This window comes from Aulostomus chinensis, chromosome 20 (genome assembly GCF_037954235.1).
Source record: "Aulostomus chinensis isolate RoL2024-O1b breed Wild chromosome 20, RoL_Achi_v1.0, whole genome shotgun sequence".
NCBI classification, from domain to species: Eukaryota; Metazoa; Chordata; class Actinopteri; order Syngnathiformes; family Aulostomidae; genus Aulostomus; species Aulostomus chinensis.
In genome coordinates, this window is record NC_141339.1 from 22,799,089 (window position 1) to 23,011,546 (window position 212,458).

General features: G+C 45.6%; 4 protein-coding genes across 8 annotated transcripts; 3 read left to right on the plus strand and 1 right to left on the minus strand.

Annotated features, from left to right (window-relative positions):
• Positions 1-12,229: 12,229 nt before the first annotated feature.
• Positions 12,230-130,522, plus strand: fam184ab (family with sequence similarity 184 member Ab). 2 transcript variants are annotated; one of them, XM_086188839.1, is made up of 22 exons: positions 12,230-12,985; positions 56,540-56,659; positions 57,588-57,746; positions 60,570-60,809; positions 60,902-60,985; positions 62,051-62,302; positions 65,654-65,789; positions 66,755-66,936; positions 70,413-70,598; positions 78,207-78,329; positions 79,816-79,977; positions 80,437-80,558; positions 83,051-83,201; positions 87,418-87,630; positions 99,332-99,485; positions 102,359-102,486; positions 110,238-110,422; positions 114,382-114,528; positions 122,250-122,367; positions 122,948-123,052; positions 125,362-125,609; positions 129,632-130,522. In XM_086188839.1, the coding sequence occupies exons 1-22, from the start codon at positions 12,788-12,790 to the stop codon at positions 129,711-129,713; spliced, it is 3,495 nt and encodes a 1,164-aa protein (XP_086044965.1). In that variant the 5' UTR covers positions 12,230-12,787; the 3' UTR covers positions 129,714-130,522. The 2 variants fall into 2 exon arrangements, with proteins under 2 accessions (XP_086044965.1, XP_086044966.1); XM_086188840.1 differs by lacking the exon at positions 125,362-125,609.
• A 1,672-nt stretch (positions 130,523-132,194) lies between these two features.
• On the plus strand, positions 132,195-134,242 carry ptrhd1 (peptidyl-tRNA hydrolase domain containing 1). The gene is made up of 2 exons (XM_086189487.1): positions 132,195-132,444; positions 133,075-134,242. Exons 1-2 carry the CDS (start codon positions 132,235-132,237, stop codon positions 133,243-133,245), a joined length of 381 nt encoding a protein of 126 aa, XP_086045613.1. The 5' UTR covers positions 132,195-132,234; the 3' UTR covers positions 133,246-134,242.
• Positions 134,243-137,144: 2,902 nt separating this feature from the next.
• On the plus strand, positions 137,145-182,194 carry ncoa1 (nuclear receptor coactivator 1). Of its 4 annotated transcripts, XM_086188857.1 has the most exons (22): positions 137,146-137,812; positions 150,378-150,596; positions 160,122-160,227; positions 163,606-163,772; positions 164,319-164,425; positions 164,549-164,726; positions 165,555-165,734; positions 166,794-166,886; positions 167,064-167,204; positions 168,740-168,887; positions 169,703-170,675; positions 171,875-172,102; positions 172,589-172,937; positions 173,678-173,860; positions 174,453-174,567; positions 174,717-174,885; positions 175,016-175,330; positions 175,643-175,744; positions 176,009-176,429; positions 177,004-177,172; positions 177,382-177,571; positions 177,851-182,194. In XM_086188857.1, the coding sequence occupies exons 3-22, from the start codon at positions 160,139-160,141 to the stop codon at positions 178,028-178,030; spliced, it is 4,497 nt and encodes a 1,498-aa protein (XP_086044983.1). In that variant the 5' UTR covers positions 137,146-137,812; positions 150,378-150,596; positions 160,122-160,138; the 3' UTR covers positions 178,031-182,194. The 4 variants fall into 4 exon arrangements, with proteins under 4 accessions (XP_086044984.1, XP_086044983.1, XP_086044981.1 ...); XM_086188858.1 differs by lacking the exon at positions 150,378-150,596 and having other exon boundaries at positions 137,145-137,812; XM_086188855.1 differs by lacking the exons at positions 137,146-137,812; positions 150,378-150,596 and adding an exon at positions 155,624-155,782.
• A 5,361-nt stretch (positions 182,195-187,555) lies between these two features.
• unc93a (unc-93 homolog A) lies at positions 187,556-194,382 on the minus strand. Its single transcript, XM_086189567.1, has 8 exons — positions 193,694-194,382; positions 192,646-192,827; positions 191,686-191,915; positions 190,301-190,426; positions 189,663-189,874; positions 189,128-189,263; positions 188,902-189,033; positions 187,556-188,495 (listed from the first exon to the last, which is right to left on the minus strand). The coding sequence occupies exons 1-8, from the start codon at positions 193,781-193,783 to the stop codon at positions 188,206-188,208; spliced, it is 1,398 nt and encodes a 465-aa protein (XP_086045693.1). The 5' UTR covers positions 193,784-194,382; the 3' UTR covers positions 187,556-188,205.
• Between the last annotated feature and the right edge of the window lie 18,076 nt (positions 194,383-212,458).

Sequence of the window (212,458 nt, forward strand, 5' to 3'; positions counted from 1 at the left end):
TGGTTGTTTTTCAGCCGTTTTGCGTGCTGCGTCTTTTCACGGTGTGAAAACGATCAGTGAGTTCTTTACTATTGAATGTTTTAATTCAGAACACCTAAGCTGATTTTTTTGAAATTGAATTTTATTTGATTTAATTTTGTTTCCCTTGACAACTCGTGTCTTTTCCACGCTCAGTACAATGTGATGCGCTCTCCTAAATCCTGCACGTTGTCTCTCTCAGAAAGTTTTCCTGTCCGGACTGTTGCTGTTAGTAGAATCCTGCTCATGATGGAGGAGCAGGTCCTCCCTGTGACCACTAGAGGGCAGCAGAGACACATAAGAGCAGCGCTCTCCCAGGTTTTCTCCCTGCACTTGAAATTCTCTTGTTCATCACCTTTAAGAATGGGTTTCTTACTTTCTGCGTTATTTTTTTTCTTTTTCTTTTATGGTCTCAGATCTTCCACCAGCCTCCGCAGTGTAAAAGGCAAATGTTTGATGAGACAACAGGTGAGCGTGAAGATGCTGGTAACAACTTTGGCAAACAGTCACAGTGCCGCGTTCCACACCACCACACCTCAGAGGTCAGGTGGCACCAGCAGTTCTCGTGAAGCAGCTTTGCTGCTTAACAAGTTCAGATTTCCGCGTACAGAACATATGAAGAACTTTTAGAATGTGTTGGGTTTTAAAGTAATTTTACCAAAATGTTGTGAAAATGCAGCTGAAACGTTTAACAGAAAATCCCCTTCATAACACATGGCCGCACCTTTCTAACGCAGGTGGCCACACCCTTTTTGAGGCCAAACCTTCCTCAAGTCGTGGGCTCAACATACATGCTGCTCCCATGAGTTGAAAACACATTAACTTCTGCAGGTGCGCGTCACGTCTGCAGGTGTGTTTCTCACGTCTGCAGGTGTGTCTCCCGTCTGCAAGTGTGTTTCTCATTTCTGCAGGTGTGTATCTCTGCAGGTGTGTATCTCTGCAGGTGTGTCTCATTTCTGCAGGTGTGTGTCACAACTGCAGGTGTATCTGGTGTGTCCCTCACGTCTGCAGGTGTGTATCTCTGCAGGTGTGAGTCTCATTTCTGCAGGTGTGTGTCACAACTGCAGGTGTATCTGGTGTGTCCCTCACGTCTGCAGGTGTGTGTGACATGCAGGTGTGTCTCACATCTGCAGGTGTGTTTCTCATTTCTGCAGGTGTGTCACGTCTGCAGGTGTGAGTCTCATTTCTGCAGGTGTGCGTCACAACTGCAGGTGTATCTGGTGTGTCCCTCACGTCTGGAGGTGTGTCATGTCTGCAGGTGTGTCACTTCTGCAGGTGTGAGTCTCATTTCTGCAGGTGTGCGTCACAACTGCAGGTGTATCTGGTGTGTCCCTCACGTCTGCAGGGGTGTCATGTCTGCAGGTGTGTCACTTCTGCAGGTGTGAGTCTCATTTCTGCAGGTGTGCGTCACAACTGCAGGTGTATCTGGTGTGTCCCTCACGTCTGCAGGTGTTCTTCAGAAGGGCGTCCGCCTTCTCTCCACTCCTCTTCTCCTTCCTTCCCTCGTCTCTCCTGCTTTCCTGACTCTCTCCTCTCGTTCTTTCATGTACCTGCAGAACAGCGGCCGACTGCGATTACACCCAGTTTAGAGGAGCGGGGCTTTGAAGAGTAAACAACTTTCATCCGGGAGCAGGGAGCAGATTACAGAACAAAGACGGCGTGTTCCTGAACACTCCCTCATGTTTGCGTGTACATGTGTACCGAGGAGGACGATGAGCATAAATCTGCGGCGCCACAATAACCCTGACGGTGGAACTGTTTTTCTCTCGAGCGCTCATCTTTTATTGAGCGAGTGTGACAAGATAGACTTCAGGGTTTTTCCTCACATTTAAGCTTTTTACTTGCCTGCTATAAAAAGCTCTCAGACCGTCTTGTAAACTAGTCGATGGCTTCTTCTGTGAGCGGGATAGCAGACGTGCTCCCAGCAACTGCAGGGGGAAGTTCCAGCGCTGATCGTGTCCTCCTACGTCGTCATGACTGCTGCCTGGTCGTGGACCGTCTTTGCTAAGTGACCTTCACAGCTCATTGATGGAGACAAATAGATTGGAGGGGGAGACAGACAGAATAAGGACACTTAGCGAGTGTCATAATTAATCATTTAGCTTGTTACCAGTGTGAACAGGTGAGTGTAGAAGCCCGGGCCTCATCACCCCCAGACGGATGACGCTGTCGTTCACATGCAAGGACACAGATGGACTCAGATCAACAGGGAACAGGACGAAACGTGTCTGAAACACGGGTTTCTTCACTGCTGCGAGTTGGACTGCAACCCAGGACATTGTTTTCACGATTAATCAAGGAAAAATTATTCTATCAAATGTCAAGACAACGTGATGAATGCTTGTCACGTTTTCCCAAATTGCCTCTGTTGCTCATCCAACACATCAAAACCTTCATTTTCTCTCATAAATGGTTTTAAAAAGAAGCAAATCCTGACGAAACCTGAAACTCTTTGATATTTGAGCTTGAGAAAAGACAAACAAATAATTAATTAGCTGTATTGGTGGCACTTCATTTTCTTTTGATGAGTTAATGACTTACTAGCTAGCGGTGAAACTCTTGCCCCCCCCCCCCCCCCCGTTCAACTTTTCCTGGAGCTTCAGTCGCTCTTCACAACGGCACTTAGCAGCGCCGGTCTGGAGTCGACCTGCAGGGCTGGTACTTGAGAACGAGCCTCACGGTGGTTCAGGGGTCAGACTGTTTATGTTTTAAGTGCTTTTCAGTTAGTTGCTGAGTGGAGAACCAGAAAGGTCCCACTGTTGTTCTCCCTCACAGCGGCAGATCTTCAGAGCCGGCGTGTTCTGGGGAGTCCCGCTCCACTTCTAGAACCTTCATCTCTTGAGCACATTCGCCCCCAACACCAATCACTCACTTTAAAAGTTGGCTGCAGACTCATTAAAGTCCAGAATGTCTGACACCACATCCCAGTGCGTCCCCTTCCTCCACTTCTATCCCCGTATCCCATCCTCCCTTCATGTCAGGAGTGGCCTGATGTTACCCAGCATGCACTTTGTTCCCTCCTCTATTATCCTGTCAGCGTATCTGAAAATCCTCCTGGCGAATGTATCTGAATGCATATTTCAACAACAGCAAGAAGCTTTCATTCAAGGTTAGAGCAGCCTGCTTCTCACTCGTCTCTGTCCAATATCGTCAGTCGTCTTCACGGCCTTTTGTCCCATTTCATCCAAATCATCATCTTTTTCAAGTTGAAAGGCTTCTGCTTCACTCCGGCTCGAAGAAATATGATATAGATGGAGCCGCTTTCAGCTGCTGCTTGGTTTTACTGGCTGACTTGGTAGTGTTTTCTCCTCTCTACTCAAGATACTTCATAGTTTTACCTTTTTTTTTGTAGTACATGAGGTAAACGTCTATGATTTCCTTTTCCCAGCAGTGCGAGGGAGCTGTAGCCTCCATCCACGTATGAAGCCTCCATCCACATATGTAGCCTCCATCCACGTATGAAGCCTCCATCCACGTATGTAGCCTCCATCCACGTATGAAGCCTCCATCCACGTAAGTAGCCTCCATCCACGTATGAAGCCTCCATCCACGTATGTAGCCTCCATCCACGTATGAAGCCTCCATCCACGTATGAAGCCTCCACCCACAGATCCACCGATCAGCCAGAACATTAACACCACTCACAGTGACCCTGCAGTGCTGCCACAAATCCCCCGTTAATGACTGTGTTTGAGGAGGACTTGATCTGTTCGTGGCCATTTTGAAGGCCAAACCTTTTTTTTTTTCTTCATCAGTTAATCCCTAGGAATTTGAGCCAGTTCATGTCCAGCACCACCTGGACTTCAATGGGGACTGGAGAGTCCAAGAAACTGGAGCTGAAGTACAGTATAATCCAGCATTAAAAACTGGATGGATGTGAAAACTGTTAATGGACAATAGAAACTGAGACCAAACGTTTGCTGTGAACACGGCAACAGGCATCATTTGGGTGAATTACAACACATTAGACAGAGGGTGGGGGAAGGTGTGTCCACCTGTGACACATCTTCACGTGCCAATTGCATTTTTGGCTTTTCACAGTGAGAAGATGTCAACTGATGCACCTCATGTCATGCACTTTGATTTCCCTTATCGCTGTGGATTTACTGCCAGACAGCGTGAAACCTGTCAGTGGCTCTGATGATTTGACTGATCTGTTTCGAGCGCCACAGGGAACCCGGAAGTGATCGTCTCTGGGGTTCCCTCTGCCAGAAACCAGTGGGATTGTTCCACTGAATTACTGTGGATCATTGCTGAGTATAATCTCAGTGGCCAACAAAAGTTAAGAGATTTTAGAGGTTTTGTTCGTCTTCACGACCTAACACATTTTTTGTCATGGTCTTGGAAGCGTGAACTCAACCGTTAGCAGTACGAAGCTAGCGTTATGCTGTTGATGCCTGACTCAACGTCACAACAAGCTTTGTGTTTCTTCTCACTTGGCCGTGATGACGCTGAAGATAAAGAGGGAATTTTATTTTGTCCCAAGGCTATGAAGCTCACAGTGTTACAGCAGTAAAGTGGACATTCCAGATTGAAGCATGAATAAATTGACTATCCTAGATAAGTAAGCAGTATCAAAGGGGGAGAAGATGAGTCAAATAAAGATAGACATGTATGAATCTGTGTATTTTCCACAGTGGTTTAAATATAAATTGTTTATAGATGTTAAAATATCCTCAACTCATGTTCACCACAGACTTTATTCCAAGCATTAAACCAAAAACCCAACTTTGAGACGAGGGAACCAGCAGATTAACAAGTTATTTCCAGGTTATTCAGGATTTATTTCTGCCTTTGTCAGAGGATAAATAAGCAGAAACTTGTGGCAGTGGGGTGTTGGGACACTCATTGGTCCAGACCGAACGTCATTTCACTCTCCTTCGGCTCGTTTTAAGTTTGTGTGTTCGGTCAAACTCTGATTTTACAACGGGAAGATTTTCATGTCAGCTTGTGACTTCACACTGTAATGGAAACAGAAAAGCTGCTTTTGCTGCTCCTGAAAACATTTCTGTCACCTTGTGAATTCCCAGAGTTATTGTGGAGGAAAAACCACCTAATGCAAAGGAACGTTAAGGTTTGCGGCTCTTCAGTCGTGCGTCAAATCACTGCAGACGACACGTCAAAGCTGTGAATAATGGATGAGGGGGAGAGTCGCTGTGCTAAGAGTCAGAATCCAGAACAAGAGACAGACTCCATGTAGATTTACTCGACATAAGCTGGCGGGGGAGCAGAGGGATGACAGCAGTGACATGGTGCCTTTGAATCCATCCACACACACACAAACACACACACACACTGAATCCCCAAACAGACCATCCATACATATATGCATGCTGTTGGCGTTCCGTTATCGAGGGAACTGTCAGTGAGGTTCCTCCTGGGATGCCACTGGAGAGAACAGAAGGTGAAACAGGTTTAGAAATCCAACTCCCCCCCCCCCCAGTTGTATTTTTTAACAATTCTCTGAAACATGAGACAGGTTTTTTCTTTTTTTTTAATCATTTGTCTTTGAATTGGAAACTGTTGGAAGGATTCCATAGCACGTCCAGCTAACGTGTGGCACAGGGCCGAGTTCTAAAACCCAGAAATCTCATAGGCAACAGGTGCCATAAATCAACTCTGAGGTTGATGAGGCGTCCAGGATTTATTTTTATCATCAACAAGTTTACTGGTGAACTTCAGATGACGTCAGAAGCGTAAATTCAATGGTTAGCAGTACAAAGCTAACGGTCAACGTGATGAGGTCTGGTTTAGCTCCTCCTTTGGAGCCACACACAAACACCTAATAGTGTGATATTTGCTGGCGACTATCACGTCGTGGTAGATTGTTTTATACTTCAAGCTCGTATCAACGACAAATTTATTTCAGGAATTTCACTTGAACATCAGATTTGGAACAAACATCAACTTTGCTGTTTTGTTACAGTCAAATTTGAGAAATTTATTAAAATAATCGCACCATAATAACATCTGTATTAATGTAGATACTCATCTGATGAACCACATTTTAAAATCAGTGTTTCTGTTCTGAAAGCAGTCGCTCAGCAGCACAGGGCATCAACTGGTCTTCATACTTGCATTTTCCGCTCCAACGCTGATCAGGACAAAGAAACCGGCTGAGCTGGAAAAAGTTTGATCAGCAGTTGTTTCCCTGCCGGCCTGAATGAAACTCGGGACCCAGTTTCTGATGTGGTCACTGGTCCAAGCGATCAGAACGAGGTGGGTCAACGAAACCCGTAGTTAAAAACCAGAGTGGTCCAGTTAGAGAGAAACTCCTCAATACACCGACGCCGTCGACTCAGTCGCTACTCTGACTGACGAATCCATAGTTCAGGAACGTTTTAACATCAGTTTCAACCTGAATTTGCATTCTACTCTTTGAGAGGTTGTTTATGTCCCCCCTCCTGTTTAAAGTAGTTTAAAACAAGAGCTGCGTTTAAAAATACACCGTATTTGAAAAATGTGCATCTTAGAATGAAGTGCTGACTATTTTAAAAAGAAATTAAAAGTGTAGCTGTTTCCCTTTTTCTGGTTACCTCCATTTCACATCGTAACTATCACAAAGGTACTTTTTTTTTTTAAATGAATTAAGGGAACACTCCTACATTTCATGATATTTGATTCTAAACGCTTCAACTGCAGTATTTCCCCTTTTTGTCACCTTTCCTCTTGGTGGATGTTGTTGTCGAGCTGTCGACAGGGTTTATTACTCTGTCAGACACGTGGATGCGTCGCGGCGTGCAGCCAGACGGAGTGAAGTCGCGCCGGCAGACATCCTGATCCTGCCGATAAGCTCTGAGCTGATCTAACGCGGCGTTTCCTCTCTAAAACGTCCTCGCACAATCACCTTTTGTTATGCAATTATGTTTCAATTTGGTGCTTCACCCTCCAGTGTTAAGGATGCATGCTGGATTTTCCAGTGTGCCACCAGATATTAGATTGTTGTGGTTATTATGTTGTCAACTTTATTACTTTTCTGGGTGAGCCACCGGGCTCTCGTAATTGGATTGTGGGAGTGTGTATTCCCTCGGCAGGACGGAGCTCAAACCTTCCTATAAAATATTCCAATTATTAAGCTTGAAGAAGTGAAGCGGAATGAGTGCCTCAATTTTATATCGTCTAAAAATAGGAACGCAGATGGATGACAAACAAGCCGTGTGTGTGTGTGTTTGTAGCTACTGAATCAATCCACAGCACACAATAGAGAGTAGTGAGCAGTCAATCATGCAGCTGTGCCAGATGAAATCCATATTTCTGCCGCCTGCTCCATTCTTCTCTTCACTACCAGCACAACCTCCATGTTTTAGGCCTCATGGTTCCTCCTTGTGAGCTAAAAATAGACTCGGCCGTTCACGTTCTGTTTCCGTCAGTTAGTTTGTTAGTCTGTTAGTTGTGAATTTGTCAAATCAAACTGAAACTCAACAGCACTCAGAGAGAACACTGTGACGGAGGTCTCATTACCGAGTGTATTATGATATTTATGGTCATGTTTCTACAACACTAACCTTTGCCTGAGGGAAACCTCGTTATGAAGGTATTGATCAGGGAGTGCACAGGTGAACCATCTAGACGACCGCCTCCCCTCCGCCGCTCCTCTGACTCTGACTGGTGACTTCGGCATTTTGTGTGTCGCATCAGCTTTGATACGACAGAGAAGCGGTTGCTGTTATTCTTGTCACTGAGACCCAGAAACCGAGCCAAGGACGCCGCTCCCTTGCTGTCTGTTTCAGCTTTATTGATTTACTGATACGTGGAGGCAGGTAAATGTCCTCTGGTGCTCAATGACACATACACACACACACACACACCAAGTCAGGAGAATTTTGTCTTCTCGGGTCCCGGTCTCAATAAATAAGGCGTCTTATCTCTTTAACAGCCTCAGTGTCTGCAGGCAACAACCAACATTCATGGAGTTTAATAGTCTGACTCATTAACGCTGGACAGTCGTGTTGTTTATGGCGGCGCGTCATGTAACCGCGTGCTGCTGGTGGGCCGAGTCGGGCCGGTTCCATTGATCTTAACCTGCATATTCTGATTCCTATGAATGTGTCATGACCAGGAAGGTGAACTCCGGCTGCTCAGATCCTTCCAGAGTGTCTGAGTTGGAGTTCTGGACTGTTCCATTGAGGTTTTACTGGAGGGAGCCCCCCCCCCGTTTCTGCACAATGGTTCCGTATTAAGGGTTCATTCGTGAAGATGATCTTGATGAGCTAAACCTGGAAGATCATCAACTTTTGTTCACCACAGAGCTGATTTACTGATTCAGTCACCCACAATACAAACACACCTCACCCCTGACATGCTAACTTCCTGTTGAACTACAAAGACACCTCATCTTTGACATGCTAACTTCCTGTTGAACTATGAAAATACCTCATCCCTAAGTTGCTAACTTCCTGTTGAACTACAAAGACACATCATCTTTGACATGCTAACTTCCCGTTGAACTACAAAGACACCTTATTTTTGACATGCTAACTTCCTGTTGAACTACAAAGACACCTCATCTTTGGCATGCTAACTTAATGTTGTTCTGCAAAAACTCCTCTTCTTCATGTTGGACAACAAAAATACCTCATCCCTGACATGCTAACTTCCAGTTGGGCTACAAAATTACGGCAATCCCACCGACCCAGAGTGAAGACGGAGAAACATTCAGCAGTGGTGTTTGTTTCCTGGGTTACCTTGTAATAACGGTCACATCAGCCTCTGATCGGCGTAGATGCCGGAGGGATTTGTGAGGGCTTATCCAACACACACACACACACACACACACACACACACACACACACACACACGTCAACCAGTGACTGTTAGAACCTGGTCAGCTGTCATGAGTCGTTTCTCCGGCCTGGTAACTCACTGTTCTACCTGGTACTGAATTCATCTCACGAAGCCTCCACAGGGTTCCCACGGGTGCTGGAATGTTCTCAAAACAGTTTTCAATCCGTCTGAAGGCTAAAACCCGTTTTTGCTCAACGCCAGTTCTTCGACAGAAAGCTGCGTTTCCCAGCTGAGAATCAGAACCAACACGGGGAACGTAGCTTTTGGACCGTCAACCATACTTTGATACATGGAATTACTTTCCTAATTAAAACAGACGAACTTGCGCGTCATTCTCAGGTGTTTAGCTCATTCGCTTGCCAGAAGCTATCACACGCACCAAAGCCAGAGCAACATGGCCGCTGGCGAGACGCCCGTCAGGACACTCAGCGGTCGGTCTTTTGTCAATTCTAGTTTCTGTTCAGGTGCTTTGACGTCATGTGGGACCTCGTGTGCACTGATACTTCACTCCCCTGACATTTGTGGATGTGTTTTCTCTGATGCAGGCCTCAGATGAGGACATTAATAACAATGTGTTTGCAAAAAGTAAAAGGCTTTGTGGAGGAGATCACATGACCGCTGGATGAGAGGATGTTGGATGTGTTTTCCCAGGTCTCCTGCATGTGTTTGTATTCATTTATGAATATGAATTATCATGAATATGGTATGTTTTCAATATTCTGGACAGGTTTGACTCACAACAGCGGAGAAGAGACGGAGAGTAGTAGGATGAACATCAGCGAGCATTTATGAGGCTTGTACGCAGTAGAGTACGAGTACATGTACCTTGTTGGGATTCATGATGTAACGTGAATATTTATTTGACAGTAACATGATGATGTTATGAATGTTTGTATACATCAGCATAGATAACATGAGTGGATTTACCATGATGACCACCAAGATAATTTACTGGTGTACAAATACACACACACACACACACACACACACACAGATGCAGTGAACGCCTCGCAGCGCCGGCACTATTCTGTGGCTGCATTAATAGACGGCTAAGTGGAGGCGCTTGCGTCATCCCCGTGATTACGGCCGTGTGTTGCACCGCCTGCAGCCACCTTTCCAGTCCGTGTAAATTTTTTATTTCACTTCACTCCTGCTAAGCTCGGATACATGAAGTGACGTCACAGCCAGAGTCTAAACCGGTGCGTTCAAGCGCCACGTAGCAGCTGTGTACTTCCCAAGACCTCGCCACTGGACACCGCAGGTCTCACGTGGGATGATCAAATCTGAGGAGAAAATAGGAAATATTCAGACAATATTGTTGTAGCCAGACTGACTTCCTGTGCTTTTTTTAAAAAAAATGGATAAAAGAGAAATAACTGTTACAGGTGGAAAACTGTTGATTCATGGCTGTGGAATCCGTTTGCTCTCCTACCTTCAATGTTCATGCCAGCACGTTCACGCGTGTGGTTGCCGCTGACGCTTCATGCTTCCTCTGATAATCCAGCCAATCAATAATAATCCACGTTTCCTACTTTTGTACTTTTACTTTTCAGCAGAGGCGCCTACACTTTTTCTCTTGCTGCGCCAAGACTCCAACTAAATGAGGGGGCGTGGCCCTGAAGTACACACACACGGTGTTTTGTTGTTAAAATGTCTTTTGTCTCTGGTGCCTCTATTTTTCTTTTTTCTTTTTTTTTTAACCTCATGCAGAACCGACATCCTGCACAATGAGGGATTTATGTAGAAACTTTCAGATTTAAAAAAAAAACATTTTTGCTGCTCAAAAAAGAAATGTGCATAGGCATTTATTTAAACGTAGTCTGTATCGAGAAATTACCGTACGTTTCTATTTGTGTATTTATTCCATTTGGAAGTCCAAATTTGGTCCCCAGGCCCCACTTTGGGCACCTTTGTGTGACAGCGTATGACGTGTGCTCTCACCTCGGTGACGTTCTGCTGTGCTCTCACCGCTGTTGTCACCAGGTCCGCCCCCGTCGGGGGGGTTGATAAATAAAGGTTTTCTGTTCATCTTAGAGGGTGAAACAGGAAGTGGCATGGCGAGGGTTAACATGCGGGCCAGATGGGTAATCTGTCTTCTTAATCTGGAGTAAACCGTGCATTGTTGTGTAAAATGAAGAGAATTCCATCAGGTTATGAGCTCACAGATCATTTTATCCCGAATGCATTAACTGATGGCGTGCTAGCAGGCTGAGTCCTGTGTTAGCGGCGACATGCTACTTTGCTTTCAGCCCACACACACACACACGCACACGCACACGCACACATAACATTCAAGTATTTCAGTTTTTATGTAAAATTTATGACTTAAAAGTAAAAAAAGATCAGGTTCTTCAAGTGCAGCCATGTTGTTCTTGTGTTGTGTACCAGGGGCTCGCCAGCGTCTCAGCTCCAGACTCAGAGGAGTGACGACGCCAGAGACCCTCAGCGCCTGGCAGGGACGGCCCTCCTCCAGACGCAGCCACCTTTAAACTGATCCTAAAGCCTTCTGGTGCTGACTCAGCTCAGGGGAAGCACCCAAGGCCTTTGTTTCATAATTCTTGCTTTTTAAAATTTTTAATTTCTGGAAGTGCTCTTGCGTCTCACAACCTTCCAGGGTCGCTAACAAGTGTCTGAGGGGACCCACAGACGCCGTCACGCCGAGGTCAGGAGAACCGTGAGGTCCGGCTGTGACGACGCTGATTGGCAACAAGCTGCTTGTTTGTTTGTTGTTGTTGGTTTGTTTGTTTAAAAAAATCAAACAACGTTCAGTTCACAAACATCTGCAGCTGAGTTTGTTCCTGATCTGACGGAACTCTGAGGTCACACATCAGACGTGGTGAGAACTGACGTTCATTCACGAAACTGAGCAAAACCTGCTCGTCTCTCCAGGCTTTGTTGGCAATTTTTTTTAGCAAGAATCCAGATTCCAGTGTGGAAATCAAATCAGCTTTTATGGCCGAGGGAACCCCAGCTGAACCCCAGCTGATTACGGCGTGACAGTGTTTCAAGTCTCTTTTAGCCTTGTTTGTTTTTGTGACACAAACATTGATTCAGAATTCACCAGTGTTTTAATCACTGATGCCATTTATATTTTAGAACAAAACACAAAATCTTTATTTCAGGTATTTACCCCCCCAAAAAAGAAATAATAAAAAAAAAACATTCAAAAAGCTCTTTGATTTTGAGATGAGGTAACAGGAGTTCCACCTTGCTAACTTACTTCCGGGTTTTAGGACTCCTCCTTGCGCACTTGACTTAAATTAGGCTGGACTAGCCTTCGCCTTACCCTCTAATTTAGTTTATTAGGGATTTACTGACGAACCAGATATGATACCACGGCTACTGAACCGTTCAGGCGCGCCTTCTGAGGATTGTCCGACCGTCCGTGAACGCGGCGCTGCTCCCATCCTACGTGAATGCAGCATCGAGTGTTGAGGTGATCCATGGCAACACAGGAGCAGCAACCAACCGCGGAGCCTCGCGCACACACTCCCTCACTCTCTCTCTCTCACACACACACATACCTTCAGTCCCTCTCAATGTAGCCGGAACACACCGGGGAGAAATCACTCTTGAACGGCTCCCGTTGATTCCGGTATCAAGGTGACCGAGCGGGAGCCAGCCAGCCAGCTTGCCCGGACCACAGCTCCGCATCAGCGGCAGGTGACAGCAGCGGGACCCGCACCTCGGACCACTCAACACGGACACATTCATGAGCGAGCAGTATGGTCGTAGCTAACGTTCCCGGTGCTTGAAACTCACAATTCCACCTTCTTCTTTTTTGTTTGTTTGTTAGGAAAAGGATGACAGGAAAATGAGACATTTTGTTTTTGTTTTTTTTACAGTTTGCGGGCAAAAAAATGCGTCATATTTTTGATTAGTTTTTTTTTTTTTTTTTTTTAATTCCACGGCGGTTCTCTCCAGCGTTTACTGGTCCAGTTCATCATCTCTATCTGTGTTAAGCATCTGAAGCATCATCGTGAAGATGGCGACTGGGTCGGGTTGGCAGCAGTATTACTGCCCTGCTGGTCAGGGGAAATATAGTTCATCCTCCTCCTCCTCCACCTCCTCCACCTCCTCCAGCACCAACACCACCAACATGTCCTTCCAGTCTGGCATCGCCATGGAATATACCCAAGACCTGCACCTGAAGATGAGTAAGAAAATAGCACAGCTGACTAAGGTAAGGCCTGCTTTCATTATCCCGAGAAGTGAACCAACCTTTAAAAACCATCCCGTTCTTGAATCACAGCCGGGTACCAAACTCCGTTAGGAATTTTACTAATTTAGCAGTTGCGCTCACATTGCTGAAGATTCCTAAGAGATTGAACACTGATATGATTTATTCCAGAACCTAATGGGCACAGTTGTATTTTCGGCTTTATTTAAAGCTTCAATATTTTCATTAAAGAGATAAAAGTCAATCAACTCTCCAGTCCTGTGGTAGCGAAGGGAGACGTGAGCTGACTCCCCTCCCAAATGATTTGAACTAAAATGCCTTATTCTCAGTGTTGTACTTCCACAGTGCAAAAACCTGACACTTTTACCTCGGAATGCATCAAGAAATAGGCGACCAGCCCGGGTCGCATTGTCTTAAACAGTCAAATTGGCGAAGGGAGTTTGGTGCTGAGCTCGCTGGGAGGACTCCTGGGAGGCAGCCGCTGCTCGGGTCTCCTGTGACGCGGCTGTGTCCATCAGTAGCGGGTCATTAGCCTCAACATTGATCAGATAAGCCATCAATCAACTGTAGCAACGCTGCCTGTGCAGGCGTTTGCGTTCCTTTTCTCATTAATATCCTTTTTGAGGCCTTTGGGACGTTTCATGCAGGGAAATCAGGCTCTGCTTGTGAACTTTGACCCCCATGATAACAAAAACCCTCAACAAGGACTGGCTGAGAACTATTTGAGTATCTATTGATACCCAATGTCTCCTCATTCAATTTTTTCTTTGCTTACTATGCTTTAATATTCCACGCCTAGTAATTCCCCTGCTGTTGTGCCAGAGTTTGTGTGCTGAATTAAAAATTTTCTACCTTTTTGATGCACATTTCAATTAAATATTCACTTCTGCAGCATATAAATAGGTGACATGTTAACATTAAACTTAGGAGCTCATTGTTCAGAATTAAATAAATTGAATATTTAATGCTCTACAGTCACGCTGGCTCTACTGTGGGTATTTCAAGGGCGTCTGGAAGGTTGTCTGCCCCGAGGGTCACTGCTTTCATCTCCCACTTGCCCAAATGACAGGCCTCTAACAGCCCGCCCCAATGCTCACCGAGCGGTTTGAGGCTTCAGCGTGTCATTATCATTCAGCTGAGGTTCTCAGTGGCGCCTCACACGCGTCTCCAGGTGGAGGCTGGGAGGCGTCTGGTCCTCCCGGGTTCGGTCACTGACACTGACCACTAGATTTGTGCTCTCTGTGTGTCTTTGTGCTGAGGATGTGGAGGCAAATCATAATTCAGCCGCCGCGGGCCGGAGCTGCGTGCCAGGCTCCAGTGCAGTACAGGAGAGTCAGTGAAATGAAATGTATTTGTTTTTCACCTTGTCAGCTAATTCTCCATTTCATAGCACCCAGTGTATCTGTTTTACTGTAAATGCCGGGGTGCAGCCACTGCCTTCAGACAGGAACGGAGGGGAGCGTTTGCTCACATTTGAGTTTGGTTTACTTCCTCCTGTCGGATGCAGACGAGGGTCTGGGAGCAACAGCGGCTGCTTTCCTCAAGGAGTCACTTTTTGGCTTTGATTTCAAGTCAAGTGCATGTAGAAGTATTTTTATTTCTAGATACTTTAGTTGAAACTGCACAGAACTACAGACTATTGACACGCTCTCACGTCCAGGTCGCCGGCTCAATCAGTGACCACTAGGGCTGGAATCAACCAAAGAAATTCTTGGTCGACTGAAGCCCTCAAATTTCAACTAAAAATCGACTAATTTTATCTATGAAAACTACAGTGTGTCAACTATCAGCACAAAAGCTGTTGAGGAATATTCAGACAGTTGTTTCTGTCACGTTATAATAACTGACCGACGCTATCATTTGTCCTGACAGAGCGAGACTGAACACAGGAGCTCAGCATCGCGGCTGAGACACAAATAGACTTTTAACTTAAAACTTTACCCTTAAACACAAAAGGGCAAGTCAACGGTAAGAATTTTTACAATTAAAACAAAACAATTATTAGACTAAAACATTGAAATGTTAATTCTGATATGTTCATATACTCAAAACTGACGGGGCAACCTCAGGTGGACACGCTAGCTCACCGTTTCTAGGTGATACGCCGTCTTTGTAGTGGAGCTGTGACATGAAAACTGCTGTTGGCAAACTTTGCATTCGACTTTTTTTCCTGACAAGGACTGACTTGAAATGAAACCGTCAAAATAGAATGGACATTCATCAAACCACCAGACGTTGGCCTTCTGGTACTCTTCAGTCTGTCTGTCTCTAGTGGGTCGGGCTAGTCCAAAATAGCAAAAACAAGGGGGGTGTTCAAAAATACAGTAGATTGTTATTTGTGAAACAGGGGTGCTTTCGGTTCTTTCCTCCTGATGAAATTAATGTGGCAAAAAATCGACCAATCAGAATTTTGGTCGAGCCAGAACGTATCGACTAATAAATCGACCAGTCGACTGGGAGATTCCAGCCCTAGTGACCACGCTGAAGTGTCCTTGAGCAAAGCTCCACAGCCCTCATAGCTCCTGATGGTCACGCGGGAGGGATGAGAGGACTTTGAGTCGCGCTGAGGTAGAGTGGAGTCGTGACAGGAATCTTTTCTTTCTCTGTCTATCATCACTGCCTTGATCCTGGATCAGCTGCCTACCAGATCACTTCCTGTGCAGTCATCTCTCCTTCAAAATAAAAGCAGCAGTGATTTTTTGTTGTTGTAATTATAGTGTTGTGAGAGTTGGCTTTGAGAGTTCTATTTTTCTGAAAATTCTGACCAAAAATGAAGAAACCCTGTCCTGTTGTCATCAGCTAGGCTAACATCACGCTAGCTGTTGTTAGGAACATTAGCTGACCTGCAAGTACCTGAGTGGAGCCCCACTCATGTTTCTGTTACTGCGCCCTCACCTCTGTTCCTGCATTGCTTTTTCATAGCGCCCCCTAGTGTCTGTTGTGGTATCAATGAGCTCTGGCCTTATTATTTTTCGGGGTCTTGAATCGAATAATTAATGCTTGCACATTCCTAGTTAAAGGGATAGTTCACCCAGTAATGAAGATGCAGTCGTGATGGGATGTTCATTTAAATGAAAATCTAATGTACGAGAGCTTTAATCTCTGACATCAGGTTGAACCTGATGGATGAAACAAAGATGAAGAGAAAATCTGGAAAAAAAACGAAGCAAGGACACCTCAACTTTGCTGGCTGTTGCAGTGAGTGACTCTGAACTTGTTATTTTTACCAGCTGACAGCTGAGGTGAACAGTATTTCCTATTAACAACTGAAACAATGGTTTGCATGTCACATGACCGGCGTGCATTCCCACAGGCGTCACATCTGAGCCTCGTCCTACTAGGCTGCGCCGCAAATCGAGGAGCAGGCTGATAGCATTCAGGCCATCTGCTGTGGCTGACCGCTGATCTCTGAGGAGGCAGTGCTGCCACGTCCAGGAAGGAATAGCAACCTTGAACCCCCCCCCCCCCTACACACACACACACACACACACCCTCACCCCACCCCACCCCGAGCAGCTTTCTGACACATCCCCTGCTGAATGACTTCCAGTTGCTACCAGCTTGCTGACAGAGGGATTTCTCATCCCGTAGTTTGGCTGTCCTACTTCCATCCTGAGTGGCCTCTTGTGTTCCTTGTAGCATTTTGGGATAAATTTTGCATGTATCTTTTTTTCTTTCTTCTTAGTTTGAGCAGTTTCCTTCTAAGTATCTCATATTTTGAGTCAAATCCCTATTTGATTGACCTTTTTTCCCACATTTTTCTCCCTAATATATCAGCAGCCCCCCCCCACCACAAGCACCACCAAGCTGTCCTGGTTGTTGCTCTGCCCCCTCCGAACCATAGACTCACTTCCTCCGTCACATGTTGAGCTGTGGGCCTTGTGTTTTCACCTGGCGTCGACGAGATTAACAAGGTGGGTGTAGCTCAGGGGAGGGTCTTGCTATTCCCCCAAAAGAGAGATGCCCCCACCGACCAGAGGGGGTGGTAGTGCTGCAACCAGGACATGAACCCCCCACCGGCTTTCCTCCTGCAGACACACCCTCAAAACAAGCACCCAAGCAAGGGAGACAACACGAGGAACGGCACCAGCGAGCACCCTGTTGTTAGGCAGCATCTCAGTGTGGTACAGCAACGGCTCCTCCACCCCAGAAGAGATTTAGAAAGAGAGGAAGTGAGTTAGCGCGTCTGCCCCCCTCGTCAGGGGGATTTTTTAATCGCTTTCGGTTAAACGCCTGAAATAATGTCCATGGTTCACAGTGGCATCAGCTGTTTAAAGTTTTTCCAACAAAATAAAACACACATTCTGAAGCGTTTATGTCTCTGAAAACCAAAAGCAGTGAAGCGAGACAAATCACACCGACAGCAGAAGAAGTGAGGAGCCAGTTGTGACTCTGAAGTTGTGTGTCTGTGTCGGTTTATTCATTGTGTAATGTCTCTCATCAAAGGTGCCATAAACTTTAGTTTCTTCAAGAATCCAACGTCCTGTGTGAGTTTCGTCACTCGCTGTTGGTCGGGGGAACTGCAGGCCTCAGTAGACTGATGCACTACCTGGGCACACTCACTTCTTCAACGCTAATCCCAGATTATCAAACTCATCAGCCGGCCCATCATGCAGCGGGTGAGAGTATCAGTTTTGATGCAGACGTTGCCTCTCTCCACTACTGCAGGGGTCTCCTGCGCCGCCAGTGAGCCCCTCATTGATTGCGGCTCTCCTGTGATTGGTGATGCAGGACCGATTCTTCGCCGCCACTGTTATTTCAGACTTCTCACAGTAATTTTTTAATCCCTCAAAGCTCCTTCACAGCCTTTTGTGTAGTTCAGACTCAGGATTTCAGTGTCATGATGTTTTAAAGCAGGTTTTTCATCGCTCTCTGATGGTTTTGCCTTTATTGTCAGAAAGAAGGGCGATGTAGGATTTTGCTGCAGTGGCAAGTTTTTTATATAAATTGTAGTTCAGGGCAACGGCATGCAAGAGGAAGGCCCAGGATTCTTCTAGAAACTGAGTCTGATTTTGTCGTCCGCGAGTCAGAATTCAGGACTCTTCTTGTCAGGAGGATGCTTCATAAAAAATGTCTTATGTCGCGCGCGCGTGTGCGTGCGTGTGTGTGTGTGTGTGTGTGCGTGTGTGTGCGTGTGTGTGCGTGTGTGTGCGTGTGTGTGTGTGTGTGTGTGTGTTTCATCAGCAATGCCTGACTGACTTTAATGCTGAAGTTAGTCACGAATAGACCTCTGAGCTCTGTGTATTTCTGGACACAGCGATTGAGAGGGACTGAGATAGTGGAATACTGTAGTGTGTGTGTGTGTGTGTGTGTGTGTGCTCGCGCATGCATGCGGGGAATCCTGATTTGATGGTATTCTCTGAGTTTGGCTGGTTGGTTCCACACCAGTTGGACTCTGGTGTCTAGATGGTCTGAATTGCATTGAATCACAAATGTAGTCAATGTGTGTGTCGTACATTTGATATTTTATTTCAGATCATTCAGTAATGAACTAAAATTGTAAGTCTGTGATGAAACATTGTTTGTGATGTCATGATTATTCTGTTAGCATGGTAACTAGCTAGCCCGCTCTGCCCTGCATCATACTCCAGCATTTAAATACAGATTTATATAAAGATGACAGCATGAGAGCTAAAGAAAAGCTAACTGGTTTCGATCGCCCCCTGGTGTATGGCTGCAGTACTGGTCATAAAGGCATGTTAGTGGAAGGCAGGTCGACCAAAGTCCCGAAACCAAAGTACACGTCAGATGAAATTCTCCTCAAAGATGGTTTCTGTCCTTTCATGTGGTTCTTGTCTTGGCGATCTATCCATGTGATTTTGGTTTTTAGTAATCTGATGCTGTAAAAAGTGGGCGTGGCCTCATCATTGATAGCTGGTCGGAGTCCATTCCTGGTAGGGGCAGACGCATGTAGACTTCTGATTGGTGGTTTCAAGTTAGAACACCGAGGATGTAGTTCTCATGAAGGATTCTGATGCTCATCCTGCTGTTTGTATATTTTGCTTTTACAGAAAAGATGTCATCCACAAAAAAACACAACAATTTTTTTTATAATTAATTGAGCATAAGTAAGACAAATTGCCCAAAACAGGAGATGAAAAGGCTTAATTCATGTAAGCTCAAATGAAGCAAACCCAGGTGCGCAGCGGCTGTTTCCACCACTCCGCTTCCTGGTTATTCCCAAAGTTGCCGTCATCTCCGGAGAAGCAGCCACATGTCCACCGACCAGCTGACGACGTCTGGTCCAGCTGAAGGTTATTCCTCAAGATTTCCTTCCCCGCTTTCCCTGATAAACAGCTGTTGGCAGCTGAAAGGATGGACCCGCTTCTGGGGTTTTCTTCTTCTACGCTGCCTGGTGGAGCCATCATTACTCTGCCTGTCACTGCCGTGGAGGAGCACTATGTTCCCTGCTTTACGCACCTCAAGGCTCTTGATGGAAACCACTTAATTCGCATTTCCTTTTTTTTGGAATTCGTAAATTTTGCTTAAAATGCACTTGACATTGAATGGAGCCACCATATTCAGACGAGTTTGGCTTCATGCAGGAACAGGGCGCGATGTCTGTATACGCCGCGTTCTCTAACCTCTGTACGGCTACAGACAAGCGTTCTGTCTGAACTCAACCACGCAGTCCAGCGAGTTCAGCCCTTGGTCAGCTGGTGGGATACATGGCGCCGCTGCGGCGCAGACTATGAGACCAACCGAACCCTCAGTTAGGTGAGTGTTTGTGTAACGCTGCCCCGCTGTTGGCGTCCTGGAACTGCTGATATTCCTTTGCTGGAGTGTGAAGTATAAATGAATTTGTCAGTCGGCTTATACTTGCATATGAAGGTTATCAGTGAGCGTCGGGCCTTTTGTCTCCAGAGTCATTCGTTATTCACGTTCTTCTTCATCCATCCATCATCCCAGAACTGTCAAGTGTTTCTCCTCTCTGCTGCTTTCAAGCTGCTATCCAGTGCGACCAAAGCTTTTATCTAATTTTATGAGTGTGATACCCTAATTTAACATTCCACAGTGTTTGTTCGGATCGTAACCACTGAAGGAAGTCGAAGGAATTGAAAGATGTTGACAGAATACAGTCAACACATTTTCACAGACTGAAAACGGGAGGAAAAGAGGTTAGAGCGTGTCTACAGAAATGGTGACAATTCAGCGGCGGTGCTGACTGAAAACACACACACACACACACACACACACACAGTCATCACTTGGCAGGAACGTTAATGGCATGATGCTTATGTGGGCACGTGCTGCTGCCATAATCCAGGGTGGGAGAGCAGTGATCTGGGATCCTGGACGCAGCCAGAGAGCAGATGGTCGGAGCAACACGACTCCAGAGTCGTGGAGGCATAGAGGAGGGCTGAGAGGGATTTTAAAGGCTGATACTGCTCATTTGAAAACAAAAGGGTATAATGCTGGTATTTTGTGCCAATAGGTTTTAATTTTGGACTAAAACAAACCTATAAAACAAATCTAAACAATAGAAAGCACTGAGAATGCATTCCTCTGCCAAGGAGGCTGTGTAGCTACAGAACAAGAACAGAATAGTACAGAATGCAGTTAAAAGAGGTGTGTCTAGTACTAATATCTGCTACATTTATATACTTAGGTATTTTGCTCTGAAATATTCATTTCAAATTGAAAAATAGCAATAAAAAGTGTGTATTACCCTTAGTTACAGTTATATATTTATAAATTTGGAGTCCCAGCACTAGGAAATGTGAAATTTCAACAATTTAAAGGCAAGGCCTGAAAATCCATCCATCCATTTTCTACTGCTTATCCTGTTCAGGGTGGTGTGGGTGGAGCCTATCCCAGCAGCCTTCCCCCTGGACGGGTCACCAGTCCATGGCAGGGCCAACACATAGAGACAGACAACCATTGGCTCTCCCAGCCACGCCTACGGTCAATTTAGAGTCTGGATTAACCTGGTCCCTCTTGATGTCTTTGGACTGTGGAGGAAGCTGGAGTACCACAGAGAACCCAGCAGGAACAGGGAGAACATGGAGACTCACCCAGAAAGACCCCGTGCTCCAGCCGGGGCTCCACCCACAACCTTCTTACTGGGAGGGGACAGTGCTGACCACTGCACCACCGTGCCGCCCTGAGGCCTGAAAATAATATTTAAAAATAATAAAGCTAATACAAAGTTTTTTCTGACCAAAAATTATGAAATAAAAGCCACATTTCTCACTCAAAATATCAATATCAACTTAAAACTTTATTCCAATGATGAAAGGAATGTCGGCCATCTTGTCTGTCGGAATCATGGTGTAGCAACATGACGTCGTTGTGTGCAAAGTCAGACGAGCACTGATGAAAGTGATGAGTCAGGAGCTGTGAGACGTGGATTCTCCAGTGATTCTGGTTCTCTAGTGATGTTGTGTGTCTTTCCTCCAAATTCAATGAAAATCCATCCATCCCTTTTTAAGATACCCTGCTCACACATAAACAAACCAAATGAAGAATATCCCAGAAGTATTTTTGTGCACGTCAATTATCGGATTGCAAAATAACTGTGGCGTACAATTACCACAATTTCAAAGATTGCAGTTAAATTGAGGTTGAGCCATTAGACTCTTGATCATATTCTCTTAATAGAAAGAAAAAGAAATCTATCCCAAGGTTTTTTGGGAGCCGTTACTGTAAATTAGCTCCTGGGTAGAAGCCACTGCCACGTTGTTCTTGGTGTAAAGGAAAGACTCTGTTTCCTCGGGGGGGTGGTGAGTGTGTTCTTAGATCCACATGTTCCACGGAGGGTAGCAGCTCTCCGTGTGTGAGCGGTGTAACTGATACCAGGCGAGACAAATGACATAACAAGCAAGTGACATCTAATTATAAGCAAGTATTTATCAGAGGAAACAGGCGGTGCAGGGAGGAGTGATGTCACTGCTTTGGTGCCGAGAGTATTTTCCAGAGGTGACAAAGCGGAGAGATTGCCACTCACAGTGGGGTTAAGATACCAGCCATTCATTTCAGCGGTGTAATCTCTAAATATAATTCTGGGAGGATGAAAACCCAGAGGAGGTGTGTGTGTGTGTGTGTGCGCATGTGTGTGTGTGTGTGTGTGTGTGTGTGTGTGTGTGTGTGTGTGTGTTCAAAGCAGCCTGCTGCTGCTGCAAGGAGTATAGCTTATTAACCTCTGCAGGATGCTTCTTCACTGATTGTCACAATTCTCTGTCAGATTTCATTAAGATATGCCCTCACACACACACACACACACATACACACACGTATACTGAAACACACATACAAGGAGACGGGGAGAAAGATAGCAAGAGAGGGGCATATTGGCCTCGAGCACTATCCAACTCCAAGTTATGCTCTACACACACACACACACACACCTCGCTTCTCTGTGTGTAATTGCGAGAGTGTGTGTGTGTGTGTGTGTGGGGGGGGGTATATGGGGGGGGGGGGGGAATTTGATGAGTCATTCTTAATATTTGACCTTGAACGTTTCTCTGCCTTCGGACAGCCAGTAGACACATCGCCAACACTCGTCCCGGCCTGTTTTTTGAATGTTGCCTCCACTAAGTTTGAAGAAGCTGTCATTTTTAATACCAACAATCCAGAATATTAGTGTTGATAGCCAAAGAGAAGTCATGTTGTCCTCTGGTCAGTGGACGGAGCAGGTTTTTATTGGACCAGACAGAGAGAGAAAGAAGAAGCTGCTCTTGTCACAGCTGTTCCTTCTCTTTTATCCTTGTTCTCCAACCATGACTGAAGGATCTATTTTAGCTGAGGGATTTATTTTAGCTTTTAACATTCATCAACTAACCCATTTAGAACAAGTCCAGATGAAATGGAAGGCAGAGTGCTGTTTGCTCCAGTTGGTTGGTGTGATGAGGAATAACACTGCAGTTCCGGGGTGGTTTTCTTGCCGGGTTTGGCTCCCGGAGACAGAGACCGCTCACGTCAGCTGCACAGCTAACCATGCTAAGCAAATTCCAACAAACAGAGCTATATGACATCAGCAAACTCTGTACACCAGTAAACCACCTCGGTACTGGACCCCCTGAGTCAGGCTTGCCTCTGTTGATGTCAGAGAGTGTTTATGGTTCCTGTCCGGTCACTGGGAGGCTGCTAGGTGGTACAGCTAGCAACTGTTAGCAGTTGGACTGCACCATTTCAAAACTATATCCCATTGTGGTATGTTTTTTTTTGGCAAATGCCGTACGATTGGCGACATCAGAGGGATTTTTTTTACATTGTTATTTTCTGTTTGATTGAAAAACCAATGGTGATATGATGTGTAGGCTGGACAGCTGGTACTTTAACTCAGTCAGACAAGTACTATTACATCTTTCTGTGGTCTGAAAATTGCAAAAGGCCACATGGCAACTTTGTTTAGATCTCCGTTAATTGTGCAGCCTCGGTTAGTGGTCACTTAAGCAACCGTGAGGCCAAAGACCTCAGGAAACCTCACATCTCCCAGAGAGTTGAGGCTGAGCTGAGGGAAGATATGGGCTCCATCAAATATTATCCAGTGACACCTGAGAGTTGTGTTTTTGTACAGTGATCAGTGAGACCCCGCCCCCAGAAACACAAACATAAAACCTCTGTGTACCACTAACAATTGAAGATGATTGACAGGTGTATGTCAGGATCTTATTGGTTCGTAAATGCTTTGTAACTTTGTATTAGCTTTATTATTTTAAAATATTATTTTCAGGCCTCAGGGCGGCACGGTGGTGCAGTGGTCAGCACCGTCCCTTCCCAGCAAGAAGGTTGTGGGTGGAGCCCCGGCTGCAGCACGGGGTCTTTCTGTGTGAGTCTCCATGTTCTCCCTGTTCCTGCTGGGTTCTCTGTGGTACTCCAGCTTCCTCCACAGTCCAAAGACATCAAGAGGGACCAGGTTAATCCAGACTCTAAATTGACCGTAGGCGTGGCTGGGAGAGCCAATGGTTGTCTGTCTCTATGTGTTGGCCCTGCCATGGACTGGTGACCTGTCCGGGGGGAAGGCTGCTGGGATAGGCTCCACCCCCCCCCCCGCCACCCTTAACCAGGATAAGAGGTAGAAGATGGATGGAGGGAAGAATGCTTGGAATTAGATAGAGACATCCATAGAAATAGTTTGGGGTTTTTTTGTTTTGTTTTTTACATCACAGTTTATTGTTCAGTGAGTGAACCGTGTTGCCAAAGCGCCGAACTGAAAAGGTTAAAAGGGCATTTTTTTATTTCGCATGAACTCAAAGAACAAGTCAGTGAGGAATATTCGCCTCGGTACTGTAAAGCAGTGCGCACGGGGCGGCGAGGGCTCTCAGGTGATGTAACTGTCCTTCTGGTAGCCATATTGAAAGGCAGCAGCTTGAGGGCAACAGCAGCTGCTAATTACGTTTGCACATGTACAACAGAGTCACGTCAGTCAAACAGCAGAGCTGAAATGATGTTGTCACATTGCGTAACAGACTGTATTCTCTCTGAAAAGCTATTTATCCTGTCCTATTTATAATCTAATCAGCTGAAAAATGAAGTTTCCCTCCAGTCAAACACGAGTTTGTCTCCGTGTTCCCACCACTGAGTGTTCAGTATCAGAGACTAAAGGCAGGAACGTGACAGATGGAGGTGCATCTCAACGGCCCTGTGCCGTCACACACCTTTTGTCTTTTTTCTGTTTTGTTTATTTTGATCCTGGATCAGTTTGCTTAACAAAATCCTTATCAGTGCAACGATCTTACCTTCACAGTAACGGGTTTGGGGGGGGGGGGGTATGATCAGCCTTTTTTTCTCCAGTGATAAGCATCAAGATATCTGCTAAGGTGAAACGGTTATTTTCACCACAAATTCCAAAGCACAAACATGTGCGGAATGAGATGTTGGTACTGTTTGCTTTAGATTTTTGTGAATGACTTGGATGCACAGTAGTAGAAGTTGTGCATTCACCTGATCTGGAATTTTTAAGTCGCAGGCAGACTGGAGAACTTGTGAGGAGTCGTTGAGCACCCCGGCGTGCTGGAGGAGGTCTTGACCTGTAGAATCAGAGTTTCACATTTCAGAACCTTGATACAAGTGGGCGCTGCGTTCTCCATCCAGCAGCACTTCCTCCTCCAGTGGGTCTAGAAGCACCTGCCCTTCGCTTGAGCCGCCATCATCGCCCGCAGACAGAGAACGGCTTCCTGGATGAGATTTTTTATTTTGCATAACATCACCACACATTTATTAATGAAATCTCCCCAGGTATCTTCTATCAATTGCAATCAGCCTCAAAAAAATGATTTTGACTGGAAGCCACTACAAAGTATAGACTCACCAACCTGACTTCAGCCCACTCATTTAGCTGGAAGGGAGCTTTTTGGCAGACAATATCAGCAGCGAGTCAACATTTTAGAGGCTAAAGTCTACTTAGACGTTTCTTGGCAGCAGTGCGAGTGGACTGGGCCACCGGGGACTTGTCTTTACTCACCAGGCTGTGTTTTTCACTCCGATTAGCCATACAGACAAAGAGCACCTATCACTAGCAGTTAACCCGCTTTGCTACTGTTATCAAGATTCAGGTGGGTTTTTAAGACTCAGAGGAAAAATACGGCCACAGACAAAAGCCTTCGCCGTTAAGCATCTGCTGAGTGAGAGGAAGTATTTTATTATACTCAGCAGGGATTACTGAACTCTCTCTCCACTGGCAGCAGATGTAGTTTATCTCCCAACTCTGTTAAGTTCTGGAAATAATCAGTTCATTGTCTATGTGATTATTCCTTCTTTCATAAACAGGAGTCGTTCATTATGGCAGTAGTTTCCTCTCACTGTGACCTGTCGTGCTCAAGAGAAGGAACGGAGAAGGGAGGGGAGAGAGTCTCCGGTTTGTTTCATAGCTTTATGAGTAAAACGAATGGAGGATTCAATGATGTCACACCTGCAGAATTACAGTCTGAATCTGTGAGTTGTAAAAATAAGCACACTATTATTTAAGTGTTGTCAAGACTGTCCATTTTAACAGTTCGGCACATTTACTGTACAACACTTGTCAGAGAACTATTGGGATGGTGTAAAAAGGTGGATAAATGATCGTTCCACAAACACGATTGAGGTGGAAGTTTGCAGTCGTGGTGGTGTTGAGTTGGCATCGTGTCACGCAGATCCAATTTCAACCCAAACTCACAAATAAGCTCAGGGTTGCTAGATTTTCATTGCATATGCAGGACTGGCTCCTAGTTAGCCAAGGTCCCAAATATTCATCGAAAACAAGTCGATGAAGACAGAGATGAGACGCCATCTGAAAGGGACCCCAGGACAGACAACCTAGCGTGATGCTGCGCTAGTTCATGAGCAGCTGCTGTTGAGTTACGCTGCAACACATTTTTTTTCCTGCCCTTCACCATCCATGCCCCCCCCCCCAGCATGTGATTCATTTGGGTTTGAGACACAGGATCCAACCAATTAGAGTGAATGTATTTTGGATCTGTGTAAGGGCTCTTCTCTGCTCCCCAGACAGGTCGGAAATGACAGTTTGGATGTAGCGGCCGTCACCCACGTGGAAGAATATATTTTATTGCTTTCATGTATGTTGTCTGCTGCTGCGAGAGTCCAGCTTCCTCACGGGGTGGGATCAACTTTCATGTTATCTTGTCGCACCAGAACAGGCACTGATTGGCTTCATCTGTGTTCCCTCATCAGTGTAGACAAAGTTGGATGAAAACACGTGTGGTACCACTAACACACAGACCCTTAATCTTGATGTAGTCCTGATATATGCGCCGCAGCTGGTTCCTGATGAATTCTCCTGCTCCGTCTTTCTTCATTATCCCGGAGAAGCATTTTGGCTTCTCTCTTAACTTGGCAGGCTTGTTTACTCCTCTCTCTTTCACGTCCCCTCTCCACGTCTCTCTTTATCAGTCCGTCCTTCCCTTGAGCTAAAGGACACACAAACAACAGCCAGACCCGCCATGACTTCACCCGGCCCTCGGTCTGTCTTGCCATTAAGATAAGATAAAGCTGATCCCTACGGGGATCTTTGGGCCATTATAAAAACTAATAGTAAGAGGACTCAGCGAAAGAAAGTGTCCTAAAATTTAACTGTAATCTCTTGATACTTTCTTAAAGTTCTGGTTAATGCCTGTGAAATTAAGAAAATGTGATAGCATGTCACATGTAAGGACATGAGGAAATAATTAAAACCACAGAAAGAAGGAGCAAAATCTAAGTGAATAAAGGAAGGAAAGGGCCGTACCCTCTACAGTTAATCTCCTGTTGCCATGGAGACAAGCTCTTTTTTTTTTTTAAATCAGTAAAGTTATGTGTCTGTTCGCATCAGCAGTTAGTAGGAAATACAATATTTAAGAACTGTGGAATATCCTTGAGCCTTCATTCAAGTATGATAGGAGAAACACTTGGATCTGGTACCTCAGTCCCTGTGCTTTTGCAGTAATTTATAGGTATTCTCCCCCAGGCCACCCTCCGACCTGCCTGCACCCCGGGTGTCAGATGGCATGACGACCCCATGACTCAGCATTCCTCTGTTTAAACCAATCAGTTATCTGAGAGGAGTTTTATGTGCAATCAGTAGGCCTCATTGTCCATCGATGCGACCTCGCTTCTCGTTGCCCCGCTCATATTCTCTGGTGTTTTCTGCTTCATGGTCTTGTGTGCGATATACGCGTCAGTCGTGATTTTCAACAAGCCAGCAGAGCGTCGTCTGCAGTGGCTCGCAACGCTACGTTCGCCCAATACTTCTTAAAGAGAGTCAAACAGAGCTGGTCGACGTTCCTGGGCTTATCGATCGATTCCCTCCGTCTAATCAGCCTCATCAAAATGTCGGGCTGCAACAGAGGAGTGCCTCCCTTCCAGGACGCCCCTGCGACTCCTACGTCGTACCTGAGTTCTCTTGATCGATGCCCCATCCTTGCAGCACAACATTGCTGTTTCAAGTACATGCCAGCGGAACAGTGCTGTGATTGACGCCGCTCAGGTTACGGAAGTAAAACCCCTTGTTTTGAGGAAGATTGCTGATTTCTTACAAAATCTCCATCATCAAAACACTCGGGCTTGGCACTTTGGACGTTGTTGACATCTCAATTTTCAAGGTGTCTGACACCACAGGGATTTTTCAGAAGTGCTCCCTCTCCGCTAACGCAGACATGGTGATGTTGGTGTATGAATTCTCACGGCATGTATGGATTGGACTCGCTGTGGCGGAGGTGTGTGAGCTGGATAACTTCACGCAAAGGGATATTAACTCACTAAACGTATGAATGCTTGTGTTAACGTATTACACTTTGACACATTACCTATTATCAATAGGTGTGAATGAAGGAGTCCAAGTTAATCATGTTTATACCGCACCTTCGAACCCAGCAGTCCTTCGTAAAAGTTTTGGACGATAGAATAGAAAGTTTTGTGTTTTAGAACTGGAAGTCAATAGTGGTCTGCTGAGAAATGAGCGATAAGCCCTCTCACACAGCACTCAAGCTCGACTGTAATGAACATTCAATAATGTTAAATCCAAAAAGCAGCTATCTGCATCACGCAGCTGTATCTGAATACAGCCTTTTAATTTGTCTTCCCATGCTGTAATTAGGTTATTATGCAGTGTGCTTGTCGCGGTTTCTGACGGCTAAAATTGTGTTTAATGACAATCAGTCTTAGCAGTCAGAGAATGGATGTTCATTTGAAAAAGTATTACACGCATCTCGATTTTTTTTCCAAATTGCAATGAGTGGGCAGAGTGGAGAACAGCAGGGTTCCAATGTTGTGATAGTTTTACCACTGGAATTTCTTAATAACATGCAAACTAAATGGTAAAAGGAAAAGAAACTGAAATCAGATATAGTGTGGGTCTGTCATGGCTGCCATCAAGACAAGAACTGAATAAGATGAACATTTTGATATAATTTGCTTCCTACTTTGTTCTTGCACCACAGGAGCAATGATTTCTTTAGGAATGCAGGTAATGTAACACACCTGGACACTAAAGAACGTGCCGCGCCACCACCTCAGGGTATGGATAGTCCTGGTCAAACACAGTGTTACTCAACTTCAGGAGAAAGTTGTTCAGCCCAAATTTTGCTCGAGTTAAAATTCTTTCTTTGAAAATACTTCATTGTTCAAAGGTAAAGTTTCTTTTTGATATGAAGGCACTCTTTTCATGTTGCATTACCAGAAGAGTGGAACTCTCTGAGCAACAGCACAACACAAAGTCTACAGAATCAGACGTACAACTAAGAGCACAAAGTGCAACCAAATCCACAGACAGGACCATCATTATCACCGTTATGAATATTTAATAGTGCCCTCTTCTTTTTTCTCATGCGACACATTCATCCAGTTATCCTTTTAAATCAAATGCAATTTTTTACTTTGAGGAACAAAGCTTGTTAATTTCATTTTAAAAAGTCAGCTGATGATTTCAAAGCCTCGTGTTCCCCCCTAACAATGATGACCTTGACAGAGATGGAGTGCAGTCAAACTCAAGTTTCCTCAGCCTTCAGTCTGAAAAATAGACTTCACAAGTACCTGGTGCTCGTGTCATGTACTTCGTGTCCATCATTGAATTCATGCCATACAGAACCACAATTCACCTCAAACTCACTTGTTATATTATTATATTCACCACAAACAGACTTTTATATTATTATATTCACCACAAACAGACTTTTATATTATTATATTCACCACCAACAGACTTTTATATTATTATATTCACCACAAACAGACTTTTATATTATTATATTCACCACCAACAGACTTTTATATTATTATATTCACCACAAACAGACTTTTATATTATTATATTCACCACCAACAGACTTTTATATTATTATATTCACCACAAACAGACTTTTATATTATTATATTCACCACCAACAGACTTTTATATTATTATATTCACCACCAACAGACTTTTATATTATTATATTCACCACAAACAGACTTTTATATTATTATATTCACCACAAACAGACTTTTATATTATTATATTCACCACAAACAGACTTTTATATTATTATATTCACCACAAACAGACTTTTATATTATTATATTCACCACAAACAGACTTTTATATTATTATATTCACCACAAACAGACTTTTATATTATTATATTCACCACAAACAGACTTTTATATTATTATATTCACCACCAACAGACTTTTATATTATTATATTCACCACAAACAGACTTTTATATTATTATATTCACCACAAACAGACTTATTAGGTTGTTAACTGGCGGTTGTGGTGAGCGCACCAGTTTTCTCTCCAGCCTGATGTTAAATAGGCTCGCCTCGTTCCTGTGACGTCGCAATGACAACAAATGATGAGGTCACACGTGCGCACACACACACACACACACACACACACACACACACACACACACGCGTGCTTCTATGCATAAAACGCAAAACAGAGGCTGCAGGCTACAGCCAGACACTGATGGCATTGCTAATGGAATTCAGTGTGTGTGTGTGTGTGTGTGTGTGTGTGTGTGTGTGTGAGAGAGAGAGAGAGAGAGAGAGAGAGAGTGAGAGAGAGAGAGAGAGAGAGAGCACAACATAGAGGGAATGCCGGGGAGGGCGAGCAGGAACACGCGGTCCCCAGAGGGACGCGGTGCTCTGCTATTCTTTACACTTTCTTTTCAAAGCCATCCACCACATCTGGTGCCACGCAGCCTCCTAACATGTCATCCGACCTCCGCGAGGCCAACATTTCCATGAGACGACACTGATTTACTGCCCTCGCCACACGTGTAGGCTGGAGCTGGAGCTCGAGCCTGTAGCTGGTATCTGTAGCGGGAGAAAGTGAACAGAACTCAGATGATTTTCTGCTTCAGCGACCTGGTGACCTGGCGCTGGTGGAGGACAAGAGCAAGGCTGTAAATCTGAGAGGGCATTATGGACAAGCTCATCTGCTGAGCCAGTACATTCCAGCTTCTTCTTCAGCTGCATGCTTTATGGTAGCGGGGTCCCCGAGACTCTGTGCACCAGGTTGAACCTGATTTATATCACAATTTCATTAAAATGCTTAAACTGGAGCATCTACAGTGAGAACATCTACCTTAACTCTTGCAAGAGCAAAAATATTATGCATCCGAACAGAAACTATGAGTCTCCTGCCTGTTAGTGGAAATGCAGCTGTTCACTTTTTTCAGTAAATTCAAATTGTCGCCATTGTTTTTGTTGATGTTTGCATCATGAGGCTGTTAATATAAACCACGCATCTTGTCTGAGTGCACCAATGAATGGAATCTAGACCTCAGCGGGTCACTGGCCTGCCTCGCGTCACGAACCAGGGCGGTGGATCGGCCCGTCATTCCCACCTGTGAGCATCAGTGTCAGCATCCTCCTCTGCTCTGGCTCCGATATCCCATTTCTACGTGTGTGTGTGTGTGTGTGTGTGTGTGTGTGTGTGTGTGTGTGTGTGTGTGTGTGTGTGTGTGTGTGTGTGTTCCTCGTTCACACCTGAAGGAAAAGAACCATGCACATAGACAACATCTTTTTTATCTCATATTGTACTTATTTTTACATGCGAAGGAAATAAGTCAGGAAAATCTTCGTCTTCTGCAGTTGAGTGTTTCACTGATATTATAGAGGTGGCGCATCACCGTTGTGTGGCAGTCACACCTTCAACCACTGGAGTCTTTTCAGTCCGTCCTGGTGTCCCAGTGGACATTTGTGCCAGATTTCTTGGAGCTCCTCCAAGGATGTTCCTGACAAATATCCCATTTATGAGACTAATAGATGGACAACCCTAAAACATAATGACCAGATCCTAACACAGGCGTAGTTCTAGTGTTTAGTCATAAACTTTCTGGACTGTGTTAAGGGCGTTTCACCACACTGATGCAGACCAAGTGCTCGTGCAAATAAAATCACCTGACTTGGTCACTGAAGGTTTAAAACCTTCAGTGACCAAGTCAGTATTCCAGGAGTGACGCCAGCAACTCGTGATCTTGCACCTGTAATGAGGCTGGTGGTTGCAGATGTTTTATGTATTTTACTCTTGTTCTTGCAAAAAGGATTGAAAAATGATCCAAACACGGTCAGACCGTCATTGGAGACGAAAACATTCAGATCCAAAGGATACAAATAGATAATAAATGATGGACGGAAAGAGAGAGAGTGATCAAGACAGGGTGTGTGTGTGTGTGTGTGTGTGTGTGTGTGTGTGTGTGTGTGTGTTTGTGTCCCAAAGATAGTCAACCTCTATTTCACAGCCGGCTGACTGGGAAGCAGGTGATGGTGTATGCCTCATCATTCAGCAGCTGTGGACAGACACGCACACACACACACAAACAGGCACACACAGACACCTAAAGCCAGGCATCTGAGGCTGAGGTCAGACTAGATCAAGCTGTCGTTGCCTCAACGTGTGTGTGTGTGTGTGTTTTGTGTGTGTGTGTGTGTGTGTGTGTGTGTGTGTTTACAGACGTGGATATATTTGAGGAGGCTGTGTTATGTTTAGCCTCTGGGCAGGGTTGGTGTCATTCAGGGCTTGGCCCTACTGTAAAGGAGGCAGCTGGAGGAAGATGGTAGATTGGACAAGCTGGCCTCCACCTGCACACACACACACACACACACACACACACACACACACACACACACACACACACACACACACACACACGTTCTTGTAGACTTGTATGTATTCAGAATTTTGCTTAGAAGGTCTGTGGACAGTGTTGAGCGTTTGAAAAAAATGAAAGTGCTTTGAGCACCGTTTAGCAGCACTGATGTTGACCGTATTTGCAGGGCAGCAGAAGACTCACGTCAGGTCAAGTACTCCAGAATCACAAATTTACCTCAAGGGAGTTTGCTCAGCAGTTTGTTTCATATTACTGCTCCACAAAGCAGTTTTTGTAAATTGCTTGCAGAAAGATTGCCCCAAATCATTAGTGTCACCAAACAGAATATGAAGATAATCAAGATTGTGAATCAACTCCCAAAACTGGAGCACAAACTGTTTTAATCACGCTTGACAACAGGTAAATACTTCAGAGGTCTGTTTTTATTTTTTTAATTCTTTAGATAGAAATTGGTGAGAAGCATTCAAACACACTGGATGACAACCTGAACATCACAGCAACAAACGGCCGCGCTCCAGAAAAATACAAACTGTGAGACATTCGCCGTCAACAGAAGAGCAAGCAGAATGAGATCACATTATCACATCAGGCTGAGTGTGGATTAGAGAGCGAGAGATTGTAGCTGGGAGCCTGTGGTGACTCATCTGACCTGATTCTGAGCAGCAGCAGCAACAGAAGCAGAAAAACGCCGTGAAACACTCATCTATCACCTGTCACCATATGTAGGATGCAACCATTTCACATATGCTCTGCATTGTTAGCACTGATTAACCACGGCGATCCGTACTTTGTTCTTGATGTTCACAGCAGGGGCGTTTTTGGCGAGCGGTTTGCCACTTTAGCAGGGATTTTATGTGTCCTACTCCAATAAGCACAAAAAAATGTACATTTTGGGTGGCCTATTGAATGGGGAGGCTGTTAGCCTTCCTTGCTAGAGTGCATTTTTCTAATTTATGGGATTTTATCAATCAGGATTTCGCTCGCCTGTCCATGTGAAATCTGTAGTCATTATGCAGCATATTAGCTGAGACAATTTGTCATTAGAACCACCATGATGCCGTGATTCTTTGGGTGATTTTCAAGAGCAACATAATCTAACCTGTCACAGTAACTCCAGGTAGCAGTCATGGCCGGTGATATGACAGGTGCTGGCTAGGGTTAGAAAAGGCTCTGTTTTATTACAGTCGAAAAAGAATTCCGCTGTGCAACCATTGCGCATTGACCAGCGAGGGATGCGTGCTATTCTCAGTGATATTGTCATCTTGCATCAGTACTACGGCTGATATTTGTATCTCTGCTCACCGTTAAATGGGATGAAACCCAGTTAATGGTAAGTTAAGTTCATGATTCACAGGCTTTTCCAAACATTTCAGAAATCAGGACAATTCATTCAGAGTCACTGTGTTTTCCAGGATGTACAAAATGTGAATATCGTATGAAGTTGTTTTCACACAGATATGTTGATGAACATTAGCTGCCAGCCAACAATCAGTCGCATATCAGCAAAAAAATCCAATATCCTCTCACTAATACAAGCAAAGAGTGTTTGTCCACACCTCTGCCAGAAACGACTGATTAGAAGCGACTAGAAAAAAACGATAACAAGTGAACGCCTTCCTCGACTCTTCCTCAGACACGGATATGAGTGATGACATCGCTTTGGCTGGGACAAAGAGGAAGTTAACAGCCGAGACGGTGAGAGTGGAGAGGCGAGCAGAACGCGCAGCAACAGGTTCAGTGGCGCCTGTTGGACAACAGCGAGTAAGGATGGAGTCCAGTAGTTTATTGATCCTGGGGGGCAGTCTTCAACTCAGACAGATTCAAAGTAAGAAAATGGGTCACTTCATGTGTTGAGAGTCCTTAAATGCTGCATTTCAAACGTTTGGAAGTCTTTTTTTTTTTCCATCGTCACAAAACAACGCTAAGTTGTTCAGTGGAACACACCGTTGTGCTTCATTGAAGATCTTTGTCATTCCCCGTGGCAGGGAAGCAACCGCAGTGATCCGATTATTCTCCAGAGAAAGACTGTTTGCTTTGTTTGCAGAAAAAGAAGCCTCACACACATAAGTGAATCAGTTAATCGGTCGATAGGCCTCTGAACAGTCGGCCCTCAGCCCTAATCGGCTGGTAGTGCCCTATACTGCAGGGAAATATGGATTTAACACTCAAACACTGGGCGCTGTCCAACCGCATGACAGGCCTCATTTAGCAAGTTCATAAAGATTGTTTACTGGTCCGACCTACGCAATTAAACGACAAACACAATGATGCCGCAAGGTCATTTCTAGTCATTAATAAGTTTGTTACCTGCCAGTGCACCAGGCTGGACTGTCACCACACGACTGGACAGACTCAGTCCTGTCACAGTCAAGCAGCAGCAGGTTCCTGCAGCTGTGGACGCCCATGAGGGAGAGTTCCCACCGCGTCCGTCTCTGTTAGCAGCGGCTTACGTGATGCAGTGCCTTTAAATGACTCCTGCGTCGACGCAGCGGTTAAAGAGTCACTCGTAGTCTGACTTCCAGCCACACGTTGTGTCGCATCAGGAGAAATTTGAAAAAGAAATCATTGCAAAAAGGTTTTTCCACTGGCTTGTAGTGGTTTCAAGCTTTTTCATTAGCGTCTGTTTCAGCCGCCGCCGTCTCCACAGACACACAGACATTCCCAAACTCGTTCTGCGTCCCCGGACAGTCACAGCATGTCCAGTCCTAGCTGCTACGTTTACTACTACAATTTATCCAACTCAAGGTCATTTCTCAAGATCTGTCTCTTTTTCTTTTCTTTTTTTTGTGACAGCCCTAATGTGTTTTCTGTAGTTGCCATGGTTACATTGTGAGCTGTAGTGGCAGGTAAAAGAAAGAACCCATCATGACACTCAGAGGCGACAGAGCTTCTGAAGCCTTGAGCATTATGTCTGGAGTGTCTGGAGAGAGACGCTCTGGTACACCAGCTGAGAATCAGGTTTTTGAGAGTTCTGAGAAAACAACCACATTTCTGTGGTATTTCCAGAGAATATGTTGTGTGTTTTACCGCTCATGTAAGACAGACTTCTTTGTGCCGTACAATTATCTTAATCAGCGAGAGGCTTAATTGGCATAATCACTGCCATTTGCTCAATCATCATGTGACCACGATGAGTTGTGATCCCCAGCTAGTTTGACGACACCTGGATGCCAAAGTGTCCTTCGCTTCCTTCACTCAATCACTGCTTTTAGCGTGTGCGTCATCCGCCGAGGCAAAATTACAGGGTTGGAATTAGAAATATGTTCAGCCACTTATCTCCCCCCGTATTTTTTATCAGTCGTTCGTACATTTGCACTCTCTCCGTCACCTTTTTTGACCTCCTTCATTTTTACGGAGGCAGCTGTAGTTTCGTTACCATGGGAACCTTGCCAATCAGACCTGGGTGTTTGTAAGTGTATGTGTGTGAAAGAGAGTTTTAGTGTTTAAACCCCCTCCTCCCTGTCTCCTCACCTGTCTGTGCAGTGTATAATTACAGTCTACCCACTCTGTTCTAAATATATTTCAACCCTCAACAGGCACCTGTGGAAACTTCCCCTGCAGTCGTTCCAAGACAACTTCGCTGTCTTCCCGCTCGCTGCTGAGGTCACTCAAACTTTCTCCAGTCTTCATGACCAGTAGCTTGAGGGAACTGACACTAGCTGACTCCTAATACTCTGAAAACCTAAAAACACCTCAGAAACAACTCTACACCTGCCTAAGCACACAGCCAGATGAGTCACGGATGGCAAAGGGCGCTCTCTCAGCAGTTATGTGCTTGGTTTTGATTGATTGACACGCTGATAGGATGTCAAGACTACTTTTCGAGGCTGCGCCTGAAGGTTGATGATTCGAGTGATCTGTCAGAAACCCCTGAGTAGATTCTTCAATTTGAGAAACTCTCTTACTTTCTCTCTGACAGATTCGCCATCATTTCAGGCACCTCGTGGCTTTCAACATCCTCTAAAACAGGAGAGGGATGCTGTTGTTTTACCTCTAAATGGAGGACTTTGAACCCGGTTACACTGAGATAAAAACTTCAATTTGTCAGCTGAACCTGTTGGGGCCGGTGGCCGAGCGTTGACCAGCCACGCTGCTCGCGAGAGGCGAGGCGTGCTAAACCTGCTGTCCCCGCTCCCAGGACCTCTGATATCTCGTGTTTGAACACCACATTCTAACTGGTAGCAAACTGCAACTGGTTCTGCCCACATGTCTGTCCTCAGGGACGGCTACAGCCAGCTGCCACAGCTGGCGTGGCGAGTGGCATGGCGTGCTGTGGTTGGCGCCCACAGTCTCCAGTCTGAAAACACGATCAAACCTGAACTCCATTCAGAAAAAAAGACTTTTAAAAATGAGTCTCTAGTCTTGTATTCAGATGTGATGCAGTGATTCCTGCTTAGTACACATCAGCATCATGATGTCGTTCACTCTGCATTATCTTCTGCTGTTTATTGGGATTAAGTCAAAGTCAAATCCAAGATACAGTTATCACGTGTTAGTTTTCACTTCAGGTAATCGCTTTGACGCCGCTTTCATGGGTTTAACCGCCTCCTGAAACGGATACGAAGGCGTTTCATTTTCTGATCAGACTTCCATGGCTGCAGGGCAGTAGTGGGCCGGTTTCTGTCCTGGTTGATGATGCAAAGAAACAGCCAACACAAGTGGGAGTCCACGTCGACTCCTCAAGGTCAGGCTGTTGATGAGGTTGGTGACTGCCTGGTTAGACTTTTAAATCTGCTCTATGAATGTATTTTTCTTTTTTCTTGACGTTCAGAGCGACCAGCAGCACACCTCCGGTGCTCTGCAGCTCCCAGCCAGTCCAGCGCTGTGTATCGGTGACAAAGGAGAATATTTAAAACATCTTTGCAAAACATTTATTTTTAATCTGATAATTCCTATTCAAATAAGCACAGTCTTCTGAGGCTGCCTGTGTTAACATTTCATTATAGATGCACCAGCTGGAGGCGATGCAGTGCATACCAGCAAGCCATCACAATCACTGCGCTGTGGATTTTAATGCCGTGCATCTCCAACAAACGCGTGAGCATGCTTACGGTTTGGCCGCTGTGGCTCCAAATCAAAGTTTTACGAACATTGCGTCTTGCCCCGGCGAATGAACTGCACCCACACACATCTTCCTCCCCCCCTGCTGCGGCTCGTCCCACAGGAACAGACTGGGAGGGCGTGCGGAGGACCAGTGTGAGGATGATCTGTAGCTACACGCTCCCACTCGGGCTCTCAGGAGGATCTGCTCTCTGGGGCAGTTGGTCAGCGATGTCCGTCTGTTTTCATCTACCATCAAACACACACACACACACGCATGCACACACACACACACACACACACACACACACACACACACCGCTTCCCTTCCTAATCGTGGTGACAAATTCTGCCTCACCCTCATAAACGCACACACACGCACACAAACACACATTCTTACACACAATGCACATTTATGGATGGAGGGCTTAAGAGCTTAATTATTGTGTTAAAACCCACACATTCACTTTGAAAGCAGAAGATTACGGTCTCAACAAAGCGAAGGCAGCGTCTTAGTACATCATATTTTATGAATCTGTAAACTCACCAAGACACCTGGCTCCTTTAGATTCGAGCATTTGTGCGTTTTACTCTCAGTGGTAATATGTCTTGTCACAGTGAACCGCAGCACATAAACAGCAGAAGCCTTTTCTGTGTGAGCTAATTTCACTTTTAGTCCAAATGTTGTCCCCCTGATGCCGTGACTGTCCCTTGTTGAGCAAATTTGACAGGGAAAGGGAAAAAGCCGCTGCCCTCAGACGCTCCTCTCTCAGTGGAGGAAAGATAATGCCGTCTCATCAGTATTATCTGAGCTTAGCTGTGTCACCTGTCATCTGTTTCCAGGGGCCACAGCAGTTTTATCTGGCAGCCTGTAGAACACGGAGGAGGTGGGACACGCTGAGATTACTGGAGGTGCGAGATGGATCGTGGTCTGAGTTACGGCCGCATCACAGTTGTGTTTGGAAAGTGTTTTCATAGTGTTGACGTGGCGTGATTTCAAAGTTTGGTGTGAGGCAGGAAATGAGTAGTGGCCTGTGTGTTTTGTTGAGGAACTCAGACCTTTGCTGAGGCAAACTTTGGGCGCTTTCATGCTCAGGTCACACGTGGGAGTGTGTGTCTGCTACATAGACTAACAGGGGTGAAACCTGATGATGTTTGGATTTTGCATGAAGGATCAGACTATCACTTCCTGTAGCCAGCAGGTGGTGCTGTGACTCATCTGCCCCTAAATGGAGCTCATGAGTAAGGGTCCCCATGGTGTCACTGTTTTGTACAAATAATCAATTAAAATCATTTTTGGGTTGTTCTGAAATTAGCAAAGAACACCAAAGTCAGTCAGCACACACACACACACATACACACACACACACACACACACACACACACACACACACACACACACACACACACACACACACACACACACACACACACACCCCTCTCTCCCAGTAGATCCATAAACAAGGGCTGCTGCTCTGTGCAGTTTATTAATCTGGGATTATGGATGCAGCAGCGGCTGGTGCGGTTGGAGGAATCTCTCGCTGGTCTTCTTGACAACGACAGGAAACTTGCCTCTGGCTGTATTTCTCTTCTTTTGCTCAGGCAGGCTAATAGACGTCCCTGAGGGTTAAGAAGAGCTCGGCGTGCACGGCTGGGTTAGACAAATGTTGGGGCTGTTGTTGCGTGGGGCTCCTGCACAAACCCAAGATCTGTATCACCTTTTACAGTTCAGATTAAGTTGGAGGCATCAGTTGTTTTTTTACAGCAAATGAAAGGCACCTAGAGACCTGGATCTGGTGCAGGGGGTATCAGGCCGGTGCTGAAGGGGTTAAAGATTTAGTGTTAAAGTGATACCAATAGATGAGCACATTGGCATTCTGTAGAATATAAGAAGATACGCAGAGAAACCAACGGAAACGGAAATGAACCTGAACAAGGGAGCAGCTTCGCATAGTGAATGTGGTGGGAGGCTTACAGGAAGGATGCAGAGAGAAAGGAGATTTTTCTGGATGGATCATTTAAAACAGTCCAGTGATTCAGCAGATCTAATGGACTCTGGAACGACTCCACAGAGTCGAGGCAAACAAACCAGCAGTTATGCTGAGTAGGAATATGAATCTTAGATAGATTTTCCTCCGTTTCACCTGTAAATGTTCCACGCGCAGAGCAACTCTTGATGCATCTCGATGTTACATTGCCTCAATTTTCTATATAACTGCACACGGCTAGGTTTTCATTTAATACACAGATAAATCAGAACTCCTCTTTTATTTAGAATGTGCCTTCAACAGCGTACGATTGAAAAAACAGCAGCAGCATTGTGAACGGCTTCCCTGCACAGACACGTGTGAGCGCCACCCGACAGCTTTACTCACAGACGCCTCCATTTCAGTGTTGATGAGGAGTTTTTTTTTAAATTTGTTCTGAAGTTGATTTGTTCAGCTGCAACGATTAATAAATCAGCCAGTCAAAAGAACGTGAATCAGAAAGCATTTGGATAATCAGTTTCTGTCTTCTCTCAAGCGAAGCTGTCAAGCATGCGCTGGTTCCAGAACCTTCCGGATCAGGATGTGCTGCTTTGTGCGGTCATTTCCAACAGCTAACGGAGGGTCTTCAGGTTTGTGGTTGTTTGGTGGGCAGGATAAGCTCTTTGAGCAGGTTTGATGTGGGTTCTGGGCCATCTTTTCCTTTTATAGACAAACTGATATATCAGTTCATCATGAATTGTGTGTGTCACTTGTTTACTGATGGCTCGTCTTTGCCAGTGTTATACATTACTGAAGAATTGGTTAGCAAAGGAAATATTTTTGTCGTCGTGTGTTAGTCGGTGAACTGTGCGGGTGCTTCACCTCATTTCTCATTCTGCCACGTTTCAGACTAGAGGAAGTCAGTTTTTGACACGTGAACCTCCTCGCCGTCATCCGCGTCTTCGAGCGGAGAAGTGTCCTCCACTGCTGCGTTCATACATCTGAACTAGACCCACAGCAGCAAAAGAGCAAAAAAGAACAGATTGATGGAAACTGCTTCTAATTCTTCCGATCCTCTCTGCAGCAGCACACAGTCAGCTGCAGCGTGCTGGGAGGACTGTGGGGGAAACATAAAAGTCCGACTAACAGACCAAAGAGATTACAGGCTAATGGTGCATGTGTGTGTGCGTGCGCGGGTAGGTCTGTGTGATGGGAATCAGATCTAGAAAAGATAGAGAAAGCGAGCTGGAGAGGGAGAGATGTGTCAGCAGAACTCTCCACAGGCCCTCGCTCTTGCCTTCCTCTGTCTCCTCCATCCCATCGCTACCCTGTCAGTAGCAGCGTGGACCTCCCGAGAGCATTACATTTTTTCTCTTCAAAAAAACAAGAATGCCACCTTCTCCCGGCTGCGCTGGGATATCTGCTGAGGCGGGAGGAATTGTGGGAAGGAATTATGGATGAGAATCAGGTGGGAGAGAGCCGGGAGAGAAGAGCAGAATTACTTTTGAGTTATTCTCAGTTGGTGTTATCTGAAACACAAGCACAGTAATGAGCGTGTGTGTGTGTGTGTGTGTGTGTGTGTGTGTGTGTGTGTGTGTGTGTGTGAGAACAGGCTGGTGTTATGTTTTCACATGAGGGTTTAACACCTTTTCAAACCAGCTCACCTGTCCGTCGTCCCCAGCGCCAGACAAGGAGCCAGGCTGGCTGCTAGTTAGCTAGCTAGTGAGTGCCATATATCCTGACATGTGTACTCAGCACAGCTTATAATAGCTTAAGCTAGTGTCTAGCAATGCGCACCACAGCGTTGCACATTTCACCAGATATTTGTGTCGCTGATGTGCCCTGGTGAATGAACGTCAACCTTGAAAGGAGAGATCCATCGCGGTGTGTAGATGAACAGAATAATCAGCCCACGCCGGCCGTAGCGCCAGGTAGTCAGCAGGAGAGTTTCCTCTGGAAGACAAATTGAAGGTCAGCAGACTTCGTGTAGGCCGGGTGTTGCTAATTCACCTCTGCCTCTGTCTGTAGCTCCTTGCATGATTTGTCATCATCATGTTGCCGTGTTCACTGGAAACATGTCAATCCCTGCATTCAGGCCGAGCCAGCTCACATATATCCTTTCATCCACAGCGGCCTAGTTAGGCTAAATTGGCATTTGTTTGGCTTGGCGACATCATTATTGGACGCAGACCACATTTACTTTGCTGGCATGGAGCGCAGCCTTTAATGAATCAGGACCTCAAACCAAACATTTCAAGTCAGGAACGACTGCAGCGCTCTTTGCTGTCATGATCCACAGCGACCTGTCGGCCGTGCTGATGTATCCGCTGCAGCAGATGTATGCGCTGGCAGTTCTGCTGGCCGGAACATGTCTGCACCACACCTGGAGGAGATAACGACCACCGGGATGTACACTGCAGCACCAGATTGGATGCTTTCCTTTAACTGTAATTGTGAACAAACAGTTGTGTTACATCCTATTTATCCCCCGCGAAGAGCTGATGTTTTTGGCGTTATGTAACATAAAACAATTTTGTAATATTTAATTTACTAGATTCCAAAACATGGAGGGAATCTGGCGCAGGAAATCCCCAAATCCTGGGATTAATCCCTGTGGTTGATCTTCCGGCTGAATATTCAGCGCTACACGGCATCTTGGCAAGGAAGCACAGATGCAGCGAGACCAATAAGACTCTCCATCTGCTTTTTGCAGCTCGGATTCTGACGGCAAATCCAGTTGAGGTGCTCAGCCAGCTTTAGCCTAATCAACATAACATGAAGGTGTAGTATCCACATAGGACCCACATAGTTGTTAACATGCCTCAAACACACACACACACACACACACACACACACACACGCACGCGCGCATTTCTGGTGAGCAAGACAGAGGAGCTCAGGCTGAAAAACCCTGTCTTCACCTTCTTTGTTTGCCTCGTAGCTCTCCACACCTGTGTTGACATTTTCCGAGACCAAGGTAGTAATAAAAAAACACCTGAACACACACACACACACACACACACACACACACACACACACACACACACACACACCCCTCGGTGTGCCGCAGCCGTGTGTCACAGACAGGATTAATCCTGCTGCTTCCTCTCGTCCATCCTCACACTGCAGCTTTCCTCTCATCTCTCTCCTCAGTGATTAAACCTCACAGAATGGATGAGGGGCTTTCAGACCTCCGTGGAAGAACTGACACAGGGAACATTAAAAACACACACACTCATATTTAAACTCACAGTTTAATGATTGGACGACAAATTGCCACAACTTTATGTGCTGCAGTTTACTTTTTGTTGCATGTTCAGGTTTAAAATGTGTGTATTTTTTCCTGCAGCAACAGCCTGTGCAGGGAGATTACTAAACACCAGCGCGAGCAAGCATCCATGAATCTGTGTCACCACCACACAGCAATTCACTGCATTTCCTAGCAGAATTTGAACTCCGCCTGTAGCAGCCGATCACAACCTCGGCGCACTCAGAAAACGCCGCGTCCCAGCAGTCGGTCACGCTATCTTGTGAAGGATTTAAACCTTAAACATTACCTCCTGTCTGTCCACCACAGGGGTGTGTGTCTGTAATTCAAATACACACAGCATTCTCTCTCTCTCTCTCTCTCTCTCTCTCACACACAGAAACATAATCTGATCTGCACGTTTTCCTCCAAGCCCACTGGTGATGTGTGTGTGTGTGTGTGTGTGTGGGGGGGGGGGTTTAATGGATCAAGGTACGCTCTCTTTCTTTATTCCTCTGTTCTCAACCATCTTAAGGCTTCGCTGTCACAGACAAAAGCAGAACAGGAAGTGACAACATGAACTGAAATGGCTCAAGACAAACTGACATGAACTGGTCACTGGTTCCTGGTCATTCCAGTACATCCATCACCTCTGTTAAAGGATTTCAGCTGCGTGTATTCATGCGTGTGCAGTCCTACACGCGATCAGCAACATGATCAGAGCACCTGCGCGAGGCCCTGCTGAGACAACCTCCAGCGAAATGCTAGACCTTCGTTTTTATCTCAGTGGAAACTGCTGTATTTGAAGGTGGTGTCGGTGTGACACTGTGCTACAGGTTTGGTTAGTTTTGTGAAAGTTCATTATTTGAGCTTAAATCTATTTTTTTATAATAGAAAAGAAAAAAACACACCTAATATCTCAATATCTCACAGAAAATTGATTTTTTTGTTGTTGTTGTTGCCAGAAACGTGGTTGCTAATGTCCTGATGTCTCACTTCAATCACCGGATTCTTGCCAGCAGGACAACAGCGGCAAATGTTTCCACTTCTGCCTGATAGCACGTGTTGTTTTCACCAGAATAAAAGCTGACGATGTCCCGACATCTCGCAGAAAACACACGGTTCTGTTGCTCGGACACGAGCCTCAGGTGTTCCCACGTCTCAAAAAAACACCTGGTTTGGTCACTAGAACACCGGCTGCAAATGTCCCACCCCTGGCTCACAACTGTGTGGGCCACAGAGGAACTGTACTGCATGAGTGTTTGAAGGTATTAGTATGATAAGTCAGAGAGCGAGGATGTGAGCTACAGTACCTGTTGTGTACTGCAGAAGTACTGAGTGGTAATTGTCATCCCGTGAGTGACAAACTTTTTCATCCAAAAGCCATTTATCAGAACGAGAGCAGGCTTTCACTTTTCAAGTTGTAATTGAACTCTGAGTCAATCCAATCTGGTTGGTCAGAACCAGGATGAAATGGAAGTGACTCAGCAGATCAGATAGACGGATGACAGGGCGGCAAACAAGAGCAGAAATAATAAGTTGCCTGAGCGGACGGCGTGCTTCTGGCTGCGGGCCGTCAGCTCGCCGCTTCATCTGTTTGATGCTGTTTCTGCTCGAGGAACAGCTGCAGATGCAGAGCAGTTTAATCAAAGTTATGCTAATGCTGAAGACTGCGAAGAAGCAGGAAAAAACCTCTCACAGTTCAGTGGTTGAAACAGAAAGTTTTAAGTGGTGAACATCTGCAAAACAGATGAAAACAAGTTTCTGCAAGTGAAAATGTTGCATTCATGCGTCAGTGTTTGTACCCAACAAGCTTCACGCGTCCTCTTGGTGCTGCCAGGCCTGCCGTCAGGATCTAAGTCAGGCCTTTTCATTTCACATTTTAAAGTGATACTCGACACAAAAATGTGTCGTCAAGTGCTCACCAGTTGGTCTCTTGAATTAGCAAAGAAATGTACACCTTTTCTGTCCATAGTCTGAACTGAATATCAGGCGGTGGAGGATTTTCTCAGGGCGATCACTCCTAGTATGATTTAATACCCACGCCTTGACGTCACCCACTTTGCAAAGTCAGTAATAAAACATGTAATCGAAATATTTATTGAGATGCAGCTACGCAGAGCAAGACGAGCCCTTCAGCCCCGTACCAAAACCTCAGCTGTGAGCTGTGCCAGAGGTCTGACATCGCCGTGACCTGAGGAGGAGATCAAAGTAGACTGAGGAGAGGCGGTAATCAAGTCAGGGCCTACAACAAACACACACACACACACACACACACACACACACACACACACACACACACACACACACACTCAGGTCCACAGCAGAGACAAAGATGCTGACTTTGTTCTTCATGTTTTAAGCTGAACTTTGTTTTGCATCAGTCCCACAACTCCCGAGGCCTCCTAAACCAAGATCTTTTAACTGACAGTTAAAAGTCCGACCCCTGGAGTCCTCAGAGGAAATGAAGTCAATCATTGACAAACGAAATGTCCCAGAGGAGGGTTTTTCTGCTCATCTTGTCTTTGTCTCATCACTTCACGTCCATATATTTCTGATATTGTTCAGACCTATAATTAAGCTATCAAGCTTTCTTTTGGCGAACTGTTGAGCTGATTAAGTCAGACAAAGAGAGAAAAACCAGAATGTTAAGAACTTAACTTTAGATGTGGTTGAGGAGGAAATATGTCAGGGCCTGAATTTAAGAAGTTGGAGAACCTGGTCAAGATCTGTCGATGTTAAATTTAGCCCTGCTATGTTCCTGTCCTCCGGAGTGGATTCTGCTTGAACTGTTAGCTGGAAGCTCTCAGTTTCATATATGGCAGCTTTCTTCTTCTCCTGCCAGAAATATCATCATAGGAAAACCCACAATCGCTGCCATACCGTCGCAATATGTGCAGCTTTTATAAATATTGCATTCAGAAGCTACAGCTCATATATATCTATCTATATATATATATATATATATATATATATATATATAGACATATATAATGTGTGTGTGTGCGTGTGCGTACTGCTTAAAGACATGATCTCCTTTAATGCCACTCCTGCAGCTGTCACAGATAATTTATACATTTTTGCCTTTATGTGTATGTGCATGTGTGTGTGTGCGCTTCTGTGTATGTGTGTGTGTGTGTGCGCGCGCTTCTGTGTGTGTGTTTGTCTCTCGAGGAGGCACTCAGAATGAGCCGTATATCTCCAGATGGTGCTTATTATTCTATTACAGACATCTCCTCTGCTCAGGTTACGTAACACCAAACATGTTAGAGGCCACAAACTCCACAGTACAATCACTCGTGTGTTGCCAACACTAGTCGGACTATTTGCAGCATTTTTTGCACCCTTGCCAACAGCCGGTGGAGCAGAAACGCTTCCCTGGGAACCTAAAATCAGTTTGGGTGTGTTTATTCATAAGTTATTCATGGAGTGTTTGACGTGTTCTATAGGCTGCTCTGAAATGCGCTGCCAGTGTCATCTGAGGTTTTCTGCACGTAAACTTTTGTAAACTAAAGTGTGGACATCACTTGGACACCAGTACACATTCCATTAGGAAACTGGTGTGTGCTGTTTGGTGTTGATGGCAACGCTTGTGTTTGCTGTTGGAAACACACGTCTCCTGCTGCAGTGTGAGCGGAGCTGCAGCCAGCAATCAGGAGTAAAACGATGCTGCTCAACCACAGACGCAACGTCCTCTGTTCATGGGAGTCTGGGATTGATTGGTGATGAGTTGTAGCAAATAAGCTAGACTGAACTTGAGCAATGACACCACCTATTAGGTTAACAGATGGGACAACTCATGGAACAATCAGTGGATTGATTGAAAGAAAATGAATCACTAATCAATCCATCGTCTATTTTCAAGCAACAGTGTCGAAGGTTCTGATTCCAGACTCCTAAACAGGAAGATTTGCTCTGATTTCCTCCCTCCCTTGTTGACGAATTTGCCAAAAGCTGAAAGTACAGTTCTCCTCACATTTGAAGTGATGGTACTGCTGGTATTTTAAATTCATCAAAGGTACCCAACAGTACCTTTTTCGGTACTGCACTTTCTCTGTGATAACAAAAATCCAATTGCATTCGTTAAAACAAGTCAGGACTGAAGTATTTTCAAGTGTGCTGTCAACGTTAGCGATTCAGATGCAGTACAGTCGTCAGCGTGGAGTGTGTTGACTTCAGCCGGGGGTTTCCCAGGTCAGTTTCTCCGTTCACATCACAAATATTGAAGGGCATCAGATACATAAAAAGCTAATTGAAGACAACAGCAGTGCAATGTGGAGTATCACAAATCTCTTACTCTGAAAGTGTGAGTCAATTTCCAGGTTGAGAGTGAAATGTCTCAGTATTGTGTTTTCATTTTTTATTCAGACTAGGAGACGATACGTTCGAATGGAGCCATGGAGGCCGAAGTGGGGAGATCGAACATCATTGTGTTCAAAACCGCGTTGACAGGAATCTTGATTTATTCAGCAATGTTCAGAGTTAAAGTATGTAATGGATTTGTATTGAAAGCTTTCCCAGAATAGACCAGTAAACAAGTACATTCTGCAGAAAGCCCCTTCTCGGTTCTGACTGAAGACATTCCCAGAGCGAGTCACAACTTTGTTTCAGCAGGATTCTACCTTTAACGTCTGATGTCGATACACTTGGTTTGGTATCAAACCAGAGGAGCCGGTGCACCGATCAGGCATTGAATTGAAGCCAAACTTTGCATTTACCCCTGTTCAGCCTCCGTCTCGGCAACAGCACCGCACCCTTCACCGCCGCTGAACATCCCATAATTAGCTGGCGGATTAAGGTGCACCTTACAGTTTAGCAGATCACAGCCACGCATTATAATTAAAGTAATTATAAGCCTGCTATCTCTCTATCTGCTTTTAAAAATTAATTTCCAGTAAACGCATCATATTGAGGCTGTGGAAATGAGATGGCACATTGCCCCCGTGTGCTATGCCTTTATTTAGAAGTATGAAACTTTATGATGGTGGGGGTTGGGCTGTGGGGGGGGGGGGGGGGGGCAGCGCATTGCAGTGGTGACGTTTACTTGAAAATATTGCGGAGACTGTTTTTTTTGCCAAGAAAGTGTCACTTAAAGGAGAATAGCTAAAGGTCAGTCCGACTTAAGTGGGCCTGGGCTGAAGTTTGTTAGCTTCATGGCTAATTAGCAGGTGGAAAGCCAAACATGGGAACTGGGCCGGGGTCTTTAGGTGTTGTAGCATTTGCTGTCCAACAGCTAGCTTGAGTACAGGTCTATGTAACGTGGCGGCGCCACTTATTGAAGGCTCGGGGCGAAGTTTCCAACTTCACACTGCCTTGCCACAATGCCCCTCTGTAGCTGGTTGTCATAGCAACCATTCATTCGACGGCTGTAACGTCATCTTCAACTATGGAAGATATTTAAAGGGTGGTGTTTCAAGCGAACTCTGAGCTAGCTTGCTTGCTATTAGCAACCTACACCCTGAAACTTGGGGAGAATTTGTGTTGTTCAGCACGGCAGCCTGCCCGGTTCTTTTGGTGGTGGATTGGACAGATACACCACACATAACTTTAGAACCTTTGCTGGCCCACAGAGGAGTGAGCCGTGAACTGTAAAACCAATCATGGATGTCATGGATGTGTATGGTCGCTGCGTCCGTGGGCTCCAGCCCCGCCCATAACAACGACGGTTTTTCTACTCTAGCAGGATGAGAACGTCCCTCTAGGTGCTGCCTCTCTAGGCCCTTATTGCTGTGAGCTCTGGATCCTTTTTCAGTAGAACCTCGGAACCTCCTCCCTGGTCTTGTTAGTTGCCTTCAATCCAATAAGATAAAATGGAGTGCAATCAGAAAAACTCTAGTAGCTTGCCGACTGACGCGGTGATGATTCTGACGACGATCCTCACTGACCAATCACTGGTCCGCAAAGTTTTAACATCACTTTTTATTATCAACTTAGAAAATCTGCTGCCAAGTTTTCAAAGGTCTGCATTTTAAGGCTTTGACAAGTGAGTTGAGTTGTGTTGATGTGAGGCGCAGACTTAATTTGAGCTCTGCTTTTTGAAATGAAACCTCAGCATGGACAAAGCCCCCGACACGCAGCGAGTAGCAGGCCAGCTCAGCTCGGTTTGGGCAGTTCTGCAACTCATCCTCATCTGCCTGTAGACGGCTGAAAACATACTGAATATGTAGGACGGACCTCGCTGCTCAAAATGAGAAATTAACTTTCCAATTAGTCAATGATTAAATGATAATGAGCGTAGGATCATAATGGAATGTTTAATTTGCTTCACTGCAGCTCCGGAGGCTTTGCACTTCGATCTCGTCTCATTGTTCAGCTAAGTGATATTCAAAGTAGTGATTACACGTCAAAAGCCATCCAAATTTCCAGCCGGATCGTTAACGGAGCTGCTCAGTAACGACCAGCTCAAAACCTTATCAGAAGCATTGCTGCCATCCATCCCCAGACATCTCTTCAGAATATCTCCACAAGGCCCAGGGAGCATCTTCTCGTCAGCGCTCAACTTACATGCAGAGTGACGTCGGTTCACCAGGCCGATGTTGTTGACCCGCGCCGGCCGACGCAGCTCACGAGGCCAAGAAACAGGCTCATGACATCACTTCCACGTTTTTTTCTGCTGGAATAATCACATTGAAGTGTTCGATACAGGTTCCCTCGGACCAAGAAGGAGTTTACCCATGTTTTTATTTCATATGTCTTCTATATTTGTACAAAGTCAAGCTTTGATCGCCTGCTGGGATGTATTTAGTCAGCGAGGTTTTTTTCATTCAAATAAATAAGTGCACCAAGCTGCAGGGTCAGTAGTTTTATATTATTTATCATTACTAAATTGTTCAATTTTATCAGATGCAAAAAGGAAGAAAAAGCCAGAAATAGACAAAAAATAAATAAGTTCATTTGAGCTGAATATATATCGTGTTAGTGCTTTCTCAGCGGGAGATTACAGCTCGTGTTTCTGAATGAATTCTCCCAGAGGAAAGAATGGCTTTTCTCCAGTGGAACTGTTAAGGTTTGGATGGAAAGAATGACGCGAGCACGAGGAGAAAACAAGGTCCCCATCAACACAACAATAGTTTAGCATTCAGCAGTAATGATGAAGTTAATTGCTTTCTAAAGCCGCCTCCCACTAAACAAGACCACCGTCTGCAGCATCACCGTCTCTAAAAGGGTTCAGCCTGAGAAATGACACATCAATAGTTGTCGCAGCAATTAAATGCTACAGCTCCCCATTGCCCCGCTTCCACGACGCTAACGATTTCTACCCCGAGTGTGCAGGGATCAATACGCTGCCACGGAAACACAGACCCTCATACGTGGAGGGATTCAGTGCTGAAAGGCCGGCGGACGCATGACAGTGTTCAGAGATCATTCATATCCCTGCCACGACTGAAATGTACAGATGGATCCGATGGAAATGTATGAAGGTTTGACCTGGACAAAGCAGTGGGAAGATGGTCTTTTTCACACTACAGTTCAGTACATTATATTTCAACCCCCCTAAAAGCTGCGGCTGGAGAATGACTCGTGCTGAGATGAGTCAAACGGCCGTTATTTAACATCATCATTATCATCAAAGTCTCATCAGACTCGCGCTGAGCGATAAGCGTTGTGTGTTTCTGTTCCTCAGGAGTCATTAGATCTCCTCAGCCTTCGGTCTGAAGAGAACCAGCCTTCTAGTTTCCTGTCTTTTGTAAAGCCAAAGTCCCTCGCAGGAAATCTCCCACCTGCTGACACGCCTGCATTTTTCTCTGCTCTGTCACTTCATATAGTTTTGTGATTCCTCGGTTGCACATTACTGGAATTCATTTTGGTGGCTCTCATCCTGCCAGTTGGAAGACTTTGGAGTTACAGTGCAGAATAAACCCGGCGTGGTAGCCCGGTGAAAATTAAAGGAACATGTGCCGTTCCTTTCTGAGTATTCATGTGTTTCGTGCAAACCCGGGGAGGTTTTGACTGGCGTTTCATTGGCCAATAGCTGTGATCAAGCAGGTGAACCTGACATTTCCATTAGCCCAGCGAGCAAATTCTGGTTAGCTCGCTGCTAACAGTATGGACAGCTGAAGTGTTTGTGCGTGTCCTCAGACTGTCCAAACGGGATTGGATGGCGGTCGGGTTAGGGTTAGGCTCCCTTCACCCAGGTCACGTGACGCTGTCAGCAGTTTATCCACCATTTTCTAGCCACTTCTTTAGGATTTAGGATTCTTTAGGATTTGGGGGGCTGGAGTCCTTTTCATGTGACAGAAGTGGGAGGGGCATAAAAATCATAATTCTCCTGAGATATCCAATGATGTGTCAGAAATGTTGTTAATTAGTTGACGAGGGCGAAGTTTGTTTTGAACGTCTCTTCAGACGAAAGCGACTGCCAAATGAGAGTAGAACTGGAGAGAAAACGCAGGAATTTAGACGCGCTGGTGACCACTGAGCTCATCTGGTAGAGTTCATCTTTACATGAGTTGAACATTCAGATTATTAAAAAAAAACAACAACCTTGGAATGAATGACATGATGTCCATGCAAATTTGAGTAGTTTGAAGTTTAATCACATGAATGGAAGTTGAATCTCTAATCTGAACGACAACGGCCCCTGACAAACACGTACATGTCCATTTTTTTCACTGAATACATGGATCTTTGCTGGATTACTAAGATAATAAAAGTACAAATAGTCCAACAAATTAAGTAGTTTTAATGCAGTTGGCTGACTGAGTCCTTTATCTGTGTGGGCGTCAATTCAAATCTGAGCATCAGGCGCCACGTAAACACTCCCACTGGATTTATTCATCACCACACCCACTGATCAACATTCACCTTCACCTCCTTGCACTGCAGCACTCTCGTCATCCTTGATGGCTTGGTGAGGCCCACACCGCACGCACACACACACACACACACAGGCACACACACGCACAGATATACACAACACGTGTAAATCTGTTTGTGTTTGGATTGAAGATGCAGCAACAAATCTGCAAGATAAATAATCCCAGACTAGAATCACCTTCCCCACGAGGAAATGCTGGAAGCTTTCTTAAAATAGCGCTCAGGCAATCTGAGATTTGACAGTGAACTCCAGACTCAACAGAATCTTTGATCGTCACTCTTGTTTCAAATGTAAAACCTCCTTCCGTCCCACCCTGACAGACCAGCACCGCTGCTCTAGAAATAAGGTTTGGTTTTGTTCAGTTGAGATTAGTTTTGTGAGTCGTCACGGGAGCAGGAATAAGGGAATATCGTTAGACTTCCCAGCTCTTAACAACCCTCATCATTTTCAGAACCAAAGAACGGAGTAAAGAGAGTCGTTTGTTGTTTGGGGCTGATCTGCTGATCCATTTGCTTGCTAATGGGCTCAGAGATATTAACATTCATGTGGTCGGTGTGCGAGGTGGAAAATCAAGTTGACAGACTGATGTGAAGAGTCCAGAAACAGCTTCCGTATCCAAGCAACAGAGGAGGGTAGAGTAGAGTAGAGAGTAGAACCAGAGGAACACAGGAAAACATCCCCAGGATCACCGTATGAGAGGAAAATACTCAGGAAAGTCTTGACTCAGGTTACTGGGTTTCATCAAGCTGGATCCAATTAACCAGGTCAGAACCTGGTATCTGTGCATGGTGGACGGTGTGTGTGTGTGTGTGTGTGTGGTCATGTTTGTTATTAAAGTGTGAATGGAATCATCAGAGCACGACATCACTATACTGACAGCAGTTCTTTTTGCCAGCGTCTTCTTCACTGCGTTGCCTTTCTAGCCGGTAAATGGAGAGAAGTTGCAGCAACGAAAAACTGTGATACGTTGTTGTTGTTGTTGTTGTTTTTTGTTTTTTTAGTGAACAATATGGTTTTGTTGTGACGGCGGTTGTGCCTGAATTCTTGCCCAAAAGTTGGAGGCGGGCTAAAAGCCCTGTTTGCTAGCGTGTGTTGACAGCACGTCACACCAGTACCACACATCGGACTGAACTACCCAGAGTCTCGTCAATGATGGTGCCTGTTGTTGGACATTTGTAGGGAATACGAATGAGCCTTTAGTAAGATTTCATATGAATATTTAATGAAAATACAGTGGAAAAATACTCTTCAGGCAGTTGCTGCAAAAACGGCAGCAAATCAAAAAAAACCAACGAGGCTTCACACTAAAATACGAGCTGTTAAACGAGCAGCCGGAGAGAATTAAGAATAAGAACTAGAATTAAAGGCTCACCTAATAAAGGTGGGAGTGATGAGTTGTGTGTTTTTCCGGCTTTTTGAGTCGCCCCCTGCTGGCCACAGCCCCCTCGCTCCACAGACCCGGGTTCTCCGGTCTGGTTTTGACAGTGTTTGACAGCAGAGTTGTGTCCTAGCCGGGGCTCAGCTGCACCGCGCCTGCTGAAAGTCTGGGCGGCTTCTTCAGCTGTGACTTTCTCACAGCAGACAGACGAAACTTGTGGCATTTGGCTGTCACCTTATCTCTCGGCCTCATCACTGTCATTTATGCAAACTCCTCCAAGGACGTGAGCGGATCGACCCGAGCAGATGAGAATGAATTACTGCTCCCAGGCAGACTCTCTCCCTCCCTGCCTCCCTCCCTCTCTCCTCCATTATCTTCTCTTCCACATTCACACATTAGAAATATGCTCTCTTGCCAACAAGTGCCTACAACACACAACTGGATCCAGTGAAAGGGGGATATTTTTATACTTTCTCAAAGACATGAAGACTTTATTTCTTGTGCTGCTGCACCGCCATCCTGCTCGCTCACAAATATTAGCATATCATCTCCAAGATTAGAGGATTCATGCTCCATCACGGCTGACATCAGTACTCATTGATCCACCGTGTCAGAAAGCTTCATGCCAATATTTTACATTTAGATTTGAGAAGATGTGTTGTAAACATCTCTGGTGCAGCTGTGCAGTCTGCAGTGTTACACTCAGTGACTTCCAGTCGCAAGAAGGACAGAGAGATTTCCTTCAGCGGTGAGGGTGACCGGGTGCTGTGGAGAGCCTGGGTGTGAGTGGGAGGAGCTCTACTTTAGTCTGAGTAACAAACTCATCTCCACTCCAGAGTTTGATTCTGGTAATTAATGTTCTTCTTTCCACACCAGCTTTGTTAGGGACTGACTGAGTGAGCCGGCGCGCTGAGGAGCAGCGAGAGAGCGAGAGAAACCTTTGCTTTGTCGAGGAGACGTTCATGCTCTCAGAGTCAGTTTCCATGGTAACTGACATAGAGTTTAAGTTACCTCTCTTTCTGCAAGCAAAGATGATTTCCTTCGTCTCAGTGTTAATAAACTCACCTGAGCGTGTCTTTGATGACAACGAGGCTGATGATGATGTAAGATGACACGCAGGGTCACGTTAGCAGCGGCGCAAAAACACCCAGAAGCTCTCTTTTTTGTCTTTTTTAAAAAGTAACTATTTCTAACAAAACCCATCTTCATCCAAAACCAACAAGTTAGCACAGTTGAATGTTCTCTGAATGGGTTTTTGCTTCAGTGCCTGAAATCAGAACTGTGGGTAACAGATGCCTGATGACATCTGTCAGTAAATAGCAGGCGGGAGGATCTGGAAGCTCTCCGTGTCCAACGGAGGCTGCAGACGTTGTAGACATGAAACATCAAGGTCAAAAGAAGAAAGTCAGAGTAATTAGCGTTCCCATTAATATCAGATTGAGTCGTGGGTGGTTAGATAGACAGCTGATGAGGAAAATGTAACTCAGGATTCGTGTGTAAAGGAGTAGGAGGAGCTGATCAGTCGGTCGCCTGGCATATCTGACGGCTGCAGCGCTGCGTTTGACAGAGTTCGCTGTGATTATGGCCATCAATAACACAATGTTCCTTCTCATTTCATGACAATTTCCAAGTAGAGAGTTGCAATCAGCAAAGAGTTGCATGCTTTGCATTTGCCCTCATTCCCAGGGAAAGAGAGCCCGCAGAGTGCAAATCCTCCCTCATATGCAGCTGCCTTTTATTGATTTTTTGTGAGGGAAAATGAGTGGCAGCGCTGTCATGAACAGCAGCCCAAAATATTGTAAATCTTTAACCCAGAATGTTGGTGAGCATCTGCAGGCGCCATTACACCAGCGGCAGCTTCTGGCACGTTGTTGGTTGTCAGGATTCAACATTGATTTTTTTCCTAATGATGACAGTAATAGCAATATTTGTAGCCATTGTCTCTCAGGCCATAATTGGCATTTTACAGTGTGTGAGACAGACAGACACACACACACACACACACACACACACACACACACACACACACACACACATTGTCTCTGTCTCCTCGTCTGCTTCTCTGGCTATTTGTCTGGGAAATGAGGCTGATGAGTTTGGACAGGGACGCATCAGGGTCAGGAGGATCTTGACAGCCTCTGCTGGTGTTTGTGCTCACTTCGTCACGTTTGTGCGTACACTCGTGTTTGTTATTTTGGCAAGAGTGTGTGTGTGTGTGTCTTAAAAGAGAGCTTTTGTCATCCTTTTTCTTTCCTCCTTTTCCCCCTGCACACCTCTTCTAATTCTGTTGACAGAGTTTCTGGTTGGACGTAAACAAAGGCTCTTTAGCTCCTTCACACACATCAGTGTGCTGAATTATTGACCGGCTTTTTCAAAGAGGCAACAAACACACAGCTTTGTTTCTCACAGCAGAGAGCGAGGGATGGGGGACGAGTGGTCCGGGGTTTTTGATGTGGAAATGTGAAACCCATTTCTGCTCCCTCTGCCTGTGAGTGGGGGATCGCTGTGCTGTCAGATTATGGCCATCTGACTGGCTGCATGTATTTTTGGGTGGGATTTAAAGGTCAATCTCATGCACAACAGTTTGTTTGTGTTATTTTTATCCCCCAGAAAAAAGAAAACAGCTTTGTAGCTGTGAGGTTTCCTCCACAGGAGGCTGGCTGCGGGCCACGGCTCGCTCACTCGTCACGTCCGCTCATTTGCATCACGACAGCAAACATTAGCACGTTTCTTTGCTGGCTACGTCTTTGTCACGGTTGATCTGTAAGCTGGTCGAGGCAAAGTTGTCATACGTGACTTCAGGGAAACAAATTCACGTGCAAGTTAGGAATTCCATCAACACGACAGCAGACGATGGTGTTGGATCCCTGCTGCCAGCTGCTCTTGTCTGAGTTCATGTCCGACTTCCCCAAACTGTATTATGTTGTGTTTCAAGACTGGACTTCCTACGGATCTAGGATTTCACTGCTGCTGTTGTTTTTCCTGTCTCTTCCCTTCTTTCTCCTCTCCTCTCTGTTCATGTCATTTCAAGCCATGTATGATATTTTAATCGTATGGATGTCAGACCTCAGGGAGGATGGGGATGCTAATAAGCCTGCAGGTTTTAGGACTCCGTGCTGAGGCAAAGGGTTCAGCCCATTTACCAAAAACCTGCATGCATGCAGGCATGTGCACGCGTCTTGGTACAAATGTGCTTTTAAACTGCAACAAAACTTGATCATCAGCAGTAGCAGAAACAAGTTTTTGTCTTTGCCAACCGTCATCCTAATGCTCCAAAACTTTCCAGGTTTCATCCTAATGCTTCAAAACTTTCCAGGTTTTCCACATAAATGGAACTTAATTATTTTGACATTCAGGGGTAAAATGGTTGATGACACTGTAGACGATGTAGGAGGAACTTTTCCAGACTTCCTTTCATCTGGGTTTCATTATCTTGCCTCACGTCTCCTCGCCTTCGCACCCCGCTGTCCTCCTCTGTTGTGTCATGTGTGTCAAATGTCCACTTCCATTTTTGGACAAAACATCAGACGCAACTATGTGACTCCCTTCCCTGAATGCCTCCTGATGGTTTCCGTCCTTCTCTGTTGCAGGTTATCTATGCACTGAACACAAAAAATGACGAGCACGAGGCGGCCATCGCTACGCTGAAGGAGGCGCATGAGGAGGAGGTGCAGCAGATCCTGTCTGAGACCAGAGAGAAGATATTACAGGTTTAGAAAGCTTTTTTATTCAATTGTTCCTACTTAACATTAATGTTTTATCACCACTCTTAAACTTTTAAAGTTGAGGTTTCCTGGGACAGAAATGTCAGAAAAGTTCATCTTCATCATGTGGATATGGAGAACAGTGGTTAGGTTTCTCCATATTTGGACAGGAAGCATTTTATTTATGGAGATGTTTGAGTTATTCTAAGCAGGGAGAGTTACATTATTCCCTATTATTACATTATTTAGGCAGAGGTTTGCTCTCTCTCAGTGCTCCCCGGTTACTGTTGGCATGAATGACAGACTGAATCAGTATAATTGGGCCTTTTGGACTTTTGAATCAGGGAAATAATTTAAATGAACTCTTTGTGGTCAGCGGCTGTATTCATTCAGTCGGGGAAGTCAACAGGCTGCACGTCTTCCTGCCATCTTTAGCTGCTTAACACTCAATTATGTGATTCCACTGCCGCATAGAAGCTGATCCACTGGAGAACCAGGGAGCGAATAGCACATTGAAAATGAACTTATCAATATTTCATCAGCTAATCATGAATTATTCAGGTCTATATGTCATCACCCCTCATGGGATGTACTTGCTTTTCTGGCTGCAACGTGAGAACCCTCAAACAGCTGAACGTACACGGACCGACATTTACATGCTTGAGGTTTGTAAGGAATGTTTGCTGGTGGGATTTGACGGCTGTTGAACCCATTCAGACATGAGGAACGCTGTTTGTCCGACTCTGAAGCAGAAATTAAAACAACAACAAAATCAGACATTCCGCTTCTATTCGGAATGACTTGTATTTGTCTGACTCTTCTTGAAATATTTCATTAAAAAAAAAGGCCCTTGCAATAGCAGTTCGACCACGCTTCCTATAATCAAAACAACAAACTTGGAGGATGCTCTTTTAAGCCTGCCTGCTTGTTTCAGTACAAGAGCAAGATCAGCGATGAGATGGACCTGAAGAGGCGGATCCAGTCTTTGGAGGAATCCATGGATCTCCACGAGAGGATGAAGAGGCAGGCGCTGGCCGAGTTCGAGAGCTACCGTCAGAGGGTGGAGGACATGCAGCTCTGCACCGAGGCTCAGGTAGATGATGATGAAGTGTATCAGGGGTAAGAGGCAGCTGCGCCCCGCAGGAGGCTGCGGTCTCAGCTGCAGGTCATCAGCGCTAATATCTGTTTTCCTGTCCTGCTGGGAGGCTGGAGGAGCTCTGGCAGCACGTCAGTCAGCAGCTGGGTGCTTGACTGCTTGTGCATTCGCGGCTCCACCAGTCCTGTGCTCTTTTCTGTGTTTATTATTAGAAGCATATTTAACAGTTTGTACTTGCTTTGCAACACATTCACACACACATTTACACTCTGTTGACATAGGCAGCCATGCAAAACATGAAGCTGCTCACACATGCGCACTCTTAAAGGTGTCTCACTCCGAGGACTCCGGACATCAGTCCAGGAACCGTCCGTTTACTCTCCGATCCATGAAGTTTGGTTGCAGGAATAAACCCAGGTCACAGCTACTGTTTGGCCCAGATGTGGCCTCGAATGCCTAGCCAGAGACCACCTTTTATGGCCCACATCTGCTAACTCTTGGCCAGGTCTGGTCCACGCAGTACTTGCCAATGCCGTAACTGAGCCATAAGCGGCAAAAGTGTCCCAGATTTGGCCCAAATGCGGCTCATATCTGGGACGTGTGCTCCTCTGGGGCTCATGCCTGCGACGAGTGACACACAAACAGCCGATTATGTGTAACAGATAAACAAAGTGATTGAATTCTACCTTTTTTCTCATCATCATTATTGAAAATAAGCCAATAAAAGTTATCAGTATTGACTGAATGAACAATTGATTGTGATTGATTGTTCAGCTACAGGCCGTTTCTGTAGGGATTCGATAAATCGTAGATCCCTGTATCCATTCGCTGAAGGATCAATGCAGCGGTGCAGAGAGGGTAATAATCAATTATTTACAACTTCGTCATTCTCAACTGCCAGTGTATTTGTGTGTATTTTATAGGAAATCATGCAAAAAACACAATAATGAGACATCATAAAATGCCTTTCACAGGTATTTTATAGGGCAGCAACCAAATATTCTGAGTTCAGAGGCTCAAGTTTGGTGGTTCAGTTGGACAAAAGGCAAATTATTCTGTGGCCAAGCGCAAGCCAGGAAATGAGTTTGAACCGCTGGACGTGGAGAGTCCCAGCCCTCTCGTGGTTCAATGGGTGATTATTCACACCATCGAGCATCAGAGAGAGGCTCTAGAAATTAACACCCTCGCGGCTCCGATGGTTGAGTGTCTGTCGAGTAAAAGTAGGGTTGGTGGTTCGATCCCTGCTTCCTTCTAGACTGCGTCAATGGTCCCTGGTCCATTTACAACACTGTAAAGTTCCCCCAAATGTGCTACATAAAAGGGCTGTAGTTGTCTTTTAAGAACAGAGATGAAGACATTCTACGATTGATGGACCATGTCCAGTTTACTAAACAGTTTTATCTCCTTTGCTGTTTTACCAATAATGCAGCAGCAGAAAGTTACTGTGCTGCCTTTCTTTCAAATCCATAGCTCAGTTTTCACATAATAAGATACATCCTGCCTCACCTTTAATACAGAGCTGAATGAATGCTCTGTGTTGCACGAAATTTGCTGTGCAAGTGAACCATTTCAGATTCCGCTCAGGTACAAATTGCACCTTAGTGTTAGTGCAAGCTACTAATTGTGTAATTACCAGCTATCTCACTACGTGAATGCTGATTTTCAAATGTGCATCTAAATGAAATAAAAGATGTAAAGCCGCACATCCAAATCTAAACCTGGGAAATGAAATGGTAGTTAGCACAAACCTTTGGATGCTTTTGGATTCACAGGGCAGTCTCTGTTCACACCCTGGGTCTCTGTTCACACCCTGGGTCTCTGTTCACACCATGGGTCTCTTTCACACCCTGGGTCTCTGTTCACACCATGGGTCTCTGTTCACACCCTGGGTCTCTGTTCACACCATGGGTCTCTGTTCACACCATGGGTCTCTGTTCACACCCTGGGTCTCTGTTCACACCATGGGTCTCTGTTCACACCCTGGGTCTCTGTTCACACCATGGGTCTCTGTTCACACCATGGGTCTCTGTTCACACCCTGGGTCTCTGTTCACACCCTGGGTCTCTGTTCACACCATGGGTCTCTGTTCACACCCTGGGTCTCTGTTCACACCCTGGGTCTCTGTTCACACCATGGGTCTCTGTTCACACCCTGGGTCTCTGTTCACACCCTGGGTCTCTGTTCACACCATGGGTCTCTGTTCACACCATGGGTCTCTGTTCACACCCTGGGTCTCTGTTCACACCATGGGTCTCTGTTCACACCCTGGGTCTCTGTTCACACCATGGGTCTCTGTTCACACCCTGGGTCTCTGTTCACACCCTGGGTCTCTGTTCACACCATGGGTCTCTGTTCACACCCTGGGTCTCTGTTCACACCCTGGGTCTCTGTTCACACGCTGGGTCTCTGTTCACACCCTGGGTCTCTGTTCACACCCTGGGTCTCTTTTCACACTCTGGGTCTCTGTTCACACCCTGGGTCTCTGTTCACACGCTGGGTCTCTGTTCACACCCTGGGTCTCTTTTCACACCCTGGGTCTCTGTTCACACCCTGGGTCTCTTTTCACACCCTGGGTCTCTGTTCACACCCTGGGTCTCTTTTCACACCCTGGGTCTCTGTTCACACGCTGGGTCTCTGTTCACACGCTGGGTTCCTGCTGGTTTCTAGGAGGCAGGTCAACAGCCAGAAGGTCAAAAACCCACTGAGCCAGGTCATCGCCTCCTGGCCCAGAGATGTTTAGCGAGTGTGCCCACCGCTGTGTAAGAAAACCTAAATCAATTCTCCTGTTACTGAGCACTCCTTTCCTGTTTGTTTTGGCAGCACACGCAGCGTGTGGTTTCCATGTCCAGGGAGGTGGAGGAGATGCGGCGCTCCTTTGAAGAGAAGCTGCGTACCTTCAGCCAGGCCCAGGCCCAGTTTGAGCAGGAGAAGAAGGTCGCTCTGGAGGAGCTGAAGGGCCAGCACAGGCAAGAGATCCAGGAGCTCCTCCGCAGCCACCAGAGTCAAAACGCCAACTACAGCAAAGACCAGGAGAAACTGGGGCAGCTCCATAAAGCCGAGGTCACACTCTCAACAACCGCATACACATTTGTCTGTTTTTAGACAGATTTAACATAATTTTTCTTCATTTATTTCGTGTTGGTGTGCTGCAGGTGGATTCCCTGTCTGAGCGGGTGGAGGAGCTCAAACAGGACAAGAAGAGGCTGGTGGAGGAGTACGAGGCCAAACTCAGCAAGGTAGTCGAGTTCAAGGTGTTGCGTTAGAGAGGGTTGACAGAAACGGCAAAATTCGAAACGCTCGCGCAGTCCTTTTTCAGGACGTATACAGTTGAGAAATGCAGAACGGCGTCAGTACCAGATGAGCCGCTTCAGGGATACGCACGTCTTCGTGTGAATATGTTTTCCAATACAGTAAAAATGTTGCTGAAACAAAGAACATCCATTAGTCAACATCACATTATGCCTCTGTTTTTTGTTTTTAATCCCTCACAAAATCTCTTGTCGGAGAAAAAAAAAATCGCTATAAATGTACATAGTAATTGTTATTTGATACTTTTCATGGTGGAAGCCAGCAGTCAATAGTACATTAAATATGTAGAATTTCTCGGCTAAGTGCTGGCTTAGAGAGAAACGGTGACGTTAGTGTGATTTAAAGAGCGCCATAGTGATGTGAGTGAGGGAAGTAGAAAGTTACAAATGAACTACGGCGGTGAAAAGCTTTTAATTTTAATAAAGCCATCTTCTTTCACTGTGACTGCTGTGTGACTCTCACTCATCTGGATTTCTCATTTCAAGTCAGTGGAAGTATTGAAAACCATCAGGTAAAGCCAGATTCATGCTGCATTCCTCCAGGCGGCTGCTATGTTTTGTTTCCACTTACCTCCCAGTGTGGTGTGACCCAGCAGAAGTCCCTCCGTCTCCGATGGAGTCCTCCATCATCTCTGCTGTTTGCAAAGCTCCTCCCTCCATCAGTTTTCAGTCCAGTATTTGTTTCGAGCTGAAATCTGACTTCTGCAGCAGAATTCAGACGGATGGTTGGCAGTGCGCTAGTGAAGACGAGCTAACAGGCTACAAGGGAGCTAAAGCACTCAGCTTCTGTCTCTGCAGACATGCTGAAGGCTTGCATTTGGATATGTCACATGTTTAGGTGTTGAAAAATGGGGGGGGGGGATTAGTGGTTTGGTATGACATCCATCGGGATCATACAAAATGGCTGACACCGGCCTTCTGTATGTGGAAACGAGGCATTAAGGAAAAGTTCCACAGTGATTAACAGCTTCTCACCCACCTGTCTGTCCTCAGGCTCAGGCCTTTTATGAACGTGAGCTGGAAGCCATGAAGAGAACCCAGCAGCTGACCGCCGACAACCTGTTGGCGTGGAAACGCACAGAGGCCGAGCTGAGGCGGGAGTTTCAGACCCAGGAAGCTGCGCTCCAGAAAACTCTTGGAAAACTGAGGGCCGAGTTGGCCAGGGTAACAGACGAGGCTCGGGAAAACAGGGAGAAGTCCCACAAGCTGCAGGCGTCACTCAACGCCTCCGAGAGCTCCGTCAAGGTGAGTGTGAACCTGCTTGGGTGCAGCCACCCTGTATGAAATGACCAGAAGACCAAGAGGGCATGAGGGCCATTCTTTTTTTGTAGAAGCTTTCTTAGAAAAATTAAGAAATACTTGAATTGTCAAGATTTCGTCAGACTTGTTACTTTTCCCTTCCAATCCTGAGTTTATAATCAGAATCTTGAGAGAAAAGTCGGGAATTCAAACGAACTGACCAGACTGGTTTGCTGCGAACAAAATAATCTTTTGGGGTTCTGGATGTTTTTCAAAACACCACAAACAAAGTAAGGAGTTGTAAGATGTTAATTTCACTCAGTCCAGAACCACGTGGGCTTTGACTTCACGTACTGTCACGAATTACATTTAAAACATTTGATGAATGTCAGAACAAAACAAACCCCTGCGTTAATCCGAAATATTGATGACACGCTAACATGCTAACATGATTGTTATGGGTACAAAAGAAGCAACACAATTCGTCTCTTGTTTTGTTTTTTGTTTTTTTTGTAAGTTTGTGAGACTCGTGATTATCTCAAGCGTTAAAACTAAAACTGACATGTGCTCCAGGGGAATCGGGTAAGTAGGTCTGTTTTGTTTTCAAGATCGACTCTGAAGTTTGCCTGAAATTATCCCTGATTGAAGCCCCCCACCACCACCGACACACACACACACACACACACACACACACACACACACACACACACACACACACACACACACTCACCCTTCTCAGTGGTACTGAGAATATGATCAAGGTCAGCAGCGGCTGGTGAGCCTGCAGTTAAAATATTTTATTATTATCATGGCAGCAATTAAGCGTAACCCAGATAAAGACACAGCAGAGCAACGCGCTGACAGATCGTCAGGAGTCTCTGTTGATACACAATCCAGCGGGTATCAGAGGGAGGAGCCGGCTCGATGCACGGCTGCTCGACTCGTCTCTGCAAATATGGCTGATAGATTGTGCAGCTGCAAAGGTAATAGCACAATAATCTCCTAATTACAACCCCAGTCTGTGAGCGCGTCTCTTAATCCTGCTGGCCTTGCTAGTGTTCATCGTCGACAGATCAACAATTTTAATTTAACAAGCTCACAGCAAATATTTTAATCTTTGTTTTGATCTTCGTGTCGCCTCGGTGCGCATGTCACATCCTGCGAGTCATCTGGCTGTCACCGGTTTTCCATGAAATAGCATTTTTGTTGAATCGAAGTGACATTTTTAGACTCTCTTCACTGAATTTGCTTTCGAAAATTAAAATGTTGCATCACGTCAGAGTGTTACTTGATCTCAGGAGGCATAATTACCATAACCAGCGCTCGTGATGGGTACAAACGGAGCATCAGAAACGGATTGAACAGCAGTCTGCAACATGCGTGTGAGGACGCGCCTCGCCTCGGTGTTGGCTGTCATCCTCCCTCAGCTGCTGATTGAGTCAGAAAACCTCCAGAGTTTCAGCCAAAAAGACCTCTCGGAGACAGATGTGATTAATGGTTGACTGTTCTCCTGCCTCCATAGAAGTGCGCACGCCAAGCATTAAAAAAAAAGATCCTCCAGTTGTTCTCTGGACCGTGTTAGATTATTGTTGTCATTTTCTTTGGACTGGTACTTCGGCTCAGGTAAAGTTTCTGAACCGTCTGCTGGAGGCTTTTAGCGAGATAACAAAATAAATCATAGAACGGACGCCGTTTATGTTTAAATTAAATGCAGCATTCAGCGGGGGCCAATTACAAAGATTGACAGGAGAACTCTGTGTGTGTGCGTGCACACCTTTTTTTGTGGTATTTAAATCTGATGAGCGGTGAGGAGAAGGTAGTGAGTAACTGCCTTTAACATTTGGATTCTTCTTTTTCTCAGTTCAGATAAGTCTCTTCTACTCCGGCCTCAGACACACACACCCTAGTGTTCACTGTACTTGTGTGTTGCACCGCAGCCAGCAGGTCATAGACCCACAAGCACACCAGAGGAAACCGCGGCTCAGTGCACTTCCATCCTGATCAGTCTATTCGTTGTTCAAACGTCCGTGTTTTGCTGTTGTAGTTTCCTACGTTTGAGGTTTGCCTGGCGCTCTTGCTATCACACCACCTTGCTTCACTCGCTTCTTCTCCAGTGGTGGACGGCAGAGTTAGCTGCTTGTATACCCCTAATATTCATATGTTGCCAAATGTCTGAAAGTTTGCTATCGATAGTTAGATGGTTTCTCTTACTTTTATTTATTCTCGGACTGACGACAGGTTTCCAGCCCTCGAGGAGGTCCTCACACAGATAGAAACACAGAAGCCCTGTGTTCTTGTGATCGGTGTCATGACAGCTCCGCACTTGAACCGTCTAAAGATGAAGTTGTGATACTCATGATCTTAAAAAAAGAACTCTCTCACACACACACACACACACACACACACACAAATTATAGATCTCTTATCTAAAGAGGCGGTCACAAAGGGTAACTATCTGCCTTGGGCTCATCAGGGAAATTAACACACACAGTCTCACACACACACACACACACACTGACACCAAGTCTACTTTGTGAGAGCCTCCTCGCTTGTTCTTGTCATATTGAGGTTTCACTGTTTTAGCGGCTGTAATTAAGTTCGTGGCAGGACGTTTGATTGGACTGAAAGATTGAAATTTCCTCTCGTGAGTTGTTACAGAGCGTTCGAGGAGAACAGTCAGAGCGGTGTGTGTGTGTCTGTGTGTGTGTCTGTGTGTGTGTCTGTGTGTGTGTGTGTATTCTTGAGTTCTTCTCATTAACGTGTCAGCATTTCAATTCTCCATCCTCAGTATCTGTATTATTCTACAAACATGCCTCCAACTGCACAAACTCTCTGCCAGCGATGCTCCTCCAGGTTTGTTCCTTTCGTCTCTCAAACTCGCCTCTCTGAACCGCACGTACAGCGGCGACGTGGAGGTGATGAGGAGACCTGTCAGAGCGAACGCTTCCTCGCAGCCGCTGCTTTCAGGTTCACCCCAGTCGTGTCCTGCCCTGCGTCTCAAGCTCTCCTCTGCACCTCTGACTCTCACTTGTGTCTGCGACTTTAGCTTCCTTTCAATTTCCAAAAAACTGAAAATGTGGAACAAAGTGTTTTGGTTGGAGAAAGTGTTGTATTTATTATATATGAAATATTGGAAGCAGAAATGTATTCAAGCAAATGTAGAAAAATGCAATAAAAAGAGGCATGTCCTCTACTTCCTGTCCAGTACTTACATCTGGTACTGATTTGGAGTCAGTGGAGAACCGAGTCAGATTCCTTGTAGATTTGGACCAACAAAACTATTGCTCTTGTCAATTAAGTCTTTGGAATGAATGCCATTTCCTTGTGTTGACCTGCTGTATGGCCCTCCCTCCCCAGGAGTTAACCAAGCAGCTGGACGAGGTGACCCAGAACTCTGAGATCGTGGAGATCCGTCAGAAGGAGGCTGAATGTGAGCTGGAGGCAGCCAGAGATCGAGTTCAACAGCAAGCCACTGAAATTCTCCTCAAAGCCAGTAAGAGGACACATCAAACGCATCCGCTAACAGCGTCTTGTCTGGAGCATCATGGCCTGGAACATTTTAATGATCTACCTCGCTGCAGTGTGTGCAAGCTAATGCTGGTCCCCGTGGAAACGCTTCTAGAATAACAGCTCTACCCCCGACATGCCCTTAAAATGAAAACTGTACTTTCACATTATTCCAAAAATGACAATGTTCCAAATTGCCAAAACAACATTCCAAATTTCCAAAAGGGTAATGTGGCTAAACGCTACACGGGACATTCTGGGGAAGTCCTCAACTAAGAATTTAAATACTTGAATCTGATTGGCCAAGTCCTGCCTATCGCTCACAGATCATCTAACTCTGGGTTTTTTCTTCTGATACGTTGGCTTCATTTTTTCTACACGAGACAAAAGAGCTGAAACTGAACGGATACATAAGAAAGTGTGGGATGAATTTTAGTTTTGTCCTGACTGCAGTGGCCAACGTTGGGACGCCGTCAAGTATGTTTACATCACGCCAATGACAGCAACCCTCAGTTTGGGCAGCAAATGTCACAGCAGCCTCTCTCAGATTATCATGTCAGACGATCAGGAGCCTGTCAGTCACTCCAGCTCACTGGCTGAAGCTAAAGCTAAAGCTAAGCTAAGCCCTCGTCATGGTGCACGTAATCTTTCAACCAAGTCATTTTGCTTCTCACACCAGTGCAGCGTTGCATGGACGAGGCAGAACTGTTCCTGACTTGAAGGTTATGGGTGTCGCGAAACAATGGTGAGGTTATCAGCTCAGCTGGACTCCACAGCTGCAAGAACCACAGTAACAGTTGAATACTGAGTGTCTGTAAACATGAGGAGCTCCTTGAAACCCGTGTACCATGTAACGTGTACATGTGTCAGTTGCGTGCGTGAGTTTGATATGAGGATGATGTCACATCGTGTTTAGTATTCTCTTCATGCCTGTCTTCTGTCCTGCCATAGGTCAAATTAGCAGCCTGCAGGCCACCCAGATGACCCAAGAAGCCGCCATCAGGGACCTGGACAACGAGCGGAGCCGGCTGAAGGACAAGGTGCTGAGGATGGAAGAAGAGAGGGAGGCCCTCCAGAGCCAGAGCCAAGCCCTGGACGAGAGACAGAGACAACAGATCCAGTCCCTGGAGAAGGTGAGTGCCGTGTCACACATTCAGATATTCAGGTTCATAACCGTCTTATAAACTTTCAGTAGACTCTGCTCTAGACTTCTCTTTTTTTAATATTCTGTATTCATATTTTGTAACGTAAATCCTTGAATAAAAATACATCGATTCAAGCATGCAGAGCAAGATTTTCTGAGTTATTAGACGTTAAACACGTCATCATTTCAGGCGCAGCCAAGCCTGGCTGTGATGTCTAAGAGGGGGCGGCTGTTTATTTCAAGCCGAGTCTCTATATTGGCAGTCCTTCCCATGTGACCTGAATGCAGCATCACTCCCTTTTAGATGATCCATCTCCTCCCAACATTCCCAAGGCAAGCATCGGCCGACTCGCTGGTGGCCGGCTCATCTTCCCATTCTCCTCTTCCTATTTCCCGAAACTTGCAGTGTTTACCTTCGCTTGCAGAGTAGTTCCACAGATTATTGCAGATTACGAGGAAAATAAATCTTATGCATCCAGCAAGTTTAAATGCCATGTGAGCAAAAGGCAGCAAAGATCGAACCCAAGTCAGCTGTTAAAAGGATCAAACCATTGGATAACTGCATTTCCAGCGATTCAAGAGCTGCTTCTCTTTCTAAAAACCAAGAAACTTAAAGGTCAGATGATTTAAGAGAGTGTGTAGTCAGCACACCAACCACAGACGACGGTAAATGTCAAGTATCGCTGCTTCATGTGTGTTTTCCCGTCCTTTTATCGCTGACATTTGTGCAGTGTAATCCTCTGGGAGCCGTGAAGGCTCTCCCACTGGGAGAGGCCGCTGTGAGTCTGAATGGCTTCCTGAGGGTAGTACAAGATCCTGCACCACTTAAACGTCTCTTCACCTTCCTGTTATGACGGCAGCAATCCTCCCTCGTGGGCTTTTTATTGATCTTTAAATGGATTAGCAAAGTTATCCAGTTATGGGAAAAGTAGTGGCAAGTGTTTCCTTTTTTTAAAATGGCGGTACGGCCGACTGCAGTTTTCAAATGACAGGAAGGCAGCAGGTTTTTTTTAGAGACTAATTGTGTGAATTAAAGTTTGTCAGATAGCCTGATGATCACATGACCTCCTAAATGCAGGCAATAACGCCACAGGGTTCACTTCTGGTGAATGTGTGTTTTACAACTGTACACGAAAGGTTTGATGAACGGCTGAAAATAAGAAACACAATTTAAGAGATTTAATTACGGGGAGCTGGGAACCTTGATATTCATCACCTCCTCTGCAATTAGCCTCAGCTTTTCTCCATTAACAGTTTGTGCTGTTTGGTCTTTGCATTATTTTTTTTTTCTTGCTCAAAAGGCTAAATTAGCCTCCCGTGATGTTTTCACGCCCGTTTATATGTCCCACCGTGGAGCTCCTTCCCTCTGGGGTTGTTTGACCATCTGATATCACAGCAGTCTTCCTCAGCGTGATGTTTGATGGACGTTTTGGTCGATTTCCAAGAATTCCTTTGATGTGAAACACTGATGGCAATAAATGTGGTGAAATGCCCTGCTCGAAAATGAACCTGTTCATGTTCTTGCCAATTTCAGATAAAGATGACGCTCTCTCGTTTCAAAATGACTGGAGAGGCAAAGTAAAACAGGAGTTACAGTCAGCTCTGGCTTTTGAGGTGTGTTGACTGAACAGTGCTCTTATCTGACTGGCGGCTCAGACACTTTGTTGTTCAGTCAGTCTCAAATATTTCAACATACTTCATTGTTAATGTGAAGTATAAAGACATTTTTTAAAGGCCCTTTCCTGCTTTGTCACTTTGAGTTTAGCTCACTTTCTAAAGCGTCGTCTCAGACCAGAGATTAAATCTACTTTATCACTCATTTTTGCTTCTTCAGTACCTTGCAAACACCTCAGCGAAAGCAAAAACACCTCAAAGCGAAGACTCGCTTCTTTATGCACCGTAAAAAATTGAAGTGTCACATTGATTTGAGCCATCGGATTGCATTGGTGGCGAGATAATCTTGTCATACACACAGACCTCTGAGGCTCTTTTACTGGGCCTAATGTCAGCTCAAGTAATGGGTTTAAGTGTTCCCATGAGGCTTTTTTGGCAAAGTTGAGCTAATTAAAATTTTGTCATTGCAATGAAGACGCAGCTGCTCCCCTGATTAAACCAGTAGAACATTTTTAATGTCTCCAGTTTCCCTGGGAAATCAGTTGTTGTGACCTTTGCTGTCACGCACACTGAACCAGAGTTCCAGTGACAAACAGTTACGCTCGTACCTCTAGCTGGTCTGATGTGTCATACATGGAGCAAACATGTCCTTTATGCCGCAGAGGAAACAGCCTTGTCCTTTTGTATTTCCGGTGTTGTAGCTCCAGTTGAGATGGAGGGTCTGCCACCCTCCCAAACTGGGAGCTTCAGTATTGAGCGCTACTCTTCTCAGGGTACGGCCCAAGTTACAGAGGCACTACCGAGCAACTTTTCACGCTCAGTAGTCAGTGGCAAACTTTGGTGCCTGAGCTTGAGGAGTAGGAGTTTAGGCTGGATGTTAAGGCCTTTTTCCAGTGGCCAATAACCAGGTGACGTCCTCCTGAACAGGTTGAACAGGTTCCATAGGCGTTCACATAACTGGAGGTCAAACGGCCTTCAGAGCAAACCAGTATCTATTGTATTGATTGGAACACAAAACTGGGTGACCCTGGAAATTCGCCGCCACAGAGGTATAAAATAGGTGGCTTTAAAGTAGCTGGATGTGAAAAAGTAACCACTGGAGCATCGTCGTTGCCCTCCATGCTGCTTTCTACTTTACCAAAGAGTCAAGATGTGGCAAGGGGCTATCAGAGAAAGAGCGAGACCATGTGACACCGACCTTCAAACGCTCCACGCCCAGTGGCACAACCCAGAGCTTTGGCCAGACAAAAGGGGCCTACAGTGTTTTTTTATTCAGGGAGTTGGTGTGGGTGATGTTCTGTAGCATTTGTTAAGCAAAATGCAAATTTGGCCCTGTAACACACGGAACCTAAGGAAACTCCTGCTCACGCGTTCAACGTGTAGAAGACAGCAGCGACATCACGCCTGGCGACTGACGGTTTTGGACCTTTTTAAAACTGAAATACCAGGTACCAACAGCAGGTGCCAACATCGGTTCGGATTTGAACAGTCAACAAAGCATCAAACCAAATCTGAACGCTAACTTGCATCAAGAGACCGAGGGGCATCCTGGGAGAGACGGGACTGTTCCTCCAGGGGATCGATAGCTCATTATCAGACATCCCAGTTCCCTTCTGCTGCGTACTGTAAAGAGAAAAACACACATTTGTGTGTGAGACGGTGCTACAGAAAGAGTCTCGGAAATAAAAACTTCCCAGAGAGTCAGAACCCAGGATTGATCCCTCGGCGGTTCATTCGTAAACACAAGCAATATGGCGGACTCACACAGCATATGGTCAGCCCGAGCTTCGTGCGTCTCTCAGCTTTGAGCGTATTTTGATGGCACGTAACCCTGCGTTTCTGTATTTCCAGACCCTCCGCGAGGAGAAGACGTCTCACGAGAAGGACATGAGCAATGTGCGAACCCGGTACGAGGAGGAGAGCAGCCAGATGAAGGAGAGCCAAGCTCGAGCTCTGGATGAAGTGGCCAAGAAACACAGAGTGACCCTGGAGAACGCTCTCAACAACGCCGAGAAGGACAAGAACCGCCTGCTGGCTGTGAGTACACACACACACACACACACAAACACGCATGTTACGCAGCGGGTTAGCAGTGTGTGCACGTTTGTAGTTTATTATGTCATGAATAGGCCTGCACTTGTCCCAGGACGCATCACCCAAGAGTCAACCCCAGTGGTATTCAGACGAACATCTCTGCTTTCAGTTTCAAACCAATAATTCACCGTTTTTCATGTCAGTGCTCTGACTGACTCACGTCGAGGGATGGTGCTTAAACTAACGGTGAAAATTCCATCACTTCTGTGATGGAGGCAGACGCTGCAGTTGATGATGAGCTCCACCTTCTCCTGACATTCCTGGCACACTTCGCAGTCAGAAGATAAAATCAAAAAGAATCCGTGGGCGGATGTTAGACAGGAGGGTGTCAGAAAGACGCCACATCAGATGGTCAATTTGCAGCCTCCTTTTCAGATTGCCGCATCTTGGGTAATCAGTGTTTATTGCACTGGAAGAAAATGAACAGCTGTATATTCAAATTGATCCTGCATCGTCAAGCTCAGGGCTCATCTCAAGCCATAAAGATGGCGCCCTTGGGATGTTTTGTTTCCTCTGTTTCAATGGGAGAATTGCTCTCTTTGCAGAAACCAGAGGTGGAAGCGAATTTATTGCAATTTCAGGTACATCATTTTATGCAACCTGATAGTGTTACTCCATTAAAATACAGATGGGAAAACTTTATTCAATTATTTGTTCATGTACCAAACACTTAGAAAGGGCCGTCTATGCAGATGCAACTTTCTCGCACAACTATATTCCACTTTTTTTGCCGCTTTGTCCGCTTTAGTCCAACGCTGTGAAAACGACAGTGACAAGTCACCCTCTATGTTAGCAGGTGGGTTGCACATTGATGCATCAAGCTGATAAGTAGCAGAAAGTTCTGGCAAAACTAGTATGTCTTTAGGATCTGAACATGAGAACCAAGTCACTCTGCTTTCTAGCTCTTCTTTCGTCTGGAGTCGTTCGTTTGATATATTATTGATACAATCCAGTATCGCTCGTATAAAGGAAAGAGGAGATCAACTTTCTTGTATTATACTTGGAATTCTCCTGCAGCTGCAGGTCTGTGAGCAGTCCTGGATTATGAGCTCGGAAAAAAACTTGTTTTGGTGTTTGTCTTTTCCACGTTGTGACGATGGAGTCAAAGTAATGAGCTTTAACTCCTCAGCAGCTTGTCGTCCTCCTGGAAAAAAGTGTAGCTTCTTAAATAATTATAATGGCATTTTCTGTTGAATAAATCAACAATCCCTGAAAATCTGGGAGTCGTAACATCCGACGGAAACGGAACACGGAATCCCGTGCTCCCGATGAGTCACACAGGTGTTAAGAGGCTTTGACAAGCTCATGTGCTAATTTTGGGTGATACAAAAAACTGCTACTCCTTGCGTGTGCACGAACACACACATACACACACACACACACACACACACACACCACAGATTGTTTTGAAAGGAAAAACAGAAGGGAGGAATGTTTTCTCTCTCTTCTGTGGTTCTGTCACATGCTGCATTCTGTTCAGTGCCAAAATGTGGGAGCTCAGTCACCAGAGGAAAATGCTGACATGTATGTTTCTGCAAGTGATGTGTGTGTGTGTGTGTGTGTGTGTGTGTGTGTGTGTGTGTGTGTGTGTGTGTGTGTGTGTGTGTGCATATACAAATGTATATACATTTTTGTACCAAAATAAAAATGATGTAGATCAGCATTTCTGACAAGTGCAAAGGGCAGGAATGTTGTCTATATATAGCAAGAGGGTGCCTGGAGGATTGGAGCTGTGGACGTTTGCTCCACACAGACTGGGATACTTGGGGGGGGGGGGTCAGTACTCAGAAACTCAGGCCAACTCAGCAAAGGTAGAAAACAAGTGGTCAAGTGTGGATACACACCAGGAATAACACAAAGAGGTGACTATGTTTACATGGACGGCCGTAATCTGAACATTGGTCCAACCTTAGTCAGACTATTTGGAGCTCCTGTCAGTGAATATTCCATTCACGTACCTGTTCACACCCTCGGAAATAGAGCTGCCAGACAAGAACACAGATGTATTTACAGGTGCACTTTTGAAGAGCATTCCCTCACAGGCACAATGTTGCTCTTCAGAGTGTCCCGCTTGAGCTGAGGGGTACATGATTGTCCTCCGCTCCTGTTCCCGCGCTCAGACCTGCAGCAGCGCCCCTCTGTGTAGCCTTTCAGCTGCACGCTAGTCCTGTTTCAAGTGAGCAGCCTCCATTCCACCTGAAAACCGCCTGCATTACATCTGTACTTTTTACACGAGTGTTTCCTAAAACCTGGAACCATGTAAGTATCCTGCAACTGTGGTGTATTTTGAATGTGTTGTATTTTTGTGGGGGTTTTTTTTCTTGTTTTTTGCTAATCATCCTGAAACCTGAGTGTAGAGCTGAGTTCATAACACTCGCTGGAAGCTGCACCAGCAGTGGAAAGTAGTTGGACTGCCGTGTGTCACAAACATGATGCAAAGACTCTGGCTGGGCTTCGTAGTAGAAATAAGGTATAAACATATAAAATAGGCTAAACAATGCAACTAAGATCAGGCTATTAATGGAATATTGCCGACCATGTAAACATAACCTGTGTTATTCAGTTATTCACAAATCTTGAAACGTATTCATGTTGTCAGAAACGTAGCCTGGGATCAAGACTGTACCGTGTGACTAAAAGCTGTTTAAGTCAGATTGAACAGAAGAATCGAGATGAAAGGGAGGAGGTCCAGGTCTGTAAATGTGTGCTGGAGCCGGTAGATTTAAATTCATAGTCTTTGACTGAATGACTGAACATAAACCTTCAAGTGGAGAGTATAAAGTGAACAAAGTCATTGAAATTTGGAAAGCATGACAGGATGGAGAATTAGATGGGTGTGTGTGTGTGTGTGTGTGTGTGTGTGTGTGTGTGTTTCAAGAACTTCCAACATAAATATTTAACTGCCACCTACTTAGTACAGAGTGCAACATCCAGTTTACACCCACATGGCACTTTCACACTGCTTGTCTACTACATATTCGATGGAATATACTTCACCCAGTTATCGTTTTTAGCTCTCAGGAAGCACATGGATGTCTTTCACCTCCGTCTCAGCTGAAGTGGGTTGCAGGCAAACAGTTTCTCAACATTTGATGTTTGAAGCCCTGAGGAGGAACCAGACGCGTGCAGGACCCTGACCATCTGCAGGCACACTTGAACTTTTAGTGTTGGATTGAATGACATCTAAAGGCTCTGCTCATCTATGGATGTGTTCATGACACAAAGAGGGAAGCACATGAAGACAGGAAGTAAAAACCATATTAAGGGAAGTCGTTTCAAAATAAAACAGGAACTATCTAACTCTGGGAAATACAAGGGCCAAAACGCAGGAGTCCAAACTGAGAAGCTCGTGATTATTTTCAACAATATGAGAAATATAACGGGCGGCACGGTGGTGCAGTGGTCAGCGCTGTCGCCTCACAGCTAAAAGGTTCCGGGTTCAAGTCCCGGCTGGAGCACGGGGTCTTTCTGGGTGAGTCTCCATGTTCTCCCTGTTCCTGCTGGGTTCTCTCTGGTACTCCAGCTTCCTCCACAGTCCAAAGACATCAAGAGGGGACCAGGTTAATCCAGACTCTAAATTGACCGTAGGTGTGGCTGGGAGAGCCAATGGTTGTCTGTCTCTATGTGTTGGCCCTGTGATGGACTGGTGACCTGTCCAGGGGGAAGGCTGCTGGGATAGGCTCCACCCCCACCACCCTGAACAGGATAAGCAGTAAAATGGATGGAGTGGTATAACTTGGCAAATAAAAGAAAAGAAGAAGTATTGAACAACAACCAAATTAGCTCTAATTCGGTGTTTGAGCTACAAAAATACACTCAAAAAACAAAGTCAAGCTAAAGAGCGGCTGAGGTCAAAGTCAGTCCGTCCCCTCAGCTCACACGTAGAATATGACTGTTCTGTGCTCCACACTCAAGGTTTCTCCCACCAAAATGCAGGTTTGTGTCTGACAAATTGTTGAGAGCAGTTGCTCATAAAACATTTACGGTTCATTGATTTGATCAATTAACACGCCGGCGCATTGAAACATTTCTCTGCACGTTACAATCAGGAAATGTCAGAGGACCTGCACGAAAATGTCAGCAGCAAAACGTCAGGCGTACTTATGCATATGCATGAGTTACCTGCTCTGGAGAACTGTTACTACATACTGGCACTCAATAGCGCCTCCTACCTTTACTTCACTGCAGTATTTTGCAGGTATGTAACTGTGATCTGTCCACAGCTCAGAGGAAATCATTGCTCTTTGCTTGTAATTGTATCATAGAGGTTCATCACACCACCGTTGTGTCTGATGGGATCCCGGAGGACTGGGACCGGTCTAACGAGCTCCAGGTCGAGCTCTTCCAAACCGCAGCCCACCGCTAATTTGACTGCAGCTGATGGATACAGTTCCACCAGCCTGAAATAGCCCTGTGACGAAGCCTAATCCCCACAGAGCCCTTTGTTCCAATCACACATGTGAACGCCAGCATTCTCGCATCAAAGTTGCATAATGAGGATGTGTTTTAAATGATATTCCACCGTGGAGCCGATCAGAGCTGACAGCGACGTGGAGAGAGGGCTCTTATGCATTCATGCGTTGCATATGCAAACATCCTCCCCCGTGATTTAAACACCCTCTTATTCCCTCCCTCGCTGTTTTGATCTGTACCATAATTTGTCATTGTTCTCTCCTGCTTATGATCACATTGTTGATGCAGAAAGGTCCAGAATGAAGGAGAGACGGGCAGGAGGAGGAGGAGCAGTCTGCTGCCTCAGTTTAACTCGTGTATTTTCACCCTCCGTTCTTTGTCACTCCATCCAAGTTTCCAGTTAATCATCTTTTCTTTCATCGCTTTAAAATATAATGAGAGTTGTCTGTGAGAAGGATGGCTCGGGAATTTAAATGAACAGGTCTGCGCTCCCTCGGTCACGCCCTCCAAATCGACCCGCAAGGTATGACAGGAATCCTGATGTGTTAGATTAGATTTCTGTCTGATTCTGCAGCTAATGGCCAGAAAACTGTTTAAATCCTTGATAGGGCCAGACTGATAGGAATTGCTGCAATAAAATATACTTTTGATTTACTTTTTTTACTTGGTAGTTGATCATCTGACGTTGGATATTCCGTCAACGTCAGGCAAGATGGTAAAAACAAAGTCTTCCATCTTCTAAAACCTGCATTTATTCAAACAAAGCTGAGCAAACGTTGTCCAGTCCTCAATTTTCAACAACTTTTGATGCCCGAAATGAAACTAAAGTGAAATTTATCCAGCCTACTCATCACCGGCACGGGCGGCCTGAGCTGATGCAGCCGTGTCTGGCACATGAAACTAAAGAAGAATTTTGTATTAAATCTCTCGTGTAGCTTCGGTCGTACGCTCACACTCCTTTTCTCCAACGGTACGCGACCGTAGAAACTACAGCACTGAACTAAGCTGTTCCGTATCAATATATAAATAATATATCATAGATTTACTGTCATATCCACAACGGTTCAAGACAACACATGCAGCTCTGTGTCTTTGTTTGCCACTTCGACTTCACTTTTAGTCCTCCATTTCTCCTAGAAACGTGTATCTTCACTTGCTTCTGGCAAGCGCCGGTCCAGAGGATAAATAATCCAGGTGAAGGAGACGAGGCTGCGGCGGCAGGTGGATGCGAGAGATCTGGCTGCGGTTTGGGGGTTGAGGCTTGGTGTGGAGCAGCTACTGACCAGACTCCCTTCTTTCAAGTCTTGCATCAGGATGTTCAACCTGAGGGGGCCTGAAAGCAGAAATTCTGGCTAACAGAGAAACCTGGCTCACTTTTGGACCCCCCCCCCCCCCCCCCCCCCATGTGAAATACAAGATGTCACGAAGGATTCGTTTTTCTCACTGTTGCACTCAGATTTATTCCTGAGAAGCCCCAGAGTCATTTTGATAGAACTTTGTCACAGAAGTGGCTGCAGTGAATGTGTTTTTGCAGCCTTACAAACTTCATCCGCCTCTGTAATGAATAATGGTGGCAAATTTCATTTGACATTACAGCAATTTTCCTCGGCTCTAATTGTCCTTGGAAGGCTGCAATCATTGCACACTGTAACAGAAATCGTTCCCCATTCAACAGCCGGCATAATGAGCTTCATCATAGTAACAATGCTGGAGCTCCTTCTCTCCTCGCTGTCAAGGACAATGCTGCTGGAGTATTTTTAGGAATCGGTACCAATGAATGCTGCTGATGTGATGTCAGACATAAGGGGGGGGGGGGGGCGAGCGAGGGGGAGGGAGGGAGGCAGGCAGAGCTGCAGCCCAGCTAGAGTCCTCCCAGCTGATGTCCATTTTCATTTCGTTGCTCCATTAGCCTTGACTGATGTGATTTCAGGATGGTCGGCTGCTCTCCCCTGAAAACGCCGCAGCAGGTTTACAAACTGACCACATACAGAGAGTCTAGATGGCTCATTCGTCACCCAAGTTGCTCGACTCGAGCTGGCGGATGAGAAGTTTCTCTCTGCTCACGTGTGCTATTTGTCACGTGGAGGTTGCACGCAGCACCGAGGGGACGTTTCAGGTGTGAACTCTGACCTGAGATTGAACAGCTGAAGATTTGAATGTTCTCTTTTGTTCGCTTCCGTCATGAAACTAAAAATAGAATAATATAAAAGTTTGAAGAAAAAATCGGAACAGTAATAATATAACCTGTCCCTGAAGAGCTGAAAACATCCGGACAATATTAGTTTAAGCTATCGCTTTTTGAATTTAACTCCCTAAATCCTGAGAGTTTACTGGACGGCCACAGTTCACGGAAACTCTGCTGCGGACAGAAACAGGAAATTAACAAACAAACGAAAAATAGCTTGAAACTTGTTTTCCTTTTGTCATGATTTTTGGACTTGTAATCTTTGTTTTGGCCATGTGGGGTCCTCAGTTAACGTTTTGGTCACATGTCCTTGTTTTCATTTCACTCATGAGAGCCACCTGAGCATCGTTAACCTCCTTATTTCAGCCGCCTGATGCTGTGTTCTTGCTCAGTCTTGATTTGTCCCTTGACCATGCACGTGTTCGTGAGAGCCTCAGGTCCTTGGGTTTTTTTGTTAAGTCATTTTTGTAGCCATCTTGGAAGGCCTTGTTTTTGTAACCTTTATTATTGCAAATAGAAAGACTCTCTCTTCACCCTCCTCTGTCTCTGCAACTGAGTTTTCGAGCCTCCTTTAGCCCAGAGGAAGGACTCCTGACTTCCACGCAGGAAACGCGGGTTCAAACCCCCTGCAAACTTAATTCCTTTATTGTGAAATGATTTTCCTTTGCCCAGCAATCCATTAAATATACGGTCATATGCAACATGCATCACATCGGAACTTCATTCATTTGGCCCAAACATGTTCAGTGTCTGTAAAGTCAGCCGGGTCATCCTGGTACCATGTGACGGTCAAGTCTGCAGATGGTCACATGACGTCGTAGCAGAACACATAAATAAAACGCACGTTGTTGCCGTCCTGCTTGTACATCGCTTGCACGACCATCTCGGACGGCTCTGTCGCGCTCCGTCTCCTCGCGCTCTCATCGGTTTGTGTCTGTGCTTGGTTCCCACAGGAGCTGGAGCAGCAGTTTGAGAAGGAGCGGCTGTCGCTGGAGGAGCAGAAGATGCTCCTCAGACAGCAGCTGGACGAGCTGAGGGAGGAGCTGACCTCCAAACTCACCGCAGCCACTGAGGAGGTACGACACGCAAAGCCTGAAACGGGTCTCTGGCCTCCTATGTGTCCCTGAAATCATCAGACGGTTACCAAGAATCTCCTGTTCAAAACTTCTTCATCATGTGACCGACATGGTGTCACATTAACGCTCAGAAATACGTTTTACACATCCAGTTATGCACAAGAAAAACTGGTTTGGCTAGAATGAGTTGAGATGAATTAATCACAACATTCATCAGGAAGGTTCGGTCGCCAGCGTTTGTTTGTGTGCCTCTTTCGGCAGGATTATTCAGAAAGGACCAGGCTGATGAGATCATGAATCTTGGATTCTCATCAGAACAGGATGAGCCCCTTAAAGTTAAATTTCCAACCTGAACCTGCCGTACCTCAACAGCCAGCTGAAAACAGCCTATGATGTAGAACATATTGATTATTCCTCCAAGTGATTCAATGAGATTAAAGAGAAGATGAAACTTGACGCTCCTTCTGAAGCTCCTCTCATGAGAGTATTTTGTAGCTCGGAGGACAACAGTGTCTCCTGGTGCGTCACTCATAATTGTGCTTGTGTGTTTTCTCCTCAGGTGCTTGTTTATAGTTTTACTGCAATAACTTTACAGCACTGAAACATCTGAAGTACTCTTAAAGTCCCCCTCTTGTCCAGAAAATGTTGTTCTCCTTGTTCACACAGTTAAATATTTTATGGTGAAAGTGTAAGTGTTCTCTGTTCTCACTGAAAATTGGATTTTAAGAGCCAGTGCTAGAAGCACGAGGATGATGATGATGACATCACAAATCTTTTGGAAGATGATCCTGGTCCAAAGTACAAGGATGTGCAACTTTGACGCTTCCAGGCCTCAAACAGAGAGAAGGGAGGCATCCAGCCGCGAAACAAAGACAAATGTTTGTGTGGTTTCGTAATCTGGGAGTTTAAATGAGGGAGGAAAGTATTTTAATGAGTTAATTTCATTGGATTTCTGCGCAGACGTGGTCAGACACAGGTTCTGAATATGGCAGCTCGTGTGTGTAGGAGGTGGATCTTTAGAACCCTCCACATGGAACCGGGCGTCCCTCCGACTGCTGCAGCTGCTGGCTCTGAGCTGAGGTTTGCGGCGATCTGCTGCTTTTTTATTTTACAGCTGGTGGTTTCCAATTTATTGGTGCTTTACCACCATGACTGAAGCCATCAGGATGCACGCAGCAGTTTCTGCTATTGATGTTCAAGAGAAATGCTTGCTCCAAAGAAGTGAAGCGTTGTAGAGAAACTATTAAAAACTGTGCGTCAGTTTAAAATCTTGATGTGGACTCATTTTCAGTATCGACATCTCAGGCAGCAGAAAGAGTGATTCAGCGCAGACGTTTGTGGCCACGCTGGCAGAAACACATGAGATTGGCTGGTTGAATGAGTCTCTGAGGGAGACTCCTCTTCCCTCCGTGCGGACTTGGATACAATTTAAAGGCAGCCGCCGCACCGTGACGGCCTGCGGCGTCTGACTCTCCTTGTGTCTTAGGTGTTTCGGCTGCAGGCGCAGGTGCAGCAGGGCGAGCAGGACATCGGTGTTGCTGAGGGGCAGATCTCCACGCTGAAGGAGGCGCAAGACAAACTGCTGGAGGAGCTGGACGCCACCAGGGCCCGGCTGAGGGAGACCAGCAACCTGCTCACCGCCCTGCAGGTCAGCACCACACACACACACACACACATACACACACACACACACACACACACACACACACACGTGGTTATTCTGTACTTCTGAACAGTAACTAACTGAACCCAAAACCCTACAAACAATCCACCAAGGAAGTGAGGGAGTGCAAACATCTTGTCCACACTACCAGCTCAAATCTGATCTAATCTGGTTTTTGACAAATCCAGATTATGTCCTGATTGGTTGAGTCTGAACAAACAACCACATGAAGTCTGACTTTTGCTCATCTGACCTGAACCACATTTGGAAGTGGTTTGAACTCTAATTTAAATCAGATTTCTACAGTCTGGATTGCAGTGTCTTGATGATGTTTTTAAACTTTTTCATGCCACCAAATGTTTTAAAAATGCCGAGAACTTTCTTGTCCAAGTGGGGAAAAAAACCCCAAAACCCTCTCTTGAAATCGTTCTGCCTGTCTCACAGGGAGAGTTGGAAATCCAAAAGCGTCAGCACGAAGCCAAACTTATCACAACCAAAGAGGAGGAGAAGCTGAAGATGGATAAGATGGCTCTGGAGCTGGAGCTCCGGTGGACCGAAACCCTCAGGTGCGTAACCAGGTTCCAGCCAGATATGGAGAGGAAGTAGTGTCCAGCATCCTGGTGTGGAGCCGCCTGTCTGCCTCCATCTGTCTCTCCTCTCAGTTTCCTCTTCATTAGTGTTCCGTCACTTGCCTTCGTCTCGCTGCCCACAGCTCTTTATCCTCTGGAGAACATCTAGCCAGTGGTGGTGGGGCCGCTACACTGTCACTGAGCCGCCTGGATGAGGAGGCTGCTGGTGCTGCTCCCCGTGATAGCGTAATCATGGTGGAGCTCTCAGGATTAGCAAATGAACGGAGGAGGTTCCTTCAACTATATCAGCTGGCACGGTGTCATGGTCACACTGACCCACGTCACCACCTCTGACTGAATTATTCTAAACAACGAGGGAGAAATCTGAAGGTTGTTTGTCATTTTGACAGATTAGAAGAGGGTGGTGGAGCGTTCCAGTCACGGCCTGGTGGGGGGGGCAATAGAAAATCAGGTTTTCAGAGAAATGTTGCCTCTGGCTGCTGTGGTGCTGGAGCTGATCCAGTTTCCAGTGTGGCTGCAGAGCGTGGCTGCAGCTTTCACCGCACAACTGAAACGGCTTTCAGGAGTCCGAGGTGAAGACGCACGAGGCCTCTGGAGCGTCTGCTTCCTGCGGTGCTGACATGCAGCCTCTCTTTTCAGTCCGTTTGTTCTGCATGCAAGAAAAACTACAACATCACATTCATATCCCGAAAAGAAATTCTCCCAGACGTATTTTGGAATATGTTGTTGTTGTTTAGTTCGTGGTCTGTGGTGTTTTCAGATTTAGCATCAGCTCATTGAAGGGCAGCTGTTGCTCAGGAGGTGGGATGAGTCCAGTGAGTGTCCTGGTTCGATTCCTGGCTCCCCCGAGTGTCTCTGAGGGAGACGCTGAACCCTTGACCACTCCTGATGTCTTCCCCATCAGTGTGGAAGTGTGCAGGACTGGGTTGCTAGGCCCCCCACCAACATTGTCTAAATGTTAAAGTGATGTAAAGCGATTTGAACTGGTCGCTAGAGGAGGAAACTGCTGTAGCTGCAGTCGATCCACCGTCCGACAGCAGTGAGAGAAGCGGCAGCTAATAGCCACGAGTGTCCAACGGAAGACCTGAAGGATGAGGCCTTGGTTCTGGCAAGCAAGTCAGTGTGATGTCCTCTGAAGTGATGAAAACACAAGGGTGTGTGTGTGTGTGTGTGTGTGTGTGTGTGTGTGTGTGTGTGAGAGAGAGAGAGAGAGAGAACGCCTGAAGTCTGACACTTTCAGGCTCTCAGAAAAAGAAAGTGTTTGCCTGAATACTTCATTTAACAGCTGCCATTTCCACTCCCACACAGCTATTACATTGGCAGTGGGAGCACATACACACACGCGCACACATAGTCATGCGCGCGAGGATCTGTTAGCAGCAGTGACGGTGGCTCTCAGTGTCAAGAGCTGATAAAGGACCATTTATTTGTCCCATAAAGCCAAGAAGTAGACTTCTGAATTACCTCCACAGCAAAGTTCTCTCCCAGTTCCCTGATTCATCAGAAATTATTTTGCTTCCAAGCCATAATGATAACAAAGAGGGAAAGAGAGACTCTAAATTTTAGAAATGATCCCTTTGTTTCTAAATTTACTACATGCATCACTCTTACAAACTTTCTTTTTTTTTTTAAGTAACCTTGAAGAGGCTTCAAATGTAGCTGGAGTTACGTGGTGTGTGAAGACAGAGAGAGGAGTCAGGCCAGCAGATGAAGGTGTTCTTTGGATTCAGTCAGGATGAGAATCTATAAATAACGAGGAAGCACTCAGGGAGCTCAGACCTCCACCAGGATGGACTAGGGGGGTGACCCTCCCACCCAGGGACACGTCACTGTGTGTGTGTGTGTGTGTGTGTGTGTGTGTGTGTGTGTGTGTGCGTGTGTGTGTGTGTGTGTGTGTGTGAGTGTGAATGTCAATCATTGAAGCCAGGCTGAGGAACGCTCAGTGAGACTTCAGAATGGATCCAGGCCTGCAGCTCATGTTGCCATGGTGGAGGTTGACTCTCACTGTTCCATGCAAGCTTGAAATCAGTGTCACTTTCCTTCTTAGATCTGGATAACGGAGGTTAAACGTGTGTTTTACTGTACTTGTCTCAAAGAGAAGACAGCCTCAGAGCTGCAGCATCCTGCTAGTAGAGGACAAAAATTCACATCTTTTGACTCCAGTATTTTTTTGTTGCAGTAATGTTACTGCTCTCTTCCACTGACAAGATATCTGGTTACGTGTCTACTGTCTGGCTGAGTCCTTCTGAGCGCAGCATTAAAGATGAAGGCAGACACGTCTTTGGTTTCATACTGGTTTATAATCCATTCAGACGTCCTCTGAGAATGAAAGAAGCCTAAAGTGTTCTTTCCTCTTTCTGTGGTCACACACTTTTCCAGTCCAGTTATAAGGAACGGATTCTAAACTTACTGTTCGGGTTTCATGAACTGCATTCAACAATACTGCAAATATGTGTGTGGTGTTGCAGGCAGGAGTGTAAGAAGCTGCGTGAGGAGCTGCGGGAGGAGCACGAGGAGGACAAGGCCGCGGCTTTAGCTCAGCTGGCACAAAGCAAGGAGCAGGAACTGAGCAACGCCAGGGAGAGCTGGCAGAGGAAGGTGGAGGACCTGCTGGAGCAGGTACGACAGCATGGATGTGCTCCTGAATGCACGGGGGGCTGACGCTTCCCACCCACTGCCATTCACTGGGCTCAGCTAACTATCCGTTTATGAGGGTCTCAGCCGCCCACCACAGCACAGAGTGCTGGCGTGCTCTTTGTGACTTTGTGGTGTTTTACTCAACCATAAACCCAGAAAGTAACAAGCAGAGGAAGTTAAAGCCCGCAAGTGCGAGTGTCGTTCCTCCTCCGTCCCTTGTAAAATGTGTTGTAATCTTCGAAGTGGGCTACAGACCCCCTCGACCTCCAACTACCTGGTGTCTGCAGCTTGTAGTTGAATGAGTGGAATAAACCAGGACCTTAAAAAATCGATGTGGAGGGGGGGGACGAGAGCGGCGATAAAAGCAAATTCCTCCCTTCAAAGCCGTATGTTCTCCCGGCAAGACCTTCTGTCTCTGGCAGACTGAACAGCGGCACCCAAACTCACTCTCAAACACATCATTCAGCGGCGTGGTGAGTCGGCCGCAGCTGGCCGCCACTGCTAATGACCGCCTGGTCCTGTTAATGAAGCGTGACTAAGCTCTCCTGTGGTCATCGTACGCACAAACAAACAGACTCAGCGACAGGATTTCTGTTCATCTCCGCCTGCATCAGCTGCTGGTTGTGGGCGCTCATTCTCGTGGTCCATCAGCTCCCAGTTAGTGGTTAATGTGTCTGCTTCACGCCTCACAATCAGCTGAACCATGTTTATTCACGCTCACGTGGAATCAGAGCAGCACTCAGAAGATGAAATCAAACACACGAGCTGATTGGAACAGATGTCTGTCGCTGTGATGCCTGCAAAGATAGGACTTCAGCTCAGAGGCATCGCGTCAGCAGCATGAATATTAAGAATTTGTCAAGTTAATAATTAAGGGTGTGATGTTACGGCTTTAGCACATTTCAAAAATACAGAGACGCCACGCGTACCAGCAGCATGAAGATCAACAGATGCACCCGTGATGAGACCTCACAGCAAGTTGTGTTCTCAGCTCCAGTTTGAGAGTTCAGTAAATCATGTCAAGTGTCGTATCACGGATCCTATGATGTCTTAGCGTAGCTGCTTCTGGCCCGTGGGCCGGAAGTTGTCCACATCTACCCTCGAGGCTGGGACGTCCTACGCCGCAAGTGCCGGCCGAGGTGCTGAGCATCATTTCTCCCCTGAATATCGAGAGTTTGGTGGGGTTTTTTCTGGTCACCAAGAATTTTTGGTTGGGAAATTGTTTTTTAGAACACAGTTAAACATGTTAGTCTTACTGAAACTGCACCGAGCCAAAGTTCTCTAAGTGGGAGCAGCACCTTTAGATGAAGTGGGTGTGAATCACTCCACTCCCTCAGTGAATGATCCTCTGGACGGCGGTCGACCACCTGTCCAGTCTGACTGAGCTGCAGTCATCCAATCACAGTTTAGGAGGGGCAGGTCAAGTGTGAGCTGTCACAGCCTGCATGTACGAGAAACCAGAGGACTGTCCTCCTCTCTCTCTGGGGTTCTGTCTCTGCTACACCCAACGACAGGACGAGAGGAAGTATCTTGCTCGCTGACGTTTCTTACTTCTGAGGACATTTGACATCACAGCCGCCAAACGCTGCACCTACAAAGCCCCCTCAAACACTCCCGGATGAGCAGTTTTAGCTGGAAAAAGCCTGCTTGTTGGAAGAAGGTGTTGAGGAGGAGCATCAGAGTAAAGCTGCACCTCTGCGTGCACTCAAGTCACCGTGGCGCCAAGCTGTTTTTGTGAGAGGAAATGAACTTTTGGCCCTTTCATATTCCACCCAGTTGACTCTCACATCAATGCTGAACTAACGAGCCCAGTTATATCACAGTTAATACGCCGCTCAGCCTCATGCATCTGTTACCAAAGTGATCCAATATATGACGCTGTGTGTGACTCATGTCTTAGTCATAACACACTTTCCAAATTTGGGACGCAGCGATTGAGACTGAGCTGCTTTGAGAGCTGTTTTTGGTTCCCTCAGAATCTCTCTTCTTGGGGTGATGTAATCCAGTGTTGATGGTTTGCAATCAACTCATATTTTTAGTTTGTTTTCAAGTGTTTCTACGTGGCTCAGTGGCAGAACATTCTGTTGAAAGCACTGACCAAATTACTTCAACACTATCGAGTGTCATTCAGCTCCAAATAGCAAAAGCTGCTGTGAGGAGTCAATCGCCTATTTAGTTTCTTCTTTCATTTCGCTTGAGTTTTCCAAATTGTTAAAGTACACAGAAGTTGCAAACAAACATTTATGTGCAGCACAGGAAGAGAAAACTCTTATTTGAAGCCTCCATCTAAATAAAATAACATTTTCACAATGTTAACACAGAGAGAATTAAATAATCAGCTCATTATGAAAACATTTAAATGTGCAAACAATAAAATAGCAAAATACTACTGGTTTGAGTGAGCATTGACAAAGCACATTTAGGTAAACTTGGTCCTGCTTTGATGTTTCCAAACTGTTTTGAAGTGAGAAGTTAGGATCACATAGTTGTTGACTGTGTCTGTGGGCGCCGTTCTGACCCTCCCCGCTGCGGCAGCAGTGAAACACACCTGACATGCAACATGACTGCACGCAACTGTTTGAATTTTACTTCAGAGTATCGGCTCCAGGAGCGTTTCCATCGTGTGACTTGGCACTTTGTTCTTTACCAAGCTAGAAGCAAAACGTCTGATCACATCCACGCTCCACTCTGCCGTCACTCCCGGCGGCCTCGTGGAACTTTCTTCTCGATCCCTCCCGGAGCTGTACGTGGTGATGAGTTGTGACTTTATCACCAGTGTAAACACACACCTCGGAAGCCAGTTGTGGTGACATTTGTCCAGTTGCAGCCGATGCGGGACGACCTCCATCTCCCTGCCAATGATGCGAGCAGCAGAGAGACGGAGGCGCTCTTCAGCTCTTCAGTCGCTTCAAACTAAATCTCTGTGGTTTGAAGTTTCTTTCCTGCGTCCCTGTCTGCAATTTCCTGTATCTGCTTCGTTTTTTTTTTTACCTTCTTATTTGTTTTCTTCACTTTGTTCTCCACTATGGTGCTGTAAATTACTGCCGAAGACCAAAGTTTCCTTATCTTGTTCCTTCACAATAAAACAGTCAGCTTTGAAGCTCTGAAACCTCACAGAATCAAAGACACACCTCCCAGCACATAGCTGGCACCTGATGGCAAGCCTAATGGCTGCCATGTGCATGTGTTGCTGCTGAGCTGCTTTATGGCCAGTTTCCATAACCGCGGTCCAACACAGGTTGTTCAAGGTTGGACTTGTTTATCTCTGCGCTCGCCCAAGGAATCATCATCTTAAGTTGTCTGGACAGAGTCATTTGATGCACCGTGCTGCTGCTTCCTGAAAATCAATTCTCGTGATAAATTCATTGGACTTATCCAGAGCTTTTTATGTACCATCTTTAACTGGAAACAATTTATTTGCAAGAGGTAAAAAAAAAAAATCATTATTGCTGGAGGTTTTAAAAGGTAATGGAGATGTTTGTTCAGGTTTTATTGTCCCTCAGCTCCTCTTTGCCCTCCTGGCTCATAACTCTGCTGCATGAAGACACAAAGCTCAGGAGACGGCCGAGACTCTCTCTCACTTCCTCTCGTTGGCTGTTACGGCCTCTGTCTCCTGTGGGATACTCCCAGGCTTGTGAATCAACCACCTATCCCTCGAGAACCACGATTCCCTTCCTTGGATACGCCAACCACTTGCAGCACTGTATCCTCTTGAAATTCTCCATCAAAACTAAACCAGCGCTTTGTGTTTTTTTCCCCACCGGTATCCTATGAGGACCCCTGATTGGACCTCCCTCCACATGCAAAACAAGGACCACCCAATCATAGCAAGGTCGTCTGGGGCTGAACCAGTTCTTGTGTGATGGGAAACAAGACCTTGTAGCAACCAATATTTTTCCTGACTTGCTCAAATTTGAATAAACCGCTGGGACGATCTGGTTCTTCACCCATGGGAGCATGACTTTAGCTGGAGACCGAGTGCTGACTGTCCAAACCATCCGCTCCCGGGCCTCCAGACAAAGCTAGCACTGCAGTGAGTGGTGCTAACCTAGCCACGGCGCTACTGCATTATGTCAGTTGTTTTCTGATCAAGGCCAAGAAGGTACACAGCACGTTAAATGTTTCAGGGAGAACAGGACCGAACATTTGGGATAAGTTGGTCTAGACCTCTGTTAAGGTGTTGACTCCTCCGTTCCAGATCTCCTTGTTGAAGCAGAGTCTGGAGATGCAGCTGTCCCAGTCGCAGTCATCGCTGCAGCAGCTGCAGCACCAGTTCAGCCAGGAGCGGGAACACCTGCGGATGCAGCTGGACGAGCTGCAGACGGAGCACCAGAGGCGTCAGCAGCGTCTCCAGGAGGCTCAGTGCTGTGCCATGCAGGACCTGGAGCACGCCAGGCAGAGGGACCTGAAGGTAGGGGCTTCAGACCCCCCCCCCCCCCCCCCAACATAAACACTCAAGCACACACATACTGCTTGATTCTAAACAATGAAACAGTGAAAAAAAAGATATTGAAGACGCCCTGTGGAATTTTCTGGGGAACAAACAGCTCTGTTGACATTCACTGTTTCTTGATAAAACACAGTGTTTGTATCCTTGAGCCTACAAATGTGTGAACTGCTCTCTCGTCCTCATGAAACATTCGCAGAGCTGATTTCTGGAGAGATACTTTGAAAGCTGCATCGTTGCCAGAGAGCTTCCTGCCTGCCTGGTGTGTTGCCGCGCTTTGGCCTCTCACGGCGTCTGACTGTCGGCGGGCAGAGTAACGCGCTTGCAGGAATACGAGTGTTTTAGTCTTAAAAATCCTTTTAGAAAACATTGCTCTTGGTGGTGAAAAGCTCAGGCTCCACCAGCACCGCCGGCAGTGGACTGATGCATTCACGTCCCGTTCACCTCTCCATACGTAACTCTAAAACTAGTTTACCCTGGTGGACAGCTAATTACCATTTCAGCAACTGATAAATGAATCTGACTGTTTTTTTGTTCACCACTGTGTCGCTCCATTCCTCACATCAGTCAAGGGGGTCAGAGGGACCTTCACAGTTTTGACTCTCTCGCTCCATGAACAGACTCTGAAATGTTTGGGAGGTTAAACGTATCTGTTAGAACTTAGCTGGACCAGGACAAGGTCAGCACCATGGACAGAGATTTACACGAGGCTGAGCCAGACTCCAGTAAAAACAATGACGGGGTGGATTCTTTGACTTGTCCTCAAACTCTCCCACCGATACCTCCATGTGAATGACTGATTTCTGTTAACTGGTCTAAAGCCGGTCCTCCGTCCTGATTAGTCAGCTGTAGGGGTGCTGGTGGGAAGATGTAGTTTGACAGAACCGGGATAAATGGTTCCAGTTTTGAAGCTCAGTTGCTGGAAGTACTGTAGCTTCCTGGTTAGCGTACCAAGGGAATATGCATTTTTCCTAAAAGGAGAAACTTTTACTTTAAAGGCAAAAAGAAGAACATAATTCTTCTGCCTGCTGCCAGGAGACAGGAGGACGACCTGAATAGCAGCAACACACTGTGTTAGTGTATTGTTAGCTAAGTGATGTGTTTCTGTAGGACTATGAGGCTCTTATTCAGCTCTCTGTCTGCATTAACATTGAGAATGTTCTCTTTCACCCCTTTCATAAAACTTTCCCCATATATACTGATAAGCCTCTGAGATTTGACAGCAGAATCAGTAAAGTAGCTCAAAGTGCTTCTGTACGGTCCTCAGGAGCCACGGGCTGAGTTCCCACATTATTTATTTCTATAAAATCTCAAAGAAAGGGGGAAGACACCTGTCGCATAACTCTCTGGTATCACAGCACCCAGAATAACAGGCCTTCGGTATGTTTGGCTGTCATATTTCAAAATAAAAGCCCTTGCCTTGTTCTTGAAAGATGGTTTGGAAAAGCAAAGTCATTTCAATTAGCTAAAGTGAGACTAATCGGATGTTTTTAGCCTTTCAGAAGGAATTAATGAAGGAAAGGAGCTTATTTGATCTCTTTATCTTTATCCTGCAGTTTCTAGATGGGACAGATAACAGTTTTTAGAAAACAAAACACAGTGGGGAGACCAAGAACAATTAATAAATAGAGGAGTGAAGCGCTGAGTAGAATACTTCTGCTCTAGTAAGTGATTGTACTCATTTATGTTCTGGAACATATAACCATGAGGTCAAGTCATTTTTATTTGTTTAGTGCCAAATCCCAACAAAAGTTCTCTCCTGACTCTTGACAAGTAGAGCAGGTCCACTACCTCCCTCCTTCAATGAACCTCCACCCAACAATTCTCCATCCTGCAACAGCAGCCACCAGAACCTTCCTTTACCAGGCAGGAAGGTGGAGCAGATCCAGGATCAGTGGGGACGGAGAGAGAGCAGGAGAGCAGGACAGAGACAAAGACAGAGAATGGAGGAAGACAGAGAGACAGAAGGAAAGAGAGGGACAGAGAGAAAGAGGGAGAGAAAGGAGGAGAGACTGATGGACAGATGGGGACGTGAGCAGGTGGAGCTACGGGTGGCAGCTGGAGCCTCTTCAGGTCTGGAGCCTCCTCCAGCAGCACCAGGATCTGGGATGAGGGGAGAAGAAGAGGAGTTAGTAACACGTATGAGGACAGGAGGAGGAGAGAGAAGCCCAGTGCATCATGGGAGATCCCACCAGTCTGAGCCTATAGCAGCAGATCTAAGGGCCAGCCTAAGCAGTCCTGACTATAACCCTGATCAACAAGGAAGGTCTTAAGTCTGCTCTTAAACCTAGAGAGGGGGTCTGGGTCCTGGACTGAAACTGGGAGACGGTTCCACAGGAGGGGAGCCTGATAGCTGAAGGCTCTGGCTCCATTCTACTGTTAGAGCTCTAGGAACCAGCAGTAACCCTGCATCCTGGGAGTGAAGGGTTCTAGCTGGATCATAGGGGACTAGGAGCTCTGTCAGGGATGAAGGAGCCTGATTGTTGAGGACTTTGATGGTAGAAGAAGAATTTTAAATTCTGTTCTGAATTTGACAGGGAGCCATGCAGAGAAGCAGTCCAGGAGAGACCTGGTCTCTGCTACCAGTTCTAGTCAACATGTGGCAGCAGCGTTCTGGACCAGCTGGAGAGTCTTTAGGGACTTATTAGTCCAGCCTGGTAGGAGGGAGGTGCAGTAATCCAGCCTGGAAGTGACAAAAGCAGGGACTAGTTTTTCTGCATCTTCTTGAGCCAGGATGTGTCTGATCTTAGCGATGTTACGTAGATGGAAGAAGGCGTCCTGGAGGTTTGTTTAGTGTGGGAGTTAAAGGATCCTGGTCAAAGAGAACTCCTAGGTTCCTGACGGTGGTGCTGGGGGCCAGGGTGGTGCCATTCAGGGTACCTGTCTCATCAGATGAGGTGGTCCTAAGGTGTTCTGGGCCCAGCACAAGAACTTCAGTTTATCAGAGTTTAATAAAGGAAATGATTTCAGATTTCAGATAACTTTATTTATGCCCGAGGGGCAATTAAGATCACAACTCAAAGCCTGATACAACGATCACAAGCCGTCACAATTATTACAGATTGAAAGTAACAATGGTACACTTCAGAAATTTAACAACAGCACATATACATTGGTTGTGTATGTACGCTAAACTTGAGCAGTCCGTTGACCCAATGGAGGCGAAGTGAGAGTGAGGCGTCGCAGCAAGAGCCGCGCCAGCCAAGCCCGGGCGGGGCAGGCTGCAGCCAAAAGGCGCTGCCACCCCAAGGGAGGTGGAGAGGGCAGAGGCGGGGGTCAGGAACACACGGGGGAGGGGGGGATAGTACGTGCCATTTGCGTCACCAAGGCAGAAGGAGTTCTCCTGGAGGATAAACAGTGGGCAGATGACCTTCAGTAGCCGATAAGGAAGCTGTGTTTGGGTTTGGGCAGAGGAGCACACATTCCAATCCGTCTTCTCTTTCAGTCCAATCCAAATTGTAAGTTAAAAAATTTTGATGAGGGTCCTCCATGTTTCCTGTCCTTCAGACAGGCCTCCAGTTCAGTCAGCTGGTTTGTTCCATGTGGATCATTGATGAGTTCAGCTGTGTGTCGTCTGCATAGCAGTGAACATTAATGGAGCGTTTCCTGATCATGTGACCTAGAGGAAGCAGGTATAGAGTGAAGGGGACTGGTCCAAGCACAGAGCCTTGTGGAACACCAGAACTGACTGTAGTGGTTCAGAGGAACCATCATTAACTAGTACCCACTGAGATGGACCTAGTAAATATGACCTAAACCAGTTTAGTGTGGTTCCTTTCATACCAGTGACAGGTTCCAGTCTCTGTAGAAGGATATGGTGGTCAATGGTATCAAAGCTGCACTGAGATCTCATCAGACCAGCACAGAGACCAGTCCCTCATCTGGTACCAGTAGGAGGTCACTGGTACCTTTGACTAGTTCTGTTTCTGTGCTAGGATGAACCTGGAACCTGACTGAATCCTCCAATCAGCTGTTGCTGTGGAGAAGTCCCAGAGCTGTTTAGCAACTGCTTTCTCCAGAACCTTGGAGAGAAAGGGAAGGTTTGATGTTGGTCTGTAGTTGGTAGAACTTCTGGATCCAGGCTTGATAATAATATGAATCTATACTTCATATAATCTGAAGCACTGTTCTCCATATTTAGAATAAGAGAGACCAATACAGGAACACTATACCCAGAACATTGGTTTTAGAACAGTTCTCCAGTCACATGTCCAAAGATGACATTAATTATGAGCTGCGGTGTTTTCGTCATCTCCGGTGCCAGCGTCAGCAGAGGTTTTAAAATGACATTTTAATCCAATAGAGCCTTGTCGAAGAGTGGCAGTGAGTCATCAGCACCATTACTCAGGCTGGCTGACAGCAGACGGCTTCTCTCTTCTGACAGCGCTGTGTTTCCTCTTCATAATGTCAACATATGCATGCGCAAACACAACATGCGCCCTCCTCAAGGTGCCAGGAGAATGTTCTTCAATGCTAATCCTTCCCTTTCACAGTCAAGGTCGATTTGGATCGGCTATACATCATAATTCCAAATCCTTTTTCCTCCTCTTGGGAACGCTAATTGTATTAATGCTTCAGGCAGAATGGAGGTCAGGAGAGAGCGTCCTTATGACGTGTTTTTGGCAAATCCATGAGAATAAAAAAATTGTGCGGAAGGATGAGCGCCGCGTCGCATCACATCAGCTTCATTAATTTTTTTGTGAGCTAAATCGACGATCACAAATGTGCTCTTTGTCGAACGGCGATTGGACGTCAAGCTTAGCGTTCACTCGGAAACATCAGATTTCCGTTGGTTAAATCGGGGATGTGAACGTTTGTGGAGCAAACAACAGAATTGTGTTGGTGGCTTGTTGCTAGTGGCTAAGCTGACACTGCAGCCCTCGTTAGCCTCTGTGCTGTGTATTTACACCACTAACTCACCCCTCCCCTGTGTTTGATGACATCACTCTACCCCTCGGGATACTGTGGCATCCATACTTGTTTCCCCGTTCGTCCCCTGACAGCTTTGCTCAGGACACGCTGCTTTATAGCACGCGCAAAGCTAGCAGGATTGATCAGCTCAGACCTGACTGATTTTCAGATTCTTAAAAAAATAATTTAGTAACGTTCCTTACGTTTTCATACAATCTATCCAAAGGCCTGTATGTCCTCAGGTTGAAGGACACAAAGATGAGCTCTATGAGGTCACTTCTAAAAGAGCAGAGAATCCGACTGAGAAACTGGCGATGAGGGAGTGGCTCGCCTGAGCGGGTCCCTGAGCAGCCAGGGGAAGCTCACTGTTTCAAACATGTCGATAAACACTGATGTGCTAATAGGAGCGTTGCAGAAGTCGAAGCAGTGGGCATCTTAATGCCAGACTGAAGCAGACGTGGTGGTCCAGTCTGCACCCACCACTCCTCTTTGTTATCTTCCTTCCTTCATCCTCTGGTCCTGACGACAGCTGATTCAGAGGCTGTCGCCAGCGTTTTCCTCAATGAAACAAACTGAGCATCTTTTCTTATCTAGCAAAGAATTCTCTCCACGGCCACCGTCTTTGTTATTAAAGAGGGAAATCGCGTCTACCAGAGGGTTCTAATGGCGGTGGGCTGTTGATATTTCTGCTCAGAGAAGGAAGACTCGATTACCCAGAGTGGAGGCATTAGAGCCATGATTTGTGTGTTTTATGTGTGTTTGGCTTGATGGGAGTCAAATTCAAATTATCTGGCGTTATCTGTTCATAGCTCACAGACGGAGGTCTATCCAGGGAGTAATAAAGTTGTTACCAATCGCAGCTTCGCATTCACATAACCTGATTTAACTCGCCGACCTCCCACTACAGAAAGTTGCAAATAGAAGCAGCGAGTGTCTTATCATCCTCCATCTCACTTATCTTATTTTTCAGAGTCTCGCTGACGTTCTTTCCTGCATATTTTCAGAGGGAGATGACAAGTTGGGCATATTATGACATTAATAAAAACTAATAGAGAATACACAAGTGAAAATTAGGTTTTACATGTCACATCTTTATGATAATCTGGACGTATCCATCACGCCAGCGGTACGATTGGCGTTGTGATTCTTGACAAATGGTTAGTGGCCCCACAAGAGGTCCCAAGAGTGGTTACATGAAGATTAGCAGGATGGAGAAGCCCGCAACACACGGCGGCAGTTTGTGGATAACTGGAAGAAGACGAGTAGCCACGCCTCTGAAGGTGACGGCCAGGAGGGTTTGACCTCTGTGGATGTGGTGATGCTCTGTGGGGGAGCTGCTGACAGCTCACTGCCATGCTGAGGGTGCAGTGGAAGGTTTTAATTCAACATGCCTCCATTTAAAAGCAACACTATGTTGTTAAATGGAACTGATTAAGACAACGAGGCCTGGACAGAGAGGATCAGTAACATGACTTCCTCCATGCTGAATGTTGGTGTCGCTCCTGCGCGCTGATCTCGACATACAGCTGTCGGTTACGTGCTCCAACTTGTGTTGCTAATGGCTAACATCACTCTGACTGGGGGGCTTTTCTCCTTTTAGCCTCCTCCATAAATGTCTCTCACTGTTCTGAGAGTGGTGAAATCAGCACCGGACGAAGAGATGCACTGAGCTGCAGCACCGTGCCCCTCAGTTCCAGCTAGAAAGGCTGCACAACGTTGCTCGAAAGAATCACACTGCAGGTGGAGAACAACACCGCGTGTGTACGAGTAAGATGGAGGAATGTGTGAAAACAAAGTCATTTCCAGATTGGATGGCACTCAGAGATGCTACAACTCTGCCAGGGTGCTCCGAGACTCAAGACTTCAGCCAAACCAGAATGGAAAAGATCCACTTTCACCGTGTTCGACGGACCTGCCATGGCTCCTCCTGGGCCGTCCTGTACCCGGTTTGGTGAAATTCAGCATCGTAGTTTCTCTCTAATGCTTCCATCAGCACAGGGAACATGAGCTCCTTGGTGGAGATAATTACCAGCTCAAACTTCTTAGGTTGATTGATTTTATGCAGTGTTTTGTCACAGTAAGAAGAGGCGCCGATAGCTGCTTGACCTCGAAACTCCCGAGCATCTCATTGCACAAACTTCTGTTGGAACAGCTCATCGAATCGCTGTCGGGATTAAATCCAGGTGCCGTGTGGAGAGGCATCACTCTCAGTTTTTTTGATCCATTTCCATGTGGACTTGTCTGCTTTTGTTTTCCACCAGATGACTTCTACATGTATGATGAAGCAGTGATCATCGTTCCAAGTCTCCTCCATCATCATTGGGATGGTGCCAGGGTGCAGTCGTTTCTCACGGTCAGAGACTGGCAAGGTTACGCCAGCCTTTATCTCCCACCGACTCAGAAAGCTTTGAACAAACTGATGAGGATGATGATGATGATGAAGCAGTAGCAGTAAGAACACGTTTTAAAGTCCCAGCATTGGCAGCAGGAAGGTTTAGGCTCAAACTCACGTCAGTCGAACACCTGAATACGTATCAGGCGTGCTGCTCGGCTGATGGCTGCCTCCATCATCGGAGCTGATTTGGGATTAATGCCTCGCTCCGAATCAGCTGGTTCAGTCTTCATCCCTCAGTCTCTCTGGTCTCCATCTCTATTGTACTCTGTGAGATGGATTCAGCCAGCAGCTCAGTAACACACATTGACAGTCCAGTAATGGAATGAAGATTGAAGCTGAGAGCCGCACGCAAACAGACGAGAGCGCAGAGAGGACGAGGGGAACGTAGCAACTTAGCGGTCACTTTGTAATTATAGGATTGGCCGGGATTAGGACTAATTAATGTTCTCCTTTTAATTAAGGGAATAAAAGGAATGGTGTTCGCTGTCCCACCTCACAGGCGCACCAATGATCAATAGCAACATATCACAGAGTCGAGGCTTTAAGACTCGACTCTGTCACTCTGGGATCAACGCTCCCGCTGGACTCCCAGCACTCGTCCTCACCTGCTCGCTGATTCAGGACAATGAGGAGGAATATTTCAGCCGCGGGAATTAAAAAGCCCCCCCCAGCCAGAGCTTCTGGGGGGATGTGACTTCTTAAACCGCAGCTGTAACAGTTGTGACTGGCTGTTCTCCTGCTGGCCTTGTGGGTGAATTACAGTCTGCTGCGTCAGCAGGAAAACCCCCCATGAAAGATCACCTTACAGATACCGAAGAATCCAACATCATGGCAGCTGATTTACCAATCGAATGTCTCATCTATTTGGAATAGATCTGTAAAAACAGCACAACAATGGCACCGTGTATCCAAATGTGCTTGCAAGGACAAGGCCTCGACAGACAGTAGTAATTCAACAATGGGAATAAAGGAGAGATCAACAATGTAAAGGTGAGACGAAGCAGGAGCCCGAGACCAGCAACAACAGCGCTTCATTAGCAGCTGGTCAGTCAGCATAAACAGACAAAGCAAAAGGGCAAAAAGAGTCAGAAGAGCCATAACGAGCAGACCAAAACAACGAAGGAGACGGCTGCAACGCCGCAGGGCAGAAAGCAAAGGTCGGCGAGAAGGTCAGGAGAGCGCAGCAGGACGGGGAGAGAATATCTGACTGAGCTGAGCCCAGAGAGCAGAGGCTCGCGTTGGGTTGCTCCCGTGTTTACCGGCTACAGAAGCAAACACAATATCAACAAAGATCTTATCATTAACGAACAGCAACACTTTTGCACTCGGGGCTTTTGAAGTGCACAAAAACGGCATGAAAATGAAGACGGCTGTCAGGCAAACTTGAGCTTGGTTTGAATATTCAAGGCTCTCTTGACTTACCATTCATTTCTCAAAGGTATTAAAACGCCACAGGTGCTGCTGTCAACCTTCTATGAATATCATTTTACATCCACCGTGAGGATATATAATTAGCAAAATGGCAGCTTCATATTTAATAACAAAAGAAAATCAGTGGCAGCAGTTAAAGTGGTTTTTTTTTTTTGCAATAATATAAATAAGATTTGAACCCTATAAAATATTCAAAAACAGAAATAGCAGCGGTGTTTCTCCCTCAGTCTCCTAATTCAATAAAACGCTGCAAAATCCAATATTACCTGATGCAAGCACACAGAAAACTGAATTCTATGAACACAATATAGCGCGGCGGTCGACCACAACATTTGTCAGCACCAACTAAAGCCACAGTGGCGTTGCCCGTACGATCACTCACTCATGTGACAAACATAAGACCTTCAACTGAATGTGTACAGCTAAAAATGTTGCTCAGGATAGTTTATGGTAGTTATAGTCCACATTATGTCATAGACCTGGAGGGTGGCTGCGCCCCCTCTTTGACACTTGTCCCAGTGAATTAGAAATATTCCAATCTGGGGAAAATTAGTAATTTACAGTCACAAACATGTAAGAGGATTGTGTTTTCGCTCAGCCTCACTGCAGCATAAATGTTTTTAGGAGACAAACGAGGAAAATTGGATTATTTCTGGAAATCCACCTTGCAAGTAAACACACCCAGTTTGTGTAGGAAGTCAAGAGACAGCAGAGTGCCGTACGTGGGTTGGATGAGATGAGGATGTGCAGGAAGTGTTATCCAAGTGGTACTCATTGCAATTAAATCTTCAACCTCCATTGCTGAAGATGGAAGTTTACAATTCCGTGATTTCATTGTTAGCAAACGAGTGACCAACAGGCAGAGAGACGCAGGCTTGTGTCCTAACACCTGGAAGTCAGTTCACGATGTTGAGCGACTGCTTCCGTCGTCTCAAAGTCGACATGAGTTTTCTCACGAGTTACACTCAGGTCTGTGGTTCCACCAGCTCAGTGTCGTTTCACGTTGTTTGAAATAACTGCTAACAAGTGGCGTAACAAGGCTGCAAGGCTTGAAGCTCATCAAGTCATGTGACCAGGCTGTAACTTTGTGCACAGCATAGAAAATAGAAGATAATCAAGCTGAGACTTCTGTTTGCCAAAAGAGCAGAGCACACCTGTTTATGGTAAAAGAAGGATGAGGTGGCGGGAACGCCAGACCTTTCCAGGTAAATGCGTCATTTCACAACCGGCTCACGAGCGAGCGTACGACCTTGGATGGCGCAGACGTTTTTAGCTAATAATCTGCTCCAGCGGGGAGAACGGATTCAGAGCCTCAGCGTCCAGCTCGATTGACAGCTTGTCAGACAGCTGAATACACACTTAACACAGCAGCTGTCTGCTGATTGGCTGGTCAGCAGGATCAGTCATTGTCATATTTCGCCCCCCCCCCACCACCACCACCACCACCATCAACACACACAAACACACACACACACACTGGCTCGCTCTTCACAGCTTCCTCTGCCAGAGTAAACCTCGGACTGCCAGCAGTGTAACGTTGGTAGGCGGCAAAGCAAAAACAAGGTGATGAATGTCATCTTGGAGAATCCAGAAGAACGCTGACAACACGCTTTAATAGCCTGCAATGGCCAGATGAATCACATGACCTGCGAAACCCTCGCTGCCGGAGCTCAGCCAGGACAGCAATGACGGGCAGTAATCCACAATTTAGTCTCCCACTCTCAGTGTGGAGGCTGGAAGATGATTGGAAGTGAAGAAACTGGTGTTCAGTCCTCATTAGAGTGCATTTTTATGTCTGGTTATAAACAAAGCAGCGTTTGCCCTCCACTTCCACATCCCTTCGTTTCGTAGTCCAGCTCCGACTGATTTAAAGTGTCCGATAAAAATTTGCGAGTAGCTCAGTCAGGGAAGATCAGATAAGAAAAGCATAAATCATGTTTTGTGCTTGCCCACTGATGAAACTTGTTTCTTCAGTTCCACTTCTCTTATCATGCACTTCCACACTTCTGCTAAGCTGCCCGGCAACCAGAGAGATTTCTGGATGATCCCACAAATACGTAAACATCCATTTGTATGTATTTGCTTTGCTGAATTTACTAATTCAGTGTGTGTGTGTGTGTGTGTGTGTGTGTGTGTGTGTGTGTGTGTGTGTGTGTGTGTGTGTGTGTGTGTGTGTGTGTGTGTGTGTGTGTGTGTGTGTGTGTGTGTGTGTGTGTGTGTGTGTGTGTGTGTGTGTGTGTGTGTGTGTGTGTGTGTGTGTGTGTGTGTGTGTGTGTGTGTGTGTGTGTGTGTGTGGTCGCGTGAACAGATTGTCCCAACGTGAACACTTTGACTTGCTTCTTGCATTTATCCTGCTGTCAGATAAAAAATACTGTAAAAATGTAAATGACTGTTATTGTACATACAGCACATTCATTTTCAAGGTTCCCTCCGCAAAATTGTGTGCCGTTGCAAATTAATTGCAAGAGATTTTCACAGAATAATCCACAAGTCAGTGCAGTCGCCGCCTCATGAAATACGACCAAATCTGTCCGCCGTTAATTATTAATACTTAGGAGTTTTAAGCAAACCGGGGAAAAAAAACTGTGAAGAGCCACAATTCCGGTTAGGAAAGGAACCACAGATTAAATCTTGCTTCTCTTCCTAGTTGATGCAGTTTTCGTCGGGCAGTTCCTCATTCCTCCCCACAGAGGATTTAAAATGTTACTTCATTATGTCCTTATCTCTCTCCACCTCATGTTTTCCATTTCTATATTTTCCCTCCTTATCTTCTCTCTCTCGCGCTCTACTTGATTTCCTCACATTCTTTCCCTCCGGCCCTCCTACTCTCTTTTTCCTCTTGTTTCCTGCTTCCCTCTCTTTTTTTTCTTCTCCTCCCCCCGGCCCCCTCCCACCATCCGTTGTCTTTCCCTCCCATCCGTCCATCAGGAGTTGGAGGAGCGTCTCCGCCATCACCACCACGCAGAGCTGCAGTCTCTCCGAGAGGCTCACCGCCAGAGCATCGAGACCCTGAAACAACAGTCGGAACAAGAGCTGCAAACTCTTCGCTTTGAACTCGAGGACGAGGGCAAAGCCATGCTGGGTAACATCTGCCTCTCACACACACACACACGCGCGCGCGCGCACACACACACACAGAGCTCTAGTTTGTGTGTGTATGAGTTTCATCTGCCATAACATCCTGACACACATTTGCGACAAAGTGACACTGGATGACACATCAGAGAAGCCAAACGCTGGATATTTAGCTCACTTGTAGCCTGTTAGCTTGGTTTAGTTAGCACGCTGTCAATGGAGCATCCAGACGAACCAAAGTTGAAAGAAATGTCAACTTACTCAAAGACTGGACCCGAAACACATGGAAGGAGGGACATTCGCAAACAAGTTTAGGAAATTAGTGCAGTTCAAAGTGTATTAATGGCCCCAACATGCGTATACGTGGCGTGCTGCTGGGTATACGGGTGTAGGCGGCTTGGTGCCGGGTATACACGGCGTGCTGTTGGGTGTAGGTGGCTTGGTGTTCGTCTGGTTCCTACAGCGTCGTATGAGTTTGCCCATAAAGCCAAACCTTGCACGGTACAAGATCATCATGCTAGGATCTGAGTGGGTACCAGCGGAAAGATCTTGCTATTGAAAATGGTCGGTAAAGATGTAGGAGGAAGTGTTACCAACCCTCACCCTTACACCTTTGAGAAGAGGAGGATGAGTGGTTGAATGATGAATAGGTTGTTGAAGCGTTTCTCTCTCCATTGGAGGAGGAAGATTCATGAAACAGCTCCCTCTTCTTCTGCTCCCGGTTTATGAAAACAGAGCCATTTTGTAGCGTGTCTGAAATTCATCCAGTTGTGCTGTCGGGGATCAGCTGATCAGGCCAGGATCAACCCCCAGTGTCATTGCACACACACACACACACACACACACACACACACACACACACACACACACACACACACACACACACACACTGCATGGGAACCGACGTCTGATGAAGCTGAAATGCGGGTCGACTTCAAAGTGAATCTGCAGAGATCTTAAGTTCATGATAGAACTGGAGAGTGCTGGAAAATCTCCGTCTCGCCCAGTTTTGAGCTCCGACTCCCCAGTACTGCGCTGTGATAAATGGTCCTCCATTAACCTTCATGTCATGGTCCTGACACTGGAGAGCTCCTTCGATCTATCTCTCACTTCCCACATCCTGACGGTTAATGGAAGGCCATTTATCACAGCACAGCACTGGTGAGTTTGCTCTGAAAACTGGGTGAGACTGAATTTCCCGTCTCTTTCTAGTTATATTGGTGCCTCATGAACTTCAGATCCCTGCAGTGGTGAAAAGTGTCGCCTCACAGTGAGGAGGGTCTGGGGCGAAGCTGCTGGGGCGAAGCTGCTGGGGCGAAGCTGCTGGGGCGAAGCTGCTGGGGCGAAGCTGCTGGGCCTCTGCGCTGGTGCTCGATTAATTAGCCAGTGTGAGTGTGACTGATTCAGCCCTGTGGGGGACTGACGACCTGTCCAGGGTCCCCCCCACCCCTCGTCACCTGGGACTGTCTTCAGCTCCGCCGTAGAACCAGAAAGTTCCTCGCTATGTCAGCGTCTAGCGCTGCTTTCCCCCGGCGATGTCACTGTGTCCCTGCCCGTCCCAGTTCCCTTCTGGGTGGAGTTTCCCTGTGTGAGCATGGGTTTTCCCTGGGATGGCCCCCATCGTCAGAGATGGAAGGAAGAACTGGAGTTGATCCCGTTTGTATCTACGGAGCCCAAAGTGAGAGCTCAAAGTGTCCTGATTCAATTAATTTGTGGCCGCAATACGTCAAGATATAACTTGTGCCCCCCAATTCAGTTACTTTATTGCCATCACTCCTGGTTCCTTCACTCCAGGTATTTTGGTTATGGAAAATAACATTTTCCCCACAACTGAATCAAATCCTGTGAATGTGTTATCTCTTTTGGCCACAAATCAATTAAATTGAGTCAAGAAGTTTCATCCAGTGGCCTCAAAAGAATTATACTGAGAAAACAAGTCTTTGCCCTCCCGTCCAGATCATGAAAAGCCCTGGGGAGCCACCGAGAGCTGATGATATAGTTTGAGGCCAAGAGATTAAAAACTCCTCCCCTCACAAATAAATCAAAGCATGGGAACAAGTTATCTTGTTATCTCCTTGCCACTAATTAATTTAATCAATCTTGTGGCCTCAAAATATATTTTCCTCGTGTCTGTGATGCCAGCAGGTTCAGGTTGATGCTACAGATTCCGGAATTTGGGGGCAGCGACACGAGTTACTGTCATTTCAATAAAGAAGTCAGGCAATAATTGGATTTTTCCCATGGCGCTGCTGTGATGCTGTGAATCATTGTGGCGCAGTGACGGGAGCTGGTATCGTCGCCTGCAGCTCCTCGTGGTAGCGCCTCCTTCTCATTTCATTACCCCCTGCAATACATCACACTGATCTGCTGTCAGAAAAGCCGAAAGCAGCCGTCCTCTTGTTTGTTGATGCATTTTTGATGAACGTTCGCGATGAGGGCTGAGCTCTCTTCAGTCTGTGATAACTGCAAATGCTAGAAGACGCTGGAAGATGACTGCGTTACTTCTTACGTCATACATCATGGCTCGAAAGAGACTTGTTTCAAATCAAAATATCTGGGATTGTTCCTTTTAAATCGGTCTGACATTCAGGTGGAAAGGTTTTAGCAGTGTGCACTCCATCTGTGCTTCTGTTTGCAGTAAAAGGTGCTGCAGTGAAGATTAAAGGCCACTGGGGAGAAGGTTTTCTTCTGTGGGGGCAAAGTAAAAAAGAATGAACGTATTTATTCTGCAATAAAAACGCCCTGAGCTCGTATGTAATGGCGTCCTGTTTCAAACAGTCCAAGCTCTGAGGAGGCTTCCTGGACGCTGTTTCCGTGTCTCGTGTGTACCACCTTTTTCCATCAAGCTTATTTTGTCTTCTTGCTTCCTTTTCCCATCAGCCTCTCTGCGGTCGGAGCTGAACCACATCCACGCGTCGGCCATCGAGCACCTGAGACAAACCCATCAACAGGAGTCAGCTGCTGCCAAGGCCGAGCTGGAGAAAACCATGGAGAGCAACCGGCTACAGGTACAGTAGACCAGCGCGCCTCTGGAGGAGCAGACCACATCCCATCAGCTGCCTGCGTCCAGACATGTCGCCATGGGAGGTTAGACGCTGAGCTTTACAGCTTCTCTCAGCTGACGGGTGAATTTCAGCCAGACACTCCAGCGTGTTCTCTCACTGTCACAGCCGCAGGGAAGGTGGTGCACCCTGGGTAAAGGCACACTGGCAGGTGGTGAGGTTTTTAGGGGTTCTGTTCTCTTTTCAACACGCGCACTGATCAATTTTGACATTGTCGGCTATTTTGGTTCCATGACGTGTCTTTTCCTGGATTAATGGGACAAAAAATACACATGCGAGTGCTTGTTTGTTTGTCCGCCCTGGTCGACCTCTGTGGCAGCCGGGCAACCATTGTTTACGTAATCCTGTTGAAACTGTCCTCCAGGCCGTCAGCCCGAGGCGTCCCGCTCGGTGGAGGCCTCAGGACTCTGAGCACTCTACTCATAAAAATCAACCTCTCTGAAAAAAAAACACGTTCAAATAACCACCATACACAGTCGGAAAGTTCCAGGAGTAGAAAACTACGTTGGGATGAAGGTCGGGATGGAAAGACACGCATGACCTTTTATCTCCCTTCACCCCATTTGAAGACTGTGGGCGGTGTTTGGTGCCGGTCTGGGATGTCCCCGTGTCTCTGGAGCATTTGAACACATTCAGATGATTTAAGTAATGAAGAATCCAGCTGTCAAATCCAGCACAAGGCACACGGGTGCTGTCATCAGTCTCATTAATCAAAGGTTTGTGTTGGGTGATTGTAGCCTATCACAGCCTCCTCCTCTTCTCCTTAAGAGAGCGGCGCTTTGCTGTGTAGGTGGTGAACCCGTCTGCCGGTGCTCGCTTTAAATAGCAGAACAAATAAAATAACGGGTGCACAACCGGGTGAACGACAGCGTGCCAGTAATCTGAGCCCCTTTTTTTCCCTCTTTACTGACTAAATTTCTTGTTGTGGTAAAAACACAAATAATAGTAATGAATCATTCATGCAGAGCAAGGATGTAGGACACAACCTCACCTTCTCGGCAGGTGCATGAGAAAGGAGAACAAATGCGTCCTCTCCCGGGAAGTTCCGACCGCAGGTACACACCTGCCATGGAGGAGAACACGCCGCGCGTTCTAAGTCGCTCCCTTGTTCTGTCATTCTCTGCTGCAGGCAGCGGAACACTGAGATTGTGGAGTTGCTGAAGTGGAGTTGAATCCCGGTGTTTTTGAAATGACAGAATTGTAAGCGGAGAGTAGTGCGGTGGGCAAGGACCGCTGGTTCAATTCCCCGTGTTACCTGAGGGTTTGTGTCCAGCTTGCTACATCAGCGCCACCTCTGGTCCCTCCGCTCCGTCACATCTATTAGATTGTGTTTGTGTTTTGCACCGGTGTTGTTGCCGTCTGGTAATAGAGACAGTGTCAGATGATGCGGCCAGACCCCCTATAACACCTGAGCCCACCACAGATCACCCAGCAGGCCGCCTTCCCGCCACCGCCCGTAAATCTTCCTAACTACTGCAAGCACCAGCCCCCCCAGCAGCGGGTGATACAAATGTTCTCTGAGAGACGCACAGCAGGTTGTCTTTAATGCTCCCTGCAAACTCCCTTCAGTCCCTCTCATCTCCAGCTGCCGAGGCGATGGAGAGCCAGCAGAGGTGGGTCGCAGCCTGACGGGGCTGCCCGTCCTAACTCGCTCCGTAGCAGATGTCAACCGCTTCCTGCTGGGCTGAAGCTTCTTATGGACTCCAGTAACACGTTCACATGTCACAGGCTCTCTTTGAGCTGGATCTGGTCCCGGGTGGACCTCCACGCCAGGAGCTTTTAGTTCTGTCAACACTGAATGTGAAGTTTTGATGAGAAGGAGAGTGTTTGTAATCGGAGAGGGAGTTTTGACGTCTCTCGCTGGCATTGAGAAACCATCCTCCCTGTTGATTCAGGGGACCCGACTCTCCTCGATGTTTCTCTTTCAAAGCAGGCAGCAGTTGCTTGGGTCTCAAAATAGTATAAATTCTTTAAGCGCTGTGATATTTTTGACTCTGATCAAACGTCTGAGCCGTCTTCTGTCATATTAGAAGAACTAAAAGATGAGATCCAAGAGTCCGACGGCTCGGTTTTCAACTGAATTAGCTTGTGTTCAAGCGCTCACCAAGTCCAATAATACGCATCTTTTGTGGGCATTTTATCTTCATTTGATTTGATGCAGGACATGAAATGTGAGTGTAAAGTGGGAATATTACAGTGATGATTTGAAAGGACTGGACCCCGGTAGGCAGGAACCGATCTAGAATTCATCAAAGTAAAAACCTGAGACCGGCTTTGGACCCGGTCTTCATTTTGACCTCAGTCACGTGCCTGCCACGGCTCTCTGGTTTGAACAAGGCATTTTTTTTTGTAGGCTGACATAGAAATTGGCATTGTGTGTGTGTGTGTGTGTGGGGGGGGGGGTGGCTTTGATCTCAAACTTTTCCATCTGATCTTTAGGTTTTGATCTCTCAACTCTTCATTTCTCAGCTCACTTCTAGTTCTCTACCAGATAAAATGGTGGACAACGCCACGATGGCAATAATCCCAACCACAGAAGAAAACAACCCACCAGTCAGTCCAGCGACTCCTCCACTCTTCATGCACCGAGCTTGATGGAGACACCACAGAGAACATGGGCTCTGCTGTGTCTCTGCGCCCGCTGGTGGCTCTGGAGGAATCAACAGCTGAAAATGACGTGAAAGAACGCTTCAGTTCGTAGTCGCAGACGCCAGGAGTTTGTGTTTGCATTAATTCCTTGTTTACTATGCGGGAGTTCTAATTACACTTAAAGGGAAACTTCCTGAGTGGAATCATCTGAGTGGAAGAGCTCAGCGGCAGACAGTCGTCACGCTGCGTTAAATAATGTTTTATACCTCCAATTACTTAACAGATGGGGAGGAAGAGACTGACGGAGTGTGTGTGTGTGTGTGTGGGGGGGGGGGTCTCTGGAGAGACGGAATCCGAGCTGTCTGATCAATTATCTCATCATCAGTATCTCTTGCTGTCGGAGCCCATTCTCTTCTCATTTCTGAGAGTTCATGACAGACTGAGCTGCTTCAGTGTTTGCTGTGAAGTTTTGCTCAGAACTTGAAACAGCCTCACCGGTGGAGGTAATACTGGAGCACATAGTATTAATAGTAGTAGTAATATTAACCGATCAGCAGGCTGACTGGTTAACCCGTCGTAAACTTGGGTTGTATTTCGGGCGTGGCCATGTGTTGTGTGACATCATAAAACCTCACATTTGTGAGGGAATTCTCCTATTTTATAGATTTCGATATCAGACAACAGGGAAGTGCTCTCACGTCTGGTTCCCAGGTCCCACCCCGGGTCACCAACTCCACGCACAGCTGCATCTTGGGCAGGTTTCCAAGGTAACAAAGGTCACGTGTCCTCTCAGTGGAGACGATCTCACCGTCCCTCGGACTGGGATATCCACCGTCTCCGCTCGTCATGTGATGTCACAGCTGCCAGTGCTGGGAAGTCACAGAGTACAAATACTAGCTGTACCCGACTCTGTATTTTTCTGACGACTTTGTGCTTTAACTCTCAACAAATGAACACAAATATCTGCACTTAGATGCTGTTGTTTTTTTTTAAAGGCTTGTTGCTTTAGTTTTGTTTCAGATTCGGTTCTCAAGAAGTCCGGTGTGTCCTGATTATACGTTGCCAGGGGGTTTTTGAAATGTCCGGCATGGTGGGCACATGATATATTTGGTGCCTTTCCACTTTTACACCGTTTTTTGGAGCTTTATTTTAACCTTGATACATATTCAAGCGCAAATCATCAGATCCATTTTTAGTGGACCAGACTGTGAGCCCACAGTCGGGCCTCTTTGATCTCTTTATTTTTTTAAAACCTTTTCATCTTCTGTTGCCGGCCCCTGTCAGATTAAAGCTGAACAAATAGATTTAAAGTGTCGTGGAGGCCACGTGACCTGCACATCAACATGCTGCATCCTCTGGCTCCAGCGGGGCCCAAAGACAGAAGTTAAGTTCCACAAAAGCCTGGTGTCCTTGGTCCCAGGAGAAAGTCAACGTAAAAAGATGCCAACTTTTCAGAAGCGTGGACCAAAACTGGAGCCAAAAACAAAACGAAAACTCATCCACTGTATTACAGATGACATAGAATGTGCAGTGGTTTTATCGCCAGGCAACAGCAAATCAAGAAACTGCCTCGTGAAAGCACCGCTGCAGCTTCCTCGGGTTCCAGATGTGGAGGTGCAGGCGTGCGTTCACCAGTGTTTCAGACGCATTTGAGTCTTAGGGTAAAGACAGAAAACCAAATACAGACGAAAAAGACAATGTTGATTCGATGGCATCTGAGATTTAGAATCTTATTCAAAGAGAAACTTTGCTTCCTAAAAATACATACAAGTCCATGAACGCACCAAAGTGGCCTCCTAAAGTCAATATGCGCTTCAGTCGCTGCGAATCGTTCCACGGGATCAGAGAACTTGACAGCGAGGTTCCACGCCGTGTCATTTTGGATTCATTAAGATGAAAAATTGCCAGGTTGGAAATTAAAATCCACATCAACGGGAGCGGGTCTCGTTTGCCAAACTGAGAGTGATGAGAGCCAAAGATGTCATCTAAGACTCCCCGCAGGAAGCCACTTCACTAATGAAACGAGATGTCATCGCGTTATTGTCCGGTAATGACTCACTAATTTGCAAAACTCTTAATTGAAATTGATCCTGTAAATATTTGAGCCAATAATTCTGTGTTTGTACGTCTAAAAGTCCTAAGCTGGTGTCAGGGCCTGTTGTCACCCTGCGTCTCCCTCGGCACCTTAACTCTGTGTGTCTGTTAGGGTTCCCTGGACCTCATTAAAAGGTGACTGGATGCGTGATTCCGTTATGATTGATTTGCTCATTTCGTTCCAGGAGTTCACGCAGCTCCCGGCTACATCAGAACAAAAGTAGAAATAAAAGCAAACAGACTAGAAGAATCAAGAAGATGGAGAAAATTTGCCTGGATTCAAATTTGTGATTTGGGGGGATAATCTGATCGTATTACAGCGGATCCACCGGGCTGATCGGCACATTCACGGTTAGATCAGAGGATCAGAGGTGCTTTGGGGTAACCATCTTATTATTTTCCTGAATTTCACACTCGGATCCGTCTCTGTTCTCCAGGTGGAGTCTGTGTTTGTATTCCGCCGCCACTCCAAACGTCTCAGCTGAAATCATCATCTCGCCCGTCATCCTCTTTCCATTGTGAATTCCACCTCTTTAAAAATAAATAAGGCTTTCAAATATTCATCAGGTGAGGACATTAGCCGGCTGAGTCTCCCGGCTGAGTCGGGGTGTGACGTCCCCACTGACTTTTACTCTCTGTTCTCGCTGTGCATCTCTGGTTCTGTCTGACTGTGACTTGATTGCACCAACAAACCTTCCTCCCATTGACTTTCACCCTCAGCGCTGCAGTTGCCTCAAGGAAGTGAGTTTGGGGTTTCTGGGGATCCGAGGGGTCAGGGGTCAGAATGACTGAGATGATGACAAACATGATTCTGGTTAGCGTTTCCTTCTCGTTTCCACTCATTCTCATTCCAGTACTTGACTCAGGTGCCTGGGAGTGTCTGATTTTTTTAATTACAGGGAAACCATAAATGGTGTGCTGGCAGAAAACAAACAAGCTCACAGGCTAAGCGCTCCGTGTGCATGGGCAGCGTTTCTGTCCGTTCCCTAAAGAAAAAGGCTTTTTTGTATCACCATTCAACAATCAAAATCAGCAACATTTTGGCTCTTGAAGGAGCAGTAGAAGATCTTTCATGGATCAGCACCGGCTCAGAGCTCCAGTGACCACCGAGCGCCCTCGCACTGCTCAGCGCCGAGGCCTTAAAAACCCCTCAGTCACTCGCTGAGCCCAAAAGTCCCAATGGGAAAAGAACTGAAGTCTGTGATTATAAAACCTGGAAAGGCCAAAACTGAAAATCATTGCAGTCCAACTGTGACAGAGTTGTGTTTGCAGGTGCGCTGGAACTGGCCTTTTACTTGTCTTCACTTATCGTGACATTAATCCAATAAGAGTCAGCAGAAGAAGCGAGAAATAACGAAGACGCCCGCTTCCCTCGGGATTCCCATCAGTCCTGAGTCTGTCTCTCTGCCTTCTCTGCTTTGACGTTTACATTTGTAATCCAGTGTGAGGGGAAATTTTTTTCTCATTGCCGATAAACTATTTATTCTCCACCAGTCCCATAAAAACACAGGCTGATGAAGTGTTCCTTCCGTTCTCTTTACTCAAGATAAGAAATGAAGCTTTAAAAAGGCGTCTTTTTTTTTTTTTTTTCCAGGTAATTTTGAAAAACAGCTGAGTCAACGACACTCGGAAAAAAGCTTCTCAAACAAGGACAAATATTTTATTTACTGGGTACTAAAATGACTTGCTCATGTTTATTTATAGGCCTGTTTATGTGCGTGTGACCCAAGATAAGCCGCAGCATGTGGGGAGTGCAGGAACGAGTCACCCAGGAGTGAAGCCGCCGCTGCACTTGAACATCCTCGGTTGTAGGATCAGTTCATTGTTGGATTTTTGGTGTTTGGGTGTAAACAGGAAGAGATTCTCCTCCTCAGGCCAGAGCAGCAGCACTCAAGCGTCTGACAATGAAAACGTTGAAGCTTCCGATAAGTCAGAACGTTCCATGAAGTTTTCGAAGCTGTGAGTCACTAATGTAAGAGATGTTGCGGTAATTGACTCATTGTGCCGGAAAGATACGGCATGTTGTCTCCTTGTTTGAGCCCACGCATCATTCACTCCCACCCAGCTCAGAGAACCACTCGCTCATGTTCTCGCTCTCCCCATTAAAGGCTGGAATAAGCCAGCGTCTGCGGTACTCCGAAGAAAAGAACCTCCCCAGGTGGTCATGAGTAATGTGGATGGTTGTTTACGTGGAGCCACTGAAGGACTGTGATAATTCATGAGCTGAGTGACTGATTCACACCAGCTCTTCAACACAGATCTACTTCCTCCCTGTCCTTGAATGCCTCGCAGCAGCCGCCACCTTCGCATCACTTTATTTTTAGTTTAAAAAACAAGTTCCATAGTTGCTAGAAGTAGTGCCACTGGCCTTTCATTGCTCAGGTTTGTCAAAACACATCATTTTTAAGAACTTTCTAAAGTGGCTCTCAAAGCTATGTTGTGTACCTTCTGTCTCCCCCTGCTGGTAATGGGAGAAAACGCAACTAGCGAGCTAGCTAGCTACCTTGCTAGTTGCTAAATTACGCATTCACAACAATTCTAACTACATTTACACCCCACCAATGTTCCATCACCAACCCCATCTTTGCACCAAAAATGACGATATTGTGACGAAGCTGTTAATGTGGCTAAAGGACAGGAACATTTCACCAGTGATGCACCTCAGCAATGTCCCACGAGTGAGACGTGGCAGAAAGACTAAAGGCGGAAGTAAAATTTGCCCTCGTTTTCCCCCTCTTGTTTGGTGTTAAGTTCTAAAACTTGAAGGTTTTAGTTTTTAAGAATTGCAAGTGTGCTTTTGTAACTCCTGCAGTTACGCAGCACATTCATGGTGAAAGAGGCCTACAGTTTATAATGAATCTCACGTTCACGTCATTCAGTACGAAGTGTAACCCTGCGCTGGTTTGTGGCTGAAGTGGGTCGAAGATGAGCCGGTTTTGGTCTTCCGAACACCGCAGGACATCCAGGTTCTTCAAACATGAAAATAACACTTTCTCCCCCTGACTGCCCCCCAGGAGCGTGAGCTGTTGGGCCGGATCTCTGAGCTGCAGGAGGAGGTTTCCAGGAGGAAGAGCCACATCGCTCAGCTGGATCACCAAATCCACACGCTCAACGAGAACATCAGCACTCTGACCAAGGAGCTGGAGCTGAAGGGCAAGGAGGTGCTGAAGATCCGCAGCGAAGCCAACCAGCAGATCAGGTCAGCGTTCAGATGGGAGCCATACTGAATATTACAAACCTCCGCTTGAGCTCGCATTCACTGGCAGTTAAGAGATTTCCACGCGTCCTTGGAGGCTTGATTCAATTTTAAGTGATGCTCAGTAGCATCACCTAGCAACAATGAAGCGCAGATGATGGTGCGCGTCCGTGATTAACGTTGAAGTCTGTGTCAAAGCTGCTTCACAGAATCGTTTGAGCCAGACTAGATGATACCGGGCTTCTATTGATTTGATATTTGCCAGCAGAGATTGATTTTGAATGGCGCGTTCGATGGTGTCATTCATGTCTCTTAGAGACGGGACATCTTGTCATGGCTTTTTAAAGCTGGAAGCTAACAAACTGACATCTTTGTAATCGGTGTCTGATAGAAGATCTGTTTCTCTGACTTTGCCTGTGTCTGGTTTGATGTCCGTCTCAAATATTCATGGTCAAACATTTGGACTTGGCGTGATCATCTTGCGTGACGTCAGTCTTTATACGCTGCAACCTGGCAGCAAACCCTCTGAATATTCATGTCGTTTGCGATATTGTTCTCAAGCTCTTTGTGTTTTTTTTGAGAGATTCTTTTCCTCCAGTTTTGGCAATGAGTGCTCGATAATGAGTTTTATGAGCCAGGAAATGAGGCGTAACTTGAATTAAAAACATAGTTTTAGCCTTTTGGAAAATATGCTTTTTGCTTCCCGGACTCAGAGGAGGAGATCAATTCTACTGTCATGGCTGTGCATGAAGTACACAGTTGAAGCCAGAAGGCAATTAGCTGCAAGCAGGGAGGAGAACGCCAGGTAAATGTGCCCAACCAACATCTCTGAAGCACTCCCATCAACACTCGTCTGTGGAACAATCATTTGTAGTTTTAGAGCTGCAGTTTGTCCATAAACCTTCTGTTTCAGGGTGAAACTCTTGGTCTTTGTCGGGGTTCACTGACAGAGGCGGGATCCTGTGGCAGAAATGAACCACTATTTCCTTTGATTATGTTTTATGTCATCGAACTAGGAATCTCTGTGTTTCTGCTAGCATAGCATGAGCCCTTTTCCCAGCATGCCTTTAACATTATCCCACTGCTCCATGATATTCCAGTGTCATATTTATCAGCCCCCTCCCTGTTAGCAGTGCTGGGGTAGGACATGGCTCCCTGCAGCGATGGGTGAGTACTTTTACCTCAACACTCCCAGACGTGCTGGAGCCAAACCAGCTGCTAATACTTCCCTCTGCTGGTAGGAGGAAGGCGACGCCAGATGTGACGCTGGCTTCGTTCACATGGTGGCAGGATTTGGTTGTTCAACCTGATTAAGACGACACTCTGGATAAGGAAGCGACACCTTGAGTAGCACGATTTTAGGATGTGTTTACACAATTATCAGAGTATGAAGTCCCGCCAGAGTGTTTGCAGTATTTAGCGACACGTGCAACTGCTGCTCCATAAGTACTTTATCTGTGCTATTAGCAAGAAAACGCTGACAAAAACCCGCTGGTCCTGTAACTGGTGGATTTAAGAGGTGTTGCTTTTGAACTTTGGTGAGAGTTGTTGTTTCTCCTGGCTGAGTACTTAAGGGACGAGAGTCGTATTGATATTTCACAGTACACCCGGAAACAAAGCAGAGAGTACTTGAGGTGCAGGAGCAGTAAAGAGTACGAAGAAGCAAGAGCCAGAACCTTAACAGCGCAGTAGCTCTGATGCTTCAGAGCAGCGTCGGCAGCTACTCCCCGTCCAAAACACACACTCTTCTCTCCTGTCATCAGTTTCTGAATTTCACTGATGTATTCGGATGACGATAGTTTCTGCAACCCAGCTCCAGTCCTGATGAAAATACACCGAGATAAAAGAGGGAGAACGCAGAGCTCCAAAAAAGCCGAATCTCTCAACACATATGTGTCTCCTCCAGTGTCAGGAGGCCATTGATTTGCAGGTTATGTCGGGTAACGGCAAAATGGAATCTATAATCATGTTGTTCCCTGCAGCATGGCATGAATTCTTAAACTGCTGTATGATAACGTGAGTCATTAGGCTCTGAAGCCAGGATCAATGAGGCTGCGCTGGTCCCTCATCACCTCCCCTGGATGCAGGTTCATCTTCACGTAGCCCCTCTCTCCTCCGACAGACCCAAGCACAGCACATCTCGCTGTCTGTTACGTAACTCCCCGTCTGAATCCTGGTCACAGGGATAAAAATAGGCTGATAAATAAATAAAAAGGAAGCAGAGAGAGAGAGAGAGAGAGAGAGAGAGAGAGAGAGAGAGAGATGTGCACCCCTCGGGGAGAGTTGGCCCAGTCAGAGTGAGAAGCAGACAGACATCCATGTTTCCTCTCCACCCTCTCATCCCTTTCATCAACATTTTCTCCACCTCTTTTTATTATTATCGTCCTTTATTACCACATTTCCATCCTCCTCCTCCTCCTCCTCCTTCCATTTCCCTTCCTCCCACATCTAAACCTTTGGGAGTTGAGTGTGTTTAAAATCACACTTTTATATGTTGTGTGTCACTAATTCACACCGCATTTATGTTTACGTTTATGCTCCTCTGCGATTTCCATGCAGCCTTATAATTCTGTCATAATTACATTCATCGAATGTTTGCATGCAATTATATTTTTGGAATTAATTGAGTGCATCGCTCTCCCTTCTAATCTCGCCAACATTTCCTCCACGGAACAATTCATTATGTTCGCTTCTGCTGAGAGAGAGACGGACAGAGACGGAGAGTCTGCAGGTCCTGATTAAGTCTTAAAGGGGAAAGTACTCTATTTTAATAAATGAATGAATAAATCTGTGTCACTCCTGAGCCGCCGAAGACTGCTTCTGAAGCTCGGATGTTGCCGGGATGTAGAGCCAGAGCCTTCATACCCAGGAGAAGACAGGTCTTTGTTCAACATGTGATGTAACGTTGGAGGTAAAAATAAGTGTGTTTGGGCTCTTACATCATGGCTGCTCACCTTTCCCTCGTTTTAAGAGAGAGAAGAGTCGGTTCACTTTGAGATGAGTCTGGCAAGATTCTGTGCTCGTCGTCCATCCTCCCCAGGCCCAGACGAGAGGAAAGATCCCTCCTCTGTGCTGCATCAACAAGCCCAGACTCAGGCTAGTTAGCCCAGCACAATGAATGGTAGTGTAGTGAGTGAGAAGTGTTAGCATACGTCTACAGGCTTTGATTTAGAAGTTGCAGCAGACCTGCAGTTCTCAGAGATCATTTGAAAGCAACAGAACAATTTTCATCTTGTAATAGCAGCTCAGGAGGGACCGGTGAGTCACTGTGGCGTGACGGAGCCGCAGCTCAAAGCAGTTGGTTTCCACAGTCTTGTTCTTTCAATCTCTCGCCTCAGGGAAGACGTATTTTTGCAGGCCGACGCAGAAGTTAGCATCTCCATGTTTTTTTCAACCAAAAGCCTACCGGATTATCGCAGAAGAGCAGCTCTGTGGCCAGTCAACATTGATGGTCCTTGGATGTTTGTGTGAAGATGATCTTCTCAGATGAACTCTGCTTTAATGACAGACGACACCACGGATTCAGCTGCTGATGTTTCGAGTCTTGTTAGCCATCTGTCAGCAACCACAAGTGGGGAGTTTTTTCACTGATGGATTTTATGTCCTTGAACAAAATGTTTCATATCTTATGCTAGTATGAACCACAGACCTTATTTGATGCATTCAACTAGAACCCCTTTGACTTGGAGACGAGGGGGGCGAAGCTTGAACAGACTTCCAGGTTGTAGGTTTCACTCCTGGGTGGCTCTGTGTGGAAATCAGCTCATGCTAAGGACGTTAGCATCACTTGTGTATTGAAGGGACCGACACCCTGACTTTCTGGTCCTATGCTGCCCCCTATTGATGTGGAGTGTGAATTATGAAGCACTAGCTGGTTCAGATACCTACACACGTATCACAGAGACCAGCGTCGGTCTCCTTCCTCCCTCCTATGACTTAGCATTCATCTTCTGTCTCTTCAGGGCTCATGAGCAGGAGCTGTTGAAGAGACACGAGAGGGAGATCGCTGAGATGAGCGCCGTCCACAGCAGAGAGACGCAGAACATGCTGTCAGACTTCAACAAAGCCCAGGAAGTGCTCAAAGACAAGATCTCCGCCCTCCAGATATTGTATGTACACACTTTAAATAGAACCCTGTATTGTGTGTGTGGCGTTGTGTTGTCTTCAAAATAGCTTTGCAACCACCTGACATAAAAGATTCATTTAAATTCTTAGCTCATGAACCATATCGTCAAGGTCACTGTATTTGTCCCAGATAATGTAATCGCTTGTCAGAAGCCAAGTGGAAGCTGAAAGCAACCGTCAAGTCGTCTCTGGGGAGGATGACAGATTATTTTTCTGCTAGATGTATAAAACTGAGGAGATTCAGGACAGAAACACAAATATGCATTCTTTCATCTGATCTATGACGTCCTGTGCACTTCAGCAGCTTTGTTCTCGTCCAAACCCAAATCAGTTCAAGAGTCCAGGCCCCGAAAAAAACCCTCACTCTGCTTGTTTCTTTAGCTCTGCATTTCAGCTGAATCACTGCAGTGTCACACATTTAGTGTTTAACCTCAGCAGGAATAACCACAAAGGAGAATTCAATTAGACCCAAATGACTAAAGGACGTCACAGTGCAAAAAGGACAATTAGGCAATAATTGAATTATTGCCACTTTAACACCTCGTCTCCACGTGTATCTGTTCCTAACTTCCTCAAACACACCGGAGGTTCTATTATTACCCTGGGAATCAACAGGATCTCCCAGCAGCGCCTGCTCCAGTTGAATTTCAGCCCAGTGTTTGCCTCATGAATTCTGAAAAAGTGAACTTGTGCTGCAGATCTCAGATCGACCGTGGACACTGTGCTAGCAAAAGCAAGCTCACATGCTACAGTTGAGCTAAGAGGCTGCTGCTACCCCTGCGGTGCTCCATGCTGATATTCCACACGTCAGGGTCAACTAACCTCTAACTGCCGCACCAGCAGACGTTTCTCTTTGCAGGGTCAAACTCTGTGTATTATGTGCCATTCTAACTGCGGGCGCAGTGACGCTGTGGAGCGCACTGTGCCTGTAGCTTGTGTTGGGTTTGTGCGTTGTCTCGTAAATAACAAACTCCCCTACGTAACTTCAAGGAGGCGACGCGACCAAATCTGGACCAAACATGACGGTTATTTCTACGCGTTTGTCTGCCGGGGACAGCAGGTCCCGTCTGGCTCGTGTCAGGAATCCACACTCCTAATGCGTCAGCATTCTCATCTCTTATAAATCTAAATCATCGTGAAATTGTATGCTCGTCATGCATAACCCTGATTTCCACTTCCATCTTTAGCCGTGAATGGAAGGAGACACTCCCTTAATTAGTCATTTGCATATAAAACTGTTCCCACCGCAAGTCATTAGAGAAGGAAAACAACAGCCCAGAAGAAGCCTGAGCTCACCTCAGCTGACACTGAAGAAGTTCACGTCCATTCTACATTCACTTCATGCTTTCTCCTTCTCTTCTTCTTCTTTCTTCTGTCTTTTTTAATACTCATCCTCTATAAGACACGAGGTACCAATTTAAAACTCAGCATTTGCAAAAATCAATAAAAGATCTTCAAAAAAAAAAAGATGGCACTTCTAGATACAGACGTTGTACTTGGGTTGGATCAGGCGTGTCCATGGCGACGGTGATCACATGCATCAGGTGCAGTATGAATGGGTGTGCGCGTGACGGGTTATTTTCCTCTCAGCTAATCGTATCGCTTGCGTCAAATGTTATAAACAGCCGCAGGAATCAGGACTGCGCGTGACGAAACTGGTTCGCAATGAACAGCAGCAACCTGAGAGGCGTGCTGGCGTCTGAGGCGAACGCTCTCTCCTCCTGTACCTGCGACGCCTTTCCTCTCCCAGAACGAGACACGGATAAAAGATGTGATTTCTCACATCAAATCAACGATTTCAAACAAAAAGACAGACAAACGCCGGCATTCTACAGAGCTGCTGCATGATAAGCATGCATGGGGCGCAAACTGCCTTTATGCTGTGAGTCTTTGACTAAAACACAAGATGAGCGATGCTCCGTGTTGGTTTTGGAGGCACAATTACAACTTAATCAAATGTTACCGTCGTCATCTTAGCAGCAGTGACGCACACGACCACGTTGCCACGTCACATGAACAATAAAAACTCTGCGTGAAATCTCGGTCTCCCTGAGTTGTGCTGCTGCGGTTTACCATAAATATCAGCGGGATTTTGAAAACCAGACATGAAACGAGTTTGAAGGGGAAACCCAACATATTTTGTGTGTAACGGCGCTTCAAGTGGACAAGCACGACGCAAAATGTGACGCACAAAGCATCCAACTGTAACAGAAACCAAGTGTCAGGGTGCAGCAGGTCAGATTGTGGCTGCTGACTTTCTGACCACCCGCCAAAAAACCAAAACTTTTTTTACTTTGTTTTTGGTTTTTAGAAATGTTCTTCATCAGTGTTGCCTCGGCTCAGATGTTCCTCTGGGTGGAGAAACGCTGGGTTCTCATGTTCTACCTCCTCCGTTACACCCCGGCGCTCCTGCCTCAGTCAGGTCTGTGACGCTGACGCGGAGGAATTTTTTTCGCCGTTAACTGTAGTAGAAGCAGTCTTGCATCTGCAGATGAATGTAAATAAGTGTAAAAGTGTGTGTAGAGGTGTCACGGGCAGAAGAACATAGCAAATTTTAGAACCTGCACAGGTGGAGATCAAAGAAACACATCAAAGACACGCACTGTGTGTACCTCACAAGCAGTGCTCCTGGACTGTAATTAGTGGAGCACGCGTGTCTCTCATCACTGCACATGAAGTGGAAAGTGTGTTTTATTTATGGCCTGCCGATGACAGGCAGTGGAAACATGTGGAGTGGCAGATACCGAAAGTGATGTAGGGTGAACAAATAATTCAGGGATGAAGAAGATCTGGAGGCTGCAACTCTACTTTCCGCTGGTAGGCAGAGGATGATGCCAAGGCGCCAGGGAAATGGGCTAAGCTGAACCTTAAGGAAGAGTTACGGAGTAAGAGATTGTCAAAGAGGGACAAACAGAAGCAGGGAGAAAGCAAAGTCACATGGGAAAACAGTGCAGCACATGCTGTGGCGTGTGAGTCTGGAAACGGGCAGAGAGCTGACCTCCTTTCAGACCCACTCAGCTGAGAGCGAAGCGCCACCTGTTGGACCACAGATGGATTACAGCTGCACACAAGCTGTCCACCAGTTAAATGAGCTCTATAGAGGTCATTAATAAAGCTACTAAAGAGCTGCCACGTGTAAGCAGAGTGTTAATATGATAATAAGAGAGTTAAACAGGGCCTTGTGGCCTTGTGGTCAGCTGGCCTGATAGTGGAGAAGGATTTTTACTGCATCTATAAGATGAGCGCTATTTAAGACGCAGCTCCAGCAACAGCAGCCGTGTCTGGACAGGCAAACGGCTCCACGACAAGCTAATGTTTAGCATGTTTAACGTTCATTCTCTTCACCATTTTAGTTTGATTGAGCTTTAACTGCCTCCTGTATCCTGTGATTAATGGAGTGCAGGATTAATTGCTTTTTCATAAACTGCAACATTGATGTTTGTTTGTTTTTTGTCCAGAGCCTCAATGTCATGTGACCTGAATGTGATAGTGATATTTGGGAAGGAAAGCTTCCGATATCAATCGATCAGTTGGTGTTCTGCACATAAAAGTAGATAAATACTGTCAGTCGTCAAAAGTAAGAATAAAAGTACTCCTTAAGACAAATGGCGTTGAGTAAATGAAAGCAGCCGAAGCCGCTACCATAGAATAGTCTTTTGTGATGTGTGTTGTTTTAGACATTTTCATAAGGCTAATTAAAAATAGCAAAGTAATTTGTGATCAAGGGCTTCAGTGTAACAAACACTGGCCTGAGCTTCAAACCGAGAGCTGAAGTGCTTCAGATGAGCCTCTTCACAAATGTCGAGTTGACGCCGGCTCCTCGAGTGCCTCACAAGCGCCGTGCTTCAAGCCCACCTTTGTCTCCACGCCCAGCCGGTCAGGTCCGGCCATCACCGTCTAATCCGGATTGTTTCTAAGTGCGTGGCGCTCGACCCGGAGAGGCCAACTGTGAAAGTACCCTCGCAGTACATACAGAGTAGCGGGATGCAGTACAGTCAGGACGTGGTCAGACTTCAGAAAAACTGCTACTTTGACCGCTTTTCTGGGACACGTTTATTTGCGGCCGTCAGCAGTTTTCACTTCCTTCACTTTGCCAACTGAAGAGGCATTTCTGGGGCTTCTCACAGGGACGATCCACTGTCTCCCGTCTAATTAACTGGAACTCCATCCGAACCACCTGTCATGTCCCTTCCCACCTAATTAGAAGCGGCGGTGACAGCAGCATGACCCCGCCCCTGCCCCTCCATCCCGGTCCCTCACCTTGAACGGCCTCCACCCATTGAGCCACATGTGTAGTGGAATGTTTCTCTCTCACAGTTGCAGTTGGTTTGTGTTTGGGTCGCTGTTCCAAAGAGAGAAGCTCTCCAGCTCGCATCAGTAACAGTTTCCTTTTATTGGGATTTCGTTTAGCCTGCAGATGCATCTTAATGTTTTTATGGAGGTACCTGGACCATCACAACTACAATTCTACACTAGCACACAATGCATAATTAACGACTAGTAACCATAGCGACGATGTTCAGACGCCGTACGGCGAGGCTGAAACGCTCCCCTAATGCAGCTGCATTTCATTCCTTTGTCCAAAGGTGAAATTAAAGAGTTGGACTTGAGGGTTGAAAATGTCTCTCTAGTTGTTTGAGAGGATCTCAGAAGGATGAAGTACTGCGACTTTGCAGTATTACTACAAACTACCAGTGCTATTAACATGAAGTATCAGCTCTTTTATTTCAATTTTAAGTCAGAACTTATTTCCTTCTGGTCTTCTCCTCTTATGTTTCACCTGTTTTCTTGAATAACTTCCCAGCTCTTGGAATGTTGTCATCCTCCTTGTTTGGGGTTTGACGACAATCCGAATCCGGATGTTCCAGTAACACACAACGCACATAAACAAGTACCTGACCAGGCACGCTAACCAAGCTTCCAGTTGTCTCCATGATCCCCTGGTCCTCGCTGATGCTTGTGACAAACTTGATTCCCTCAAGATGTTCCTGAGATGTGACAGCAAACTTGACCTTTGACCACCAGAATCTCCTCAGTTCACCCTCGCGCTCCTGGTGTTCTAGAGGTATCTTGTTCACTAGAATGCGACGTTCTGGCCTCCACTGACGGTGAGAACGTGGGAACTAGAAGTTAAAGGCTTTATCGTTTTCAGGGTTTGTTCTGCTACTCGGCTACGTGGAGACGCTAATCCCGTCCTACACCCCACCGAGTGAGGCTCCTGTCAGCAGCCGCAGCCGCAGCCGCAGCCGCAGCCGACGGTGCAGGTTGATAGTGGGATGGAAGGTAGTAACAGAGGGCTTGAGAGCACACAAACAGAGTTTACTCGTGTTGGCACGAACAGCCACGTTAGTAATGAGAGAAAATGTCAAGACACAGGCTGTTTGTAGAGGAGGAAACACAAGCTGTGACACATTTTCTGTGGGATTTTAACACATTTGTAGTCCAAGTCACCGTATTTGTCACCCGTGATGAATACGCACCGCCTTACTGCAGCTCTCCTCCTGACATGTAGCCCAGCACTGTAACTTTTATCAGTGAGTAGATGAGATAAAGTTTGGGGAAAAAAGAAGAAGAAGAAGCAGTTTTCTGACAACTGAAGGTGCATTTGAAACCATTATTTTTTGTCTGTGTCCTGAGACATGAACAGAGATGTAACTGGGTGACAGTGGACTGCAGGCCCTCCTGTGTCACTGACAGCCATCGGGGTGTGACGGAGGGTCTTCCTGCTCACTGAACGGTTGCTGATGCCGCAGCATTGGGGTGTAAAAGAATTGGTCCTGGCGTGCATTTGACCAGAGGACATCTGACTTAGTTCCAGCAGCTCCTGTTACAGCAGATTTGTAAACCTGATGGACTAACCCGGCCCACGTACCGCTCTCGCCAAGCAGAAGTAAACCTGTTGTATCTGGTCGTGAACTCTCCCCCGGCCTCGGTGGGAACGAGTGTAGTCTGCTGGAGAAAATATTATTTGTCTTGGCTGAGTTAACTCAACAAGTGATCCTGGAGCGGATTCAACTTCCTGCTGTCAGCGTGACAGATTCAAGGCCGAAGTGAGACGACGCGTTGGCTGCAGGTACCTGGTGTTCTACCGAGAACGTCTCTGCTGGTGTCAGGGAGGGAAAAGTCAGGACAGTCACAACAAATTATTGACGGGACGGGAGCAGGAAGGAGCTGGTGGAGACCCAAGCAGAGCTGCAAAGAGATGCTAATGTAGCCTAGGCACAGCCAGACGACACAGATAGTCCTGCATATACGGACCAGTGAAGGACCAGTATGTAAAAAGATGTTGAGGAATTTTACAAAAGCTCGTTAACGTGTTCGATCTGAAACTTTATATTTGACAGCCAAACCAGATACAAGATATTTAGTTGATTTGTGGAATATAAAAGTCCCATTTTGAAAAAGGATTCACCATATTTTTCGTTAACCAGTTAAGTGCTGACCCCAATCCTTGTTTATGATTTCATTATATCGTCTTATTAATGCATAATAAGCATCTTATAACAATGTATTACCTATTGATTAATGCTTATTATTATTTATTAAAATAAAGTGTTACCAATTTCTCACAAATGCTGTCATTTTCTAAACTTTGTGTTGCCTGCGCTCACTTCCAGCCTGCGGTGTCATGGCGCACTCGGTTGTTTGGAGGAATATTTCACGCGGTTAATTCCGTTCTGCTCATCGACGTTGGTGTTGCGTCGGGGGGGAAACGTCTCAGCAGGATGCAAAATGAATCAAAAGTTTTACAGGTCTGAAAATGACCAAAAAAATCCATAAGGTTGTGAAAGCTCTCATAACTCACAGAAGCAGTGGAGAACCCCGCAGAGGAACCGTGTTATTTTAGAACATGTAGCCTATTAAATGTTTTCCATTATGAGGAGGGAGGGCAGGAAAAGGAAGCCAGCAGGACAATGAGTGTGCTATTGATCAAAAGCTAATGAGAAAGGAAAGCTCATGAATCTTTGTAGCCTGACACACACGCAGCAGTTCATTCACTCACGCACACACACACACACACACACACACACACACACACACGTTCTAATGATGCTTGTTTGATGTTGTATAATTGTCACTTCAGAAAAAATTGGGCAGCTTTGATCAGCCGCCGTCCTTAGCAAGTCTCTCCTCAGCTGTCTTCTCTGCTTTATTTTTATGTAAAATGTTAAACAGTCCATTCACAACCAAAAGAATGAAACCAGAAAAATTCACCTGTCAGTGAAATCAGAAGGGAGTGAGCTGGCAGGCTAAATACCAAGCAACCTTTGACGCGGAGTTCCTCGAACAGCAAAACTCTCTACCAACACAGGCTGCACAGACGCATGGAGAATCCAAAACCTCTTTCCTCAAACCCCAAGTTCTCCTTGCAGTGCAACTCCGTTGTGTGGGCGGGACTTAATCTACAAGATACGTCTCTGTTGGCCACCTTGAATCTGAGTGACAGCCCGTCTCACGACTGGCCAGTTGCTTTACGGAAACTTTGATTTGCTCATGAAGAGATGTTTTGGATTCTCATTCATGCATTTTTTTAATCCCAGATGTGTTTGAAAGCAGCTCCTTACTTGTGTAATTGAAGTGTAGTGTGTTCAAATGTCCTGTGACGTGACTGTCGACGAAGTGGAGCCGCCGTTTACGTGGTTCTGGTTCTCCAGGATTCTGCAGAACCACATCAAAGCTCACATGTCTCCCGTCATTCATTCAGGCTGGAAGGAAGCGAGGAGAAGTTCAGGAACAGGGAGAGTCGTCCTGAGGATCTGCAGATGATCGCCGAGCTGAAGGACATGGTGTCTGAGCGGGAGTCTCTGGTGAAGAAGCTGGTGGTTCGTACTCGCCTCTGATCTTTCACTCTCACGTGTTTTACTTTTGCCAGGATGAGAAGGTACAACCTACAGAGCTTCAGACGGAGAGTTTGTGTGGCCCCGAAAAAGATAAAGTTTATTGCAATATTCACACCTCCGGATCTAAACAAGCACGTAAAGACCAGGTGGACGCGGTGGGAAATGAAACCAGTTGGCCAGAGTGGCGATGGGAGGGAGCCGTCAGCTTGACGACGATGATAATCACTGATTTCATCAATGAGCTGACGTGTCCTGTGGTGATCTCACTGAGCTCTCCCAGGGCGTTTTCACACCTACCGCGCGCGCTCGGTTCACACCGAGGTTGTTTGGTGCGGTTCTGGTGTGAACCTTACAGTCGTTGCAAGCCCGGGTGATTGACAGTTACCGAGAACGTTTCATGAATGAGCTCGTGTGTCTCTGTCCGTGATGGTGTGAAGCTCCTCCGTCAGCGAGATTCTGAAACGGCCGTCAAGTCAAATGTGTGATATTCAGTCGTGTCACAGCCTCCGAAGTCTTTTCCAGCCCGGCTGCCTGTCAGCTGACGCATCTTTGTTCCCTCTAGGACGATAAGAAGTTCTACCAGCTGGAGTTAGTCAACAGAGAGACCAACTTCAACAAAGTGTTCAACGCCAGTCCCAACGTAGGAGTCATCAACCCGCTCATCAAGGTAGGCCCCAACGTCCTGCAGCACGCCACACACGGGGCACTCAGGCTCTGTGGACTGCCTAGCAAAGATGATATCAGCTCCATCTCATTTCACAACCATCGGTGAACAATCAATAGCTGTTAACCCATCGGGCCGGCGGGGAGACGGTCACGCCAGCAGCCTCTGTTATTTAGTCTCCAAGGTTGAGCGCAGCATCATTTCATGGCTCAGCTAACCAGAAGAAAGTTGATTCATGACAAAAATAGAGCGGCAATCTTTTAGTGAAGAGCTGATGATGAAAGGATGGTGGAAGAAATCAATTTGAACAAGTTTATCCATCTCTGTGAGAGGAAGGACAGTGACAGACGACTGGAAACAACATAGTTGGAAGGAAACGTGGTTTTAATAGCACGATCTTAATTAGATGGAGATCAAACGATGCAAAACTAGTGATTGGACCTCCATGTCAGTCTCAGTCACTTCAGCTCCATCAGTGGAACAGAACGAGACGTTGTAAAGAGCATTTTCAGATCTATCTGCCTCGTAGAATCAGCCTCTGTCCAGTCCTGTTGGTTTCTAATCAAAGTGCAGCCCATCGGCTTCGATGGCTCACTGGAATGATGACAGTTCGTCTCAGTAGCAAAGGCCGCTGCTGCTTTATTGTGAGTGACTTGCAGAAATTGAAGTTTATAAGCTTTAAAGCCCTGAAAACCTGCTTTCAAATCCTCCGTATTCCTCTACCAAATGGACTAAACCCGATTAGATAGACTCAAAGTTCAACAACATGCTTAGCGTTCATATAAAGCAGCCCGGCTGAGTTGGATCTGTATCTTTGCTGTGTGATCAATCAGAATGCAGTTGCAGTTCTTTATGAGTGACTGCAAGTCAAATACATCGGTGATCAAAATGTGTTAACACCAAACTTTCCCCCAGATCAAATCAAAGCTGAGACCCACAGAGACTAGGCCACTGCCAGTTAGCTTAGCAGAATGAATGGCGCTGGGTGGGAAGTGTTAGCCTCCCTCCGTCCTCAATTCGATCAGGTTCAGGATCGTGGTTTGTCCAGAGCTGGTTCACCTCATCTTCTCCTCCAGCCACGATTAAAAGCTGCAGTCGCTGTTGTACTCGTCAACAAACGCTCGGTTTTGTTGGGAAGGTTTTCAGGCGCTGCGTCAAATCAGGGCCCCCAGTCAGGACAGTAGTTCCAGCCATACACCTGATTGTGAAATTATAAGGTCCCGTACTTTTGAAATCTTTTATATGAAACTAGTTCGATGAATGCAGGTGGAGATGATGACCAAGATGCTCTGGAGAAATGTGTGTTTGATGACGCCTGATGGAGTCATGCTAGCACTTCCCATCCATTGCCATTGGTTGTGCTAAGCTAACTAGCGGCGGTCTCAGCTCCCTACCACACCACAGAGGAGGGAAGGGTCTCTGTCCTCTTGTGTGGCTCCGGGTCGATGGATAATGAACATATTTCTCTGAAAAGTTGGTTTGTTCCTTTCAACCCCAACATTTGGTATCAAAACAGCAACCAAAACTTTTGGATTTGCATAAATTGCAAACTTAAAACATCTTTGTGATTACAGCTTTGCTAATTTTCCTTTTAAATAAAAACGCTTTTAGATCGCTTCTGTTTGATTTCCCATTAAAGATACAAACCATCCCTTCACTCAAATCCGTGTAGCAAAATATTTAACAAGTCTCCGGAGGGATGAAGCCAAATCTCTGCTCACCTGCTCAGAGACATTCAGGTACAGCAGGAGAGCAGTTGCTCATCACAGGAAGGAGAAGCTTCTTCAGGGCCTTCAAAGCTCCCAGCACACCTGAATAACACCATGATTCATTCCCAGTGTGCCTCACGCATGGTCACACCCACCTCTGACATCACGGTGGTCCTGTAGCCTCCCATCTTCTCATCCTTGCCTCATGGCGTACCTGTGTATGTGACCAATGTTCACCATGTCAGCTGTCGAGTGATTCTCCCGCTCTGTCCAGTTGTTCTTCCTGACTGTTTCTCCAGCTTTCCTTTGCTTTCCAAGCCATTTATTAGTGTGAGATGTTTCCTGCTTCGACACATCTCTTCTCATCTGAACCTCCATGCTGCTCAGAGTGACGTCAGATTGATCACGTTAGCTCGCTGCTCTCTTTCTGTCACTCACCGGCCGGACTCTTACAACCTTCAGAGCTCTCCCAGTTTCTCCATTTCCCCCTTTTTTTCTCCTCTCTTCCATTCCGCCTTATCTTTTATTCTTATTTTTTGTTTTAAACTTTTCTTTTTTCTCCTATTTTTGACCCCCGTGCCCCTCCTTTGTTTTTCTATGTAGCAAAAGAGAAAGAATGAGAAAACAGCAGCGAGCAGATTCAGCAGCTCTCCTAATCTCAGGGCTCTGGAGGCAGCAGGTATGGGCGTGGCAGGTACAGGAAGTGGGCAGCCCCCACCGCCACCGCCGCCCCCAGCCCAGCCCAGCCGCCTAGAGCCCATCCCCAACTCCCCCCTCCACCACCTTGAGCTCAACTCCAACAAACCTCTTCCCCCGCCGACCCCTCCCACCGAACCCAAGAAATTCATGAGGTGAGACCTTTTCAGCCCCAAAGGGCAGCAGCCGGTCAATCCATGCATGGATCATCCAATCACAGAGCTCAGATTCAAGACCAGAAAACACTTCTTTGACTCAAAGTCCGAGTTAGGCAGCGTGTTCTCTCACAAAAGCCTCGGAAAAAAATCTACCAGAACACTCAGGCGTTTCTCTCCTGGAGAGGAAACCCTGGAACAAGTCCAGGTTTTACAGTCACATCCTGTCCCGCCAAGTCTCGCTCTGCCGTTGACCGTAAGGGGCATGAAACCATAACTGTCGCGAGCTGCAGAAGGTTCAACCAACGACCATGTAAGATGCATCTCCTCACGGCGCTGCGATTCTCTCGCGAGGCCACGCCGACGTTTGAGCCGAATCCGAAGGAATTCCCTCTCGGGCCAAAAAGAAAAAAAAAAAGATTTCTAGCTGGCTAGCATTTCTGCTGCTGGCATCGCCGGTTCAGTCGGTGACATTCGCCGTTTAAAACGTCGTCGTCGTCATCACCATTCAACCATCCACGGAGAACACATGGTGCAGTTCCTCTACGGTTCACTGAGGACGAGAAGTGCATGAACGGATTCCAAGTTGGAAAAATTAGAAGAAAATATTTCCCGTTGATTGAAGTATTAATCCACATCTGTGTAACAGGAAGCACTCTCTGTGCCTAGTAACGGTTGCTAAGGGGAAGCAAGCATGTGACTAAGGCTGGTGATGATGAAGATGATGACGATGATGATGTCAGGTTGTGATATTTACACACAGGGAAGGAACGGGGTTGTGCTCGTCCGACGTCACGGAAGCGACGGAGATGAATATTCAAACACACCAGCGAAGCTTTCAAGAATGGCTTTGGGATGCAAATGAGCATGATTTGATTTTCCTCGACTGCGTTTGTGTCTGAACATGTTAGCGGTGCGCATGCTACGTCATGTATGTGTTCAGGACTCAGCTGTACAACACACACATGCGGTTCTTCATTCTCATCTTCATCTGCATGTCGCACAAACTTTTTTTCCTCGATTCAAATGAGTTCAGCTGTGCTGTGTCGTTATGATGAAGTAGATATTGTCTTTTGCTATCATGGACTCCTGTGTGTGTGTGTGTGTGTGTGTGTGTGTGTGTGTGTGTGTGTGTGTGTGTGTGTGTGTGTGTGTGCGCGCGCGTGCGTGTGTGCTCTCTTGACTACAGTTTTTTCTTTTCTTCCTGCTCATGGCTACAAGTGCTCGCTGTGGCGGCGGAGAGACGTGATGATAGATTAATATATTTGCATGAAATGTGTTATAAGAGTCAGTTTTAGGATTCAAGCACGTGTGTGTGTGTGTGTGTGTGTGTGTGTGTGTGTGTGTGTGTGTGAGAGAGAGAGAGAGAGAGAGAGAGAGAGAGTGTGAGCATGGTTTTAACCGTCGTGCTGCATGCTCTGCTGCTGTTGGAGATGTTATTATTGGACTCACACTGGCTGCAATAAAATACATAGATCAGTTCCAGCAAAACACACACACTCACACACACACACACACACACACACACACACACACGCACACACACGAGGGCAAGCACTGACAGTATGAGGTCAGAAATGCTTTGAAATGTTTCAGACTCTTGGTTCGTCCCTGTGCTGCTGGTGTTGCTGTTGATTCACATTTCTTACTCAGACGTAACTGATTTTATGATTTAAGATATTTGAGTCGTATTCAAGTCTTTAAAGCAATGGCGTTTGAGGACGAGACAGTAAAGCGGCGGAAGAATGCATTGAAATAATAATTATTCAAGAGTAAATCAGGCTGAACATCAGGGCCATCAGCTCAACCAAAGTAGCTGCCGTTCAGAAACGGATAAAACCGTTCATAGAGACTTGACCTGCAGACCTTCACCCTAACGAGGAAAGTCCCTCGTTAGCTCGTCGCCGTCATGCTGCTGGAGGAACAGGTGAAGTTTTTTAGTCCGCAAAAGACAGCTGGAGTTTCACGGGAGGACAGCGTTGCAGTCACTTCCTCAACAATTGAAGTGAACGGAGACCAAGTTTCAAATAAAAAAATAACAGGAATAAAACCATAAAATGCCTGCACACTGCTGGTCTGAAGCGTCCTGAAGCCTCGGCAGGCTGAAAAACGCTGCGTTCAGTTCAGGACTGATTTCTTATTTTTAGGTGAACTGTCCCTTTAACTGCGGCGGCCTGTGCCGGCGGTTTGGTCAGCGTGTGAAACCGTGGACGTCTCCACACTTCCTGACACGAACCGCTTTGTTTGTTGAGTCTCGTTTCATTTGAATTCTTCATTTCAGTTCATTTCAACTGCATTTTGTATTTTGTCTTCATGAACTTTGAGTGACGGCCGCCATTTTAGACCCCGAGAGGCGGAATGCATGTGGAGCTGCAGCGGCTCCTGGATGTTGTAGTTCTGTTAAATGTTTGTGCGTCGTTACGGAGGTTTTCTTACGTGAATTTCACTCCGCTATCAGTACGAGGAGGGTGACATCACATACGAGGGAAATGTTTTCACCCCTCGTGTGACCTTGAATCCATCACCTGTTGCTACGCTCTCCGTCTGTTCTCCATCACATTCTCCTTCTCTCTTCTGTTGCCTTTCTTTCTGGTTTGTGAGTCAAATCTGCACATTAGAGACCCAAAATGATGTCTCGATGGTCGGCCCATCAGAAAACGTTCCAGAGTAGATGGAGAGGCGTTGGGTGAGACCATCTGCTACGCAAATTTTCCGTCACAATTCAAACGTCCATGGACTTTAAGGGTTTACAGTTGAAGCGGAGGAGGACTCGGTTCGGGAAATACGGGCTCCCTCGAGCATCGACAACAAAAAGATGTAAATGCTACCCAGAGGTTCAGGGATCCTCTTGAACAAGTCGCCAATTAACAACGTTTGTTCAGATAAACACACATCAGGTCTATCTCTAATGGAGACGCTGGTCTCGCCGCCGCCGCCGCCGCCCATCACCGTTGACTGACGCGCTCCTGGAGCACAAAAGACGCAGACGAGCACAGATGTGCCTTCGATTTCTTGCTGCGCAGCTGCGAACTTTCTTATTAAAACAAAGCTTTAAGTCAGCTTTAATCTTGAAGCTTGAGACGTGTTCAACCACTAAAACCGTCGTTGAGGGTGAAGTTCTCACTGTAAAACTGGATTGTCGTGCGGTAGAATTCTGGATCTCAGTGTTCATGCATCCTGATGTCACAAACTTTCACTGGAAGTTTCAAATCCCGCGCAAGACCACAACCTCCAACGTGGCAGTGTGTTGGTACTTTGAGGCCACTGGCTGCATTCATACACACTCATAAGAGGGGCGAAGGTGTTCATCAAATAAATCAGCAGCAGCCAGACACACACACACACACACACACACACACACACGGTTAACAAACAACTGAAGAGTCAACAAAAAGAATACAGCAAATCCAGAGAACGAGACTTTTCACCAGCGACACACAGATATGCAACATCCTCTTTTACTCAGTGCTTTCTTTTCTCCTGCGTGAAAGTAAAAAGCAGATCTCCTCAAACTGTCTTTGATGCACCATGAAGAAAGTCTGAGATGCTAAAATGCATTTTTAAAATCTAAAAAGTTCAAATGAAGATACTGAAGTGAAAAATAAGCACTCACCTGTTTTTACTCACTTCTTCAACTGCAAACATTCAGTAGAGAAGTGAGGCGTGTGTGGAGGCTCACAGGCTCCTAGCAATGGTTTACTGCCCCCTCGTGGACAGCAGTGTGAATAACACCGTTGACGTTTACCATTTAACCAATTCATAGTTGGTATTCCTGCTGTGAGAGCCGAGTCCAGGCGTAAATCATTCGTGTTTGCAGTCCAGGTCAGTAGAACAGACGGAGCTCCAGCCGCTGAAGCACCAAATCTACATTTTCTTTATTTGTTAAGTTCAAAATCAAAACCAGAGTTGGAAAAAATGAAGGAAGACAAAGATTTCAGAGGCTGAATCGAGGTCTTGCTTCCCCCCTGACTTCTCCTCTTTGTGTGTTCTCTTGTTTTTGTCGCCCGCCGCTGCCGCTGAAGCCCTCCTGAAACCAAGGACTCGGCCATCGACTCCCCCGACGCCCAGCGCCAGGAGTGGTTCGCTCAGTACTTTTCCTTTTGATTGACCACAAACCTGCAAACACAAAGATTCAGCATGTCAACCGAACTTTGAAAAAAAGAAAAAAAGGACCAAAAAAAGAAAAAAAAAACAGCAAAAAAGAGAAAACAACATAATTTGTTATTTATTGTCATTGATGGGTTCTGGGACGGGTTGGCCTGAGACCGGCTCACCTGAGGGATCAGCTGAGAGGCAGAGAACCTGATGTCATTGACTCACTTTTCATAAAGATGGAAAGGATTCTTGGAGGTGAACCGGGACTGAACCCCATCCTGCCCGTCATCACTGATCTCAGTTGATTGTTTGATTCTCTGATTGTTTCACTGTGGCAGAGTTTATTCTCGTAGTACAGTGGCAATAATCATCAGTATGTTCGATGTTTCTTTCAGTTCTTTACTTCTGTTGCAGTTTCTCGGAACTAGAAAAAACAAAACAAAGCCCGAGTGGTGCGTTATCATGCTGCTAATTGCCATCGTTGGACTCAGAAATATATATCAAGAAATCTACAGTAGGTTATTGTGCTCTCTCTGCATACAGCATCTTAGACTAGCAGGGCTGATCTGAGACCAGCGGGCCTCCTAGATCAGCGGCACTCGTCTGACATGCTCCGTGACCACGGACGGCACCATCATGGCAAGTTTGTTACAGCTGCATAGAAGTTTCAGCAGATTTTGGTAGAATATTAAAACCTGTTTGTATGGTTGTCTGTCTCAACACAGATATAATGATGTCTCACCGATTTTAAAAACAAAAATAGCATTTTATATTTATATTATAATGTGTATGCTTAATAAAGGATTATTGTGACATTTACTGGGGTTTGCTTGCATTTTTTTTTTAGTTTATTCACATTTCACTTTGCTGCAAAGAGACGATACTTTGTAAGAGGCAATTACGCCGTTAGCTCAGCACGATCACTGGTAGTGGATGGGAAGTGTTAGCGTAGCTCCCTCTTTACAGCGTATGTATAAAGAGGGTTGTATTCAACATCTGCTTTGAAATGACAATTTCAAATGAGTTTTTGCCAAGTTGGAATCAAACACGCAGCCGGGACTACTTTCCTGACGGGGCGGAGGGATTTGACGCAGCACCTCATTGTATCTCTGCCAACAAAATCAAACGCTTGTTGACGACTGGACTGCTGCTTCCACTCTTGGCCGACTTTGTGAGAGGGGACGGGGAGGATTAGTTCTCACTGGCTTGGACAGAGGTATGCTAACGCTTCCCAACCACTACCATTCATCGTGCTAAGCTAACTAGCCACCAGCTGGCCCTGGTGCAGGTCAGAGGAGAGGAGGATGGCGGGCGGGTGTCGTTCCTAAAAGTTGTCTCGTTCCTTTAAATGTGAGGATGATGGAGTCAGAACGTGAACTCCTCCAGACGCGTTTATCAGAGCAGCTACAGACTCATTAAGGAGCTGATTAATTATTTAACCGCAGTTAATGATTTGCAAATTGAATCAAGTTTTTCTGTTTGCTGAGTGAATAAAAACAGGATTGTGCTGAGCTGCGACTCAGTATGAGGTCCTTGGATACTGCAGGGGGTATTTGAGGGACTTAGCAGTAATAAAGTTTTTCTAAAGTCTTTTTCAAGAATTAAATGCCTTTAAAAATGTCAAATTGCTGTCAGACCATTAAATAAAGGCTTAATCTGCCACATCGGTTTTACTTTTAAACTGAAGCTGATTGCAGTTTTTGGGACTTTTTTTTTTTTTTTTTTTTTCATGGCACCGTAATTTTGGATAAAACGTTAATTGCGCATGGAGTTAATAAATAAAGTTGTTGTCTTTTTTTTTTTCTTTGAATATGAGCCTCAAGAGTGAGCCAACATTAAAATAACTGCTGAAAAGACAGATGGTGAGGAATTGGAGCTGCAACACAGGCTGATGTCGTCTGCCAAGAAACAAACGCACAGTCAAAGAAGTGAATTATAGTCTCTTTTTTTTAAACGAGTCAGCTTTACAAAGGTGCGGTTTAATGTGCGAAGAATATTTCAAAAGCAAAAATCATGTTTACGTCCTGGTTGTGTTGAGAGGCGGATTTTTCTGCCTCCTGCGCTAACTTGTTTGTCTTTATGATGTGTCTTACATCATTTTGGGTCTTGTTGATGGTCAAAACTACAGTAAGCAGCCACTCATTTATTTACGTATTCAGTTGGTAATGTATGGAGTAGAAAATGCAGATAGTGACGTTAAAATACGAGGAGCACAAGTACAAAGTTGTGAGAAAAATAATCAACTAGGTAGGGACAATGTTCTGGAACAGAGCATTTAATGAAATAACGTCCCACACATAAACAGACAAATCTGTTTCCTTCCTTTTCTAAAAACTAAACTTAACTTGAGAACAAATATAAGAAATGTGAAGTATATGATGTCGAGTTACTCGCTGCTACCCGAACTGAGCTACTGTAATGTAGCTTTAAAAAGAACCTCCAGGGGGCAGTGATGTCATAATGATGAGCTGCGCAGCGGCTGACCCGGAACATAAACAAACCTCGAATCCCGTTCCTGTGCGGGGTAAAAATGGCTGCCTCAGGTGCCGGGTCTCCTGGCCGTCTGGTCCAATATGTGATAGTTCGTTCGGATCTGGTTCATAAACTGTCCTGGCCGCTGGGAGCCGTGATAACCCAGGCCTGCCACGCTGCTACCGCCGCCATCCACCTCCACTACGGAGACGAGGACACGCAGCGGTACCTGGCGGACCTGGACTCCATGCACAAAGTCGTGCTCGCGGTAAGCGCGACACATCACGCCGGACTTCAGTCAAATATCCGGCAATTTAAAACGATAGGGATTTTTGTTTTAAATTTTTATCAAACGTGCGTTATAAAAACGCGCAACGACGCCAATGCCCACACTGACGTAGTGCTTTCTGACATTCGGCAAAATATGTATGCAGTTTGATTTTATAAACCGCTAACTCCAGTTAGCACCCTTCAGTGTTTAGCTAACGAGGTTGTTAGCACGCCAGACGAGATGAAAGTGGGACGCGACTTCAAATGACCTCGATTTGACTTGAATTTGTGCAAGGAAATGTGTCAAATCAGTGCCGAACGATAAAATAAGAATGACCGATTCTACAAAGGTATTTTATTCGTTCATAGCTGCTGTCTCTTTTTGATGGTGCGGTGGGAAATCTTAAACCGACTCAATAGTGAATGGAATAAGGCATGAAGTCCTCTAAACAGCATTTCTTCATACAGATGCAATAAAAACTGCAACCAATCGCAGATTTTAGACCTTTTTTTTTAGATTCAAATATTCTCCTGATGGGTTAGTGGATATCTGAGGTCATTAAGAGGTCAGTTACCAACAAATCCTTCCAGTTAAATCCTGAATTACCTGTGTTTGTGTCTCATCAAGGCTCCAGACGAGGCCGCCCTCTCGGGCCTGTCAGAGAGCCTGACCCAGGCGGGCGTGGGCCACAAGCTTTGGATCGAGCAGCCAGAGAACATCCCCACCTGCGTGGCTCTGAAGCCGTACCCCAAAGACTCTGTTCAGCCGCTGCTGCGCAAGTTCAAACTCTTCAAGTAACCTCCATCCCACCCCCCACCCCCGAGTTTTTCCTCTAATAACCCGAGCGAGGAAACCACAGAGACTTCTCAGGAGGATTGTGCACTTTAATCGACCGCACGACGGTCAACACAAATCACTTCCTGTGTCCAGATGATGCTCACGTCACCGCTTTGGAGTTGGAGGGCAGTAAAGGTCGTTGACGTCCCACCCGGGGAGGTGCGACCGCTCTTCTGCCTCACATTAAAGCACTGATGTGTTGATGGGTCTGAAATCTGCTTCCTGCTTGTTTGAAATGAGTGAAATCAGAAACGACAACGGGTCGTGATGGAAACGGGGGGGACCCTGTGCAGCGTTCCGATAGACTTGAACCTGGAGCAGTCAGGAAACTCAAATTACAGAAGTTAGAAAATACTACAAAATAAAAGTTTTTGAAAAATAAAAGCAGAAAATGCTGAGAAATTCATGGAAATTTACTGCACACATTCCTGAGCGTTGGATTAAATGATTCCTGTTCACAGCCTGTCAGTCCAGCACTGGCCGGGGAAGTCCGACCTGGAATTCTGTTTATTTGTCATTTGCTAACAGACTATTTTCCGTTTTCCTCGGAGGTTCGGGAGCGTCGACGAAGTTCAGCAGTAAAAACAAGCACGAACCCTGAAAAATCCCACTAAAAAAAATCTGATTGTGGAAGTCAAGAAAAAAACTTAAAAATTTCGACCGCTTTAAAGTGAGATTAGGCCTGCTGCCTTTTTAAGTGAGTGGGAAAATGATTCGTAATATAATCATGATAACAGGCCAGATTATTGCCAAAATACATGTGAATCAGTGTCCATGTGTGGTCCGCCCCTGTCTCAGTGTGTGGCTTCACTAATAATTCACGTGTCATCAGCTGATCGGACTTGTTCACAACACAAATGTGTGTTTGGAGTTTTCCCAAAGAAAAGGCTGAGCACCTCTGATGTTTTGATTGTCGATACACGCGATCCCGGACCTCGGGGAGCGGAACACGCCGCTTATTTTGGTTCCTTCACTGAAGAGAATTCCTTCCTTTTTTGATTTACTCTGGCGTTCTCAAGGTCTCTGGACCCGGCGCAGCACTCGGCGTCGGTTTCCTTTCCGTCTAGAATCTGAATGTGAATGTAATGAAATGGGATTTGCACAGTTCTCTGCTCCATGGCTCGGATCCAACATCCTCCAGGCAGCAGCACCGCCACATTCCACATTCCGACGTCTTCGGTTCCCTCCTCGTTCAGATCGTCGGTCTGGTTTTGGTCCTCCTTACAGAACTGTTTCCTCAATCCGAGATTCTCACTTTCGTCTCTCCAGGTGAGAAAGCTTTGAGTCAAAGACGCCTCGTTGTTCGCCCGTCAACATGCAGATACTTGCGTCCTCGTCCGTCTGTTAAAACCCGCCGTGCTGCGGCTCGGTTCCGTTCCCAGAACTGCTGGTCTCCCCTCCGTGCGATCAGCGGTTCCTGGTACGGCTGCTGCTCTTCTGTGTAAAAGGATGAAAACGCAGAACCAAAACACAAAGTTCCTCCAAGAAATCAGGGCGAGGGCTAAAAGAGCAGGTGTGACACATGGAGGTACACGTGGTGTGGACACGCATCCGGGCCCCGGGGCCGAGGTTGAGGGTTCAAGCAGGTCCCAGACCTGTGGCGCTCTCACCTGCTCAGGTGATGTGAGGGGTGGATGCGGCACCAGCTTGAATAAAAGGTAACTACGTGTTTGTTGTCGGTGATTCACTCTCTCCAATCAGGAGAACCTGGACGAGGAGTTCTGCCACGGATTTCACCTCCGCTGGTAACCTTTGACCTCCGAGGTCGTTACCGTTGGAAAATAAATCAGTGTGGACAAGTCAGGTTCATTTAGGTGGCACGTCTCCTTCAGGTGCAAGCAAATGTGCTTGAAAATGATAAAAACGAAAGGAAGTACACTGGACGGGCACCTTAAGCTGGAAGTTGATGACGTCATCATGGTTAAAATGAGCAATTCCTCCGCCCAGCACACGCATCCGTGATCTGGTTTAAACGTGTTTGTACACTGAGAAACGGCCCCGTACTTTATCACACTTTTAGAGAAGAAAAGTTCACTTTTATTGAATGCAAAGTTAACTTTTTTTTCTTCTGGCTGAGGGGTGGAGATCTGAGCTCGCTGAGGGAAATGGAAGCACAAACACGATCCTCTCTGAAAATATCATTCAGATTTTGCAGTTTATTTTAACTAAACCTGAACTACTGTGAAAATATTCTACTGTTTAAAAAAAAACAACTTTTGTTTTCAAGTAAATTTGACTTCTTTTCGGTTGCTAACGTTAGCCGCGCTGTTCGTGACGTCATAAGTCTCCTGAACTGGGCGACGGCGCGTTTTCTGGCGTGTCCCTCGGAGGAATGTGGCGTCAGGTACCGCGTCTCAGCTGTGACGCCCGAAAGTGCCCGGGACTGAAGCCAACCAGGCGGCACAATGGCAGCGTGTTCATTGGGGCTAATTTGCATGTCGAGAATTCGCCCACCGTCTTTCACACCGTAAATTTGGGCCGTTACCGAAACCTGATTTATCGCCTGACAGCGGGCCGTAAATGTGAGTCATCCCGCAGGTTTCTCCGCCCCCTTCAGGCGCAATGCAACAAGAAAAATTAAAACACACAAAAAAAAAAAACAGTTCCAGCAGCCTGGCATGCGCTCACAAAGAATACAGGACACTTAACAACATAAGAGAGTATAAGTACTGCTCAAAGTACTTTCCAGAACATGCCCACCCACATAGGTCTGTTGTGGCAGTGGACTGAGAGTACACAGGGAGCAGGATAAGTACTTCACTCAGTACTGCAGTTGGCCGAGGGCTACGGTTTACGGCCTTCTTGCTTCTAAACAGCTGCAGTACAAGAACTGCAGTACAAATACTCTTTACAATCCTTTCACCTGCAAAGGTACACGGACGCTGAAGTAATTACGACTTCTGTGAGCATCGTTTCATTCCAGATGCGATGATTCCTGCTTGCTGCGGAGGGAACGTGGACCGAGTTCTTATCGGTTCCTCTGAGTATTGTGTTTTCTGTTCCAGCAGGTGTAATACTGCGTGTACATATACTGCATTATTTGTGAATATGTATGAGAATGTGTCGACTCTGTGGGCTTTGTGTTCTGTGGCCTTGAGCATCAGGTGTATTCCATCAAGTCTTAGTGGATTCATCATCGACCTGAGCGAGACGTTCTCCTGAATAACTAATGTTTCAAGTTCAGCTGTTTCCTCTTAGAACACACACACACACACACACACACACACACACACACACACACACACACACACACACACACACACACACAGACTTTTACAGATAAACTGGGAGAAATCTTAAAGCGATATTTCACCCCAAAAGTGTATTTTACCCTTTTGAGTACTCAAAATGAGGTGGTGCTCAGGGAGCATTTGAGTTTCTGGTTTACTGACGGTACAACACCACATGCTCCATACCTGAGGTTTGTTATGAAGTAACTAATTTGATGGAACAAGTTCTACTCCCTTTAGCTTCAGAATAATGAAACCAAGTGGACAAGTTGCATCATGTGGCTTCAAAAAATAAAGTCAACAAGGTTTTTTTTTTTTATGTAACCTAAAAATAAAGTTGCAGGGGTGAGTTTTCTATTGTGGCCTGTTTTTTTTCTCTCTCTCTCTCTGCTTGGAAAAATAAAATGAAAGTTACCTGGTTGAGCTCAGTGGGAAAAGACAGTATTTAAGCGCTACAGTGCAGCAGCTACCACGGCAGGGGGTCTGTACAGAAGAACACGAACCAGTGTGTTGTGCTGTTACACACTCACACACAGTACGTGGATATATTTGGTGTCATGTTAAAGTGATATATAATCAACTGTTGGCTCCTTTTTACATCACCCTGCCCGCTGCCCTTCCTCGTGAACGCGCCTCGACGCCCCGCGCCCGAGCAGCCCTGTTTGTTTGTGTTGAGAGATTGGAAATGGCGGAGAGCAGAGACCAAAGCGATAACTTGGGTTCGCAAACGCCAGTGCGCCGTCATTGAAACACGGAAAACCACCCGCAAGTCACACACGGACTTATTTACGTTTTGCTACCGCCAACTGGATTCAAGTCGGGACGCGGAGGAAACGGATACTCGGAGCACGGGTTTGGATTTTAGCAAGCTGGTTAGCTAGCTAAGCTAACCGTGCTAGCAGCCTGACGTTAGGTCGCTCCAAGTCGTGTGTGATTTTTTTTTTTTCCACGCAGGCTTGTTTGTCAACATAAGCTGACGTTCAGTCACTAAGCCAGCCAGCTAACTTTGGCCCCGGTTTCTGACCCGACGCACTTGAATTTAGTACACATTCGCCGAGCTCACCGCAAAAAAAAAACAAGAAAAACTTACCAATCTAAAAAAAAAAGAAAAAAGTCAGACATCTGACTACCCTTGAGTTAAGCTGGTTAGCTAAGTTAGCTAACTGGCGTTGTTTTACGTCCGGTCCAAAGCTGCCGTTTGCATGGGAATTACTCAACTGGCGTGACAATTTACGCCGAGACCCCCGTCACCATCTGCAGGATCTAAATTTACAAGCTGAACGTGGCGACAGAACCAGGTAAGTCAATTCAGACCCCCCCCCCCCCCCTCCCTCCAGTGAACGCATCACAACATGTCATCCTGACCAACTACCATCCGCCTGGCCGCTGCGGCGGAGGTAGTGGGTTTCCACTGGGCCTCCAAACATTGTCTGACTCGGGTGTTAATGTTTCCGCGGAACGTTACTACACCCCCACCTCCCCATGACACCATTTTCACCAGTTCGTAAGGTGCCGAGCTCACTGGTACATGCTGCTCCTCCGCCACCTGCAGAGTAACCACGCAGTTCCGTACCGTAGCGGTTCGGACGGCCTGGACGTGCTGGGTTTTTCCCACCTGGATCCTCCAAACCTGCAAGGGTCGTGTGGCTCTATCTTCACGGCATTTGGAGCCTCTCATTGTGTAACCTAATATCCCCCATAATGTGAAGTGAAATCAATCAGTCAATCAAAGGCACGCACTTAAAAAGAAGAGGATATTAGCCTCTGATTGATGAGAGCTAATTGTGAAAAAAAGATGGCGAGAATTCACCTTAATTGACCTCATTTATTATTTATAGGGGTGGTGACATGTGGTGGTAGGCAGGGGTGCTGCTAGAAATGTGGGGCCCCATCACTCATGTAACACAATGTTCTAATGGGATTTGAGCTCTGCTGTCAATCATCGGCGGGTAGAATCCTCCCCAGGTTGTCCCCCCCCCCCCCCCCCCCCCCAGGACACCCCTTGTCCTGGTGCTATTTGAGAGGCTTCAAACCTTTTGTTGGAAGTCAGTGTCGTCGTTAATGGATGGACTGGCGCTGTTGGTTGTTGTCTGCCAGCAGCTTCGCCCCGGTCGGTGGTCGGTGAACGGTGTTGCCCTCAGAAGTCGCCGCTACAGTCAGAATCAGCTCACTACGACCCAGGAGGAGACGTCTGCATCTCACACTCCTGATTTTTCAAAGCAGCACAGTGCAGAATCGATGTTCAAATCTGTGTGGTTGGGTTTATTGAACCTAGGATGAGTGGGGTTTTGTGTGTGTGTGTGTGTGTGTGTGTGTGTTAATTCTCATTGTTGCTATTTGCTTTGGGATTTTTGTTGTTATAGCAAAAAGCAAAGTAAGATAAACGTTACCATGTCTAAACGTCCTTGTGAGAAAGAATGATGTTTATCCAAACATTTAAATCTCAGGGAGCAGCCTTGAATGAGAATTATGACCTACTTAACGTCAGACTGAACAACATGATTAGAAGTAAAAACTATCATAGCTGCTGCAACAGCTGGGTGATAACGGCCATTTGAAGCCCTTGAAACTCAGTCTGATGGCTGGTCGTTGGTCAGTGTCAGGCTGCGGCTGAGTGTCTGTAGTTGTTTTTTTGTTGTTGTTTTTTTTCTCCTGAGGTGACGTTTGGTGGTGTGTGCCCCCATCCAAGCCAGAGGCTGCTGGTGAGAGACCGTGGGGGGTGAGCAGAGTAGCCAGCGAGATTCATGGAGAGAGCACGCGTGTAAGGACCTCCTGATTATCCATCTGATCACTCGTCACCGCCGGTTCCATTTGTTACTGTCCCAAACACTCCCTCCATTGGAAGCAGCTGTGTTATGAAACTGAGAGGATGTGGTGTGAAAATGTTGCAGGCAACTGCAGGTCTTCTGGTTTCCCTTATCTTATGAGGGGTGCTCACTACCGCCATCTGCTGGTAGGGGGAGGTATTTCTTCTCCCGCAAGTGCGGAACGCACTTCGTCACCTTAAATTGCGCCAGCCTTTTTTGGGGGGGACTTTTTGTTTTTTTTCTGAAATCAACTCCTTATGATGTTTTGTCTCCAGTGTTGCTGTGTTTTCTGTCAAAATGACTGAGGCGATTATTGCAAGTTGCCGGAGGTGTGCGGCAACGGTTGGTGCTCGATGGTTGTTGGGTGAACACCTCTTCCTGGTGCCCTGGCATGGCAGCAAGAGGTGTTCCTCACTATGACATGTAGTAGACATGTAGTACATGTAGTAGTTCTTCATTTACATCCTTTTTTTTTTTTTGTACGCGTCTTAACGCCCGACACTTGCTAGCTGGAACTAAAGTAGGTGTGGCTCTATGGGTTGGTTTCCTCACAGCTGGGTTCCTTCCCGCGTGATGTTAGCGTGTTGTGCATCACGGATGCATGGAGTCTGTTTTGTCCTTTCGCAGCTTCATTGATAGACGCCGGTGTTTTTTTAAGCAGTGGGGCAGTGCGGACCCTCGCAGTGGCTCATCTATAAGGCCAAACCCCTGAATACGATGAGATGATGTCCAGAATAGTAAGTGACATTGTCTTCGTTTTCTCTTGCGGTTCACTCTCCATTTTAGCATCGGTCCTCCGTGGGTCAATCATGTGATGTCACTGCTGTTGAGCACATCTTCTCTGAACAAACTTCATCAAACAAAGATGATTTCTAAAGCCTGCTGAATACGATGGGTAGGCAGGACGTCCCCGCAGCATTTAGTCTCAAACGGTGCTTGGATGCAGTTAGTCGTTTAACGCATATCACACTTTTCTGCCGTTTGAAAATAGCAGCAGGTTACAGCAGGTCCCGTTTGACCACACTTTGTTTGCAAAGGCTTGAATTAATGTTGGCCTCGGGGTTTTTTGGTCATGATTGAAGGCATTGTTACAGTCTTGTGCTGAACAAAATGCATTTCCTGTAGTTGTGTAAAGCCTCATATTGCATTTGTTTTTTTTAAAAAGGGGGGGAGTTCAGAGTGATTAAAAATGTGACAATTAAAAAAATACCCCCAGTGTTTCTTTATTAATGCTTGTTTTTTTTTGTTTTCTGTGAGTTGCATCCAGGTGTTGGGTGTAAAGACACGTCAACTGCAGGGACAGAATAGTCGAACTTGTGTGCAGGCACGTCAAAAACGAGCCTCCCGTGGAAGGTTAGAGATGATTACTTGTCTAGATTCAAGACCTTTTCCCCCTCAAATAGTGCACCCCAGGCCTTTGTATCCTCCACTTCAGTCTTCAATTCATACGTTCTGTATGTTGCTCCTGACTGCAGCTTTATTTTTCTTGAGTGCGCTTGTTGACAGCAGATTAGGTGCGTGTGTGCGTGCGTGTGTGTGTGTGTGTGTGTGTGTGTGTGTGTGTGTGTGTGTGTGTGTGTGTAGTATTGGTGTAGCAGACTCCCAGCACTTTAGATGGGCCTCTTTAGGTTAAGATGCAGCCCAGATAAGAGCTGGGATATCGGGGTCATTGTAGGCCTCAGTTATTCAGTACAAAGTTTGTGATTCTGCCGCTCTCGTCAGCTGTTATCTGCTGCTGAGTACCGCCTCAGTCCTTCCATGTCAAAACAGAAACGGTGAAATAAGCTTTCTGAGTAGTTACAAGCGCCGTGTGTAAGGGTCGGTTTTGTTTTCCTAGAGGATTTTGTTTTAGTTTTGCAATCAGAAAGAAAAAAGGCCAACTAACAGCAAGAGAAGAATTAGCTAAATTCAAACTAATAGATGAAACTAAGAGGGCTGGTCAAAATAACTTTGACCCAAAACTTTTACTTCTGCTTTAAACTTGTAGGTTTTGATATACTTTGATCTTTTGCAAGGAAAAAGCCACAGAAAATACCTTCTGGAATGTTGTTCAGTTCACTCCACGTACTTATAGTATTGGTTTATCATAACAATCAAAGTAAGAGTTGATGAAATGACAAGCGGCAACTATTCCGATAGTTCCCCTTTTCACCTTTGGATGTTGGATGGATAAAAGAAGTAATTTGGAGTATTATTGAAAAGTCACTTAAGGCTCTGGGTAATTGTGATTTCATTTTTGTCTGTGAATCAGATGAATACATCCATTACTCTTGACAATAATTGGCGTCAGATTATTTGTTATTTGTGTGAAAATAAAGAAGCATAAAATCCTCTCGTGACTGTAGACCGGTGTCAGAGTGGAGCTTCTTCCCTCACAGATGATCTTTGCTGGAGCACCAACACAGTCTGCCATCAATTTTACCCATGAAACTATCATTAATTAGGGGCAGCTGATCAAATATGCTCTGTGTCTGTAAACTGCTCACTTGAAACTGGTAAAAGTGACAGTCGGGGAAAGAACAACGCCAGCTTAGTCGCTACCTCACTCCAGTTCTACACGGCTCTGCCAGCAATAACGAAGCGTTTTCAGCCGCAGTGTCTGGACTCGGTCACTCTGTTGTGTCCAGATAATTTTTCACAATCACACTAATCTGGTCTTGCATATGCAGTTCAATGCTTCACTGTAGATCCAAGCTGCTTGAAGGGGGGTTAAATACTGGGGAATACAACACTGAAAGGAGCGGAGTCTGATTGGCCTAATTACAGCTCTTACTGATCCAATTAAATAACCCCAAACCACAAAAAAAGAATACATGTAAACAAATGTATGAATATTTTCTCCTCTCAAGTATATGATTTGAATATGGAGACCAGACCAAAAAAAAAAACAACAAAACAAAACATATTGTATATTTGGCATTTGGTGACAGTTGAATCATTTCAAGCCTGTCAGCAGGACCGTACCAAGTAAACTGGATACATCATCCATTTGTTGATTGTTTTTATCATTCTTTAATTATCCGAACCCAGGAGATCGTGGGCTCGCCTGCTGGTCTTCCGTCCATCTGACTGTTTGTCTGTGCGTCTGTCAGCAGAGGCTTGTTTTCACCAAACTTGGTGGAGGGGTTCAGAATGGGCCAAGATGGAAGCCTTTCAATGTGGGGCGCAAATTAATCAGAGCGCCACCCGGTGGCATTAGGAAATGACACGCTGTTTTGACCCTTTGATGTCCTGCCCCTAGGGGGCTGACCAGATCGTCTCAGATATGGTCAGACACACCTTAAGAACTTGGTGATGGGTCAGTGTGAAGACTGAGAGTCTTGGTCAAACAGTGTAACCACGGTGATGCGGCCATATTTGCTGTTTAGCCATAGAACAGGAAACCTAGAGTAACTGGACTCCACATGGTCAGATCTTTTCCAAACATAATATGTTTGACGAGAGTATTGCCCTGAAGACATCGACCAGCTGAATTTCAGGCATAGCGCCATCTAGAGGCTACAGGAACCCGGTGGAACAAACATCATGTGATTGACGCCAAAATTACACCGCATTGTCGTCATGTGATGTACAGCAATATACAGCATGGCGAGTGTGTGTTCTCTAGTGCCACCTAGTGGTTGCAGAAAGTGATACCATCATGCAAAATCCAAATAATCTCACACCTGCAGGCACACACACACTGACTGCGATGTGTGGATGGAAGGTTTCACTCACCACTGCTTGCAGAAACTTTGTCTTTGTGTGCACTGCACTCTGAGTGCTTTTTGGCTAAATTTGGTTCATGGAGTGCGCTTTCTGTCGAGGAGCTGAAGGTTGTCACCACAAAATTTAACTTCCGTTAAGGGAGTAACTCTTAACTGAACAACAAAAGATTCAACCAGAGCTGGACACCGTGAATTTGAACCACTTAGCAACAGGGAATCATTTTCTCTGTTCATGGCAAATGGGTGTAATATGTCACAGATAATGTTTCTTACACAAAACTGCCGTAATATTCCCCCCTCCCTGCCATTCTTCAAAACCATACACCCTATCAAGCGCTATAGATCTTGACAGTGATGTGACGGCGTGCCAAAGTGCCTCAGAGACCTTCACCTCCTCGGTTTATGCATACTGAAGGGGACGCAGAGGAAGATGAGGGATGAAACGGTTGCTACTTGATGACGGAAGAAGGCCATTGTATGTTTCTCATTAGACTGTAATCTTATGCAAGCAATGGAAATGGCTTTTACATTATTAGCTCTGCAGGATGGTCATCCTACTGAAGCGTGAACCACCTTTAAGACAGATCGTTGGGAGTGGGAGGCCCCCTCCACCCAGACGAGCTCTGTGTCTCTGTATGGTGAATGTGCAGCCATTTTAGCACTCAGCTCTGCTGCAGCCTGCTTGCCACTGTCACAACATTTTTCTGCTGGAGTTATCATAGATTTTGGTGCTGTTTCATTTGAGCCCACACCTGCAGCCAACCTGTGAAAATGTCACCTAGTGCTTGTACTCAACGTTATAAATGAACATCCAGCAAATAGTAGTCTGTGTCGGCACATGAGTCAGTGAGTGTCGCCGGCCATCCTGGCTGCTCAGACTGTTAAAATGCCACAAATGAAGCTTGATTTCCTGGCTAAAAATGTCTGATTCTGTAAGACTTGATTTGAAGACCGTGGATCTCTCACTCTCTGCACCACGGCTGGCGCTAGAGCGAGAACTGAGAACATGCTGTCCCTCCCAGATCAAATGAATGTTTCGTTATTGATATTATACAGGGTTGGTAAAACTCACGCAGGAGTATGGATGAAAGTCTGAAATACATCCAAAAAGGGCTTTTTTTATGGCAATGAGCAAGTATTGCCAGAAACAAAGGCCGCAGAACCTGACATGTTACAGTAAAACAATTACACATATTGAATGGCGTGTTAACACGCTTTCGGTGTTCCATAGGTGCACTGCTTTTGTGATTGGATACACATTGCTGTTAAATCAGGGACAGACGACAAATGAACGAAACTTGCCTCAAAACCTGTTTCACACTGTTAAAAAAAACAAAACAGTAATTTGATCTGGAAACCATAGCAAACTGCTGCACACTCTTGTAGATTGAGTGTGCTCATGGTCGAGTGTGTTCTTTAACATTTTGGTGTGTCTTTTGGAGACCTTTGGCGTCGGCAGCCATCCATCACTGGTTTTTAGACGTTGTAACACTTGTTGGGTGACATTTCCACTTGCGTAGTTGGGCATGTTGTTGAGGATCTAGTTGACCAGAGCAAATGTATATTTACTTTGGTAGAGTGATGCATGATGTGCTTGGGTGGTCTGTCTGTTCACCCCGCTCTCATTATCGCGGTATCTCAGGAACACCTTCAGGGAATTCTTTGAATTCGGCATTCCCACTTGGACTCAAACATGAACTGGAATGACTGTTGGGGTCAAAGTTCACGGTCACTGTGACAGGCACATGTCGTGGAGGCATGCAACTACAATTCAATACAATGCAGAGATCAGATTACAAAGTCTGCATGAATCTTAATAGAACTCCTCGTCTCTGTGGATGAACATTCAATCAAAGTTCATGTAACCAGCTGTGGTATTAGATCAGGTGAACCGTTTATATCTGTTGTGACATTGGTAAGTTCTTGTAAATGTTGCTACTGATTGAGATGGCACCTCCTCCTCCTCCTCCTCCTCCTCCCCCCTCCACAACCACCCACTGTAGGTGGCCGCTCGCAGCAGCAGGATAAGAGTATGTTTGAGAAAAAAATCAGAGATCCTCACAATCTCCCTCCCTACAGACGGTACATGGTTTCACTTGTACTTTTAGGAAATCACAGTTGAGATCCGCTCACCAAAACCCTCACCCCTGTTACTCTACCAGCTTGCTTTCACTCACGAAAGTGTGGCGGTGAAATGCTTACTTCATCAGTGAGCACATTTGTGGGATCAATGTATGCTAACGAACTGCAACCCATGTGCTTTTAAAACATGTTGTAGTCTGAGAACAGGACCTTCTTCATGTGTATGCGCTCTTACCAGGTTTTAGTTTCATTACCACAGCCGAACGCGGGTTTTTAGTGTCAAACTTTGGCTCACTGAGATTTGCAATCGGAAAACAAACTAAGCGGGGAAAAAACACTCCCAAGTTGATTCCATCGACTGTTTCTGAGCAGAGCAACAACAACAAAAATCTAAATGTCAGAACTAACACCTTACGTTTGTTTATGTTTGTATTTATAAAAAAATCCAACCCAGAGATAATTCTAGGCTGCAATGAATGGCCTTCAACCCACAAGCTGTGTTAGCTTAATCAAGGGATGTGAAGGAAAACTACAATTGCTGGATAAGATGCGATATCTGTTTCTGGCGTCCTTGCATTGTAGGGACCTGCGATGTCACGGCCCCGGCAGATCTGTGTCATTGCAAATCAAAGAACAAAGCTAGAATGGACTGTAACATACGAGAGTCTGCATATTTTAGGTCATCAGGAGTGATAATATGCTGTGGGACATGCAGGAGCTCTCGTTTCTGCAAAGTTGAAACTGATCTGCTCTTGTAGCTGGCGGAGCAGACGTTCTATGCCTCGGTTTGTCCCTCGACTCTCTAGTCAGTGTGAGGCAGCAACACCCACAGCCACAAACGTGTGTACTGTCTTCTTCAGATGAATGTTTGGAAGAAGAAAAGAGCGTCACTACTTCAACTCCTCGCTGCCTTCCTGCTGTCAGCAATGGCCTACATTTTTGCCTGGAAAGAAAGGCTTGTGCAGCAGACTATGAGAATCTGTGAGGATTGGGAGGAAATTGAGGGGAGGAGAAAGGTAAAGGCGAAGAGAGAGAGAGAGAGAGAGAAGGCTTACAGAAAGAAAGTGATAGGGCAAGTGAGAAAACAGAGCAACACGTGGTCTTGTTGTGAGTTCAGCCTTAACAGTCGGATCTTTATGATCAAGGCCAGGCCTCAAAAGAAAGAGTGACACAACATTTTTACTCTCCTGTTTGGATTTGAGGTGGTGTTTTTAATGAGAATGTGTGTGTCAGAATGATATTATGTGGGAGGAGAAGCAATAAAAAGCCCAAGGGCAGACTTTGTTCACAGGTACGTTGTCCTTTGCAGATGCGTCTCTGTGTGCGTTGCTGTGGCCTGGGGACAGGTTGGAGTGAATTAGGAAGTTTAACAGTTTAGCCGTTGTGGGAATCTCAACTTAGATGTGAAATGAACAGTGTGTCATGAGCGTATGGGGGTGTAACTTACACAAACACCTTTTGTTAAGCAGAGCAGAAGTGTGTCTGCGGGCCCGGGTTTTAACTGGGTAAGCAGTGAGCGACTTGACGGAGAATTTCTTTGGTTGTTTGCAGTCTGCATTTGCATTTGTCTTGAATTTTTATTTCTTGTGTGTTTTAAGAATGCTGGAACTTTGCATTGTCTTTTTCTGTGTTTTGTGGTATTGCTTTTATTGCTGAATCCACACAACAGATGAAGGCTTTAGGGCTGCAGAATTCCCAGTTTGAACTGGTATGAGGATCGCTCTGAAGGAGTACATGGTGTTGGGCGCCAATGCAGTTATGGAGGTCTGTCTCTTCCTGGTTAGAAGGTGGAGTTTGTTAGTCTTTATTTTTGTGTTTTGGGCATGAGTCAGAAGGAAACAAGATAATTGCAGGATGCGACACGTGTATACGTTTATTGCACTTCCTTATCGGGGCTACTTGAATCCTGCCGTACATGTACCGACTAGGCAGTGACATCATAAATCATGCACATACATGATTATGCTTTTGTCTTTTATTGCCCATCTCAAAGCTTCTGAAAGTTCAAGTATGTCTAAGAAAGATTATTTGCAGTTGATGTGGAAAACAGACTTTGTAGCCCCCAAGTAGAACAAACTGTGATTCCTCTCACTGCCATCCACCACAACTAAAGCGCCTACTCCAGGTTTAAGTTGTGCAACTTGTTTGATTTAACTAGGAAATGTGCCGTATCATCTTTGACTAGAAGACATTTTGTAGTTAGAGGTGCTGCCAGCTGCAGGGTCCTCTCTGGTCATTTGAATTCATCCATTGATTCTGTGGTAGTTTAGTTTTCTGTTGAGATGCTGCAAAAACATGCACGGCTGATTTAAAGGAAGAGCTTTGCAGTAGCAAGGGAGTAACACATGCATCGTGGTTAGTTCTTTATTTGTTCATACACTCGCTCGCCACAAATACTCCACCAGTTTTTTGGTGTCCAGTAGCTGATATACAGTATAATACTGATGTCATGTTGTGTTTGTTTTTTTTTGTTATGTATCGTTAATTATGCATGCAAATGCAACACTGGAGTATTTTTAACCTCAACACACATTTATGTAACATGTGTGTTATTGTCTGGGTTGTCTTTGGATGTGCATGCTGTCTGCACTGCAGTCCAATTATTTTGATTTGCAAACGTACTCAGGTAGTCAAAAATGTCTGCGCCCTCAAACAGTAATTGGATTCAGATTGTAGCACATCAAAATAAATGTGTGTGTGTGTGTGTGTGTGTGTATACACATACATATACATACACACACACACACACACACACACGTCAGTGCACAATGAAGACATTTTTTTGCTAATCGGCCTCATGTGCATCAGATGATGCCAGTAATCTGCTAAACTCCAGTAATATGCACGTCTCTCCACCATCATCAAACAGGCTCTGTCAGAGGTCATTCTAACTGTCGACACAAGGAAACTTGGGAAGTGGTACGGCTCTAGAACAGTGGTTCCCAATCTTTGTTTGTTAAAGTCCCTTCCGTCTGTGAATCCCGGAATCATGGACAGATGAGCCCAAGTGCTGTTTTTCAGATGGACTGTCCTGTTTGCACTTCCATGTGTTTGTTTTTTGTTTGCTGAACATTCAGTGCCAAGTACCATGTATACACAAACAAATGTTAAGATAAGACCGGTTCCACTGGATGGCCGATGAAAAGAAAATCCCCATCATTGTGGGACAAATACAGCTGTAATTACTGAGCCAGTTTGCAGTAATTAGTGTAGTAGTGAGCAGTGGATTGGTTAACGGGAGTAACATCTCGGTGTCTGAACCTGCAGGACACCCTCAGAGGTCTTCTTGAGCCCGTGTATGTTGACGAGTCTGAAGTGTTGGGTGAAAGAATGTCCTCGGCTTTGCTGTGTAGGCGCTTGCTGACTTGGACACATTCAAGATACTTGAAGTTCTCAGAAACCTGACTTGTGTTGCGGGTTTAATCTCATCCTGAGGAGAAGAAGGACCTGCTGCATAGTGCATATCAGTAGTCTGTGTGTGTGGGACTGGTGGGATTAGTCACTATATACACGCATTTTGGTTTTAACAACCCACAAATGATTAAAGAAGCTGGTAGGTGAAAACATGTAAATAATTCAGGGTGACAGGCCAGGACATTCCTGACTGGGACTGTTTTTTGTTGTTGTTTTTTTCCTCGCCATCTCAATGCTAAATTCCGGCATTACTTTAGTTCATTTCCCTCTAATTCTTCCCTCAGAGATGTGTATTATTTACCATGGAGGAGGGCCTGCTTTTCCACTGTCATGCTGCGACCACATGTGAATGCTGTATTTTTATTTATTTATTTATTTATTGCATCTTCGAGTGTTAAAGTGTATTTTGTGCTTGAGAGATGTAATTGAATCAAACATCAGCAAGTCAGTGTAAACTTCACGTGGAAGGTCTCTACTGTATGTCTCCTACTATTATAGCTGTTAGACTACTGCCTTTTTTTCCCAGGAGGGCAAAAAAAACAAACAACAAACCTCTTCGCATGCACATTTCCCTTTAAGATCAATTACCTGATGTAAAAGTTGCGCAGGTTTTATATTTCCTCATGCTTTCAGACCCCTTTGCCCTTGGCTGCAGGGGAACACAGCATTCGTGGTACTTTTGTGACTCGACTACACCTTTTCTTGTCCCTGGCTCATTGGCCTCTCCCTGCAGAGTGCTTGGTTAGCTTGAAGCAACAGCTGTTGTAGCATATGTTTAATTTCCTGTCGATATTAAAATCTTGGCATGTGGACACTGGCTAGAGAACATAAAGGAGGTTGTAAACAAACTAGAACAGTATAAATATGTTGGAGAGCGAAGGCAAGGCACAGTGAGCAAGTGTAGGAACAAAGACTGCATTTCCAAAACTTCCATTAATAACTGATGATGCGATCGTACGATTTAAATGCAGAATGGGACAAGTTTGAAACTATTAGACACTGCAGTGTATCGGCATGCTGTTGCATCGACTGTGATCGATTGACATTTTTTTTATTAAAACAGGTGCTGTTGTATTCCGAGTCCTCAATTATCATATAATATACAACAATAACGTTACATAATTTTGACTCATCACTTTGCCAAGTTTTAATTGTAGGCTGTCAGTGACACTAAACTCTGGTCACGCACTTTGTTGCTCATTGTTTCATCCCAGTTGTCACATTCTGTGAAATAGCCACATTAATCCTGTGAATAAATGCATGACTGCTGCTTTTTTCTTTTCAGGGGCTTTGTATTAGGCTATGTAGTATTCATGGTATTAAAACACCAAAATAGTAATGAAGTACAATATCAGACGCGATCCCATCTGCACACTGTAGGAGTTCTCGAAACATATAAATAGAACGCCAGATATTTGCTTACAAACTGCTTTGATGATTGTATTTATTCACCACCAAAACAGTTTATGATGTCTTTATTTTACTCAACACAATAAATCTGTATATAGACATCTTTTATTTTTATGATGGCAATAAGAAAGTTTAGTGAGCTGGGTACATATTTTTTCATCCACCACTGTGTCCAGATGAGGCTGGTGAGCTCAACGCTTAATTTTCTAATGCTATCGTTATTATTGGAATGTCTCGTTGTGAGTTGCCCTTTGATCTTTACCCCAGTACAGAATTTAATGCTTAGATTTGGATTTAGAGAGGTCAGTGGTCACAATTCAGAAAGTTTAGTGTACATGATGTATTTGATGATGATGTGCATCCACCACAAATACACTCTCATCACTGTATAATGTCAGAAAATGTACATTGTAATGTGACAGTGTTTCTTTTTCCTCCGTCAGAGGCCAGCAGGCTTCTCCCTGCACCTGTGATGGTGCCATGTGACACAGCGGCTGTGGAGCCATAACCCCACCACCGCTGCTCCGTCATCTCAACTCAAAGCTGTTTGCCCGCCTCCCATCTCGCCCTCAGCCTGCCCTTCTTCCCTTTATCTTCGCTCTCAGCCCTGGACAAGGCCACCACAGCCACCCCATGACTCACCCACTGGAGCCCTAGATCAAGTAGGTGCAGCGTGGCCGATCACAGTTGGGTCCTCTGTTTGAGCGCTGCAATATGTCTGAATATTCTAATGCATTGCAACACACAGCCTGCTGTGAATTGTGTGTGTGTGTGTGTGTGTGTGTGTGTGTGTGGGTGTAGGTGTGTGTGTGTTTGTGTAGGTGCTGCACAGCCCATGCAACTGTGTAAATTATTCAATAATGATTCACACTGAATATTCATTGTCATGTTTATTTTCTTTATTGACCAGAGAACATGTTTTATTCATGATTTTAGTGAGTAAACACAACTTACAACTAAGACCTCCAGGCCTTATTTGTCGAATGGTGGCGGGCTGAGAAGAACAGAGCGCAATATTCACAGAAGGGAAGCAAGACACCAGAGCTGGCTATTCGGCTGTTTTGAGCCACAGACTTAATGTGCGAACATGTATCATGTACCTGCTTGTTTGTTTTATAGATGTGATTGTGCAACCACAGCTGTGCATCAGCTTCTTTCAAAGACAGCATGTCTACCCTCCAGTGCATGCAGAGGATCAGGAAAGTGTCTGAGACCTTTCTGCCTTTTTCATGTGTCGCTTTCTGTTTCAACATAAATACTCATAACCACTGCAACAGTTTATATTGGCCCTTTTATGTTTGGCAGAGCAAATTGAAAGTATGATTGGCAGTGAAAAACTAATGATGAGCGATTAACTATGGTAATGAGTCATGATAGAAATGAAGAATGAAAACAACAGGGTTCTTCTATCAGTAATCCAAAGTTTTCAGTCGGTTGGCCAAACAGAATCTATTATTGGCTGAATTAAAATGACTCAAATCATTGTCTCACCACATTTAATAGCCTGTCAGTTTGATTTTAACAAGGGCCAGTTAATTTAGGCCCAACTAACAGTTTAGGGAGAGACAGAAGAAAGATAACAACTCTAACTGCGGCCTTTCTGTGCTAATCTCTTTTGCTGTACAACCTTGGGCCCCAGACCGGCTGCATGGCTCTGAACATCCCAGCATGTCTGACTAGGCCTCCCATCGCGCTTCATGAGTTGAAGTGAGGACACAGCATCCACACTCCCACTCCAAATTACGGCAGGAGCAGGGAGTTCAATAAATGATGAATATTCATGTGGAATTGTCAGTCTGGCGGAGAATGTGTTAGAGATTGAATAAGATCTGTGGATAAATGGGTTGAACAATGACACACACATGGGGTAGGGAAGGCTGATATTAAGATCTAACAGATGATGTCAAACCCTCACTGCTTTCTCAAAACAAATCGACAGTTCACAAGCACATTTAAAGATGACTTTATTTTGTATCTAAGTGGGGGGTTTGTTTTTCTCTGTGCTCACAAAATAGCCATTAGCTCCCATTTTACCAATCAAAATAAGCATCCGCCTCTTGGTTATATTTGTTGTGTCATTGTTGTTAAAGAGGCGTTTGTTGTTGTTTTTTTTGCTCTTGAATATAAAAATCTCACTTTCCGTCTCCCCATCTTGCAGAGATGAGATTAGTAGCAATGGGCAGCTGCGACTCACCAGATGGTCTGACACGTTGTATCTATACACTCCAGTCTGGTTATCTGTAGTAGTGTCAATTGTGCTGCGTGCAGTCCAAGGTTGTTTCTTCGTCTTCGTCAACATCCTGCATCAGAGTGTGCACAGTTGGAGGGAGACAATGGAGTGGAACCTCACAGGGTGTTTAGTGGAGAGGGGAGGAATAATGATGGAGCACACCAGTGCTGGTGTGCATTCAGACTCCCTCCACTACACACTTGCATGAAGCTGCACCATTCGCAACAGCGTCATTACATCCTGTTTGAAAAATGGAAAATGGGGGTTGCTGGGGGGGTGCACTGACTTTAATTTCAAAATAAAAGCAGCAGTGCTTTATTATTATCATTATTATTATTATTGTGCTTTTGTTAGGCTTGTGAAAGCCGTATTCTGGAATTCTCCTTCCAGGCTTGTTGTTGGTATTCAGGCTAACATCAGTTATTCCATGCACACACTCAAGCTTCCACGTTTTCACATGCATCTAAACGGTGATGCGACGCTGGCCGTCTCAGTTGCTCCTAGGTTGGTGGCTCTGTTTACTGAACAAGACATTCGGTACTCTGCTGAACGATCGCTTGCAACCCGTCTGCTGCTAGCTGCTGTTGATTGAATCGCTGTTATTTGGTGTCGTTTATGAGGAGTAAGCAGATCTTTGAACCTTAAAGACCTTAAAGGAAGGAGCGGAAAAGCAGTAACATACAAAAGAAAGTTGGATGCACCAGGTTTCCACAGACCATACAGAGAGAACTCATTAAAGACCCTGAATGTATTCTGGCTTGAACTGAATGAAATTTCCAGAATTGAATGTTTATCTACATGATCTTCCTGCCATACATTACTTTGGACCCGTTAACAATATGTTTGGCTGGTGAATTTTTTTGTTCCATCCATCAGTTCTCTTGGCCGGTTTGTCAAAAAGTCGATTTGTACATTGAATACTCCTGACATGGGCTGTTGATTGTGTATAGAAATGTGTCAGATTAATTAAGCTACATTCATGACATTCCATTTTTAAGACTGATTTTTCAGGGAGTTTAAAGATCTGAACCGTAAAGATCCAGGCTTTGTTGGTTATCTCAGGAGAGTGTACATTTTTTCTGTGTGACTCACACTTTAAATACCAAGCTGAAGATATTTACAGGTGTGGATTTTTAAGCAGGTAAAAACATTAAAGTGAGGCATGCATTGTATTCCCGCCTCTTGGTGTCTGAAAGGGGAGCAAACTTAAAGTGATGTTGTAATAAGTTGCTGGTGGATAAATTATGCATGTGGAGAGTCTAATGTTTGGTGAGGTAACATTGCATCAGTCTCTAAAATGAGCAAATTAAATCAGTGTGTCTGTGTAAACTGAAGGTCATAAAATGTTTTTCCACGTCAGACTGCAGCCCGTTTGTTGACCTGTGACAAATGTTCAAACAAGTTATAATCAGGCATAATTTTTAATTAAAAGAAGCCATAAAACACAAACCTGCATTTATATCAAATGAGAGTTTAGGATTTTTTGAGTTTACTGAGGCCATCGGGTCAGCAAACCTGGCTTGTTGTAGAGTAACGGCAGAATTGGTTTGTTCATTGATTAAATTATAAGTAAACTGACCCTAACCATGACCTCACGTGGATGCCAACAGCACACAAAGCTTCCCACAGCCGAGATAAACGACGTAGGATGTGTATGCAGCACGATTAAAACCTCTACAAATGAGGCCTCGCATGAAAAATGGTGATTATTTACCTCTGGCATACCAGAATTCACCTGCCCATATGTTAACATTTTCATAAACAGGTCTGAATATGATCCAGGAGACAGTGGGTACACTGTGGCCCTGTTTGACTGAGGCTGTATACATTCTCAGGCAATGTCCTATATCCAAGAGGGTGGGCCTTAGCAACAGTGACTGAGCAGCTTCTCATGGGCTGCACCAACTCACTGGAATACGGAGGGGTGGTCACGCTGTGTGCATGAACAGTTGGATCCATGTGGTGATATCATACAAACAGCGTCTCTTTTACTTTACCTGTCAATAGGAAGCTCCCCTCGCTTTGAGGGATTATTGTTTTCCGCAGTCGCAGGCATCTGTTTTCTGAGAATAAGAACTCCTACTGCACATTAACTGCTCAAAACAAATATAAGCTGAGAGCAACTAAATGGTGAATATAGTGGATCATTCAGCGGCTAACTCAAAAGAGGAGGGAAAAAGAGACCGATGACGCAACTCCAGATGAACGATAACGTCGCTCCCAAACTGACGGGTATGTCAGATTGACTCTGACTTTAAATAAACTGTTATGGCAGTTTAGTGTTAACAGCCTATTTATGCAGACCCCAAGTGGACCAAGAAAAGTCATGGAAGTGTAACACTGACTACCCTGACGGGCGCCAAACTTCCACTATTTTTCTGGGCTTTTGCCGCAATTGCTTCGGATGAATGTTCGGCTGGTAGTCATGTTGTCAAGCGGCGTCTAAGAAAGACGAAGGGTGGAACTCTAGTTTGCTGTTGTTGGTCCCCTTCTGTCTCTCAAGTATATTTACTCCTTTAATTGTGAGTATAGAAAGTGAATAAGTGTAATTATACAATTTGAATACTTTGATATGATCCATTTAACGATTTATAAGTCTTTCATTATCCTTTTGGACGTTAGACAAAGTTTAGCCGTCTACTTGGTAGCATTAAACTAGCACCTATCTCTATACTTACCAACATGCGCTGAAACGCATCTGGCGTAATAAGAGGATATTTGTTGTTAGGTCACAAACTTCTGTGACACCCACGGAACTCACAATGATGTCCTCTATATGAATAAAAGTGCAATATCATTATGCGCGTAAGCACAGCCGTTGTAAATTCTCCTGACTTATGCAGGTCCTGTCCCAGAGTTCACCACACGCAGGGTGCACACTTCCCATCGCATGACTGGAATATTAGAGTTTTGAGTGACAGGCATTAAAACTGCTTTAAAGTGATAGATAGATGGACAGATAGATAGTCTATCTATATCTGTCTATCTCATGTTATGTGCAGCATACATCAGGGCGAAGATGGGAACTGAGCATTGAAGCTATAGGAACCAGCCAGGAATCCCACTGCCTTTTCTTTACTGCTTCACATTCCTACTGGAATGCCTAACAAGATATAGGTTCCCCAAGAAGCTTAAATAATTAAATGGGACCTACTGAAAGCTTGAAAGTACATTAAGAAGATTGATAAGTACAATAAATGACACAACCCACCCTTTTATGCTCTTTCTTCCTCCTCCTCTCTCCTTGTAATCCACATCAGTGACTCCCCGCTCTCTACCTGGTGGTCTCTTCCTCATTCACCCTGCAAGCCATACATTGCCGCTGCTGTGTGTGTGTGTTTGTGGGTGAAGGGATCAGTATAGCTTGCGGAATGAGATAACAAAGGAGGAGAGCGCTTTGAGTGAAAAAGGCAAACCCAGAGATATTGAGATGGCAGTCGGTTGTAATGGAGAGTCTTTGGAGGCATTGGACTGTATTTCTGAGGGCTCTGGCTCTTCTGCAGTGCTGCTGCTGCTGCTGGCGTTTCCTCTTCCTATTTGAAGGCTTGACCCTCCACCATATGTCACACACAGAAGGGGGTGAGGTCATAAGGTGCATGAGGCTGACCTGGTCCACAGGTGTGTTGAGAAGACTTGATTTTCTCCTCCTTTCTTGTGTTTTTCCTCTCTGTTCGGTTTGCTGCGAGTATGGTTGAGGCTGTGCTGAGGTTATGTTACAGCTGCTGTGCTCACACTGCAGCTGTAACATAACCAATTAGGATCTCATGAGTCACATGTAACCCAGCGTGCTGAAGTTTCATCTTTCTAAATACTGCTGTGCAATATATGTTTATTCAGAATGATGCTGCTCGACATGAAGTATGCATGTATGTGTAGTAAATGGCGAGCGGAGATTATTGACCTGACGTCAGAGCTGTGTTTAGGTGTTTCTGCAGCACGTTTTATGCAGACTGTTTCTGGAGAAACTTCCTATTTTTACACCCATGGCTGAAAAGGAGCGTGACTAAGTGAACGTTCAAATGGACCTGTGAGGAGATGTTTGTTGTAGTAGTAGTAGTAGTAGTATGTTGATACGTCTAGGTTACTGAACAACTGATAATGCTTGTATAAAAGCGTACCCTAATTGTGGATATTGGGAAATAACAGGTTACCGATGTGCTGAAACAGTTTGTTTTCTGTGACTGCTGCTCACATTCCCTCTGCAAAGCGTGATCATAAACATAAACGGCTGGCATTTTACAAAACCTGCTGTAAAGCCTTAAGCAGGACAATTGGTGTTGAGTGCAGACGTAAAAGCTATGCATGCAGAGCTGCAGGCGGGCCACTCTATTGGACCACTGTCTTTGTCCCAATATGCATGAACTGGGAAGAGTTGATTTATTCAACAAAGAATGTCTGTAGGAGCTGGTATGCTCTAGGTCAGATCTTGAATATCGGAATGCCGTGCCAGTGCTGATGTTATCATGTATTGACTGACTTCATGCACAAATCAGACATTGTAATGATAATGCCAATCAGCTTATCCATTCAGATTCAATCCGTCAGTTTTTACTGATAGAGCCGCAGTCACAAACAAGAATTTTTTTTGCCAATTTTGAGGCTGATCAGACTCCATTTCATAACTTACTGACAGACAGTGACACTGACAGACAACGTGTATATTTATCGTTTAATTTAACTTATTAAAAAAAATGCATTTGTGTATGTATTTTGTGTATAAAATAAAAAGAAGTGCTGTGTGATGACACGATGCCAACATTAACAATTCTAAAGAGAAAAATTCTCAAGTTTTGCTTTTGGCAGTTCTGTTTTTGATTGGAACCCCCCCAAAAAAATGTGTCTCATTGCATCTGTCCTCTGCCCTCTTACAAATGGTCGCCATCAAGACTTTGCTCTGGTTCATCTTTTGCTTTGCGTATCCAAACAAGTTAGTAAGCGGCGTGCTGAGCGAATGAGAGAGTTGCATTCAAAGACAAGGAAAGCTGAGACGACATCAAGTAGCTGTCCAGACACGCGTTGTTTTCATAGTGTTTCAATCCGCCATAGTTTGAACCCCCCCTTCGTTGCGCGTGTGTGCTGTTGGACTTTGGGGTTGAACACTGCAGCGGGATCTATGGATTTTGGGGCCATTTAACGCGTGAGCATTTTGAATTGATCAAATCCCAGGCACATGAACTCGGTGTGTTAGTTTGACTTCAGAAAATACAACTTTGAGTGTTTGCAGTCCAGTTTTAGACTCATTTCATTTATTTCAGTTAGTTCACACACTGAGTGACTCTGTACATCAGATCCCATGCTGCGATGTCTTCTGCACAGTAATGGGATGAATACATAACGGAACATGTAGGAGTCTGCATCGCAGTTCTGCTGATTCGATTTGCGTCTCGATCGAGATGCATTTTAAAGTAAAGTAGTGCATTTTAAATAACAGCGGTTAAAAGATTCAAACAACAGACTTTGGAGACTCCAAAGAGAGCCAGCACCATGAACCTTGTTTACCAGTATGTTTATATATATATATATATATATATATATATATATATGAGGCATTATCTAATGAAAGATTCACCTATTTGACTACATTGAATATTTGTGAAGGTATCAAAAACATGAATAAATGGGAAAGCCAGGTTCAGTCCTGCTTCACGGAGTTTTACAGTTAAAGGTTTTTATGGAGGGGATATTTTGGATATCTCCTTTTATCACTCCATAAATCAGAAAATAGTGTCAACGGTCGTATAAGTCTATCTTCGCTGTGTTTTCCATAAAACGGTCTATTCATCAGGCTGTGTGTGATAGATCGACAAATCTTCCTGTAGAAACAGTATATGAATAAAACTGGAAACCTGAAGCGCTTCTCAGGAAGAGCTGTTTGGCTCCGAGGCTGAGGAATAAACTCTTTTTGAGAAAACATCAAATTTCACCAAACGCTAACACAAAGCATTTTGATCCAAAAAAAAAAAAAAAAAAAAGAAGGTTATTTTTCTTATTTGAATGATGTACAGTTGTTAAGGGTTGTGAGCTCATTCAGCGCTCACAGGCCTGGAGAATGAGAATTCTGCCTGAGTGGGTCTTCACGTGATGTACAGCAGCATAATGTAAATAGTTAGTGCGTGTTCTCTAGCACCACCTAGAGGACACAGGACTGAGTATTTTGCCAATGCCAGGGGATGAAAGTCGCACAACACAAACAACACACACTTAACAATATTAACAAAATGAAGCGATGATGAATGGTTTTTTTTCTTCTTTCCACTCGTTACTGTATCATTAAACCAATTATTGAAGTTAAACGACCTGCAGTTTTCTCAGACTTGGCATTTAAAGATTGACATGATCGTACCAATAAACCAAGAAAGCTGCAAGCAACAACAACAACAAAAAAGAAATTCAAGGTGAGCACATTGAATTTAAGATCTCAAACAAAAATGTTCAAGATGAACGACGGCCACATTAAAGGTGGGATATAAATTAACATCACATTTACTGAGGTCTAGGCTGCGTATAATGAATGCGTTTAATCTGTCTGTACGTTGTCATGTGTGAGTTTATGTAGTTCATTACGTTTGAAGGCATTGATCGAAGTCTTTTCTAAGCGTGTACTTGAAGGGAAGAATGCAGTGATGATAAAAGATGGGTGCTCGTCATCAATGCAAAACCAAATCCTCCGTGCAGCTGCATCCAACTGAAACCCTGAGCAGCGTGGACGGCCTATAGACACACATGAGTTGCTTTAAATTCCCAGGCAACCAGCAAATGCAAGCCTCCATTGTCAGAGTGTTGGGTGCTGCCGCAGGGCCACGCTGCTCACAGGACGCTAATCCCTCCTGACTAGCCTTGTTTTCATTTCACCTCAAATAACCCCTCTCCTTCCCGGCCCTCCTTGTGTTACTAGCACACAGCACTTAAAAAAAGATCCATCCGCCACAGTGAGAAATGTGAACACTGCTGCATATTAGTGCAAATTAGCCTACTTTCTCAGACACTGCTCTCAGTATGCATACAGTATTCCTTTGCATTCTTCCCCTATAGCTATCTTTTTATCCAAACACCATGCATGAATTTAGATGTTGTATGGATAAATCTAAATAAATAACAGTGTTATTTGAATACACGCTATTAATTTTAATGCTACCATACTTGCCAATTCTTCTGTTTTTCTGGGTCATTTTTGTTTACTACTTTAAGAGCTCTGATGCAGTAAGCTTTAGCTTCCTGCTTTTAATATAACTCAGATGTAATATTGAATTATGAAGAACAAGGGGTGTAACTGTCTCTCGGTTCTGTTTTTAGCATATGCTGTACTTGTCCTGACTTGTCCTGATTTTAAAGAAGTCTAATGTTACTACTTTGGCACTTAACCCACACAAAGTTGGAAGAAAAACCTGAAATACATTTTTCTTAAAGTGTGGTATAATGTTTAGTTTGTCATGTTGATCTTTTAAACAGATTCAAAAATCGGTGTGCTTCATTTTCATGTTCTCTATTTTCTCTTATTATTCTTCGGTTGTCTTCTGTTTTTCTTTTTTCTTTTTCTTTTTCTTTTTTTTTGGGGCTGTCTTCTATTTTTTTTTTCCTCTTGACGTTATGAGACTGAAACCAAACTATGAGTCCGAGCGACGTCCTCCGTGTCAAGTGCTTATTTTGTGTCATCTTAAAAACACGAGAATGAACCAGTAGCACAGTCATGGTTTGTACGTTTGTGTGTGCAAACTTAACCCTGCCTTAGTGTTAATTGTCTATTTAATTTTGCAAATTTAATTTCAGACGATTTCTCATTCTTGCATGCGCGTACGCACACACACACATGCACACACACAACAGAAATTATCCCAGTATAAAAAACCACTCCAAGGTTTTAAAACTGCTGTATTACACATTCTCATAAAATGATATGCTGGATTTAATTATTGTTGTTATATTGTTGCTTATAATCTCTGCTGTGTGTTCTCCATAGGTCAGTTAAAGCTGAAAATGAGTACAGTAGGGGAAAGTCCCCTGGACCCTGCCACACCAGAGTCACGCAAGAGGAAGGGCTCGCCATGCGACACATCGGGGCAAAGGTAAGACCCAGCACCGCTCTTGGCTTTGTTGCGTTACTCTACTAAACTCTGAGTGGGTTGACGGGAGGCTATTGTTTCTGTATGGACTATTAGCTGTGCAGAGGAGGTCATGTGTTCGCTGCCGTTGGTTGTTTCTCCGTCAGCAGGATCAGGCCAAAACTATGAGGCAGATTTTCACCAAACTTGGTGGAAGGGTGTAGCATGGGCCACGCTAGATGCCCCACCCCCCACCCCCAAACACTTTAGCCCGGATCAGTTTAACATAACAAAAAGTTGCTTCTTCTTTTTTTTTTTACATCAGGTTTGGCTAAGCCGAGCCAGTGGGATGCGCTCTACAAGTGTGTTTTTTTGTTTGTTGTTTTTTTGGGGGGGGTCAATCTTGACTAACTATACGCTGATGTAACTTGTGGCCAAAAATGATGTTTTCTGTTACTATTTTCACGTCGCTATTTATGTTCTTGCAGCAAAGGGGGGGGAAAAAAGCACCGATGGAATATTGTGATGTAGTTCTACATCTGATTCTCTGAATCTCACCGCCTGTTCTTCTCTATCTCGTGGGTCCGTCCGAGTGCTTTTGAGATAAATGCGTGATTTGGGCTGTTTTTTTTTAATGATGTTTAATTCGAAATGGAATTTTGACACACAGTTATCCTTTAATAAATTGTGCTCTCCCGTGATTTGAAAATTGCAGGAGGCCATATTGCCTTTCAGTTAATTGTGCAGCCCAATCTCATTGTTTCCTCTAGTCATGTAACAATGACAGATTATTTCAGGAGCGCAGAAGTCATGTTGCTTCTGTTTCATTGTGAGTTGTGATCTATTCAGCCGAACGCTCTCAGTCATGGCGAGCATCTAAACAAGCTCCCGTTAGCCTCCTTCGGCTCTGCGTGCCTCTGTTGCTCCTCACACTTGGCCTCAAACGCTGAAGATGTGTAGGTATGTACATGTGGCTCACAGAGGCATATCAGTCACTGGAGCAGACACTCAGGAGGCCTTCTGCTGTGGAAGGTATGGTGGAAGGTTAGGTGAAGCTTTAAGGTGTAGCTTAGGGCGTATGTTGTTTCATGAAATCATTAGGCATAAGTACTCTGTGTGGAACTATAAGCTGATGTAAGTTGACGTAACATCCCAGATAGTTTTTCTGCTGCAACTATAAGCAGCCACTGACCTGCACATTCACACAACGTCCTCCTCCTCCTCCTCCTCCTCCTCCTCCTCCTCACCCCTCCCTCCCTTCCTCGGTCACCACGCCTGTGTGTTCTGGCTGGCCAATGCACTGACCTACTTTTGCTGTTGTCGTCTCACACACATACATCTCACACACATTTCTTTTTTCATGTTTACCACATACCTTGCTGTTACTCGTCACTCTGAAAGCACATTATTGGAGCTGGGGAATCAGGGTGAGCACGGGGCTGTCTGAGGAGTTGCTTTACAGCTATCGGGTGACAACTACATAATTGATTCCTCACATATTTCCAAATAAAAATAATAGCAGTTATTACTCTTTATGAGCCTCTAAGTGCACCCATTGACTTTTTCCATTTACTATTCTGCAAGCTCTGAAATTGCAAACCACCTGTTGTTTCAGAAAGAAACCAATTGTGTTTACTTTCAGGAAGTCATCCCTTCAGTGATTCCAACTGTAGTGCCTCGGTAGACTGAATCACATCTTTGTGAGATTCCGCTTTGCTGTCGAAAGCCTCGACAACCCTAAAGGCACGGTCAAAGATTGTGTTTTAAATGTACAAACAGAGGGACCACGAAGAAAATTGAATATATGTTCTACTGCTTGCAAGCCTAACAGGCAGTGCTGCTGTATCCCTCCATTTTCTCTCTGTAATTTCCCCTCCTGGCCCCCACTCGTTCTCTCAGCGGGATTTCCTGTACAGTGTGAATTATTAGTGTGATTGCTTTCATCTTCACGCTTTATTCTTCTCCTTATAATTATACATTCCTCTGTCCGGTTTTCGACAGGCTGTTAGTCCTGCATGCGTGCAGATAGAAACATGGTATAACATCGAGTGTTTTGGCTTCTGCTTGCACTGTTGTTGATTATATGTTCATGGTTGATTTTATATTAATTTTTCTATTAGAGTGAGAGCAAAGACTCTACTTTCTTTGAACCTGCTGAGCTTTCAATTCATCCATGCAGCCACACGTTCCACTCAGAGTTTATCACAAGATTCAGATCATTCAGTGTTTTTTCTGTACATTAAATGTTAAGGAAAATTTTGCCTCTAAAGGGTTTTGCTGCTTGTGTCACATGACCAGCCAGAGTGTAGAGCAGTGATTCTTAGAGAAAGAATTTCTCAGCTGCACAGATTTATCTCCATAATCACATAATCAGCATCAAAATGTAGCCGCAAGCCTCCTCTGTCTTACGGTGTAAACATCTAACAACATTGAAGTTTAATTTGCAAGAGTTACACCATAGTTGATGGTAGGGCTGCAGAGGTAATCAAAATTTAATTGAAATTGTGTTATGGTATACTGCAGTTTTCAAATCACAGGGAGATGAAATAATTGTTAAAGGGTAATTGTGCGTAAAACAGGGTTGTAAATTAAATTTTGTGGCGCTGCAGAGATGTTCTGTCTGTTCATCCTAGTTAATAGGATATAATATGATGTTGAAATTAATACTTCTCCTGAAAGATAAATACTCGCGTTCTCATTTCGCAGGTCCATGCTTGACAAAATGTTGAGAACTCAGTACAGCAAAGAAATCAGTTCTTGAGTTTACAAGCAACACTGTGCCCTCAGTGCCCTCTGTTGGTGCATTGGTGCCATCACACGTCAGTAAAAAGACCTAAACAAAGGTTATGGTAGCGTAACCTGATTCCAGTTGGGCTCGTGTGCCCACTACAAGCTTGCCATGTATAGGGACTCTGCGGTTCAACACCCAACTAGCTAAACCTTTTTCTGCTAAGAGCCTTCAGCTGCCAGCATTAGCAGCTTAACGCAAGCTGCAAAAGCTTCCGGCAAACACGCTGCATTTTCTTCAGAAAGGACACGTTCTTGTTTTTCTCATGCATCTTCCCGTGTTTTGCTTCTTCCTCACAATCATTTTGGAAACCCTCATAAAATATAGTTCTTTTTGTTCTCGTACAGATATCAAAGTATATGCCTTTGTATTTCTAACTTGGAAGTTAGAATGACTTGAAACTCTCATTTATAATGTGCGTCATTGGTCCTTGCCAAATGTGAAGTTTTGGTGGAGTTCAGATTAAACAACAAAAGCGCTCGGGCTCTGTTTGATTTTATGGGCACCAGATTAATTGACAGAAAAATCCATTGTTACTGGCTGCCCCTGTTCAGCTTGTTGTCCTACAGAGAGCCACTCTGAGTTCCAAGCTACATGTGTGTCCTTTCCTGCAGTGTTGAGAAGCGGAGACGGGAGCTGGAGTGCCGCTACATCGAGGAGCTGGCGGAGCTGCTGTCATCCAACATGGGCGACATCGCCATCCTCAGTGTCAAGCCTGACAAGTGCCATATCCTCAAGAGCATGGTGGATAAAATCCAGCAGATCAAACGGCGTGAGCAGGGTGAGGGAACATGTGCGCGCGCTCACACACACACACACAAATACACACAAATATTTACATAAAACATTTTTGTGTGAACTGAGGGACTTCCAGTTCAACCAAAAATAACATTTGATCAGAAGCAGATACCGGACCCAGGTAAAATTATGAAACACTGGACGTTGTGTACAATATTAGTGTCACTCATTGAACCTTTGGAGTCCATATCAACTCAGCCGTGCCAATTAAATTAGCTGAATGAAATAAATAACAAACATTTGTGCGGGACTATTTTTAAAAGTGTTTCACTAAACTAAATAAATGGCAGTAACAACACACGTTCAGGTTCTGCTACACTTGTGTGCAGTATTGTACACAATCCTGAAATAACATGTTTGTGTGAGGGTTATTGAATCGTGCAGGTTGACACAGCGATTCACTTCATCGTGTGGCACGATTACACATCTGTAATTTGTAAATGGCAGGGGTTTTTTTTGTTTGTTTTTTTTGTAATTTACTTCATCTTGGAGTTTTCCAGATGTATGACCGTTAGTTTCTTCCCGACAGAGAAAGCAGCTCTTCTGTCTCCAGATGATGAGGTGCAGAAGAGCGACATCTCCTCCAGTAGCCAGGGGCTGGTGGAGAAAGAGGCGCTGGGGCCCATGCTGCTAGAAGTGAGTAATCACACCCACACCGACTCCTCCCTCCCAGCATCAATTTGAAAGATCACACTCTTGAAATAATGTTCTGTTACTCCTCCTTCATCTGTTCTCCTGCTCCCTCTCCTGCTCATGCAGGCCCTCGATGGGTTTTTCTTTGTTGTCAACCGGGAGGGACGCATAGTCTTTGTTTCTGAGAACGTGACAAGTTACCTTGGATACGCCCAGGAGGAACTGATGACCTCAAGTGTGTACAGCATCCTTCATGTGGGAGACCACAATGAATTTGTACGCAATCTGCTGCCCAAAAGCCTGGGTGAGTGAGCTGGACTGAGAAGACTGAGTGTACATGCCAAAGCTGTCTCTACTTCATATTTCAGATTTAAGATGCCAATAGCTATTATTTTTGATAGAGATATTTGCTAATTACATTTTCAGTACCTTAGATTTTGACAGTTTCCATGACAAAGAAATGCATTGCGGAGGCAATTCAAGAGATGGATTTTGGCAGCAAAATGAATGTCCAGTCTTTAATACAGATAATTAACATAATTTATTGACGCAAAATGCCATGGCTGAAGCAAATTTGAGGAGCTATGGAGAAAGAAAGGTGGGAGAACATTGGGAATGTGATACTTTTCTGGAGAGTAGCTCAGTAGCAGTAAGGAGAGGGTATGTGTGTGGGTGAGGGATGAAACTATGCTTTTCTTCACTGGTGTAATGTTATTTCAGTTTGATCTGCAACCTTGAAGAAGAGATTCTAATAAAAATGGAGGAGGCCTGAGGGGGGTCGTGTAAGGACAGGAGATAAGAGTGAATTGGGTGACAAGGTTGAACGGTTGTATTTTCTGTTGATCTCGTAATCCTTTTTAATTCTGCACCAGCGACTAAAGCTCTCCTTCCTCCTTCAAAACAGCTGTCTCTACTTATATGGAGAAACTAAAGCAAATGTATGTTTTTGACGTCACAATTGCCACAGATCGCTCTTAAAGCAGCATTCCCCCCGCGTCTGACTGGGATATCTTGATAGAGAAGGCATGTAAATTAGATTTGAGTTAAGCTGTTAAATTCTGACCCTGCGATCACGTCAGTTTTTTCACTCCAAATCTTCATGACGTTTGTGTTTACACTCCTGTTTGTCCAGTAAATGGCGTGCCATGGCCACAGGAACCTGGACGAAGGAACAGCCATACCTTTAACTGTCGCATGCTGAAGAGGCCACCAGATGAGGCGGATTCAGAAAATCTGGAGGCTCGGCAACAGTATGAGATCATGCAGTGTTTCACCGTGTCACAGCCACGGGCCCTGCAGGAGGAGGGAGACGGTACGTGCACCAACACACACTGTGTTAATAAATAAAATAAAAACATTCAGTGTCTTCGATTGTTCTGGGTCTGATATCATCCTAACTGATGTGGCCAATGTTGATTTTCAAGATCAGAGCGTGTCACCAAAGACGGAGCAGCATGTGATCCCGCTTGTACAACGCTGAACACAGTCCTCATTCTGTTCTCTTGAGTTCTCGTACGTCTCAGTAGAAACGGGTTTACTGAAAGCAGTGAGTTGGGAGAAACGCGGCTATTTAATTTTCTAATTTTTTATCCATTTTGCTATTATTTGTATAAAAAATTATCAGTGAAAAAGGCCAACATTTATCAACGGGCGAGTCTCGGGTGTTGAGTATGGAGTTCAGTTTGAACCTTTTTGAACCCCTCAAACAGTCAGTTGTGTCAGCCGTACTGAAAATGCGGAAGTGGAACGTGTCACTCAACGATGGCAGCCCGTTGGGCGCCACCCCGCGCGGATTTGTTTGCCTAAAAAATGATGGGGGAGCTGTGGATTCAGGCCACATGGAGATACATGTCCTTGTGTTGATCCCACCCACATTTTAATAAGACACAGCTGGTTGAAAATTGGCCGTTTCCCTCCAAGAAAATGATAGCTTTATTTCTGGAGAAACCTTTCACGATTGACAGGATTATTGACACATTCAACTCTTTTGTTTTCCTCAAGAGCGAAAATTGTAGATATTAAAACAAGATGTCAATGCTTTTCTATGGCCATGTCCACTCCAGCTGGACAGTGACCAGATTCCTGCAGGACGTTCATTGGTGCAGTGGCCTTGATAAAAGCCATTTATGTGCTTCCCATTTTTTACAGTGTTATTGAGCTCTGCCAGCTTCTTGTCATTTTGATAACAGTTGGCCTTGTGCATTTTAGCACCTTTCTTTAGCAATGTTTTACTGCATTGTAAACTTGTTATTTATACAGAGGAAACAATTGCCATGTTTTTTAGTTTCCAAGCAACAGAAAAATCCAAATCTCTGCTGCAACACACAATCAGCACACCACTCTTAACCGCTCGCGATCTGTCTGTCTTCAGACCTCCAGAGCTGCCTGATCTGTATTGCCTGTCGGATGCCTCGCACCCAGCCGGTCAGCACTGAGTCCTTCATCACCAAGCAGGACCCCACAGGTATCACACCTCACTTACATTCGAAGTTGCTGGAATCCTATGTATTTTCATGGCCGGACAGTCCAAATTGATAAAGACTGAGTCACAGTATGAGCCCTGAATATCTGGAGGCTACCTGCAGATGTGGAAATGTGCTTAAACTGATCCGTGGCGTGTTTGTGTGGTGCCCCTCTTCAGGGAAGATCATCTCCATAGAAACTAGTGCTTTGCGGGCGACAGGCCGGCCTGGCTGGGAAGACCTGGTCCGGAAGTGCATCTATGCTTTCTTTCAAACGCAGGGCAAAGAGCCCTCCCACGCCAAGAAGCTGCTGCATGAGGGTGAGTAGACCAAGCTAATTCTTCCATTTCACTCCCAAAAGTCATTGACATGCTCTCTGCCTGCTTTGCCATGGTTACCAAATTTTCAGCACCTCCTCAAAACTATTGTGATGGACGGAACTGAATTTTGTCAAAGCACTCACATATCAGATGCGTTGCACAAGCTTAGTTTATATTCTGGGTCACTGTCAGAGTTGATGCTCTGTTTATAATGTTGTATATTGCTGGAAGTAGAAGAATAGTGATAAGATTAGGGGTAGCAATCAGGAGCTGGAACCTGTGCCGGGATTCAGGCAGTCTAATCGATTTAAGCATCCGAGCTCATCAGCACCTTTTATTAATGCTGGAATGTTTTTTTTGGTTTGTTTTGTTTTGTTTTTTTCCAACAGTTTCTCACTGAAAACTAATAATGACATACATCAGCAACATGGAAAAGAAGAGCAGTGTAGTCCAGGCAGTCAGGCATACCTTCGAGCAACAGCTTTTCCACACAGTGTTCAGGGATGATTAAACGTGTGTAGGCCCGCCCTTTTTCCACAGAGAAGATTAATCAGAGTTTGTCAAGGGAAATGACAAAGAACAGCAACAATAAGCAGAGCTGATAATGGCATCGATAAAACTGGATCAAATCCCATCTGTAGATGAAATAGATCTTCAGCCTGCAAATAGGGATCTTTATATATATTTAAATCCTCAATTAGTCTGACAAGGATTATGTCAATTATTCACCCAATTTCTGAAAAGAGTGCCCATCAAAGATTTCTTGGGCTCACGGTGTTTCTTTTGTTAAAATAATAGATACAGATTTGCAAGAAAATGTGTATATTTTAGGAGCTGGAACTTTCAGATGTTTCACAAATTACTTCTTGCAGCTCTCCGCCAGGTTAGCTTTCTAACAATGAACTAACACAGACGTATTCCAGCTGCTAAAACCAGGACAATCACCATCACACTTTCCACCACATCTTGAAATGCGCCTTGGTTTACCCAAAAGTTTCAAAGCCAGCAGATGAAATAGAAACTGTTCCAAAATCCTCTGTTGCAAAGATGCAACTGAACCACACAAGTCAAAAGTGGTAAGAAATGAAAACAAAAAAACTCAAATTTGATACATGTTGACATCTTGCAACAGATGGCGCCAGTAAATTCCAAACTAAATTCAAGAAGTGGAATAGAGCCCAGGTGGAGCACACATCCTCTCCCTCTCAGGATTGTTTGGCAAATGAGATCTTCTTCATCTAGGAAACATGTTTCCTGTGCAAATGCTTTTTTCTTTGTATCTCAAAGTGAATATGAGGGAACGTCAACGTCATAACTTCAGCCATGAATGGATTTTATGAGCAAAAGAGACATTTGTCACCTGTGTTGTTGCAACTGCAACACAGTGAATCCATAGCATGAGACCAGAGGAGGAGGAGGCAGACCTTTGCGCGGGCAAGGGGGGTTTGCGGGGGGGGGGGTATAAAAAGGAAATCGGATCAAACTTTGAGCCCTGTTTGATTCTGTCTGTGTCTGTGCATTGTTATTCTCAACAGTGATGACCCATGGCACAGCTATCAGTCCGCTGTACCATTTCACGTTAAGTGATGGCACCCCGCTCAGCGCGCAGACCCGCTGCAAGTTCTGCTGCCCCCCTAACCCTGACGTTCAGCCCTTCATTATGGGCATTCACACTATTGACAGGTACTGTGATAGACTGGCTGTTCTCTGCAACCAATATTGAAGAATGACTCTGTTGCAGATTTACTGTATCTGTGGGCTTTTCTTGGATGCTGTGATTTGTCAAGAGTGAATGTCTTATATAATTATTGAAAAATTATGAAAACCTACTCAGTGGAAGGACATGCATGGTTTACATCAAAGTACTTTAAATGCATAATGTGATGTTTGTAAGTCCAAAGATTCCAGTTCAAAATAGCATTTATATGTGTTAAATCAGTGTCGCATGAAGTAAAGTATCAACCTTAAAGTGACCCAAAAAGTGTTTTTTGCATTTCAGGTACGCACAAATGGGTGTACTGAGCTCAGGAAGATGTTTGTTTCCCTCCTGCGATGTGTATTTAGCTTGAAGCTAATGATGATTGACAGCTAACAGCAGTAAAACTGCACACAAAGAAAAACATCTCTATTCACGGACTGTCAAGCACCTTCTCAATCCAGTCGCTGTTGTTTTTTTGTTGCAGCTGTTTTGAACTGTCAGCCTCCATTAGCTTCAGGCTAAACGTACGTGGCTGGCCCTGTCGGCATTCTGGAGTCACGTACCACGTCAATGCAGGAGGGGAAAAAACATCTTAGCAAGCTTCCCTCAGATTACTTGAAAGGTGAACAGTGCCTTTTGGGTGAAGTGTAGCTTTTACCCACATGTGGCATACATATTTATATAGTTTGAGTTTTAATATAGTTACGAATTTCTGAACATTAAATTTTTCAATTTGCACCTTGAGAGTTTGTCAGTGTGTCTTCACAGGTTAAGGCTCCTCTTGTTTTCCTCCCTCCAGGGAACACAACACTGCTAGCTCTCAGGAAAACACTAACCCCAGCCTTCCACCAACCCTAGGCAGCCTTGCCCAGACTCCATCCCGCTCCCCAGCCTTCGCTCCAGGCAGCAACTCAACTCAAGGCTCAGGCCTCGCCACCTCGGGCCTTCACCCTAACAACAGCAATGTCTCCCCCCTTGGACATAACCCTGCCACACCCACAGGCTACCTGACGCCCAATAGGACATGTTCCCAGCAGGTCAACAGTCCCTCTCCTTTAAGCAGCCCACTCACAGCCACCCCTACCTCTTTTGTGTCACCCAGGATGCCACGGGCGAGTCCTGGGTTAGGAGGAAGCCCTCGGGTACCAGGGAAGCCATTCTCTCCCTCCACCCCAGGCCTCCCTTCTCCAGCCGGTGCACTTAGCAGTGGAGGCAGCCTAAATAGGCAGCAGTCTGGTGGTGATGGTAGTGCCGCAAGCAGTGGGTCAGCAGGGTCTTTCTCCCTGTCCTCTCCTGCCCCCCAGAGACAAACCAGTACACCCACCGGCTCCTCTACTCGGCCCTCATCGGTAAAACCTCCAGACGGAGAAGGAGGGGCAGAGGACTCTGTTAAAGCCCCCCTTCCTTCTGCCTCCCAGCTGGGTAACCCCAGACTCAGTCAGCTCCTGGATAGCAGTGGGACAGGAGCTGAATCTAACAACAGCAGTATCCATTGCACCTCATCACCTCATCCCAACCCCTCTCCCGCCCCTCAGTGCCCTGCCTCCCACAGTACACTAACAGAACGACATAAGATCCTGCACAGGCTGCTCCAGGACAGCAGCCCCAAGGATGCCTCCACCACCACTGAGGATGTAACTAACAAAAACGAAGTTGAGATCAAGAAGGAACCGCCTGCCAGTCCAGCATTGACCACAGCACCTCACAAGTCCAACTCCAGAGAGCCACAGGACCACCAGTTACTCCGTTTCCTGCTTGATACGGATGAGAAGGTGACTATCAACACACGTGTCTGAATTCTCTCATGGGATTAAGGTGGTAGCGGTCCTCACAAGACCTTTTTCTGGCTGCTATAGTGTAAACATGTGCTCTCACAGGAAGTGCCTGTTTTTTTCCAGACAGTTTCTATGGGCGACAGGTTAGCCAGCACTTATTCAGAATCAGAGAAAAAATGTAATCGATCCCTGCCGGGAAATCACTGTTAACATTTTTGCTCAGTCACATAGGAAAGAAAAAATAATTGTCCAGACTTGCGTGATTGAAAGTCCGCAGAGATCCTGAGGAAAGTGCTGGTAGAGTCTAGAGTTCCAGCGGGGGCTTACCTCCTCGCAGATACTCTGTCTCCTCTCCACCTTTTCTTCATCCACAATAGCCAAAATAACCATATTGCAGCTGTTGTACACGTGGAAATCCCAGAACGCGATCTGTCGTACTTCATAACGTCATCAAGAAGCACACTCAGGCCTGCTGACTTTCACAGCCTCTCCAGGAACTGCATCTGGATAACTGCTGCTTCAGACTTCTAAAACAGGCAACTTTGCTGTGATTTCATTCTTACAAGTAATGTAGAATCTACTGCATCATGGTACCCAGTCATCCTTGGAGTCAAATACAGTAATGTGGCCTCGGAAGCTGTGCAGTTGCATGAAAGTTGTTAATAAACTACGCAGGTGACTGAAGAATTCTCGGGGCTCAGTTGAATACAGTTAGAGTCACGCCAAAATGTCCACTTTGTTTGTGGTAATTCCCATATCCAATAATAACGTTGATTCCCATACATTCACATAAATTCCCACGAAAAGTTTCCAGCTCCGTGCAAAAATACCCCAAAAACAGTGAGGGTGTGACATGCTGCATCTGCTGAAGTTTCATGGAAATCCTGCTCACTCCACCTGGAAGCAGATGAAGGTTGCTTTATTTCATTGAATATTTTCCCCCAGCAAAGGCGGCCATGCTGCACCTGAGGGGGACCGTTCCTCTGGAAGTGGCATTAACGCATACCTTCTCTCAATTTCAGAGTTATTGTTTTGTTTCATTAGAAATGTGTTCACCAGTGTTCAGTTTTGTTTTGTCTTTTTAAAAAAGCAGATGTAACGAGGCACACGTCAGCGGAGAGTAGTGAGGGTTTTTTGGCGATGGCGGAGCCGTTTTATTTAGATATTCTAACTAAAAGGTCATTTTGCTTTTGAAGGACTTGGGCGACTTGCCACCTCCATCTGCCCTCAGCCTGCAGACGGTTCGGGTGAAGGTGGAGAAGAGAGCCAGCGTGGATGGTCCACTGTGTACAATTTCTGCTGCTGCAACAGGAGGCTCATCCAAACCTGGCGGAGTTTCCAGTACCTCAGCTTGCATCAGCCCCAAGTCCAGCCCTGTCGGCGAGAGCCGCAGAGACAGCCGCAGGGACAGCCGAGACTCCACGGTACAGCTGTTGGCAATGTCACGGTGATCTGTTGTAATGAGCTGATAATCATAATGTGCGCCCACCCCCGAGGAAGGCACATGTTATCAGTCCTGCGTTCATGCTGCTTTTGCTCTCAGATTTACAGGGACAGTGTCAGGAAGACTAGTTCACCGTTAAGCACTGGAATTTTCATCTGTTGAGCTTTGCCTCTGCATTGGCAGTTGCCTGACAGCCATTGTAAATCATGCTGAATGTTTATTTTCTTGGACTTTGTCTCCAGTGTAGGCTCAGCTACCAGCTGCAGCCTTTGAAGCTCGCTCGCCTTTGACCTTTTGTCTCTCCCCATCTCTCTTTCACTGATCGTCCGCCCCCCTTTTTTCTCACCCATTATTCTTTAATTCCTTTCTTTTTCACACCATTACACTATTCACTCTTCCGTCGTCTTTCTCCCTCCTCACTCTCCCTTTTCATTTGTTTCTGCTCTACTCTCTATCCCACCCTCAGATGTCTGGTGGCCCTGTTGACATGGACCCTCTCACCCAGCTGTTGACTGGCCCGAGAGGCCCAAGTGGGGCCAAACAGGGCAGTGAGGATTCAGCAACCCCTGGAGGAGGCCCCCTGCTCCACTCTCCAGCCCCACAGCCCCCAGCTCAGCTCCAGTCTCCTGTGCCTCAGCTTCAGTCCCCCCTGTCCCAGCCCCAGTCCCTTCCCCAGTTGCAATCCCCGTCACCCCAGCTCCACTCCCCTTCCCCCCAGCTCAAACTGCAGTCACCCACCCAGCTCCAGCCCGGTGAGGCCAGCACTCCCCGCAATGTAAATGTGAAGAGAGAGCCTCCCGGCACTCCTAACAGAGGTACAGTTACAGTTTAGCAGAGAGGGCAGTCATGGAGAGGGCGGTGGTCTTCAGCATGTTGACTCTCAGGTTTCATGTGCACTGACAATGTGCACCTTTTTAATACCCATGTTAGACTTCTGTAGTCATGGCCAAAAAATGAAATGTAGTTTTTCTCAAAAAATGTGCTGAGAATGCCGAAGTAAGCTCTTGTACCTGAATGCAGCACTAGAGGCTAAAGGTTCCATGTCCCGTCAGGTCGAATTACATAGTTGAGGAACAGCAGTACAGAGCTCCGAGAGGAGTAAAAGAGGCACCTTTCTCCTCATCGTTGTAGCAACAAAATTATGGTGAAACTGTTAGTTTTGGCCTTAAAATGTTGTACAATATATATATAATAGCTGCAATAGTAGTATTGGTGTTATTGTTCAAAGTGTTATTTGTAGTAGTAGTAGTAAGTAACAGTAGTAGAAGTAGTAAGTGAAGCATCTTGTTGAGGTTCTGTTTATTCATTAATGTATTTATACACACACCATTAGCCTGCATGCCCCCTTGTGGCTTTTGGGAGTATTGCAGCATCAGCAAGCACAATCAAACCAGCGCACAAAGAAAGCTTGCCTATCCTGTACGTGTCTTCATTGGAGATGTTCTTAATCCTCTGTGGGCTGGTTGGCAGCTTGCATGGCAGCCTCCACCGTCAGCCTGAAGACTTCGTGAAATGAGGCCCATTCTACCATTTACCACGACTCTGTGTTTCACAGGGCTCAGCGATGGCGGTCCTCCCTCTGGTTGCAGTCTCCAGAGTCAGTCATCGTATGACTTCTGCAGTCCCCCCACTCCAAGCCAGACACAGGTCCAGGGACAGGGAGACCCCTTCCAGACCCCCAAAGACAGCAGTCCCTTCCCAGAGGCAGAAATCATCAACCCATTCAGTTCAAGCACTGGTATATAACACAACCCTGCCGCTGGAAATGATCTCCTGACAGCAGGGGGAGCCTGTTTGGGTCCAAACTGAGGCCATGTTGGAAAACCATGAGAGAAAATGATCCAGGCTGTAAAAGGCTGTGGAGCTTTGAAGAGTAATTCAACACCAAGTCTCATCCTGCTGAAAGCTTGGTTGACCTGACCTCTATAGGTTGATTTCAACATCCTCTCACACCTGACCTTTCATGAAATCACTACTGGGTGTGGTCAGCGTGTCCTGTGACACCATAGCGGTGTTTTCGTCGGCACGTGGATCATTTTTTCTTTGTGCTGCCTCAGCAATAATGTAATTTGCTCAGGTTTTGTTCGGACAAACATTAAATTCTTTTTTTCAGAGGATTACGGAGACATAAGCCACCTGAATTCTTTCTGAACCTCACCTCATACGGCTGAGTTCTTAATAACCCAAATTGGTCCTCCTCTTATTGTTCCACGAGTATCACAAGTTTATTTACCTCATTTGACCCTTTTGAGTCAAGATTGTTCCTTTTTTTTCTCTCATTCTTGTAGGGGTTTTAATTATTTTCTTCCAATGTGTGTAAACTGTTTCAGGCCTTACCAAGATGGATTTGGCAGACTCCCAGTTTCAGCCTCTTGCTCTGTCTGACACATTGACCTTTGATGGTCTTGGAACCCCTTTACAAGCTCCCTTGGCATCACCACAAGAGTAAGTGTCACCTCAGAGTGTCCGGTCTCAGGTTGTGTTTTTTTTTTAACTTTTGTATTGGGGAGTTTGGGAACAATTTGCAATGAAACAGTGAGACTCATTTGACTGTCCTGCACTGTACGATGACACGCTGTGTTGTGTTGGAGCAGGCAGTGTGTGCCGTGCACGCTGGATGAAGTACTGGGCCCACCGACCACACCTGAGGGCAAAAATGACGAGAAGGCTCTGTTAGAGCAGCTGGTCTCCTTCCTCAGTGGGACTGATGAGAGCGAACTGGCTGAGCTGGACAAGGCGCTGGGTATTGACAAACTGGTACAGGTAAGCATGTGATGATCTACTAAAACTGGAGGCCAGTGATGGTCAGGAGGGAGGGAGTCAGGTTGTGTTTTTATTTGTAGGAAAATGAATCGGTTTCTTGTTTTTTGACACGTCCGTTCTTCTCCTCCAGGGTGGCTGTTTTGATCCGTTGCCCCAAAGCTTCCCAACTCAGCAACCCACTGCCACCCCAGTTCCCATGGACCCTAAACTGTCCTATCCTTCCCAATTTACGCCAGCTCCACAAGCTCCTTTTCCTTCAGAGCTACCCACGGTTGGGCCACAGGGTCTTGGGTTTGGACCCCCCAGAGGGGCTTACCCTGGTGGGACAGCAGGTGTAGGCCTGAGGCCAGGTATGACCAGACCACAGGGTGTGGCCACCCAACTCAGACTGCCACCCAACCAGCTGCGCCTGCAGCTGCAGCAGAGACTTCAGGGTCCACAGCAGGTGAGGCCTCGAGGGTCCTTGTTTTGTTCTTTTTTTAGGAAATGGTTCTGATTGGAAAAGAAGAAAGTTTGTATTTATTTTGCAAGACAATTTCATTGTGAACTTTAAACAAAATACTTCTTTAATTGCTGAGCACCTATTTTTCTTCAAAATTTTGGCATGTACTCCACAATACTGCCCACAGATGTTCTCTTAAACCTTATTGTCCATCTTATCATCTTCGTCGTCATCATCATCATTATTCTCTCACTTCAACTTCCTCTGACTTCTGCTAACGTCCATCATTTCTGTTTGACCCTCCCTCGGTCCCAGCTCCAGAACAGACTAGCTGGTATCAGCCAGTTCCCTGGAGGAGCCCAGCAGTTGAACATTGGGATCCGTCAGGGGGTTCAGCAACCTCAAATTCCCTCTCAGGTGAGTCCCAGCAGCAGCTTCAGCGTTAGCAGCTGCAGGTGATGCCAAGGTCAAGTTATTGTGTGACGGCATTCAGCAACAAATGTACACCCCTCTCTATCAGCTGGGTGAAGGCTAACAGTAGCTCACTTAAGAAGTAGTGAAATCATTTGTTAAAAGATTTGTCATATTGATATTAATCATTCTGTACTCAGCTAGTGTTCGTGGAACAACAAGGTGTCGGACACGTTTACGGTACGGTTACATTGTTCTGTCTCGTCCCAGCAGCCTCCTCTGAACGCCCAGATGCTGGCGCAGCGTCAGAGGGAACTCTACAGCATCCAGCACCGCCAGCGCCAGCTTTTCCAGCAGAAGGTCATGCTGATGAGACAGAACATGGCAGGAACCCCGACTGGAGCTGTGGCACCCATTGGAACTGCCAGGGTCCCGAAAGGTGCCCCCACCACGCCTCAGCAGCAGCAGCAGCAGTTCAACTTCCCGGCAGGGTACAACCCACTGACGGGAAACCCTCCTACCTCACCAAGTCAATTCAGCAGCCCCATGTCCGGGGGTGCTCTAGACAGCAAAGTGCCCGCCAGGCTCCCCCTGAATAACCAGACGTTGATGGGTGGCGTGCAGGGCCAGTTCAGCAGCTCTGTGAACTCCTCATTACAGCAGGGCCTGTTCCAGCAGTTTGGAGGGTCCGGTGAGTTCAAGGAAACCCCTTCCGGGGTCCAGGATCACATAAACGACTTCATATCATGACTGTGTCCTCTGTAGAAACACCTAACGGATTTATTTTTGATCATTACCGGTGGCTCTAATTCTCCTTTTCATCTTTTAAGTTTGTTTGTGGTTTGGTAAACCCAACGTCAACCATGTAGTTAGCATTAGCAGTGAGTGCTACTTTCAAAAAACTTGAGGCCACATCTGGTGGGTTTTTTTCTCTCATTAGCAGATGTGTTCAGTAGTGTGATGATGGGATTAGATGATGATGATGAGGAGGATATATGAAGGCTCTGATGAGACATCTGGGTAACACTGATTAAGGCCTCAAGATGTGGCTGAAAGCTCCAGATTCTTAGCCACAGCACTAAGATTTTATGCCAAGGCTAATCATGAACTTTATAGCTTTAACTACGCTGAAAGCAGCTGATGCAGAACAGAACAGCTGTGTGGCAAAATCAGTAAAAACTTCTTTCATTACAGAATCAAAATGTGACATTGTTTGAACCTCAGTTCATGATTTGCTGTAACAAAACAAACCTCTGGTGTCGCAGCTATGGTCCAGCCAGATCCAGCCTTCCCTCCTGAAATGAGCCCCACCAGTCCATTGTTGTCACCTCAAAACTCCACCTCCCAGAGTCCTCTGCTTCAGCAAGCCCCACCTCCTGGCTACCAGTCACCAGACATGAAGAGCTGGCAACAGACAGGCATCAGCAGCAACAGGTTAGTTTACAGATATGAGGAGAGAAATGAGGTTTTTAATCTTCCTTAAAGTCACAGTAGCCCCTACAGTGCTAACTTTAGCTACGCTGCTAACAGGGCTAACTTATTTCCCAGGTTTTAGGTTCCATTACATTTGTGTCCATACATGAGAACTTGTCCTGCACCCTCAATGCAACTTGTCATCTTCTCTGGTTGTTTTTGTGCTGCAGCCTGTTCACACAGTCAGGACAGAGTGCAGGACAGGCCTTTGGCCAGCAGGGGGTTTACAACAACATGAGCATCACCGTGTCCATGGCCGGAGGCTCGGGTGGCGTCAGCTCATTACCTCCCATGGGGCAGCCCGTTGGCATGAGCAACAGTAACCTCAGCAACGTGGGTTCGGTGTGTAGCGATCAGCAGGTCAGTGACTTCGACCCGGGCTTTCTGGTCATGTGTTTTCTGTCTGAACGTTCACCTCTGAGCTTCTTATCTTATTTGTCCTGCTTTCTTAGTTTGTTTAGTCGGTCACCACGGTAACGTCTGTGCTAGTTTCAAAGCCTGTTTCTGCTCTCTCTGTCCCAGCCGTGTTTCTAAATATCGGGTTTGAATTTGAAGCTCAACATGCCTCTTGTGGTAGAAATCGGCACTACCACACGTAGGCGTACAGTCCCCGTGTCATCGTTGCTCGTGTCTCTGCAGGTGCAGCAGGTTCAAGTGTTTGCGGACGTCCAGTGCACAGTGAACCTTGTCGGCAGTGACTCCTACCTGAACCAGGGCGCCATCGCCGCCGGGGCCTCCCAGAAGGCCGCCGTACCGCAAGGCTCCCAGAACAACCAGGCCCAGCAGAAGAGCCTCCTCCAGCAGCTGCTCACCGAGTGACACCCCCACCCACGTCAGCTCTCTTACTCCCTCTTCTTTTCACTTCTACGCCTCCTCCTCGGAGGTCGGTGCACCAGACCCATTGCTGTCTCTGTCTCACCCTTTGGATGGATGGATGGAAGGATGGATGTTTGGACGGCCACAGAGTAGGCTCAGAGAGGTCTGGCTGTCGGTGGAGTCACACAGCCTAACCACTTCTGTGCGGAGGGATTCGGGGGGTGGTTGGTTGAACCGCCCAGTACTTTTAAGTAAAGACTGAAGTCAGAAGGAGCAGCAGTGTATTTAAACCTGCCTGTCTAATCTGTCTGACAACCTGTCTGTCTGCCTCAGCCTATTAAAGGCAGTGTTGTCTTGCTGCTCATTCCTTGGTGACCTACTTCCTGCTTCCTGACCCAAGAAAACAACATTGCACATCATTGTAGATTTGCCAAGTTGTTGTCACTGTCAAATCAGGGCCGGCCTCCTTCGTGTTCTTTTCTGATCGGACGGTTTATGTCAGGCCGTCATCGTCGCAGCAGCAGCAGCAGCAGCAGCAGCAGCAGCAGCAGCAGCAGCAGCGCATCTTGGGAGCATGAGTTGCAGCTACCAGCTGAGCTCAGTGTTATATTTTTGTGTGTGTAGGGGGAGTACCTCACACAGCAGCACCTCTGGCTTTTTAAAGTTTGTGTTTTGTTTTTGTTTTCCTCTACCTATCTCTCAGCGATGTGGGAATGTTAAGGTTGCAGACCTCTGTGGCATTGTGGGATAGAAGCTCAGTATCAGCTGGTTCTGTGACTGTCCCTCTCTATCAGCTACAGTGCCTGGTGGAAGTTTGAGTTTTTTCCCAAGCTCTGCTTCTTCTTCCACATACTATTCTATTATGTCTTCTATTTTATTATTATTATTTTTTCAATTGTTTTTAATTTTCTTTGTTTTTTGTTTTTTGTTTTTTTTTTATTCTTCTGCTCTCATCATCATCATCATCATCTTCATCATCAGAACAAGTTTTGACAACAGCCAGAACGGAAGGATGGATGCATGGATGGATGGATGGATGAATGGATTGATGCATGGATGAATGGATTGATGGATGGATGAATGGATTGATGGATGGGAGACAGACAGGATGCTGCTCAGTTTTGGAACTCATGTGTCTTTCCCCCCCACCCACACACACACACACACACACACACACACACACACACACTTGGGAGGAGGTTTTATTTTATTTTTTCAAAGTATAAGAAAAAGACTGTTATGATTATTTAACTGTCTGTCTGTCACATTTACCCCTCACCTCAGCAGCTGTGAATACGAGAACCTGTCGGGTTCTCTCTCTCTCTCGTTCTCTCTCTCTCTCTCTCTCTCTCTCTCTCTCTGCCTATCAGTGTTGTTTGCCATGTGCACCATGCAGGCGGGTAGTATTGTACAGTACAGAAGGACAAAGACTTGGGGACGAGCTCACTCTTCTCTTGTAACCGCTTTCCTTTTTTAAAGAAAAAGTGTAATTAATTCATGACTCAGAACAGCAAAACTATGTATAATGTGATTCGATCCAGGTTTCTATTTGTTTCCCTCTTTAGAAAAAGAATTTTGATGGTTTTTTGAGGGTTTTTTGGGGGGGGGGCATCATGATATTGTAATACCGCTAAATGTTGCTGTGGAGGAGGAAGTTGTTCCATCTCTAAAATGTGAAAAGAAATGGATTTTTACCCTTTCAGCTTCCCGTTCAGTGCTAAAAAAAAAAAAAAGATATGGGTTTGATTGCTTTGCTTTCTCTTGTGGTAACCAGGGAACTAGTTAGCCATCTTTGTTATTTTTATTAGGGCCTGAGCCTGAAGGTACTTCAGGCTCAGGCCCTATTATGTTTGTTTATTTTTTTTTTTTTTTTGCTTTCTCCTGTTTTTTATTCTTATGTATGTACAATACTTTCAAGGAAACATTTCAGACAGTGTTTGTAACCATTGTATAAAACGCCATGGTGATACCGTACAGCCTCCGCTCTGCTGCAGCCGCGCTAGTCTCCGGTGAAGCTAACGGCGCCCGAGCCGCAGTCACAGCAGACGGATGGAAATTGTTCCCATATTATGAAATTTGAGTAGTGATAGAAGTTCCTAACAAAGTTGTGATGGATCGTTCATTTAAAGCTGTCATGAAAGCAACGCAGGCTGGGTTGAGTCGCAAAACATGAGGGATGCAGCGAACGGGGATCCTCCGGCGGTTCCGCTCCCGGTTCGGCCGATGCACCGACGTCCACGTCCACTTTTCTGATGTTCACTTTTCGTTTGTATTGAAAAAAGAAACGAAACGTTGGAGAATTTGAAAGCGTATCAAGCCCGTGAATCAATTATTGTAGTGTTTCCTCATCAAAGAGCGAAGACGACGACTCCCGGGCTGATAGATCCCCTGAGCCATCAGACCAATAGCTTAAAAGCATGGCGGTTACCTGCTGATGCCTCCTGCTCCTCGCCTCCGTCAAACCCGTCGGTATCAGCTGGAGGATCATTTTTGCGATTCAGCCCTCCTCCCCCTCCATCTTCACTCTGCTGGCTACACACGCGCTTCTGTTTACTACTGTTGCTCAGTCAGACACTGTCTCTCTCAGCGATGCCAGACCTCAGTCGACAAAACAAAACCCGAACTTTTCACGCACAGTAAAGTTGTGCTACTCACGGTACAATCTTTACCAGGAGCAGAGAAAAAGGGAAAACCTCTCCCAAGATGTTGCCTGCATTTTCAACAATTTGTCTTGACTAAATTATTGTCTTTTTAACGGACGCATTTGAGATGAAATTCTAGAGCTGAGATGTTTTCTATCTCTCACACAGGACTATTTTTATCAGGGAACATCCAGTGATCTGTTTTGTTGTTGTTGTTTGGTTTGTTCTTCTACCACCGAGGTCCTCAGCGATGTTCCTCCAGTTCAGTCTGCCACGTCTCTACTCCAGCACAATGTTTCCTGATGGAAGTGATCCTGTGAGTTTCTCTTTTTCATTTTCCTCCTGTCGTGAAAACTTGGAGACAGTTGTGGAATCTGTGGCGGGGGTTTGACCTACAGCGCCCATCTCACGATTAGACGCTAGGAGAAGTCACACTCATCGTAACGATAATAATACTAGGAGTTTTACAGCTCCGGAAGTCACGACTCACCTGATTTCAGCGGTCCGTCGGATGCTAACGGCGTGGAATAGGGCTCTCCTGTGTACTGTTGATACTCACCATATGCAACCTGACCCAAATCTAGAGGGATAGTATGCAAGGTCGACATTCCACCTACCAGCTCCTCCAATGTTGTATGACGTGAGAACCACTTTGTGCTCAGCTAAGACGCTGCGTGTGTGTATCTGCACACGTTTGTGTGTGTGTGTGCAGATCCACGCACTGTGTAACCAACCAGAGGCTCAGGGGCGGTTGCCATCTTTGCATTCTAGGCGCAGGAAACGAGCGCCAGAGCGAATTCAGCATTCATTCAATCCTCAGTTTGTAAGATTGAAGCACTTTCAGTGGCTCCCGTTACTGGCACCAAGAACCCAGCACGCTCCCCGAACCCCCAAGCTGAGTCCAGCCCCGCACCCCCGTTTGAAGTGATGTTGCTCTGCTTGGATCGCTGGAGATGTTTGGTGACGTCTTCCAGGAGCATTCAAAGAGAATACTGTCACTTCAGTCCTGTCGCTTCAGGACTGTCGCTTCAGTACTGTCACTTCAGGACTGTCGCTTCAGTACTGTCACTTCAGTCCTGTCGCTTCAGTACTGTCACTTCAGTCCTGTCGCTTCAGGACTGTCGCTTCAGTACTGTCACTTCAGTCCTGTCGCTTCAGGACTGTCACTTCAGTCCTGTCGCCTCAGTCCTGTCGCTTCAGTCCTGTCGCTTCAGTCCTGTCGCTTCAGTCCTGTCGCTTCAGTGCTTTCACTTCAGTACTGTCACTTCAGTCGTGTCACTTTCAGTACTGTCGCTTCAGTCCTGTCACTTAAGTACTGTCGCTTCAGTCCTGTCACTTGAGTCCTGTCACTTTCAGTACTGTCACTTTCAGTACTGTCGCTTCAGTCCTGTCACTTCAGTACTGTCGCTTCAGTCCTGTCACTTCAGTACTGTCGCTTCAGTCCTGTCACTTCAGTACTGTCGCTTCAGTCCTGTCACTTGAGTCCTGTCACTTCAGTACTGTCACTTTCAGTACTGTCGCTTCAGTCCTGTCACTTCAGTACTGTCGCTTCAGTACTGTCGCTTCAGTCCTGTCACTTCAGTACTGTCACTTCAGTACTGTCGCTTCAGTACTGTCGCTTCAGTCCTGTCACTTCAGTACTGTCGCTTCAGTCCTGTCACTTCAGTACTGTCACTTCAGTACTGTCACTTCAGCACTGTCACTTCAGTCCTGTCGCTTCAGTCCTGTCCCTTCAGTACTGTCGCTTCAGTCCTGTCACTTCAGTACTGTCACTTCAGTACTGTCACTTCAGCACTGTCACTTCAGTCCTGTCGCTTCAGTCCTGTCACTTCAGTACTGTCACTTCAGTACTGTCACTTCAGCACTATCACTTCAGTCCTGTCACTTCAGTCCTGTCACTTCAGTACTGTCACTTTCAGTACTGTCGCTTCAGTCCTGTCCCTTCAGTACTGTCGCTTCAGTCCTGTCACTTCAGTACTGTCACTTCAGCACTGTCGCTTCAGTCCTGTCGCTTCAGTCCTGTCACTTCAGTCCTGTCCCTTCAGTACTGTCGCTTCAGTCCTGTCGCTTCAGTCCTGTTGTTCACATTGTTTCCTGTATTTTCTGGGGGGAGACAAAAATAAAACCTGGTAAATGAATTAGAATGAAATCTGGTAAAAAATCAAAAAAAAATCCAGGGAAATTAACAGCAAACAGAAAATTTGGGAAAAATATGTTATGTTTTTAGGCTGCACGGTGGTGCAGTGGTCAGCACTGTGGCCTCACAGCAAGAAGGTTCCGGGTTCCGGGTTCGAGTCCCGGCTCGGGCACAGGATCTTTCTGTGTGAGTCTCCATGTTCTCCCTGTTCCTGCGTGGGTTCTCTCTGGTACTCCAGCTTCCTCCCACCGTCCAAAGACATGCAATTGGGGACGAGGCTGATTGATACTCTAAATTGACCGTAGGTGTGAATGTGAGTGTGAAAGGTTGTTCGTCTCTGTATGTTGGCCCTGCGATGGACTGGCGACCTGTCCAGGGTGAACCCCGCCTCTCACCCATTGATGCTGGGATAGGCTCCACCCCCCCGCGACCCTTACTAGTGAGGAATAAGCGGAAGATGACGATGGATGGATGTTATGTTTTTGTAAAAGAAAGGAAATGTTATTCAGATTGTATTTTTGTGTGTATTTATTGGTGAGACAGTGACAGTGAGGTCATCAGGGGTTTTTGCTTCTCAAATTGATGATGATTTTATAGAAGTCATTATTTTATTTTTGTTTTCTTGTTCAACTTTGTATGGTTTGAACATTTAATTTCCATCCATCAGAAGAATGTTTTTACCTTCATGACATGCAGGTGCTTAGTCTTGGCTAGTTTTTAATTCAGCTTTTCCTCTTCGGGAGACTAAAACCAAGACGGCCTGCTGGACTCCGACCAGAACCAGAACCAGAGACGGAGTCCCCAAGTTGCCGTCAGTTAGCGTCCACGTTTGATGAATGAGCCTCTGGAGCGATTAGCCCGTTTCCTCTGCTTGTTTTTGTTGCTAATTCGTGGGTTTCCGGTGAAATGAATCACGTTTCCCGGCGTGTGATTCGCTCCCACCGTCCTCTGTTTGGTTCCTAAGAGAGAGAGAAAAAAGAGAAAAAGAAAAAAGCTGCACAAAGTGGAAGAATGTGTTTCCGGAGGACCGCCAGCCTCCGTTTGTGAAGCTGCTCTGATGATTTCACACGTACAGTATTGAAACGCCACCTTCCTGTTTCACCTCTGCATGGAATAACAGGCATTCCTATGGAAATGGTTCCCTCCATCGGATGCAGAAGCTCAACCGTTTATCCTGCGATTTAAAAAAAACAAACAAAAAGACAAAAAAAAAAAGCCAAGTACAACCGATGCATATTTAAATGTTCTGACTTTTTTTTTATGCAACAGCCGTTCAATGGAAAGGATTCCTCCCTCCTCACGACAGTTCCCAGGTACCAGGTTAGGTTCTTTTATAGCATTGGTTTCAAAATGTTAACATGATGTATATAACAGAGAAATGTGAATATGTATTTGTTCAGAATCAACAAAAAAGTAGTGCTCCGAGTTTGTGGTAAATAACTACTTGCCTCCGTCATGTTTTTATTTTATGGTTTTGATTTTCTACTTTTTTATTTTTCTGATGACGTATGTATGTATATGACTATCAGTGCGTGCGTATGTATGTGTGATTAATACTGTATATCTGGTGTTCTCTGCGACGGGAAGGTCGAAGATGTCCTGGTTTGATTCTTTTTCTCCTTTCTCCTTTTCTCCGACCCTGCACAGTACCTGTGGGTGTTTCAGATGACTATGCCAGAGAATGGTTTAGCGACTGCTGAATGTGATTTTACTGAGAGAGAAGCAGTGTGGACTGGCTTTTTGTACGGGTTAATTTAAAAAAAAAAGGCCATATTATATATTATTTTTCTCTGTTGTCAAAAGTTTAAGCAGATCTGGGAGAGTGGAGCCTTGGTCTCATGGAGAAGCGCTGCCTGGGCGTTTGAGCGGGCTTTCCGTCTTTCTCTAACAGTCTGACTGACGTAGCCTTTTTTGTTGTTGTTGTTGTTGTGGTTTTTTTGTTGGTTTGTTTGTTTGTTTGGGTTTTTTTTGCATTTGTCAATATAGTAAATGACCAAAGCTTGGAGATGTTTGATGGATATCATATGCAAAACCTCATCATCACTGGACAAAACCGACTTGGATCTCCCTCTGTCTCCCAGCGGCGCCGCCGCTGGCGCCATCTGTCCTCTCAAGTGGCCTAATTAGTAAGGTGATGCGTTCGATGTCCCAAAGTCCGGTGTGTTTAGAGAAGCCTCCGCTTCGCCAACGAGGTCTTTAGAGCCTAAAGTGCTAATCAGTCGTTTACAGGAAGGAAGGAAACATTGCAACAGCTCGCTATGCACCTTACTGAAGTGTTTGATGGTGTAGAACTAACACTGGAGCAACACGTAGCCGAGAATTCCATAGGCGAGACATTAGCGTCCTCACCCCCCCACACACCCCCTCCCGAGGGAACGGCCCTGTAGAGAATTTAGTTCCTGATTTACGTAGAATCTCAACAATGAAGCTCATTCTTGGGAAAAGAAAATGCCATTAACTGAGTACTTTATACCAAACTTGAGGTGCCTCCTGTATATATTTTCTGCAGTAAAGTTTGATCCTTTGCTGTTTACCAGTAATAACCTTGTTAACCAGGGTTTTTTTAAAACTCCTTTTTTCACCTTTATAAAAAAAAGAAATACTGTATTTTAAAAGACTTTTTTACACACGTAGATTAATCAAATTATTCCAGGAATTTGCAAATACAATCTAATTCTGCACTTTATATCTGATTTAAATGAAGGCCATCCGAAACAATCAGATCAGTGTTCCGACTAAGTCCCGCCCCTGAATGTACCGCCAACACTCTTAGACGTAGAGCTCAAATTTCTCAGGTTCTCCCTGAAGAACTTGACTGGATATCCAAAAGATGACTTTAAAAAAAAATGTATTTTACCTTCTTTGTAATGTAGTTCTGTCTTTTTTCTGTCTTTCTCTGTCTACACCAACCGATCCTCAGTATAAATACTATGCCAATCTTCTTCAGGTGATGCCCCGCCCCCCTCGCCCTGTTCCACCTCTCCCCTACTGTTAAAAACCTCCTCTAGCTTGAACTCTCAGAACATTCCTGCTCACGGTGTTTCAGAGACCGCCTCCGCCGGCGTTCTGTCTCTCTCTCTCTCTCTCTCTTGCTCTCTCGCTCCCCTCCCCCCCCCCCATCTCTCTGTGCGTCCTGCAGCTTCAAAGTGTGTGTTTCCGTAAACCAAGATGGACGCTGGCCTGTGTCCGTCTGGTCGTACGAGACTTGACCTGCTAGCCAGCAACAATTGTGCACTGACAGAAACGATGACGCAGGTCTCGTGTTGCTTGTCCGCTCCGCGCTGCCTGACGAGTATTTCACGGCGTGCTGGTACCAGCTTTGGGCCGATGTCTGCTGTTGTGGAAGTTCATTGCAAAATAAATACATTTGTTCCACAAGGAAGAATAATTTGGAAAAAAAAAAAACAGCTTTTACTTTCACAATTGCGGTGAAACAGACGGCTGGTATTGGTCCAAAAATGGTGTCGCTCCAGCGCCGCCGTCCTCCACGCCCTCTCATTCCTAGCAAGCGTTCAGCTGGTCTCTGCATCAGATGTCAAGTATTGTAAGTGCTGCCTTATTGGGACTGAGGTTGGTTCTGGTTCCGAGATTTTACTAGAAGGCGTATTATTATTATTATTATCATTATTATCATTATTATCATTATTATTATTAATTCACCACTTCATGTTGTTGTTGTTTTCGGTTTGTTCTTTCGGGAGCAGTTGTGCTTTCTCTGCAGAATTTGAGACCAAGGTTCCACTTTCTCCCTTGTACAAATTAATATAAATAAATATATATATAAATATATATTATACATTTTACTCATTTTTGTCCAGTTTTGTACATTACACTCTTGTAAGATTTGGTTTCTAAGAGGCATCGGAGCAGCTATTACAAGACAATATGAGTGACAATGTTCTTCTGGGAGTTGTTTTTTTTTTTTTTTTTTTTTGCATGTTATATTTTCTCTTTTTCTCTCTGTCTCTTTTTAATACCCTGACACACACACACACACACACACACACACACAACCAACCCCCCACCCACCCCACCCCCACTGTTCAGGTGTGTAACGTGAATTAAAGAATCTACCTTTTCTTTGGAATGTTGTAGACAATCAGTCTCAGGCCGGGTCCAGGCGCTGCAGGGCGAGAGCCTCTGTAGGCTGATAGACAAACAAAAAGCCTTTTTGTTTGACACTTTAGAGAAAAAAAAGGAAACTCTCTTTTTATTTTCTGTCTTTCTTCTTTTGTATCTACTGGAAGTCTAAATTTTGGGAGTTTTGTTCATTCATATGTCCGTGGCTGCTCGAGTTTACACACACACACTTCTCTACTACACTCAAAACACAAACACCTCGTGCATTTGATCCCTCTGCGATTTTGTTTTCCAAGGTGAGGATGCCAACCTTGAGGAAATTATGCTTTGACTAACAAATCTATAACATCTATGAATGTGGGAATGCAACACATTGCAATAAAAGCACCATTTGAAATGCACTTGGACGTGTGTCTGTCTGTCTGTCTGTCTGCGTGTCTCTCATCCCGGCGCTCCTGCTGGCTCCAAGTCCAGCAGAACTGCAGAACCTGGACTCCACCGGAACAAGGAAGAGTCTGAGCTGGCAGGGTTGCTTTGGTAAATCCACACAGGAAACACTGCCCATATTTGGCGCTGGCGGCCACGGCAGAAGTAAAAGAAAATGAATACAAAGAACCAAAAGGTGAATGCGTTGATTTGTGACGTCTGGGTTCAGAATTCAGATCGATTTAATTTACAAGGCAGCAGCAGGAAAATCTCGGCTCAGCATTCAGATTTCCTCACAGCGCAAATCAGAAGTTCATCGTGACTGAAATGTCAGACATAAACAGAACGAGGTTTTAGTTTGACCATCAAGTTTGGTGAAGCAGTTCTCTCAACACACCAGTCCAACAAACAAGTACTTGAGGCAGTGGCGTTTAGAAAAGTACTGCAGTACCTTTACTAAACTAAAAATGTAGCATTTGTAGGGGAGTAACGAGGAGTACACGTACTTCAACCACACTCTGTCCTCCACCAGTAGCAGTAGCAGCAGCAGTAGCAGTAGTAGTAGTAGTAGTAGTAGTAGTAGTACCAGTCTGGAGCTGCTGGATGGAAACAGTTGTGAAGGAAACAGAGGAGCTGCTAAAACCTCATTTATCAAGGTGAGAAGGAGGGACCAAACTAAATAAAACTTCAGTATTAAAGATATTCAGCGACCAGCAGGGCGGAGACATTTCACACAGGTTAGTCATTGATGTTTCTGTGTGCCAGAGACACGCAACCACTAGTGGGCGCTGATCTGAGACCAGCTTGTTTCTAGAAGTAGAGGGTTTTGTCCAAGTCCCAGGAGTTTGGGGTGCATCTCCATGGCGGAGTTGATTCACTGAGACGGTCTGAGGCTACAAGTGCGTCTGGCAGATGATCTTCTGCTCCATCTCTGCGCTGTCTTGTTTGTCACCCAGATGTTCTCCCTCCTCGGTGGGCTGTGTGGGGTGCCGGTGCTCGCGGTACTCCACGATGGGGTAGGTGACGCTGGTGGCCAGCAGCACGGCCAGCAGGATGTAGAGTTTATACTCCAGACACAGGAAGGTGCTGTAGGCGAAGGCGATGACGAAGCCCAGGGACTCCCACATTCGGTAGTTGGCGAAGGCGGCTTCTTTGTCCCTCGGGAAGAGGATGCCGTACAGAGCTGGGGGACAGAAACCGACAGAGCCTGCTTATTTTGGTGATGGCCTGACGCTTCTGGCATCGTCATAGCAACCGTGGCTTTTGGTCATGGCCAGAATTGTGGGAAGCACATCTGCATGCTAACATCAGCAAACCGCGCAAAGTTAACGACAAATAATGCTGACCTTTGCAGGGAGCAGAAGGGAGGCGGAGTAAAGAATCACGTCATCATGTCAATCATGAGTCCAATATTGTAATTAGCAACTTCAAATTTAGCCAAAATACTCCCAATGACGGTTCTGATGAGCCTGGACTAAACCTGAGACTTGTCAGGAAGCCTGCAGTGTTCATCCTTATTTTGGTAAAAGAGAGAAATTACGGTGAAACTGATCGGATGTGTTGGTACGAGGCGACGGCGGCGTTGGTACCGTTGGTCTGAGTCTGCCAGATGGCGTCAGCCATCCCCCACAGAGCCGGAAACACGAAGAACACCCACAAGTGGTCCGGATTGGGCCTCCAGTACAGGAGAGCCAGGATACAGGAGAAGTTGGTCACCGCCGCTGGAGACCACAGGAGTTCATCACGTCAGAGCCACATTTCAGCTTTTGGGTTTTATGTTCTGGACTGGACAGAGGAGGGAAGGTGAGGCCGTACCCAGGAGGAAGAGAGCGGCTCTGCCGGTGTATCTGGCGAGTCTCCCGAACAGGAAGGAGCAGAGGGAGTTTGAGGCCCCAAAACACATCATGACGAAGCCCACATAGTGGATCCCCAACGCACACGTCACGTAGTTCTGAGGGGCGACACACACAAACCAACCCAGTGACGACATCGGGTGTTGACTTGATGTGTCTGGGTCACATGACCTGGAAAACCACCTCATACTGATGAACTTATGAAATTAAAACGACAGTTCAACCACCGATCAGGTGTCACAACACGATCAGCCAAAGCCACTCAGTGATTGGTGAATCATGTCTTCATCATCACATGACCCGTCGCTCCGACGACAGCAAATGAGGCGCAGGTGGAGTTTCCTGGTCCGACCGGAAACGTGCCTCTGAATCAGGAGCCGCGTTTGTCACAATTTTGACATTTCAAACAGAAGTGGAGCAGAAAAACTGGAAATTCAACCATAAAAATATCATCAGAGGGCCCAGCGTTTGGAGACGGAGACGCCGGCCCGGCTCACCTTGGTGTACTCCCCCGACAGGAAGCTCTGCTCAAAGCCGCTGTACATGGTGAGAGGGATGAGGGTCACCAGCCTCCAGTCCCTCAGCAGGCGGAATGTGGCCAGGAACGTGTGACATAACGGCTCCCGGTTCCCCCGAAACTGCTTGGTCTGCTCCCGGTCGATGTTGTCCAGAAAAATGGCCACGATCAGCATGGCGAGCACGCCGACACCTACCAGCCCGGAGAGAGAGTCCTCAGCATACTGGTGCAACTGGTTCTGCTCACGTCAACCCTGATTCTGGAACTGGACCTGACGGTGACGCTAGACTCTCCCTTGTTTTCATTCTTTATCGTGTAATCGAGCAGTAAAACTACTCACAAAGTTTTCAGCCTGAGCTTCTGGGGTCAAACTCAAACCAGATTTAGTTTCTGTGAATCTGGAGGTTTTCACGTCCCCGTGTGAAACATGAAGCCATGAAGTTCCTTTCAGCGAGTCCTGGTTTTCTGATTCAGGTTCATTCACTTTTAGATTTGTTGGCTCATCTGAAAATTTTGGATCTCAACCGGTGTTTAGTTTGCTGGGAGTCAAAGGTTCAGGGTTTATGGGTGTGTGTGTGTGTGTGTGTGTGTGTGTGTGTGTGTGTACGGTGATGTTACCGATGTAGCATCCGACGAGGGTCCACACCAGTTCCTGACCCGGTCGGGTGATGGTGCTGTTGACGGTGATGTTGAGCCCACAGTCGGCGGCACCGCAGAACTGCAGCTGCTCCTCTGGGATGTCAGCTGACAGGAGACACAGAAACACAAAATATACTTTTAACTTTGGAAACTGCAGCAGAGGCGGCCCGGTGGAGCAGTGGTCCTCACTGTGGCCCCCCAGCTAGAAGGTTGTGGGTGGAGCCCCGGCGGGTCTTTCTGGGTGGAGTCTGCGTGTTCTCTCTGGAAGAGGGGAAGGTGCTACGTTTTGTTGCCAACAATGTCCTCAAGTTTTGTTGATATGTCACAGGTCATGAGTCCACGTGTCCAGAACTCACCAGGAAGTAAAGTCTGGTGTCGTCATTCCACAAAAACGCCCTAACGTGCAGCCGTGGTCATCCGAGCTGATAAGCTGCAGAGCATGAATGCCATAAAACAATAAACTGCATACTTGGCAACATCGGCTGCTCTGCACACGCGTTCGCTACATTGGACCCTTTTAAAGGCTGTAGGACGCCACTGGACCTCGCCCACTGATGAGTCCTGGCGGTGTTAATCAGTAACTTGGTGTCAGGTGAAGGTAAGGAGGGGTCTACAGGTTCTGGGTGATGTGACAGCGAGGGCTCATTTAGTAACGTAAATAAAGACTGAGAGATCAGCCAAAAGTCCGATACCCCCCCCCCCCCCCCGTGGCGAGTTCCTGTAAAGGTCACGAGTATCAAAGGGGGTCACATGACGCCCTTTTCCCAGTTTAATATTAAGAACGTCATCATCAGTTTGTGGTTAGTTCTCTCCCACCCCACCCCACCCCCCATGGGTGGAGCATGTATGAGAACGACACAGGTTACAATTCCAGTGAGGCCCCTTGTGATGCGTTAGGGGGCATCAAACCTGAACAGCTGATTGAATCCCAACACAGCCCGCCCCTGTCAGACTGACTCGCTTCCCCAAGCGTCCGCCGGCGCAGTGGAGACCCAAACGTCTCAGCAGCGGCTGAATCCACATTAAAAAGCATTGCTGATTTTCGTCCATTATTTTTCTTTGCTGTGGTTAATTCATCGAAAACCAAACGGTGACTTTGACGCCGTGACTGTTCGCGTGTGCTTCGAGCAGTCACGTATCCATGGCACGTTTCTACGAGACCTTGTTTGTCGACGTTACATGAAGTTGACACGAGGAGTCGGACAAGAGTGAGAAGCTGCCGACGGCCCAAAGAGCAGACCTGTAAGAAAGTCACCCGCCATAAAAGCCTCCTGATTTGAGCAAAAGTCATCAACTATGAACTCTTGGCTCTGCTGGCTTGAGAATGTGGAAGTGGCACATGGCGGCCCGCTTGGTCCTCCTACCTATCCCGGTGTCCTGTCCAAAGATGAGCGAGGACATGAGGTTCCCCCAAACAGCCGATGACTGGAAGATGAAGAAGAAGATGCCGAAGTATTGGTTGATGACATCAGGGCCCCTTTTGCCCTCCTTGGCCGCCTGCACATTGCCAGAGATGGTTAGATAGGTGCACTTAGCCGACCACAGAGGAGAGCCCCCCAGACCCAGGATCACCGAGGTGGGCATGAGGGTGTACCTGAGAGAGCAAAGAGAACAAAGCACGTCTCTTGTTGCTGATATTCAGTTGAAGCTTCCTACTGTAAATGCAAGAAATGTCTGAGCTTGACCTGATTGACTCGACAACCGTTCAACCAATCAACATCCAACATGGCGGCTGCATTACTGGCATCTTGAGTCATTGCTTTGGCAAGTTAGAGGGGTCTGGGGTCTGAGATGACAGCCAGAGATGAAAGAAACCATTCTGGCTTCAGCTTTGATGCTGAGTGTCTGTACTCATGTGGTCATCAAAGGAATAAGTGAGATCAAAGCCAGAGAAACTGGGATCAGCATCTGAAGGAGTGAGATCAAAGCCAGAGAAACTGGGATCAGCGTCTGAAGGAGTGAGATCAAAGCCAGAGAAACTGGGATCAGCATCTGAAGGAGTGAGATCAAAGCCAGAGAAGGAAACCAGCAGGGCCCTGCTTTGTGCTTACAGTTATGGACAGTTTTAACAATACGACTCACAGATGTTGGTTTGATTGCTGCTGTTGAACAATTTCACCACTTTTATACTTGACAATTGGAAGCACAAGCAGATTTGGTCAGTAAATCACCATGAGACTTGACATTGGCAGCTTCCTCTGTTTACGGAATTTCCAGGAATGTGTCACATTTCCCGTGTCTGGCTGACATGTCTCCCTGGATACTTGTCCTTGGACTCTCCAGAGATAATTGTTGAGGCCTGTTTATTTTTATTATTTTATTACCATCCAGGGTAGAGGTTTCCAAAGGAGTAGGAGACGTAGCAGGCCATACTGGCAACAATGGTCCATTTACAGCCCAGGTTCTTGATCATGATGGGAGGCAGGAACATGGAGGAGATGATGATGGAGGCGTAGATGACGCTCAGAGATGCCACGCCCATCCCTTCCTCGGCGTTCAGGCTGCTCTGCACAGGAAGACAGAGTTCTGTTGGAAACTGCTGTCACGCCAACTGGGCGGTTGATGTCACACTCGGAGGTTCTGTTCTACAGAGCTGATTTGATTCTCTACTCAGGGAGGAGACGCCGAGCTCAGTCGCACAACAGCAGCTGGGCGGGACGGTCAAGCTCACCATCTGAACTCGTCCCTGAATACGACGATCAGTGACATCACATACGATCAATACACGCGCTGTTGATCAGGTTTATCGATCTGACCCGGATGGAAGCGGAGTCAATGGTCTCTGATGGTTTCTCAAGCGAGGGCAGGTCGGCTCTGAAGATACTCTCTGTTCAAAACCGATCAAACTGATCAAATTTGACTTAAAAAAACAATTAAATCTGATAGATGGCATCATTTGATGTTATCATTTAAGTCATCATGTACTTTTAATGTCTAAAGTGTCTCGTTCCTCTGTTACATTTATCATATGTTATCGTATTACGCTCCAAACAGGTGCTGCTGACGAAATCCTGCTTTGTTTTTGACGGGAATCGTAAAAATGAGGAGGCAAAAGCAGGATGACTTGATGGTTCCTCAAAATGGTTGTGGATCTCCTCGTTAACGCAGATTCACGTCCTTGCAACAAACTGAATATTTAATTAAAGAAAGTGATCAATCCGAAGATTTATGAGAATGGAATGAATGAAAAATAAACAATCTTGTGCCATCAATGAATTCATCTGATTTGTCATTTTGAAAACGCCTTCATGAGTTACTCTTCAAACAGCCAATAAGAAATCCAGGTCCAGAATTCGGATTTTCTTTGTGAGTTGTCATTTTAGAGCGACATCTGAGCTCAAGCTTCTCCTGCTGGATGAAGAGTCTCCCTACCTGCAGGCTCTGCAGGCCCCCGTAGGCTGTGAACAGAGACAGAAACCCGACAGAGACCACCAGCACGTTCTTGAAGCTGCGGCTGATCATGGCTGCGTCTCAGAAACAAACAAAAAAAAAACAAATGTCAAAAATCCGGAGAGGAAAAGTTAAATTATGTTAAATTGCTTCAAGCAGCGGCTGCAGCTCGACACTGGACTGCTGGAAACGATGGTGCCTCATATACTGTCAAATAACTGAGCACAAAGTCCAGTGCGTGCGCGCGCGCACACACACACACACACACACACACACACATAATCTGACCTGCCTCCACCATTTCCGATTTTGACGTGACCTGGTTCGTTGTCAGCCTCCCATCTTAAAGTCATTAAACACGTTTGGACCATAAAAACTTGAGCTTCCTCTTGTGTCTTTGTTCCTCCTCAGTACTCCTCAGTACTCCTCAGTGCTCCTCAGTGCTCCTCAGTACTCCTCAGTGCTCCTCAATACTCCTCAGTACTCCTCAGTGCTCCTCAGTGCTCCTCAGTACTCCTCAGTGCTCCTCAGTACTCCTCAGTGCTCCTCAGTGCTCCTCAGTACTCCTCAGTGCTCCTCAGTACTCCTCAGTACTCCTCAGTGCTCCTCAGTGCTCCTCAGTGCTCCTCAATACTCCTCAGTACTCCTCAGTACTCCTCAGTACTCCTCAGTGCTCCTCAATACTCCTCAGTACTCCTCAGTACTCCTCAGTGCTCCACTCTGTGGTCTGCATCTAAACTTCCACGCGGTGGCGTTGGCCTGAGGGTTTACTGCGTGGTATTTCTGATTCTCTGTAGGTTGAGGAGCTTGACAGGAATGTCTCTGTTATCTCAGCTGCTCTCAAGAGGAGTCAAACCCCTCGTTGACGCCGTGGTGGTGGAGGGGGGGGGGGCGCTGCCTCGCCGTGTCACTGGCTCATTTTCACTTGAATTATTGTTTCTTGTGTCGACACAAAACTGTTGAGGAAAGTTGAACCGTACAGACTGAGCGATGTATGGACAGGAAAACTAAATAAACTCAAAGGACAGTGCAAACAAATAAAACATGGCCTCATCGCCATGGCAACACTGTTTGACAAAACGCAATCTGCACACTGACACATCGCCAACTAGGGTTATTTTGTTTTTTGTTTTGAGGTGCATCTGGTGGACCCACATGTTTTCGTGTCATCCTGCTGCCAGTCAAACACAGAACCACTGAAAACATGACTTGAGGCCCGGTGGTGCAGTGGTCCTCCCTGTGGCCCCCAGCAAGAAGGTTGTGGGTGGAGCCCCGGCTGCAGCACGGGATCTTTCTGTGTGAGTCTCCATGTTCTCCCTGTTCCTGCTGGGTTCTCTCTGGTACTCCAGCTTCCTCCACAGTCCAAAGACATCAAGAGGGACCAGGTTAATCCAGACTCTAAATTGAGCGTAGGCGTGGCTGGGAGAGCCAATGGTTGTCTGTCTCTATGTGTTGGCCCTGCCATGGACTGGTGACCTGTCCAGGGGGAAGGCTGCTGGGATAGGCTCCACCCACACCACCCTCAACAGGAGAAGATGGAGGAATGGATGGATGATGGAGGGATGGATGGATTTGGAGGATCTCATCAGTTTAGTTCACCTCCTGTTTTATTTTGTCAGCCCGTCCCTCCTGTGGCTTCTTCCTGCTTGTCACTTCCTGCCTTCGTCTGTTTCTCACCTTTTTTTGAGGGCTTCACCCGGGTCTTGTTCTGTAATCAGGCCTGGTGCGTCTCAGTCCTGCTCCTGGTGTTTCTGGTCCTGCCTGCTCCTCCCTGCCCTCCTGTTCTCCACCTGGTCCCGGTTTGGTCATAAATTGGGTGTATTTGAGTTTAGCGGCTGAGTCGGTTAATAAACCTCAGTTATTCCAGTCCTGCCTGCTCTCCGCTCCCTGCGTTTGGGAGAACCGCCACACGACAGCGTTTGCTCCTCAGTTTGGGAACTTTAACATCCAAATCCCTGGTCAACTTTATCTGAGAGGATGAGGAGGATCAATCCTGGACTAACCGCCATCTTGGACCTGGTCGATCTGAGGACCTTTTGACAAAGGTGTGCTAACACTTCCCATAAACCCCCAGTCATTGTGCTAAGCTAACTAGCGGTTAGCCAGTCTCTGAGGGTCTCGGATGCCTAACGCAGCGAGCACTTCTAATGAAAAAATATGAGATGAAACAGTTCAGGTTGAAAATGTTGTCATTCATTCATTTACATAAATCAAGTGACAAACTAAAGCAGGTGAGCACAGACAAACAGGCCAGCACGTTAAACGTCTGAGCTGCTCGTCCGTGGGAGGCCTCACCCGCCCTCGAACAAACACCGAGGGTTTCGCCTGCTCGTTGATTATCTGAAACCTCTTAACGATCGTAGATATGTGAGTGTGATGTCATAACAACGAATGACTTTTGATCTGTTTACGCCAGGAACTGGCGTATATTATGGGCTGAGTGAGCAGCGAGCTGCGCTTCTGGCGGCCCAGGCTTCTTCCCCACCCTGCTGTTCAAGCACAGTTTAGTTTGCCCTCGTGTGTCCTATCAGGCCTCTGGTACCATCCTGATTCTGAGGGAGTTCTTGAAGCGGCTGACTCATCCTGTGATAAGAGAGAAGGGTGACTTCCGATCGACTCGATAAGTTCTTGGCTGTGTGACGCTTTTCACCTGGAGAGACTTCATTGTAATATTGTGGCAGATCTTAAGGGATCTGGGCCACATCAAGAGTGAGTGTGTGTGTGTGTGTGTGTGTGTGTGTCACTTGAAGTTCAGCTGTGACAACAGAGATGTCCCCTTCTTTCTGTCATTGTCTTCAAACAACAACAAGCAACTCAATACTGACAGATGAGGCTTGAAGGAAGGCGCCACCTTTTTGGGAAGCGCTCTTGTCGTCCATCGTCCCCAGATTCAGACAGTGAGACAAGACCCCTCTCTCCTCAGGCTGTCCTCTGCACTAGTTAGCTTAGCACAGTGAATCCATCTTGCTTGTCCTGGCTGTGAGGACAAAAGTCAAGAGGACAGAATGTTGGCGTGTCCCTTTAAAACTCTCAGAGGTGGTTTTTATGGCCAAAGGAAAGCCAAGCAACCTGGCTATGGATTGAATAAAAGTCATTTCAGTTAAACAGATGACAATAACCAGGAGAGCTGGCGGTGATAATCCAATAATATCTCAATTCATTTTTCCGCTGGTGTACACAGTTGAATTTATGAGCCTGCACAAGTACAAAAATATGCAGAAACACAAACGAACAGCAGGTTCACACATGCAGGCTTCCAGTTAAAAGCACAAACATTTGAATACACAAACAGCTTTGATACAATCTCTGCAAAACAGTCCGGTTTCATGGTTTCGGCTGAGCTACAGTAGTTACAGCACAAGTCCACTAGAGGGAGGCACACGAACACCTACGGGTGCAGCGTGAACACAACGTGGAGACGTGCATCCAAGTAGACCCTTTGTGATGTACTTTGTACTGCATCACGGCACTGTGACCCATCACTTATGTTTGGAAATTATGATTATTGTACAAACCTGAGAGATGAAGCACACAATGTTTAAACTTCACATCAGTTTGTATGAAAAGCAGTTGGAAGGTTTTTCAAAATCCTTTCGAACAACTGTGTTGAAAAATAATCTGCAGATTGACCTGAAAAGACGCGGGCTGCCGTGAGCTCCACAACAAGCAAATACAACAAGAAATCCAGATTTTACATCAAAGAACTGACGAGAACTGCAGCTACAGTGAAGGTGTACTTTCAGATACGTCCAACAGCACCGCTTGTCCTGCTGCCAGCCGCGCAAACGAAGCAGAGCATTTGTGGAGAGCTGATCTTTATCGTAGTGGGTGATCCGCAGCATGAGTTACATTTGGATCTGTAAAAGGTAGAAGGTCAGTTTTGGTGACATTAAGGGAAACTGCAACTTGAGATTATGAAGTCACGAGGAAAAAAAAATAACAATACACAATTTTTTTTGTTGTTGACACTTGTGATTAAACGGACGCATCAGCCCACTTGAGCTTTTATCCTGCGGGCTTCTTCAAACCCCCGATAGCCGAACAAACATCTGATTTTAGAACAGTGAACAATGCTGTTCTCTCGAGTGGAAAGTGTTCCTTAGCTTCCCCAACTTCGTCCTGCGAAGCCTGAAGTAATCGACGCAGGGGGGAGGAGCCTCAGCTGCTGGACCCCGAGGAGGAGACGCGCCGGTATTAGAGAGGCAGACAGTCAGGTATGTCTGAGAGCTGAGGGCAGACTGGCTCACGACACCTTAATACACTTTTGTAAGTGTGTGTGTGTGTGCGTGTGTGTGTGTGTGTGTGTGTGTGTGTGTGTGTGTGTGTGTGTGTGTGTGCAGGCCACTAGAGGACTCTGTTACACATCCAAAAAAAAAGTGTGTTAATACTCATTAATTCAGAACATCACAGCGCCCAAACTCAAATGCACTCAAACATGTCAAGTTAAAGCTGTCTCAGCAAATCTGGTGACAAAAACAGTATAATTTTGTCAGGGAATGTGTGCACAATAACGACCACAACAGACGGATGTATAGATGTATAGATGTGTAGATGTGTAGATGTGTAGATGTGTAGATGTATAGATGTGTAGATGTATAGATGTGTAGATGTATAGATGAGTAGATGTGTAGATGTGTAGATGTGTAGATGTATAGATGTGTAGATGTATAGATGTGTAGATGTATAGATGAGTAGATGTGTAGATGTATAGATGTATAGATGTGTAGATGTGTAGATGTATAGACATGTAGATGTATAGATGAGTAGATGTATAGACATGTTGATGTGTAGATGTATAGATGTGTAGATGTATAGACATGTTGATGTGTAGATGTATAGACATGTAGATGTGTAGATGTATAGATGAGTAGATGTGTAGATGTATAGATGTGTAGATGTATAGATGTGTAGATGTATAGACATGTAGATGTATAGATGTATAGATGTGTAGATGTATAGACATGTTGATGTGTAGATGTATAGACATGTAGATGTGTAGACATGTTGATGTATAGGCATGTAGATGTATAGATGTATAGACATGTTGATGTATAGACATGTAGATGTGTAGATGTATAGACATGTAGATGTATGGACATGTTGATGTGTAGATGTATAGACATGTAGATGTGTAGATGTATAGACATGTTGATGTATAGACATGTAGATGTATAGATGTGTAGATGTATAGACATGTACTGTAGATGTATAGACATGTTGATGTATAGACATGTAGATATTTAGATGTGTAGATGTATAGACATGTAGATGTATGGACATGTTGATGTGTAGACATGTAGATATTTAGATGTGTAGATGTATAGACATGTAGATGTGTAGATGTATAGACATGTTGATGTATAGACATGTAGATATTTAGATGTGTAGATGTATAGACATGTAGATGTGTAGATGTATAGACATGTTGATGTATAGACATGTAGATATTTAGATGTGTAGATGTATAGACATGTACTGTAGATGTATAGACATGTTGATGTATAGACATGTAGATGTATAGATGTGTAGATGTATAGACATGTTGATGTATAGACATGTAGATGTATAGATGTGTAGATGTATAGACATGTTGATGTGTAGATGTATAGACATGTAGATGTATAGACATGTTGATGTATAGACATGTAGATGTATAGATGTGTAGATGTATAGACATGTAGATGTATAGACATGTAGATGTATGGATGTGTAGATGTATAGACATGTTGATGTGTAGATGTATAGACATGTAGATGTGTAGACATGTTGATGTATAGACATGTAGATGTATAGACATGTAGATGTATGGACATGTTGATGTGTAGATGTATAGACATGTAGATGTATAGATGTGTAGATGTATAGATGTGTAGATGTATAGATGTGTAGATGTATAGACATGTTGATGTGTAGATGTATAGACATGTAGATGTATAGACATGTAGATGTATGGACATGTTGATGTGTAGATGTATAGACATGTAGATGTATAGATGTGTAGATGTATAGACATGTTGATGTATAGACATGTAGATATTTAGATGTGTAGATGTATAGACATGTACTGTAGATGTATAGACATGTACTGTAGATGTATAGATATGTTGATGTATAGATGTGTAGATGTATAGACATGTAGATGTATAGACATGTAGATGTATAGACATGTACTGTAGATGTATAGACATGTAGATGTTTAGATGTGTAGATGTATGGACATGTAGATGTATAGACATGTACTGTAGATGTATAGACATGTACTGTAGATGTATAGACATGTAGATGTTTAGATGTGTAGATGTATGGACATGTAGATGTATAGACACGTCTATACATGTGTAGATGTATACAGACATTCAGACTCCCTTCATTGCTCCTCCAGAGACCAGGAAGTCCAGGATGTGATACATCCTTCGGACCAAAGAACCCATCTGTAAGTCCTCTAGAGGCAAACACATGCAGGAGCCATGATGGAGAAACACTGACATCAGGATTCTGATTGGTAGCAGGTATACATCCACGCTCAGCTTGGGTACAGTCGGACAAAAGCTTGATGTCGGCCTGTTCGGCCTGCTGTGAGGGAAGAACTCATTAGTCCAGATTGAGCTGGGTCCCACTCTCTAATCCCAGCCCTCTACCTGTCCGACCGCGCCGGCATGGGAAAACGCTCTCTCACGCACTCACTTTACTTCTCACACACGAGCATTTTCTTCTGCTTCAAAACTCTCTTTTCTCACCCAAGCCTCCCTCTCGCTCGTCCAAATCCCTCCTGGAATCTCAGACCTGTGTGTGAACCAGACTGCAGTCTGACTGATATGAGATTTTAGAGACGGGGGGGGGGGGCCTGATCCTTCTGGATTGAAGACGCCGGCAGCCATCTTTGTAAATCAGACTACTTGTAGCGTGCAGTATTCTTTCTAGTCCCTGTAGAACAAAAACACTGGACATGGCGTCTCTCTAATAGAGCAGAACCCTTCGTTTCTGGCCTGATTCTGTTCTGCTAGGCAGGGACCATTTCTAACCAGATGTATTGTGATAATGCTCATACATTTATTTATTTTTAATGTCATAATTTTTTGCTAATTTTAGTTAAATGATGTTTTATTTATGTCAGTTTTATTGTGGTTTGGTTTAACAAAGTTACATTTATTCAATTAATAAAGTTTCTTTCATTGAACAGTGCCTGTTTTGTTTAGTCTTTTTTGGGGGGGGGCAAATTTTCTAGTAAGTCTTTTTTTTTGTTTGTTTTGTTTTGTTTGTGGTTTCCAAAGTTTTGTAGTCATTAAGATGAGGATTCGTGGGTCACTTTTCAAAAACATAAGAAAAAAATCCGCTAGAAGTAGTTGGGAAATTATAATACTTTTTTTTTTCTTTAAAATTTGCATTATTTTTTAAAAACTTCAGGCGCTGAAGTCTAGTCACATGATTGAATCATCAGAGTATTTTGCTCTGTGTTTTTTTGGAAGAATTATTAATCCTGGCAGCCACTGAGACAACAGAGATGTGACCGGCAGTCTTCAGGACCTGTCCTCGTAGTTTTGACCCACAACTAAGTAAAAACATACCTTCTTAACAAAGTACTGAAGGACTTGTGGCGTTGCCTGAACAGCAACCATGCAGCAGAGGTCATCTGATCATCACGCGCGTTCGTTTCCTCTTTACATTCAGAGAGAATGAGTTTAACAGGATGGATGGTTAGAGGCGTTTGTTTACGGCCTGCTTGAGCTTATCATGTTAAAAAAAGTACATTCCTAACAAAGTGAATAATAAAGAGAGACCTGAGGCAAAGGTCAGAGGTCATGCTTGGGGGTTAGAGGGAAGGGAAACTGGGACAGACGTCACTCATTTCCTTCCTATCTGCATTTGTAACAATCGTAGAAATGTGAGTAAAATGAGCCGACGTGAGAATCAGTCGCCATTAGAATCGGTTCAGCAACACCAAGCGTGTAGACTCCGAGGAGAGGACATGACACCGATGTTGGGCAGTTTTCACCTGAGCTGCTGCTCTAATTTGACTCTGTCGCAGAGTCTTCAGTTGGTTGTTCGGCAAATGGGTCCAGAGCATTGAAGTATTGTGTTTGTTTGATCCTCATTCAATCAGAAACATGTTTTGAGGAGGAGATTATTCATTTTTCCAGTACTTCTGTGGACCATAGCCACCGGTATCCTGTCAACCTCGTTTTGGCAACGAAACAGTCTCTGCTGAAAGGAACCAGTTACAGATCCTAACTCATCACACATCCACAAATTGTTGTTTTTATAATTTTGCTTGTCCTTTAAACGGAGGCAGGCCAACTGTTTCCCCTCTACTCACTCTAGCTCCATTCAAGTAGACCCCTGCTACTAATGCTAAATAGGTTAGCATCTGTGGTTTTCTCAAAATATGGATAGAAATGGCATCTTTCTACTATAGGATTTTTTTATTTATTTTTTGGTCCGCTGCTGAACCAGAATTTGGCATTGCAATTGGTCCACTTACTTAAAAGCTAATGGAAGTATTACACTTTGAATTATTTTAGAAATTGTTATTCGATCAGATTAGCCTGTTTTTCAGCAAGTGAATAAAGCTAAAGTAGCAAGCTAACGTTATGCTAACTGAACCACAGACGCATGACCTCAACATTATCACAACCGGCTCCAGACTGTCTGTTTTCAGGGTGTTAACCGTACATTTACTTATATATTTTATTGTCAAAGAGAAATATCTTAAACTAATGTGACCCGCAGACTTTAAAACCTTTTGATTGTGAGATAGAGGGGCAGCACTTTCAACAGCGCTAACTTATTTCTGGGGTTTCAGAGCTCAAACCTGCACAAGTCAATTAATAAGGACATTTGAGATTTGCTGCAAATTGTACACTAGACTTAAATATAAGTAATTTTGGAGTGCTCACAGCCTATGTAGATTTTTTTTTGGGGGGGGGGGGGTGGACAGTCCTTGCTTTTTAGCTGTGTAATGTTTCATGTTCACCAGCCAGCATGCTAACAAGGGATGTCATGATTTTGTCCCATTGTCCCATTTTTTTTAGGCCCCCCGGAGGTATGGGGGCCAGCGTTGGAATCAGTGCTGCGCCTCTTCCGGAACTGACGGGGGCAGTATACGCCCCAGAGTTTTCCAGTCGCTGGGCTAATTATATTCAGAAGTAGCGGGTAACTACACATGGCATCAGAAAAACTACATTGAATATGGCAACTGCGGCTGATGCGACCGCCCTTCGCCTTGAGGCAGAAGAGGGTGGCGGTATTATTGATCCACAAACGATGCTACCATAGCATCCAGACAAAGGGAGGCAATACTTCCAATTTAGCAAAACACTTAAAAGACCGTCATCCGGATTTGTTTAAAGACTTCAAGGTGAGTTCTGTCTCATGTTAATACCATCCAAAGAATGAAGGTTTTCTGTTTTTTTTTTAATCTTTCATACTGAAATACACGTGACATGATGTTTGCAATGGTGAGCACATTCTACAGGGGCTTAGCTTATGCTGTCGTTGTAACGCTAGCCTCGCACTTTAGCACTACCTCACAGTAATGCACCCTCGATGAGAAAGAAAGCGAGAGAGCATGTGTCGTGCAAGTATCCTGTCAAAACTAGCGAAACTCACTGAAGGTCCTAGTTGGTGTTTCATGTTCAAGTACGTGGAATCTTGGAAAACCCTTTTTTTTTTTTTTTTTTTTACTGTGGTATCGAAATTGGTGTCAAGAATCAAGCAATTTTACCGGTATTGGCATGGACTACTGAATTTTTGGTATCATGACACCGCTAATGCTAACTTTAGCTATTAGATGCTCATTTGGAAGTGTAAAGTACAGCTTAATCTTATAACAGCTGCCTGCTGTTGGCATAAATAAGCTATGAGAGCAGTCCAAGTTAATCAACAATAAAAAGGCAGTCAGACAGCTAAACACCGAGCTGAAAGCTCAGATATATGTTGCTAATAGCAGCGCTGAGTCCACACTGGTATACAGTAGCTGATTTATAGCATTTCTTTGATAAGCAGAACATTGTTTTTGGAGAAATTTCCAGTTCAGTCAAAGTCATGTTTGTAATGTGGAATACCAAAAAGCCCTCTGGTAAGTTTAGACGTGGTCATCAGCTATTCAAAAATATCCTCACCGTCTGAAAAATGCGTAGCGCTGTGAATCAGTGCTGTGTTAACCGCACAGCAGCTGCTGGCAGGGTCTGAACAACCACAGCAGCCTTTTGCTTTCAGCAGCTGGCATCTATGGCCAGCTTCACGTTCAGCTTTCAGCCGCTCGCGCCATATTTAGGTGTCGGCCTCTGCCAGCCGCGGTGATGTGCTGGTAGTTCAGCAGTTTGCTCTCATTAGTGGTTTCAGTATTTTCTGCAGCTTTGCCAAACATGAGCTCATCTCATGTTTGGCGGCTGTTTGGCTAGAAGCTTCTTCTCTCTCTCTCTCTCTCATACACACACACACACACACACACACACACACACACACACTCAAAAAAAACATGGATGTGACACCTCTTGTTGGTGGTTTCATTTTAATTTTGCTGAGTATTTGGGATGTTTCTCTCGATCTGTTAGGCCCAGGCCCCATTGCCCCCCTTGGTCCCCCCTTGTTTTGCACGTTCACCTGGAGAGGTTGGGGTGTCACAGGACTTCTGGGGAAACTTCTTCTAGCCCCTGAAACTTCCCAGAATGCATTGCAAAATTCCCAGAAAGTTGAAGACCAAACGCACAAATGTAGTTAGCAGTTTCTTTGTTAATAACTATTTTTAAAATGACAAAAAGCGACTGTGTTGTCTTCAAAAATTGTCCCTTTTGTGTAATTTTTCTCAAAAGGCCCTTTTTTTTAATCATGAATGCTAGTATGCTAACATCCCAGTCAGCTATCTAACATGATGTAGCTATTAATAATTTCACATAGCCATACCATAGTTTGACATATTCTCATGCTGTATGCACGCCAGTTTGATGGCATGTGATGTCAAAAAGCCCAGCAGCAGGGTTGCTGAACCATGCAGCTCCTCTGCTAACGGCCAGGGCTGCTGATGAAGCGGAGTTTTGGGGGCAAGAGACAAACGGTAGGAGTCCAAATGGGAGGAGGCTCTTGTCTGTTTTGTTTGTTTGTTTGTTTTTTAACCCCAGTCAAAGCAGTCATGTGATCACGAACATGTTAGCAGTTATCAGGGCACGAGCAGATTTTGATGAAGCTTGGTGAAAAGATGGGCAGTACCCTGCTACTGGAAATACGGGAGGTCTCAAGTAATACCTGGAAAATAGAATGAAGGTCTTCTTAAGAAAGACGTTGTGTTCAGTTGGAGGTCATTCCCAAGAGGTGTCACATCCATGTTTTTTTTGAGTGTGTGTGTGTGTGTGTGTGTGTGTGTGTGTGTGTGTGTGTGTGTGTGTGTGTGACGGACAGAGCAGACAATCCATTGTTATGTGTTTGCTGACAGGGTGCATCACCCACAGGGTTGCTACTGTTGCAGCACAATGAACAGACAGTCCAGAGATGCTGAGGCCGACACTCCTCGGCTTTATTCAGCTAAATGACACACACAGATGCACGTGCGCTACACAGCACACACTAATCCAAATATGTGTGTGTTTGTGTTTTCTCAGAGTGACAGAAAAGAATAAGGTTTCAGAGGCAATAAAGGAAATAATTGTCTTTCACCGCAGCCCAATGTTTTCAGGGCTGTATAAGCTGAGTGTCTGGTTCTGAGTCGGTGTAAACGTATTGTTTTTAACTTTCTGGTTTAAAAGTTGATTCTTTTATGGAGGCCTGGCTACATCTCTTTTTATTTTTTGTTTGTCTTTGACCACCAAAATGTTTTCAGTTCATCCCTCCATCCCTGAGGAGGTGTCATACCATACTTGAAAAGGTTCCCTCAAGGGGAAAAAGAATTTCATGTCCTTTCCGTTTCATGCGGCTCTAACAAGCTGACCTCGAGTCCGATTTCTGAGGAATGAGACGTGACATCACGCTGTGGAAGCCAATCATGAGAGGGGAAGATGCTCATGGGAAGAAACACATTGTTATGATGTACAAAACATGGTGTCAGTGACCCCCCCCCCCCCCCACACACACACACACACATATCTGAAAATTGGTCTCATTCACTCCAGCTGTTTGGGAGGTGACAGCAACGTTCCTGGGAAACTCCAGCAGAGTTTGGAGGAGTAAAAGAGCCCACCTTCCATTGGCATGGGGGGAGAATTTTGAGTGAACTATCCCTTTAACTACATTACCCGAGCTACAAGATACAGAAAATTACAAATATCAAAAGCAAAAGAGGTGCATTCACAGATTAAAAAAAAAGATTAAAGATCAAACTTCTTGTTTGTTCATTACGCTACTTTTGCGCTATTTATTTAAATCGTGTGCTGCAGTGGTTTGAAATTCATGAATCATGTTTCCACAAATAAAGCCATTAATAAACATAGATGTCATGCTGTTACTCATCGTCCTCTGATAACTAAAGCTACCCGGCATGTCATGTGACACCACGGAACACGCGGCCTCATATTTTCTTTCATGCTGCGTTAAATCGATTGAATTTGTGCAGTTGTTGAGGTTGGAGGGGGAAACGTGCTCGTGTTGGGGAACATCCTCTCCTTGCTCGGTGCCGCGGGGCGGAGATACCCAGCCAGAGAGATGATGATGACAAAGGAAAGCTCCGTCAGAAAAAAGAAAAAAAACAACTTCCATGAATTATTCAGCTCTCTTTTTCTGCTCTCCATTTATCTCTCAATGCTCTCGCTTTCGCTCCCTCTCTGCCTCCCCAAACTCTGACATCTTCATTGTTGCTGCTGGGAGCAGCTCAGTCTGCATGTGTGTGTGTTTCTATTCTTGTTTCCGTGTGAAGCTCAGGGCTCTCTTATGTGTGTATACTGTTTAAAGTGCCGTACAACAGTGTGCTGCCCCCCCCCCACACACACACACACACACATTCTGATACAACTTGAAATAGCCTGCTAATTAGACAGGCAAATTACAGTCCTTTATGCCTCGCAGCTGAGGACTGTGGGAAACGTAGGCAGCTTAAGTGTTTCCTTTATTAGCGGGGTGGCAGCGGACCAGGAGAGTTCCTAGGTTTCTAAAGGCAGAGGAGAAAAGAGGACAGGAGTGTTTGATTGCAGCAGCACCACAAAGTTCATGTTGGTTAGAAAGCGGGCTGACTGGAGGAAGCGCAGGCCGGCGCCGCCTCCTTAATGACGCCGATGCCTCCATCCAAACAGAGGGAATAGAGGGAGCCAGGTGGAGCACTTCTGGGACGTTGGAGAATCACAGTCTCGCCAAATCAAGCAAAAACCACAAGCCACTGGGGGGGGGGGGTGCAATTTTTTTCACCATATGTAATGAATCTTCCATAACTTTTCTTATTTTATCTCTTGCAATTTTATCTATTAATAATAATAGCGTTCATGTGTATTCATCTTCCTCACACTAGGGTGATGATCACTAGTGTTGATGCTTAATTTGGGGCCCTCCTTCTGGTCCTGGTCCTGGACCAGTGGGTAGGGGAGTTCTACCGACCCATGTTATTCTGGCTCCTGTCCTGGGACCAGTTTGCCCTGACAGACCAACCTCACACAAACATCTCCATCATGATGTGATTGACCCCTGGAGAGGATGCTCAAGTGTTTACGCCTGATTTAAATATTCTCCTCTCTGGAGTTGGATCATGGCGGCTTATGTAAATGTCGTCACAAGATTTGTTTCTGATTAATATTTCATATTCACAGATTCAGATCAGGACAAGTGTGGCAATGCAATAAAAGCGTGACATCTCTGCTTTCAACTGAGCCGAATTCCCCCAGAGAAATGATTGTAAACGGCGTTCAAACAGGGGCTTTAGAGGCCGATTCCTGACTTCCTGCCTCCAGCCTTTGACTCAGAGGTCTGTGCGGTAACCCGTCGGGTGCCAAGAACATAACCACGCCAAGTCACTTTCATTGTGAACAGCTGTTACAAACTAAGACTGTTCACGTCAGCCTCCTGGCTGTAATTGGAAGATTGAGGAGGGTAATTTCCAGGCCTCTGCCTCCAAGTCCCAGCAGCCAGATTTCATGTAAATAGAAGTTGAATCCCTGTCAGCAATTAAGAGGACGTGTCGTCAACTCTCATCACGTTGGAGTTCAGTGAGTCTTTATTACTTTGACAAACAGGATGCAAAATGAGTCAGTTGCTGTAACTAAAGTGTCTGCCAGCTGATTCTGCACAAACTGGTTTCAATCACTGAGTAAAAAAATCATTGACCAGAATTCTGTCATCGTCCCGAACGCTTTGCTACCAATTCACATAGACTTTGTTAGTTTTGGCTCATGCTAACAGCTGCTAGTCTAACGCTGATGTTAACCTGCAGCCACACACACACACACACACACACACACACACACACACACACACACACACACACACACACACACACACACACAGGTTTACAGACAGGTATAGCAGCATTCACGCCATGTGACCTCGTCTCTGAATTTGAAACGGGTCAAACTGGCAGAACCGCCCTCTGTATCCCTCTTACACAGCTCACACCGTGCAACTTCAGCTGAGTCAACATTAAAGTTGCTGCAGGTGTTGCTGGCGACATACCTGAGAACAGAGTGACAGCAAAAGGCAAGCGGATTTGTCTTTTAACCACACACCGAATCAACAATTAGACCAACATACTCTTCTCATGCTGGAGTTGCTCACGAAACTCCTCCCCCTCCCAGACAGTGGCCAATTATATCTGGGCAAACAGAACTAAGGCACGTAGGTGTGTTGAGGTTTAAATTTCTCCAGCCGTTGAGTGTGAGTTTGGAGGAGCGTCTACTGAGACATGGGAACAGAAGCGTGAAGAGTGGATGGGTTAGTGCAGTTAGCTGTCAGCTGAAAGAGTTCAGTGACGACAACAAGCAAAGCAGGTTTGTCTTTGTCGCAAGAACAAAGTGTTTAAAATGTAAAATGTATTGAGGCAAGATGTGAAAGGAAATGCAGGATAAAGAAAAAATTCACAAAAACTAATAAATATGGACTGGAATGGCTACTGTACCCCTTTAAATGTGTGTGTACAAGTGAATAACTAACTAACAAATGTGTGTGTGTGTGTGTGTGTGTGTGTGTGTGTGTGTGTGTGTGTGTGAGTGTTTTGACTCCATGACTGATTTAATAGAATCTGCTGTAAAGGGTCTTTTTGTTCTTCTGTCAGTGTCTGCTGGTGATATAGGCTGACTTAACTGAGTGGTGCTGAGTGAGGGAGGCCAACACACACACACACACACACACGCACACACACACACACACACACACACACGCTCTGCTCCTTCTTCTATCCCTATGACACCATTTAATGAAACAATAGAGCTTGTAGAGCATTGACTTCCAACTTAGCCATAGCTTTAGCCACCATATTATTTGTGAGCTCAGCTGGTAACATCCCTCAGATGCTATCAGTTTTCTTGGGAGCCCCAATCATGTCTCAAGCCCCGCCCCTCCATGCCAGCCATCCCCACACACCTTTCACCTTGTAAATATGGTAGTTATGCTAATTCCACTCATTATGTCTTTCTTCTTAGCATTAGCCAGCATGTCGTGGCTGAATTATAGTCAGTGTGGCAAACACTCATCTTTTATCCTGTGAACGCCAATCTAATAAAGGTAATCAGTGCTCATAGCAGGCTAAAGTACAGCTAATTCAGCCGAGCTAACGTTAAACGTGTTTGCTAATCTCAACATTAGCTTTGACAGACCCACTCAGATGCGTTCCCAGGCGACTGAAGTTCGATGTAATCAATCCAGCAGCTCTTATTTTGACATCACAAGCGTATACAGCATTTATCCTGTTTTGGACTGTTTTAATTAGCCAAAAAAATTTGTCTGCAACAACCCTTTTTTGTCTCGTTTAGCCACTTGTTAGCAACCACCATATAAAATCCTTCAAATTCATGATGTGGTGTTTTCCCGCATATTTTATGTAGAGCACCACTTAAAAAAAACAAAACAAAAAGCTTAAACTTGTGTTAACCACAGACTTTATTTCAGGAATTTAAACAAAAACCCACTGACATTCAGACAAAGGAGCCAGATGTTTAGCAACGCTAACTTACGTCCCGGTTACTCATTTCTGCACCACAGCAATTTGCAAGGATGCTGTTGGTGATTCGGTGTTGACAAGAACAGTTTCATATCCGTGTGCCCGCCTTTGACAGTGAGCCTGTGAAAGATGAATTCTTTGAAAGGTGGCTGCTGGGACCAAATCCTCCAGTCACACACCAGGATGAAGGTGCCTGGGTGGGACCATGGAACAACTCAAGATGTAAAACATGAGAACTGCAGCTGCTGTCGCCATGGTTCCTTCAATATAATGACCTTTACAGCCAAAGAAGACCTTTGAATGATGTGACCTGTGTAATCCCCACCCCCCACAACACACACACACTAATTAGCACTCGTCTGTTGGAGAACATACGCTTTCAAAGATCTGCTTTCATTATTTTAAGGCCGTACTGGCATCCGAACCACTGGGTTTTCTGCCGTTCAAAACGTGAAGGAGAAAACCACAAATATCTACATAGAAAGTGTGTTTTTGCAGGCGGAGGTCCAGAGAGTTTTGGGAGGGGCTGCACTTTTTGGTGAATGACGGCTGCACCTGGTTCAATTGAGGACTTAACACAGAGCTGCTGGTCCAGCCGGGGATGATGATATTCTGGAGAAAAACTGGCCAAGAAGCCTGACTATCTTTCCATCTGTCTGGCAGAACAAATCAAGTATTTGCATGTGCTCTTTTGTTTGTTCCGGAAAAAAAAAGATACCAAAAGTCCTCCAAAGTGAGGATCATCTATTTTGTTCCAGCTTGCATGAAACCATGTTTTGTTGCTCGTCAAGTCCTCATTTACCAGCCAAGGATGTTATTCTAACACGTAAACTAGACTGACTCAGAGGCATAAAGAAGGGAAAAGCCATCTCACTCCATCGTAGGAAGTTCCTCCACTGCCATGTTTATGATATTTGTGTATTGTGTGATTGGGAGTGTTCAGGGACCTCTAAAGGTCATGTTACTGTGGTGTGTTCCAGTTTTGCTGCACTGACTGGGTTCTGTGGAAGTAGTTGGGTTGAAAATGTGTAATCACCTCACCTGCTCTTGTTGTGTTTTGTGAGTACGGAGTACAAGTCCCCCAAAAGTAGAGGTACTGACAGGTTTCTGATGCAAAAACGTGGAATTCTCCATCATACCGTATCATTCCGGCCCAGTGATAATGCAAACATGTGTCTCCAGCCCTGCAGCTGCTTCTAAGACAGGATTTCTTTTAGCGGCAGCCAGTGATGTCTTTTCCAGATGCCTGTCCAATATGAGAGCCTCCAGCATCTGGGAAAGTCCTCTCCGTAGGTGTGTCATCTCTGATCCATCCCCTCGGTTCCAGCATGTTCCTGCACCTTTGCACCGATGTAGAGACCCAACAGGAAACCTGATAGGTCCCAGTGGCGTTCGGATGGTCAGTGAGACCAAAGGAAGATGTTCTGCTTTCATTCTGTTGCTGTTTGTTTGAGGCTCACGGATCCGTCTGATGCACTGACTCCCACCTGAATAGACTGAATAGAATCGGATCAAATACATTTTTGGACCCTACAGAACCACTCATGGGTCCAGCAAATCCCACCTGGCCTGCTGCTCGGTCTGCCAGACCCTCTCTCCCTCCCCCTGCTTGGCCTCCATGTGCCACCTCAAGTACTCTCTCTACCTTCCTCTTAATATTTCTAGAATCCAGATATTTAGCCTGTCACACCCTTCAGGCTGGAGAGGTCAAGATGAACATGTCGAGAGGAAGCTGGGCTGATGAAACCCTCGCTCAGAGAGACCGTTTACATTTGGAAATCCTGCGACCACGTAAACAGAGAACACGCCGTGGCGAGCGGTTGGAGAGATCGTTCCGAAAAACAGATAAAGTACACACATATCGAAGTAGCATACTGCGTGCATCAACAGCAGCAGCACAACGCTGCAGAGAGAAAGAGTATAATAAGGAGAATGTATGTCAGCTGCAGCGGCTTCCACTGTTCTCCATGACTCAGAGATGTTCAGTCAAGAGGACAGATCAACAGATGCTGCAAAGCCCCTGTAGCACATCAGCGCCGCTCTCCATGCAGAACACGCTATGAAGACTGACAACGTACAGTAGAGCTCTGCACCACACGCAGCTCCCTGTGGGACCGCCACCGAGCTCCGGTTTGCTCCCTCGCTGTTACGAGATCTTTGGATCTCCTACATCATCTTGACTCTCTGTTGTCTTCTCTTTAAAACTCGTCAGGCCTCTGATAGAATCCAGTTTTGTTTTGTTTTTTCGTGAATTTCTTTTGGGGGGGGGGGGGGTATAACAGCTTTTCTGAACTGGGAATGAAAGAAAATTTAAGTGCTGATGACGTGACCATACCAACCGATTATGGATGCATAAATCACTCATTTCATGAGAACAACCAGTCTATATTTCGGTGTGGTAAATCAAATCTGGTAGAGAAATAGCATTGTAGGTGTGTTATATATGTAGTATAGTATATAGAAACTATCGTATATATATAGTATGCAGAAACTGTCATTGAAGGTGTCATTTCAGTTTTATTGATATTGTTCCAAATCACATCACGTCAAATCGTGATACTTTCCAAACAGCCTAGAAACCTACTTTTAGTTGGAGAGAGAGAGAGAGGGAGAGATAGTCGTATATTATGGCACATACAGGTGTCACTGTGTACATGAAAATGTAGTACTTTCATTTACAAGTA

What these genes read in the sequence shown, in the direction of transcription:
- unc93a (XM_086189567.1), bottom strand. Translation starts at nt 193,783, where the DNA reads ATGATCAGCCGCAGCTTCAAGAACGTGCTGGTGGTCTCTGTCGGGTTT. An exon ending in GGAAACCTCTACCCTGGATG is followed by an intron (nt 191,916 to 192,645) that starts GTAATAAAATAA and finishes TTGCTCTCTCAG; the next exon opens with GTACACCCTCATGCCCACCT. An exon ending in TGTCGGGGGAGTACACCAAG is followed by an intron (nt 189,264 to 189,662) that starts GTGAGCCGGGCC and finishes GTCGCCCCTCAG; the next exon opens with AACTACGTGACGTGTGCGTT.
- ncoa1 (XM_086188855.1), top strand. Translation starts at nt 155,725, where the DNA reads ATGTCACACACAGAAGGGGGTGAGGTCATAAGGTGCATGAGGCTGACC. An exon ending in TGCGACACATCGGGGCAAAG is followed by an intron (nt 160,228 to 163,605) that starts GTAAGACCCAGC and finishes CCTTTCCTGCAG; the next exon opens with TGTTGAGAAGCGGAGACGGG. An exon ending in GTATTGACAAACTGGTACAG is followed by an intron (nt 174,886 to 175,015) that starts GTAAGCATGTGA and finishes CTTCTCCTCCAG; the next exon opens with GGTGGCTGTTTTGATCCGTT.
- ptrhd1 (XM_086189487.1), top strand. Translation starts at nt 132,235, where the DNA reads ATGGCTGCCTCAGGTGCCGGGTCTCCTGGCCGTCTGGTCCAATATGTG. An exon ending in TGCACAAAGTCGTGCTCGCG is followed by an intron (nt 132,445 to 133,074) that starts GTAAGCGCGACA and finishes TGTCTCATCAAG; the next exon opens with GCTCCAGACGAGGCCGCCCT.
- fam184ab (XM_086188839.1), top strand. Translation starts at nt 12,788, where the DNA reads ATGGCGACTGGGTCGGGTTGGCAGCAGTATTACTGCCCTGCTGGTCAG. An exon ending in TGGAGGACCTGCTGGAGCAG is followed by an intron (nt 83,202 to 87,417) that starts GTACGACAGCAT and finishes CCTCCGTTCCAG; the next exon opens with ATCTCCTTGTTGAAGCAGAG. An exon ending in ATCTCCGCCCTCCAGATATT is followed by an intron (nt 114,529 to 122,249) that starts GTATGTACACAC and finishes TCATTCATTCAG; the next exon opens with GCTGGAAGGAAGCGAGGAGA.